This window comes from Anolis sagrei, chromosome 5 (assembly GCF_037176765.1).
Source record: "Anolis sagrei isolate rAnoSag1 chromosome 5, rAnoSag1.mat, whole genome shotgun sequence".
Lineage (NCBI taxonomy): Eukaryota > Metazoa > Chordata > Lepidosauria > Squamata > Dactyloidae > Anolis > Anolis sagrei.
This window is the reverse complement of record NC_090025.1, coordinates 51,199,376-51,440,149: the sequence shown is the minus strand read 5'-3', so window position 1 is coordinate 51,440,149 and position 240,774 is coordinate 51,199,376. Positions and strand designations below refer to the sequence as shown.

The 240,774-nt window shown below is 39.8% G+C and overlaps 2 protein-coding genes and 1 pseudogene across 9 annotated transcripts; 1 reads left to right on the top strand and 2 right to left on the bottom strand.

The window, feature by feature from the left end:
- The first annotated feature begins 18,296 nt into the window (after window positions 1-18,296).
- On the top strand, window positions 18,297-24,106 carry LOC132775462 (uncharacterized; annotated as a pseudogene).
- A 3,031-nt stretch (window positions 24,107-27,137) lies between these two features.
- Window positions 27,138-66,858, bottom strand: MND1 (meiotic nuclear divisions 1). The gene is made up of 8 exons (XM_060776197.2): window positions 66,746-66,858; window positions 58,654-58,719; window positions 56,110-56,167; window positions 54,927-55,075; window positions 37,117-37,191; window positions 35,667-35,781; window positions 29,322-29,366; window positions 27,138-27,348 (listed from the first exon to the last, which is right to left on the bottom strand). The coding sequence occupies exons 1-8, from the start codon at window positions 66,746-66,748 to the stop codon at window positions 27,242-27,244; spliced, it is 618 nt and encodes a 205-aa protein (XP_060632180.1). The 5' UTR covers window positions 66,749-66,858; the 3' UTR covers window positions 27,138-27,241.
- Window positions 66,859-71,635: 4,777 nt separating this feature from the next.
- TRIM2 (tripartite motif containing 2) lies at window positions 71,636-169,547 on the bottom strand. 8 transcript variants are annotated; one of them, XM_060778826.2, is made up of 12 exons: window positions 169,279-169,547; window positions 109,918-110,099; window positions 105,457-105,694; window positions 100,187-100,338; window positions 99,328-99,508; window positions 94,981-95,704; window positions 88,483-88,586; window positions 87,885-88,052; window positions 85,723-85,891; window positions 83,291-83,361; window positions 78,129-78,269; window positions 71,636-76,247 (listed from the first exon to the last, which is right to left on the bottom strand). In XM_060778826.2, the coding sequence occupies exons 2-12, from the start codon at window positions 110,049-110,051 to the stop codon at window positions 76,095-76,097; spliced, it is 2,235 nt and encodes a 744-aa protein (XP_060634809.1). In that variant the 5' UTR covers window positions 110,052-110,099; window positions 169,279-169,547; the 3' UTR covers window positions 71,636-76,094. The 8 variants fall into 8 exon arrangements, with proteins under 8 accessions (XP_060634809.1, XP_060634806.1, XP_060634812.1 ...); XM_060778823.2 differs by lacking the exon at window positions 169,279-169,547 and adding an exon at window positions 152,740-153,084; XM_060778829.2 differs by lacking the exon at window positions 169,279-169,547 and adding an exon at window positions 152,740-153,084 and having other exon boundaries at window positions 109,918-110,096.
- Between the last annotated feature and the right edge of the window lie 71,227 nt (window positions 169,548-240,774).

The window sequence follows — 240,774 nt, the reverse complement described above, 5'->3', positions numbered from 1 at the left end:
TTTCGGGTTTTAAGGTAACACACAATATTTTATCTATGTCTCACCAATGCTGATCAAAGATTTCCTGTTTGTTTCCTGACATAATTCAGTACAATGTATGTTATTTAGCATCAGGCTGCCAAATTCAGAGCCAGATGTTTTTCATAGCAAGTCCTACAATAATTTGGACGTTATTAAATCAAAAACGACTGTGACAAGATCTCATGGAAGAAGAATATGCAGCTGATTGCTAGTCAAAAAGAAAGCATAGCCAAAAAACAACCAACACACACACAAACATAAACCCCAGAAAAGCACCAGCATCCACACTGAGCAATTAAGACCATCAGCAATAAAGTGCTAACAAAGCCTTTAGGGAGAAATAACTTGTCTCACCTAGCACCTGAAAGATGTTAAAGAAGGTAATAAGCAATTGTAAGAATTCTGAGGACAATATGATTGAAGGTTTCCATGTCAAAAGTGAATCTGCTCCAGATTTCAGTCTTATAAAATATTTCCAGAATCTGGATCTTTATGTTCAAGTTAAAACCTGGAATAGAGTGCTTTCCTGGCAAACATGAAATCTCTGGGCCACCGGTGTTTAAAGGGGGGTGGGGGGGAATCAATATTCCAAACCATTACTACATTCTCACTCTCCTGGAAAAACAACAAATCACACCCAGAAAAGCAACATCAATACAACACTTGGATTATTGTTCTTAATAGATGCATGCACACACAAACACCATTTCAGAAGCTATAAGCTTTTTTATATTGATGTTTTTTCAAAGGAATTTCACAATAGTTTTTAAAGTTACATCTGGAGAGTATGGCTTGTTTAGTAAAAATTACCATGAGTGGTAAGAAAATTAATCAGGAAAGAGAGTAGCAGCTAACATCCTTTAATTTCACAATTATGTCTGGTATGTACTTTTGTTGCCCACCAATAGTGCCCACATATTTGATATCTTGGTGGCCTTGGTATTGATGAAGTAGACAATTTCTTCAATATCCCCTGTATCTGACGCCAATATATAATTTTTGTTGCCACAGTCCAAATAGCAGTTGGCTGTAGTAGTACCTTTTATTCCCCTTCTCCGTTATTCCACTGGCAGATGGGATCAGAGAACCCTTCCTTTTAAGCAGTGGTTCCTAAACCTTTTGACCAGGGAACCACTTTAATCACAGTCCACTCCAACATTAGTACCAAAAGGGTTATGAATCGATTTTTGGTCAACTTTGGATTTGGTTTGGTTATTTGGGGTGCTGATTCAGAAAATTGCATTGGATAGACCATATCAGCACTAGTTTCTGATACAGAACATATGCCATCCAGTAGTCGCTATCTGTTCACCCACAGAAAACTATATTTTAATAAGCCTCAGCACAATAAGAGGGTTTCGTGAGACCAGTTGTTCTTGTTGCAATGGTGTAGTAACAGTGCAGCTGTGGACCACTGGTGGTCCACGGACCACAGGTTGGGAACCATTGCCCTACAGCCAAGCATGGAAAGAAGCGGGTCCTTCTAACTCCATAGCTCAGCTATGTAGCTCCTAAAGCTGTGTCACTGTGGCTTATTCCTGGATAGATATATATAGAATTTAGTTTAGTTTGTATCCTTCATACACTTACCAATAAGATTTACTCCTGGTCCCACCTATTTTGCTTTTGCTCCACCCTGTGTTCCCAACTTTATTCTGGATTATATTCGGTGTTTAGTTTCCCACTTATACTTCTGTTCTTGCTCTGTTTTTTCTTTTGCATTGCTCTTTTTTGTCCTCCCTGGTCTGGAGATTGGAGGAAGACCCACAAAGATGGAACAAAAGGAGTCCTGTATGGTTTTCAGTCTACTATTTTTAGTTGTTTTATTTCTAACCGTACAATCATACAATGCAATCTCTTTACCCATAGATTCAATGCCTACGATTTCACTTCTGTTTCAAGAAATATTCCCACAGAAGTGTTTGATTGCCTTGCTAAATCCTGCAGTATGATTACATAATACTCTTCTGTCCGCACAAATTATACAATATCATTGTAGGGTCTAGATATGCCCACAAATTGTTCCATTTGTAGATCTCTCTAGGTTCTTTACTGCTATGCTATGGTAGGCATCTAATCCAAATATACTAAAAATATTTCATTATTATCTGCATCTTCATGTACCCACTGGGAGTCTTTGGATTATTCCCCATGGATATGGAGGTCATATGCATGTCTTAAATTGTTGTTTGATCTTATCAGAAAGCCACCTGGCTCCCGCAAGAAAAAAGGGAGCAGCAAGGTGAATCTGTTCCCCCACGTGCAGCTCCCTCTCCACAATGCTTTCCACATCACATTGAGAAAGCATTGCCCTCATGTGGAGGCCTTGTCCTTGCTCCATTGGAGCTAACACCACACAGGAAGCCTCTGTGTTGGAGTGAAAGCATCCGGCAACGCTTTTGCCCTGGTTGGGGGTGGGCCCTACACCAGAAGTCACATGACATCATGTGATATCTGGCCCTCCAGACAGGGTGAAAGTGTCCTAGGACATTGATTTTACCCTGTCTAATGAGGTCATTAATGTAGTATTGGTTTGATTCTCTATTAATATTTGTATTCTGTATGTTTTTCCTTATTTTGCACCCATTTTACTTTGTTAGTTGCCTTGTATCCCAGGAAATCAAATTTAATAATGAACTTTTTGAAGCCTTTGTTGAACTACAGATACCCAGGAAAAAAACCTGCTGAACAACAAAACAAGAACTGCCCCATAACCCACTGAGACCATTTTTTTTCTTGCCTTCTTACTTTATGACTAAGAATTGGCCACAGGCAGTATAAGCTCACAGCTAAATGGAGTATTTCATCAGAGGCAATTCTTTAAAGAATGTCATTCATAATATGGAAAGCTTTCAAAAAGGAAACTACAAATTGCAGCAAACCCTGAATTATTCAGAGGGAACTGCAGATATCTAAGAGGTTTTATTAAGACATTCTCCTCCCAATCCTCGGTCACAAACAATGATCAACCAGATAATTAGGTTCCCAAATTATCTGGAAATAAACAATTCATTCAGAGGTGAACCAAGCCTTTCACAGCACATTTGACATATTTTGATACAAAAGCAAGGAGGAGCTGAGGAGCCTTCTAATCAAGGTGAAAGAAGAAAGCACAAAAGCTGGGTTGCAGCTAAACATCAAAAAACCAAGATTATGGCAACAAGAATGATTGACAACTGGAATATAGAGGGAGAAAATGTGGAGGCCGTGACAGAGTTTGTATTTCTAGGTGCAAAGATTACTGCAGATGCAGACTGTGGCCAGGAAATCAGAAGACGCTTACTTCTTGGGAGAAGAGCAATGTCCAATCTCGATAAAATAGTAAAGAGTAGAGACATCACACTGGCAACAAAGATCCGCATAGTCAAAGCCATGGTATTCCCTGTAGTAACCTACAGATGTGAGAGCTGGACCTTAGGGAAGGCTGAGCGAAGGAAGATAGATGCTTTTGAACTGTGGTGCTGGAGGAAAGTTCTGAGAGTGCCTTGGACTGCGAGAAGATCCAACCAGTCCATCCTCCAGGAAATAAAGCCCAACTGCTCATTGGAGGGAAGGATACTAGAGACAAAGTTGAAGTACTTTGACCACATCATGAGGAGACTGCAAAACCTAGAGAAGACAATTATGCTGGGGAAAGTGGAAGGTAAAAGGAAGAGGGGCCGACCAAGGGCAAGATGGATGGATGGCATCCTTGAAGTGACTGGACTGACCTTGTAGGAGCTGGGGGTGGTGACGGCCGACAGCTCTGGCGTGGGCTGGTCCATGAGGTCACGAAGAGTCGGAGACAACTGAACGAATGAACAACAACAAAAGTGGCCCAAGGATTGAATACACATTGTAGTGATCCAAGGACTGAAAACAAGGACTTGATAATTGTAGAGCATCCAGGAACCTTGAATAGTATGGCAACATAGCTACAAATGAATGTAGCGACAAAGTGTTCATCAGTGATGAGCGATTTTATAATTTTATGTTTGGGAAAAAGTCCTCCACTGTTGGTTACACAAATGTTTAACTTGATATTGAAAAATGTAAACACCCTGGGTTCTTCAGCTCCTGTAGACCAGCTTCCGATTTTTCAAAAGTGTTATTGAAGATGCAACCAAGACAACCTATAACATTGGCACTCTTGGAAGCTGCTGATCAAAGCCATAATTAACAATGATTGGTTACCATGTCGTAGTGTTAGTATTTGTATTAATACAAATATTCACACATATAATATAGATTTAACTCATACCAAACATGATCTCTTTAGATACAAACAAAAATACTGTCTTGAGAAGGTGTGTGGATTTACGTGCATATGCACATGGGAGTGTTCTACTCACTGAAAGGCACTAGAAAAAGTACACCATCTCCTTGTCCATGGCCTCCCTTAAAGAATACAGAAATGGGTGAACCTTTAGGTGTGGTTGAATAGCCAGATGAACCTGTCACCTCTTAAATAATCCCCTCTTGACTAAATACTGAGTCATACTCAATACATAATGGTTACACTGCATAGCGTTGCCTGGAGAGTTGACCAGTCCAATAAGAAATGTTTCAATTGGTCATGCTCTCAAAAAAATCCTGATGAGATTTCTTAAAATCTTTCCTTACTGCTCCCACAATAGCCATACCAAGTATTTTGGTAGAAGAACACAATGGAGTATTTTGTTGGCAACACTGGTAGATGAAATCAACATCACTGATACTGAAGTCTGTGGTACTGCTGCCAATTCTGCCCACAACAGATTGTAAAGCCATACTCCAGTGATCCTGAGTCAAATTCCATTTGATAATTCATATTGTCAGTGATCTGTCTCTCTGTGTGTCTTTAAATTGTCTATCAACGTAAGGCAACACCATTAATTTCATAGGATTTTCTTGGGCAAAAAAATACTCAAAGGTGGTTTTGCGAGTTCCTTATTCTGGAATATAGCCTACAGCACCTGATATTATTTAGTGGTCTCCCATCCATGTATTAACTAGGGCTGACCTTGCTTAGCTTCCAAGATCAGATGGGGTCTGTAGCCTTTTTCCAAGTAAAACTCTGACAAGTTTACATTTTGTGTACTAGCATTTTTATAATCCAATTATTTCCAGTAATAAACAGCCACTGCTGGTGAAGTAAACCTTTCCACCCCAACCCAAATCTAATGTTTTAATAGTATTTTATATAATGGCGAAATTGATAGAGGGAACCTATGGAAGCAGCAGCAGCAGCAGCAGCAAGGTAGCACCAAGGATAGCTCAACATGATTGTTGTCTTCTGATGTGATCTAGAACTCAATTGAAGCCTTTTATACTTCTGGTTCCTTTCACCATGGTGGAAAAATACAAAAGGATAATTCTCTGGCCTGAGAACCTTTTTTTTGTCCAGGAACTTCTGACATTCTTGCTCTTAGCATTGGCGCATTAGTCCTTGGGATCTCAGAAGTACTGGAATAGGGCAAGCTTTCAAAGGTCTCTGTATTAAAGGCTGAGCCTTGTTGGCTCATGGACAGGTCCAAGTGCCTCCTTCTCCAGTATTGTTGGCTTCTCACCTTCTCGAGTCATATTTACATTGACTATTTAATACAGTTTCAAATCAGTATTGAAGAAAGTGGTTTTACTATGCAGATCATTACATAGGAAATCCTAGAACCAGGTTGAGGCCAAATGATGATGATTTCACAAATCACAGATCACTGGTTCATATAAAGGGCTTCATTGTTTGGCTGTCACCACAGTTGAAACGAGCTTTAAACTGCATTAAATGGTCAGTGTAGATGGGGGTTTAGACTGCTAGACTTCTGGGTCATGACATCTTTGTGACTGCACCGAAAATAGATCCTGGAAGAAAAAGGAGAAAATGCCAACGCATGTGTGTTACAGCACAATCAACAGTAGCAGTCCTGTATGTAACTGTGCTAGATACTTATCTAAAGCTTTTTTTAAAAGTTTCCTGGCAAGTCTATTCTGCTATAATACCATTTCAGGCTTCATAAGCTTCATTTAGTTTTGAAAATATTGTTTGTTCATGCTTAAGAAGTCATTGAACACCAAGCTTTTCAGTCTTCCAAAACAATGATGCTGGGTTCAACAAAGTTATGATCTCACGGCATCTTTAAGGGCAGCGATATTAATTTTAAAACCCTCCTACCACATAGTTCTGAACATGAAACTTGTAATTGATAGGTAACGCTGGATAACATCCTACAGAGTTTTGGCATTTGTAGGTGAGGGGATGTATTCAGAATTCTCAAACAGAGAATTGTGAAGAATGTACAGGAAATTCATCCAAATTTAACCAAACATGTTCTGTTCATATTGATCAGTTTATTATAAGGGTCTCGAGATTCACCTTTGTAAAAATATTTAAGGAATATTGGGTTGCTATGAATTTTCCGGGCTTTATGGCCATGTTCCAGAAGCATTCTCTCCTGACATTTCACCCACATCTATGGCAGGCATCCCCAGAGGTTGTGAGGTCTGTTGGAAACTAGGCAAGTGAGGTTGATATATATGTGGAATGTCCAGAGTGGGAGAAAGAACTTGCTTGCTTGAGACAAGTGTGAATGTAGCAATTGGCCAGCTTGATTAGCATGGAATAGCCTTGCAGCTTCACAGCCTGGCTGCTTTCTGCCTGGGATAATCCTTTGTTAGGAGGTGTTAGATGTCCCTTATTGTCTCCTGTCTGGAATTCCCATTTTCTGGGTGTTCTTTATTTACTGTCCCAGTTTTAAGGAATATTTTTAATGTTTTGTTTACAAATACATGTAGCATATGTATACTGTATATATAGTACGACTGAGTTGTACCCCGCCTCAGGTTGTTAGGAGAGTCAGGTAACAAATAAAATGTATTATTATTGATTATATAATATACGTTGTTCAGACAAATATAACATCCTTCTCCGGCTTATTAAAATGCACATTAGGTTATATTTATAGTAATAATCATACCTCTTTTTGCATACAATTCACATTTTCCATATTCAGGTATTTACATTTTGAACAGTTCAGCATTGTCACTGCCACAGTTCACCTTTTTGCTGTAGTGCACCATTCTTACACTGAAATATTTGCTCCCTTTTTTCTTATTTTCTGGTGGGCTTGTTAGCACAAACAATTCAGTCCTTCCCTCATCTCATTTACATGTTCTGGTGTATCCTCTTGTGTATTGCTCATTAAAATGCATATTTGAAATCCGACTTGTGCTTCAGCAAATTATAATAAATACTAGTTTTCTTTCTCTGCTTTATTAGATGCAATTGACAAGAAATGCATTCCCCAACATAAACACGTATTCCATGTTATGTTTATAGGTTTTCCCAGACTAAAATTGTAGCCATGTCTGTTATTGATTCCATACATAGCAATTTATTTTTAATTAGATACATTTATACCTTCACCCTGAGGCTAGAATTTCTTATGAACTGATTGTTAGAGGAGGGAGGCATTGAGAGAAAACGTAATGCAGCTGCAAGCATTCCCTTGCTGCTGATCCAAGACATGTGTTCTCATCTCACACAGCAAACAAATTAAAAATTCCTACTAATGGGGCACAGCAACTGTTCCAGTCAGTGCATGAAAATAATCAAATCTATATAAATAAAAATGTAATGTTCGTTTGTGGGATTAACATAACTCAAAAACCACTGGACGAATTGACACCAAATTTGGACACAATACACCTATCAGGCCAACAAGCGATCATCACTCATAAAAACACTGAAAAACAAAGCAAGAACAAGAAGACATAGTTTTTATAATTTTTATTATTCATTGCTTTTATGGTTTTTAAATGTACTGCGATGTTTTTGCTTTTATTGATGTATGTATTTTTATATATGGTATCTAATTTTTGATGACTTGTACACCACCCTGAGTCGCCTTCAGGCTGATATGCACAGGATAGAAATGTTGTAAATAAATAAATATTCTCGCTGTATTATTTCAAATGTGAGCATTTCTTCTTTTCAAATAATTTTCAAAATACTCTCTTTTATAAGCCACTCATGATACGATGCATATCCTCCTTGGTACTGACACAGAAAATCTTTGAAACTTTACTGTGCAGCTCTGGAATGTCAAGATCTGGAAACTTCACCTAAAATGATGCTTGATAATATATCTAAAGGAATCACACATGGCTTTCATCAAGTTTTAAGACACTCTGAGTCATAAATATCAGCCTCTATTAAGTATGTTTTCAGTAATGCAAATCTGAGGAAGAACTCCCTTTCCTTTTTTAATTCAAAACTATGCCTCCAGAAACCAAAACATGCATGAATACCTACAGGTTTTGGCCTAAATCCAAAATGATAGCAACAGTATCAGGGTTCTAGGACCTCCTGCAACCCGCTTCAGGACAGAAAGCATGCCACACATCAAAGGGACATAAGTTTGAACAATATAATAACATTGTTTAAAATTTACTCATCTGAAAGTATTTCTGTCTGTGTTTTCAGCCTGATCAGACATAGACTTAGTGAAAAATTCATCATTCCCCTCATCCTCTGAGATAGAATCCCCAGCATCTTGCTGCTGAGCTCCAACATATGACAGAGCTAGCTAGGGAAACCACAGCCCTCCTATATTCTGTCAAACTCAATAAAACTGCATCACCTCCAATACAATATTTTTAGAGCATACAATTTTTCCTAGATTGGTCAGTTGGAAGTGGTGAATAAAAAGAATGGTGGGGACTTCAGAAACACCTTCCCCCTATTCTCCCATTAAGAAATGCACCTGAAAATGGTCAGTGGTTGAAAGCAGAGGTTTTGCGCTTTCTACTGATTTTTCCAGGAAAGCCTAGAGAAGACAATTATGCTGGGGAAAGTGGAAGGCAAAAGGAAGAGGGGCCGACCAAGGACAAGATGGATGGATGGCATCCTTGAAGTGACTGGACTGACCTTGAGGGAGCTGGGGGTGGTAACGGCCGACAGGGAGCTCTGGCGTGGGCTGGTCCATGAGGTCACGAAGAGTCGGAGACGACTGAACGAATGAACAACTGATTTTTCAGACAAGTGTTTCAGCACTGGGGCGGGGAGCAGGGATATTATATTGATCTTTTTCGGTTGCCTAACACACTTCTAGGTGTCAGTCAGTTTTTGGATGCCAATAGAAATTTCACCTAATAGACATTTGTATTTGTCCAATAAGAGGCATGTAAGACATGACAACTGTGAAATTGTCTGTCTGTCTGTCTGTCTGTCTATCATCTATCTATCTATCTATCTATCTATCTATCTATCTATCTATCTATCATCCTTTCCTTCTTTCCATTCATCCATTCAATTATCTCTGGAATATATACTCAATCATTCACCCTGCATGGGATCCAAACAATCTAACTATGAAAGGGAAAGAAAAAGCTGGTGTGAGGAACAATCTATCACAGCGTTTCTCAACCTGGGGGTGAGGACCCCTCGAGGGGGGTCACGAAGGAGTTTCAGAGGGATCACCATAGATCATTTCTGATGGTCTTAGGAACCCCTTGCCAGAGGAAGCTGAAGATCTCTCTGCCTGTCCTTATCTTCCTTTTTGGAAACAGGCAGTGAATCCTCCAACCAAAAGCTCTCCTCTGCTGTGATTAGCCTGTGTGAGAAGTTTGGCTCAATTCAATCATTGGGGAGGTTCAGAATGCTCTTTGATTGTAGGTGAACTATAAATCCCAGCAACTACAACTCCCAAATGTCAAGGTCTATTTTTCCCAAACTTGACCAGTGTTCACATTTGGGCATATTGAGTATTCGTGCCTACTTTGTTCCAGATCTATCATTGTTTGAGTCTACAGTGCTCTCTGGATGTAGGTGAACTACAACTCCAAAGCTCAAGGTCAATGCACACCAAACCTCTCCAGTAATTTCCGTTGGTTGTGGGAGTTCTGTGTGCCAAGTTTGCTTCAATTCCATCGTTAATGGAGTTCAGAATGCTCTTCGATTGTAGGTGAACTATAAATCCAAGCATCTACAACTCCCAAATGATAAAATCAACCCCCCCCCACAACCCCACCAGTATTCAAATTTGTGCGTATCAGGTATTGTAAATGAAAATACATCCTGCATATCAGATATTTACATTACAATTCATAACAGTAGCAAAATTACAGTTATGAAGTAGCAACAAAAATAATTTTATGGTTGGGGGTCATCACAACATGAGGAAGTGTATTAAGGGGTCACGGCATTAGGAAGGTTGAGAACCACTGATCTATCACATCTGATCATAGTGACTGGGGAAAATTTGGGGAACCAAAGACCAACACCTCCCCCTCCCCTCCCCCTCCCCCTCCCCTCCTCAGCTAATGATAGGGATGACCCTTTAAATTAGAATGTATGTTACAGAAGTTGCACATCGTCCCTTTTTTGAACTATATAAAAATAGATGCACATTTCTTTTGTGTTTAGACTGGATAAGCAAAAAAAAAAAATCAAACTCACAAACATTTTGTCAGAGGTTAAATCCTGTAAAGACCTTGTAGTCTTATAATAGATCAAAATTCCAATATTGGTTAATAATTGTATATCATTATCTCTTAATTCTAGTTCTCTCTTTGTGTTTGTTTATTATGGATTGATGGGCAGACAAACAGAAAGGGAGAGACATGCAAATGTATGGCAAGGGAAGTGTTCGACTTGCTGAACAGCTGTCCTAATGTTATGACTGAGTTATTGGGGTTGCCAAGATATTGCTAACCTTCTTTGGACAAGGTCAGGCAGTAGTCACATTTAGAGGTTTGATATAGCAAGACTAAGCACATTGCATCTGGTTGTTAAAGCCAATAGATCCAGTGTTAAGTCTGATGTGCTAGATAAATAAATCAAACCTAGATTGTCACCGAAATATTAACTATTGCAAGACTAGACTTTCTGGAGACATTTTGTGGTGTGACATTTCAATCAGAGAAAGAAGACTGACAATGTTCTTGAGGACTGTCTTGTTATTGTCACTCTCAACTGTTCTTGAAAGCAATTTTAAGCCCATCTATGCATTATCGCAATTTAGTAATACTGAGTAGCAATTATGTGATTTCAACATTCCATAGTTTCTAATATATTCCAGAGTCTCTTAGTAACCAAGAAAACAAGCCTTTGAAAGATATTTATAATGTATCATCCCTTCGAGCTATGAAGAACACTAAACTCCCAGCATAGCAAAAACAGAGGGAACTGAGTAATGGGTCTGATTTTAAAAAAAGATGCAAAGGCCAGAATCTGGAGATCTAGTTTAAGCATGTCTTGTGACCAATTTCACTTTTCTTCTATGAATAGCAGGGATCTAACATTTGATCCCAACTCTTTTGGAAGTCTGAAGTTTCAGAAGTATTATACAACCCCAGTTCTAACCATGACTCTGTACAATCAGTGCCGTAAACATAGAGGTATCTATCGATGTGTCAAGAAGTTTAGGCTTTTAAACTCTATTAAATGGTGGATACCCAATTATTTTCTGGTATTATTTATTTATTTTATTTTTTCCCACATTTCTAACCTGCCCTTCTCAGCCCTCGAAGGGGGGGGGGGGGGGGGACTCAGAGCGGCTTACACTGGCAACAATTCAATGCCACAAGATAATACAAATATAAACCAATATGACAACAGTTTAAAACAGTAAATAGAACATTAAGTTCAAAACACATTAAAAACATTGTCATCAATCCATATAGCTAATTCCATTCCCATTTAACATCTAAAGTGCTGTCATGCTTGCTGTCCAAAGGCCTGGTCCTAGAACCAGGATTTAACCTTCTTCTTGAAAGAAAGGAGGGAAGACGCCAACCTGATCTCACTGGGGAGCGAGTTCCACAGGCGTGGGGCCACCGCAAAGAAGGCCTTGTCCCTCGTCCCCGCCAAGCGCACTTGTGAGGCTGGCAGAACTGAGAGCAGGGCCTCCTTGGATGATCTTAAACTGCGAGGCAGGACATAGAGGGAGATACGTTCAGACAGGTAAGCTGAGCTGGAACTGTATAGGGCTTTATAGGTCAAGACCAGCACTTTGAATTGTGCTCGGAAGTGGACCAGCAGCCAGTGGAGCTGACACAGCCGGGGGGGGGGGGGGGGAGTGGTATGCTCCCTGTATGCCACTCTAGTAAGTAACCTAGCTGCTGCCCTTTGGGCTAATTGACATTTTCGGACAGTCTTCAAAGGCAACCCCATGTAGAAAATGTTGCAGTAGTCTATTTGGGATGTAACCAGAGTGTGGACCACCGTGGCCAGATCAGACTTCTAGGTAGAGAACTACTTCTCCTTCTTGCCCATCTTTTTGATACCAGTTAAAAACACAACTGTTTGCACAAGCCTTCAGAAATTCGGCAGGTTTCTAATCTTTTACTGCTACTTGTTTGCTTTGAATCTCAGGAGACATGCCAAAGATTCCGTCCTGCCTCTAAACCAGTGCCTGTCATCAGTGATGGATGGGATGAGAGTTGGTGCTCATCTCCATTTCTAAGCTGAAGAGCCAGCGTTGTCCATAGACACCTCCAAGGTCATGTGGCCGGCATGACTGCATGGAGCGCTGTTATCTTCCCACTGGAGTGGTACCTATTCATCTACTCACATTTGTATGTTTTTGAACTGCTAGGTTGACAGAAGCTGGGGCTAACAGCAGAAGCTCACGTCTTTCCCCAGATTTGAACCTGTGACCTTTTGGCCAACAAGCTCAACAGCTCAGCGGTTTAACCCACTGTGCCACCGGGGGCTCCAATGATGGAGTATTCTATTATTTTCTTTGCCAATCTCACATCCTCTGATATTCAACATATCCCTATTCCTTTTACCTAATCTAGGAGAAGGTTTTTTGCATAACAGATACTGTTGCAAGGTGATCCCTCAGCATTTTATTTCAGTTCCAACAAGGGGTGTATCTGTAGTATAGAATTAATACAACTTTACACTACTTCAACTGCCATGGCTCAGTGCTATGTGTTCTGTTGACCCTCCAAGTACTTGGAGGGTCAACATGCTGCGCAGGAAACAGATTTGAGACTATATAGTTGAACCAAAACAAGAATTTATGATCTGTCAAGAATTTTAGATTTTCTCTTCTCCTGAGTCTCACATAGCATTGGATCACATAGGTGTCAAATTGCATTAATTTCCATAGTGTAGATGCACCCAAGTTCACAGAAAATTTTGGCTAATTTAACTTATCCCAGCTATTAGATCAACCTTTACCTAATGCATTATAAAATTTGTAGTAAAAACTATTTGTCAATGTGAGAATGAGAATGTAGTTATACACACTTAAGCAGACATGCACATTTTCTTTGTATGATTCCAAACAGGATGTTGGACTACAATTTCCACCAACTCGTAGCCAACATGAGTAATGGCAGAAGGGATAGAAGTGATAGTCTAATGTCATTTGGCAACTCAAACCTGGGAATCATTGAATTAGAGTGAATAAAATCTTTGTACATGAAACAAGAGTTAAAGTGCCCCTCAATTGCACATACAAAGTTAAGCAATTGCAACAAATCAGAAAATAATGAGATGGTTTCACTAAATAAAATGCCCTTCGATTGAAAAATACAATGATCCAGGAGAGAGAAAGTATGCAGCCACATATTTTAACAGGAGAACATTTCCTACTTGTCATTATTTATAACGAGACAGCAGACCATATTTTTGGTTTAAAACTAAGAGTTATGATTCTTTTCCAGAGTGCATGACTCATATGTAGATTTTAATGCAGCACTCAACTTGTAAATCACAAGTGGGAAAGTGTTCAGAGTATTCAACTATAATGTTCAAGCTAATTAGCTGTGCTTGAAAGTGTCTATATATTCTATATCATTACATACAGATATTTAAAATATCTTCACCTTTTACTTAAAAATATTTAATTTATATACGTATAATGAACTCAAATTATCTTTATCTGAAATTAAAGGGAGGAGAGTTCCTAGTTATATATATAATGTGTTGACATTTGGATCCAGTTAAAAGATTATAACCTCAATGGTTTTTTTTTAATCGTGTCAGAAGCAACCTGAGAAACTGCAAGGCGCTTCTGGGGTAAAAAAATTGGCTGTCTGCAGAGACGTTGTCCAGGATGTGTTACAATCCTGTGGGAGGCTTCTCTTACGTCCCCACATGGGAAGACGGTAGTTCCCTCTGTCTCATGGATTTTAACTGCCGATCTTCAGGTCAGCAGTTCAGCCGGCACAAAGGTTTAACCTATTGTGCCACCATGGCTCCTATTATAACCTTAATGCTGAGAACACATATGGATCTAAGTCATAAGACCTTTTTCAAAAGGCTCTGATAAACACTTCAGTGTCACTCACAGCTTACAAGGGGGATTTCTCTTTTGGCAAGAAAGCCGCAGTATAGGAGAATGGAAGGTCCTTTTATCTTCATCTATAATCCTTCATTTACCACTAGTTTTTTATTTATTTATTTACTTACTTGCTTACAGTATTTATATTCCACCCTTCTCACCCCGCAGGGGACTCAGAGTGGATTACAATGCACACATACATGGCATTCAATGCCATAGACATACAACATATATAGACAGACACAAAGGCAATTTAACATTCCAGCTTTCTAGCTTCATGAGGGTATGCTCAATTCCAGCCACAGGGGGAGCTGCTGCTTCACCGTCCACTTATGACACCAAGTCCTTGATGGAGTACTTTCCTCATTCTTATGCACGTTGCTGGAAGGTTTTATGGTGTTGTAAATTTGTTAAATTAGCCTCTCTGAATAAAGAAGTATCTAAATTTTCTACTTGACAGATGCAACTGTTTTTCGGGCTGCATAGGTCAACAGCAAACTAGACTATTAATGGTGGGGAGCTTACTCTGACCTGGACTGGCTTCAAACTCATGACCTCTCGGTCAGGAGTGATTTAATGCAGCTGGCTACTAACTAGCTGCACCACAGCTGGTTTCCAACTGGAAACTGCTTGATATTAGTGTTCCATACTACTAGAAATTAAGCAGCAGAGGGATTTTAGTAAAAGCTGAAATAAGGAAACGGAGCAAAATTTCTGCTTGCACTGATATGGGAAACCTGTCAACATGGGAAACCTATGGGCCCTGCAGGAAGGAAGAAGAATGGAATAAACTCAGCAGTCTAAAATTAAACAGGTATCATTAAGATTCACTCCTACACACTAGGGTTAGAATGTAAAGCTATAACCACATTAGTCTGAAATATCAGTGTGCAAAGTGATCCTATAGCATCTTAGGGCAGAGCTATATTGCAGAATTCATGCAGCTTGATACTTCTTTAACTGTCATGATTCAATGCTATGGAATTCTGGGAGTTGTGGTTTGGTGAGGCATCAGCACTCTTCGGCAGAGAAGAAACATCTTGTAAAATTACAACTTCTATGATTTCACAGCACTAAGCCATGACGATGTGGTGTCAAACTGTATTAATTCTGCAGTGTATATGCAGGCTAATATTCTGAGAGAAATTAGCTGGTATAGCATAAGCTTTCATTGACAAAGCTTATTTCACAGATGCATGGAATAAAGAGTCTCAGAACAGACCTTTAGAGGCAGATGGTGTTTGTGTGAATAGTCACTCCAGACTAACAGGGCCCATGTCTTCAAATTCTTCCCCCAGTGTGTTTTTGAGTGAATATGAATGTTATAGTTACACCGTAGAAGAATATATGTGAATACATGGAACAACAGACTGGTTCAAGATTGGGAAAGACATACGGTAGGGTTGTATACTTTCAACCAACCTATTCAACTTGTATGCAGAACATATCATGCAATGTGTGAGGGGCTTGACGAATCCAAGGCTGGGGTTAAAATTGCTGGAAGAAACATTAACAACCTTAGATATGCAGATGATACCACTTTGATGGCCGAAAACGAGGAGAAGCTGAAGAGCCTTCTAACCAAGGTGAAAGAAGAAAGTGCAAAAGCTAAGTTGCAGTTAAACATAAAAAAACCTCAAGATTGTGGCAACAAGAATGATTGATAATTGACAAATATAGGGAGAAAATGTGGAGGCAGTGACAGACTTCGTATTTCTAGGCGCAAAGATTACTGCAGATGCAGATTGCAGCCAGGAAATCGGATAACGTTTACTTCTTGGGAGGAGAGCAATGACCAATCTCGATAAAATAGTGAAGAGTAGAGACATCACAATGAAGATTTGCATAATCAAAGCAATGGTATTCCCTGTAGTAACCTCTGGATGTGAGAGCTGGACCATAAGGAAAGCTGAGCGAAGGAAGATAGACGCTTTTGAACTCTGGTGTTGGAGGAAAATTCTGAGAGTGCCTTGGACCGCAAGAAGATCAAACCAGTCCATACTTCAGGAAATAAAGCCCGACTGCTCATTGGAGGGAAGGATATGAGAGGCAAAGATGAAGTACTTTGGCCATATCATGAGAAGACAGGAAAGCTTGGAGATGACAATGATGCTGGGGAAAATGGAAGGAAAAAGGAAGAGGGGCCGACCAAGGGCAAGATGGATGGATGGTAACCTTGAAATGACTGGCTTGACTCTGAAGGAGCTGGAGGTGGCGATGGCCAACAGGGAGCTCTGGCATGGGCTGGTCCATGAGGTCACGAAGAGTCAGAAACAAAAGAACCAATAAACAACAAAATAAGAATATAATCTCTTTTTAAGTCATAGCTGTGATAGAATTTTAGTGAATCTAAAAAAGGAATTAGCAAGAGGTAATATGTAAGTTCAAGTTCTAGTTGTATACAAGCCAGTAATGATCAGTTATTATATTACTGGAGAAAGTGAAACCCCAAAATCTTCAGTTAATAATTCCTTATCAATTCCTATTACAAAATATTTAGAAGTCCCCCTAGAAAAATTGGCACTTCAGACAAGGAGGATCTCTGGCATCTACACTCCACATACTGAACTTTTGAATGCCTCAGGGGTTTTGTTTTGCATCTGTAACCCATTTCGTGACTGATGTGTGCATGATTGATTTTGCTTGTAGTTACTACTCACCTGCACACTGTTTGATGAATGGGCATTGACATTGGACATTTGCCCAAAAATAATAACCGTAAAGCAACACTGATGACACTGGTCAGCGTTGCTGCCTTGCAAATGAAGATTAATAGTTTATAGCATTGTTTTTAGTTGCTAAGCACGCAGCTGAATAAACAACCCCAAAACAAAAACAGGTATTGTTGCTTTTTGCTCTGCAACTCTCCCAGAACTCCTCAACTAGCATGGCCACTTATACTCCCCAAAAATAACTCTACCTGGCTCTACAAGAGAGGGGTGTCCCATGGCAAACCCATCACTAGTGGCATTCAACCTTAAATCCCCAAATGTTGCTGTAGATCCCAGCATCCCCAGCTAGCATGAGCAAGGGACAGAGCTGCTCTGAGCTGTAATCATACATGTGGTTGAATGTGACCTTCACACAGACTGTCAAAAATCAAATCATAAATGTCCAGCAGAATAACTTATTAGCAGCAGTGTGACCCAGTACCAGTAGCCCAAAATGATAAAAAGAACAAAAACACACAGACCAATGTTATCTCTCCCATAGGAGGCTTTTCTTTGTAGTAAAATAATATGGTTACACTATTTGCAATAACGTTTCTACAAACAAAGTTCTTTATACTTCCTTCATTGCTTCCACGCTGGGCTTCTTTCTTATGCAGATAAACAGCTTCTAGCTTCACTCTCACAGAGCATCCTCTCACACTGGACTTACACAGGAGCTTCACACAGTAGCTTTACACACAGCTTTACACAATGAGGCCTTCAACTTGGGGCTTCTCTCGCCAAAACTTCTCACACCAGGTCTTCTCACACTCGACCTTCTCATAGACTAAGGCCTACTTCACACTGTGAGGCCTTCTCATAGACTGAGGCCTTTCTCCCACTGAGGTCTACCTCAAACTGACAGCTACTAAGCTACAGGCACACCTGCTTATATAGAACTGCAGCTTTTGCTGAGTCATTGCATTCATTTAACTCAGTGCTTAACTCACATTTTTGTAACTAAAAATTCCTAGTTAATATTTAATATCTCTGACAGGTTTTCTCTTCCAAACAATAATTAAAAATAGGCCTGTGCTTCTGCAATCCTAAAATATCCCCAAAACTTTAAAAGAAAAAGCAAAGATGGCCAAAAGTAAAATTGGAAGTGATGTGGTTTTACTTCTGATCACTTTGGGTGCCTTTGCTCCAGACAGTCAACTACTTTTAAATCTAACTTTGGCAGATTCTTCAGTTCATCATTAAACCTAATAAGTATCCAGTAAAGAAAAAATATTTTAAAGTGAGCAAATGCAGACAATCATTCACCAAGACACAACTTAGCAATCATAGGATAAATTGGTCTTTTAGAACCATGGCAGATGGTGAGCCAGTATTATGTCAGTTACCCTTTGCTTCTGTCCACAAATACCTGGAAATATAGAAGGTTTTCTATTGTCTGGCATGACACTACAAGCAAACAGATTTACCACATGTTAAATTGTAATTTGGTATGTGGTTATCTGTCTTCAACCAACACCACTAAATGTTAAGCAGCAGTGAAACAAAATATCTGAGAACCCAAAGTACAGGCTAGCTAAAAGCTTTTGTCCACATCTGGTAGTCATTTTCATTTCCTACTGGTTTTTGTCACAGAGAAGCTAAAAAAGTAGATTTTACAAGCTAATTTTAATGCCCAAGATTCCTTTCCTAGCATTACTGACAGGGCCATACCTAACTTCAAGGTTAAAAGATTTAGGGTTTTGTAGCTTGTAAAAAACCAAATGAGAGGGTCATAATAGAGGTGTATGAAATCTTTGCAATGTGGAAAAAAACAGGAAGAGGATTTTCTACCTCATAGCACATGAAATTGGGACCATCCAATGAAGTTAAGTAACGGGAAGCATTATTAGTATGTAGTTCAAATCTATAGCTTCAAATTCGTGCTAAGTGATGCTGCTAAGATAGCATGGAGTATAAGACTATCGTATATTATCCTCAGCATCATCAGCGTTTCTAGGTAACACTAGTGAAAGGGAGTAGCAATGCACTCAGAAGTGCCTATATTAGCAATCATTGCAAAATTCACACGTGCCTCAAACAAAGAGCTGTTTCTTCCACCCTGGGCATTCCACAAATATATAATCCTCACTTGCCTAGTTTCCAAAAGACCTCACAACCTGAGGATGCTTGCCATAGATATGGGTGAAATGTCAGAAGAGAATGCTTCTGGATCATGGCCATACAGACCAGAAAACTCACAGCAAGCCATGGACTAATGGCTTGAGTGCTGAACTCAACTCTTGAGAGACCAGAAGTTGTATCTTTATTCATCTATGGAAATCCATTAGGGGACTTTGGACAAGTCACACTCTTTCAGCCCCAAAGAAAAGCAATAGCAAATAAATCTTTGACAAGAAAACTATCATTTGGATGCCATAAGTCGGATAAATCAATCACAGTTCCCGGTCATATCAAAACATCACCCCCAAAGCCACCCAATGAACCAGACCTGAATTTAACTTGTGAATTTTTTTTACCACAATGACATGGTGTGGTTCTTTGCATCAGGAGGGAAGGACCTGGCACTTTGACTTCCACATGTCTACTTATGTCAGAAAAAAATATACATGTATCAATCAGAATTTTTTTACTATAGTTATTTCCTGTGTATGTATGTGCCTTCAAGTCTTCTTTTGACTTATGACAACTATACATTTCATAGGGTTTTCTTAACCAAATAATACTGAGGTGGTTTCCCAGTTCCTTCCTCTGAAATATACCCACTATTCATTTGTAATCTCTCAGCAGGGTTGATACTATGTAGTGTCCAAGATTAGATGGGATCTAGTGACTTTAAGGTATTACCTTTTGGTACATTTTGGCGCATGTAAGCTGTCCTGAGTCCCCCTTCAGGCGTTGAGAAGGACAGGGTAGAAATGCTGGAAATAAATAAATAAATGTGTACATAGATGGAAATATTGCACATAGAAATACATGAAATTTATGTGAATGCTACCTAAATTAGAGTAGGATACATATCCAAGTAAGATATATTTGAATGGATAAAATGACTCACAATATGATCTTAGTTGTGAATAAAAGAGACAGTGCCAATGGAATTCAAAATGAAGTCTTATGAGTCAAACCTATGCGGACACATACATTCCAGTGATGATATCAGGCGCGTCCCCAATGAACAGAAAGTATGAGACTGCCTTCCAACTCAGTAGGACAGGCTTGCCAGTTGAATCCAATGAAGCTTATACCAATACCATCTAAAGAGAGAAGAACTATGTAAGGCCAGTAAGCCTAGTTTCTCAAATTACCTAGTTGTACCCACTGCAATCCACTACACAACAAAGGACACCGTTGGTACTGCTGTTGTCCTTTGACTTTTTAAAAAAGCCTGGAAGTGAACTCCAGTCCATTTCTTATTAATCCTTGATATTTTAGTGGTTACACACCCTGAATTACACTCCAAGGTGTGCTTCTTATGAATGTTTACTAAACTGATTACAAGCCGATGGCTATGCAATGTTTGAAAAGGCTTAGCTTGACAATGTAACTGTAGCTGTTTGAAATGTTTTTAGACTCTGAATACAGAATATATGGCTCTGCAGCCAAGTGTTGCCTTCCTGATCTTCCTACTTCTTCCAGGCCTTCCTTTGGTGGTTTTCCCACTTTTGTCTGGGGTTCTCTTTAACTTTCTAAAATTTAGTTACTGGCAGAAAGACTTTTCAAATAAACTCTGTTGGTATTTTTGGAGGACAGACAAGGCTTATGCAATATGATTTTATATGCTTTTATGGTTTTAACCTGGATTGTTTTAATACTAATATTGCTTAATACTGTTTTGATATTTGTATGTTTTGTGTATTTTAAGTTGTATTGAAATGTTTTTAGTTGTGAGCCACTTTGAGTCTCCATATGGAGATATAAAGTGGGTTATAAATAAACATAATAATAAACATAACAATAATAGGAACATCTATATATACTTATACAAAGAGTTAAAGAAGCAACATATTAAAAAAGCAAAAATTGTAGAAACATAATAGGTTAGGGCTTTTTAAAAATGCAATATAGGTATTAAAGAATTAAAAACGATCATTTCAAAAATTATCCAAGGGTCCTTCAGTGATAGGTTTTCTTAGTTCTTACTACCAATCAACATTTTTGTTTTCCCAACTTAACCATTTTGTGTATGAGGTAAGAAATAAAGAATTGAAAAGGTGGCGGAAAACATGGGAATGTTACAAATGGAAAATCTACAATACCGTGTAGATTCCACAATAAATTTCTAAGTCTGAAGCAAAGCAATTGCATAAGTCTTGCTTGGATGCAACTCAAGAAATATATGAGAGGGGTACTTTAAAAATTATATGTTTAACTTTGTTTTCCACTAATGAAGCAAAATCACTCAACAAATAATGAAGATAATTTTAGTTCAGAAGACATAATACACAATCATTTTCCTGGATAAGAGATGACTATGTTCATTGTAGGATTCAGGCCTGTGTCCACTTTAGACTTAATTATCCTACTGACAAGTTCTCCATTGGACCAAACACTTGTTTGAGTGTAGTATTTGCAGGGCTTGGGAAAGTTAGTCTACTAGGCTGTGAAGTGAAGAATCCTCCAAATAACATAGTCCTTGGCCAAGTTGGCTAGTGGATGGTGGGAACTGTTGCCCAGAAAAGTCTCAAATACTTGCAGCCAAAATAGTACTAGATTGTAATGCTGTTCAGTGTTGGCACATAATGTTCAAATCACATACTAGAAAGCCATATTCCTTGGCCACTCTTCAGCCATCTTAAGATGTTCCAGGAATCCCACCCATTTTCTCCAAGGTAGAGCCAAAAAGCTTTTGTGACACGATTACCACCAGGACAGTAACTTTGATCAGGATGCTGTAGGAAGGGAAGATCCATTATCTATTTTCTAGCTATCTCTGAAGCACAGCAGCAATCAGGATTTCCGGGAATAGAGAAGGAGACAGTGTATACATCTCCTCCTTCTGAGATGTGATCACACAGGAGGTACAGATAGACATTTTAAACCAATGTGCATGTGTTTATCTGTGTTTGGTTTTTGACTCACTTCTTGGCTTCTCGCAAGCATAAATGTGTCTCGCCACTGTTATTTAAGATATATTAATCTTGATGTACCAATCCATAGACATGAACTGCCTTGGTCAAACCACTAGATTGGCTTGGTCTTTGAGCAAACATGCACACAGTATTGCATCATGTTCCTCATACCTTTTAAGTAAGACATATATTACAAAAAGTATATATTTGAAATGCTGATCAAACACAATACCAACAGTTTTAATATTTTGAAGTGCTTTTTAATTATCTTAAAAAACACCGGAGTTTTGAAAATGTGAAAAAAATGAGTTCAGGTGGTGTGCAGCCTTGAACTTGTAAACAATAGAAGTTGTGCAGTTCATATATTAAAAAGGGGGTAGAAATGTATGAAGATGCGTGTGTGGTAAAGTCAAGGTGATAAAAGTGCATTTAAAAAGGAATTGTACAATAAAACGAGGAACTAGGCAAACATGCTCTATTTCAGACAAAACAGTTGATCATAGAACCCATTTTCTGAAATGCATGTGATAATGTCCTAAGTTATCCATTGCAACTCACAAAAGCAAAACAAATTGACAGACTGCTGGATTACAGTCACAGAATCCAGTCCATTAGCAGAGGTATGAATAAAGACAGTCGTTTCATTGCTCACTACATATATTGCTGTTGCTCAGAATATAACAAAACAAATCTTCTCAAAGACAGTTTTGAATGCTGGTAAGTATTTTGTAAGTAGTGTTATTGCTTTTACACATCCAACACTAACCCACAATTGAAACGATTTGAAAGACGTGTATCATTTTATGCACACCTTTAAAAGTTTGGGGGCAAAGGTCATGATTCCCATCTTTCAGTGCCCTATTATATTCTATCCCATTCCCACAAATGCATACTTTGTACACAAGGCCTTGCTACTCAGTGCTAAATCCAAAAAGTTTACATCAAAAATCATGCAAAAATCAAAACCAGTTGATTCTTTCAGGATTGGTGTATGCAAGGAAGAGCCAAGAAATCCTGCAGTGAAGCATGAAGAGAGTAAATGAGCTGGTCTAAAACATGCTGCCACATTCCTTTATATATATATATATAAATTGTTAGTTAATAGCTATTAAGCCTGCTGTCTATGAATGTGCTCATCTTGTTTGGGGGACTTCTGGACCATTTTAGGCCAAGAGAGGCCTATAAGTATTTTATGTTAACTTTTTATTTCTATATGACACATCCCTCAATTTGGATAAAGCATTTGATTGTGTCCCTAATGAAGTTATTTAGTACGCATTTCAACAACATGCTGTTCCCGAAGAACTGATCAACTGGGTTCAGATTCTGTACAGCGATCAAAAAGCAGGATGCAGGCCACTACTGGCACTTCGCCAGAGTTCCCCATCATCATCAGTGTGCATCAGGGCTCACCAATTCCCTCTTTTTCATTGTTGCGATGGATGCAGTTACTAGAGATCTGCTGAAGCTGGCACCTTGGACTTTGCTGTATGCCAATGCCATAATGCTTGCTTCTGAAGACAAGGAAGAACTTGAACGCCAAGTGCAAGCATGGTGTGACTGGTTGGTGCAATACGGTCTTCGCCTCAATGTCTAAAAGACGGAGTACCTGATAACCAACGAGGAGGACACTGGTACCATGCAGACAGACAGAGTGGATCTCCCAAAAGTCAACACCTTCAAGTATCTCAGATCAACGGTAACTTCAGATGGCAACCTTTCTGACAAAGTCACCACATGGATCAACGCGGCTTGAATGACATGGGACTCAGTAGCAGGTGTACTCTGCGACAAGAAGATCCCCGATCACCTAAAATCTGTCATAAGGACTGTCGTAAGGACTGCTGCAATATATGGAGGCAAATGTTGGCCGGCAACAAAGGAAACAGAATGCCGACTCAGAATTATGGAGATGAGGATGCTATGATTTACAGCTGGTGTCACATGTTTTGACCACATCTGCAACGCTGACAACTGGCAATGCTTTGGCAGTTGTCTCAGATGGTATGGTCATGCTCTCCGAGGTGAAGATGAGTCCATTCACAAAATAGCTCTTGATTTAGAAGTGCCTGGCAAGAGACCAAAGGGATGATCGAAGTAACACTGGCTGGACACGTTGCACAACGATCTGAAGACTGCTGACATACAACCAGGCACATGACCAGGTGAATGGCGCCAACAAACTAGTAATGCAGACCTTGCCATCAAGTGGGACAATTGCTGAAGAAAAAGAAGTTAACATTCTATTCCTAAAAAAACCAAAACCCTGTTCTGTGCCTAAAATTGCCCAAGATAGAAAAAGATGGGTGAAGTGCACAAAACTCCGAGAGGATATATTGAATCATTTAAGGTCCATCTTGTTTTTACAAAACCTTTTTTTTACCCCTGAAAGGACTGGGGTGGCACACAATGGGCCTGTAACGTTATATAAGTCAGACAAACTGTACTTTGCCCAGTCCTGAGACTTGGTGAGTACTTCTCAGGACCAGTTATCAATTCCTTAAAAACACCTGAAATGTTACATGCCAAGAATTACAAGTCAAGGCTTGCAAAGATCTGTATATGAAAAGAATGTACTGTAATATTCTCACAGGAGAGATTGCTATAAAATGTGTTATGCAGTGAAGATCACCGACATTTGTGTAGCTCATAAAGAATTTCTTTCAGGATTGGTGTATGCAAGGAAGAACCAAGAAATCCTGCAGTGAAGCATGAAGAGAGTAAATGAGCTGGTCTAAGCTTCTTTGCTTCTCAGATGCGCATAGATGCAGGAGAAGAGCATCTTGGCATCAATCTTCACTTGGCTTTGCTCTCCATCTTCCCCTTTTTCCACCACCACCACCACAAAAGCACTTAAGGCTGAAAATATGAAACTAGCTGTGAAGACCAAGCCGGCATAGAATAGCAGTCAAGTATAGGGCAGCCACTAGAAAAAATCTGGACCATGAAATTCACTGGGTGATCTTTTGCCAGTCACTATTTTGTAACCTAACTTAATAGGGATAGGGAAAATCTCTAAGTTCCTTGAGGAAAAGATAGTTGGGTTGTTGTAAGTTTTTTGGGCTGTATGGCCATGTTCTAGAAGCATTCTCTCCTGACGTCGTGAGCAACCTCTGAGGATGCTTGCCACAGATGCAGGCGAAACGTCAGGAGAGAATGCTTCTAGAACATGGCCATACAGCCCAAAAAACCTACAACAACTCAGTGATTCCGGCCATGAAAGCCTTCAACAATACATTGAAAAGATTGTTGCTACACACATATACAAATATTACATTATTCCCAGAATCCCTGAGCTGATTCTGGTAGCTGTAGTCAGAGAATGTAACTTTCCTAAGCTCTGCTGTACACTGATGATCTGCTCCATTGGCAAATGCTTTCTCTAGAAGCTTAGAGGGCTTTTTATATAGAGGGGTTCTATCACACATGCTTCCAAACAAAGCACATTACATTTTGATGGCACAGGACCATCAGTGGGTTAAAAATAGACAGCTGCCCGGGATGATGTACAAGTGGCATCCGTCCAGGCTGTTGCTCCTGCTCCATCTCATACGCTCACAGCACCACATCAAGGGCTTCTAACTACTTTGCATTTACTGTGCAAAACAAGTCTTGCAGAAAGACCTTTAATTGGGGACAATACCTTATAGCTTCTGAAATTGAGAGGTAATGGCAGGAAACAGTTATTTCCCGTGTACAACATTTATGCCACATGTCCCATGGAGCTGCTGGTGGATTGTGATTTCTACTAATTTACTGCATCTTCTGCTTGTTCCACCAAAATACTTCTACAAAATGTTCACAAGAGCATGCCTTCTTTCTGTATTCAGTTAATTTCAATTGTCTCATTATCTGGGCCTACCTGGCTTTTTAAAAATAGCTCTGTCATCCCACATCATACATCAAAACACAGGAGACTGTTCAAGGAGATGAATATGGAGATTTTTTGAATATGTACTGTATGGAGCAAGTAAACCATCCACTCATCCATTTTTTCAGTCTCCTTTTCCGTCCTATTTTTTCTTGTGTCGTGTCTTTTGACTATGATTTTTAAAGGACTTTGCTTGAACGGTGCGGTGAAAATCATTCCAAATATTACAGTCGTATAGTTATAAAACTTCTAATAAACCTTGTGGTTTATTTGTTCAGTCGCTTCGGACTCTTCGTGACCTCATGGACCAGCCCACGCCAGAGCTCCCCGTTGGCCGTCTTCACCCCCAGCTCCTTCAAGGTCAAGCCAGTCACTTCATGCGTAACAGCCATCTATCTTGTCCTTGGTTGGCTCCTATTCCTTTTTCCTTCTTTTTTCCCTAGCATCATTATCTTCTCCGAGCTTTCCTGTCTTCTCATTATGTGGCCAAAGTACTTCATATTTGCCTCTAACATCCTTCCGTCCAGTGAGCAGTCCGGCATTATTTGGACCAGTATGGACTGGTTTGATCTTCTAGCGATCCAAGACACTCTAAGAATTTTCCTCCAGCACCACAGTTCAAAAGCATCTATCTTCCTTCACTCAGCCTTCTTTATGGTCCAGCTTTCACATCCATAGGCCACTACGGGGAATACCATTGCATTAACTATGCAGACCTTTTTTGCCAGTGTGATAGCTTTACTCTTCACTATTGATTGATCATTGCTCTTCTCCCAAGAAGTAAATGTCTTCAATTTCCTGGCTACAGTATGCGTCTGCAATAATCTTCACGCCTAGAAATACAAATTCTGTCAATGCCTCCACGTTTTCTCCCTCTGTTTGCCAGTTATCAATCAGTCTGGTTGCTATAATCTTGGGGGGAGGGGGGGCTGGGTGTTTAATTGCAACCCAGCTTTTGCACTTTCTTTTTTCACCTTGGTTAAAAGGCTCCTCAGCTCCTCCTCGCTTTAAGTCATCTCAAACTACTCTAATAAAACTGCTCTATTTAAATTTCATTTTAAAAATATGTTCCTGAAGTATTATGAAAGTATTCCAGAATCTCTTCCATTTTCTCCACTGTGCCATTTATTTCTTGTATCACACAACCAATTCAATTTATATAAAGGCAATTAGTATTTCTGGGGATCTACTGGTCAGTAGTCCTAAGTTCAAGTCAGAATTTCTAGGAAGTGAAAGTAAAAAGAGGTTTGAGTGTATTTTCAGCTTTTATTAACCCAAAAATCAATACCAATTGGAAAGAAACTTCAGAATGAAAACTTCTTGAACAATATTATTTGCCATCTTTTCTAAATGCAACTAATCAATGTAGTCAAAGTCTTCTGGAATACCAAAGGTTTTGTCAATTTTACTATCTTCAAATCCAAATTTCCGTTTGGCCCAAGATTTTACTGCAAAGATATTATCTGCAGACAAAACGAGAGGGAGGAAAAACATGAGCGTGAAATAAAAAGAGTTTCTTCTCACAAGAAATAATAATTTGGGAACTAATTTGTCAGAAATTGGGAAATTTTAGGTGCTGATGCTCAACCTGACATTCTGCAGTTTCCCAAATGGCTGCTACTACTTCTATCATATAGGTAAAATTATACAAAAATTACTGGCAAAATGTTGACCTACCTATGGTATTTAAACAATTTAAAACAAACATCCGAAATAATAAAATCAGTAAAACAACACACTGTTAAATACCCTTACAACGAGTTCCCCAAAACCTGCTGGACCAGAAACATTTTCAATATGTTGTTGAAAGTTTTCATGGCCAGAATCACTGGATTGCTGTGAGTTTTCCGGGCTGTATGGCCACGTTCCAGAAGCATTATCTCCTGACATTTCACCCACATCTATGGCAGGCATACTCAGAGGTTGTGAGGTCTGTTGGAAACTAGGCAAGTGAGGTCTACATATCTGTAGAATGTCCAGGATGGCAGAAAGAACTCTTGTCTGCTCGAGGCAGGTGTGAATGTTGCAACTGGCCATCTTGATTAGCATTTAATAGGCTTTCAGCGTCAATTCCTGACTAGTTGCTGCCTGGGGGAATCCTTTATTGGGAGGTATTAGTTGGCTCTGATTGATTCCATGTCTGGAATTCCCCTGCTTTTTAAGTGTTGCTCTTTGTTTATTGTCCTGATTTTAGAGTTTTAAAACTTTGAAGCTGCAAAGCCATTAAATGCTAATCAAGGTAGCCAATTGCATCATTCACACTTGCCTCAAGCAGACAAAAGTTCTTTCTTCCACCCTGGACATTCCACAGATATATAAACCTCACTTGCCTAGTTTCCAACAGAGCCCTCAACCTCTGAGGATGCCTGCCATAGATGTGGGCTAAACGTCAGGAGAGAATGCTTCTGGAACATGGCCATACAGACCAGAATATTCCCAGCAACCCAGAAACATTTTCACCTCTCAATGGAAAGACAGCAAAGAAGGAACCTCCACAGGAAGACATTTCTAGAGGTTGGGAGTATCCATTGAGAAGGCCCTCTCCTATATTCTGCATAATACATGCCTCTTAGAGTAGTAGGATCAAAAGATGGGAATACCTCTGAATATCTCAGAGGTAGGATAGGCTCTTCGGACATCCTTGATCAGAGCTGGGATATCATGAATCTGTGATTTGCCAGCAAACTATACACAAGTCTGCATGCTTCTTTTTCCCATACTAAAAATAAACCATGGAATGCCTCTTCTGAGGGCTATGTACTGGCAGGAGAAGCTTTAAGTTAAAATATGCTGCTATTTTTGGTCCCAGACTGTTGCCCTTGATTTCACCCACCAATGGAATAGAGCCTCTGAGACTTTCTTTAACTCTAGTTGCCTATTCTGGTAAGTGGTGAATGTACATTTGGTTTCCCATATTCCCAGTCCTTATGCAGCCAAATCCTGGATCTTCAGGTACACTTAACAAAGGGAGCAGGTTGAGCTCCCTCTGTCAGCTCCAGCTTGCCATTCGGAAATATGAGAGAAGCCTCCCACAGGATGGTAAAACATCCAGGCGTCCCCTGGGCAACGTCCTTGCAGACGGCCAGTTCTCTCACACTAGAAGTGACTTGCAGTTTCTTAAGTCGCTCCTGACATGAAAAAAAAGGTACACTTAAGGCTGCACTGCTGAGATTAGGTTTCTCATATAAAGCAATTGTGATGGACAATTTGTAGCATGCATCTCACTCATATCTCTCTTTTCTTCAGAATGGCAGACTTCACTAAAGAAAAGATTTTATGTACTGCTAGCAACCAATTTATTTGCCAAAACACTCACTCGTTAATCAAGGGATAACAGTTTTTAAAGTTTTATGAATGATTGGGCTTCTTCCTTCAAGTTTATTTTTGGTCAAGGAAAGGGGAGGAATTCTACTAAGGAATGTAAACAGACACGCACCAGTCCATCTGTTGGCTGCTTCCTTCGCTATTTTATTTGCTTGGCCTGCAAAAACAAGAAACAAAGAAAAGAAATTTAGCACAGCAATACCTAGATCCATAATGCAACAAACCCAAAAGGATTTAAAATCATATTTGTGAAGCTGTTCTATGAACAATGAGCAAAATTCCAGTTTTTTGAGGTTTTTAAAATGTTTGCATACTGAATACTCATCCAACCCACAAATATAAAGTGGGGAAAAACTTTGTGAAGAGGTAGACTCTGCCAGTGTGCTAAAGACAGGAAAATCCTAGACTTGTGATTATGTTTTTGTTGAAATACAAATTTTGCAGCAGCTAACCAAAAAAGATGGGCATAGAAATTAAAATTAGTAACTAACAAGGGAACCAGAAATATCAAAGAAGTAAAATTTACTAAATAGTATGAAAATAAATAGTTGCAAATGTACCGAACACAGAGTCAAAACTGATGATCAGTTAGGATAAGGCCTGACTATTCAGATTCTGGCCCCATCTACACTACCATACGATGCAGTTTGACACTGTATTATATTGTAAATGTAGACTCATGTAATGAGGTTTAACTGCACTGAATGGAATTACATGAGTCTACACCAGTTGTTTCCAGCCTGTGGTCTGTGGACCACCAGTGATCCGCAAGAAATAAAATACGGTCCGCAACCTCACCATTACTACACCATTGCAACAAGAGCCACTGTTCTTGCAAAACCCTCTTATAGTGCCAAGCACTAACAAAATCCATGGATAATAACACAGCCCAACAAAAAAAAAACCTCCAACTTTTTTCTTGGTGTCTTCATTTTTAGGGTTATTTGGGGTGCTGATTCAGAAAATGCATTGGATAGACCGTAGCAGCTCTAGATTATTAAATATGGTTTTCTGTAGTCAAGCAGATGGCAACTACTGGATGACATATGTTCTGCATCAGAAACTGGAGCTGATGTGGTCTAGCCAATGCAATTTTCTGAATTAGCACCCCAAATAACCAAACTGAAATCTAAAGTTGACCAAAAACTGATTTGTAACCCTTTTGGTGGCACAGTGGGTTAAACCTCTGAGTTGCTGAACTTGCTAGCTGAAAGATTGGCAGTTCGAATCTGGGAGGAGGGTGAGCTCCTGCTGTTAGGCCCAGCTTCTGCCAACCTAGCAGTCAAAAACATGCAGACAATTGTGAGTAGATCAATAGGTACAGCTTTGGTGGAAAGGTAACAATGCTCCATGCAGTCATGCCAGGAGGCGTCTACGGACAACGCTGTCTCTTTGGCTTAGAAATGGAGATGAGCACCAACTCCCAGAGTTGGATATGACTAGACTGAATGTCAGGGGAAAACTTTACCTTTACCTAACACTTTTGGTGCTGATGTTGTGACAGTGGTCCCTGTTCAGAGTTGTTCCTCATCAAAAAAGGAAGGGAACCACTGATCTACACTGACCACAAAATGCCATTTCAGACTGCATTGGTGTAGATGGGGCCTCTAGTGTAGCTTAGACAGATCTTACTGCCACACTCTTCAGATCCTTAATATAGTATATCCAGATCTGAAGTCATAGACACTGTTTCCTAAGGTGAACTACTGAGAACATTTGCACTGTTGATATGACAGAGCCAAAGAAAACATTACCCAAAATTAAAAGGAAAATCAACGGAGAGGGTTCTCATTCCCTCTTCTGCTATAGATAGATTAGAGACAGATTCTAAGAAAGTACAGATTAATTTCAAAATCTTTCTCTAGTTTATGCACAAATTTAAATAATGTAAACATTTTTATATTATTAGAGACAGCTTGCTTTTTTTCTGGAGCTGTCTGTCTGTTCCTTTTAGGCACCGTTCATCATGATGCCAATTTATTCAACAAACCACTGTTACATAAGAACCAGCACCTCCTGCAATAAAACACTAACTTTCGTGAAATTCTTTTCACATTGAGATTCATGAGTCCATGCTCCCAATACAAAGAGACAACTTATGGAGCAAAGGCAAAGGAAAAAGTCAGCCCTAGGAAACCACTTAAGAATACAGCACCATAAAAGATTCCCTTGGAAGGATCACATATGAATTGTAGATGAAACAAACAGATCTACTTATAGACTTGCTCATGAAGCAAACTAATGCCAGCCATCCCTCCTCTCCCCCTGCCCTTAATGTCTATGAGCTCAAGACAAATTCCCATAGTGAAACCTTGAAAGAGCTGTCATCTTTCCCACACCCCCACACACCCTTTCGTCTTTCCAGAGCTTGCCAAACTTTATTCATTGGCAGTGGTCAAGGCATTGCCTAAAGCTTGTCTCTAGGGAGGCTGAGAAATTAAGTCAACATAACATTTTACAATGATATCAGTGACTGTATTGCAAGAAGGGCTTACTTAACTTGCAAAACAAACCACTACCAGACAATCCCAAAAAGGGGTTAGTGTACAAAACTCAACTCTTCAGCTCTTACTTCAGTCAGTAAGCAACTGAATTTCACAGTATTTAACAGGTATATGCCCACATATGTGAACTCTTACTGTAATTGGTAAGCAGTAATCTTTTAAAAGAAGGAGAGAGAAAAACATATTCTTAGATACCAAATGTTTTCCACAAGAATAAGCAGAACATGTAGTCTGAAGCAACATGTAGATTTACTGAGCTGTTCTGCTTTCAGAAGGAACTTCATCCTTCGTGACTGCATCATCCTCCATAAAGCTACTCGAGCTCTCCGATCCTCTGGGGAGGCCCTCCTCTCACCTCCACCTTTATCACAAACATGGCTTGTGAGGACAAGGGAGAGGGTCTTCTCAGCTGTGGCCCCCTAGCTCTGGAATGAGGCGTGCTTGATCTACCTGTTTGTTTGTTTTTGTCGTGTCAGGAGCGACTTGAGAAACTGCGTCGCTTCTGGTGTGAGAGAATTGGCCGTCTGCAAGGACGTTGCCCAGGGGATGCCTAGATGATTTGATGTTTTTATCATCCTTGTGGGAGGCTTCTCTCATGTCCCCGCAAGAGCTGGAGCTGATAGAGGGAGCTCATCCACCTCTCCTCAGATTCGAACCTGCGACCTGTCGGTTTTTAACCCACTGCAGCACCGGGGGCTCCATCTACCTGGTGAGATCAGGCAAGACCCCATCCTGGCAGCTTTTAAGAAAGATCTAAAAACCTGGCTCTTCCGATGTGCCTTTGGCAAATGAATATATATCTCACATTTAGTCTGTCCCTATTACAGCTCTGTCCTCATGATGCACTTTCCTCTGACTCTAATGAAGGCTTACTTTTTGGTGTTTTTTGAGTTCCCTCCTCAGAAACACATTCTTCCTTAGAAAAATATCCCACCTATCTCATCCAGGGTTTTATCAATTTCTATCAATTTTATTTCTTATTCATTTGGCTCGCCCAGTGTATTCCCATTTTTCTTTCATGTCATTCTGGAACAGTTTATTTTATTTTGTTCTGTTATGTTTATATTTATTTTGATGGTATTTTGCTTCTTTGTATTTTATTTTGCTGTATTTGTATGCTATCTTTTGAAATTTTGGGCTTGGCCTCATTTTAGCCGTCCCGGGTCCCCTTTGGGGAGATGGTGGCAGGGTATAAATAAAGATTATTTTTTTATTATTATTATTATTATTATTATTATTATTATTATTTCTTCCACTTTGGTGATACACTCAAGGAAAATACACTTGCATTTTCTTGTTCTGTCAACTATACAACAAAAACCAAAGGATGGAGATACATGGAAGCAAGTGGCAGCTGTGACACGTTCAGGGAAAAATTCAAAAAACAAAAGCAGCAGTTCAATTCACCTTCCATTAATGACTGTGGAACCAGGTTCTAAGCAAAAGCTTTTTTAAAATTTGGAACAGAGAGAAAAAAGGACCCAAATAGGTCAACAATGTGTGGGCAGCCCTGCTAAACCCAGTCTATGGTGGTAGACAAGTGTATTTGTGTAGAGTTGACAGACATCTTTTGTTACTTAGCCCTCACAAACCCTATCAGACCCTTTATGGAAAGACAGTGCTTATGGACTGATGAGATCTGACAGTCTGACCTTTTCGCAAGGGACACAGAAAGCCTGCACTGATGGGACTTGACAAGAGGATATTTTTAAGGTTCACACAGATGCAATGTTTTAACAATGCAGCCTCACAAACCCACAGCTATACAGTAGTGTTTAATATGCTCTTGGATGGAGAGACAGATGCAACAGTGTTATGTGCATTTCCTTCATTTCACAGAAGGCCTCTACAGATGTTGGGTCAAAGACAATGCATAATTAACAGACACAATGGAACTCTTTCAAGGAGTTCGTTGAGGATAATAACAGCCAGCATGTCTAAAATCTGTCCTTTTCTGCATTACCATACTACAGCCAAACACAAGTTATGGAGCAGCTTAACACTGAAAGAAAAGAAAAGTTAATTCATTCAAATTCTGGATCATGTCAGAAAATAAATTTTATGGTAATTGGTGAACTCATGGACTTTTGTGTCTTCAGTAATACTTAATCTTTTCATGCCATGATCCTGTGTTCAATATGTGAGGCACTCCATCTAACTCTGCTGCTAAAGTAAAAGTGACAATAGCTAACAGAACATAAGACAAAAGTGTTGAATGAAACGCAAAAGCTTGTGGAAGAACTCAAACCAATGTTTTTGACAATTAGATGGAAGCATATGGACTTGCGAGAAAACCAAAAAATGGAACTGTGCATGCGTGTAATAATGCAAAGTGAAACAAACACAAAATGGAATGGATAGAAGCAAAGCAAATTATGGATATGCAGACTTGTACCAAAAATACACTGGGAAACAATTTTTGCTCTGGCAATATAGTCTGATGTACAAACCAATATTGCCATGTCCCTAGCTTTCCTATTTATCTAATCAATTATTAATTATCCCACATGAATATAATTCTTGCTCCCAAGATTCACAATCAACTTCTAAGATATGCCAAGTCAAAATATTGTTGACAGCCAACCAATGAGTTTCAAAGGTGGAAAAAAAACTTCTTTTTTCCATCTAGTAGTTTGTTGTCATTTGTTTCAACATCTCTTGAAACAAATATGTATTCAAATCTGGTGGAAATAGCAACCTTCCAAGCCTTCACTATTTGTTAATGTAGTTATTTGCTAACCTGTATTGTATTGATTAGCCAGTTTGACTGTACTTCTTTGGTGTGGGAGGAGCTACAGAAATGTGATTGTACTGAGCATGTTCAGACTCAAGGCACCATTTTGTTATCAGTATGTTTTTGGACTTCAATGCTAGCAGTTTGCTTTAGACCTCAGTGGAGGTGGATGCAATATGCTTTTGGGCTTCAATGGAAACAGTTTTCATTTCGACTTATGCAGGAATAGTTTACTATATGTTTGCTTTCATAAGCAATGAGTTAAACAGTTTGAACTTTCATAAGATGCATACTTAAAGACTTAGGACTATGGACTGTTGATTAAGAATGATGTCCTATGTTCTCAACACAGAGAAACTAGACCCCAGCTATAATTGAACTTTAATAAGAAATGTGCCTGTATGGTGAATTAATACAAGACGTTTGTGTGTAAACAAGATATGTTACTTTTTAAAGAAGACTTTATTTTTTGTCTTGTAAGTGCATATTTTAAACTAAGAGGTTTCAAGGGAGAGTATATGTTTTTTGCAGTGGCATGTCTTTGTCCCTGGCAGTTCAAAGACATGGTTCTTCAGTTTAACAGCTGAGTTACCCGTGTGCCATTGCATGAATGCTTGTGAACATCACTTTTTCAAAGGGTTGACTTCTATCGAAGTCATGGCTTTCCTTGACTAGTGATTTTCAAAAGGTGGTCTCCAGATGTTCATGGAGATTCACATTTGCCGAAAGGATATGCCATAATTTTTTTACTTTTCAAAAAGGTTATGAATGCCACCACCCCCCCCCCAATCAGACTTCAAATCTTTTCTTGTTTAAGTGCTACTTTGTATATTTATTAAGTAGATACTTAATAAATATACAAACTCCCCTCAATACATACTCCCCTCAATACCAGATCCCCCCCTTGACACTACCAAATTATTAAAATATTTTGCCAGTAGCAACCAAGGATTGTTAAGTTATAACAATTTCAATGTCTACAAAACATACATATTAGGACAAATGACAAATCACATGGCACTTCCTGCACCTTACACGCTAAGTGTTGGCTTAAAACATGGTAGTGGTCATTGTCATGTCATCAATACTGAAGTACAGTACACAGTTTTTAGTTTAGTTTATTTTTGTTTGGTGGACTCTGGGAGAAGGTTATCTTCCTCCAACCGCACAGTATCATCGGTTGACAATACATTAAATACAGCTCTGGATGTGTACTTACGGGTTTCTTCAACAACTTCTGGATCACATTCTTTGTATTTATCTAGTTCTGCTTTTAGTTGCTCTTTCTTTTGTCGAAGGTCAGCAAGTTTCTTTATTAGCGCAGCGCGTTCTGCCTGGATCCATTTTATTTTGGGAAAATCAAAAAGAAATCTTAAATAGTAGCAATTATGATATGTGATTATGGCTTTCTACTCTATTTTTCTTCTAAATATACAAGCTCTGATTTGTAGTTATGGCATACATACAAGGGGACAACTGTTACACCAGGCAGAAACAACTTATGGGTGGGTCAGGAGCCAATTCCCACTCAATATCTCTCCACAAGCCCAAATACCTTTCTTTTCATCTATAGATCTCCTCAAAATGGTGACAGGAAGCATAGATGTTTCTCTTCCTGTTGACATTTTGAGAGTTATTGCAAAAGGAAACATAGTTATTTGGAAGTAATAAGGGATGCTTGTGCAGTTGAGGTGTTTCTCTTCCTATTGCCATTTTGGAGCAAATGCAGAAAACCATATTTTTTGATTCTACAATGCACTCCCCATATAAACATCTTTTAATCATGGATGTGTGTGTGTGTATTTATATGTATGTATGTATGTGTATTTGTGTGTGTGTGTGTGTATAATGTTAGTGGTATTGAAATAATTATGCATTTTAGAACTGATAGTAACTTAGAATCAAAGAAATACAGTAATTGTTATTTGGAAATAGTATGGGTTCTGTTGTCCTTGTGGCATAGGGGTGGGAGAATTTTTTGTGTGCTTCAAGTATTTGGATGGCTGAGTGATTTTAAGGTGAAAATTGCTCCAAAACTGCTCTATTTTAAAAAGAAATTCTTTTGAAGGATTATGAACTTTTCCACCTTTCCCCTCCCAAAAGTACAGTTCGCTGCCCACACTTGATCCATGCCTACTTTATACTAATGTGTGTTTGAAGTCTGAAATTAGGGCATAACCACCACCTAGAATACTTCTAAGTAAGCTGTTTCAATGTTACACTGGTACAGCTGGAAAATTGGGGACAATATGGATACCAGCTGCAGTTCTAGGTCTGAAGAGGATGTGCACCCTTATGTTACATCAAGGGTTGGATCTAGGGGGCTGCTGGAATTCAAGGCATTGATGGAATGCCATCCAGATGTTATTTGTGCTCTCAATTGTAACCAGCACAGTCGATGATGAGGAACGCTGGGAGATGCAGTATGACAACATATGGAAGACTGTGTGATTCCCATCCTTCAGACCAGTAAATATTTCTGTGACTTCCCTTCCCACATAATATACACATATCAGTGATATTTAGAGCTATTATGCAGAAAAAGTGGCTGGCAAACCTGACAAGTTCCCTTGATTCAATGGGTCTATTGTAAGGAAATGTATATCCTAAAATCTTCAGATTATAATTACTAAATTTATACATTTGATTTCTAAAACAATAAAACTTACAGTATCTTGGCGTCCAATTTTTGATTTTGCAATATCATCTTCTAAAGTTTTTTTCTTCTGGCAATACTCCGAGAACTGAAATAAAAGGCAAACAATAAAAATCTAAACTTAAGGTCTGATCGTGAATTCATATTTTTTCCATCTTAATTAGGGTTTGGCAAAAAATTAAATATTTAATCAATTGTTTAAGAAACTCTCTGAAGTTTAAATGTTAGAAGTTTGGAGTATTCAGTTAATATCTTTCCTGATTTATTTTCCTTCTAAAGGTGGGGGGTAATAACAATAAGTGACAAAGACAACAAACATGGCATTAAAGACCAAAACATTTATAATGGTATTATCTCTAAGGGCCCTTCCAGAAAGACACTATATCCTAGGATCTGATTCCAGGTTTTCCGTTTATCTCAGATTATCTGGCAGTGGGGACTCATATAAACCAGTTTAAAGCAGAAACATGGGACTCGATCCTAAGATATAGGGCCTGTCTGGAAAGGCCCTACAATTCTATGGATCTCTACACAGTTTCTAATAGATTGACATTCTCAATTGAGATCTTCCAGAACTTTATGAAACTGTAAACAATCATGATAAAAAAAACCCCACACTTTGTTGAGCTACAATTAAGATATTTTTTATGCAGAGGTTCCCTGAGATGTGAAAATTATTTGAAGTATTCATCTTCGGTTAGAAAAAACAGGTTAGGAAAGCTGTGTTTGACTAATAGCTATTTCTCTGGAAATTAATTTCAAGTGGCTAAATAGGATGTTTATCTAATATTAGGAAATAAACAACTTTTTCAGAGGCACAAACAAAAAAAAACAACAGCAAGCTAATACACACAATGTAGTTTAGGTTGATTTGTGTATTATAGGATGATTGCTTTCTGTGCTTTCCTGTGCTGCAAATAGCATTCCTGACTATAAGTGTTTTATTTCATTTTCCCACTTCCATTACCACTTTCCCCATTTAAGGCACTGTGTACAAGCAAAAGCCTTGGGGATTTCCCTACAGATTTGCATTCCAGCACCTCTGCACAAGAGGTGAGAGACACACATATTGCCACTGAATACAGCAACCTGAGCTTAGTTGTAAAACATAAAGCAATCTGCATGTGGGTTGCACAATTTCAGTTTGCAACTTCTCTTCTGGGCATCTTGTAATGATGGTAGTGGGAAGCTCTATGCCGCTCAAGACCTTTCCCATGTTGAGAGAAAAAGTGTTCAGGTAGTGGGTTAGACAAAAAGTTTTGCTTTGCTGCAAACAGTCCCAGTACCAAATGCAGTTTAGATATACCTCCCCTTCCCTTCAGCTAAGCAATCGGAACTGATTCCAAGCTAGTCTGCTATTTCAGCCTTTGCCATGGTGACAAAATTCTATTTTTGCAATACTTTCTTTATGGAGACTGTTGGAAGGAAATACAAGTACAATCACTTACTGATGTAAGTCACTGTTGGTTACGCCTACTCCACATTATTGATATCGAAGACCCCGAATCCCACCCATAATAAAAAGAATACATAAGCTACTACCAATTTCCTTTAGCATTTTATTCTTTGTTTTATTATGTTATTGTCATTATTTTATTCCATTACTATGTTACTGTTAAACATTTTTATTTGATGTTGTCTTTTCTGTATGTATTTTATCTTGCTTTATTGTCATTATTTGGGCTTGACCTCATGTTAGCTGCCCCGAGTCCCTTCGGGGAGATGATGGCAGGGTATAAATAAAGATTATTATTATTATTATTATTATTATTATTATTATAAACTGAATTCCACAATGTATTTTTCCCAAGGACAGAGGGCCTGATGAAATGGAAATATCCTCCATCCTCATGGTCTCCCCGGGGCTTCCCCAGAACCAGCAGCAACCAACCTTGAATACCCAAAATGCGCCCCAACCCAGCCGCTTGGCTTGGGCTGATGCGCTTCAGCTGATCTCTGCAGCATCAGCATCCAGCTGATCTCCCTCTCTCAGCCTGGAAGCTGTCCAGATGGCCACAAAGTAACCCAAGCATTTCCACTTCCCCAAGCCCTGCTACTTTGTATTCCTCCTTCCCTTGCTACTATGTACCTCTTCTTATTTCTCTACTTGTATTATTTTTATTATTCTTTCTGTCTTCTGCAAATATGTGCATAAACAAATAAGGAAAAATATAACAACCGATGATCCCCTCAGCTGCTGCTCAGCCCTGGAAACTAGGACTCAGAGCATGGGTTCAAATTATAGGAAAGGAGATTCCACCTGAACATTAAGAATAACTTCCTGACTGTAAGAGCTGTTCAGCAGTGGGCCTCTCTGCCTCTGAGTGTAGTGGAAGCTCCTTGCTTGGAGGCTTTTAAACCTTGGAGAAATTTTTAATCTAGATGGTTGGATGGTCATCTGCTGGGGGTACTCTAACTGTGCTTTTCCTGCATGGCAGGAGGTTGGACTAGATGGCCCATGCGGTTTCTTCCAACTCCATGATTCTATGAAACCATTGGCGCATATGGCAGAGCTTTTTTTTCCTGATTGGCAGCTATTCTCCAGATTTTCAGATTTAAGTTTTTCCAGATACTTTCTGCGTGAAAAGTCAATGCCCTACTACTAAACTTTGGTGGTAGACACAATAATAGGCCTGGGTGTTTATTATACACCTCATCCTGGAACCTTATGTTGCTTCCATCATCAATTTGTTTTGGCAAGTCCCTTGTTATGCAATCTACTCCCATAAAACGATACGGTCATCCTCTTCCATGTGTCCTATATTTCCTTAGAAAGTGTTGACACCATAGTGAGCAACACAGCTATTAATAACTTGGAACCAGTTGTAGATGTTAAGATTCTGCTTCATCACAGTTTACCACTTGCTCTCTGTGAAACAATTAGAATGCCTATGTCAGGACCATTGTATGGGGGCTAGGGTCAATTAACTGATCCTCTGTGAACTACAAACCCTGGATAGCAGCCAAACAGATTCCTATCAGCAGCTTCCCAACCAAATGGCAACCATAAGTAATGTCTCATCACTTCCAGTTTCCGTTTTGGGTGGCATACAGTCAGAAAAGGAGGTATTGGGGGATTTGGGGAAAGGTGGTTTTGGTACATCTGGGGATCATTTACAAATGGGGCTCAGGATTCACATGCAGCTCATAGGCTTCACTTCCCATGTCCCTGCTATATACCATGAGGAAAAAAATATAATGCAATCCAAATGCTAAATTCCAAATAGAGGAAAAACAACAACTATAACGCAACCTAGAAAATCGTCAAAGCAAAGTGAAGGGGATACAAACATTTGGGAAACCTTGGGAGTGAATCTGGGTCCACAGTGGACAACATTTAGTCTCAAAGTTTGAGGTTTTCCATGTGTTGTATTTCATGGGGTACAAAATCTGTATGCCCAAATACCCTAAAGCCGTGGTTCTTAACCTGTGGGTCCCCAGATGTTTTGGTCTTCATCTCCCAGAAATCCTAACAGCTGGTAAACTGGCTGGGATTTCTGAGAGTTGTAGGCCAAAACACCTGGTTGAGAAACACTGCCCTAAAAGCACCAGATCCTATCTAATCATAGAAGCTTAGCAAGGTCAGCTCTGATTAGCACTTGGCTGGAAGACCACCAAGGAATACCAGATGCTGTAAGCTATATTTCATAGGAAAAAACTGGCAAAATTATTTCTGAGTATTCCTTGCCTAAGAAAACGCTAAGAAATTTATGGGACCACTATAAATTGTCAGGAGACTCCAAAACACATATACATACACACAGGATCATACCAAGAGGAATGTGAACAACAACCCATGTATAGTGACTGGAAGATGATTTAAACTCCCTGTTACTGCTGCCTCTTGGAACTGAAACACTATGAATGTTCACAAAACCCCTGGACAGCTGCCATCCATGGGTGGCGACCTATGTTCTGTCTAATGGGTCCTAAATTGTACAACAACAAAGAAGGAAATTACAACTATACATGGTATGGATTCAAGCAGTTTGTGCATACTAATTGTTGGGTGCTGTCATGTACCGAGTCACTAAAGTAAGCTTGAAAAAGTTACCTTTTTGCATTTACAGCTTCCAAAATCCCCCAGCAAGCATAAACACTAGATGTGAGAAAAAGATCCACTGCCTGGACAATTCTCCTTCCAACGCTTAAGCTGTCAAACATTTCAAGCATAAGTGCCATGGAATACATATGAGATCTATAATGTACATAGATGTGGGTGGGTAGCTACACTATATTTCTAAGGCTTCTGCTTACATAGCACTTTCTGAAAACTGAGAATGGTTCACAACTTATCATGCAAGCTACATTGCGAAGGTTCTGTTCTACTGACTCACTGACAAGTACTTGCAGCTCCCACTCTGTCCTCAGCACCTTTTATGGTGAAGCGTTTCAAAAATATGTCCTAGTACAAGGATATCTTTTACAGAGCTACTCTCCTGTTTTGTTTTGTTTTTTAACTCCCTGTCAGAATATCAGTTTTGGATCTCAATCTTCCAGGTCACAACCATTTAAGCACTCAAACCAGAAAAAAATTCTTAACCTTGTTATACCCACTGTTTCAGTCCTATTCACCAGAAGCTACTTGCAGTTTCTCAAGTCGCTCCTGACATGAAAATAAGTCCTATACAGAGTGAAAAGGCTTCTGCAAATTTCACTGCTAAACACAGACTCAAAAACATGCTTAAATAAAATAAATGAAATCTGACTTTTAAAGAAGCATATTTACAATCATGATATGGGCCATACATATGTACATAATGTCTGTAAGTGAAGTCAACATCCCTTACATCCAAGCATTGCTATACCTTGCTTATTTGAGGCAGGTAAACTATTATTCAAGTAATCACGGTTGCATCCAAGCCACCATTCAAATCTGACATTCTTAGCTGTTTATAAATTTGAAAAACTAATTACTTGCAGGCAGTGTTTACATTTAAATGATCAGTTTTAATATATACATTGGTTGTGTTTAATAGGTATCTGTTTTATATGCTCTTTGGTGTTGTGTTTATCATTTGTTGTTGTTCCCCACCTCAAAGAAAATATGGGTAAAACATATATCATGATGATGATGATGTGATGGGAAAAAGTTCTTTCCAGATACATCTTCATTAAAAGCTATATAAAAATAAACACACAAGTGAAACACTGTAATGCAATTTGACTTATAAGAAGTAAAGCACTTAAAGAAACCATCAAATCCAGTGTTTTTTCAAAAATCAATACAGATTCCATATATTGTAAGCTCGCAGAAATCCTCCCTTCATAAAATATGGTTTATGAAGCCACAATGTAACTCCTGTATATCTATCCATCCTTTCCTTTTCTGTGTACCAGGTTCCAGGCTTTGATACAGAAACTGTAATTCCAATTACGTCTGAATCAAGAAAGCAAGGCTTAACTGTAGACCACGGTATCCTTCTGCGAAGCCTCATGGGAACAGGACTTGGAGGTACTGTTTGACAGTGGCACCGGGCCTTCCTGGAGGACCGCTCCCAGAAGGTGTTGTTGGAGGACACCTGTTGGAAGACACGTGCTTGTGGGGTCCCGCAGGGTTCAGTATTGTTCCCCATGTTATTTAACATCTACATGAAGCTGCTGGGAGAGATCATCTGGAATTTTGGAGTTTGATGCCATCTATATGCAGATGATGTCCAGCTCTATCACTCTTTTCCACCTACTACTAATGAGGCTGTTCAAGTCCTGAACTGGTGCTTGGCAGCTGTGACGGTCTGGATGAGGGTGACCGAATTGGAATTAAATCTAGAAAAAGACAGAGGTACTCCTGGTCAGTTGTAAGGCTGACCTGGCCATAGGGTTAGAGTCTCTGTTGGATGGGGTTACACTCCCCCTGAAGATGCAGGTTCACAGCTTGGGAGTTCTCCTGGACTCATATCTGAGTCTGGAACCTCAGGTTTTGGCAGTAGCCAGGAGAGCTTTCACACAATTAAAACTTGTGCACCAGCTGCACCCATACCTTGAGAAGCCAGAGTTGGCCATGGTGGTCCATGCTCTGGTTGCATCTCTAATAGACTACTGTAACACACTCTACATAGGGTTGCCTTTGAAGACTGTTTGGAAGCTTCAAGTAGTCTAACAGGCAGCAGCCAGGTTCCCTACTGGAGTGGCTACTGGGAGTATACAACACCTCTGCTGTGCCATCTTCATAGGCTGCCAGTTTACTACCAAGCACGATTCAAAGTGCTGGCTTTAGCCTGCAAAACCCTAAATGATTCTGGTCCAGCTTACCTGTCTGAACATATATCCCCTTACGAACCAGTTTGAGTGTTAAGATCAGCTGGGGAGGTCCTTCTCTCAGTCCCACCACCTTCGCAGGTATGACTGGTGAGAGCAAGAGACAGGGCCTTCTCGGTGGTGGCCCCTTGGCTGTGGTACTCCCTCTCCAGTGAGATTAAATTGGCCTCCTCCCTCCTGGTGTTCACGAAAAGCTTAAAACTTGGCTTTGCAAGCAGGTGTTTGATGAGTGACAGTATTGCAGTATAATACCTATCATGATATAGACATAAATGAAGCAGCTAAATTATGACTATGGGACTGGTGCAATGGTAATTCACTTTATGTTTTATGTTATGATGTTTTATGTATAGTGTTTTTAGTGGTTTAATTCATATTTATATGTTATTGATTTTAGTTAATGTTATGCATTGTTTATGTATGTATATTGGCAACACTGAATTTTGCCCTAAGTCCCCCTTGGGGTGAAGGAGAGCGGTATAGAAATGCAGTAAATAAACAAACATCTATTTACTAATCAGAATAAAAATGATTCTGAAAACATCACTCACTTTTTCCTAAAATACATAAAGAAAGATATAAGTACACATTATAGTCAGCTTCAGCTGCACCCATTCTTTACCACTATAATGCAATAGTTGACCAACATTATTTGGTTTGCAAAGAACAGCCTAGAGCTATTGTTCTGCAAATATACCTTTTAGAGCACTTGCCTCCCACAATTCAGTGACACACTAACTTTAATACGCAGATTACCGTAATATGCTTCATCTGGTGAAAGGCTCATTCATTTTATGTCTTAACAGAAAGCTGGAATAGATGCCTCTCTAGGACGATGTTCTTGCTTTTCACAAAGTCAAGACACAATTTTACCTGCCCTACATATCTTCTGCTGTGGAAATATCTTTGTGACCAACCACGTACTGAAACACCTTTAAACAACAGTACGTTTTCACGCTCTTCATTTATGCAATTGATTCTGCTGATGCTAAATATATGTAAGAGCAGAAAAGGAAAGGGATTTTCCCTCCAGTTGAAAAGTCCCACATTTAGCATATAGAAAATAATTGGGGAAAGTATTTGTGTTACAATCAAACAAAAAAATGAAGGAAACGTTTGCATACAGGAAAAGGAACAATTAAAGAACAGTGGCTCCACAAATAAGTTTGCAGTCAGGGCCTGGGGGCCACATGGCTTGTTGAAAATGCCACATACACTGTTTCAATTTTAATTTCTTTCCCTTAAAATAAAATAGCAGCAGACTACCGAAACCAAAAAGAACAATACTATGCAAAAGGAGTGGCTGAAAGGCCATTTGGGAACTGCAAAGCTCCTGAACCACATTCAGCCGTCTTCTTCTTTATTATTATTATTTGGGGGGGGGGGGGGGGGAGGTTGCTCTATGTGCACTTTGGGTCTCCAGAATCACTTTTCAAAACCACCTTTTTTTAAAATGTTAACCCCCAAAAACCTTTGTGAATTAGTTTCAAGGGCCTTCCACCCTGAAATATCAAACATCTGACTGAAAAGGACAAAAATCTCACTCCTGGGGCAGAAAATAGAGGTTATGCTGTTGCATAAAGATCAAAAATATTTAAACTGGCCTTCCAACCTCCAGTATGAGCTCACCCCTATTAAATGGAGTTGAACTCATTTTTCAAGGAAAGACTAGTGACAGAAACTTAATGCTTACTGTTGCAAAAGTGGACAAGACTCGAATGACCCCACTGGCTCATTTACTAGCAATTACCATAAATACTCATGTATAAGTCAATCTCATGTATAAGTCAAGGACAGATTTAAAGATTTTGATATGACCAGTTGATAAGTTAAGGTTCGTTTCACAGAGAGGGGAAAACAACAAAGCTGTACCAGGGGTCCATAATTTCTCTGTCATTCAAAAAGGCCAGAATTGGAACCACAGCAGAGAAAGTCAAGGAACTTCTTTAGGTTCTCCTGGGATGAACTAAGGCTGGATTTACACTGCCCTGTATTCCAGGATCTGATCCCAGATTATTTGTTTTGAACTGGATTATATGACTCTACTCTGTCAGATAATCTGGGATAAAGAAGATAATCTGGGATCAGATCCTGGGATATAGGGCAATGGAGATCGAGCCCAAGTTCTTGCCATTTGCTATGCTACTGAGAGGAGAATAATAATAATAATAATAATAATAATAACAATAATAAATCTTTATTTATATCCCACTTTTTTCCCTAACGGGACCCAAAGCAGCTCACAATATAATACAATGCAAATCAAAGCAAATTTAACATAAAATACAAGACAAAAATCACATATTGTCCAGAAATAAGATATAAATAAATGTTAAGCATTAAATTTTTTTAAAGCTAATTGCAATTATTGTGATCAGTTAAATAGTATATTCCGCTAAGCTCAGTGCAAATCGACCTTGCTGTCATTCTAGTTAAGGCCGTCAGTGATGTCATCAGTGATAAACATGAGCCAGCAAGAAAATTAAGAAAAGTCTCAATTTCAAAATATTTATTATTTATGGCATTTCTACCCCGCCTTTCTCTACCCTGGAGGGGACTCAAGGTGGCTTACAAGTAGGCAACCTTACAAAGCCATAAGATATGTACAATTACAAATATCTAAATAGAGTTATAAAATACATTAAAACAGTTTAAAAACGTATAAAACAATACATTAAGAATTAATAACATGATCCATAAAACTCCGAAAAACAAAACAAAAACAAAACAAAAGTCCCCACTAACCCCCAGGAGGAACAGAGTCAAAAGTAGAGCGCCAGCAAAGAAGCCAGCAGCCCCAAGCCAAGCCAAGCCCAGTTGCAGTACTAAGCTGAGGGTCAAAGAAAGGCTGGTTGGTAAAATTCCTGAGTACTGTCGTCCTATAAGGTATCTGTGACTTGAAGTAACTTTGGGCTATGGCAAGTTAGCAGTAAGGTAATGGCATGGTAGTAGGAAATTTTTATTTTTATTTTATTTATTTGGCTTGTATACCGCTACTCCCAGTTTGGCTCGGAGCGGTTTACAGAAACAAATTAAAACAATACAATTAGCTTTAAAAATAACCATGGTGGTGATAGTAGAGTGGCTCTGCTGCACCAACCTCTCCAGGTCAAAGTTGGGCAGTGAGAGGGAAGACTGAGTGCAGTACAGCTCAGGGAAGACGCCAAGTGAGTTGCAGCGCTCATTGCTCTCGCGGGTGTTCAGATCTGAGACCATAGGTGCCTCTGAGCAGTTAAAGATTGTGGGAGGGTCTCTCAGCGGCTGCTGGAGAGTGCCTGGTTGGTCAACTGGCTCCCTCTTGCTCAGCGACCAGTGGAATGGCAGTCAAAGATGGTGGAAAGGCTTTTCCGTGGCTGCTGGAGAGTGCCTGGTTAGTAGGTTGGCTCCCTCCCACTCAGCGGCCAGTGGAATGGCAGTTAAAGATTGTGGGAGGGTCTGTCAGTGGCTGCTCGAGAGCGCACTGGTACACTGGCTCCTTCCCGCTCAGAGAAGGCCCCTCTTTTTATGAAAAATTAAGGTACATTGCCACGTGGATATGCCACCCTAGATTTTTTTCTAGTTGATTTTTTGACCAAAATCTCTCGATTTATATATGAGCCTATAGAGTAATTTTTCAGGGATCTACACAACCTAATAGCAAAAGTGATAGTGAACATATGTAGAATCTGCACAAGACACGCAGATGGAATATGAGTATCATGTTACTCTTTCAGGTGATAGTTCTGGTCTTCTCATCTTATTTAAGTGGAAGTTTATAATCACCACTGTAGTGCAAGGATACTTCAGTGACAAATAAGCTCCTTTTTGAGAAAACCTTTTACTCCTGCCCTCTACCTGTTTAATCTCCAGGTCTGCTGTCTAGCTGGAAGTTTGTCTGTTTGTTTTTTGCAGCAAGGGCATGGAGCAGATTGTGCAAGAGAGAGGGAGAAACACTGATTTTTTGGTGTGGGTTGCAGCAGATGTCTGCAGTAAATATTTCAATGAACATTGAGCTGGCAAAAGATTAGGAACTCATCTACTTTATACCTGTACTTTTATTCAACGAGTTACATCATATTAGAATTATAGTTGGGAATGTTCACTTTATTTAATGAACGTTTCCAATTTCTCAATCTCAATAATCGACTTTGGTGCAATGGGCCATTTGGAAGTACGGGATGTGAATGAATGCACCATTTCTTCCAGCAGTTATTCTATGGAAAAAATACCAATATTCACAAATCTGATGACAAAATGAAAATCCTAGTAAAAATCCTTAGCAAAAGGTTACTCCTTTTGTACTTCTTGTATATGTACCAGCTTTGCTCTTGCTGATGGTTCTTTTTTTTTCTCATGTGTATCAGTTTTCACCGAAATGCTTCCTGTTCCCCACCCCAAACTGAATGCTGATCAACTCAAACAAATTCTTCAAGTCCTGACTAGCCTTGACACAGTTTGCTGTTAACTCTGAATGCCTTAGGCTCTCCTTCCCTAGAGAAGCTTGTAGACTTGCCAGCTTTCTTCCCCTCTTGGCTATGTTCCTATGCCTCTGAGAACTGCAGCACAGATCCCACATCACAGATGAACTGCTGCCAGCATAGGGATGCAACAATGGGATAAACCTCACCTGAAAAATACATGACTGTTACAGAAGTTGTGCCAGAAAAAAAAATAAGGCCCACTTAGCCTGATGGTAGGAAGAATATTTCCAGCTATTACATGATTATAAATACTGGTAATAAAGAAAAGAAAGAAAAGAAGTCACCAGTAGAACAAGAAATGTCAGTTACTAGTAGAACAGGAAAGAAATGGCAAACTAAAAGGACATCTGTTGGAAGTATATTATTACTACTACTACTACTACTATTATGTTTATTTAGACCCGCTGTCTCACTCTAAAAAAGTGTCTCAAAGTGGCATATAGAGTTGGGGGAAGTGATACAACAAGATGACAATACAAACATGCAACACAACATGAGGGGGCTTGAATGTTCCAATGAACCCGCGGGCATAACCACCGAAGTCATGCACTCCCGGGGAGGGGGGGAGGCGCACAGGGGAGGATCCAGACCGAGCACAATCCGAAGACCTCGCTGGTGGATAAGGTAGAAGATAACATGGTACATGTTACAACGGATGTGAAGGTAGAAGAAGACTGCAACAGACTGAGAAGCCACCATTGTCATGTTAACCACGTCACTCGTTGAGACCCTCACGCTGTGAAGACTGTGTGTTGATTGGCTGTGCACCGACCTCCACACATTAAAAAAACTCACACACAGGCATCTTCCAAGAACTTGGAAGACCATGATACTAAGACAACGAGTGATCCTAAGTAAGTAAGTACAGTAGTCTCACTTATCCAACATAAACGGGCCAGTAGAATGTTGGATAAGCGAAAATGTTGAATAATAAGAAGGGATTAAGGAAAAGCCTATTAAATGTCAAATTACTTTATGATTTTATGAATTAAGCACCAAAATATTATGTTTTACAACAAACTGACAGAAAAAAACAGTTCACTACATGTTAAAGTTATGTAGTAATTACTGTATTTACGAATTTAGCACCAAAACATTGCAATGTATTGAAACAGCTGTGGATTTGGACAGGAGGCAGACTACGTTGGATAATACAGAATGTTGGATGAGTGAAGATTGGATAAGCGAGACTCTACTGTAAGTACAACAAAGCAGCAAGAATAAACCTGCCAATATCGGCTCCCCACGTTGCATCTAAGATGAAGTAATACACATATTTTGATGCACCTTTCTTCAAAATGACAACCCCAGCATACATGTAAACATAATCTCTAAAGTCTTTTTCATGAAGTTATGAACATATCCCAAATTCTTTGCATAGCAAGTTTAAAATAGAGATGGTTTCTACAAACTATAACAACATGAGCCTGCAAACTTACACTTGGAAATATATTGAATGTAGACATTATATTTATTATATTTTGACAGAAAAATCACTTGCTAGGAGTTCCAAGTAGTGCACATAATAATATTTTATTCTCACAAGTCTAGGAGACTAGGCAGAGATATTGTAACTTGCTCAAGGGCCGCTGTAATGAATTTGCACATAATGCAGATAAAATCACTCAGATCCCCTCTGACATGATTGCTAGGGTTGATCCAGGCCCAGGAGATGTAATCTTGGCTCCTACTTGTCCCATGTTATTGGATATGTTTCAGTTTGTGCTGCCAGAATATGAGGACAGCTTTCTTAAAAAGATGAGAGCCTGCTCTTTGTGGCTTGTAAAAGCAGTCAGAATGGGTAAGTCAAGTGGTGAATGCCTCGCTGCATCAAAGCAGAATTCCTATCTGCCTAAAAGGGGTTGAGGTGAGACCTTTACCGAAAAACCCCTCCCTGATGCCAACCACATCAGATAAACTGTCTGCTAGTCTCCTATATCCATTTATGAACAAAGTTTAGTGATGGCTTCCCAGCTTCAGGGATTTCTGGATGAAATGTATCATCTTGATCCATTTCAATCCAGATTCAGGAATTGTACAGAGATAGAACTGGTTTCTTTGCCACATGATCTCTGCCAGGAACTGGGCACAGAGAAGGCACTGTGTAAGTTCTTCTGGATGCTTCCAATACCACTGACCACAGCATCCTTTTGAGCTATCTCTCTGGGATGATACTCAGAAGCACTGTTCTACAGTTGTTCTGGTTCTTCTTACAAAGGCGAACTCACAAAGATATTCTGGCAGATCCCCAGTCAATACAGTGGTCACTGACTTGTGGGGTGCCTCAGGATTCAGCCTCCCGCCCATGCTATTCCACATCTACATGAAACTACTGAGAAACTATCCATACTTTAGTGGTAGGATATCACCAGTATACTGGTGACATCAAACTCTCTTTCTATTTATTTCCAAGGAAGGTGTCTTGGCTAAATAAGTAACCCGTGTCTGTAATGGACGGGAAGAGGTAAAACTTAATCCAAACAAGGCAATTGCTAACTGAATGGCCCATTAAGCAAGAAGGACAACAACCAGTTTTGGATACTTCATGGTCTCCCTGAAACCCCAGGCTTGTATTTTTGTCATACTCTTGGATACAGCCTTGAGCTCCAATAGTAGGAGTGGTCCAATAGTAGGAGAAGGTCCAATAATAGGAGTGTTTTTGAACAGATAAATCTAGAGCACCAGGTGTGTTCATTCCTGTCAGATCTGGCTAATTTCTCTGATTATACTAGTTTGTGTTTGGAAACTTCATAAACTGCCATAGGATGAAAGTCCTGCCACCAAACTGCTTACCAAGAATGGTGAAAAGGCGCATATAACTCCCTCGTTGAAACAGCTTCACTGGCTACACAAACCAAAGTCTTGGTTATCACCTATAAAGCACTCTACAGCATTGGTCCAGACTATCTGAAAGATTGTGTTTACCAATATGAGTCCGTTTGAATTTTGAGCTCCTGGGGGAGGGGGGGGGGAGAGATCCTCAGCTCCACCACCACTACCATCACAGATATTTTTAGTGAAGGCATGGGAGACAACTTTCTCAGGGTGCATCTACACTGTAGAATTAATGCAGTTTGGCACCACTTTAACTGCTACGGCTCAAGGCTATGGAATCATAGGAGTTGTAGTTTGGTGAGACACCAACACTCTTTGGAAGAGAAGACTAAAAGCCTTGCAAAAACTACAACTCTCATGATTCTGTAGCAATGAGCCATGACAGTTAAAGCGGTGTCAAACTGCATTAATGCACCCTCAATGGCTATAAAATTCTCTTCCAAGGAAATTAAAGAGGTTGGCCTCATCTCTGCTCTCTTTTCAACAGCAGACAAAGACCTTTGCTGTTTGTCCATGCCTTTTAGTGTTAACCACCTATTGTAGGAGGTCTGTTAATTGGGATGCATTTCTAACATTATTACTATATTTCAATGGCCCCTAAAGACTGTTTCAAATGACTATTTTTGTATCATTGTGGGTTTTTTACATTTTTAAACTCATGTATTATCCATTATTTTAACTTTATTTTGTGTTAACCTGTATTGTTGTCCCCCTGGGATCCCATACTGGGAGAAAGGCGACATATACATAAGATTAGGACAATAATAATAATAATAATAATAATAATAATAATAATCAAGATTATGCGTCTTTGGGGTTACAAGAGGCCATTTCAGTTGCAAACTCAGCATGCATACAGCTTTAGTCACTCTAGCCACACGGTTAAAGCTTCCACGCACAAAGAGGCTTGTTTTCTTGGTGAGATGTAGATGAGTCAGACGCCACTGCTGGTCCAAATTGTTCTGGGTGTGGCTCAGCAATTCCTCAAAGGCTGAGCAAAGTATTAAGGTTTTAGGGCAGTTGCTGAACTAAGCTGGTATTTTTGAATATTGACGCAGAGGAGGCATGTGTGTTATGTGTTTTCCTGGACAATGCTAATTTGGTTGCAAGTTGGGGACCCTTTTAACATTAGCATCTTCAAAAATAAGAAAACACAACCTTTTTGAGCTCCAAGGATAGCATCACTGCCACCTGGGGGCTGCATGAAAATGTAGATATGTGTGTGTGTGTGTGTGTGCGCGCGCTATGGAAAAATAGAGAAGGATGTGCACACATTCCTACTCCAAAAAGGAAAATTTAACCCTTACTACCTTGCATATGAGTGCTTATAAACATACATTCTTGACAATTTCAAAGAAATGTCATATTCCCCATGATACATTTAACAATTTTAGGTGATTAAATCTAAGGACAGTTGCAGAGCTAAAATACTTTTCCCCCCAGAAGGTAGATTATTTTGCCATCCATGGTACGTTATAAGAGCTCTGTTTCACAATGGTTCTCAACCTGTTTCACAGTGGTTCTCAACCAGATGTTTTGGCCGTCAACTACCAGAAATCTTAACAGCTGGTAAACTGCCTGGGATTTCAGGGAGTTGTAGGCCAAAATACCTGGGGACCCACGGGTTTAGAACCACTGGTTTATAGTTTATAGTTAGTTTGTTATGCCAATAGTTAAGAATGGGCACTTCCATGAAAACTTAAATATCCAGGCTACAAACTGAATTGATTGTTGCTTCAATATCCATGTTCTTAAATGCTTTCTCCAAACTTACAGTGTGCTTTCTCATCCCCAAAATCACAACTTGGCTATTTGTATAGAGACAATTAAACATCATCACACAATGCCCCTTGACAATAAGTACCTCAACTCCTTTTCTGTTCAAATATGTTTCACTATCTAGTATGACCTGTACATAATGAACCTAGTAGATTAGAATTAGAAATGCAAACTCTCCACTTGCTGAAATCATAAATGATATCATTTTAAATACTGTATTTTCTGGCATATAAGACTACTTTTTAACCCAGGAAAATCTTCTCAAAAGTCGGGGGTCTTCTTATACGCCAGGGCTTTTTGCATTCTCTGCCACTGGGGGCCTCGTCTTTCTAAACTACATTTAATATGGCTGAGTCTCCTGCCCATTAAATGTAGTCCTGCCTTCCTTACAGCGACGAGGAGGTAAAACTCCAAAGTAAAAGAATTGGTTTTTAAGTACTTTACGTTCTCTTGGCTTTACCAAAATTGCTTAATGGTTATACTGCAAATTAAGCTGACATTGGGAGACCTCCAAATGTTACAGAATATTTACGAAAAAGGGGTGAGTGTTTCAATTTCTAAATCCCCCCGCCACATACCTTTCCTTGATGTCTCTGAAATCACACTGCATGCACAAATTTAACAAATTTAATCTGATATACGATTGTTGTTTATTCGCTTTGTGACCTCATGGACCAGCCCACGCCAGAGCTCCCTGTCGGCCGTCACCACCCCCGGCTCCTTCAAGGTCAAGCCAGTCACTTCAAGGATAACATCCATCCATCTTGTCCTTGGCCGGCCTCTCTTCCTTTTTCCTTCCATTTTCCCCAGCATCATTGTCTTCTCCAAGCTTTCCTGTTTTCTCATGATGTGGCCAAAGTACTTCATCTTTGCCTCTAATATCCTTCCCTCCAATGAGCAGTTGGGCTTTATTTCCTGAAGTATGGACTGGTCGGATCTTCTTGCGGTCCAAAGCATTCTCAGAATTTTCCTCCAGCACCACAGTTCAAAAGTGTCTATCTTCCTTCGCTCAGCCTTCCTTTTGGTCCAGCTCTCACATCCATAGGTTACTACGGGGAATACCATTGCTTTGACTATGTGGATCTTCGTTGCCAGTGTGATGTCTCTACTCTTCACATATACGATTGTGATCCGAAATTATGCACAAGCCTATTTAAAGCATTCTTTCCAGACTGTCAATCCCTTGTTTGCCTTAGGAACCTAAGATGCATTATGTATCATTTTGCTTTGGCATAAAATTATTGTGTTTTGGATAATATAAAAACAGATTTGAAATTTTCTTTTTCTTTTGTTTTGTTAAAAATATACTAAAATAATCTGGAACAATAAGAAATCTTTGGCTTTGATAGTTTATTAGGAGCAGGGAAGGACTAAAAGCAGGGAGAATCAACATTAATAAAATTTACTTGTCTCTAGTCCTCATCCCTATAAAATGATCTGGCACATTTTACACAAAAGTCTTCCTGTTATATAGTTTCTAAAAATAACTGTTAGAATAAACAAACACCTTGTCTTAGAAAATATCCTACAATTGATTTGCTTTTATTCTCCCCCTAAATAACTTTAAAATCCAGAATAACAACAGACATCTATCAGCACCAATCTGTTTACTCCCCATCTGAAACTAAGATTTTGCTTCCTATTGTATGAAACCTTGCTTATTTTTTCACTTAATATGAACAGCACTGTATATATGTATGTATTTGTGCGTGCGTGTGTGTATATATATATATATATATATATATATATATATATATATATATATCCAAAACAATTGGGATTAATCTAGCAGTGCTGGGTTTCAGTTTAAGAACAGACAGGATTGTCTTAATTCTTTCAATGAAGAGTAACTGAATTGTGTTAAGAGCAGTTAGTTATTGTGTTGCCTTTTGTTTCTTTGCCATAATGAGAATTTCAAGACCAGTCCACTGATTGTGCAGCCCAGCTCTTGCCACTCAATTATTTGCTGTTTATTGAAAAGAGACAACATTGTGCTTTATTTCTCCACTGCTTCCACTATTCATGCATATTTTTGATTGTTATAATGCATCTGACTTAATATAGTGAATGAAACAAACAATGGCTACAAAATGTAGAATGGATAGGATAATCATGATTAAGGCTATATGTGAACCAGTGATCTAGGATCCATAATAAGATATATACTGTTCAAAATATAGTAGCTGTAAAATGAGTACTCTGTCCAGTCAGAAGAGCTATCAAAGAAAAATAGATGTCAAGGATCGAAGTAAACACACAACTGTGAGAAATATAAATTGTTTACATTAGAGAGAAAAACTGAAATAAATAGAACAGAAATTGAGAGGAAATCAGATCCAAATTAGGGGTTAAAAAACCAACCAAACAGACCAACAAACCTAGGTTTTACTGATGCCAGAAGAGAAATGAGGAAAGTGTTGTTTGAGAGCAGGCTGCCCTTCAGCAATTTCTAGGTCCATCTGAAACATGTAGAATGTTACACCTGAATTACCTGATTCTGTAGTTCCTCCAGTTTCCGTCTTCTTGCATGAAGCGCTTTACTTGGGAAAGCCCAAAAATAATTGGAAGTCCCAATCCTATCAGTGTCCACCATCCCATCATCAACTAAGCTCTGTAAGACCTCCTTCACCGACATAGAAGCTGTCAAAGAAATAAATACTGTTAAAATAATATATATTCATTGGAAAGTAGACAGCTATTGTTTTAAACATATGACAACATAAAAATAACTATAGGATTCCTTCATTTCTATCTAAGGTATTGTCAATTAATTCTTGTAAATTCATCACACAAGCAAATATGCTAAATCTTATAGGGCATATGACATTTTCCTATGTGTTCTTGGTATAGTAAATTCATTTTTAGGCAGAGTACTAAATGTAATAACAATAGGGTAAAATAATGACTGTAATAAAAATAATAATAGACTAAAATAATAAATGTAATAATAACAATAACATAACAAATGTAATAATAATAATAATAACAACAAAATAGAGTAAAATAATACATGTAATAATAATAATAATAATAACAGAATAAAATAATAAATAACTTTGACTCGGGCATAAGCCGAGGGGGGCTTTTTCAGCATAAAAAAGGGCTGAAAAACTTGTCTTATTCTCGAGTAGATACGGTAAGTAACAAAAAGCTGCTTTTGCAGAGCTTCAGACTTACCGTTACTGACACTCTGACCAGCCTCTACAACTTTTAGTCTAAACTATTTGGGTGTACTCAAAAATGGATTTATTTTGCTGTCTATCAGTTATAGAGTTTAGATGCAAGCTAAAATATGGCAATGAAAATGAATATACATAACTCACTGGAAAATGCAGCCTTCCATATCTAGATTATTTTTCAAATGCTACAGAGAAACTGCAGAGTAAAGAAATTGCAGAACAATTGTTCTGGAATATTGCAAAGGGATATGGGGGCAGAGACAATCTTTAAAATAAATATATTCCAGTGATATGTGCAACATAATCTGTATTCCTAAAACAGATCACAGAATTTATCCTGTAGGCTATTATCTAAGGCAGTTATATGTGTTTTCTTACATGCACCGCAAATTACTTAGTTCGATTAAGAGGAAAACAATTTGCATGCTGGAAAATTTGGTCATGTGATAAAGCTGTCAGGGATAAAGACAGTGGACAATAAATCTGTGTACTCACTGATTCCTTTCTCTTTAGGAGCAATTTTTTCCATGTCTTTCAACTGGAATACATCCTTCTGTTGATGGTGGAGAGAGTACATTGTTACTTTAATAATCCAACACAAGAAAAGCAGGGAGTTTAACACACTGTGGATTTTCTTCTTCTTTGAAGAGGACCTATAGTTTAGGCCTAACAATAACACAGTTCAACCAAACACTTTTTTTTTTTTGGTGTCTTGGTTTTTAGGCCTGTTCCTGGGGTTATTTGGGGTATTGCTTTAGTAATTTTTTTTGGATAGACACATCAGCTCTAGTTTTTTTAGATACTGTTATCCTGGTTTTCGATGGGTGAGCAGATGGTTACTGGAGGATGGCATATGTTCTGTATCTCAAAAACTAGAGCTGATGGGGAATACTATTGCCGTTTTTGGAATCAGCAGGTCAAACATACCCCAAAACAGGTCTAACAGGGCATAAAAATTTACCTAAAACACTTCACTAAACTATAAATCACTGAAAGAGATATTTCCACCTGCTCTTTCCTAGCAGCATGCAGAATTTTCCAGGAATCCTGAAATTAGTATATGAGAAAGTCATCAACTCTGCTTGTGTCACCTTGCAAATAAATGTGTTAGTACTACTGAAATGGGAAATCTTGAACAGTCTCCATCTATCAGTGATGTTTAAAAGCAGATAATCCCTGCAGTTGGGTTTTCTTTTCTCCTGTCTGAGGACTGTGCGTTTTATCGTTTTATTGCCTACCCCGTAAACTTCCTACTATTGCCCGTCAGTTCTAGGTAGCACAAGTGATGGTGAGATATGATGCATAATGGGCAACTTGAAGGGCCAAGGGGCCATATCAGATCCCTATAGAGCAGGCATGGGCAAACTTTGGCTCTCCAAGTGTTTTGGACTTCGACTCCCACAATTCCTAACAACGTACTAGCTGTTAGGAATTGTGGGTGATGAAGTCAAAAACACCTGGAAGGCCAAAGTTTGCCCATGCCTGTTGAGCTTGTCAATATTCCTCCTGAATTGCTGTCTACCTTACCAGCAAATGTCAACTTTACCATAGTAGCTATATTCAGCATATCCATCATTTTTGCTATACTATTATTATTATTATTATTATTATCAGTAGTAATATTATTATTTCTATTTGCCTACATTAATGGGTGAAGGGGAAAAATAAAGAAAATAATAAAATAAAGAGGACTTGGAGCTTGTTCACCATGTTTACTGAAACTATAGACATTTCATAGTAGTTGCTCCTTCTCTCTCTCTCTCTCTCTCTCTCTCTCTCTTTCTCTCCTTCTCCCTCCCTCCCTCCCTCCCTCCCTTTTTTGGTAGTATATGTACTGGGAAGCTTCCCACCAGAGTAGAAATCATCGATCGGATAGATGGCAAGCTACTTAACCTCAGCAGACTGAAAGCCAAAACCAAGGTTACAACAACATGTTATAGAACTCCAATATGCTGATGACAACGTCATCTGTGCACATTCAGAAGAAGACCTACAAGCCACTCTAAACACCTGCGCATAAGCATACGAGAAGCTTGGCCTGTTATTGAACATTGAGAAAACCAAAGGGCTCTTCCAGCACTCACCAGCCAATCTCTATACAGTGCCAGAAATACAGCTTAATGGTGTAACTTTAGAAAATGTTTTTTCGAATGAAGCACATACAGTTTGAGGACTGGGGCATCTGTAGGGATACCAAGGTGCTTGTTTATAAAGCTATTGTCCTCCCAACCCTGCTATATGCCTGCAAAACGTGGACTATCAGTGTTGCCTCCAAAAAATCCTGCAAATCTCTTGGGAAGACAGGCGGACAGATGTCAGTGTGCTGGAAGAAGCAGAGACCACCAGCACTGAAGTGATGGTCCTCCGCCATCAGCTCTGCTGGACCAGCCACGTTGTCTAAATGCCCAGTCACCATCTCCCAAATCAGTTCCTCTACTCCGAACTCAAGAACGGAAAACAGAATGTTGGAGGACAGGAAAAGAGATTTAAAGATGGGCTTAAAGCCAATCTTAACAACTGTGGCATAGACACCAAGAACTGGGAAGCCCTGGCCCTTGAGCGCTCCAGCTGGAGGTCAGCTGTGACCAGCAGTGCTGTAGAATTTGAAGAGGGATGAATGGAGGGTGATAGAGAGATACGTGCCAAGAGGAAGGCGCATCAAGACAACCCCAACCAGGACTGCCTTCTACCTGGAAACCAATGCCCTCACTGCGGGAGGGCATTCACCTACATACCTACCACCAGTACACCAAATTTGGAGGATAATCTTACTCGGACAATGAGGAATCGTCTAAGTAAGTATATGTACTGTGAGCAATGGTAATGTTGAACTACATCATACACAACCATTTGAAGCCAGACCGTTAAAGAAGACTCCTTAACAGGGATCAGAAAGCTATCCAGTGACATTTATTTTCTTCAAGGTTGTTTGTTGTCTCCATTCCCCACCCATTTATGCATGTTCTCATATACTATTCTGTATGTGAACAGTGAAACTATTCACAATATAGGCTGAAATGGCAAACAAGTATGACTTACAGTTTCAAAGAAGATTTCCATCATTCGAGTTCTCTTCTCTTCAGCACTCAGACCCCTTTTCTTTGACTAAATAGGAGAAAAACAAGGAGAAAACTAAATACTACATTTGAAGCTAACTTTCTAAGGCAAATCTAGGTCAGAACTTGGAAAGTTTTTTTTTTTTTTGGATTACACCTTCCACTCAGTCTCCAAATATACTGGCTTCAAATACTAACAAATTCTAGAAAAGAAGTATGTTTGCAGATCTTTGTAGAAGTGTATGATGCAATCAGTTTTTAATATTTTGTCCTTCAAAACTAAAACATAGAAAAAAACCTATCGCTGCTACCATCTGAAACATCTGTAAAGTTTTACACAACTTTGTTGACATGCTCTGTATTGCCTATATGGGATGGGAACAGTTGTTGTTGAACTTATCAGCATGCTCTATCATTTTTTTTACATATTCATTTCTTTTAATTTTTATTAAAAACCTTTATTTTTTAATTATGAATTTTACATTCATATCTTCTATATTTTAATCTTTGTTCTGTGTATTTTAATATATTCATTTGTAGAAATTTGTTCTGTTATGTGTATTTTATATAATGTTGATGATGATTATGATGTGTTTTTAGTTATGTGGTAACCTGCCTTGAGCCACAGGATGAGGTAGTTAAGAAATACAATTATTATTATAACACTACGTAATAAAATTTGAAAAAAAACCTGTTTCTGGTTTGAAAGTGTTATTTCCTGTTTAATTGTGCAATAAGGTAAAGGTAAAAGTTTCCCCTTGACATTAAGTGCAGCCGTGTCCGACTCTGGGGGTTGGTGCTCATCTCCATTTCTAAGCTGAAGAGCCGGCATTGTCCGTAGACACCTCCAAAGTCATGTGGCCGGCATGACTGCATGGAGCGCTGTTGTCTTCCTGCTGGAGCGGTACTTATTGATCTACTCACATTTGCATGTTTTTGAACTGCTAGTTTGGCAGAAGCTGAGCCTAACAGTGGGAGCTCACCCTGCTCTCCGGATTCGAACTGGCGACTTTTTGGTCAGCAAGTTCAGCAGCTCAGCGGTTTAACATGGTGCGCCATGGGAGGGCTCCCTTATTGTGCTTTAAAAGTAGTTGTTATTTTTGTGGCTGCCACAAACAAGGCTGAATTGGTAGAGACTTGGTGTAATATTCATTGAAAAACTATACCAAAATGTGCTGTATGATTTCCCGGAAGAACAAACGTTTTGCAATGTAATAAACCTTTATTATGTTTTTATGATAGAACTAATTAGGAAATGACATTTATAACCCAGGAACAAAAATTGTGTTACATAATGTTATTATTGAAACATTTGAAATACAATACAAATGTCTCACCAATTTTTCCCAGCCCCAAACTCCAACATTCTCATTACTTGCAAAGCATTATAAAAACACAGCACTGTCAATTCAATTACTTCTACAACGTTCAGCAAAGGACAAGAGGGATCCTCTCACCTCTGCAGGAGTCTACCGTATACCATGCAGCTGTGGACAAGTCTACATAGGGACCACCAAACGCAGCGCCCAGACACGCATCAAGGAACATGAAAGGCACTGCAGACTACTTCAACCAGAGAAGTCAGCCATAGCAGAGCACCTGATGAACCAGCCTGGACACAGCATATTATTTGAGAACACAGAAATGCTGGACTACACCAACAACCACCATGTCAGACTACACAGAGAAGCCATTGAAATCCACAAGCATGTGGACAATTTCAACAGAAAGGAAGAGACCATGAAAATGAACAAAATCTGGCTACCAGTTTTAAAAAAACTATTTTAACAGCTATACTTCTACATTACTCTAATTTTATCAATTATATAAATTGTTAAATAAATGTACTCATAAATTACTCAACCACAATCTTTCTTGGACTTTTGGTGGTTAAAATTCGCCATTGCCTTTACACATTATCAAACAGATTGTCCTTCAATTCCCTGTTTGCTAATCTTAATTTGTAGGTTAACTTTTCCAATAGAGTTATCGCCCATATCCTGTTTAACCAATTATTTATTGTCAGATTCTCTAACTTTGTCTAGTTTGTGTCTTTGACTATTCTTTTAAAGGCATGCCGAAAATCATAAATTGGCTTCTAGAGACAAACAGCAAGAAAGCTGACTTTATAAAACAAGGCAGGTACAATATTCTGAGAAATCTGAGGTAGTATAAAAAGACTAAGGATGCACCCACACTGTAAAATTAATGCAGTTTGGTATTTATTATTATTTATTATTTATTATTTGCACTTGTTAACCGCCACTCTCAAGCCCGAAGGCGACTCGTGGCGGTGTACAGAACATAGAACACAAAGGACAACAGGTTACAATAAATCAGGACCACAACACACATCTTACTAATACACAGCTACTTAACTAAAAATCCGCTTCGTCTTGTTTAGGGTCATAATCAATCTCGTAGTCATGGTCCATTCCGGTGGTCATTCCAAAAACATAGCACTTAGTTGAAGGCCTTCTCAAAGAGCCAGGTTTTCAGGCCCTTGCGGAAGGCCATGAGGGAAGGCGCCTGTCTGATTTCAGCAGGGAGGGAGTTCCACAGCCGGGGGGCCACCACCGAGAAGGCCCGCTCTCTTGTCCCCGCCAGGCGTGCCTGTGAGGCAGGCGGGACCGAGAGAAGGGCCTCCCCGGATGATCTTAAGGTCCTCGTGGGCTCGTAGGCCGAGATGCGGTTCTCAAGGTATTTTGGGCCGGAACCGTTTAGGGCTTTGTAGGATAACACCAGCACCTTAAATTGGGCCCGTTAAATTGGGTAGTACTTTAATTACCATGTTATGGAATCATGGGAATTGTAGTTTTAACATCTCTGTCAAATAGTGCTGCTGCCTCACCGAACTACAAATCCCTATGATGTCACAGCATTGAGCCATGGCAATCAAAGTGATGCCAAGTTGCATTAATTGTACAGCATAGATGCATTTTGAGAATTCATGTTCAGAACTTGGAAAGTTCTTGGACTACACCCCCCATCATTTGTCTGTGGGGGGGGGGGGAAGCATCCTGAATTAGCTGAGGAGTCATGATGACAAAACAATTCATATCACCCTTTTACACAAACATGCCAGAACATGAGAAAATCATGACAGGACGCAATACATTCTGCATCTACCAGAAACCCAGAGCTCTCTCATACTCACTTGGCAAAGCTGACATTTGTATATCTTTTAACCTATCATGGTTTTGTTTGTGGTTACGAAAATGCGAGGGAAGCCACAGGTGTTAAAGTCTCAAGAACATCAGAGCATTAACAACTATTTTAACTGTGCTGGGAGAGTTGCTATTGAACTTCTCACCGTTGGTTTTCAGCTACTCGCTTATTCAGAAGTGGAAATTTGCAGCAAAATAACTGTATGTGCATCTACACTGCAGAATGAATGAATGCATCTTGACACCACTGTAACTGTCATGGCTCAATGCTATGGAACCATGGGAGTTGTAGTTCTACAAGGTCACTAGCTTTCTCTGCCCAGTAGTGCTGATGCCAAAAAATAAATTCCCATCATTCCACAGCACCTTTTTTTTGTCATGTCAGGAGCGACCTGAGAAACTGCAAGTCGCTTCTGGTGTGAGAGAATTGGCTGTCGGCAAGGACATTGCCCAGGGGATGCCCGGATAATTTGATGTTTTATCATCCTTGTGGGAGTCTTCTCTCATGTGGAGCTGGAGCTGATAGAGGGAGCTCATCTGCCTCTCACCGGATTCAAACCTGCGACCTGTCAGTTTTCAGTCCTGCCGGCACAGGGGTTTAACCCACTGTGTCACCGGGGGCTTCCACAGCACTGAGCCAACGGCACTTAAAGGAGCCCCCGGTGGTGCAATGGGTTAAACCCTTGTGCTGGCAGGACTGAAGACCAACAGGTTACAGGTTTGAATCCGGGGAGCGTACGGATGAGCTCCCTCTGTCAGCTCCGGCTCCCCATGTGGGGACATGAGAGAAGCCCCCCACAAGGATGGTAAAACATCAAAACATCTGGGCGTCCCCTGGGCAACATCCTTGCAGACGCCCAATTCTCTCACACCAGAAGCGACCTGCAGTTTCTCAAGTCGCTGCTGACATGAAAAAAAAAATTAAAGTAGTGTCAAACTGCACTAATTGGATTTAATCAAGGCCTGTCTAGTCCAACTGAGGCAGGTGGGAAGCCCAAAAGTATAACACACCCAACATCTCATATTCTCCAGTGATTGAAAAACCAGCAGCGGGTATCATGCAACCTTCTGGATACTGTAATTCCCATCATCTCTAACCCTATACCATTAATAGTCATTAGTGAGGGATGCTGGGAGTTGGAGTCCAACACCATGTTTTTACCTTGGTATCTATATTTTAACATATGGATTGTGCATTTACATGATGAAAGGTTGATTAAACTGCAAAATGTTTGTATGGGACATCCTGCAGTGCATTTTGCTAGTTTTTCAATGAATATCTTGTAAAGCCCCTCAACCAATTCAATATAGGGTTGCTGTGAGTTTTCCAGGCTGTATGGCCATATTCAGAAGCATTCCCTCCTGATGTTTCGTCCACATCTATGGCAGGCAATCTCAGAGATTGAGGGGTCTGTTGGAAACTAGGCAAGTGGGGTTTATATATCTGTGGAATGTCCAGGGTGAGATAAATAACTCTTGACTGTTTGAGACAAGTGTGAATGTTGCAATTGACCAGCTTGATTAGCATTGGATAGCCTTGCACCTTTAAAGCCTTGCTAGTTCCTACCTGGGGGAATCCTTTGTTGAGAGGTGTTAGCCGGCCCTGATTGATTCTTATCTGGAATTCCCTTGTTTTCAGAGCCAGATTTTGTTCATTTTCATGGTTTCCTCCTTTCTGCTTGTGGATTTCAATGGCTTCTCTGTGTAGTCTGACATGGTGGTTGTGAGTGGTCCAGCATGGATGGCTTTGAAGCTGCAAGACCATTCAATGCTAATCAAGCTCGTCAATTGCAACATTCACACTTGCCTCAAACATCCATGGCAGGCATCCTCAGAGGTTGTGAGTTCTGTTGGAAACTTGGCAACTGAGATTTATATATCTGTGGAATGTCCACATATCATGCTAATCAAGGTGGGCAATTGCAACATTCACACCTGCCTCAAGCAGACAAGAGTTCTTTCTCCCACCCTGGACATTCCACAGATATATAAACTTCACTTGCCTAGTAGTTTCCAACAGACCCCTCAATCTCTTAGGATGCCTGCCACAGATGTGGGCGAAATGGAGAGAATGCTTCTGGAACATGGTCATGCAGCCTGGAAAACTCACAGCAACCCAGTGATTCCGGCCATGAAAGCCTTCGAGATTTCAACCTAGTTTGTGGCATCCACAAAAACTAGTATAATATAATACTGTAGTATAATGACTACTTTTAAAGTAAATGAGACACAGTTACACAGGAAATAACACTTTCTAACCAGGAACGTAATGTTGTTTCAAATTTTGTTACATAGTGAGTGTAATCCACCTGGTGGCTAAAATAGTGCTATATTAACAAGTTATACAAACTTTGTTTTGTGTACAAAATTATGAAAAATATGTACAAAATCACTTTCCGTCTATGTCCATCAGGTGTGAATGAAACCTGGGTCTCATTTTTAAAACATCTCATTATGTATTAATTGGAGCCCCTGATGGTGCAGTGGGTGCTGAGCTGCTAAACCTGTTGACTGAAATGCTGCAGGTTCGAATCTGGCTGTCAGCCCCTGCTTCTGCCAACCTAGCAATTTGAAAATATGCAAATGTGAGTAGATCAATAGGTACTGCTTCAGCAGGAAGGCAACGGCACGTCATGCAGTCATGCTGGCCACATGACCTTGGAGGAGTCTATGGACAACACCAGCTCTTCATCTTAGAAATTGAGATGAGCACCAACCCCCAGAGTCGGACACGACTGGATTTAATGTCAAGGGAAATCTTTACCTTTACCTTATGTATTAGTTAATATGTAAATAAGTACAGTTCTCCCCAAATTCAGAAGAAATCCAAAATCCAAGCTGCCCCTGGTCCCAAGCATTTTTGGATACATTAGACCGGCATTTCTCAATCTGGAGGTTGGGGCCCCTGGGAGGGTTGCAAGGATGTGTCAGAGGGGTCTCCAAAGACTATCAGAAAACACAGTATTTTCTATTGGTCATGGGGATCATGGGGGTTCTGTGTTGGTCATGGGGGTTCTGTGTGGGAAGTTTGGCCCAATTCTATCATTGGTGAGGTTCAGAATGTTCTTTGATTGTAGGTGAACTATAAATTCCAACAACTCCCAAATGTCAAGGCCTGTTTTCCCCAAACTTCAGCAATGTTGACATTTGGGCATATTGAATTTTTGTGCCAAGTTTGGTCCAGATCCATCATTGTTTGTGTCCATAGTGCTCTCTGGATGTCAGTGAACTACAACTCCAAAACTCAAGGTCAATGCCAAACAAACCCTTTCAGTATTTTCTGTTGATCATGGGAGTTCTGTCTAGCAAGTTTGTTTCAATTCCATCGTTGGTGGTATTGAAACATACAACCAAGACTGCTCTTTGTTTGTATGTGAACTATAAATCCCAGCAACTACAACTCCCAAATGACAAAACCCACCCCCACCCCCTGCAACCCCACCAGTATTCAAATGTGGGTGCATCGGGTATTTGTGTCAAACTTGAATGAAAACACATCCTGTAAATCAGATATTTACATTACGATTCATAATATAATTATCGTTATGAAGTAGCAATGAAAATAATTTTATGGTTGGGGGTCACCACCACATGAGGAACTGTATTAAGGGGTCACGGCATTAGGAAGGTTGAGAACCGCTGACCTAGTGGCTAAAATAGCACCATCTTAGCTTTCTGTTGATCCAGTGTACACACACTTTATTTGGTGTGTAAAATTATGGAAAATATGTCCCAAACGACTTTCAGTCTATGCCCATCAGCTGTGAATGAAACATGAATGAATTCCATGTTGAGACTTGGGCCTCATCTCTAAAACATCTCACTATGTACTGATATGTAAATAAATAGTTATCTCCAAATTCAGTAGAAATCCAAAATCCGAGCGGTTTCTGGTCCCAAGCATTTTTTGATACATTTGATTCTACCTGCTTTTGTAATTGGAAATAATCTGGTAGAATCATAGAGTTGGAGGAGACCTCAAGGGCCATCCAGTCCAACCCCCTGCCAAGAAGCAGGAATATTGCATTCAAAGCACCCCTGACAGACGGCCATCCAGACTCTGTTTAAAAACGTCCAAAGAAGGAGCCTCGCCACATTACGGGGCAGAGAGTTCCACTGCTGAACAGCTCTCCCAATCAGGAAGTTCTTCCTCATGTTCAGACAGAATCTCCTTTCTTGTAGTTTGAAGCCATTGTTCCACGTCCTAGTCTCCAGGGCAGTAGAAAACAAGCTTGCTCCCTCCTCCCTGACTTCCTTTCCCATATTTATACATGGCTTTCATGTCTCCTCTCAGCCTTCTCTTCTTCAGGCTAAACATGCCCAGCTCTTTAAGCCGCTCCTCATAGGGCTTGTTCTCCAGGCCCTTGATCATTTTAGTTGCCCTCCTCTGGACACATTCCAGCTTATCAATATCTGTCTTCAATTGTGGTAGTCAGTAAATAATGTCATAATCTTCACAGAAGTTTGTGGCAAGGCAATGGGCACTCACAATACCACTAATGGAATGTGTAAAGCCAAGAATTCCTGGGTGCATCTACACTGTAGAATTAATGCAGTTTGACACCACTTCAACTGCCATGGCTCAATGAAATGGCACTTTGTGAGTTCTGGTATACAAGGTTTTAACCCTCCTCTGCCAAAGAGTGTGGCTGCCTCGCCAAATCCCATAGGCGGTCAAAAGTGTTGTCAATTCTAATGTAGAGGCACTCAGAGGGGGTTTGGACTTCAACTCCCAGAAGCCTCAGCTGCTTTGGCAAACGACAAGGCATTGTGGGAGTTGAAGTCCAAAACACCAAAGTCAGGGAAACAGGGTTTAAAGGCGCTATTTGTTAAAAGGGAGAGCTCTCAGCCTTCAGGTCCCACAGTGAGGAATGGGGACAGTGTAATGGCATATAAAGCGTTCCTTACCATGTCGCCCGCCTCCCGCCGGCAGCGGCCCCCTCCCTAAAAGGCGGGAAAGCAGCTGGAGCGGCAAAAGTGGCGGGAAGCTAAAAAGCCGTCCCGCCTCCTGGCTGACTGGCGCCACCTGCCGCCAATGAGCGGGGTCGCATGCAAGAGGATCATAATAGGCTCTCTCGGCCCCGCCCACTCTTCTTTTGACCATAGAGATAGGAAAGAAGTAGAGATATAGCTCAGAAAACTCTCTTAAATCACTTTGAATTTTTGGCTTTGTTTTGCAGCCGTTTTGCAGAATGTTGGGTGCTCACAAGACTGTGAATACATCTACTCATATAATAGTAGTCTGATACTGCTCTAACTGTTAATGGCTTCATCCTGTGGGAGCTGTCCACCAGTGGAACTCTCTGCCCTGGAGTGTGGTGGAGGCTCCTTCTTTGGAGGCTTTTAAACAGTGGCTGGATGGCCATCTGTCAGGGGTGCTTTGAATGCAATTTTCCTGCTTCTTGGCAGGTGGTTGGACTGGATGGCCCATGAGGTCTCTTCTAACTCTATAATTCTATGATCTTGGGATCTGTAGTTTAGTAGGAAGTTTTCTGCTAAAGAGCCCAGGTAAACATGTCAAGGTCACAAGCACAGAGTTACACCCAATATATAATAGTCTATGTATGTATGTATACATGTATGTATGTATATACCACAAAGGCTGTTGCTAGGTGAAGTGGCCCTCCATGATGCCACTGGATTGGCTGTTACTATATGAAGTGGCCATGTGTGCTGTCGCCAGGTCTGTTATTGCTAGGTGAAGTGGCCCTTGATGACACCGGATTGATTGTTGCTAGATGAGATGCCCCTCTGTGCTGTTGGTTGGCTGTTGCTAGGTTAAAATGAGCCTCAATGATGATACTGTATTGGCTGCTGCTAGGTGAAGTGTCTCTCTGTGCTGTCATAGGGTTGACTGTTGTTAGGTGAAGTGGCCCTCTGTGCTGTCACTGGGTTGGCAGCTGCTAGGCGAAGTAGGCCTCCATGATGTCAGTGGGTTGGCTGTTTCTTTGTGAAGTGTCCCTCTGTGCTGTCACTGGGTTGGCTGTTTCTAGGTGAAGTGGCTCTCTGTGCTGTCACTGGGCTGACTCTTGCTAGGTGAGGTGGGCCTCCATGATGTCACTGGGCTGACTGTTGCTAGGTGAAGTGGCCTCAGTGATGTCATTGGGAAAGAACGGTGACACATGTATATAAAGAAGCCTGCCCACTTGCCAGAACATTGCCATAGAGACATTGTGAGATAAGCCTTCCTGGAGCTGGAGAAGGGAGAAAGTAGGAGGGCAGTGGTCCCAATGACAACCAAACAACAGCCGGCTATATACTTTAGTATTCAATAAAACAGCCTTAAATTGGAAGTTTTAATTGTCAACCAAGGCTGGAGCTGCACTGCCACATAACCCAATAACTGGTTCCAGATTATCTGCTTTGAACTGGATTATGAGTCTATACTGCCATATAATCCAAGAGAGCAGATAACCTGGGATCAGAGAGTGGATCATATGGCAATGTAGATCCAGTCCTAGTGTCCTCCAGAAATGTTAGTCAGCAATTCCCATTATTCTCAGCTGGAATGACGTTTGCAAAATGTGTTGCAAGATGTCCCGCAAAAACAAAGTTTTTGCAGTTTAATAAACATTTTCCATGTTTTTATGATAGAATCAATTAGGAAATGACATTTATAGCCCAGAAACAAAAATTGTGTTACACAGGGCCCTTCCAGATGCTATCCCAGAATCTGATCCCAAGTTTTCTGCTTTAAACCGTATTATATGAGTCCACACTGCCAGATAATCTGAGATAAACAGAAAACCTGAGATCCGATCCTGGGATATAGCGCCTGTCTGGAAGGGCCCATAGTGTAATCAGTCCAGTTAACCTCATCAAGAGTGATATATGACATTAGTAATAGTATTTCATAAGTATCTGGAAAGCTACATATTCCTCTGTCCATGCTTTAGTACAAATGTAGACAATTGTTTCCTTCAGTTTTGTTTTTGATCAGTCCCTCCAAGCAATGTATGCTACAGAAAGGGATATTTGCAGTTTGATAACTTCTGCCAGTAATTCTCCATCTCTGGTTTAGGGCAGTGATACTCAAAAGTTGTGCTCCATGCTTTCCAGAAAAAGATACAACCTGTTGTAGCCAATGGGGACAAACATAGTCCTGATTCCTGGCACATTATGAAAAGGAGGAGGTGGAGGAGGAGGAGGAGGAGGAGGAGGAGGAGGGAGAGGAGAAGGAGAAGGAGAAAGACCCCACATCATATAGCTGTTTTGGTATGTATTTTAGCTTAGAATACAGCCAGCCTACCATATTTATGTGTTTGAATATAAAAGCAAAGTTTAATTTTGCCATTTCATATAAGGGGCCCCATTTTACCACACCACTGCATATAATGGGACTTAAGCATCCATTGATCTTTTGGGGTCCTGGAACCAAACCCCAGTTGTTACCAAGGGCACACTGCAATTGCAAAAAATCCTGTTAAGTCAGAGGTCCACAATTTTTAAAGGAAGGGCTAGGAGTGACTCACTAGGGACACCTAGTGAGTTCATTAGAGAAGCAAGGTTCAAAGAAGACTTTTTCCTCATTTTAAGAGCCACTGTCCTTCCCAGTGTTCCTCAAAGTAGTGATCACTGCCATATATATACCCTTTTCCATAAAAATATAAAAACTTGGCTCTTTGAGCAAGCTTTTGCGATTGCAGCAGAATAGATAACATGAGATTATGAATAATGAACATGGAATGGTCAGAAAATGTGATTGGAAGATGTTTTAACAGGTTGACACCAATGATTATATGTTTTAATGGTTTTTATATGTTTTATATTGTTATGTTGATTGTTTTAACTGCACTTTATGAATGCATGGCATCGAATTGTGCCAATCTGTAACCTGCCTTGAGCCGCCGTATGATTAAGAAAGGCGGGCTATAAATATCGTAAGCAAGGAAATAAATAAATTACCAGTCAGTCCCTGGCCAGTTTCCAGAAAGGGAAGACCTCATTGTACCCAACTGGCATGTGTTCCTGGCACACTGTGGGGAAAATGCCAGTCCTCCATATGAGATAGTTAAAGAGTCATTGCATCTTCTCTACATCAGCCCACAAAGAAGTAAAGGGGTTTGTATCCGCATAATGTATTAGGAATTCATCAGATGGAGTTGGGAAAAGTGGGGAAAATCGTCTTCTTTGCATCACCTTCCTCTTTAAAGAAGACAGAAAATTTACTTACCCCATCACACAGTAATGCCTCCTGTCAGCTCAACTATCCACTTTCAGGAGGCAGGAGGCATCGTTCTTAAGACAGACACCATTTCTTACTATGGGCTCCTTTCCTTTCCCTCCCAATCTCATTACTCTCAAGGAGACAGAAGGCATTGTTCTTAAGACAGACATCTTTTCTTTCTATGGGTTCCTTTCCCTTCCCTTCCCAATCACCTTACTCTTAACCACAGATCTCCACAATAGAATTTACTGTAGTTGGTAAAAAAAGGAGGAAACAAAGTTAAAAAGCCGCAATACTGCAATTTAGAAATCCAAGATGTCTATGACAGTAAAAACAAATTGGTGATATCTTGAAATTGCAGTATTCCTAATGATTAAATTAATTTTAAAAAATTACCGTGGCAGGCTCATGTAGCAGGATTTTGGGAGAGAAATGGAGCATCAATGCTTGGTAGGAGATTGACCATAGGAACGGCCATTACTACACGTCACTGAAGCGAATCAACACAGGCAAATTTGACAGACCCGATCCCATGTGTTTCCTCCTACTTCTTCCCGTTTCCACATACATTCAGATTTCAGAATATTATTTCAAACTGGCCCCGGTTGCCCATTTCCCAACACTTCAGTTCACAGATGAAGTAGCACAGGCAAGAGGCACAAGTCCTCTTGTATCATATGACAGGATCCATGTTGCTCCATCTATGAACTGTTTTAGAAGTGTGTGGAAACGTAAGGGGCTGCAATGGAGATCTTGCATGTGATGAAGTCCTAAAACATATTTCCCAATTTTCCAATCATGCATAGAATGTTCTTTTTTCAAACACAGGGACCTACTGCCTCATTCTTAAGGCTTTAAAATGAGAGATTAAATGGGAAACACGAGTAGTTAAAAAGAGAAACTCTATGGTGTGGAAACAATGGAATCTGGGGGGGGGGATTATTATTTGAAAAAAACATGAATGAATTCCTATGCAGACTGCACATATCTTATTTGTAGTGCAAAAACACTTAAAAATACAATAATTAAAATGAAGAACAAATTTAACAAATATAAACTTATTAGTATTTCAGTGGGAAGTGTGGGCCTGCTTTTGGCTGATGAGATAAGATTGTTGTTGTTGTTGTCGTTGTTGTCGTTGTTGTTGTGTGCTTTCAAGTAGTTTCAGACTTAGGTTGACCCTGAGTGAGGGCTGGGTAAATGACCTTGGAGGGCCTTATCTGGCCCCTGGGCCTTGTTTGAGGACCCCTGTTCTAGATGTTTGGGACTGCAACTCCAAGAATTCCTAATCGTTGGCCATACTAGTAGAAATTCCTCAGACCTAAAGTCCAAAATCAGGAGGACCAAATACTGGGAAGCATTGACAAAGATCAATAAATACCATTTACCTTCCAACACATCTGCTTTGTATGAAAGAGCCCAGAGGAAGCTAAGATACATGGCCTGTTTTGAGCAGAAACTCATTTTTTATTCTATCTCTATATTAGAAATTTATGATTGCTCTTCAATATATATCCTTACTATGTCTTCCCTATTAACAAAATAGGGAAGTCACAACTACAAATTTGTTAGGATAGTATGCCAAGCCAGATGTCTTTAACTCTGGGGGGAAAAAACAAGAGGAAACAACCTTCATTCATTTATTTTTATTTTGCAGGGTTGTGAATGATAAAAGATACATATTTGAGTCTGGACTTTCCTATTGTTCCAACACAAGGTAAGGTTTTTTTTTTAAGCTTTCTTTGTAGGACAAAGCGTAAAGAACACTGTGGCACACATGAAGCTAAACCTACACACCAACACTCTTCAATGAACAGCTTTCATCCTCAGCCTTAACTAGACAGGATTCAATTTCTTCTCAATAGAGAGGAGAAGGGAATGTAGCTGTTGGTGAGAAAGAAAAAAATGACTACGATACGTCAGTATCATTTTTAGAGAGTGCAAGACTTTATAGCATTGTTTACACAAAACATATGAAACTGACTTATAAAGCTGGAATGTACAAAAAAAATCCAAGGACCAGAAGAGTACAACATATGAAACAATTCAGTTTCTAGCACAGAGATATTACAATACACGATGCACATTATGGAACATTCTCATGTCATAAAGCAGGGACCAGGGGAAGCAAACCATTGGGGTTAAGGCTGTGTTGCGCACGGACATCCATGTAAAGTGTTGTACATTCATCAGAAACTATCACCACTCTGGCATCATCCTACACTACACCACAAACATCTTCCATACATTCTTCAGAACACAGACCCTTGGATTCACTGCTCACAGTTGATCATCAACAGCGTTTTCAGCAGACATTAACACTTTTGTTCCATGCTGTCAGCCATATTGTTATTATTATTATTTTAAAAAAGAATTATTTCCTCACACAACAAGCATAACTTAATGGGCACTTGTTTTTCATTATGGCAACACTAGATCCTTAGTCATCAAAGAAAAACTAGCTGTAAAGTTGAAAGCCCTGTAATGTTTACAAAGGTCAACAACAATAGACAATATTTTCTCATTACATTGCTGAAACTTTAAATTAGTGTAAAAACTCCATTAGTATTTAACATTTTTTTCTTTTTTTACAGTTAAAAAAACCCTTCAATATACAGTTTGAGTTTATCCAAAAATGAATTGACAGTATTTTTTTACTTTGCTTCAAATAAACACAGGTGTACTCGCACTGCTCAGAACATGTTACGACTCATTACTGTTCATTTCAGCACCACTTGACATTGAAGGAGAGCTATACCACAAACCTAGACCAGAATTGCCAAGGAAATTTGGGCCAAAGCTAGGACTGTTGATCCAGTTTACAACTGCAGTGTAGATAAATCCCAAGCTGCAACTGTTGAGCTTAGTACAACAACAAGCTTGGGTTTGACCTACATGTGCCTTTAGATCAGAGGCGAGCAAAATGTGGCTTTCCAGATGTTGCTGATTACAACTCCCAGTTGTTGCTGGGCTCAGCTTTAGCCAACATAACCAATCGTGATGCATGAGAGCTATAGCCCAACATTTAAAGGTCCACATTTTGATGACCCCTATCTCAGCCATTAATTCTGGTAAATATTTACCTGATTAAAAAAAATTATATTTTCTTTTGAACATCACACTTCTGCAATTGTGGTTGTTTCTGAGAGCTTCAAACATTAACTGTGTGTGCGGCAAAACCAGCTGTCTTTAGGAGTGAATATCTGAAAACCTGGAAGCAAGATTATTGCTAGCTGATTTTCAAATGCTTACTACTGCAGCAAACTATTTTTGCTCTGTGTCTAGCTGATGAATAATAGTGTGCATTGCCAATGTATTTTACAAAATCCTAACAATTCATCAAGGGAGAACCAGGATCTAAGAAGATACGGAGGGGAAGGCCACATCACCCTTAATATGTGTTCGCTTTGTTGTAAAGGAAAGAAGCAGAAATTCAAATCTTAGGGAAAGGTAGCATTACATACAACATTATTTAGGTATTATTTACTAGAAGAATTAAGAAATGATTACATTGTAAGAGATGCATGGGCATGTCTGCATGCATGAAATGATCTCCATGTTTAACTTTTGGTGCTACCCTTATAAAATTCCATAGTTCCTTCTTCTGCAAAAGATCCATTAAAAGGAGCAGGGGCACAACAGGGCCTGAGAAACATCTGTTGGTGCCACTGTTTAAGATAATTTGGCTCAGTACCCCCCAACCCCTCTTTTAAATTCAAGTTAACATTGCTTTTTGTTCCCAGAACATCTTTACAAAAGTGTAAAACTATTAAGCCAAATTGGTGTGACAGTGAGCCTTGAATCAAGTCTATAGTAATAACACACTTAACAAATCTGTGAGTTCCTTTACATTAGAAGCTCAAGAAAAATGACAAGATAGCTTAAGGTTTCTTTTTTTCTTTTTGTTTTGTTTACATGGTTAATAAATACACATTAAATCATAAATAGAATATCCCTTTTCCCCAGAGAATTTAAATACCAGTAGCTTTCAAGAAGGCTCAGTATCCAAGACTAACAGTATCTGGTGTCTTTTGCCAAAAGACACTTCTTTGTTTACCCAAGAACCATAAAACTTGATTCTTGGCATTACTGATTGTAAAGGGATTATTTTATAGCAACAAGTGAAATTATTCTATTATCCTTAAAAGATGAGGAAATAAAGCCTTAAACACTGATTATTTATACGTCTTGGCATTCCAGTTTTCTAGCTAGTGTTGTTAAGAGCTAGCTACATAATTGTGTGTATGTGTTTTGTACATATTTTCACTGGACTCTATTTAACATTTTAAGCAATATAATGGTCTCTACCAACCCTAACAGTATAGGGTGGCAGCTATTAAAACATCAGTCAGAAAAAAATAAGATTATTGTGCGTTTTCCGGGCTGTATGGCCATGTTCCAGAAGCATTCTCTCCTGACGTTTTGCCTGCATCTATGGCAAACATCCTCAGAAGCTGTGAGGTCTTGACCTCTGAGGATGTTTGCCATAGATGCAAGCAAAACACCTGGAAAGAATGCTTCTGGAACATGGCCATACAGCCCGGAAAAAATGCAACAACCCAGTGATTCAGACCATGAAAGCCTTCGACAATACAATGTAAGATTAGTTTGGATACAGAAACCACACTATTCACTGACAACTTGCATAAGGCTGGAGATAGTACATGGCCTCCAACTGCTTGCTATCAGAAGTCACTTAATCTAAAAAGAATTTTAAAAATATGATGATGAATGTTGTTGCAAATAAGTTAAAACACAATAGTAAACATGTTGGGTGAGCACAGATGTGACTCTAATAATTTACAAGGCTTGTATATGGGAAGGTGGTGGGGAAAAGAGACGTTTTCAGAATACCCTTCAATACAAATGGGGTTTGATTGTTCTTGGTTGTTCAAATCCCCTACATTTTCATTCCTTATTCACTGTACTCAAACATATACATGTGTTAAGACAAATTATTATTATTATTATTATTATTTGCAAATCATGATTTTCAAGACTTGTTCTCCAATGTATTTCTTTTGTTATGCTCAATAGATGTTTCTTGTTTAGTTGTTGTTTTTATACAAAAAGACCTGCTTTTGTAATCCTCAGAATACTATTTTCCATCCCAGATTAGATATGTCAACTGCCAAATTTCCTTTGGTTATGTAAAGTAGATCCTCTACTTATACTGTATCAAAATGTATAACTGAACTAAATGGGACTATTTTCAGAATCACAGCAAGAGCAGATTTGAAGCATGAATGTTAGCTGTGAAGTTTGCTAAGCTGATGTAAGTCACTTAATTCTCTAGTCAGTGGTATCAATAGGAATTTGGTTCTATAAAATATCAACAGTAACCCATCTATATAGAGAGTGTACTTCCAGATTTTTATAAGTTTGGGGATCTGGAAAATCCTAACAACACAATGTGAGCAACAGGGAAGTTGATAATCATGTACATCAAATCTCACGTAGGACAGGGAGTTTGCATTGATTCTTGTAGTGTTAGAAATCGAGCTGTGTTAGATCTAACAGCTAGTACAAGAAGAGTTAACCATATATCCTTATTACTAAAAGAAACTATTTATTACATGAACTAGGAAGGAAGAATCTTACAAGTGTAATACTTAGCTATAACAATGTGATCTAGAAGGTTCCCAGACTTCCTGCTGGGGTCAAATAGTCCTTAACACACACAACTTCCAAACATGGATGCTTTAAACCAGCACTCCCATTCACATATTGTATACACCCTTTAATAACAAGTAACTTTTTATGTTCTTCCCCTCCTTCACAAAAATTGGTCAATTACAGAAATGCCTGATCTACAAGCCATAGTTCATATGTCTAGTGTTCCACTGTCTTTGTGAATTTGGGGAAGGGGAGGGAGAAAAAACAGGGTTGTATGTATTAATCCCCTAGGACACGTTCAGTGCAGAACTTATGAGGTGCAAATCCTATGTAAACAATGTAGGTTTAGGGGATAAACTGGAGCCTCCTTCAGCATTAAAATTGAAGTATTTAAGAGGTGGACATCCTACACAAAAGGATCTATCTTGGATTTCTGAAGCTAGAAACATCTTGAGCGAGATCCTGTTCCAGTTGTTACTGTAAATATCGATAGACTTTGAAGCAGTGATTGCCGGAGTCTGCAACTACCACATGACCATCGGATGTCAAGGCCAAACCTTGAGGACCATACAGTGGATCAGCAGATGTGTTTATATAGGATAAAAAGGATCCACTTCCATCAAAAACCTGAGGGAAAAAGTAAAGAGAACTTTAATCAGTCAAAGAAGGCAAACCATAACACTGGCCAACATACATTTTGGTACCTCAAATGTTAAACCTGTTCCTGGATATATTTGACAAGCTGGCTCCAAAAATGGCCCCAGTTTTCCCCTACCAGCTCTAGGGTTTGAGATACAGAACATATGCCACATACTAGTCACTATCTGCTTGTCCATAGAAAACCATGATAACCCCATTTAAGAAACTAGAGATGATGTAGTCCATCCAGTGCAAACTTCTGGATCAGAACCTCAAATAACCCCCCAAACAGGCCTAAAACCCAACACAACAAAAACATTTTTTTTGTTGGACTGTGTACTACATGCATGCTGTAATTATCGTGCAGACACTAAAATATATGCACATTCTTGTCTGAATTGAAATGCAGCATAAAAAAAACTATGCTGCTACACCAAACCAAATCTCGATTAATCCTCTGCACTTTTAACAACTGTACACATGTAAGGTATGTTGTATTATCTAAGGCTTTCGTGGCTGGAATCACTTGGTTGCTGTGAGTATTTCAGGCTGTATGACAATGTTTCGGTAGCAATCTCTCCTAACATTCTGCCAGCATCTGTGGCTGGCATCTTCAGAGGTTCTGTTGGCAGTGAGGCAAGTGGTGTGTGTGTGTGTGTGTGTGTGTGTGTGTGTATGTATGTATGTGTATGTATACACACACACACACACACACACAACCCATGCACTCCACTTGCCTCACTGTCAACAGAACCTCTGAAGATGCCAGTCACAGATGCCGGTGAAACATTAGGAGAGAATGCTACTGGAACATGGCCATATGTCTTTTAAGATTTAATAGTTGGCTCCTGAATTTTTCTTGTTTCTTATTGTTGAGCTAAGAAGCATCTATCTTTTTTTAAAAAAAATGAGATGGGAGTCACAAATGGACAGTTCTGGAGTGGCATCTTCCACCTTGTTTTGGGTCGCATAAATTTAGTATCAATGTACATTAAAGCAATTGCAGATGGCAGTATGTAACACATTTTTGTTCCTGTGTTATAATTGTCATTTCCTAATTGGTTCTATCATAAAAACAAGGAAAAAGTTTATTAAACTGCAAAAGACTTTCTTTTGCGGGACATCCTGCAGCACATTTTGCTATAGTTCTACAACGAACACATCTCAACCAATTCAACATAGTTTGTGGCAGCCACGAAAACTAAGTTTCTGGAGTATAACAACTACTTTCAAAATAAGGATGGCACAATTAAACAGGAAACAACACTTTCAAACCAGGAACAGATTTTTTTTTTCTAATTTTGTTACATTTATTTATTTATTTATTTATTTACAACATTTCTACCCTGCCCGTCTCAATTCCCGAGGGGGGACTCAGAGAGGCTACATAGTGTTCATTTCAGAATTTTGACCCTTGGAAGTTTTCCTTCTCCAAAGATCCTGGAATATTTTGTTCCTGCCAAATTCTTCCTCTCCATTACCCTTAATATTTTAAGCATTTCCAAACCTGGATTGAGAACAACTATGACCAATGCAATTTTAAGTTTTGCTGTGCTTCATTAGCCGTTGTGATTGTTTCACAAATATAATAATGTTGTTGTGTAATTGTTGACAGTTCAAAAAGAGTACAGAATGATAAGAAGCAATTAAGAAAGCTTCACAAAGCAACCCATTATTTATTTTTAAAAATAATGGTTGGCACCATATATTGTAATTATGAATATTTAACCCAGAGTTGCAAATTTGGGGATGAGGGGCTGCTTTCCTGTTCTGCCTCAAGTCACAAAATGTACTTCTTTAGCCCTAGGAGGAATTCCTATCTAAACAATGTATTTATGCCATTGACCTGAAAAAGAAGGCTTTGCCTACCTGTATTCTGCTGTTTCCCCAGTCTGCTACAATAATATTTCCATTAGAATCCACAGCTACTCCTGTTGGAGCATTGAACTGCCCGTTCCCTTCTCCATTAGACCCAAACTTCAACATGAATTCACCTTCCTGGTTAAATACCTGCACGAAATATTTCAAATATATATAGGCTGTAAATTATATAACACCAAGTGACGGGAGCCAAAAGATGAGACAATTATTATCCTCAGACATATAAATCAAATCTTGAGAAAAGACAAATATTTGGATTCTCAAAGTAAAAGATGTCAGGCTATGTAGGCGAGACTCAAATGGAGGAATAATACTGTCTGCAGATGAAAATGATAACAAACTGTACAAGAACAAATTTACAAAAATATATATTTTAAGAAATGATAAAACATCATAGCCATGTGTCATAGTTCCTAGCACACACATGCGGTAGATTTTTACATTCCCTTCTTCAATTTTTGGCAAGAGTAAACTATAGATCCTGGGCTTCCATGGGAACTTATCATGCTTTTTTTTGTTTTGTAGTGAGATCAGTGTTGATGGACAAGTTCATATCATTTGCATGCCACAACACAAGAAGTGGCTGGATGCGTTGTCTGTTCAAGCAGGAAAACAGGAAGGCTCTCAAGCTCTAGGATTTCTTTTTTCAAAACTCTCTATACCAAATAGGAATTTGTCAACAACAAGAAGTTAGCAGAATTACACATTAACCTTCACATCATTCTCAAAAAGTGAAATATGTATTTTTGAGGTTTTATAGTGGAAGCTGTCATAAGGCTGGAACTACGGGCTAAATCCAGCATTAGTCCTAGGCCCCTTCTACACTGCCATATAATCCAGTTCAAAGTAGATAATCTGGATTTTATATGGCAGTGTAAAAGGGGCTATAGAAAAGTAGCAGATCCATTACTTGTGACAAAACCAAGTGTCATTCATTGGGACATGGGGCAAAGGGAAAATGGGCTTTTCTATTTTTATGTGCTTTCTAATCATTTCTGATTTATGGCAATCATGGGGTTTGCTTGTTAAGGGGTCAGACTTAGCACAGTAGGTTAAACTGCTAAGCTGCAGAAAATCTTGCTGACTGAAAGGTTGGCAATTTAAGCCTGGGTCGGTGTGAGCTCCTGCTGTCATCCCCAGCTTCTGCTCACCTAGGAGATTGAAAAGAGCAATGTGAGTAGATAAATAGGTACTGCTTTAATCAGGGAGGTAATAAAAAAGGTGCCCATAAAGACATGCTGGTGACTCAATCAGGAGTATTTCTATGGACAACAAAGCTCCTCGGCATGGAAGATGGAGCGACAGCACCTCTCCGTGGCCGGAGTAGAGCACAGGAGTGACTTGAGAAACTGCAACTTGCTTCTGTGTGAGAGAATTGGCTGTCTGCAAGGATGTTGCCCAGGGGATGCCTGGATGTTTTATCATCCTGTGGGAAGCTTCTCTCATGTTCCCACATGAGAAGCTGGAGCTGACAAACAGGAGCTCACCTACTCCATTTTGGTCAGCAGTCCTGCCGGCACAAGGGTTTAACCCATTGCGTCACCAGAGGCTCCAGCTTCCAGATGCCAGAAAAAGATGGGAAAGCCTTATTTCTTTTTATGTACTGTTTGTCCTTGTCAATTGTATAACAGCATTGAATGTTTGCCATATATGTGTTCTGTAATCCGCCCTGAGTGCCCTTGGGGAGATAGAGAGGAATATAAATAAAGTATGTTGTTGTTGTTGTTGTTGTTGTTGTTGTTGTTGTTAAGATTGAGAAGGGATTTGCCACAGGCTTCCTCTTAGGTTAAGAGAGTGTGATATGCCCAAGGTCACCCACTGGGTTTCCATGGCTGAATGGGGATTCGAACCATATCCCAGCCTTCAAATCACGAAGTCATGCTTGTCCCAGGCTTTTCTACTTACACATTTTTTTCTGATTCTTTCCCTCAACTGCTCCTATTTCTGATACTAAAATTGGACTCTTATACACAGCTATTACTCAACTCAGTGGGTATTATTTCTGTGTAAATATGTACTCCATGTGTGGCTTTAATCAGGGTTTTGGTATGCTCATTCTTGATTAGTTTTATTTATAACTTTTATTCTTGCAAGCTGCTCCAAGAATGTTAGGGGACTATTGTTAAATATAAGTATTTAAATTTAAAATAAACCTAAAACATTCATTTAATATATAGCCACTGGGTAAGGCCCCAAGCCTAGTTCACTGGTACATCCTCCCACATGGGAGCGTCTTGCTCCATTACTATGAGGCTCTGATTGGGAGGCAAGGGAATTGCCCTAGAAAATCTAAAATTAAATTGGGTTTCTTCAAACATTAAAGTTTGGCTTCATGACAACTTTATAATTTATACTTTTCATTAAAATTGTAATTAAAATGTAGCAGTTTTTTTGTTGATGTATGCCTGTACTATCCAACATACTGGATATGATATATAGCAGAATTGTCTTCTGTTAGTGAAATGTGCTGACATATGTGTCAGCTTTAGTTCATGCTCAAGGCTATCTTAATTTATACTACTAGTCAATGCAGAAAATATTCCCTTGATCTAATAAGTCTGGGTCATAGAAGAAAATGCATACCATAAACATAACAAGAAAGATAAAGGTTTAGTTGCCCTCTTTCGTTCTAATTCTGGATAGGAAATAGGGACAAAGGGACAATATTAGCAACTTCAGCTTGGAAAAGTTACTATTTTGAATTTATGGGGCTTAAAATCCATGTTAAAGCTAAAATAGCAATGCATTTTGTTCAAATGTTTAATCAGGTTCTGAACATCTTTATTTCTTGTTTGTTGGAGCTGAGCCATAGCCCTAACAATTGATGTCATTATTAGGAAATCCTGCATTGCTGTACAATTGTTACACTGATCAAAACAGCAGCCCCCCTGCCAGTAAACTATGCCAACAATCTGTTTTATAGAGACTCCAGTGGTCTTTTTTCATTGTACATAAAACCATAGGAGCGATTATTTCCTGTCTATTTCCAGAAACCGAGCACAAATGCTCTCAGTTTGAAAGTTATGCTACTCAATTGTAATGTAGCTTTATGGTGGTATGAAGATCATGTGGGATTGCCTTTGCCTGATGCTCAACTTTGGTTGCCATGTTATTTGAGTCACTTGGACACCACCTGAAAAGGCTTCCATTTGGCTTCTGTAGTGAAGTCCTGCTTATCTGGTAGCATCTCCAAATGCATATTTGGCATTCAATGGACTCACACTTACATACAAACACAAGCAAATATTAATTCCATACTACTCAGATATCTACTAGCACACTGCTTCTTAAAATGAGGGCCCGGATCCCAAATGGGATCCCCATAATGGATGTTTTAAACAGTTACATGAACCCGTGGTGCAATGTTTGGAGTGGTCTTTGCAGAAGATTATTTAATGATGATGATTGTTTGATACACAATAAGATTAGTACAAAGTAAACAAGATCCCTATGCTGGCTTTTGTATTCAATTACATATTGCCATTACCTTCCTGCCAGAGCGGTACCTATTGATCTACTCACATTTGCAAGTTTTCAAACTGCTAGGTTGGCAGAAGCTCAGGCTAACAGCAGGAACTCATGCTGCTCCCTGGATTCGAACCTGTGACCTTTTGGTCAGCAAGTTCAGCAGCTCAGTGCTTTAACCCACTTCGCCACCGGGGTCTATTATTATTATTATTATTATTATTATTATTATTATTATTATGTTTATTATGTTTATTTATATTCTGCTTTTTCTCTCTATGCGGAGATTAAAGCATCTCACAATTAAAAGCATTGCAATACAGCTTCAAATATACAAATATTAAAACAGCATTAAACATCATTAATATTAAAAAGAATTCAAGTTAAAATCATAAAAGCATACAAAACCCCAGCATCCCCCTGACTAGATCTTAAACACTTTCATATGCTTCAGCTATACTTCATAAGAAGAAAAATCAGCCTGTATAGCAAGCCTTGAAAATGTTGATATGTTATCAGTAAATGCTTGGTTTTATATACCGTTTAATACACTTATATATATCATGTAAAAATTTCTCTGGCCAAAAGAGGTCCTGAGTGAAAAAATTTAAGATGCTCCACACTAGCACATCAAGCATGTCAATTCTTTTTGTTATGGTTACAATATTTTAGATTTCCACACATGTGAACATGGTAAATATATAAGGACATTTTCTTTCCTATAGTAGTGGTTTGGCATTTAAAGAAGATGGGAAGAATTTATATTTCACTACCACTATTTACTATACAATTACAATTAGTGGGACAAAGAGACTTAGTACTCCCCCCCCCCCCCGATACAATGGCTCCTTTGACATGCCAACCCCCCCCCCCCCCCCATAGTTAACAGTAATTAGAAGCCTCTCCCATTGGTACCAACAAATGTCAAATAAAACACTTTGGATAACATACAAGGGAGCATTTCGTAGTACAGGTGAAGAGGGAAGATTTCAATCTCATCACACAGCATCTCCTAGTCCTGATCCACTTTGGAGAATCTACTCTTTTGAGTAATTAGAGCTGCATCTGATGTATTTAATGTAAAACCCTTTGTTTAAGACCTACTTGGCCAAACAGATATATTTGCTCAGTAGATTAACCCAGTAACAGTTTACGGCGATCATGTCAGTGGGATAATGAATCCACACTATGTTTTAATCCAAGATTTAAAGGAGCTATCCAAGGTGCTTGGTCTATTTGGGGAGTCAAGTCGAGCACTCTGAATAGAGCCCTTAAAGCCTGGAATAAAACTTTTATCAGTACAGTAGTGGACTCATTGTATTAACAACATTTGACACATTAAGCCGCCCTGAGTCACTTCAGCAGCAACAACAAAACTTTATTTATATACTGCTCTAACTCCCCAAGGGGACTCAGAGCGATTTACAAGTAACATCATCAATACATACAGAGTAAACAACACAACCATAAGATTAACAAGACTATATGAGCATTAAAAAATCACAATAGTACATATATGTTTTGAGGAAAAGGGGTGGGAAACAAAGTTTAATAAAAATAATTAATAAAAATAATCATTAAGGACATTGTAGAATAAACTCTTTGTTTAAGGCTTAGAGAATCACACATTATAAATATAAGTTCAAAATTATGGATTTTATGTTTCTTGAAAAACAGCACCATACCTTGACAGAGTGATTGTGGAAATCAGTAATAATAATTTCATTATTGTGGTTGACAGCTGCAAAATGGGGACCTGTAATAAATAGGAAAAAATATATATAAAGGACAATCCAGAAGAGCAAAAATGAGTTGAAGTATTACAACTGTCCACATTTAACATTAATTATAAGAGTTTCTTCAGAAAAAAAGGGTACTGTTCCATTATCCAAGTGGGGACCACTAGGGGGCATTAGAGAGAGAAGAATAGTTGGAGGAAAACCTTTTCCCCTGTTTTCATTGGACATTCTCATTCCCCATTTCCCATTTTATAAACAAGGGTTGTTTTCTCCATCACGACATGGGTGGGGGAAATAACAGGAAAACAAGGGAAAATGGTTTTCCTCCTTTGACCCACCCACCACCTCAGTAAAATGGATTATCCTTCTCTCTCTAGCACCTTCTAGTGGCATTCACCCAGATAATAGAACAGGACTAAAACAAACATTTCTTACAGACAGTAACAATGTATTCTTATTCAGCTAAACCAAGTACTTGATTTTTGCCAAATATCACCTAATTTGATTGAGAGGGAGAGTAACAAAGTTATCTATTTTTTCACATGCTTAGTATGGTATTTTATTACAAGATATAGCCCTTGATCCAAAGAAATGCATTTTTAGAATTTATGGAATCGAACGTCTTTTCTAATAGCCCCACAAGTGCATGGGCAACCATTTCTGAAACCAAGAGAAGTTTACAAAAATAGAAACTATAATTTGGCATAGAAGGTTTTGTTTAAAAGGACAAGGATATAAAAAACATCACACACATTGTCTTAACATTATTATTTTATTTTTTTCTATGCCCTCCTCCCATTAAAACATCTCAAAATGGCATACAACAAAGAAAAACACATAACTGCCTAAAATATGTAAAACTGAAAGAAACAGCTTAAAATAAAAAGAATGCAACCATGATCTATGGCAAGTTAAAGATCAGCTACCATAATTGAAAAGTAAAGGTTTTCCCTAAAATTAAGTCTAGTCGAGTCCGACTCATTTCTAAGCCGAAGAGCCGGCGTTGTCCATAGATGCCTCCAAGGTAATGTGGTTGGCAGGCCTGCATGGAGTACCATTACCTTCCTGCTGGACTGGTACCTATTGATCTACTCACATTTGCATGTTTTCAAACTGATAGGTTGGCAGAAGCTGGGGCCAACAGCAGGAGCTCACCCCTCTCCATGGATTTGAACCGCTGACCTTTACGTCAGGAAGTTCTGCAAGCCAGCAGTTTAACCCGCTGCGCCACCACCATAATTAGACTACTTCTATAAATTCACTTTCAAGAGCAAGGAAAACATAGATGATGTCAGGGCCTGTCCTGAGTTCAGGGGTGATACTTTTCAATGGGAAGGTATCTCCACAAAGAAGTCCCATTTTCTATATACCATTGGTTGCACCTCTCCATTGGCCTGCCTTGCCAATTGGAGTGATTCTACAGGACTGTACTCCAGACAGAAATCTGGACTTAATTACAATTGGTAGTCCAACAGATTAAACCCACTGGATCAATGTAATTTATCTAAATATTAAATTATCAAGTTTCCAGTAATTTGGTGAGTCTAATTCTAGTTGGGGCTAGCAGCTGGATTTAAGCAATAGGCAAGCAATAGGCCCTTGTACTTTTCTGTAGTGTGTCTTTTCATTTTCAAACGAATAGGCATCATGGGTATAGATAACTCTAAAATAAAAAGTGGCAGATGCATTAAGACAAATGGTGCCTGACTTTTTTTATTGCTAACTATCCGTTTTTGCTTGTGGAACTATATATCAAATTTTGCAAAGCAATTACATTATATTGTCTGTAGACTATCTCTCTTATGGGCACAAAGAAACCTTCTCACCCTCAGAAGTCTATTAAGTGCTGATTAGCATCTCACCTGTCTCCAAGGATAAAATTAAGTCTGGGTCCTTAATGGGCAGTTACCTAAAGCATCTTAAAGCACACTTTGGTATCTAAACAAAGTCCTGTGCAAGTTCTGGCACAGAACCTAAGCTGTAATTTTTCCTGTTGATTAAATACTAACTGCAATATGAGCAAGAAGGCTGTGTTTATTACACAGTAAAAGACTGTTTAGGAACATTACATCATATTAATTTCCATCTTGCAAAATACTTTATGAAAGTAATATCCACTAAGTATATACAATCTAACATTATCAAACATGTTCCTTATTTCCTGAACTGACTTTGACAATTGTATGTATCCAATTTCAACATATAACCAGCAATTCAACACATCAAAGAGATTGTGGCTGTTAGGAACAGTGCTTGTTCTTCCCAGTTTTGAACCTACAAAGATGAGAAGTTTAAGATTCTTTTTCAAATGGCTACAAATGTGACTGAAATGTGTGTTGAAAACAAAAATAGTTGGCATGTTAATCAATTATAGATACCTGCAAATTGTTTGTCCCCATTGCCTCGGCTTCCAAACCGGGTTACTATTTTTCCATTAGGCTGGAAGATGAACACACAACATGCTTTGTTGTCCACAACAATGATGTGCCCATTTCGATCCACAGAAACGCCTTTCGGTCCCATAAGTTTTCCAGACCCAATTTTTGTCTACAGGAAGAAGACAGAGCTTAAATTTTCTTTTTAGTGCACTAATATATGAACATGGTAAGATATGCTTCAGTTACATTGCATTTGGAATACTGTAAGACACACTGAAAAGTGTCCATAAACTTAAAGAATGTGGAAGCTAAATCATTCATTCTAGTTGACTATTGAAACCACAAATCCTCCCAACTAAAATATATGGACTGGGCTTTTTATTCATTTCCATAACCAAAATATGAATGGCAATCATTAAAGCCATTGTGGCTTAGAGTTGTGAAGCTGTTCTCCTGATTAAGCAGTTCTCTTATACCTTCTATCCCAACAAGCTGGGGACAGAGACAGGACATTACTGGTAGTCTAGAACACCTTTCAAGAAAGGATTTTCTTTTTAATCTCATAACTTTTCTGGACCCAGTTCTATATGGCTAAGATTTAGGCTGTTTGAAAGTCTGTATCAAAACGGTCCTGGCTCAGAAAACAGTCCTAAACAGCTTTGGCCCAGTTTATCTGTCCGAACGTATCTCCTCCTATGAACTACCATGCAGTTTAAGACCATCTGGGGAGGTCCTGCTCTCGCTCTCACCTCCCTCGCAGGCACTATTGGTGGAGACGAGAAGCAGGGCTTTCTCAGTGGAGTCTCCCCGGCTGTGGAACTCCCTCCTCAGGGGTATTAGAACAACCCCCTCCCTCTTGACCATCCGCAAGAGAGTGAAAATGTGGCTTTGTGACCAAGCCTTTAGAGAACTTGTGCAAAAGATAAGACTTGGAACAATGTGCAATGACCATTGGAATGGCCCGGATTACGCTTGTGGATTACGTGCTTAACTCTGAATGTATTGTCGAAGGCTTTCATGGCCGGAATCACTGGGTTGTTGTAAGTTTTCTGGGCTGTATGGCCATGTTCTAGAAGTATTCTCTCCTGATGTTTCACCTGCATCTATGGCAGGCATCCTCAGAGGTTGTGACATCTGTGATTTCCTATTCCTTAGTTTTTCCAATTTTTGTGTGTCTTGGAACATTCCGTAAAGATGTTCAATGTATTGTCGAAGGCTTTCATGGCCAGAATCACAGAGGTAGTGAGGTCTGTTGGAAATAGGACAATGGGTTTATATATCTGTGGAATGGCTGGGGTGAGACAAAGAGCTCTTCCATGAAAGCCTTCGACAATGTTTTAATTGTTTTTAATGTACTTTTAAATTCTGTTTTAATATTTATTTAAGTGTACATTGTGTTTTAAGGCATCAAATCATCGCCTCTATGAAAGCCGCCTTGAGTCCCTTCTGGGATGAGAAAGGCGGGGTAGAATTGCCGTAAATAAATAATTAAATAAATATCTCACTGTAAGAACCTGTTTGAGCTCTAAGATCTTTGAGAGAGGCCCTTCTCTCTGTCCAACATCCTTCTCGGCTCATCTGGTGGTGAAAAAAGGAGATGGCCTACTTTGTGGGTGATCCCAGACTTTGGAACTCCATTTCCAGGGAAGCTAGGATGGCTCCCTCCTTGTTTTGCTTTTACTAACAAGTGATCCCCCCCCCCCCACTATTCCATCAGGCTTTGTTGACTGTTAAGATATTATATTATAATGGATTTTAAGTGGTTTAATTTATATAATCATTGTTTTTCAAATAATGTAATTATAATCTATTGCATACATGATGTTTTGCATGGTTTTTAATCTGTACTGGTTTTAATAATTTGAAGTCACCTTGAGACTCATTATTGGGGAAAGGAAAGGAAATAAAGCAAAAACAACAGCCAGAGTTCACTGATGAAGAGATTCTGGGTGACAGAGTCAGAGAAGTACCATAATCTTTTCAAGCATTGCTTTTGCAAGCAATATCTTAAGCATTTTTGCTCATTTTGATGGTGCTCCTATGATATATTTCTTCTGGCCCTGTTTTTGTTTCACTGTTCTTATATTTTTATTCAATTTAATGGTTATCCATATTATAAAGTAATGATTTATTTGTATTTAATATTTGTATTTTAAACTTACCTTAAATTTTCCATCAGAGGAGAATATGCTAACCCATTTATTATCATAGTCGGCAATAATGATGTCCCCACAAGGGTGCACAGCCACTCCTGTCGGCCGTTGCAACTGACCGGGAGACCTTCCCCGAATACCAAAACGGCTCTTGAACTGGCCATCAGTGGAAAACACCTATGAAGGTATTTTAAAAAGTATAACTTTCACAAAATGGGGTGATGATAATAATTTAGACAGGAAAAAATCAACATGATGTCAATAGCTCAATATGCCAAAATAATTATGGAAGACATGATTTAACCCCATAAGTTTCAGATGCTGAAGGTATTTTTCAAGCCAAGCCACATTTGATAGCATATCAATTAACTGTGCTTTCAGTTCTTAACTTGATTTAGAAGAAAACTAGAATCCAGATGTCAAATAAATTCATTACTAAACAGAAAAGCATGAAATAGTATTTGAGACATTATTTCAAAATAATGAAGAAGATTTGCTATGATTTCTCTAGTCTCTTCTATGCATGCTCTTCCATACATTTGGTCAATCCCACATCCTTTCATAAAGATCAGTACATTCAGAAGTAACAATAAAAAGGTAATTGTACCTGTACACACTGATTATTGCTATCGGCTATTAATATTTTTCCATTTGTAGATGCAGCTACTCCCTGAAGATTTGTAAATTCTCCTTTGTTTCTCCCCTTGGTACCTAAAAAAAGTGGAAACAACCACATTAGGGAATAGCTTAGTAAAAAAAATGATGAAACATACTTCATTTGTATACCACTTTCCTTACCCTCCCGGGGGGGGGGGGGGGACACAACTCAAAGCGGTTTCCAACATATATATGACAAAATTCAATGCCTCACATAAAACCTAACATAAAACAATAACATACAGCTATCAATTCGATATTAAAATGCAATGACATTCAAACATTAAAATGTGGAGTTAAAAACATATTAATATAAGCATTAAAATCACACAATCCAACAATGATAGTCCAAGGCCATTCTAAATATCAATATCTATTGCGCATGAACCTGATTATTCCTTGTATTGTTTACTGCCCAAAGGCTTGGTTCCATAGCCAGGTTTTTACTTTTTTTCTGAAAGTCAGGAGGAAGGGCGCTGATCTAATTTCACTGGGGAGGGAGTTACACAGCCGAAGAGCCACCACTGAGAAGGCCCCGTCTCTCATCCACACCAGTCAAACCTGCGAGGGAGGTGGGACCAAAAACAGGGTCTCCTGGAACAATCTTAATCTCTGAGATGGTTCATAGAGGGAGATACGTTCGGACAGGTAAGATGGGCCAAAACCATTTAGAGCTTTATAGACTAAAGCCAGCAGTTTGAATTGTGCTCGGTAGCAGACTGGCAGCCAGTGGAGCTTGTGTGCTCTCTATACCCTGCTCTGGTGAGCAGTCTGGCTGTCACCCATTGGACCAATTGGAGCTTCCGAACAGTCTTCAAAGGCAACCCCATGTAGAGTGCATTGCAGTAATCTATACGGGATGTAACCAGACCATGGACTATCGTGGCCAAGTCTGACTTCCCAAGGTACAGGCGCAACTAAAGCACAAGTTTTAATTGTGCAAAAGCTCCACTGGCCACCACTGAAACCTGGGTTCCAGGCTCAGCTATGAATCCAGGATCATTCTCAAGCTGCGAATCTGTGTCTTCAGGGGGAGTGTAACCTTTTCCAACACCAGCTGTAACCCTATATCCTGTTTGGCCTAACGACTGACCAGGAGTGCCTCTGTCTTGTCTGGATTCAATTTCAATTTGTTCACCCTCAACCAGACTGTCACAGGAGGAGCTGAACAGCCTCCTTAGCAGTAGGTGGAAAGGAGCAATAGAATTAGACATCCTATGCGTACAGATGACATCCAATTTCAAAATTACAGATGATCTCCCCAGCAGCTTCATGTATATGTTAAACAACAAGGGGGACAATATTAAACCCTGCAGGGCCCCACAAGATAAAGGCTGCGGGGCTGAGCAGGTGTCCCCCAACAACTCCTTCTAGGAACGGTCCTCCAGGAAGGACCAGAGCCACCGTAAGACAGTACCTCCAAGCCCCATTCTCATGAGGCGTCCCAGTGTCAAAGGCCGCTGAGAGGTCCAGGAGAACCAACAGGGACACACTCCCCCTGTCAAGTTTCCTATGCAGATCATCTACTAAGGTGACCAAGGATGTTTCAGTTCCATGACCCGGCCTATAGCCAAACTGCACTAGATTCTTAACAATCTAATTTTATATGTACATAAATATTTGTTCTGTTAAACCAGCTGAAAAGGGAGGGATGAACTCCTTGGTGTGTCCTTTGCTTAGTCACTTAAGTAACCAAACTAGTCATCCACCTCTCATTCTCCAGTCTGCTCACTCTGATGAATTTCATATATTTATCTGCATGGGATTCTTTGTCACCTATAGCGACAATAGTTAAGTATGTGCTTCAAGACAACTTTCGACTTTAATCAATCACATTCATTTCATAGGATTTTCTTAGGCAAGGAATACTCAGAGAGTTGGCTTTGCCAGTTCCTTCCTCTGAAGTATGTACAAGGCTATAAATCTAAAGGGAAGGAGCTCTCTAACTTGATGAGAAAGAGAAACAGCATCAGCAATGGAAATAAGAACCAGGAATCTGTCTTAGAAAGCTTTGACTTCAAAGGGTGAGTATAAAACCAGAAAGAATCCCTAGAAGACATGAAAAAGTGTTTGAGATAATCCATTTCAGTTCAGTGTCTTTGTAGCAGTGCCTATGACATTTACTGGCAGCTACTACCTCATTATTCACTAAGCTTGTAGTTCAGGAGGGATTTTTGTCTTTCTCTCTTTGTTTGCACTATAGGCCCCAATGTTATGCAAGTGAACTCACCAAGCTCAGTGGAGCATACTCTCAAGTAAGCAGTGGGTTACATAAGCACAAACTTGCAGTCTCGGTTCAGTGCAAAAAAACAGATTAATCCCATGGCTATTAACCGCAATCTATAAACCATGCTTTACTCCATCTCTCTCACCAAAGGAGCAATGACCTGCTCCCCCATATATGTTCATACATATCTACACCGTAAAAAAGTAAAACGAACAAAGCTATTTTGGAAATATTTTGTTTTAAGATGTTAACATTACAGTTCATTTTGTATTTCCCTTCCTGTTGGAAATGAAAAAAGGATTCAGCTTGACTGCAGGTTGGAATAATTTTGTGAAAACGATCACTGAACTTCAGTGATGATATTTTAATGTTCAGAGCAGATATCATTGTGCTTTTATTGTATACTAGCTTGGGTACCTGGCGTTGACAGGTTATTTGAAAAACTCAATTTTTTAATTGTACAAAATGCATAAGGTTATGGATTAACTACAACTGACATAATGCCAAGTTAACCCCAAGAAACTCCATCAGTATTTAAAGTTTGTTATGTTGGCCAAGTATGCTCTAGATGTATCATTGGTGCGGTTCAGTGTGCTCTCTGGCTGTAGGGTAAACCACAACTCTCACTGTGGTGAGCCAGTCCCCTCAAACTTCTCCAGTAGGTTGAGTTATTTATGGGGTTCTGTGTGCCAAGTTTGGTCCAGGTCCATCACTGGTAAAGGTCACAGTTTTTCTAGTTGTAGGTGAATTACAACTCCCAGAAAGAAAGGTAAGTTCCCCCCAAGCCCCCCCCCCCCCCAGTAATCAAATTTTGGCACATCAGGTATGTGTGCCAAATTTAGTTCAGATCCATCGGTGTTTGGGTTCACAGTGAATGTAGGTGTACTGCATCTCCTCAAATCAAGATGAATTTCCCCAAAGACCTTCAGTATTTTTTGCTGGTCATGGGGGTTCTTTGTGCCAAGTTTGGTCCAGATCCATCACTGTTTGGGTTCATAGTACACTCTGGATGTAGGTGAACTACAAAAACTCCTCTAAATCCCTCCAAAGTCCTCCACTATTTCTGTTGCTCCTGGGTTTTTTTTTTGTGCCAAGTTAGTTCCAGGTCCATCTTTGGTGGAGTTCAGAGTGCTCTTAGATTACAGGCAAACTATAGATTCCAGTACCTACAACTCCTATAAATCATGGTAAATTTGCCCAAATCCCTCTAGTATGTTCTGTTGCTGATCAAGTCATCTGTGCCATAGAAAAGAATAGAAATGGGTTATGGGAGAGGCAGTGGGCAGGGTCATGCAAATTCCACACCAACTAAGAGACTAAGAAACACTGGGATGTCTGTGGTGGAGGAAACACATAAAATCTAGGATGAAAGTGTCCCCACATGAAAGCCTTCACTTGGGTGATGGGCAGTATAGTGTTTGTAGAGGACACTGGCAGGGCTTTTGTACATGTTTGCAGCATTTTCTCTAAGTTGCAATGTCATTGGAGGGAGGGCCATTGGTGTCTCCTGAATAGTAGGAACTATAGCTCTTTGTGGAGGCAGGAGCTTGTCTGTGTAAGTGGACACCCTAGCCACACACACATACCTATTTTCACTTTTCTTATGTATATAAATATTCTGAAAAATAAAAAAAAAGTTTTGAAAATTGGAAGCTGGATGATCAAACTAGAATTTGTCCTTAAGAAACACAAAAATGTGTCCTTGGCATGTATACTTCCATTTTATTGCATTGTTCTAGGGGGGGAAAGTAGTAGCTTGCATTTTCCTCCCCCTCTTTGAAAATAGGATTATTTACTGAATTATTTATTGAACCCTGGGCAAAGGTAAATTTTTGTCTTTTTACAGTCAGCCACTGAGTCTTAACAGGACTCCATTTACTTCTAGGCAATCCTATTATACGCCTCATGAGTTAATTAGTATTTTTATCTATATATCTAGACAAGCCTGTTCAATCAAGATATTTTATAAACACATGAAAATGACCCATTCTCAAAACAAACATTTTCTTCCAAATGTACTAATATATTATTAACTCTTAGGTTGTTGTTATTATTATAAACTCTTGTTTGGTGTAATTGTTGCCAAGAGCATTAATGCATTATATCACAATGTTATGTCTTCCCTTCATGTACACAAAAGTCTGTGCTTTGTTTGGAAAGTTGAGCTTCTGATGCTATTATGCCTTTTCCCACTAAATGGCCCTACACTATCTCTACATTAGTCTGAGGAACAGACAAAAGTTTGATAGATGACTGAATAAATGAAACTTCATTCTTCCTCCAAGTCCTAAATCAAACCCATTATTGTGTCTCCTACTGCTTAGTTTAGTACACCAGGAGCCCTCTGGTGGTGCAGTGGGTTAAACAGCTGAGCTGCTGAACTTGCTGACCAAAGAATCGGCAGTTTGAATCCAGGGAGTGGAGTGAGCTCCCGCTGTCAGCTCCAGCTTCTGTCAATCTAGCAGTTCGAAAACATGAACATGTGAATAGATAAATGTGAATGTTTTCAGCAGTTTAAACCAATACACCACCAGGGAACCAGACCTAGTATAGCTTTCTATATTTAACTGGCTACATTGCCTATAAATCTTCATTTCTTTAAAAAATCAGGTCTGATGTCGTTATCTAACTGATCTCAAAGCCTTCAACACTACATTGATCTCAAATTGTGCACACTGTGCTCCTTTGCATCTGGGAAACATGGATGTCAGGGCAATGTCTATAGGACAGGTAGCAATACATGTTCCAGAATCATAGTGGAAAATTGTTCCCTTGGTATAGCTGAACTCTATTCTGTAGTCGGTTTGTTCTGGAAGTGTTTAGTCACTGAACATGGAGAAATTATTAGTAGATATCAACAGAAATCCTCTCATACATTATGACATTTTATTTGCTGTTTACTGATTTACAGCATATTTAAACAATGTTCTTTTTTCTTTGTCAGCCAGAAATCCTTGATTCTTACAACCATGGATGACATTAAAAAGTGCTTGGAAATAGAACTTCCATTTAGAGCTGTAATAATTCCTGATCACTGCTTTGAAACTATTGCATCTGTTAAATGTATTGCTGAAGGCCTTGTTTGCTTTATAGTAGATAGAAACATTTGCACTGAATACATACAGAGCAATTTAATTTTCAGAGCTTTGCCCACCAGTGCAGTTCTCAGAAATGTTGCCTTACTGTATATACTCCATAAATGTAGAAGCTGGCATGAATTTTTCATTCTGGTGGGGTTCAGAATGCTCTTTCATTGTAGGTGAATCTACACAATCTACACACAATTAAAAGTTCATAGTCACCTATCCCAATGACTTAGCATAAGAGAACATACAGTTAAAGTATGCCTGAGACCCAGTAATATGTCTCATGTCCAATGCATTCATGTATAAAAAACATCTCTACACTAGCACAGCCTTTCTCAAACTGGGGTTCAGGACCCCTGGGGGGATCATGAGAAGATATCAGAGCAGTCGTCAAAGACCATTGGAAAGCACAGTATTTTCTGTTGGTCAGTGGGGTTCTGTGTGGGAAGTTTGGCCCAATTCTGTCATTAGTGGGGTTCAGAATGCTCTTTCATTGTAGGTGAATTATAAATCCCAGCAACTACAACTCCCAATTGTCAAGGTCTATTTTTCCCCAAACTCCACCAGTGTTCACATTTGGGCATATTGAGTATTTATGCCAAGTTTGGTCCAGATCCACCATTGTTTGATGGATCCACAGTGCTCTCTGTATGTAGGTGAACTACAACTCCAAAAATCAAGGTCAATATCCCCCAAACTCTTCCAGTATTTTCTGTTGGTCACGGGAGTTCTGTGTGCCAAGATTAGTTCAATTCAATTGAATTCTTTGATTGTAGGCTAACTATAAATCCCAGCAACTACAACTTCCAAATGACAAAATCAATCCCGCCCCAACCCCACCAGTATTCAAATTTGTGCCAAATTTGGTCCACTGAATGAAAATACATTCTGCATATCAAATATTTACATGACAATTCATAACAGTAGCAAAATTACAGTTATGAAGTAGCAACAAAAATAATTTTATTTTTGGGGGTCACCACCACATGAGAAACTGTATGAAGGGGTTGTGGCATGAGGAAGGTTGAGAAACATTGCATTAACAGATGTCTCCGGTATTGTAACTTGAACAACTTCTATTCTAAAATAAGACAGTTGGACACTGCAGTCCTGAACAAGAGAACACATTTCTTACCTACTCTGAAGATCAAATCATCTTCAATGGGGTTCTCTTTCCTTTTGCCGGTGCTGTACATACTAGCCGGTCTTTTTACCGCCTTCTGCTTGACATGGCCACTGCCAGGAGACTTAACACGCCTTTTGACTCCTTCAGTGGTTGGCGACACATCCGCAGATCTGATTAGCTTGAGTTTGAATGGGCTGCCTCTAATATGCTGATCATAGAGTCTCAGTGAAAGAGTAAAATCCCCTTCTTTCTGGACAGTATACAAAAATTCGTAAGTGCCATTTTTATTGTCAAGTATTTCTCCATCGGCCACACTCCCATCAGGGGTACTCAGCTCAGCAGTTAGGTAAGCATTCCCAGATTTACAGAGCTCACCGTCCTTGTCCTTTGTAGTGATGGTGACTGACATAGGCTGTCCTATCACCGTCTGCTTCAGCCCTTCGCCGGTGGCCACTGTTTCAGAAGCAACAGCATTTGTGGTTAAAATAGTGCCAAGGTTATGGATGGACTTCTTCAGCCCATCTGTTTCCACTATGAAGTCCAGCTGATCATTTTCACGGGGCTGGAGTGGGAAATCTCTGTCGGCCAGATCGTTCAGCTTGTCGCTCATTTGCTTCTTGACAAGCAATACTTCTGTTTCTGTTCCGTGGTTGAGTGCTTGGGCTGTAAAGTTACTACAACTCTTAATGTTTTCCTGTCCTTCCAAGAGGGTATCAAGTTGATTCTGCAAAACCTGACAGAAGAGAACACTACAATCAAACTATTCTATATTCGACCAACCTCAGACATTCCTCATCATAATAATGCATGATTCCACCTAAGCATTTGGAAGAACTTCCTGGTGGTAGAAGCTGTTCGACAGTGCAATACTTTGCCTCAGAATTTGATGGAGTCTCCTTCTCTGTTTTTAAACAGAGGCTATTTGGCTATCTATCAGAAGTCAAAGCCTAACAAAAATATTATTTGTGTCTTAGTTTTTAAGCCTGTTACTGGAGTTATTTGGGGCATTGATTCAGAAAATTGCATCAGCTCTTGTTTCTCAAAAACTAAAGCCAATAGGAGAAAACTATTGCCATTTTTGGAATCAGTATGTCAGATATACCCAGAAACAGGTTTAAAATTTGAGGCACCAAATTTGTGTTGGCCAGTGCTGTCTATTCCTGCATGGCAGAGATTTGGACTAGAGGGTTGGACTCTGTGATTCAATGTCCACATAGGGCTTATAAACAATTTAATGAATTGTACATAGGGCAGAAATGAAATGAAACTAAATAATAACTGGTAAATGAAGCATAATAATAATAATAATAATAATAATAATAATAATAACAACAACAACAACAGCAACAGCAACAATAACAACAATAATATACCATGGGACTTTCAAACCCTGACTGGCAAAGTTTTGGAACACAATACACCAGACATCACAATTGTAGAAAAGAAAAAAGTTTGGATTATTGATGTCACCGTACTAGGTGACAGTCACACTGAGGAAAAACTTGGCCTTTATTAGGACCTCAAAATCGAACAGCAAAGGCTCTGGCATAAATCAGTACAAGTGGTCATTGGCACACTGGTGCCATGCCAAAAGATCTAAGCTGGCATTTGGAAACAATAAACACTGGCAAAATCACGATCTGTCAACTACAAAAGGCTACCTTATTTGGATCTGTACGCATCATTCGAAAATACATCACACAGTCCTAGATGCTTGGGAAGTGTTCTACTTTTGATTTTGTGATACGAAATCCAGCATATAGTTTGCTGTGACATACTGTGTTTTTGTGTCAGTAAAATAGTAATAATAATAATAATAATAATAATAATGAACTAGGAACGGCTAAGGCGATGGAACAGTTGAGAATTTGAACAGCAAGACATAGTTTTTATCATTTTTATTATTCATTGCTTTTATGGTTTTTAAATGTATTGTAATTTTTTGCTTTTTATTAATGTATGTATTTTTATACATGGCATCTAATTGTTGCTGATTTGTACACCGCCCTGAGTCACCTTTGGGCTGATATGGGTGGGATAAAAATTTATAAATAAATAAATCATAAAGATTGAACTGCAAAGACACTGGCACAAGCCAGTAAAGGTGGTCCCAGTGGTGATCGGCACACTAGGTACAGTGCCTAAAGACCTTGGCCTGCACTTAAACACAATCGGCACTGACAAAATTACCATCTGTCAGCTGCAAAATGGCACCCTACTGGTTTCTGCATGCATTATATGCCAATACATCACACAGTCCTACACATTTGGGAAGTGTCTGACGTGTGATTCAATACAACAGCCAATATAGTGACCTTGTTTACTGTGTACTAATCTTATTATGTTTCAAATAATAATAATAATAATAATAATAATAATAATAATAATAACTTTATTTATATTCCACCCTATCTCCCCAAGGGGACTCAGGGTAGATTCCAACAAGCAACAAAGGCAAATATTAAATGTCTCAATACAACAACAAATACAAACATATAGCTCAAAATAACCCCACATATGAATAAAACTTATAACTTGACATCTATAAATTAAATAAAACATAACCTGTCAAATTATATCTAACATAAAACTTGAACATAAAACATCAGTATTAATTTACAGGAGCCAACCAAGGTTCACAAACATATGTGAGTTGATTGTGTGGCCAGTGATGTTAACTGGGCTAACAACAGTTAACAACAAGACTTACATCAAGCAACATTTAAAATGTACACCTGATAATAATGTTTTGTGACTTTTGCATTTTTGCCAATCTGTTGGATACAATACATAAAGAAAATCATTTTTTCTACTGGGTATCAGTTCTGGGACAAGCTGAATTAAACAGATGCATATCTAACTAAAATCTAAATCTGAACATAAGCTCTGTATGTGGGTTAAAATGACCTACATTCCAAAGGGCAGTTGGAATATATCACTAAGAATGAATTATTTTTCAGTGGTAAAGCTACATTCACATACTTTCTTTTCTTTATGGAAAAGGAAATTACTCTCCAATTGCTTTACTATGCTTATAATATGTCTGTTTACACGAGTGCTTGCATTTTAATTCATAGAACCATACAATAATAGAGTTGGGAAAGACCACATGGGCCATCTTGTCCAACCTGCTGCCATGCAAGAAAAGCACAATCAAAGTATCCCTGACAGATGGCCATCCAGCCTCTCCTTAAAAGTTTCCAAGGAATGAGCTTCCACCACACTCCAAGGCAGAGAGTTCCACTGTTGAATAGCTCATTTTAATACTACACATCACTTGCTTAATAAATTGACAGATACCCTATATACATATATTTGCAATTGGTTTATTGTCATATCGGCCTGCCTAAATAGGAGTATAGTGTCTAGATCCAGGGAAGTCATGCTACCCCTCTATTCTGCCTTGGACGGACCACACCTTGAATCACATTGTGTCCAATTCTGGGCACCACAATTTAAGGGACATGTTGACAAGCAGGAATGTTTCCAGAGGAGGGCTACTAAAATAATCAAGGGTCTGGAGAACAAGCCTTGTGATGAGCGGCTTAAAGAGATGGGCATGTTTAACCTGAAGAAGAGAAAGTTGAGAGGAGACATGACGGCCATGTATAAACATTTGAGGGGAAGTCATAGGGAGGGGGGAGGGAGCAAGCTTGTTTTCAGGAAAGGAGATTCTACCTGAACATTAGGAAGAACTTTCTGAGTGTGAGAGCAGTTCAGCAGTGGAACTCTCTGCCCCAGAGTAGAGGCTCCTTCTTTGGAGGCTTTTAAACAGAGGGTAGATGGCCATCTGTTGGGAGTGCTTTGAATGCGATTTTCCTGCTTCTTGGCAGGGAATTGAACTGGATGGCCCATGAGGTTTCTTCCAACTCAATAATTCTATGATTCTATCAACTTCATCTAGCAGCATGAGAGCATAATGAACAGTGATGTTTACGTTAGATTTCCTGGTGTCCACTCCAATACAATATGCCTAATACAAGCAGACCATAAAAAATTACCATGAACGGTGGCAATAATTTAATTTCCAGATTTCAAAATTGTCAGTTACATGAATATTACAAGGAATCCAAAAAGGAGTTCTTTTAATGCCACTACCAATCAATGTTCCTTTCAAACAAATTTTATGGTAATGCTTCTAAAGCCAAAACTGTTAAAGTTGCCAGTTTTTGAATGATTAAAGTTAATTAGAAAATGCACAACTATATTAAGATTCGAAATTAACCTCATAGGGAACACAGACCACTTCCCAGTCAAACTCCCACCAATCTTTTAGACATTATTACCCCCTGTGGCACCAGGCACCAATTAGTTAACAACCCGTACAATTTTACTGAGAAGAGCAAAAACTCTTACTTTATGTTTAAGGCCGTAATTGACTTCCAGTTCCATAAGTAGCACACTCTTGCGAACATTTAAAGTTTTCTGGAGTTCATCAAAAGTGGAATGAATTTCATCAACGATGTTGGTCTTTTGGTTGGTCAGCTGATGTATAATTTCAGATATGAAATGAAGTGCAGTATCTATCTCTGGAAGTCTGTTGGAAAACACAGGACAGTGGGTGATGTTCTAAATATGATTCCCTATAAATCATGTGACATAGAAACATTACTTTAGAATTCACTTCCAGCTTATTTTTGGCCAAATGTAATGTGGCACAACTTACCACAAGGCCAACACTTAGACTCTGCATCCACCATAGTTTCCTATACGTTATTTACAGAATCAGTGACTATTCAATCAAAGGAACAAAAACAGAGGTGCTAAGATTGGTAATTTTTCTACATCCATACCATGTGGAAACACACAGAGCCAGAAAGCTAGGAGCACTGATATTTTCCATGCCTTCACCTCATACTGCCACCAGACATTGATAATTTCAGTATTATCTCTTTCAAAAGATCGTAAATGACTGGCATTTGATAAGCATTTTTATATTTATTTTATTGTGTCAGAAGTGACTTGAGGAACTGTAAGTCACTTCGGATGCGAGAAAATTGGCTGTCTGCAAGAATGTTGCCCAGGGAATGCAGTGGTGTTTTACTATCCTGTGGGAGGTTCCTCTTATGTTTTCAGAAGGGAAGCTGGAGCTGACAGACAGGAGCTCACTCTGTCTCGCAGATTCAAACTAGAGACCTTCAGGTCAGCAGTCCAGCTGGCACAATGAGCCACCATAGCTCCTTATTTATTTTGCAATACAGATACATTTCCATACCTTTTGTTGACAGCATCTAATTGTGCTTGAAGTGAACCCTTGTGTTGTTCAACAACATCCTTGAGAGGCACTGTGGGATGCTCCGCATGCTCTCCTTCTGTACATTCCCGGCACATGGCTGTCTCACAAGACTGACAGTAAAATTCCATCAACTGGTTACACAGAAAGAGAGAGAGAGAGATCATAAATGTTGTTAAAATTCAGTCTTTGGCCACCTCTTGTCTAGCTTCTCAATAACGTACGCAAAAAGCGTGCTTCTAACTTTGAAGTGTGATCCATAAAATCCCTATACTCTCCCAAGCCTCTTTGTTTTGCTGATGCTGCACATCCCAGAGGTTTTTTAAAAACTGAGAATATGGTTTGTTGCCAAAAATTCCACAGCAAACTGCTGAAGTGCAAAAAATTCATTGGGTGGCCAATATCATAGCCAATTTTGTTCCTTTCAGATTAGTGTTCACAGCCAATATCATATTAAATTCAAATGAAGTAATTTAAGGTTCATTTATACATAAAATATACATTTTATTTGCTTATAACGAATGCAGAGACTTCAATGAATTTCATAATGTCAAATATTACTTGATGATTTTTTTAAAAAAAATCATTTTATATCTCTAAAATCTATTTTATAGATCTATAGTTAATTTTTATGCATATCATATAAAATGTTGCCAGCACTCGCTGGATTTAAGAAGAGAAAAATTCCTAGTACTTACTTGCATATGCTGTGCATGCATAGACATTTAAATTGGCCATCATTCCTAACTATCTTTTGTTAAATAAAGCCAAAATAATATACTTTGTTTCTCCTGCGAAATATGTAGTGAACACATTAATTGTGTAGCAGTTTGTCTTACAGTCATTATAGCATGTGCAATCCATTACAAGTAATTACAAAATTGGGAGGTGCTGGCGCTTCATTTCTAAAGTGTTTCTAAAGTATACTTAGTGAAAAATTCATTACTATAACAAGAGTAACAAAATTTTGTTACTATTTCATTATAATAATTGCGCATAATTACTAAAATTGTGAGAACTTCAGGGGGTCCTTTTCCCCTCATTTTTCAAGCTATTGGAGTGAAACTTGCAACAATGATACAACACATTTACCACTGTTAGCCCACCACATTTCAGAATTTTTCACATATGCATAATACATTTTGGGGGATTTTCAAAGTCTTTATTAACAGCATTCTTTAAAAAATTACAAGAGCGATCTACTTGAATTTTATATACAATGCACAGGATAAACAGGGCATCATTCCCCAGAAGTTTCAAAAAGATTCCTCCATCTATGAATTTTTGGGGATTTTTAAAAACACTTAACCCCCCTTTAAAAAGCCACAACCACAATCACCTTAAATGTCTGTCTAACAATATGACACACAATTAACCATAGAACTTCAACTTAGGACAGAATTATAGTATTACTTACTTACTTTAGTCCTCTTTGCAGATTCAATCATTTTATTTATTATTATTGGACTGAGTCTAAACAGCTGGCTGCTGCAGCCCTCATTGGGTGCTGACCACTGCATTCTGGGAAATGTAGTTTAGGGCAGGGCCTTTTGCATTCCCTGCCACAAGGGACCTCAACTTCCCAAACTACATTTAAGATGGCTGTGTTCTAACATTAACTATGCTAGTCCCATCCACAGTGTCTCCTTATGATGATCGGGCCAAAGAAAAAGAGGGGTTGGTTTTTATGTTCTCTTGGATTTACCAAAGTTGATTAATGCTTATACTGAAAAATAAACTGACCTTAGGAGGCATCCAAATGTTACAGAATCTTAACGAAAATTATTGGTGAGTGTTTCAATTTCTAAATCTCCCCCACCTTTCCTGTATGTTTCTAATATTGATTTGTATGCATAAATTTAACGAATTTGATTTGAAATACGAATTAAAAACAAAATTATGCATATGCCTATATAGTCTTTGAAAATGATTCAATGATTTTCTATACTGTACAGAATTTACATCTAAGATTAAAAAAATAGTTATATAGGGTATAGATGTTCAAGGATTACTTATAGTATTATCCTATGTGTATCTACTCAGAAATAAGGTCCCTTTGAGTTCAATTGGGCTTACATTCAATTGGGTAAATGTTGAAATACAGATTTTGGCTAAAATCTTGTAAAACCTATCTTGCGTAAATCTTCATGGAGCTTACTTCTGAGTAGATATGCACAGAATTGCTCTATTTATTTACAACATTTGCTTTTATTTAATGAAAAGCACATTCAGTTCTGGTACTCATAATTAATACCAGGGCTCTGATTTTTTTGTTAATGTCAAGTTGATAGATTTGGGGATTTTAATTTTTTTTAAAAACACACACATACAGAACAAAACACTGAGGTATATCCTAGCAGCTTGAAGTCTACCCACCACTCTCCTACACAACTTAGGCTACTGGAAATGCCACAGGTATACTTCCCACTATTCAGCTTTATATAAAACTCTCATTTCTTGTGTTTGAGGATTTTGTGCCACTTTGCAAACGCCTAAACTAAAGCATTAGTGACTCATTCAGGAATAACAGCAGAACGGCACTGGGTTTTACATATAATGAGGCCCATGTTTTTAGCACTTACAGGATTTAAGAAGAGGAAATGTGTGCTGCTTAAACTGACATTTACAAGTTTACTAGAGGGAGAACACTGGTTATTTATGAAATCTGGACAGTGTACATTAAAAGGGATTGCATAGAAAGAGTCAGCAAGCTACAAAAACTGATTAATAAGAAGCTTTTCATCTGACAGAGGATGCAATATTTTTTTCTGGAATAACACTGTGCATATGTCAAGGCTACAACCTTAACTAAAGAGGCTTTAAAGACCTCACTAAAGACAAGTTTAACATGATGTTTCCCATTGAGAATTTTCTTTAACACACACACACATAGCTGTCAGATAATGTGCCACAGATTCTTTGTTCAAGGCCTCTCTCTGATTCTTGCTCAAGATAGAATATCTATTTCAGTGGTTCCCAACTTGTGGTCCATGGACTACCAGTGGTCCCCAAGAACTAAAATGTGGCCCACGGCCTCATTGTTACTACACCGCTGAAATCAGAAAGACTGGGCTCGTGAAACCCTCTTATAGTGCCGAGGCAACAGGTATGTTGGGAGGGGAGAGGCTGATTACCCATGAAAGGCGCAACAACAAGCCTCCCAACTACTGTTTCTCCTCCTCCTCCCTCTCTCTCTCTGAGTGGAGCCATTCCATGTGGCACATGGAAACAGGGGGCACCTTAGTGTCGTTGTTTTTGGGACTGTTCCTGGTTATTTGGGGTGCTGATTGAGAAATTTTCATTGGATAGACCACATCAGCTCTAGATTATTAAATATGGTTTTCTGTGGGGAGCAGATGGTGACTACTGGATGGCATATGTTCTGTATCAGAAATGAGAGTTGATGTGGTCAATCCAATGCAATTTTATGAATCAGCACCCCAAATAACCAAACTGAATCTAAAGTTGACCAAAAATTGATTCGTAACTTTTTTGGTAGTAATATTGGAAAGTGGTCCCTGGTCAATGTGGTCCCTGATCAAAGTGGTCCCTGGTCAAAAAAAGGTTGGGAACCACTGATCTATTTGGATTAGGTTTAGTGGATTTATAATATTTCAGAGAGAAAGATGTTCATTTTGAAGGTCCTGAAACACAATTTGGACAACCCTTCAAAATAAAAGACCGCTCTGTAAAAAGGGGGAAAAACCCCAATTCAATTGAAAGGAGATTGTCAGCAAACTGTCTAGATCATGTTCTCAAAATGAAGAAGCCGTTGACAAAATCAACAAAAGCAGATTTTAAGAATAAACATTAATGAAGGTAAAATCTGATTTATTATTTATTCAGATCATATGCAGAAGATAAACCTCTGCTCAATGTGTTTACAATAAATGCTGTGGCGAGAGTGTTGGCTTACAATACTCAATGATTTTAAAGACGTGTTAAGTGTTGCATAAACGGAAGCAATCCGTTCCAATGAGTGAAAGAGCATAAGGAACTTGTTACAGGGGGCAGTGCAGAGCACTGTGCACTACATCTAGAGGCAAAATAATCATATGAAATAGGACTTTTGGGAAGATACCCAGGCAATTCCAACAGTAAGAAGAAATCAGAAAATGTGCTTTCAATATGGGTCTAGTCATTCCCTGACACTATAGAACTTTTCCGTTTCATGTTGGCCACAAGATGTATTACTTTATTGTGACTTAGAATTTTTGCATGCCAAATATACGATTTTATATTTTAAAAAGCTTCTTAATTATGTCAGGCAATCATTCTAATCTTCATATTACTCTGATTCTTCCTGAATCCAAGATAGTTCTCACTGATGTATTGAACAACAAAGCCAACCTGCCAGCTCAAGTGGATAACGCAATAACTCAGACCATATGCTCCATTTATTCCCAAGGCCCTTTGTTAGCATATGTGTTTTATCCAGATTTTTTGCCCCTAGTTGTCATAATTGGAGAACAATGTAATTGAGACCTGTTTCATCCAAACAGGGTTTATACCATAGTCTCTAATCTGTTGTCTGAAAGGAACATTATCACAGATCAAACAAACTTCACACAATCTGCTGTGAAAAGAGCTGTTTCCATTTGCAGATATATATATTTTTGGAAATCTGATTCCTCTATCTGGAGATGTTTTGCTTTGCAGACACCTTCTGCACTACACCTGCTCCCTCCCTCAAACACATTACATAACAATCTGCATTGCTAAGACTAATGATAGGAATGGACTCCCAACTGTGGCAGGAAGAGAAAGTAATGGTTTGCCTTCTTTCACTGAACTTAATCATGCATAGATAGGGCAGAAAAGAGCAAAAGAGACATTACTCTTTCAGATCATGATCATTTGTTTTCTCTGAAACAAAATGATTTCATTTACCTTACTAAACTCTAGAACATTAGTATTTTAGCTTAGTAACAGTGAAGACACATTACTCATCATCTCAATTAATTCCATATTCTTCGGTGCAAAATGAAAATACAACCAAAGGATGCAAAACTATGCTCACAAAGAGTTAATCTAATAATGCACACAAATTTGTCTAAATATACTCTGTTCCACATAGTTTACACAGTCAAAGATTGAAACAAAAGCATAAAATATATCAGGCAAATGATAATATGCTTACAGGAGTACACATCTTTAATCCAGTGGTCCCCAATTTTAATCCTAGAATCTACCTGAACCCATATAACCTACTATTTTCAATAATCCATTTTATAAGAAGCTACTCCACTTACATTTCCTTCATGATTCGGGCAGGAAAGTGGTTTCCCTGCAGCAACAGCTGTGACCGTCTCCAAGATGGAAGACTCCTCAATGCTATTTTCTGGAGTTCGCTGCAGGACATCCATCAGGTTGGTAATGAAGAAATTGTTCTGAAGTGCAGAAACCCCTTTCTCTGGCAGAATAGATGTCTGGCGGCACACTGGGCAAGAAAGGGTTAAGCTGTGGGCTGGAATGTAATTCTGTAGGCACCTAATGAGAAGGGTAAAAAGATAAGCAGATATCAGAACAGAAGAGAAATCTCCTACAACATTATTTATTCATAGGAGAAAAAGGGAAGAATCCATTAGCACTCTTGGCCATATTCACATTTTGCAAACTCACAGTAGAGCGGAGAACACCGTATTGCCAATCCATTCAAACATTTACATTCTGCAAGAAGCATCCTCCAGCAATCATGCAAAATATAATAGTAACAAAACAATGAGATAGATAAGGTTCCCCTCACCCCGTTTTTTCCTCTAATTCCTTTTGGTGCATGAAATGCCTTTCGAAAAACTTACAATCATGAGAAACAAATACCGTAGTGTACATTATAGACCACAATGACATAGGTGAACATTTGAAACCTACTGCCTCATACTAAGCCAGACGATTGGTTCATCTAGTCTAGCTTTGTCTATTTTACAGTCAAGGGTTTCAGGTAGTGGTAGCTCATGGTTTCCATCTCAATGGGGTGACAAAGGCTTTAAGGTAGTATCGTAAAGAAACTCTCCAAGGTGCTGAACCCAATATAGGCCCAGCAATCAAGATACAGTAGGTGCAGTTTGATCAATAGTTCCTTTAACGCTAGAAAAAGCGTGGAATGGATTCCCTGTACAGTTGTCATGGGAAGCACCAACTGGTTTCATCAATTTTCTTTTAATTGTCAAGAACACAAATTAAACCCATATGTCAAATCATGTGCTCTACTACACCATTAATCAAGTCAGAATGGAGCATGAGAAAAGTTCTGGTGCTTATTCAAATACAACCCTTTGGTTCCGGCTTATATCTGTAGCAGTTCTGTCATCATCAGATAAATTAGCAGCTCATCATTTCTTGATAGGTCAGTTCATACTCCCTTCATGTGCATTAAAATTACAACCAACATACTGTTTCTAACAATATTCATACACCTACAAAGCTTGAAAAATTAGTGTAATCTCTAACAGAGTGCAAAGCATTATTATTCATGCATTTGACATTACTTCCTAGTGCTTTTTAGCCAGTCATGGCTCATGAGCAGCTGATACAGCTGACTTGTTGGAAGACTATTACAAGGTCCACGATGAAGATCCATTTAATGAGCAAACTCTTCAGGCAGCACAGAGTTTTTTATCCTCCGTATTTGAAGCCAAGAATGACAGTGGATAAAGTTGATAACAGAAGTCAATATGGGCAAGAGCAGTCAGAAGGCATGGAGGCTGTTAAGACAGCTGAGCAATGATCCATCACAAACTAATACCCATGTCAACATAAAGGCAGACCAGATAGCACATCAACTTCTGAGGAATAGGAAACCCAACCTTGCCACCAAACTAGGAAAGAAACCAATAGTCAGACAGTCAGAAAATGAGAACAACAACCTTCATGAACCTTTTACATCTACCAAATTGTAGACAACTCTCAATAAATGTAAAAATGGCAAAGCAGCTGGCCTGGATGATCTACGGATGGAACAAATTAAGAACTTTGGCCCAAAAGCAAGGTGCTGGCTGCTGAAGCATTACATCCTGTCAGATCCCTAAAACTGAGAGGAAAGCAAGAGTCATAGCCATTTTGAAACCAGGCAAAGACTGCTATACATTGCACCATGTTATAATAGTGGATGTGGCTCTTAATGAGATATGCTGCATTATCACAGGATGTCTACACCCACATCACTGGAGAAATTATACTGTTTAGCTGGTACTGCACCACCTGATATTCATTGGGAAGTAGCAGCTAATAATGAAAGGACCAAGGCAGTTGTATCCCTGGCCCATCCTCTCTTTTGATATCAGCCAGCGTGCCAATGGCTTAAATCAAGAAACAGCTTCCTAAGATCGAGAGATGTACTAGCAGGAACATCTCAGCAAGCGTGAATCCAAAAGTGGCAGGTTAAAACCCAGCACCTTAATCAGTGGCCGAGACTGGATGAGAAACTCCCTCCTGGGCACATAGAATATTGAATGACCTGGAAAACGCTGAACAGGTTGCTCTCTGGCACCACAAGATACTGAGCTAACCTTAAGAAATGGGGCTGCAAAGTGGAGTCCACAACATGTGAGTGTCGAGAAGAGCAAACCAGAGTTCACCTACTAAAATGCAACCTGAGCCCTGCCACATGCACAATGGAGAACCTTCCCACAACAACACCAGAGGCACTCCAAGTAGCCAACTTCTGATCAAAAGACATTTAGCATAATGTCAAGTTTTTAAACTTTGTTTGCTTTTTGAAATGCATTTTATAATTTCACTTCTGACACAATAAATAAATAATCTGACAACACATATGGGCCCAACTTTTGTTTCCAGTTTCCAAGTAATTCTGCCTGTGGTGAATCAACTGGGTGTATTTGTTTAGACCTGACCTGGATGTTAGTCACCGCTACACATGTTGAGCATTTCCATTGGCATGTCAAAAGTTGAAGTCAGACTAAACTCAGCTAATAGCTTCAAATACATATGGCTCCTTCAGGCGGAGATGGCTTCTAAAATTCTAAAGGGATGATGAGGGGAAGACACTGAATTTAAAAGCAAAAATACAGTGTGTTGCACTTTGGCATTCAATTTAAAATTCAGAGAAAAGGGTGGCAAGAGAAAAAGAGAAAGTGCCTTAAAAGGGAAAAAAACACAGCACTTTTACAAGCAATGTAAAAAAAGAGCCCATAGCAACAATGAGACACAGCAGATGAAGCATTCCTCAAAAAATAATTTAAAAAAGAACACCAGAAGAAGGCAACAGGATATAAACAGTGGAAAGATCATTTGCAATTTTGTGTAGCAATGCAGTTCTTATTTTTTGGGATGACTTTTATGTAATGTTCCTGGCCTGCACAGAAATGCAGTACAAAAAAAAGGGACTTGCTCATTGTTTGCATACTTTATACCTGTTCCGGGTAAAAACTGGCAAAAGAACATAATATTTGCAGATAATTATGACAATGTTGAACAGACCAACCATTTCTCTGACACCAAATCTTGTATTTACTATTGTGCAGAATTACAGAGATTCATTTTGCTGGCATTGGGTGCAGCACAGCGTATACAAAGCACTGGACTCATCTTCTGTATCCCTGGATGCTCTCACTCTGACATATGTTCTTTCACTTTTTCAAGTTCAGCAGGAAAGAGTTTAAATAGGCTTTAATGAAAGTGGCAACTTTGCATGATCTGGAAGTCACCCTGATAATGCAGGTTTCTTTGTCATGTGCTATATAAATACTATGTTTGGACTAAAATTCCAGCCTAAGTCCCCATGGGGAGGTAGAGCGGGACATAAATAAATTATTATTATTATTATTATTATTATTATTATTATTATTAAAACACAGCAAGATTAGTACATAGCAAACAAGATCACTATGCTGGCTGTTGTATTGGATCACACGTCGGACACTTCCCAAGTGTCTAGGACTATGTGATGTATCGGCGAATAATGTGTGCAGATCCCAGTAGGGTGGCCTTTTGCAGCTGACAGATGGTAATTTTGTCAGTGCCGATTGTGTTTAAGTGCAGGCCAAGGTCTTTAGGCACTTAACCCAGTGTGCTGATCACCACTGAGACCACCTTGACTGGCTTGTGCCAGATATTACTGTTGTTGTTGTTCTCAGACTCTCCCCACCCATCATCATGATCCATGTAGATCCAAGTTGTAGCTTTTGTAGTCCAAGGAAGATCACTTCACTATTCTCAGGTTGTATGTATACTTCTAGATGAAGCATTGAAAAGTTGAAGCTTAAGTGTGCAAGGGATAATGGTTGTCCCATGTCCAAGTTAGTTGAGAACCAAATACTACTCATTCTCATAGAAGTTGTTTCCCAGCTAAAACATGCTTCAATTTGCAGCTTAAATTCAGTTCAATGGGGTTGCCAAAAATTATTGTGCCTTATCCTATGTGAATGTACTGATAAGCAAAGGTCATTTTTTTAGGGAGTCGGTCACAACGAAAAGAAAGTTTACTGAAACAGAACTGTCAAATCCCAGATTTCTTTTGCAGTTTTCTCAATGAATCTCATTTTTTCTTTTAAGTTAAAGTAATGCAAAGGTATTTTATCCATTGATCCAGTAAACAGTCCCATTTATTATTCATTAATTCATATTTTCATGTTTCAATTGGATGAAGGCTCATTATTAATCAAACATAACAGCAGCTATCTGAAAACAGATAATTATGAATTTCAAACAAACCTATCATAGGTAAGGGTCAGAGGAATGGAAACAATTCTTACCTCTCACAGAAAGTGTGCAGACAGGGGAGTACCTTGGGGTTCTTGTAGCGGTCCAGGCATATGCTGCAGATCAGAAACTGTTTGTCAATCTGACGCACCACAGGACTTGGGATGTTGGAGCCTTCACTGGCCATCCTAGACCACTGACATGTGGGTCCTGTTCCTTTTTACCCTGCACGCTGCTGAAAGATTTTAAAGAAACAACCACAATCTTTAGAAATGAATAAAATACATTTCTGTTAACAATAAACCTCAAAGCTGGATGCCTCAAGGCCATCTGGGCTGAGGCTGGGGAAGCTGGAGCTCAACATCACCAGGAATACCAAAGACATCTTACCATTTCTATAAATTTTGGTTTATCAAAGTCTAGTAGGATGGTGAACATTGCCTTATTTTATATTCAATAATTCATTATACATATTCATATTGCATAAAAAAACACTGTCACGAAGCTTCTAGACATATTTCCATCTGGGAAGTCATTGAGTTGAAAGCTGCTTAGCTAGGAGTAAAAAAAAGCCTATCAAAATACTCTGCTTACATAACAAGCAGACAGATGTTCATTTATGGTGCTCAAAAATGCTATCCGGCTCTTGATATGCAAACTCTTGCTCCCTGGATAGGTTTTTTGATTGGGAGAAGACAGGAAATGACAACCTATACATCAAAGTCTGTCAACTCTCTACCAAGAGACTTGTAGCCCCTTGTGACATCCTGAAGAATATGCCTAGTAGTGTCATTGATTTCCATGTAGACCAAAAGGAAGGGGTAAGGTCAGTGGGCTTGACAAGTATTATCAATCTCTATTACATCACACTTTTTTGCCCCAGAGAGACAGTACACCTCTTGAGAGGATACTCCACCACAGACATCAGAAGAACTGCAAGGCCAAGAACAAGCCATGAGAGTAAAGATAAAGATCCACCCAGAGGAACAGTGTTCTTACCATATATCAAGGGAACCACTGACCACATAGGGAAGCTGATGAGGAAACACAATCTACAGACTCACTAAGAAAATCCAACAATGCTATGTTCAGCAAGGGGCAAGAGGGATCTTCTCATTTCTGCAGGAGTCTACCGTATACCATGCAGCTGTGGACAAGTCTACATAGGGACTACCAAATGCAGCACCCAAACACAAATCAAGTAACATGAAAGGCATTGCAGACTACATCAACCAGAGAAGTCAGCCATAGCAGAGCACCTGATGAACCAACCTGGGCACAGCATATTATTTGAGAACACAGAAATGCTGGACCACTCTAACAACCACTATGTCAGGCTACACAGAGAAGCCATTGAAATCCACAATCATGCGGACAATTTCAACAGAAAGAAGAAAATGATGAAAATGCACAAAATCTGGCTAGCAGTATTAAAAAATCTCTAAAGTCAGGACAGTAAATAAAGAGCAATACTCAAAAAGCAGGGGAATTCCAGGCAAGAATCAATCAGGGCCTCCCAACAAAGGATTCCTCAAGGCAGCAACCAGTCAGGCCTTGAAGCTGCAAGGCCATTAATTGCTAATCAAGGTGGCCAATTGCAACATTCACACTTGCCTCAAGCAGACAAGGGTTCTTTCTCCCACCCTGGACATTCCACAGATATATAAACCTCACTTGCCTAGTTTCCAACAGACCCCACAACTTCTGAGGATGCCTGCCACAGATGTGGGCAAAACGTCAGGAGAGAATGCTTCTGGAACATGGCCATACAGCCTAGAAAACTCACATCAACCCAATGATCTAATAGTACTAATTTTGGTTTTCAGGGTTACAGACTATATAATATTCAGCATCCTAAATCAAACCCAGATTGTATTCAAAGGGGAAATAGGCAGCTGACCAGCTCTTTCTAGTTTGCTAGGCTTCATGAACCATGGAACTCATAGGTTTCCATGTTGCTTAGTTTTCAGTATGCAGCTCTTCGTTATACAGTATATGCTTTCTTAAAACCAAACTAAGCTCAGTTTATGAGACTTGTATTCAAATAGCTTTGAGGCATATATATTTATACTAGAAAATGTACTACTGCACATATAATAAAGAGAAACATGTCAAAGAGATTCTGAACTCTGGGAAATTGACTTTTGATAAGCAGATGTATTGTTTTCACATATCAGTACTAACTGACCATTTAAAGACCTGAAAGGCCTATATTACATTATTTCCTTGAAAATTTAGGGCAGAGTTCACAATTTGCATCCTTCTGGATTCCATTCCATTCCATATCACTCCCACAACTGTGTAAATATACTTCATATCTTAGCATTTATCATATCTCTACATCATACAACGAAGTGGGTTTATATTCATGAAAGCTCATGCAAAAATAAAACCCAGTTAGTCTTAAAGGTGCTATCACATTTCTTTTTATTTTCTCTTTCTACTTCATCACACTAGAGAAAAAACCCACAGAACATCCAGTTTCCTGCAGAATTCTGGGGTTTGTAGTTTAGTGAGGCTGTTAACGGCTCCTCCCTAAACTACCCCCAAGAATTCTGGAGGAGGCAGAAACTGGATTTTAAGTGGATTTTTTCCTCTATCATGATGAAGTGATTTGTTTCATCTTCCTTTTTATGCTGCAAGAAACTAACACACCTACTTCTTTGAAAACAATCCAAATAAATTTGGTGAAGATTGCAAGAAAACTAAGTTCTCGAGTCTACTCAAAAGGCAGCATTCATAAAATTTTCTCAATCACATTTGAAGGAACATGCAATGGTCTATGTATGATGCGCTTCCCTTTTATGTTTAGCTTTATAGCAGTGGTTCTCAACCTGTGGCTCGCAGCCTAGCATAGCAGTGGGCTGCGAGAACTAAAATCCAGTTCATGAATCTCGTTCCTCTTTATTTATTTTATTTTATTTCCACTCCTTTCCACAGAGTTAACCAGCCCCGCCCCTTGTAGTACTAATGTTTGAAAGTGGTCCCTGGTCAAAGTGGGCCTTGGTCCAAGTGGACCTTGCTCAAAAAAAGGTTGGGAACCACTGCTTTTTAGGTTGCTTTCTGGACTAATCAAAACATTGTTTGCTTTTTAATACAGCTGTACAATTTATGTAAGCCCTTGCGTGGAGGTTTGACCAAATCCATTATTATTATTTATTATTATTTACAGCATTTATATTCTGCCCTTCTCAATCCACAGGGGACTCAGGGCGGATCACATATATGTGCAAACATTCAATGACATAGACACACAACATATATAGACAGACACACAGAGGCTATTTAACTTTCTAGCTTCATGAGGGTGTTTTTGAATTCCAGCCACTGGGGGGGGGGGAGGGGCTGTCGCTTCACTGTCCACTTGTGACACTGATGGAGTACTTCCTCATTCTTTTGCATGCTGCTGGAAATTTTTATGATGTCATAAATTAGTTAATTTAGCCTCCCTGCATAAGCGGTACCTAAATTTCCTACTTGACAGATGTAACTGTCTTTCGGGCTGCAAAGGTCGACAGCAAGCTAGACAAATGATTGGGTGCTTACTCCAACCTAGGATGGCTTCGAACTCATGACTTTTTGGTCAGTAGTGTGCCACAACCCAGTCCAATCCTCACAACTTCTGAGGATGCTTGCCATAGATGCAGGCGAAAAATCAGGAGAGAATGCTCTAGAACATGGCCATATAGCCCGGAAAACCTACAACAACCCAGTGATTCCAACCATGAAAGCCTTCAACAATAACAATCCATGTAGTTCGCTACCATGTGAATTCATTCCTCTCAAGAAATTCTATTGTACTACTATATTGGATCCTCAATGAAAGTTTTATTTCATTGAATCACTTGGAAAGTACATATATAATTTAATGAGTCATCAAGACATAGTAAATCCAAAAAAGGACAATGGACTAAGGAAAGGTTAAACCAAGCAGGCAAAAATTTCAATTCAAACCTGTATGGAAGCTACTATCTCACAGCAGGGAAGCCAATTCCTTAAACTCATTTTTAAGAATGGTCAGGAAGGGTGACACAGATACAATTTGGATGAATAAATATACTCCGAACTGTATATACAGTTGCCTCCAGGCAAATCCACTTAGTAAAACTAAGGGCTTTTTAATATCTAGGAGCCTTTGATGGGAGATCAATACTTGGATTAGAAAGCCCTCCAGAAAATGACATCATCTTGATTCTTTCTAGGGTGCTTTATGTATAAAGCTACAGAAAAACATTAATAGATTTAAAAATAATAATCAATATGGATGTTATGATGAGAAAAATAAATGCACTGTGGGTCTATTCATGTAACACACACAGAAATCCCCTTAAACCATGAGGAGATGTATATCCATAAATAAAGAAATCTCTAGTGTGTGCAGCCACACCCATCTGAACTGAACTCATAAAGGAGGGCATGAAGAAGTCTTCTACACAATGGTAGCAGTCAATTTTATCAATGCTTCTACAGAATGGACCCAAAAGTATAAATATGATTGATGGTGGCTTGTTCAAATGTATAAGGTTTTGAAATAAAGGGTGTGCTCCACCCAAGCAGAGCTATGATTTGACTCCAAAAAGACCAGACTGAACATCCTTCCACTTATCAATGATTCACAGAAGCTTGAGGGTCTAACGCATGCATTATGAATGAATTGGTTTCCAGGAGCAACGTTTGCAGTGCCTCAAATCTATAGACAAGGATGGGGACTCCTGCTATAGAAATGTGGCTCCAAAATGGAAATTTTGAAGCCGTAAAAATCGGTAGAATTCCACAAGCACAGCAGTCTGGAGAAACAGCCCTTGCCGTTGAAAAGAGGCTAGGACCAAAATCCTTTTTTTGCCAGAATCAGCACTAATCCATTTCCAAAAATACACAAGCAAATAATTTATTTAGAAATCAATTAGGGAAAGCTCTCCATCTCCCTCCTTGTTCATACACACAGAGAGCACAAAAGGGTTTTTTGCAAAAACATCTGCACTTTCCCATATTATTTTAGCCAGCTTGGTTCCCTTATTGTTCAAAGCACTTACCTAACCCCAATGCATACAGCATTATTAATCAAATAAGAAAACACAGCGGGGAGCTGCGACAGGAGCAAAAAGACATTCCCCCCTACCAGCTACCAGACAGACGCAACACTGAACAAACACAAACGTTCAAGACGTACCCATCTTCCTGGAAAAGAGCTTTAATCAACGCAGCGGCAAGTAAAAAAAATCCTTTCCAGGACAGAGTCACGTCCCGCAGGAGCCAACCATAATGACAGTATATGACAGCAAGACTGAAAAAGCCTCGTATGTGAAACTGCAAGAGGAGAGCCACTGCTGCACAGTTGCTAGGACAGATCTAGCATGTCCCTGGCTCTAGGTAACAATGCTCTTACTCCATGCAGAGAATCATGGAAGCAATGGAAGGAGGCCCAGGCAAGCTGTCATTCATTCCTACACACGCACACCCTCCAGGTCACTGACAAGTGGGAGACCACTGAAAGGATTCCAGCCAATCAATGGGTATTGAGTACATCTTTTTGACTCAACCCTGTGCTGAAAAGACTGCAGCAAAGCGTGCAAGGGATTGTGGGATAGGGATGCAGCAGAGAGCTGCAATGAGATTTGCTGGGTGGATTTCTTTCCCTTCCCCTTTCCTAGCCAGCAATCAGCTGTTTCAAGGCAGAGTGATGCCTCGCTGAATTTCACCACTGGAATGTTTTTATAGGATTAGCAAGCAGCCTGCTCTGATGCCAGAAGACACATGTAAGTATGGATTCAATACTAGCGGTCTGATTACACATGCATTTACCTGAAAGGAGGTAGTTTGGAAAAGTCACATTTCTTTTTGGACTATCAACATTTCCAAAGCACCATGGGCTCTGGCTATAATGGATAAGGATGCTCAGAACTGCAGTCCAAAATAGAAACTTTTCCAACTCAGGAATCGACTCTAACAGAACTTGTTAAAGGAAAATGGGAGCAGAAAAAACTCTACGTGTCATCTCCAAGGGAACATTTATACTGTGAAATTAATGCATTTTGACACCACTTTAATTCACATGGCTCAATGCTGTGGATTTATACAAATTGTAGTTTTACCAGGACCTTAGCCTTCTCTGTCAAAGAGTGCCGGTGCCTCACCAAACTAGCATTGAAACATGGCAATTAAAGTGGTGTCGAGCTGCACTAATTCTACAGTGTAGATCAGGGGTCCTCAAACTTTTTAAACAGAGGGCCAGGTCACAATCCCTCAAACTGTTGGAGGGCCGGATTATAATTTGAAAAAAGCATGAATGAATTCCTATGCACACTGCACATATCTTATTTGTAGTGCAAAAAAATCACTTTAAAACAATACAAAATGAAGAACAATTTTAACAAATATAAATTTATTAGTATTTAATGGGAAGTGTGGGCCTGCTTTTGGCTGATGAGATAGGATTGTTGTTGTGGTTGTGTGCTTTCCAGTAGTTTCAGACAGGTTGATCCTGAGCGAGGGCCGGGTAAATGACCTTGGAGGGCCTCATCCGGCCCTTGGGCCTTAGTTTGAGGACCCCGGTGTAGATCATGCATGGGCAAACTTTTTTGCCTTGGGGCCACATTGTGGTCCTGGCTGAGAGGGCCAGGCCAGGCCAGGCGGGAAGGCAGCCAGGCAAGTGGGGTGGGCCTGGGAGGGGGTGGGGCCAGGAGGGGCGGAGCAGGGTCTGGCTCATCCTCAGGTTGTCCTACTGGCAACTCGCCCCATTCTTATGCTGGGAGAAAAACAAGACATGCGGCAACTGCCCAGATCCTCCTCCCACGATCTTTGGGCTTTCCTCTCAACATTATGTGGGAGGAGGGCAAGACAGGCAATAACTGAGAGAACTTAGCTACTACATGCTTCCTCTCAGCAAAAGGACGAAGCCATTCACACTATCCTCATTCCAGACATGCTGTGGCTGAGAGAACTCCAGAGGGCTCTCATCTGTTGCATGCCTTCCTTCCCCTTCCTTTCTGCATAAGGATACGCAGGTTACTGTATCTTTATGCCAAGAGGACAGGGAAATAGAGGAGGGCCTGAGATAAGCACCTAGGGGGCTGCTTCCGGTCCCTGGGCCTTAGTCTGCCCATGCTTGGTGTAGATGCACCTGAAGTTATTCATATTTTAATAATGAATACTCTGTCATGTCCTCCCATATTGATGTGCTATACAGGAAAATAAAAAAGCTCACCAGTCCTTGCAAATCTACCCAGACATGCAATAAATGGAGGGGTTTTGCGGGGGGGGGGGGGGGGCAGAGACAATCTCCTTCATTCCCCAAATTTCTAGCATTGAGACAGTGAAAAATAATTTACACCTTGAATTCTTTACATTTGCTGTGTTTGCATTCTCCTAAGAATTCTGCCTGCCTCCTTTTCTTTGGGAGCCTAAACTGTATTTCTAAACACTTAACTTACATTTTAAGTTACTACAATGCTAGAAGTTTGGGGGCTGAAGGAAAATTTCATAGAGGAGGACACAAAATTTCAATTTGGGGATTAACATTCTCACCCCTGCCCTCCACCATCATCTGGCCCTGAAATCAACTAATGTTCAATCGTTTTTGGAGTCTATGTGGAAACATGGAAGACTTAAAGCTGTTCCGTTTTATGAGAGATGTTAAGACATGGCTTTTGATACATCCCAGAACCTCAAATTTAAGTAGACTAATTTGAATATTATACAGCATATGGATTTTGTTATTAATTAAACAATGCATATGCCTTGACCCTACATTTACCTTTCCTCTTCTTATCTCCTCAGTCATCCTATAAGAGACATGCTTATTCTGATTCTGAGAAAAATTTTATATGGACACGTTGGGCTTGGTCAAGTGGGAAGAACTGAAGGAGTACAAGAACTCTAATAGTGGCCACAGAATAAGACGATGCAGTAAAAAGTTTCTGGCCTTTGTTGTATTGAAGACTTGTTAAAATCTATGGTCATCAATTTTATTCTGATTACATATTTCAAGTGGACCTTCACATTATTGCTAGCCAATTGACTGAACTTTTTTTATATAAAGGTTATTGATTGTATTATCATAGTTTCCATAGATTTATTTATTATACAAAAAAAGTAAAGGTTTCCCATGACATTAAGTCTAGTTGTGTCCAACTCTGGGGTGGTGGTACTTATCTCTGTTTCGAAGCCAACACCTCCAAGGTCATGTAGCTGGCATGACTGCATTGAATGCCGTTACCTTCCTTCCAAAGCAGTACCTATTGATCTACTCACATTTGCATTATTTGGAACTGCTAGGTTGGCTGAAGTTGGGGCTAACAGCGGGAGCTCATCCCACTCCCCGGATTTGAACCTTTTGGTCAGCAGGTTCAGCAGCTCATTGGTTTAACCCACTGTGCCATACATACATACATTTCCAGGCACTGCTTGTTTCCTTTTGATTGGTTCAGTGACTCCCATGGTCCATTTCTTGCAAACACTTCCACTGGAATGCACAAATAGGGCTTTTACTGAATGTGGTTTACATTCAAAACAACTCTGATGGAGACACTAGAAACATATGCTTCTAGTGAAGGCTAATCCCCACTAAGGTTACACATCATTACTTTTACTGATGAGCTGAATACAGAGATAAGAAAAGAAAGTTGTTGTGTCTGGGTTGAACTGACCTTTCACAAGCAATATTTCTGCTTCCAAGGAAGGAAAGAATATTAGCGGAAAAATAAGACAAGTATGCCTTATGGGCAAATGTGTTTCCTGTCTTATCTCTCTCATGCACACATGCACGCACACACCAAATTTCATGGCCTTCAGACTTTTACAGGCAGTTTAAAATGGAAACAAATTTGTGCAGCCAAAAAATCGTAATAATAATGTTCATTTTGCTTAGAGACTAATGTTTGCACAATTTCCAAAACTTTGTATTTCAGCTTTGTGGCAGGAGCCATGTGGCTTTTGGAAACTTGCTATTTAATATTATCTAATAATATATGCCGTCTCCCAAAATACCCAAGATGTTACATCATACAGACATTTGATAATCTCAAAAATATAAAGCACAAGTTGCTTACATAGCATATTAGGAAGCAGAAATGATGATTATAAAGGAATATTATTCAAATATTGACCTATGCATAGGACTCATGAATGCTGAGTACATGATACACCTGCAACAAACTGTTTAATTTAGTGGGTTGTTGTGGGTTTTTTGGACTATATGACCATGTTCTAGAAGCATTCTCTCCTGACGTTTTGCCTGCATCTATGGCAAGCATCCTGTTTAGTTTAGATTGCCAGAGCAAAAACTGAAGACACCTCCTGTACTTTAAATGGTTGTATAGAAGAGGAAATTTCATGAGGTTTTGCTTACCAATCAACCATGTACCAAGAACTCCCTTCTGAAATTTTCAATTGTTATTGTGGTGTTCCTTCAAGTTTTTCCCTGAATATGGCAACCCTAAAGTAAACCTATCATAGGGGTTTTCTTGTCAAAATTTCTACACTGAGGCCAAGAAAGTGTGACGTGCCAAAATTCACCCAATGAGTTTCCATGGCCTTGAACCCTGGTCTCCAGAGTTAGAATCCAATATTTTATTTATTTATTTATTTCAATTACTTATACCCCGCCCTTCTCACCCCCGAGGGGGGACTCAGGGCGGCTTACAGCGAAGGCACAATTCGATGCCTTTGTCACATTATACAAAACACACAAAACAATTTAAGCAAATTAACAGGTTAAAACATCAATACAATATCGAAGGCATAAACAATCTCATGCTCAGTATTTAGAGTTCCGAGTGTCCATTCCGTTTCATCAATTCCTGCTCATCGTCGGGTTTTTCCTTTAGCTGCCAGGATGCCCGAAGGCTTGGTCCCACATCCAGGTCTTCAGTTTTTTCCTGAATGATAAGAGGGAGGATGTCGATCTAATCTCCCCGGGGAGTGAGTTCCACAGGTGAGGGGCCACCACTGAGAAGGCCCTGCTCCTCGTCCCCGCCAACCTCACTTGTGAGAGTGGCGGGGTCGAGAGCAGGACCTCCCCAGAAGATCTTAAACTTCGAGGTGGGACATAGAGGGAGATCCGTTCGGACAGATACACTGGGCCGGAACCGTATAGGGTTTTGTAGGTCAAAACCAGCACTTTGAATTGTGCTCGGAATTGGATCGGCAGCCAGTGGAGCTGACGCAACAGGGGGGTGGTATGCTCCCTGTACGCCGCTCCGGTGAGCAATCTGGCTGCTTCTCGCTGGACTAGTTGAAGTTTCCGAGCAGTCTTCAAAGGCAACCCCACGTAGAGTGCGTTGCAGTAATCCAACCGGGATGTGACAAGAGCGTGGACCACCGTGGCCAGATCAGACTTCCCAATACTAAAAGCAGTGTAACATACTGGCTCTCTAAACAAGCATTAAAGATAAATGTATTCATTTACTATATTTATACCCTGCCCTCTCTCATCCCGAAGGGGACTCAGAGTGGCTTACAAATTGGCAACAATTCAATTCCGTTTAAGCAAACATGTAAAAACAATAAGCATATACGTTAAAAACCATAAAAGTTAAGAAAAATCTATGCATTAAAAACCAATTACTAAAACAAATCCAAAGTCATAGTCCAAGAGCCATTCCAATCGTGTTGCACTTATTTCATATCCACTCACTGCACTGAATTTCTCTCCGAAGTCTTGGTGCCACAGCCAAGTTTTTAATTTCTTTCTAAAGGTCAGGAGGGAGGGAGCTGATCTGATAAAGGAGCTCTCCAGTTTTTACTCTGGCAACCTTAATTTAATTCCATGTTGACAACACAGATACAATATCGAGGTTATAACAGTAGAGCTTAATAACATCACCATCACTTCTGCGTACAAGCCCCCAAATGAAGAGTTCTGCTTCTCCTCCCCCGAGAACTTTGACAGGCACCAAAGGGCGGTAGTAATTGGTGACTTCAACAGCCATAGCCATGTATGGGGCTATGCCCAAGAGGACAGAAATGGAGAGGCTGTCCTGTCGTGGTCTGAACTGCACAAACTATCACTCATCCATGATAGCAAGCTCCCACCATCCTACAACAGCGGGAGATGGCACCGAGGTTATAACCCAGACCTCTTATTTGTGAGCGACAGCATCGTACAGCAATGCACCAAATCAGTGGGACCACCAATCCCAAACACACAGCACCGACCAATAATATGCCAACTGTTCCCAACCATAAGGCCTCAGGAAGTTCGATTTAAACGAAGATACAACTTCAGAAAGGCAGATTGGACTAAATTCTCAGACATGTTAGACGACATGATCACATCGGTCGCGCCAGCCCCTGAGGAATACGAACATTTTATTGAAATAGTGAAAACCTGCTCACGGGCCTCCATACCGAGAGGCTGCAGAACCCACTACCTCCAGGGCATTACTCCTGAAACAGCTGCCTTGTTGGAAAACTATTACAGGCTCCACAACGAAGACCCATTCAGTGAGCAGACCCTTCAGGCAGCGCAGAGCATTGTGTCCTCCATCTCTGAAGCCAAGAAAGAACAGTGGATTAAGTTGATCACAGAGGTCGACATGGGCAGGAGCAGCCAGAAGGCGTGGAGGCTGCTGAGATGGCTGAGCAACGATCCCTCACAAACTAATACCCATGCCAACATAAAGGCAGATCAGATAGCACACCAACTCTTGAAGAATGGGAAACACAACCTTGCCACCAAAGTAGGAAAGAAACCAATAGCCAGACAACCAGAGATTGAGAACAACAACCTCCATGAACCCTTTACATCTACTGAATTGGACATGGCTCTCAACAAATGTAAGAATGGCAAAGCAGCTGGCTTGGATGATCTACGGATGGAACAAATCAAGAACTTTGGTCCAAAAGCAAGGCGCTGGCTGCTGGAGCTGATGAACAACTGCACTGCATCCTGTCAGATCCCCAAAATCTGGAGGAAAGCAAGAGTCATCACCATCTTGAAGCCAGGCAAAGACCGTAATGACCCAAAAAGCTACAGACCAATCTCCCTGTTGTGCCACCTCTACAAAGTTCTGGAGAGACTTATTTTGCATAGAATTATGGAAAATATAGACCCCTGTCTGATCCCACAGCAAGCTGGCTTCAGAAAAGGCAAAAGCTGCACATCGCAAGTGCTGAACCTGACCCAGCACATAGAAGATGGCTTTGAAAGGCAGCAGATCACAGGAGCTGTCTTCATAGACTTGTCAGCAGCCTATGATACTGTGAATCACCGCCTCCTCCTGAGAAAAATGTATAATATCACAAAGGACTACCACCTCACCCGCCTCATAGGAAACCTGCTACAAAACAGGAGCTTTTTTGTTGAGTTCCAGGGCCAGAGAAGCAGATGGCGGAAACAGAAGAACGGCCTGCCTCAGGGGAGCGTGCTCGCTCCATCCATGTTCAACATCTACACAAATGACCAGCCACTGCCAGAAGGGACAGAGAGTTTCATCTATGCTGACGATCGTGCCATTACTGCTCAAGCAGGGAGCTTTGAGATGGTAGAACAGAAGCTCTCCGAAGCTCTAGGTGCTCTCACTGCCTATTACAGGGAAAACCATCTGATCCCTAATCCATCTAAAACACAGACATGCGCCTTTCACCTTAAGAACAGACAAGCATCCCGAGCTCTGAGGATTACCTGGGAAGGAATCCCACTGGAGCATTGCAGCGCACCCAAATACCTGGGAGTCACTTTGGACCGTGCTCTGACCTACAAGAAGCACTGCCTGAACATCAAACAAAAAGTGGGCGCTAGAAACAACATCATATGAAAGCTGACTGGCACAACCTCGGGATCACAACCAGACACAGTGAAGACATCTGCCCTTGCGCTATGCTACTCTGCTGCTGAGTATGCATGCCCAGTGTGGAACACATCTCATCACACTAAAACAGTGGATGTGGCTCTTAATGAGACATGCCGCATTATCACGGGGTGTCTGCGACCCACACCACTGGAGAAATTACACTGCTTAGCCGGTATTGCACCACCTGACATCCGCCGGGAAGTAGCAGCCAATAGTGAAAGGACCAAGGCAGAGACATCTCCAGCTCATCCCCTGTTTGGGTATCAGCCAGCACGTCAACGACTTAAATCAAGACATAGTTTTCTTAGAACTACAGAGACACTCGCTGGAACACCCCAGCAAGCGAGAGTCCAAAAGTGGCAGGCCCAAACCCAGCACCTCAATTCATGGGTGATACCAGATGAGAGACTCCCCCCTGGGCACTCAGAAGACTGGGCGACTTGGAAGGCGCTGAACAGATTGCGCTCTGGCACCACGAGATGCAGAGCCAATCTTAAGAAATGGGGCTACAGGGTGGAATCCTCGGCATGCGAGTGCGGAGAAGAACAAACCACAGACCACCTGCTGCAATGCACCCTGAGCCCTGCCACATGCACGATGGAGGACCTTCTTGCGGCAACCCCAGAGGCACTCCAAGTGGCCAGATACTGGTCAAAGGACATTTAACCAAATACCAAATTTACAAAATCTGTGTGGTTTTTTTTTCTTTTTCTTTTTAATCTCTGTGTTTGTTTTGCTCTGCTAGAATTGTAAAACAATGGTTGCTGATGACACGATAAATAAATAAATAACACAGATACAAGACTAAATACATTGCATATGGCAGAAGGTTTTGTGGACTAGTGGCCTGCAGTCCACGAAAACCTATGAGAGATAGAAATTGATATTCCTTCCCCCCATGAGGATTTGAACCCAAGACTCCCCAGCACTCAACTCACCAGTGATATCTAACATGAGCTAATCTTGGTAATTCTAAGGGGAAAGAAGATTCTGTTATAACAACAGAAAGACTAAACAAAACTATTTGACTGCCAAAGATGTGATTCAATGCAGCAACAGTGCCTTTTTATCGGTTTGTTTAGATTTTTCAAAGCATGGGAACAGAAAGAGAGAGAAAACATAGATATGCTGTAGTTAGTTCAAAATAATCTCTATGTTCTAACCTGGAGAAAAAGGAGTAACAGATGCTTCCAAATATTTATGGTTACTGAGCATTAGAGTGACCTTTATATCAGAATGACCTCTGATACCGTATTTCTTCATCTGTTTCCCTAGTTTGACCGGGTCATACTATAAAACTTTGCTGTCATCTGCTCTTTCTGTGACAATGAATTATCCAAGCAAGATATCAAGCTTGTTTATGTGTAAACTGATCCTGACACTGAGCCAGATGGGACAGGAAGTTCCAGAATACACTCTGTATGTTTCATATGTCCGAGATTAGCCCTTGTCTTAATTTATCTGTGCTGGATTTAATAGCTTGTGTATTGCAAAACAGAGACGTGGAAAACTACTATGTGGTGTGAGGAGTCATAGAATCATAGAATTATAGAGTTGCAAGAGACCTCTTGGGCCATCCAGACTCAGACCGATCTTCTCTACCTCCGTAGGGGGACTCAGACCAATGATATCTATATAGCTACAGGCCACAACATCCTGTCTTAATTACTTGGATTATGATATTTGTGTTTCTGTCTTTACTTGCCTTCATTGATTACTCACAGCAACTACCCTAGAATTCCCATCATTATAAATTTAGTTAACCTTCTCTTTATGCATGAGACAGAATTGAGAACCAATTGTTCCCAAGGTGTTGCCAACAGAGATCTAGAGAACACTGTATGCAAAAGAAGGACAATTTCACTGACACTGGCAGATGTCTACTATATTTTGCTCAACTTGCTGACAATCAAGAACTCTAGCAACAAATCCCTCCCACAAATGTGAAGACACCCCCCCCCCCAAAACTTTCCAAACAAAATGGATAGAGAAACATAGCAACTTCTATGCCACTGCCTGAAGTATTCAAATGTCTTTAGGTTGTCTCTGTACTCCTTTTTTGAGTAAAGGAACATGTTGAGAGTTTTTTGCTTGAAGATGGTCTTAAATATGTCCAGCCCGTGGTGTTCCCACCACCAAATCTCCTACTAAGGAGGAGATGCCTGATAGCTGAGTGGTCAGTTTGGTCATGTATGGTTAAGATGCCACCACACCTTGGCCGTAAAATTGACAAATAAACCCAGATGTTCCCTCAATATTACATAATGGGGATTGTCCTACCACTGTTAGCACACTTCTACATCTTCTCTTGTTCAGGTCATGTATCTCACTCAACCCTGAACAATGCCAGATCCAGCATGCTGACCAGAAGTATTTGGACTTTAGACTCAAACAAGACAGCAACCTTGGATTAATTGCTGCCTCCTGCAGAATTCTGAGGTTTGTAGTTTAGAGAGGAGCCTTTAACAGCCTCACTAAATTACAAACCTCAGAGTTCTGCAGGAAGCAGAACAGTGGATTCATTCTCTAGTGTGATAAGGTCCTAGTGACTGCTAGCCTTTAAGTATTACTAGCAAGAATAGAGGAGTGACTTATGTCAGCTATAAACAACACACAGGTGGAGCTTCAAAGGTTAGTAAGTGTGCATAATCTAGCAAACTTCCTACAACCTTTTACCTAAAACATGAAATGCTCTTCTATAAGAAGTACAAGTAGATCGGGCTTGTTATATCTTTACTGTATTTAATACGACTCTCAGTAATAGACAGTTTTTTGACATAATAAGAGACAACAAACCTGCAATAAGTAGCTGTAAATTAGCAATATACTATTAATGACTTTTCCACAGTCTCTACATCAAGTAGGGGTTAGAATTTGTCAAAGTTACAACTAAACCTTTAAGTCTGCTCAAGATACAGAGTTCCCACATATATTGCAGTGTTGAAGAATTTTTATTTTCAGAAGTGTCCTTTAAGCTGCTTTATTAACATATAATACAAGTTCGTGTGCTTCTGTTTCTATATCAGCATTTCTCAACCTGGGGGTCAGGACTCTGTGTGCCAAGTCTGGTTCAATTTCATCATTGATGGAGTTCAGAATGCTCTTTGATTGTAGGTGAACTATAAATCCCAGTAACTAAATTCCCAAATGACATTATTAACCCTCACTCAACCCCACCAGTATTCAAATTTGGGCATATTGGATATTTGTGCCAAATTTGTTCCAGTGAATGAAAATACATCCTGCATATCATATATTTACATTACAATTCATAACAATAGCAAAATTACAGTTATGGAGTAGCAACGAAAATATTTTTTAATTGGGGGGTCACCACAGCATGAGGAACTTTATTAAGGGGTCCTGGGATTAGGAAGGTTGAGAACCACTGTTCTATATGGATGGGTCTCATACTTTAGTATACAAAGGATTGCATACTTGTAAACAGACACACCCACTATATGGGAAACCAAACTCCCAACTCTTAAGTCCATTGCTATTACTATAAATGCCGGAGACACGTCATATTTTTCAGGGTGAAATGCTGACATCACCAGTAGGTTAGTTACAGATATTTAATCAACATCAACAATTTTATTTTCTTCTATCAGCCACCAATACAATAAACTGTAGTATACAATTACATAGTACAATGTTTTCGAAATTAATGTTTACACTGTTTCACAGAATTCTGACTCAAGCTGACAATACCAAAGCCTTTCTTATCTATTAATGTGCTTATAATTCATATAAAATGTATCTTATATTATTTTAAATCAAAACACTTACCTGGTGAAGCTGCTGAAGATGTATGCGAAGACTAAACAGCCTAAACACCTATAGAAAGTCACCAACTGTCTCAGACCTTTCAAAAGTAAAAAAAAAAAATCCTTTTCTGACATCTAAATATGAGCAATACTAGAGTTTAGTCCTCCATGTGTCTGCACTCCACAAAAACAACTTTACCTTAAAGCTGAATGTCTATCCTCCACAAAAGCAGAAGACAGCCTGACTTAAAAACAACAGGAAATGGAAAAGAGAAAAAATCATGGAGTTTTTTCAACCAAAAGAGTTTTGTGATATTACTATTATAAAGAGGCTTTCTCCCATTTCATGTAAAAGACATCTGGAATGGGCCCAGATATTTCAAAATCGTTTTACAAGAGCAGGAAATAGCTCTTTTCTCCCTTTGTTTTGGTTTGTAATGTTTCTGCAGAATCCCAGTTTCAGGCAGAAATTCTTTCTTTCTTTCTGTTTCCAGTTGATGTTCAGCACTCTCTAACAGCAGTGAGCAAAATTCTAAAATAGATGTTACTCATTTGCGGCAGAAGAGATTCACAGTGCCAGCTCCTGACCTCACACACAGGGCCTCCACCCCTCTCCTGAAAACAAACTTGGAGGAAGGGCATTTCCCTCTCTCACACACTCCCTCTCTGTGTTTTCATTGTCTCTCTGTTTCATTCTCTCTCTCTCTGCTTTCATTTGCTCTCGCTTTCTGCTTTCTCTCTTCCTCTGCTTTCATTTCCTATCTCTTTCTCTCCCTGCTTTTGTACATCAACACTGCAGAGCTGTTAGAGATCTGTGTTTTCCTAATACTGAAAGACTGCTTCTCATTCAAAATTAATGCAAGGAATGAGCAGAGTGCCACAGGGTTCCTTCCGTCCTGGGCCCAGTCCTGTTATTAAAGACTTAGATGAAGGGTTAGAAGGCATGATCATCAAGTTTGCAGATGGCACCAAATTGGGAGGGATAGCCAATACTCCAGAGGACAGGAGCAGGATTCAAAACAATCTTGACAGATTAGAGAGATGGGCCAAAACTAACAAAATGAAGTTCAACAGTGACAAATGCAAGATACTCCACTTAGGCAGAAAAAAATGAAATGCAAAGATACAGAATGGGGGATGCATGGCTCGAGAGCAGTACATGTGAAACATATCTTGGAGTCCTTGTGGACAACAAGGTAAACACGAGCCAACAATGTCATGTGGCAGCTAAAAAAGCCAATGGTATTTTGGCCTTCATAGTTAGGAGTACATCGTCCAGATCCAGGGAAGTCATGCTCCCCCTCTATTCTGCCTTGGCTAGACCACACCTGGAATATTGTGTCCAATTCTGGGCACCACAATTGAAGTGAGATGTTGACAAGCTGGAATGTGTCCAGAGGAGGGCGACTAAAATGATCAAGGGTCTGGAGAACAAGCCCTATGAGGAGTGTCTTAAAGAGCTGGGCATGTTTACACTGAAGAAGAGAAGGCTGAGAGGAGATATGATGGTCATGTATAAATATGTGAGAGGAAGTCATAGGGAGGAGGGAGCAAGCTTGTTTTCTGCTGCCCTGGAGACTAGGATGTGGAACAATGGCTTCCAGCTACAGGAAAGGAGAATCCACCTGAACATGAGGAAGAACTTCCTGATTGTGAGAGCTTTTCAGCAGTGGAACTCTCTGCCCTGGAGTGTGGTAGAGGCTCCTTCTTTGGAGGCTTTTAAACAGAGGCTGGATGGCCATCTGTCAGGGGTGCTTTGAATGCGATTTCCCTGCTTCTTGGCAGGGGTTGGACTGGATGACCCACACGTTCTCTTCCAACTCTATGATTCTATGATTCTATTAGAAAGGCAATTATTGATAGAAGAAAATTGGATGCCGCTTTTACCATGCAAACAGCAGAATTTAAACAGTTTTAGAACAATCCGCGAATAAATGGTAACCCATTTTTGTTACTTTAAAGTGGAAATTTGATATAAGAAAGAGCAAGTTCATAGACTGAAAGGATCCAGCAGAGTTTAAATAATGTTAACATGATCCTCGAGTTACAATAAACAATAGCCTGTTTCTGTTGGTGTAAGGTGGAGCAAATAAATAAACTTGAAGGGATTCAGTTAAAGAAACAAAATCAAGAGGAAGAGCTAGTAAGGGTAGGTTGCTGTGAGTTTTCCGGATTGTATGGCCATGTTACAGAAGCATTCTCTCCTGATGTTTTGCCCACATTTATGGTAGGCATCCTAAGAGGTTGTGGGGTCTGTTGGAAACTAGGCAGGTGAGGTTTAAATATCTGTGGAATGTCCAGGGTGGGAGAAAGAACTCTTGTCTGTCTGAGGCATGTGTGAATGTTGCGATTTATTTATTTATTTACTCTATTTATACCCCACCTTTCTCTACCCCGAAGGGGACTCAAGGCGGTTTTACAGACGGCAACTATTTGATGCCTTTAAGCAACAGACAACTTAATACCTTAACCCCAGAGTCAGGTTTTTACTTTCCTTCACTTTCTTTCTGAAGGCCAGGAGGGAGGGTGCTGCTCTAATATCACTGGCCACCTTGATTACCATTCAATGGCCTTGCAGCTTCAAAGCCTGGCTGGTTGCTGCCAAGTCTGTTTCCAGCAGACCTCAAAACCTCTGAGAATGCCTGCAATAGATGTGGGTGAAAAGTCAGGAGAGAATGCTTCTGGAACGTGGCCATACAGGGAAACTCACAGCAACCCAGTGATTCCGGCCATGAAAGCCTTCGACAACACTAGTAAGGGTAGCTAGTAAGGGATTGTTTGCCGTGATTTGTTACAACAGACTTATAAATTGCTGTGTTGAAGTGACTTTTTTGTTTCCATTTTGGAGAGTTTTTTGTTTGCTTATAAAACTCAGCCAGCAAAACAATCACAGCATCCTTTAAATTCCTTTTTTTCAGCAGCACTACTTGATAACATAAGGAGTTCTGGAACATTAAGACATTTATAGATAGCTATTCTGTCTCTACTTGGTCATGCAGAAATGATGTAGTTAGTGAAAAGAGACCAGAAAGAGCAAGCAAACAATACAGCCAAATCTTTCTAATCTTCTTTTTCTGGCAGCAAAATTTACTGTGGGTTAACTTCCAGAGCAGTCGCACATCTGCTCTTTACAAGAGGAACTCAAAGACGGGGTTCTGTCCAGTTGTCAGGAGAATTTCTAAAATGCCAGTAATCTAAATCCCAAAGACACTAAAAATATCCAACAGCTGGCAATTCTGAGTTGCATTAATTAAAGCCACCCCCTCCCCCCCCCCAAAAAAAACCCCCAGTCAGCTGTATGTACATAATTACATATCATTGGTAGTAAGAACTATTCCGATTTTTGGACACTCCAGCCAAGTACCTTTATAGCAACTTTGGATCAGTGTAAATTAATAGTTTTACAGCTAATACAAAAAATAGAACTACATCTTGGCCTATTTCCCGTGCTGTATCAGTTTACAACTTTTTATTCTTACTATGTTACACTAAGCATTCATTCATAGTAAAGATAAAGGTTTTCCCCTGATATTAAGTCCAGTCGTGTCCAAATCTGGGGATTGGTGTTCATCTGCATTTCTAAGCTGAAGAGCTGGTGTTGTCCGTAGACACCTCCAAGGTCATGTGGCTGGCATGACTGCATGGAGTGCTGCTACCTTCCTGCTGGAGTGGTACCTATTGATCTATTCACATTTGCATGTTTTCAAATTGGCAAAAGCTGGGGCTGACAGCGGAAGCTCACACCGCTCCCTGGATTCGAACCTGCAACCTTTCAGTCAACAAGTTTAGCAGCTCAGCACACATTCATACTGTACAATTAATACAGTTTGACACCAGATACCACTTTAATTACCATGGCTCAAAAGCTATTGGAATTTTGTGATTTGTAGTTCAGCGAGGCATGAGCGCTATTTGGCAGAGAAGGCTGAATACCTTCTAAAACTACAACTCCCATGATTCCATAGCACAGAGGCCCGTTCCACACAGCTAAATAAAATCCCACATTACCTGCTTTGAACTGAAATATATGGCAATATGGAGTCAGATAACACTGTCCAAAAACAGATATTGTGGGATTTTCTGCCTTGATATTCTGGATTATATGGCTGTGTGGAAGGCCCTGAGCCATGACCAGTGTCAAACTGCATTCATTCTGCATCGTAGCTGCACTCTTAGAGAGATATGAAGTATTAAATACCCAATGAAATCAACACTGAGCATTACTGCATGTGTAGCACATGCCACTTTCTTTTGCTCAGACTGCTAGGACAACTGGAGCTTAGCGAGAAAGCTAAATCCTACACACCCACCATCCCCATCTGACCTGATTCATAGTCTGATGCAATCACAGAGGAGAGAGTGAAGCATGCAAACACTACATTCCCGGAGCAGATCACACAATTCACTGAAATGACACCAGCTGGCCCAGGTGGTGTGTTAGGACTGCCAGAGGCAACACTGTCATAATATTATTTCTTCCAGCTGGGCGAGGAGAAGAACAGACCCCACACCATTGTATAGATTTCTAACGCCATGAAACCAGATTCTAGTTTCTAATGTGATTTGCACACAGATGTGTAAGAGTAATGAGAATAAAGCCCACAACACAACAGCACTTCCCTTTAAAAACACATCAAGGGCCTCATCACACTATTTGGATACAACACTATGTTTCCACTTTAGCTGACTTGATTGTGTCCTATTGAATCCTCAAATTTGGAATTTAGGGAAGAGTTCTTAGAGAGCTATTATACCTCACCAAACTACAAATCCTAGCATTCCATAAGAGGAAATCAATTCTGCAATCATTGCAAAGCAGCTCCAGGACTGTATTTAACCCCAATTTAATACGCACTAATCTAAATGTTAGATCAGGGACTTGCAGAGGAAACAGTCCTGGTACAGAGAGAGATGGAGACACGATCAAGACAGAAAATGCATCCACAGAGGAAGTATAGATATATTCCTCTCAGGAGTATTAATTCACAGATCAGATGACAAAGTGATAAATTAGAAGCTGAACTGTAAATTTTCCTACATGTTGTTAAGATTGTCTGTTTTGGCATCTCCCAGGATTAAATCTTGGATATTTGGAAGCTGTCCAACAGCTTGAAGCAAGATGATGGAATAGATCAAGTTGGTGTATGGTGCAGGACAAAATGAGGTTGCTGCCCCTCAAATAAGAATTTGCCCCTAATTGAAATTTAACTTCAGTTCCCAAAAATATAGTACTGAAGAATGAAAAGCTGAAAATCATAAATCATTAGCTATATTTGCATCCCCTTGGTAAATTTGCCCGCACCCTTTTCTTTCAATTTGTAAATGCTCAACTGAAATTTTTAATTACAGTGCCTTTTGCAGGCAGAGCTTCTCTCAGGAACTTAGAACTCACCATCATAAAGCATGAAGGGCTATCAAAATTAGGTCTCTGACCCACATCTCAAGGGTTTGTCTCTGGGACTCAGATTTGGGACCAGAAATCTCAGGGCCTGGAATAATACCAACCTGGCAACCTGAGACCCAGATAGTAGTGGCTACAAAAATGTTCCAGAAACGACTATCTGAGAGCCTGTCCAGACAGTACCTTAATCCCAGGAGCTCCTGCAAAAAACAGGAGGGTGGCCAGATGACATTCCCTGTAAACGCGGAAGCAATGGCTATAAAAGGCAAAAAACACAAAACTTCCAAGTATCGGAATATCGCAGTTTTGAGCCGAATATGTGGATCTTCGCATGTCTGTATGTCCCTGCAATCGGAAATCACAGGATTTTTTTTATCTGGGTTTGTTCCTAGTTTTTAGATTTTTGTTCCTGATTGGTCGGTTCCTAAAAAGAAGGTGACACTTGCGTAGAAGGCAAAAAATGTATGTGCCAAAAACGTGTGAAGGGCACATTTTAAATTCTCCACAATGTTTGACAGTAATATCACAACTGACTTCAATTTTCAAAAATTGAAGTGGACACTGATTGAACTTCCTGTCAGTGCTTAGAATGCTGCTACTACTGTTTGTGCATGCCATTCCTTTTAGCCATATTTGTTGGAACTGTTGTAAGCCACCCTGAGTCTGGAAAAAGGTAAGATGATGATGATAATGATGATACCAAAAAGGCAAGATCATTGTCGTTGTCACCACCACTACCACCATGTTTTTTCTGCCATGAGTGGTCCTATCATTAGCAGCAGTGGGGCATATGTTTCAGGTAGTAGATTCTGGTGTCACATAAAAGGCAACAAACTATTAATGATATAATTCATTGTGATTGTACTTTTACTACCAGGTAGGGAAGATATTTTCTCCTTGCATGACAAAGCCTAGCTTACTATGAGTCCTTACCGGGAGTGTGGGAGGTATTTGGTGCTCTACCTATTGGCAAAGGTAGATCCCACCAATTATGGGTTAAAAGTATCATACTTTAACCCAGTGGTTCTCAATCTGTGGGTCCCCAGGTGTTTTGGTCTACAATTCCCAGAAATCCCAGCCAGTTTGCCAGCTAGTAGGATTTCTGAGAGTTGATAGCCAAAACATTTGGGACCCACAAGTTGAGAACCACTGCTTTAGCCCATTCTTTGGAAGTGATCCTGTATATAGCCATCATAACTACGAGCCACTGCCACACCCACATCCTTGATTTTTCTCATGTTCTATGACATTATAGTCATTCTCTTATCAAAATAATGCAATAAGAACAGGCTGCATTGTTTTCTCTTTGATAGACCCAGTGTCGTGTGTAACAACCATTGATTAGCAACCGGTAAGCAAAAAGGCTGCTTGCAGAGAATGTGGAAGTAACTCCCTCTGCCAAAAAAATCATAATTAAAACAAGAACATGAAGGTTCAGGGCAGCGTTAAAAGGAAATCCATTTGGCTGATGCCTTCACTCCAGGCAGAACACAGGCAAAAAGCTCAAGGAATGCCCTTAGAAAAAAAATTAAAGAAATGACCAGGAGGAAAAAAAACCACCCCCACCCCCAGAGGCACAGTGCCTTTGCAAAGGTGAGGCTCCATACAACTGCAGAAGAAAGAAACGTTGTCCTGTTCTCCCAACACTTCTTGCAGCCAGGGCTTTGTTTTAGCTGCAGAGTTTGGCAGGGAGATGATTATGTCATAAGCAACTTTTTCCAGATGATACTTAAGCCAATTATTACATTTCTCATACTGCCTTGTCTTAGAACAGAAAGCTCATTTTTGCTTTGAACATGAATGACTTCAGTTTATAATGTGACAAACATTTTATACAGTTCATTCACATAGGATCTTTTATTTAAGAATATAATTTAGTTCAAGTTTATTTTCTTTAAATAAAAAAAAACTGGCAAGCTTGGAAGCAGGATTGCTGCCAGAGAATTTTGAAACTATCCTTATCAGATTCCTTTCCCCTAGCTCATATTCCATTCTGCTCAGCATAAATCTTTAAAGTATGTGTAGCAACAACAGCAAACATTAAAGATGACAAAGAAAATGGCCTAGTTCCAATGGTGAAGATAGCAGAGCAAGTCTTTTAGAACACATGGGGAAACTTCAATTTCTCGAGATATTAGACTGTAAAGCCCATAATCCCTCACTATTGGCTATGATGCCTAAGACAGATGGGAGTGAACAGTTTAAGAACATCGAGAACAGTGGTTCCCAACCTGTGGGTCCCCAGATGTTTTGGCCTTCAACTCCCAGAAATCATAACAGATGGTAATCTGGCTGGGATTTCGGGGACTTGTTGGCCAAAACATCTGGGGACACACAGGTTGAGAACCACTGATCCAGAAGGCTACAAGTTGGCCAACCCCTGTCTTGGATTTATGTATTCAACATGCTAATAAATAGCAAAACTTGATACTAGACTCTCTCTCTGTATAATATATTAATGAAATAGGACTTGTTTGTATATAGCTGGGAGACCCTCTGAGAAACATACAAGAGCATATTTCTTTATTTTGAGAGAAGTAGCCAGTGTTGTATATTTGTGTGCATATTGGACTACAACTTTGAGATATAAGAGTCCATATCACGGCTGAGATATGGAAAACTTTGGCCTAAGAGGAAAGCAATGACAAATATTTGCCAAAAATCTGATGAGAGAAGGTCACCATAGATCAAAGTCAACGTAAAGGCACAGAACAACAACCACAACAACAACAAAGTGGCCAGTGTCAAAAATGCCCAAAATTATCAATATATTTTCACATTTCAGAAAAATATTAGCTTGATCCTTTTCTATAATTTTCCATACCACCCTTACTTGTCCTAGAGAGTTTGTGCTACAAGTCCCAGCTAACTCTACAGACAGTCTCCTAGTTGCAAGCATATGACTCATAGTTAAGAATAGAGGTGAGACAACAGGAAGTGAGAAAAATCCACCCGTAGGAAAGGTAATTCACTCCTGGAAGAGTTTTCATGGGGGAAAGGTGTCTCCATTAAAGCTTTATTACCAATTCTTGTTTCCACAACAAGCCAAATCTTTCAAACTCCAATTATCAAAGGGGCAGAAAGTGAGGTGAAATCTTCTGAACACAGAGAGCAAATCAAATACCACGGGAGCATTAACCATACCTTATGCTATCCAAATATATATATTTGGCTGGAGTTAGGCCTTTAAAATGTACCTGTTCCGATTTACATGCAAATTCAACTTAAGAACAGATCTACTGAACCTATCTGGTACATAACTTGGGCACTGCCTAGTCCAGTTTATTTGGAAGATATTAAATTGGGGAAGACTGAATTTTTCAATTTCTAGATACAGTAGGGTTTTGCTTATCCAACATAAACGGACTGTCAGAACGTTGGATAAGTGAAAATGTTGGATAATAAGGAGGGATTGAGGAAAAGCCTATGTCAAATTATGTTGTGATTTTACAAATTAAGCACCAAAACATCATGTTTTACAACAAATCAACAGAAAAAGCAGTTCAATACATGGTAACATTATATAGCAATTACTGTATTCACGAATTTAGCACCAAAACATCGCAATGTATTGAAACAGCTGTGGATCCAGGTGGGAGGCAAACTATGTTGGATAATACAGAATGATGGATGAGTGAAGGTTGGATAAGCGAAACTCTACTGTAATTCCTAAACAAACTGTTAGGATAGAAGATTTATCTGTGGAACTATTAATCCACCTTGCCCATCTTGTTCTGTTAAGAACTTGCATGGCTAGTGGAAATTCAACAAGTAAATCTTCTCACATCAGCTGGATTGGATTTCAGCCATAAAAGCCTGGGAATCTTGCCAGGAGTGGGAAAGTCTACTTTCTTGGTAGATTCTGATCACTGTATAAAATCTATGCAATTTCTTGGACCAAAACAATTTTTCCTAGGTATTCCTTATTGCAAATAAGGATTGCTTTTGCAATTAAATGAAAGAGAAGGCAATGTACTAGTTGCTAAAGTTCTAAAAGTCATTAATTACATACTGTGCAATCTAAGAGAAGCAATTTAAACACTGTATCCTGATTTTCCCAATTTAGAAAATGGGACTTTTATGGCCTATAAAAATCTAGGTAGATTCAAGTATTAAAGGAGAGTGTGCTAAAAAGCAGCTCCAAACTGTTATAGCATTCTGACAAAGGATTTGCCCGTCCCCTTCATTTAAAGCCTTGCTTAACCTGGTCAACCAACTTCACTATTTTATCTAGAGGCTAATATTTGCTTAGTAAACTTACAGAAATTAGAGTGGAGGTGGTAACAATGGCAAGTCCTTTGAAGTCAGAGAACAGAGGTTGTTTTGAACTGATCCAAATGTTCCTACTTGATAAAGGTGAAAATACTACCTAAGCTTTAGCATGCCTGGAGAGCACAATCATTTATTAGTTCTAAAACAGCATTTCTCAACCTGGGGGCTGAGATCCCTGGTGGGGGAGAACCAAGGGGGTATCAGAGGAGTCACCAAAGGCCATCAGAAAACACAGTATTTTCTGTTGGTCATAAAGGTTCTGTGTGGGAAGTTTGGCTCAATTCTATTGTTGATGGGGTTCAAGGGTCTCTTTGATTGTAGGTGAACTATAAATCCCAGTAACTACAACTTCCAAATGTCAAGGTCTAATTTCCCCAAACTCCACTAGTATTCATATTTGGGCACATTGAGTATTCGTGTCAAGCTTGGTCCAGATCTATCATTGTTTGAGTCCACAGTTCTCTCTGGTTCTAGGTGAACTACAATGCTCAAACTCAAGGTCAATGCTCACCAGACCCTTCCAGTATTTTCTGTTGGTCATGGGAGTTCTGTGTGCAAAGTTTGGTTCAGTTCCTTCATTGGTGGAGCTCAGAATGCTCTTTGATTGTAGGTTAACTATAAATCCCAGTAACTACAACTCTCAAATGACAAAACCAATCCCCCCCCCAACCCCACCAGTATTCAAATTTGTGCGTATTGGGTATTTGTGCCAAATTTGGTCCAGTGAGTGAAAATGCATCCTGCATATCAGATATTTATATCACAATTAATAATACTGTAATAGCAAAATTACAGTTATGAAGTAGCAACAAAAATAATTTTATGGTTGGGGTCCCCACAACATGAGGAACTGAGTTGCAGCATTAGGAAGGTTGAGAAACACTGTTCTAAAACTTCTTAGAATACCGCTGAAGTATTTTCCTGGTACATTAACTTTCACAGGCTGTATCAAATAAACCTACAGTTTTCCAGAAGAATGTCTTTATTCCTTTTCCAAGTGACTCTCAGCCCACATGTAACATTCTCATCTAACCTGTTTGTTAATATATTTGAAATCCTTTAAAACACAATTAGTGACAATTAACTTGCAACTTAACTTTTGTAAAAGTTCAGAAAAAGCCTCTTCCAACAATTTTGTCCTATTGACTTTGTTCAGCTAGTTTTCCCCCCTTCCCATCTGCTTCTATAACCCCACAAGATGATCTCATTCTCATCTGAGGTATGAATAGAGAAATCTTCAGAAGCATGTCACTGCATACTAAGTAGCTTTTCTTTCAAAGGGTAAGAGTTCCTTCCAAGCAGAGAAACTCACACAGTCACATACCCAAAAGCCAATTGTTTCATCCATACCTAAACTTTATGGTGAACCAAAAACATCCCCAGCTCTGCTAAAGGAGGATGTCCCTGTGATCCTAGGAAATGGAAGAAGAGGACCTGATGGCACCATTAGAAGCTTACTTACAAGCATTCCATTCTGTCCTTCCAGTGACTCTGAAACACAGCCTCTCTGAGCAAAGGAGTCCGCTGCTCCCTCCGGCATTCAGACAATTGGTCCCATTATAACCATGAGGAGGCTGTGTTAAAGGGTGGCCTTGCAAAAACATAAACAGCTTGTCAGCACAACCAAAGAGGCGGGACTGTCGTATCAGGGGACAGCGCTGGCCAAGGCCGGCCAATGATCAGCCTCTCTTCCAGCCTGTTTGGAGAAGATATTGTGTTTCATTCTTAAGAGGAAAGTGGGGGAGTGAGAAGAGCCGGCCCACACAGCTGAATTGTGTGCATGCATGCTTAAAGCAAGACACAAATGGCAATCACGAAGCCACTCCGGCACACATTTGCTCTGTCTGGTAAGTGAAAAATCACAGACCACAGTGAAACATTTCACTCATGTGGATTCTGATTTTTGTTAATTTTTTAAATGACCATGGAGCATCAAATCCCAGCTGATCTTGGAAGTCAAGCAGGGTGAGCCCTGATTAACTGCACACCTACACCAGTGGTTCTTAGCCTGTGGGCTGCGGACCACCAGTGGGCTGCGAGGATGAAAACCTGGTCTGCAAGCCTCCTTCCTCTTTATTTTATTTTATTTTCTTACATTTCTGTTCCTTTTGTGCTGCCTGCCACTCCTTCCCTGTTGCTGATCATAGCATATGTTCTGTATAAGAAACTAGAGCTGATGTAGTTTATCCAATCCAATTTTCTGAAACAGCACCCCAAACCAAATCGTGTCAGGAGCGAACCAAACAGTTGTACTGCATTAAAACAAACAAACAAAAAGCAAAACACAAAGTTTGCAAACTTGGTAGTTGATTAAATGTCCTTTGACCAGTTGCTGGCCACTTGGGGTGCCTCTGGTGTTGCTATAAGAAGGTCCGCCATTGTGCGTGTAACAGGGCTCAGGTTGCATTGCAGTGGGTGCTCTGTGGTTTGCTCTTCTCCACACTCATATGTCATGGATTCCACTTTGTAGCCCCCTTTCTTAAGATTGGCTCTATATCTCATGGGGCCAGAGAGCAGTCTCTGTGGCCAGGAGGGAGTCTCTCATTTGGTATCAGCCATTGATTGAGGTTCTGGGTTTTAACCTGCTACTTTTGGACTCTTGCTTGCTGAGGTGTTCCAGCAAGTATCTCTGTAGATCTTAGAAAACTATTTCTTGATTTAAGTCATTGGCATGCTGGCTGATACCCAAACAGGGGTTAGGACTTGCAGCGTAATACAAAGGTACAGGAATACTATTGAAAATTTATACCTCAGTATGTTTGAACATTTAATCAATTTCCCCTGGTTAGCATCTTATACATAACCATCTAAGGTTCTCAAAAGTATTCATTTTGGGTTGTTTTTTTTCATCATCCTGTATCTCATTTTATGTCATTTCCCACAACCACAATAGAGTTGGTCGATTTAAGGGCTACAGCAGGCAAGAAGTGAGAAGTGTGTACACCAGAGATGAACAAATATATTAAGTGTAAGGGTCAAACTCCCCCCCCCCCCCCAGACTTTTCCAGGGCTCACACAGACAGCCAAGAATGCCAAGAAACTAAAACCTAGCATAGCTGGATTTTACTTTGCAAAACAGTGTTGGTATGCTAATAAGACAGCAGAGTGTTATCACCTATTTAAAGGGCAAATTACTACTCTTTCCAAAAAGCTTCCAAGAAAGTCAGTTCACTTCTTTTTTTCTCTTCTCTTCTTTCTTTTTCACCAGAAAAGAAGAGCCCAGGAATCTGTCAGAGTCAAGGGCTACAAAATCAGCACCAAGAAGCTACCCTTTGCCTCTGATGTACAGTGTAATGAGATCACTGGAAAACAAGCTGAATACAAGAGATACATAGATGTGACTTTTCAGCAAAGTGAAGGAAATATTTTCTTAAAGTATTTGTAAGAATATTTTCTCACAACCCTGTGTAGTTTGGTTTCTCCTTTCAGCAGGACAGAGATGGAAAGTAAAAACTAAGAGAATGAACTGCAAGCAAAGAAATGGCATAGTGTCTCCACCACAATTTCTGTAGGGTCTTTTTCATAATGATAACACCGATGCTATTTAAACTCCATGGCTCCATCCTATAGAGTTGTGGAACTTGTAGTTTCATAAACTGCTTAGCAGTTTCAACCAGAGAGCCCTAGTACCCTACCAAACTACACATTTCAGGTTTGCATTGGAGGCAGCCATGCTAGTTAAAATGATGATTAAATATTATAATTTGGTTGTGTGAAAAAGACCTAGGTTATCTTAGTCATAATAATGGGATAACCATCTATATAAATAAAAATATAACGTTCATTTGTGGACTTAACATAACTCAAAAACCACTGGACGAATTGACACCAAATTTGGACACGATACACCTAACAGGCCAACGAGTGACTATCACTCATAAAAACACTGAAAAACACAGAAGAGAGACTTAAAAAGCAAAAACAAAAAACAAACACATGCGCAAAACCACATATATATATATACTCAAACACACATATATACACCAATATATACACTCACAAAGAACATATACACAGACTGGGCCACAGCAACACATGGCAGGGGATGGCTAGTGATTGCATAATAGGACTGTTCTGAAAATTACTTGATATAATACGCAGATCATCTCTGTCAAACAAGCCATGAGGAATGACGTCTCCCTCTTGATCTGTACCCTATATGCAATCCCAAAGCTAGGAAACTTAAAGTTATGTTTTGGGTGGCACAAAGACAGAGAGAAGCAAGAGAAGTTTTCTGTCATCTTAGGGGCCAACCAACAACACAGTGTCAGATTTCGTCCAAAGTATGTGGAGATCTGTTTTTTTTTTAATTGGACAGTTTTTAGATCAGGTATCCCTAAAACTGTTTTTGTTGAACTGGTACTAACATTCTTCACAATCGGCTTGCAATTCTAGCAAATCTTGGATTTGGAAATTTTATTTATTTATTTATATTCTCTCTCTCTCTCTCTCTCTCTCTCTCTCTCTATATATATATATATATACACACGCACACACACACCCCGCCCTTCTCACCCCGAAGGGGACTCAGGGCAGATGATCTTTACTCAAAGTGTAGACTGACTTTTTGTTTTACATCCTAACTAGCTACAGAGCAGCAGGGGGAGGATAAAGTGTCGTAAATACCCGGACAATTGCCCAGTTGCTATTACCAAAGGCCCTTTCACTCTACACACAAAGCTTTGATTCCAGTTAAGATGGCTTCATCCTAAGGAAATCCAGGATTTGTAGTTTCAGGGTGCGCTAGAGGTCTCTAATAGAGATTTCTAAATCCCTGCTCCTAAATTGAAAATCCCAGTATTCCTCAGGATGGAATCATGGCAGTCAAAGGTAATGTCAAATGGCCCCAGGTCTGCCAATACATTTATGGTACTTCCATGAATTAACTTGCAATGTAAATGGGCAGTCTAGTACCTTTCTCTTATAGGGTGGTAAGAAGATTATTGTATTTTTTGTAAGTAAAAGTTCATTGTCATCCATGTATATGGAAGTTGCACTCTACATTGTGCTACATGTTAGTGGTCACATTAGATACTTCAGGCTGTTGTCTTACTTGCGAACGCTTCTAAGAGAGCATGCAGTTTCTCTATGCATGAATGGCAATCATCATTCCACATACAATTATATTATAAGCCAGGACTGAAAATACAGTAGAGTCTCGCTTATCCAATGTTTTCTATTAACCAATGCAGTCTGCCTCCAACCTGGATCCACAGCCATTTCAATACATTGCAATGTTTTGGTGCTAAGTTTGTAAATACAGGAATTACTACATAACGTTACCGTGTATTGAACTGCTTTTTATATTGATTTGTTGTAAAACATGATGTTTTGGTGCTTAATTTCTAAAATTATAACGTAATTTGACATTTAATAGGTTTTTCCTTAATTCCTCCTTGTTATCCAACATTTTCGCTTATCCAATGTTCTGCCGGCCCATTTATGTTGGATAAGTGAGACTCTACTGTATATATAGAAAGGCAGTAGTATCATGCTATTAGCACTATTGATTGGGAAAAGGTAACCTTTCAGATCTTTCGATCAATAAATGTGTCAACCCTCCATGGCTGAATTTGTTCTGAATATCAGCTTGTTCCGACAATGGGGTATTGCTTTCACCCTGGTTCTGTACTGTGATTGATACAAACTCAGTAGGGAAATAACCTTTAGGGAATCAACAGAACACAGTTCTTCATGCACACAGTCTAATCAATATCAATGCCAGAATTCTGCTTATGTTAACTATCTCTTCCTATATCACATCTCATAAAGCTAAATATGCTTTTTTATGACTTATAATAAAATATATATCAAAGAGCCTCATGGCCAACTGGAATTCCCCAATGATTTACGATGTGATCTTACATATGCTTAATTCAGTGGTATGTTTCTTTGAAGCCTGCAGGATAAAAGCAATCTCTGCCAGTGTGTATATTCCATTCAGAGGTGATGTATGGAAGCCTGCAGCTCACTGCTGCATTATTATGTACTTTGTACAACTCATGCTTAAAATATAGCATTCTGGTTTATACACAATTCTTCCAGAAATTGGATGTTTGGGTTCTTTAAAAAATTAATTACTTAAATATAATTAATTAATTAAATTTAAATTAATTCTGTAACTATTTAAGGTGCAATGAGAATATTTAATACACTGACCTTTAGGCATGCACCTTCATATATTTACTAGATGTCTGAGAAGGTTGCAGGAATGTGACTGCAAGCTGCTTTTCTATGATAACGTATTGATTGCCCATGGTCCTCAATGGCCAACCATTTGGTGCTAGTCCTACTGGAGTGGAAATAATCTATCAAATAGATGGCAAGCTATTTAACCACAGCAGACTGAAAGCCAAAACCAAGATCACAACAACATATGTTATAGAACTCCAGTATGCTGATGATAACATAGTCTGTGCACATTCAAAAGAAGACCTACAAGCCACCTGGAACACCTTTGCAGAAGCATACGAGAAACTCAACTTCCCATTGAACATTAAGATAACCAAAGTTCTCTTCCAGCAGGCACCAGCCAAACCCTCTGCAATGAGAGAAATAAAGCTTAAAGGTGTAACATTAGCAAATGTTGGCAATTTCCATTTGGCAGCCACAAAAGTCAACATTGACACTGAAATACAACACAGCCTGAGCTCTGCAAGTGCAGCATTTTTACGAATGAAGCAGAGAGTGTTTGAGGACCAGGACACCCATAGGGATACCAAGGTACTTGTTTATAAAGCTATTGTCCTCCCAACCCTGCTATATGCCTACAAAACGTTGACTGTCTACAGACGTCACACTCAACCCCTGGAACAATTCCATCAGCGTTGCTTCCAAAAAAATCCTGCAAATCTCTTGGGAAGACAGGCAGACAAATGTCAGTGTGCTGGAAGAAGCAAAAAATCACCAGCATTGAAGCGATGCTCCTACGCCATCAACTCAGCTGGACTGGCCATGTTGTCCAAATGCCCGATCACCGTCTTCCAAAGCAGTTACTGTACTCCCAACTCAAGAATGGAAAATGTAATGTTGGTGGACAGGAAAAGAGATTTAAAGATGGGCTTAAAGCCAGATATTTAAAGATGGGCTTAAAAAGTGTGACATAGACACAGAACTGGGAAGCCCTGGCCCTTGAGCGCTCTAAATGGAGGTCAGCTGTGACCAGCAGTGCTGCAGAATTCAAAGAGGCACAAATAGAGGGCAAAAGTGAGAAACGTGCCAAGAGGAAGGTGTGTCAAGCCAACCCTGACCAGGACCACCTTCCACCTGGAAACCAATGTCTTCACTGTGGAAGAACATGCTGATCAAGAATGGGTCTCCACAGCCACATACGTATCCAGTACCAAGACACTACACTTGGAGGGCCACCATTCTCGGGCTATGAGGAAAGTCTTAGGTAAGTAAAAACTTAGTCCTACACTCCTGTTACTGCATACCAGTGGGCAACTCAAATCAATTGAGGGATGCTTTTACACTACACAAATATAACACTCTGAAGCTATACGTGCCATGCTGAGACCTACAGAACCTTGGAATTTGTAGTTTGGTGGTGCACTATAGCTCTCTTTGCCCCCTTCTCCCCAAAAAAGAGAAAATTCATGCTTCTCTTGACCTATCTATAAGAGCTCTTATGAAATAATGTGATAGCACATAAGTAATCCACATATGCTGTGTGTTCAAACCAGTTATGCTGATAAAATATGTTTGATTCCCACAAATACCCTCTGGTAATACTAGTTTGATACTCTAGGCAAGTCTACATTATGAGCAATTAAACAAACTAGAATTAATCAGCAGTACATATAATCACTTACGAGTTTCTTTGTATTCTTCAATAGAATGTTCTATGTGCCATCTTTCCATCACCCCAGTTTTTGTGAGAATTGTTATCTCATTTATCAAAGGCCATTGTTTCAAATGCAGTGACAGAGCTGAAATTCTGGATTTCATGTGTCTGCTGATGATTGTTTCATTTGATCACAGTCACACTTTGACGGAAAGCTAGCAATGTCCACAGAGAAAACTGGGCACATTGAAGTGCGGGTGGGAAATGACCACACTGTGTCTGTATCTTAGTGAAAGAACCCGTTTCTTGTCTAGTCTAGTCTGAGGAACGGCAATTGTTAACCACAACAATTAGATCTTTGAGCAATTATTTTGCAAAATGTCATCTGGAGTTTCTGGTACCATCCACGTGCCATTTGGCCCTTTATCAATTCCTCTTCAGTTTACATTTTATTATTGCTGTATTCATCGGATTCATGATGGTAAACATTAGCAAAATATGTGTTTGCATATATATCTTGCATACATGGCAACAAAAGTGTTTCACCTCTTTCACAAAATGGTTTAAAGAAAAACAAATGAGAGCATTGTTGATATTATGTGGAATATCCATTAACAGATATTCTTTTTCTCCTCTAAAAGCAGCTTAGAGAAAATTATTTCCACTAAATATGTGGGAGTAGGGGCTGTGCTAATACTTTTTCTTTTACTGTTGCCCAATCCAGATTCCTTCCTTGCTTCAAATTTCTATTGGATATTGAAAGAAAAACATATAACCAATCAGCATAGTATCCTGATCTTAGTACCCGTGGGTACTAAGGGAGGGTTTTGAGAAGTTACATCCAAAGACATGGTAAACTCTCCTTCTGCCCAAGAAGAGGAATAGAGGTAATTTGAGGAACCCCAAAAATAGCCAAATTGTTGAGATATTTGGAGGCCTGCTGGGAACCACAGGTGGCTCATGGGTTGCACTTTCTCCACTACTGGAAATGGCAAAAATGTAAAGAAGAATTACATATCTAAACACTCGTGTAACAATCTAAAAAAAAAAAGTGTGACCCCAATCTCGTTTTTGTGGGTCCCAAGACTGTCAGGAAACTGTGAAGAAGAAGAAGGAAGAAAGAAAGAAAGAAAGAAAGAAAGAAAGAAAGAAAGAAAGAAAGAAAGAGCCAGCTTCAAAAGCACTTACACTGCCACAGGACACTGCCATCAATCCACTGATTGCCCCCCCCCCCCCCCCCCAAATCCAATGTGTAGAAAAACTAAAAATCTAGATTTGGAATCAGAAGTGGCATTAGATGACTTCTGGTTCTTCAAAAACACAACTGGGGGAGAGGGATGTGTGACGGAAATAAATGGTGTTGGTCCCAGCATAGTTGTTATGCTTAATATCATCAAATTCATACCATATCGGAAGGGGTAGTTTATAGGTCTCCCAGCATGGCTGTATAGTCAATATCTTCTGAAGCTGACTACAGAATCACACTGGAGTACTTAGGACCTCATCGGATGCACCCCCCCCCCTCAATTTCTACACTCTCATCTTCGTAACTCCTGATGTGCGTGGAAACAGCTAAAGGCACTTATTTACACATGGGATGGGAACTGTCGCCCCCTTTTTTTGTCTTAATGATGTTTAGAGTAGGGGTTTCTGTGAGCAGTCCTGAAATGAGTCTTAATGCTTCTTTTCTCACCAGTACTTCTCTTTCATGAAACTTTTATGGTAATTTTAAAAATTAATTTATTTATCAGGAAATGCACAATTTCAATATATCACAACTTATCTATGGCTCAACCCTTTTAAGACTTGGATTTTTGACTTCTGCAATTTTGACATTTTCCTTTTTAAAAAGAAGAAGAAGGAGGAGGAGAAGGAGAAGAAGAAGGAGAAGGAGAAGAAGAGGAACTAGGAGAAGAAATGTGGAATGGGCGGGGACTACACTTGCCCATGTGATAGCTCAGAATGCAGGGAATTACAGCACATTGCATGGATGGGGTTGAAAATATTATCCATTTTCCTTAATACCAAAAAGGAACCAAATGCTACAGTAAGATGATGATGCTCTCTGCTTTCCCCCCACCCTCATGGGATGAGGTCACTAGAGTCTCTTAGAGATGTGTTCTCTCTAGAAATGTCCAGGAAAAATAACTGGAAGAAGTTGACCATGACTCACACTGGAGAACCTAGGGATTTCTTTTGTTGTTTATTTGTTCAGTTGCTTCCGACACTTTGTGACCTCATGGACCAGAGCTCCCTGTCAGCCGTCGCCACCCCCCAGCACCTTCAAGGTCAAGCCAGACACTTCAAGGATAACATCCATCCATCTTGCCCTTGGTCGATCCCTCCTCCTTTTTCTTTCCATTTTCCCCAGCATCATTATCTTCTCCAAGCTTTCCTGTCTTCTCATTATGTGGCCAAAGTACTTCATCTTTGCCTCTAATATCCTTTCCTTCAGTGAACAGTCAGGTATTATTTCCTGGAGTGTTGATTGGTTTGATCTTCTTGCGGTCCAAGGCTCTCTTAGAATTTTCTTCCAACACCACAGTTCAAAAGTGTCTATCTTCCTTCGCTCAGCCTTCCTTATGGTCCAGTTCTCACATCTATAGGTTACTACAGGGAGTACCATTACTTTAACTATGAGGATCTTGGTTGCCAGTGTGATGTCTCTACTCTTCACCATTTTATCGAGATTGGTCATTCTCCTCCTCCCAAGAAGTAAACGCCTTCTGATTTCTTGGGTGCTATCCACATCTGCAGTAATCTTTACACCTAGAAATACGAAGTCTTTCACTGCCTCCACATTTTCTCCCTCTATTTGCCAGTTATCAATCAGTCTGGTTGCCATAATCTTGGGGTTTTTTTTATATTTAACTGCAACCCAGAATTTGCACTTTCTTCTTTCACCTTAGTTATAAGGCTCCTCAGCTGCTCCTCACTTTCCTAGCGATTCCTAGAGAAAGCTTTTTAAAATAAATTATATGAATTAGTCAAAAGCCAAAGCCACAAATGTTGAGGGATGACTGTACTCTATTCAAGACAGATGTAGAAATTAAAGTGCAATTTTGTTTACAACATATAAGTCAAATATTGCTTGTTGCAATCTTTTTTCTTTTCTTTTCACATTTTCTGGGAACAAAGCTGCCATGTCGAACTGGAAGCAATTATTAAGATTCCGCCCCCAAAGTGTCAAGGTCAGCACTAAATTGGACTACCACCAGCATCTCAGTAATTACACTGTAAATAATTGCTTCTTTTTTCATCAATAATTATTGATTCCTAAGTACTGTGTTTCATGGCTGATAAGACCAATGCAGTAGTGGTAATAATTAGTTCCACACAAAGGAGCCACATTATATGCATCATTCTATTGCTTTATAGCTCCTTTTTTCATCTTGGCCTTTTGGGTTTTTCAAAATGTATTTTTGCACATTTTCAGATTGCAACAACACCTTACTGTGAATTAATGTCACTAGCCATTTAGGTAAAGAAGCAAAAAATATTGAAAACTATAAAGTGGCAAAATATGCTTTAAAACCAATGGGTGTGATCAAAAACAGAAACTTGCTTACAGTTCAAGAATGCATTACACTACACCAAGGGTGTGTTCACATTAATCTATATTGGGCAGTGTTTAATTTAAGTCCTTAACCAGTTTTAAGCCTGACTGGTTAGCTTTTGCTTTCTAATTACCTACTGCCTGAACAATAACTGATTTCTAATTTAAATTTTATCTGTAGGCTAGAGAACTGGCACAAATCCATGGCCACCTAGGGTTTAGCAGTTTCCACAGTTCATATTTACGTAGCATCTTCCATGTCTAAACCTCAATATGTTCTTCCATGAAGTATAATTTCTATGTTTGAACTAGCTAAGACATTTCTGTGACATATGTAGAATATATAAGCCATATTTAAACCAAACAGTGATTTATGGATTGTTTGTGTCAGAACCACAGTTCAATTTCCCTGTGTGGTCTGTCTGTGGTTCAAGCTATCACTTAAATTCCCAGTATTTATTAGTTTACATTTATATCTCCAATTTTTCTAATGACTTCAAAACAACAGGCAGGCATTTTCCCTCTCTCACTTTATCCTCAAAACCCTTTGAAATAGGTTAAGCTTGTGGATAACCTATGGTGCAAATGATGTAGAGTAGTGGTTCCCAACCTGTGGTTCATGGACCACCAGTGATCCACAAGAATGAAAATATGGTCTGCGGCCTCATCATTACTACACTAGTGCCTCGAAACTACGTGGCAATGAGAGCGACTGGACTTGCGAAACCCTCTTAATAGTACTGAGGCAACGGGGATGTTGAGAGGAGAGAGGCTGACTACCCATGAAAATTTACTACTACCACATCAGCTCTAGATTATTAAACATGGTTTCTGTGGGTGAGCAGATGGCAACTACTGGATGGCATATGTTCTGTATCAGAAACAAGAGCTAATGTGGTCTGTGCAGTTTTCTGAATCAGCATCCCAAATAACCAAGCCAAATCTAAAGTTGACCAAAACCTTTTTCACAGCGTTGCTGTGGCCCAGTCTGGTGATGTGGAAAATAAAGTAATGAGAAAGTGTTGGTTTCTAATATATGTCATGTCTTGATGCTTGTGAGTAAACAGTATTTCTTTCTGTTTATTTGTCAGTGTTGATGTGGAGAGTGTCTGGTTTGCCTACTCTGGAACATGCAACATATCATTGTCCTTTTTTAGGGGCCCCTTTCCAATCTATGATACTATATCTGTGTGTGTGTGTGTGAATCATATCTATCTATATCTATGGCTGAATGGCTCTTTGTCAGAAGAACTCATTACGTTATCTTGCCATGGTGAAGAGAGTTGGACTGGATGGCCTTAAGTATTTTCTGTTGGTCATGGGGGTTCTGTGTGGGAAGTTTGCCCCAATTCTGTCATTTGTAGGATTCAGAATGCTCTTTGACTGTAGGTGAACTATAAATCCCAGTAACTACAAATCCCAAATGTCAAGGTCTATTTTCCCCAAACTCCATCTGTGTTCATATTTGGGCACATGAAGTATTCGTGCCAAGTTTGGTCCAGATCCATCATTGTTTGAGTCCACAGTGCTCTCTGGGTGTAGGTGAACTACAACTCCAAAACTCAAGGTCAATGCCCACCAAACCCTTCTAGTGTTTTCTGTTGGTCATGAGAGTCCTGTGTGCCAAGATTGGTTCAACTCCATCATTGGTGGGGTTAGAATGCTCTTTGATTGTTGGTGAACTATAAATCCCAGCAACTACAACTCCCAAGTGACAAAATCAAAATTTTTGAGTTAAGGACATACATTGGGTTGTTAGGTATATGCTGTTCAAATTTGGTGTCAATTGGCCCACTGGTTTTTGAGTTCTGTTAATCCCACAAAAGAACATTACATTTTTATTTATATAGATGATAGAGTGAAAAAGAAAGCTTGTCTATTTGTCCATGTATCACACTCACTGTTGTACATCATAGCTGTTTTCATTTGGACAACTGTAACAAGCTCTATGTCAGTGGTTCTCAACTCGTGGGTCCCCAGATGTTTTGACCTTTAATGCCCAGAAATCCTAATAGCTGTAAACTGGCTGGGATTTCTGGAAGTTGTAGGCCAAAACACTGGGGACCCACAGGCTGAGAACCACTGCTCTATGTGGATCTGCCTTTGAAAAAATATTGAGAAACTTCAGACAGCCATATAAATGATGATGACCATAGGGAACAATAGAGAGTCAGCATGGTGTAGTGGATTGAGTGTTGAACTATAGCTCTGGAAACCAGAGTTAAATCTCTGCTGGTCATGGAATTCCTCTGGGTGATCTTGGGCATGTCACATTCTATGAACCCTATGAAAGGTTCTCCTTAGGGCTGCTGTAATCAAATAAGACTTGAAGACATACAACAGCAATAAGAACCAAGCTATTTCCAATATTATAATAGGTCCATTGGCTACTGTTTTATGGCTGGGCTTAATTCCCTGTGCTTCTTATGACTCATAGAACAATATGGAGCTAGGCATAAATCCATTTGAAAGCTTTGTCTCCCATATCAGTATACTAAGATTTTTAAGCTGTTTGAGAAGGAAACCAGGTTTATTCTGACAACACACTTTCTTCCTAAGAAATCAGATGTTTAAAACATTTTCTTGGGTTTGTCCTTGTCTGTAGTTTCAGGTTTGCTTGGAGAGAACAAACCAGAAAAAGGAAGTTGCCTGCAACCAGGGTTTGTTTAGCTGCTTCTGGTGCAAGCAGGATCAGTGATCTTTCTTTTCTGAAGAAAGAGGCTTTTGGAATGGTTTCTCCAGGTTCTGGGATCCTCTGCCAAGGATAGAGAGAGTTATATTACCTCCATTTGAAAACGTCCAAAAGCACACCATGAAATATTGCTTCTTGAACTGGTTTGCCATTTACTGAAATGGATTGTACTTGTGGGTGTGGTTTGCTTCTTCACTGTAATTCAACAGATTTCTAAGCTTCAATTATAATCTTATCTTTACCATTGAGTATTATTTGTGCTGAAAAGGCAGAATAGATATGTAATAGATAAATAAATGTATATTCCCAAACTGCAGTTATTTTGCCAAATTGCAGAAAAAAAATATTTGCATATGTAATTTTTCAAACCTCAGGGAAATTTAGTATCTATCTTTTCAGATTCTTTATATATATATATATATATATATATATATGCACAGAAAATCAAATGCACAGAATTCCAATCTACTGCATAAAAACCAAAAAATGCTTTGATTAAGATAGCAGCATGCCATTTACAGCCTTGATAGCCAAAGGATCAGAATGCCACACCCATCCATGTGAATTTACTCCTCTATTTCTGGATTACAGCAACCGGTTTTTGGCATCTCTTTCTGAAGAAAACAATTGTTACTGCTAACCTCCAGACTATCATTTATAACCACATTTAAATATCCACTAAAAGAAACTGGACTTATATTACTCATGACTATGTTCAATTCCACTTATTTCAGTCTCCATGATTTGAAATGTGTTTGAAAACCATGACTTGGAGGTTCTAACTATAGTGTCCTATTCAAATATTATAGCAAACTATGGTTATTACAATCAGGAAAACATACAGGAGAATTTGCACCACACATGGAAGGGAAGAAGGGAGCATACAAAACCATTGCAAATTCTCAAACTGTAGAACCATAGCTAAATGGACCATCAAAAGTGAGATGTGATATGTACAGCTTTCTATTTATTTCATGTGTCCCTTCTTTAACAAGCATGCAACAGAATCATCGTAATAAAATTGGTACAGAGAACAATGCCATGACTGAATATCCAGTAAATAACCCATCCTGAAAACAAGCAAAACAGGACATGACAAGTCATACAAATTGGAAATGGCAGGTATTTCTCATACAATTATCTGGTATGAGCACATGGTACTAGTTGCACCATTTCTTGCATGCAAATGTTGTTTGCAATGTAGTAAGATATTGTGAGATGTATTCTACAATCCCATTTTCTTGTACCTTTACACTGTAACAGCAGGTGACTTTAAGCAAAAAGTAGAGCCATTGAGTATAAAATGTTGACCGAAAAAGGATTCCTTGACATTATGCCTGAATCACTAAGAAATTACTATGCCTGCTGCATCACTGCGACTCCACTGTTTCCCATGCACCATGATTAAACATGTGTACCTCAAATAAAGATATCCTTTTTATGAATTGAAAAAACTTCCTTTTAAAAATGTTCACATTTTTCTTTTCAATTCTGATGTGGTCTAACACTCCCTTTTAATGGCTGTTTGTGGCAGCTTTTGCTGTCAGATCCTATACAGTATCTCAGCGACAGTTCTGGAATTCCCTCCACCACACCCCTTAATATCTAGCCAAGATGTCCAGGTTGCTTTTCTTAAAAAAAGACCTGTTGTTCAAAGAATAAGTTGTTTCTGACAAGTTTTTAGACTCTTAACACTGCTTGAGGTTCCTGATTTTACCTTACAGCAAACTAATAATCTCTCATCACTGCGACAGACATAGAACTACTTATTCTATAGAGCTACTCAGCTCTTTTCTTTCTTTTCCCCCATCTCTTATTCCTATACTTTCATTGAAAAAAATTAATCCTACCTGATTTAGTCTTTTGGCTTTTCTCTTGTTGCTCTTTCAACATGATGCAAAATTATGAAGAACAGAACAGAACACCACCCTTCAAGTGCCAACCCGGAAACAGCAAAAAGCAAGCCAGGAATACTTACGTTTGCAACGATTTGTAAGACCTGTGCACTGATCCAAAGATTAGCAATTTACAATAGAGAGAAAGAGCCCTTTGAACCTCCTTTCAAGCCAAGGACCTGCAGAAAGGAGGCTGTTATCTGAAAGCCTCTCGTTTTTTTCTACATGCCCTGCTCTACATGCACCACACAGCTGCCAGATTTAATAACCATGTCAGGCTGTTTTCCCCCAGAAAGAGGAAAAGAGGTGACAAGAGAAGATGAAATAGCCAGCTTGTTAATCTTTAGTTATGCCAGCCTTAAGCCTTCAGTGAATGTCACAGAATTCCTCCCCACCGCACCCTTGAACTAGAGAAATCACAGTGGTATGCTCCTTCTTTTTAAAATGAAAACATTATGCTAATATATCTTGCAAAAGTTATTAAGCACCACGATGACATAAATCAAACGCCGGATTAATCAGTGCTGCGGGGCGGAATCACACAATTTGTGCCGCAATTTACTGAACGCATTCATATCTCGACTGCATTCCTGCATAAACAATCGAAAGAAATCATGGCTGCTTATTTCAAAGCATCTTTTCTCCCCTCCCTGTACTGCATCCAGATGCCTTTTTGCTGACTCTGATATCAAGGAAAGAAAGAGTATGCATTTACCAGTAAAATGTTCCCATGCAAATTGGTGCTGGATCTGAAAAGCCGAAGTGCCCTGTTCCGGTTCTTCCTTCATGAGTGACATTTCCAAACCACAAGCAACACTGCCACCGCCATATAGGTCAGAGGTGGTATGATGGAGGGATTTGTATTATATGAGACAGGACTCCAATTTTCCCTCCCTCTAGGCTATGAAGAAGAAGAGGAGGAGGAAGAAGAAGAAGATTGCATTTGCTCTGATGCTGCAGAGATCACGGGACCATCCTCATTTCTATTCCCTGCCCTTCCCTCTCCAAGGCACCTGTCTCAGCGGGGAGCAGTTTCTGTGGAAACTGCAGACAGCTCCTTTCCCCCTCAGAGAAACGATTGCCATGGAAACCTTACATAATGTATATGGCCCAGATTAGGAGGCTGCTCTCAAACTGATGTGACATTTACATCCTAATATTGGTTTAAATAAACAAACAAAAAATGACCATGCTGGCAAGCTGATGAAATCTAATTTAGCTTTAAAAATGCTGCCTGAAAGCCATATTTTTGGTGCATCAATATAATACAAGTCAAACAATACAGAATATAATGAAGGGGGTGAAGAAAGTTAAAATGGAGAAGTATAAATAATTGGAAAGAAAATTTATACAAAAATGGTACAGAACCCCGGCTCAATTATCATACATTAGAAAAGGATGTTTTATAGTTTACTCGTTTTAATCTGTTTTAGTGATGTGATGTATTCATATTTTGTGAGGCATTGAATTTTGCCATTTAATTTTGTTGCGAACTACTTTGAGTGCCCCTGGGTGAGAAAGGCAAAAGTAAATATTTTCCCTGACAATGTCTAGTCGTGTCCGACTCTGGGAGTGGTACTCATCTCCATTTCTAAGCCAAAGAGCCGATGTTGTCTGTAGACACCTCCAAGGTCATGTGGCCAGCATGACTGCCTGGAGCGCTGTTACCTTTCCACAGAAGTGGTACCTATTTGGTATCTACTCACATTTGCATGTTTTCAAACTGCTAGGTTGGCAAAAGTTGGGCCTAACAACAGGAGCTCACCTCACTCCCCGGATTCGAACTGCCAACTTTCGGTCAGCAAGTTCAGCAGATCAGCGGTTTAACCTGCTGCACCACCAGGGGGCAGTATATAAATGAAATAAATGAAATAAATAAATAAATAAAGCCCAATGTGCTGGCAAATAAGAGATGATATTCCCACATGAGGTGGGAATATCCACAGGTAATTCCCTTCTGGTAAAAGATAACAAAACCAATGAAAAAAAATAGATGCTAATAACTGGAATTTTGTACCATCAATGGATTCTGTCAAATAATCTGGGAATCAGTGAGAGCTTGTCAAATAATGTGGCATGTTCCATGTAATTTGTAATTGTACTATCATGACAATTACATTCAGATGCTTTCTCGGTGTATTTGGAATTGCTCCCAGAACATCTATCACCAAAGCATCTACAGTTGCTTTCTTTTCCCAGAATCTCACATATTCTAACTAGATAAATCATGCCAACCATTCCGCCTGTACCATGTCCTTTTTCACTTATTCTGGGATTTAGATAATGTGACTGTATCATTTTTCCAGAGCAATTTCATGGAGGCATGGACAAGAGAACATGGTGAAGGGGCAATCAGTTCCTTAACCCAGTCAGACTATGCTAGCCTAGGACAGAAAATGAAAGTGTAGCTACTTCTCTCTCCCTTTCCATCAAATAAACTGGTACAACACCTTATGTCTTAGGACACAATCTTAAAACAAGAATAAAACTGAATGACAGCTCAGAGAAACACGGAAATATCTGAGTAAAAAGGAGATTCCTATGTAATGGCTTCTAAGCCTTCATTGATCTCCCTCTGACAGATCATTGGAATGTGCAATTGTTCAAATGTTATGCCATTCTCTGATCAATTACAAGGTATTTTCTTTCAACAAATGTAAGGGGAAATATTGTTAATACTGTTATATAAATAAATAAATAAACTTTATTTTTCTTCTGCTTTATCTCACCGGAGAGACTGAGAGCGGATTACAATATATAAATATGAGGCCTTTTACACACAGTGAACAAGGACATACAACACAGACAAAGGTAAAGGCCTTCCCCTTTCTTCCATCTCTGGTATTTGGAGGTAATGCTCAACTCCAGCCATGGGGAGGTGATCTTGTTCCATTTTTCCATGCTGAGGAGCCTGTTGTCCGTAGACATCTCCGATTGTGTTGCTGACATATCTGCATGGGGTGCCCCTTTACCTTCCCACTGAGGGGGTACCTATTGATCTACTTGCATTGCATGCTTTCGAACTGTTAGGTTCGCAGAAGCCAGGGCTGACAGTCAGAAGCTCACTTTAACTCATGGCTTCGAACTGCCAACCTTCCGGTCAGCAGATTCCCTGCAGCTAGTGGTTTAACCTGCTATGCTAGCGTGGCCCTATCATAATTTCAATCAACTCACAATCCACAGGTTCTGTATCCTACCACCAACCTTGGCTCAAAAACATTCAGAAAAAAATAAAAAATAAAACCATCATTTTGCCATTTTTAAAGAAATGCCATTTTCTAAGCTATTATAGATAATGAGACTTGAACATACAAGGATTTGGGTATCCACAATGGGTCCTGGAACCAAATCCCAGCAGATACCAAGGGTGCCTGTAATTAAACTCTATAACAAAGGACAGGGATGAATTAAAAAGGAAAGGTGTGGGGTTTTTTTTTTTTTTAAAAAAAACCACTTTCCAACGTTGGCTTCCCCATAGTATTGGTTTGGATACTTCATATTTTATGTTGTAATTAATAATTTATGTATGCTGTATAACACTTTGCCATTCAAAAAAGAGCATTACATTTTAAAGTAAATTGTACTATTCACACTGTTGTGTCCATGCCTGAAACTCTACTAGTGTATATGTCAACAACATAATTTTCCCGATTCCCACAAAACAAGCTTTAAAAGAAGACAACCTTGAAAATGTGCTGAAAAGCCTGAAATTCCTTCTGCGAGCAAGTGAGCCATGCAATGCAGTGGAGCATAAACAATCAAGACATATTACTGTTTTCTCCGATTCAAGTCTGTGAACAAATCAAGAACATTTGATCTTGCCTTAATTCAGAAAAGGAGGAAGGTGTCAAATGAGAATCTGAAAAATTGTTTAAGCTAGGTAACATCTTCAATATATATACACTCACAAACACACACAGACATAAATATATATGTTGGACTGATAATCCATTTGGATCATGGAGCAAGATAATTCACTTTTCAAGTAACACAAGTAGGTCAAATTGTAGCCCAAGGTGATTGAAGCATAAAGTAGCAACCATATGACAGATGTTCAATGACCTGTGTATATATGATGCTTTGATGGGTTCTGCCTTTTTCCTTGTGCACAGAAATGCTCCACATAAAAATAAACACAATTTGTGTCTTTTTAAAAGGTTATGCCAAGGACAGTAGAACTGCTGACAGCATGACTTGACATACAAGGGATAGCTAGGACAAAAAGAACTCCATCTTCAATGGGAATAATTTTGGGACAAATATTTTGTGCTGAAAACATGATCCAATATTTGTGGGATATTATATTAAGCTCAGCAGTGTTGTTATCATTAAGTGCATCAGTAACAGTTCATACACAATAATTAATAGGTGTACACCCATCTGTACACCATCAAAAAGTGGACAACAATTTGCATTAAAACTACATTTACTACGTATAGAAATAATTTTGTTTTAATGTCATTTCCAACTCATTACTATAATTTCAAATCATTTCGAACTCATTACTACACTTTAAACTAGAATATATCACTATATGATTTCTCAGTTAGTTGTCTATGTGCTTATTGTTGATGAGATGTCCAAGGCTAATGTTCTCCCTTCCAATGAATTTTTTATCTTTCAAAGAGACTTGGACTGGATAACTGGATGCTGGATGGGGTTATATTCCCTCTGAAGGTGCAGGTTCACAGCTTGGGAGTGATCTTGGACTCATCACTGAGCCTGGAATCCAGGTTTCAGCAGTGGCTCACGCTTAAAGCTTGTGAGCCAGTTGTGCCCATACCTTGGGAAGTCGGACTTGGCCACGGGGTCCACACTCTTGTTACATCGAGAATAGTTTATTGCAAAACGTGCTACATGGGGTTGCCTTTAAAGACTATTCAGAAGCTTCATATGGTCCAACGGATGGCAGCCAGGTATCTCACTGGAGTGGCATATAGAAAGCACACAACTCCCCTGTTACTTAAGCTCCACTGGCTGCCATTCTGCTACTGAGCAAAATTCAAATGCTGGCTTTAGCCTATAAAGAACAGTTCTGACCCAGCTTACCTGTCTGATGCTATCTCCCTCTATGAACCATAAAGGAGGTTAAGACCTTCTGGGAAGGCCCTGTTCTTGGTCCCACCTGCTTCACAAGTATGGTTGGTGTGGACAAGAGACAGGGCCTTTTCAGTGGTGGCTCCTCAGCTCTGGAACTCTCTCCCCAGTGAGATTAGATCTGTGCCCTCCCTTCTGGTCTTTAGAAAGAGAACAAAGACATGGTGATGGAACCAAGCTTTTGACTAGGAAGGTTACACAGTACAAGAAGAAAATATGGAATATGTGCAATCGACATTTAGAATGGCCTGGTCTACATACTTGGATTAGGTGATTTTATTGTTTTTATTAGGTGTTTTAAGTCTTATATTTCATGTTTTAATATCCTTTTATCTTATCTTATGATGAATTGTTCTGTTGATTTTATGTTTAGATATATAGTGTTGATTGTGATTTGGTTTATGTTTGTAAGGCATTGAATTTTGCCACTATTTTGCTGTAAACCACTTTGAGTCCCCCCAGGGATGAAAAAAGCGTTATATAAATACTGTAAATAAATAAATAAATAACCTTCCAGACAATGTCTTCAAACAAAGGGCTATCCTTTGACAGTCCTTAAAATAGGAATGTTCTCTGTCATGTAGTGCACAAGAAATGAATATATAAAGCATTGATCCAAATATAACTGAACTAAAAGATCACAGGACAGGGATTCAAAATGTCTGGACTGTTTTTCTCCAGTATTTCACCCATCTTGATTATGAATTAATTATGTTAGGAGATAAATAATCCATGTTAATAATAAAATCCTATGCAGGATGTGCCCTAGGATGTAGCATGGTGCATTCTCTTTTTGCTCATGTACTTTCTTCCCTACCTTTCCTAGATATGAGAAACTTGCATCTAATTAACCCATAAAACTATCATTTGGTTTTGGTTCTAAAAGCATAGACATTTTTCAAAAGCAGATAGAGAGAGAGAGAAATCCTTTGAGAGGGTTAGAAAGAGTTGAACTGCCATTTCAGTGTTGAAGCTTTGACAGATTTTAGTGTAATATCTTGAACTTCAAAGGCACAATGCTCAAAGGCAGCAATGAGAACAAATTGAAAAATGAATATTGTATAATACAAGGCACTATTTTAAAAAGCAGTGACATTATTGTCGACTGTGCGATATTTTAAGCACCTAAGCAGCTACCAGAGGTACTCTTTAAAAAACAACAACAACAACATATTTCAATGAAACTTGGCCTCCACCACCCTGTTAAGATAAAGTTGACCTAGTGAGCTATTTTTGAAGATCAAGTCCTTATAATTCCATGCAGATTAAGCTAACAGGCTTAAGAAGTGAGAAATTAACTGAGCTAGGTGCACGGTAACTGGCTTCACGGCTCTATTGTGTTGGCCATTTAATAATTTACAAACAATTTCTTTCAAAGACTGCCTGTGCTGAGTTAGTGGGATGAGAGAAAGAAGGAAGATAAGTGAATCAAGATAACAGAAGGGGAAAGTAAGCTAGCCAGCTGCATCTCCTTCGCTTTTAATACCACTTCCAAACAAGGCCATCTAGCTTTCCCAATTATCACAATTTGGAGTTATTTGTAGTCAAAGCCTAGCAACTGCTCACATTTTGCGTATCATATGAAGGCAACTGCTAATGTATATGCAAGCCAAAGGCTGTGCCATAATATCTTCATCTGTGTGCTTCATTTGCCAGAGTGCAAAAGTATGAAAATTACATTTTGAGCATGTCTGAATGTTCTCTAAAGTTCAGAAAGGAAAAATGTTATCTTTATGCCTCCTGAAGGATTCTTTTGTTTAAATAAAAGGCAGTCAGGGGAGATGGAAGTCAAGTAGGCAGGGCCTGCACAAGATATTTTAGTTCTGATGCCAAGGTCATGATGAAACATCCCCCTTCTGCCTATAGAAGCTGAGCAGAGTGGCTTTTGAGTTTTTCTTTAGTACTCTTCATAAGACAATATTCTCTAGGATTGTTGGCAGGGGAATTCTTGAGGCATAAATAACTTTCTACTTAGTGATTTCAGCTAGAACCGTGGTTAAGAGGATCTGTGTCTGGCAGGTGTAAGCTAAACCAGATGGGCCAGGACAGAGAAACAAACTAACCAGGTTGAAGACAAATGACAGGAGTTTATTACAATTCGGCCAAAAGGGATGCTAGCTCAAGCAATTGCCTTCTAAATGTAGGAGTATAACCATACAGAGAAATGTGAGACGTCTTAGACCAGTAGTTCTCAATGTGTGGGTCCCCAGGTGTTTTGGCCTACAACTCCCAGAAATCCCAGCAAGTTTACCAGCAGTTAGGATTTCTGGAGTTGAATGCAAAAACATCTGTGGACCCACAGGTTGAGAACCACAGTCTTAGACAATTCTGACAGCCAGTTAAACCTCCCTCTCTTTCCCTGATTGGCTGAAAAGGAGGCTGGTCAGGGGCCATGACAGGATTGGCTGAGAGCTTTGCTGATGTTACTGCCTCCAGACAGGGATTCACTTGATAGGGAGAATAGCAATTGATCAGAGTGAAAGGTCAATCAACTGCAGAGATATCCCCCAGGAAGGCACAGTCCAGGAGGAAATGTTGGCACAAATATGCTGATGAGCTTTTGATTAGGTCAAATGTCCAATTCCATGCCAGACAAAGATATGCAGCCCAGGAAACAAAGATGCTGATCCTTGGTGATCAAGAACCTGACTGTCAATAAAAGAATTAACGAATGCACATATTCTAAGCCCTTGTTTCCATGAGAGAGTGGCAAACTCTCAGCTTCAGGTCAATTGCACAAACGTCTGGCTGGCAAAGGAGATCACCCAATGAATCTGCTGATTTCCTGGCTTGGGAAATAGCCAGAGGGATTTGCTCTCTTTACCATTCCCATGGGATTATCTGTACAGGGCTGATTGTCTTTGAGTTACATTCTGATACATTTTAAGAAGCAGCTTATATATACTTCATATAAAAAATAGATGCAGTACAGTTTAAAAGATACAAATTACACAAAAATAAGGACATTGTTACAATTTATTAAAGGGTCAGGTATGATATAGTTCATGGGGTACAACTACTGGTGGCTTTATTCCCAATCTTCTAAATCTTGCACAACTCTGGACCCCTAGGAAAGGTCTTAAATGATAAAATTATATATTTATTTGTGGTCTAATTGGGGGGGGGGGTGTTGGGTGTTACTGTGTCTTGACAACATTTACCTTCATTTCTCACTTTGGCTATGGACTGGGAGAATCCTTGCACCTATGAAAGGATCAAGGCCGCTTTCAGACAGTCAATTTTCTGATCTCTGATTATTATTATTATTTACTTTGCTTTACAGTATATCATCATGATATTATTGCATGTTATACTATCATACCTTGTGCTATTGTAGTACTATTAAGGATACATTTTTTAAAAAGTAGATGAACCAATCAGGAAACAGTAGGAGGGTATAGGAGTCAGCAATGATGCCACAAATGCAGACAAAATCATGTACACGAAGTGTAAGAGTAGGAAGGATGTCATAGACATGCCAACAATTGCCTGCTCTTACAAGACTGGTAGGGGCAGATGTCAAACAGAGTAATGTGGCATAACATGAGTGATGCGATAAGGTGTTAACTGTGTAAATGTACTCCTGGACACTGATGAAACCTGGGCATCCAGGCTTTTGAGTTGAGTCCAGGAGAACACCTTGTATAAAACTGAGATTTCAGGGGGAGGGTAACCCCTTCAAGAACAGTCAGAGTCTCTATTCCCTGATGTGCCTTTCAGCTACCCAGAAACTGGTTAGTCTTGTCTGGATTGTTTGCCCTCATCCAGTCTATTCCTTACAGCAGACAATGGTTCAGTTCTAAAACAGCTTAACAGAGCTGTATTACTTCTTTGTTTTGACTTAATACTAAATAGGGCATGCAGATAGGGTAGTAAATTAGCTCAACTGTCTTCAGAAAAAAGAAAAGAGAGGTCTTGCTGCTGCTACACTTTCATTTCCTCAAGTCAATCTCCTGATGCAGTTTTTCATTCACAAAGAAAACAATATCTTGGGTGCATCAAAATATAACATCTAGTTTGACCCTTCAGTCTCAATAATTCCAGACTAGGCTTGTATCATGTTATTCCTTGCATCAAATAAGGACGTTGTTGGAATGGATTCACTTAATGTTGTCCTTCACTTGGGTAGCAGCATGTGGCACAGATGGAGATAACTTCCATCACCAAATGGGAGCAAGGACAGAATACATAACTCACTCAGCCCATGACTAACCATATTTCACTCCTAACTTTCCCTTAGAGGACTGCCTTTTATACCTTACAATAGAAAATCCAGTAAGGAAATAGGGAGGAAAATACACAGTGCATTTTGATTAGCAGTGCAAGAAACTTCCTTTCGACATCCATTCACTTCAGCCATGTCATAGACATGCCAACATGTTTGTTTCCTGTACCTTCAGGTTCTGTTTGAGTGCTGAAAGAGATCTTGTTACTGGAACTACAGACTGATTTTAAATGAAACCACACTGTTAGTGCCTTGGGTTTCAAAACAGCATACAATGTGTGTAGGTCGCTGTTGGAGCACTTTTCATAGAAGCAGTTATATTGTTTATTGTTTTTGTATGCGATAGCAGAAATGCTACAGAGCTATTTTTTTAACTTCATTGTAATTTTTTTAGCAGATGGACCCTAAATGAAATGAATAAAATGAACTAGTGAATGATCAGCACATTCAGCTTTTGCTTAGTCTTCATTATGATTTAACCTTCTCTTTAGAATGAATAAACCACTGTGTTTGAAAGGCCAAGTATGATGGAAAAGATGAAGACACACGTTTAAAATGCCCACCATTACTGCTGTTTTCCATTTCAAACTAGCAATTTTTGCTAGCATAAACTCATGCTGTTTCAAAAGAAATATCTTAAAGTGGCACAAAGATATATGCAATAGGCTTGTGCATGGATCCATTTTAGCTATTTTCCTTTGGCCAAACCAGCTTCTTCGGCTTGGCCTGGTGGCTGTAACAGCAAGGGCTTAGCCATCACAGATTCCTATCCATAATGGAGATAGGTACAGTCGCAGCTGACTCACAAGTTTTAACTGTGCAAAAACCCTCCCAGCCACTGCCCAGCCACAATTAATAGAGTGTTACCAAATGTAGAAGTATGGTTATATAATATAATTCACAAGGAGTAGACTAGTGGTATCCAACCTGTGCTCCACAGAGTCCTAAGGGCTCCATGTGCAATTCCCAGGGGCTTTGCAGTTGCTCCAAAAAAATATAAAAAAATAAAAATTAAAGAATAAGAAACAAAAAAGTAGAATCAAAATAAGAGAACTAGAAATTCCATTTTGAATGGAAATTTGCCAAGTTGAATTTCATGTTACAATCTTGTAGTAGAAAATGAAATGTAGTTGCATAGTTTTTATTGTTATATATCCCCCAAAACTACTTGTTTTATCTTGGGGTTTTTTCTTGCATAAAAAATACTTTAAAAATTATTCCTTATCTAGGACTTCAATCCTTTTAATATGCTACCAGAGACATCTTTTGATAGGCAACTGTTTAGAAGTATTATATTCTCTACCAAAATTCAAGCCAGCTGATGGAAAAGAATAATACCATTTGCCTTATAGAATCATCTTCAGACTAACAGACAACTCACTAATTTCAATTTATCTTATACTGTTATTGAAATAACACAGAATGCATTTTCTGCACACAATTTTAAAATAGACATATTAAATCCAAAGAAAAATAATCTCCCTTGTGCACCTATGATAATTAACAAGGATCAAATGTCTTATTAGAAGAAATGAGGAAAAGTTATATTGCAATCTTCTTGTAGAACAAAGGAGCAAAAATGTAAGAAATTATATATATCTCTCTGCCAAGGAACAAAAATTGTCTGTCTGCAGCTGAAAGTCTGTCAGTCTTGATAAGCTTCATCTCTAACCAAAACCAATTGACTATGCTGTAGTTTTCCAAGGAGTGTGCTGCCAAGCAATCTTTAAAGAAATACTACAATAGATTTGAGAGGCATTCAGCAATATGAAGCTGGATAAGCCAGTGTGGTCAGAAGACAGAAATTGGACCAGGACTCTTTTCCACTTGGCAACACATGTGTATAATTTCTGCCAACTCTCTTTAGAAAGAGCTAGAGATCACTGACCCTTGCAATGTATGACACAATATCCCCAAATAATGTGGCATTTCTGCTCTTGGAGAAGATTTTCAGAGGATGCAAAAGGAAAGAGGACATCAAAAGGCCTAACGTTATTAACATAAATTGAGTGACTGTTTACGAAAAAGAAAAGACAAAGTTTCTTTCTCCATCTCCCATGCTTTCCTTCTTGTTGTTGGGTTGTTGTAAGTTTTTCGAGCTGTATGGCCATGTTCCAGAAGCATTCTCTCCTGACGTTCACCTGCATCTTATGGCAGGCATCCTCAGAGGTTATCAGACCTCACAACCTCTGAGGATGCTTGTCACAGATGCAGGCAAAACTTCAGGAGGGAATGCTTTTGGAACATGGCCATACATCCCGAAAAACTTACAACGAACCCAGTAATTCCAGCCATGAAAGCCTTCAACAACTTCTTGGTTTTGTTTGCCATCAAGTTAACTTTGACTTATACGAATGTGTTCCTATGAATGAGAGATCTTCCAGAGACCCAGTGATCAATTGTCTTGCTCAGATCTTTCAAAGTCAGTACTGTGGCTTCCCTGATTAAATCAACCCACTCATATAGCATGGACTTTCACTTTTCCTATTGCTTTCCACTTCACTAAGCATTAACTTCTTTTCTAATGAGCCGCATCAGTTCAAAATGCAACTACCTCACTTTTAGTGATATTAGCTTCTAGGAAGAATTTAGGTCTGATTTGCTGTATTTGTTGCAGCAGCCCATGGTATCTGTAGAACCGTTCTCCAGCTCTACATTTTAAATGAAATCAGCTTTCCGCATTGTCCAGATTGTAACCATATGCGAAAACTGGAAACACCCCACCATCGATTACTCTGACTCTGGTATTATATCCCTCTACTTGAGAATAGTTCCATTATAGCTAATTTCTCAACTACGGCTTTCATTTTTATTAGTAACTGAGCCACAAAATAGAAAGTCTTTAGTATTTACACTCACCTCTGGACAAAAAAGCCAACCACATGGCCGGAGGGGAGCCTTTGAATCCCCCTGTCAATGAGACCAGGTTCTCCTAGACTGGCGTTGCCACCAGTCTGCAGCGAGAAGGGGTTTAGGGGAAACTTCCTGTGGTTAGCCACTCCCCAAAGCATTCGGCCTTTGGCAGGGCAACCCAACCTCTAGCCCTCAGTTCAGTATGAGTTAATACTGGTCACACTAGGATTGGGTAAGAATTGTTTCCCTCCTTGAAGAGACTTTTTTTCCACTTCCTACCCCATATATTAAAGCTGTTGGGAATAAGAAATTTAAAGAGGTGGGGCTGTCATTACTAGGTGTCACTGGCAAGAAGTGGGGGAAGAACATGGATTAGTGTACATCTTGGCACCTCCCATTTTGAGGTGAAGGGGGATTTTTGGGTCGACTTCTATATGTTCTGTGGCTTAAGGGGTCCCCCAAAATATCCCCTTTGGGGCTTACCTGGGGGGTTTACCTCTCTCCTATTGGTTATGTGGCTTGGAAGGAAGGTCCCCAGGGTTGGCCTTCCAATAATGACCGGCAGGGATAACAAACCATCAATGTGGAGTGCCCCCGGGGTCAGGTGCTTTGTCCAGTGGTTGTCTAGGCAGGTAGTCAGAATGATACCTGGTCTCATGCCCTTGCCCATGTCACAGTGCTGCCCCATAACTAGTTGCTTAGCTCAATTACCAATTTTTAAATAAGTCAATAAATGGCCCGTTATTTCTCCATATTTTGTGTCTAGTTTCTTTATTTTGCGGTAGGGATTCAATACATTTTTCTTCATTACCCATTTTAAAAATTATGGAAATCATCAACAGCCTGAATTTTCCTTTTAATATTCAGCTGTAACCTTTTGTTCCTTGTACCTTAACTTTCATCAATATTTGTTCCAAGTCTTTGATACTTTGTCTTAGGGCCCTTCCACACAGCCATATAACACAGAATATCAAGGCAGAAAATCCCACAATATCTGCTTTAAACTGTGTTGTCTGAGTCCACACTGCCATATATTCCAGTTCAAAGCAGATAATGTGGGATTTTCTTCAGCTGTGCGGAAGGGGCCTTATATGATGTCACTTGAATGCCTTAAATTGCTGATTTTCCTCTTCACCACCACCCCCTTTTCATGCCTCCTTTCTCTTAGTTGGTTCTGCAGCTTCCTTGATCCTGCTTTCTGTATGTTATATTCTGTATATAAGCTAAAGAGACAGGGGGATGAACTGCAGCCTTGTTTGTTCCTCTTAACTTGGAAATCATTATTGTTCTCCATTCAAAGGATATTTCCAATTCAACACAAATATTGCAAAGCTCAAATTAACGTCTCCTAACTTTCTTCCAAAGCCCAGACAGTTCTGCCCTCGAACAGTTCAGAAGACTGGGGTACAAATATGCCTTTGAGGGTCTTTTGAGTGACTTAAAAGCTCCTTTCAAGCTGCAAATCCTCACCTGAGGACATTCAGCTCTGTCCTTGAAACAACAAAAATATAGGTCAGCTTTCAGACCATCTGGGGCAGTGGTTCTCAACCTCCCTAAAGCCATGACTCATTAATACAGTTTATGGTTGGTGACCCCCAACCATAAATTATTTTCGTTGCTACTTCATAACTGCAATTTTGCTACTGTTATGAATTGTAATGTAAATCTCTGATATGCAGGATGCATTTTCATTCACTGGACTAAATTTGGCACAAATACCCGATATGTCCAAATATGAATACTGGTTGAGTTGAGGGGATTTTGTCATTTGGAAGTTGTAGTTGCTCAAATGTATAGTTAACCTACAATCAAAGAGCATTCTGAGCTCTACCAATGAAGGAATTGAACCAAACTTATCACACAGAACTCCCATGACCAACAGAAAATACCGGAAGAGTTTGATGGGCACTGACCTTGAGTTTTCGAGTTGTAGTTCACCTACATCCAGAAAGCACTGTGGACTCAAATAATGATGGATCTAGACCAAACTTGGCATGAACACTCAATATGCCCAAATGTGAACACTGATGGAGTTTGGGGGAAATAGGCTTTGACATTTGGGAGTTGTAGTTGCTGGGATTTATAGTTCACCTACAATCAAAGAGAATTCTGAAACACACTAAGGATAGAATTGGGCCAAACTTCACACACAGAACCTCCATGACCAACAGAAAATACTTTGTTTTCTTATGGTCTTTGGCAACCCCTCTGGCACCCACTTGCGACCCCCTCCCCCAGGGATCCCGATCCCCAGGTTGAGAAACGAGTACATAACAGAAAAGTTACTAAAGAAGAGATTGGGAAGTGTGGCTCTTCAGATGTTGGAATGCAGCTGCCATCGTCCCTCATCATGGGGGTTATGCTGTCTGTGGCTGATAGGAGTTCCAAATGAACAAGTTCAATTCCTACAAGGCCAAAGTCACATCCCTATATATTAAAACAATATGGTAAGTTGCATTGCCAATTTTCTCGGCTTTAGAAATAAGAGAGAAAAGCCTGATCAAATGTATTGGGATTCTTTCTGTTTCACACTATACCCAAGAAATCCAAAAGCTATCATGACCTTAAATTTCCTCACATCCCTGGGCTCAACAAAAATAATATTGTATTGTGTTTCATATTTGTTGTGATCAGACTGACAATATTAGTTTCTCTTAAGATCTGTGCTTTACCAAACTCAAAACTATAAATTTTGAGTTACGTTTAACCTAAAGAGCTTTATGTTTTCAAGGTCTTTTAGGATAGATCCTGTTATCTCTGTCAGTGTCCTAAGAGGATTTGAAATCCCCAAACCATCCTTTAAGACTCTAACAATAGATTTAAAAAGCATGTTGAACCAACAAAATGTTTACCAAACAACACACAGAAAAAGCAAAAGTGTAATTTTTATTTGATTTGTATCCAGCCTTTCTCTCAAAATGAGATCTAAGGCAGTTCACCATAATTAAAACATTAATTGCAAAAGTTAAGAAGAAATTAAATAATTAATATTGTTCATAATCATTAAAGGTAAAAACAATTTAAATATAATTTAAAAACATAATAAAAGCAGAAAATGGGATTAACACATTGAAACAGCACATCAGTTGCACACAGAGAGAGAGACAGAGAGAGTAATGTCCATTACAATATTTTGTTGAGATCTGTGGTGACATTCATTTCTTGTATCCCTATATCTTTACCTTATTTCCCTTTAAGTATGAGCCAAGGTGGCACAATGGGTTAAACCCTTGTGCTGGCTAAACTGCTGACCTGAAGGTTGGTGGTTTGAGTCCACGTGATAGGGTGAGCTTCCTTCTGTCAGCTCCAGTTTCCCATGCGGGGACATGAGAGAAGCCTCCCACAGGACTGTAACATCTGGGCGTCCCCTGCGCAACGTCTCTGCAGATGGTCAATTATCTCACACCAGAAGCAACTTGGTTAATTTGGGAGAGTTTCTCAAGTCGCTTCTGACACAATAAAAAATTCCCTTTACATTGAACATGCTGATTAAATAGCATGAACAAAACTTTGTGCTTACATGCAATGTCCAGGCATCAAAGTAAATCAATTACATTTAGGCATTTCAAATAATTCTGAATCTGAGATATAGGCCTCGGTCATGTATGCAGTGCCAAATGAAAGGATATTTGGCTTAGGACCTTATCACACTCACATGCGCACACAAGAAAATGCCTTTTAAGTACACAAGCCGACCTTCAAGAAGGCTTGATGAGGACTTTATACACACTGGATACATACCCACCCCATCACATTTGGTTCTCTCTGTTCTGTATCTAATTAAATAATGTGCCTTTGACTTATCACATGGCAGAAAGATGGCTCCTCCCAATCCGTGGGATGTTTCCAGATGTCACTGCCTTTCCCTTTATTTCTTTTCGGTAGATCTTGTGCAACCATGTATGTTTGTGACCTCCATCCAAATGTAAAAAACATCTCTTTGGACCTGCAGAGATGTGCAGTTCCATTTTTTAAAATAAAAAAAAAACAGCAAAAGTTAAACACAGCAAATGTAGCGAAACAGAACGTGGGTGGTTTTTATACCAGTTCTTTCAATGTGAAACCAAAGATCTGTGAAACCACTTATTTCAATGGAAAACCCAAAACTTTGGTAAACCACTGATTTTCAGTGGGAAACCCATGATCTGGTAATCCACTTCTTTCAATGGATCTGTTAAGGCAGTGTTTCTCAACCTATGGGTCCCCAGGTGTTTTGGCCTACAACTTCCAGAAATCCCAGCCAGTTTACCAGCTGTTAGGATTTCTGGGAGTTGAAGGCCTAAACATCTGGGGACTCACTGGTTGAGAACCACTGTGTTAAGACAACCTGCAGATAGGTATACCCCTCATAAAACTTCACTCCCCTCATAACATGTAAAAAACCTCACCTCTGACATGGATGGAGAAATATAAAAATGAGAGGAGTGAATTGTTTTCTATCTGACAAAATATGCTGTTGCCTGCAGGTGCCTACGTGTTTCCTATGAAAGGGACCGTGTGTCATGTGACAGGAGCCGTAAGCACTAGTATGCAAAAGGCATCAGAAACAGTGCATATGACTGTGTGATGAGGTCCTTAAATGCCCTGGATTAAATAAGAACTAGATATAGAAAACATGTGTTTACTGTGTTTCCAAGAGGAAGATGTTTCAGATGTCCTCCTATGACATCATGCAGAAAAAAGTGGACGATACTGATTGTTTGAACTTAACAACAAGTTTACACATAGCATGAGCTGACTTGATGTTTTTACACACAGAATGACTCAGCACTGAAATATCACTGCACTTGTTTCTGCCATATTACTACTGCCACCAAAGCCAACAACAAACCCTAGATAGGTGAATAATTTAGATATAATATTATTTATTTATTTATTTATTTACTTTATTTATACCCCACCTTCCTCCCCGAGGAGACAATTGATTGGATTATTTCTCCTCTACTGAAATGTAATTCTGTTAACATCTTACCATAATATTCCATCAAGTACATATTTATAGAAAAATATCCACTTACATCTCCAGTTTTTACCAATGACATCCCATTTTGGCTATATTTCAGATTGAATATATCCTACCTTGTTCTCATTTTCTTTAGGGCTGTGTTCTTCTACATTTCAGCTCAGCAGTATCTCCATACTGCTGGAAGCCATGCAGCACAAACTTGATGGATTATACATAGTGACAAAGTCTCGTCTCACCACCGTCTGTTCAGCTTTGATTTACATCTGAAGATTTCTTAAACAAATTTGTTCCCTATAAACAAAAGCAAAGAATTCAAAGCCATCAGGAAAAGCCAGGCTGTGGGTGAAGGCACTCTGTACTCTTCCTCAAGCACCGCCTTTCAGCAAGCAGCAGGACACAAAGGTGTTGAGGTCATGTAAGGCCAAGGGATCTTGCTCATTGATAGGATTTAGGTGTAATCCTTAGAAGAAGAAATGAGAAGCAGTGCTAATTTGGGAGGTTGAAGAGATAGTAACAATTTCTTCTACAAGAATGTACGAGGGGCGAATAGCTGCCAACTTTTTTTCTGATCAGGAGATATAACTCACACTTTATTATTATTAATTTATTTACTTTATTTATATCCCGTCCATCTCACCCCGGAGGGGGCTCAGGGCATCTCACAAAAAGGCACAATTTGATGCCACATATACGTTCATAGGATAAAAGAAAACATATACATTAAAACCAAATAATTAAAACATCACAATCTTAAAACCAATTAATTAAAACTACACAATCCAAAGGTATGTTCCAGGAGCCATTCCAGTCATAAATTGCACTATCCCATAATCACTTATTGCATTGAAGATTACTGTCCAAAGGCTTGGTCCTGCATCTATGTCTTCACTTTCTTTCTGAAATCAGGAGGGAGGGAGCTGATCTAATTTCACTTGGGAGAGAGCTGCATAACTAAGGGACCAACACTGAGCCAGGCCCTGTCTTGTCCCCACCGGTCACACCTGCGAGGAAGGTGGGTTTGAGAGCAGGGCCTCCCCGGAAGATCTTAACCTCCGAGATGGTTCATAGAGGGAGATATGTTCGGACAGGTATGCTGCTATATGAGGAATAGGTTAGTCCTCAGTATTGTTGTTTATTCATTCAGTTGCTTCCAACTCTTCATGACCTCATTGACCAGCTCACACCAGAGCTCCCTGCTGGCCATCACTACCCCAGCTCTTTCAAGGTCCAACAGTTACTTCAAGTCCTCTGTATTTCACATTTATTGTACAAAAGTTTCTAGATTCCCATTCCACCCTCTGCGTCAGTCTGCTATTTATTTTTAAGATAAACATGGTTAAAACATAGGTATTTGTATCTTTTTTGTATGCAACATGCACAACTGGACACAATTTTGAGGATTGTGAATTGCACAAAATGTCTGTAGAAGTGGACATACTAATGAATATGTGTATTCTGATCTGTGCATTGGGGAACTGCAAAACAGCATATTTACTTTTAAAATATGGTCTATCTCCCCCATTTTGATATGCATTTTTAATGTTCATTAATCTCTGTTTCTTAGGGCCCATCCAATCATTACCTTTATCCTGGGAGCTCTTACAACAAACTGGAGGGTGGCCAAACGCCATTCCCTGTAAAGATGGAAGCAATAGCCACAAACGGCAAAACCACAAGATTTTCAGGTGTGAGAACATCCTGAATCTGAGCCCAAAATCCACATCTTTGAATGTCTGCATGTGTGTTTTTTTTAAAAAAAGCTAAAATTTCAGGCGGACGTCCTGCAGTGGCTATTTTGGGGGCTGCAAAATCCCGGGACAAAGCAGCAAGTGTGGATGGCAGAAGCAGAAATCCCAGGACCAACACGTCTGTATCTGGACATCTTTTCAGGTCCCAGTGTTTTTTTGCCCCTGACTGAAGTGTGTGATTTGGTGATGTCTGGAACTGCCCTTAGACTTGTTTCTTACACCTCTAAAGCAAAGCACAGGAATAGAAACTTGCTCAATTGAATTCATTGAGCTTGGGAAATGGGCCCAATGGTTCCTTTTAGATCTCCTTTCCCATGTTACCTCTTTAGATTTTTGAAGAAAGAGGGCCCTCTGCAATAGCCATTGTCTCCCTATAATTTGAACAAACGTGTTCACTTCCTCATATCTTCCTGGACAAATTCAGATACTGAAAATCAAAATGAAATTGCATGTGTACTTGTCTTCATTGCACATTGTAAAAATATGGTTACGGGTGTTGTTAAACCTTTAAAGAATGATAGGAATGTGCCTGGAGATGAGTATTGACTGAGTAAACTAACACTTTTGTTCCCAAAACTTTAACAGTCTTTATTTCTAAAAGTGACTTTATATGTTGCTGATTTGATCATTATTTTCAAACTAGTTAGTGAAAGCATATAAATATTAGTTTGGAGACTGGCACAAGTTCAGCAGATAAGATACACAACTGCCTTCCTAGCAAAGGTTTTTCAAATGAACGTGCATGCACCATCACTATAAAAATGGAGTGCTTTGATGTTTTACCTCTGTTGACAGCAAGCCAACAATCTGCTATTGCTGATGTCATGGATGTTCTAAATAAGGCAGTAGGCTTTCTGTGGGCTTAATCTTTGAAAAGCTTTGTTGTATTGTAAACTGGGTCTCTGGGTTCCAGGATGAATGCTTTAAATGACAATAGTAAAACACATTCTTTACTAGAACTCATACAGGTTCCAATTAACCAAAACATGATTATTGATCAGAATGGTTAGAAGTGTGAGTTGTTTCTAATAATCATAATGTCTTAGGATCAGTAGTAGCTGGCAGAGCCAATGGCGGTGCAATGGGTTAAACCCTTGTGCCGGCAGGACTGAAGACCAGCAGGTTGGAGGTTCGAATCCAGAGAGAGAGAGAGTGGATGAGCTCCCTCTGTCATCTCCACTTCTCATGCGGGAACATGAGAGAAGCCTCCTGCAAGGATGGTAAAACATCAAAACATCCAGGTGTCCCCTGGGCAACGTCCTTGCAGACGGCCAATTCTCTCACACCAGAAGCAACTTGGAGTTTCTCAATTTGCTCCTGACACACACACACAAAAGTAGTAGCTGGCATGGTGCAGTAAAACTGAAAGCAGGGACACAATATAGGGCAGAAATGAGTGAATTTAGCAAGATTTGAGGCCAACCTTCTGATCCTAGGAATCTCTAGAAGTCACAAGGCTTCCAAAAATATAATAATGCATGCAAGCAAGCAGGCAAAGGAAAACTGGAAAGGATGGAGGTCCAGTTCTTGTTTTAAAAATGGTAAAGAGTGAAATAAATGTTTAAAAGGGGCAAACTCACATTCCTAGAGGCTGCCACAAGAGACAAATTTATACTCTCCAATATTTCATAGATGAAATCTGGGGTGCATGCAGCCTAGCAATAGCAGAGTGATCAAAATAAAAAAAATTAATTAGGAAGAAAAGACAGGCTAGGCAAAACTACGGTGAGGTGGATCTGTAAGGCAAAACTACGGTGAGGTGGATCTGTAATTGGTTAAGTGGACGAACACAGAGAGTGCTCACTAATGCTTCCTCCTCATCTTGGAAAGAAGTGACAAGTGGAGTGCCGCAGGGTTCCGTCCTGGGCCCGGTCCTGTTCAACATCTTTATTAACGACTTAGATGAAGGGCTAGAAGGCATGATCATCAAGTTTGCAGACGACACCAAATTGGGAGGGATAGCTAATAGTCCAGAGGACAGGAGCAGAATTCAAAACGATCTTGACAGATTAGAGAGATGGGCCCAAACTAACAAAATGAAGTTCAACAGTGACAAATGCAAGATACTCCACTTTGGCAGAAAAAATGAAATGCAAAGATACAGAATGGGTGACGCCTGGCTCGAGAGCAGTACGTGTGAAAAAGATCTTGGAGTCCTCGTGGATAACAAGTTAAACATGAGCCAACAATGTGATGTGGCGGCAAAAAAAGCCAATGGGATTTTGGCCTGCATCAATAGGAGCATAGTGTCTAGATCTAAGGAAGTAATGCTACCCCTCTATTCTGCTTTGGTTAGACCACATCTGGAATATTGTGTCCAATTCTGGGCACCACAATTCAAGAGAGATATTGACAAGCTGGAATGTGTCCAGAGGAGGGCGACTAAAATGATCAAGGGTCTGGAGAACAAACCCTATGAGGAGCGGCTTAGGGAACTGAGCATGTTTAGCCTGAAGAAGAGAAGGCTGAGAGGAGATATGATAGCCATGTATAAATATGTGAGAGGAAGCCACAGGGAGGAGGGAGCAAGCTTGTTTTCTGCTTCCTTGGAGACTAAGACACGGAACAATGGCTTCAAACTACAAGAGAGGAGATTCCATCTGAACATTAGGAAGAACTTCCTGACTGTGAGAGCCGTTCAGCAGTGGAACTCTCTGCCCCGGAGTGTGGTGGAGGCTCCTTCTTTGGAAGCTTTTAAGCAGAGGCTGGATGGCCATCTGTCAGGGGTGATTTGAATGCAATATTCCTGCTTCTTGGCAGGGGGTTGGACTGGATGGCCCATGAGGTCTCTTCCAACTCTTTGATTCTATGATTCTATGATTCTAGGATGAGTTGCAGCCATTTGCTTTTGCCCAGGGCTCATCAATACAGGCAATATAATCTGTATTCACCATAATTCCAATCTTGGCTTGTACCCATAACAATCCTGTACTTCTAGTAGACTGTGCAGAGGAACTGGGTTAATCCAGCATCCTGTGTTTAAAAGTTTTGGGGATATCCATGAGTTTGCCTGAAGCAACTCCATGACTTTGAGACAATGTGGACAACAGACTCAGGTCCTGTTTTGGACAAGTCACAGTGCACATGGGCATGCCCTTTTCCCTGTGCTCATTGGCCCATGGGAAAGGAAATGGATCATCCCCATGTTGGCACCATCGTGGGTACCTTGGACTAGTATCAGCAGAGGTGCCAACATAAAGTGAAAGAAGATGAGAAGATTAGCTCTGTCCTTCTTTCTGGTTGTACAAGCAAAACTGCAAATAACTGCACAGGGTGCCCAGGATAACAAGAACTCTAATGGAGCTCTGCAGCTGTCTGGGAGCAGTGATATCGACATAGCCATTAAGATGGCAGTCCAGAGAGACCAATGCAATCTTGGACCAACTAGAACAGTGGTTCTCAACCTGTGGGTCCCCAGACGTTTTGGCCTTCAACTCCCAGAAATCCTAACAGCTGGTAAACTGGCTGGGATTTCTGGGAGTTGTTGGCCAAAACACCTGGGGACCCACAGGTTGAGAACCACTTAACTAGACCATCTACATTCCAACCCACCATAAACACAGGTTTGGGATGTTGCACATTGCTACCTCTGGGGCCAGTCCATTTCTGACCCAGACTTTCCCCAGATTAACTGGCTGGTGCAGACATAGTCTGAGTATCCTTAAAAGGGCAAGATTACACTCATCCTCAGCCCCACCTACAGAACTCTTTTGTACTTTAAACTCAGTGTGCAGCAATAGAAGACAGCTTATGACAAAAGAGGAAAGTTGAAGGAGAAGAAATAAACCAAGTGTGTGTGCTTTTGGGCTTGCCTGCACACCACACCAGACACGCACTCTCTTTCCATGGTGTAAAGGCAGGCCTGGAAAGCATGCGCACCTGCCAGTGCTTGCAGACGAGTTCCTCTTACTTTAGAGTAGAAACAGCAGGTGCTAGGTAAAAAGAATGGAAGCCTCCTTAAAGTTTGCACCAGGAAGGGGAGCCAATGGGTGGGAAGCCGCCACCCCCCCCCCCCAATAATGGTTCAATTTTCAGAGGCCCAAACCACAAACAAATATGTATCCTCCTTATTTTGGGAGGCTTCCAAAAAATAGATCAGGACCTCCAATGAAAGCCAGGATGTGAAACAAGGCAAGGTTTACCCCAAAAGGACAACCCTAGTAACAGCCAGCATTTCAGATCTTGCATTAAGCAGGAAGTGGACTAGATGTGCTTCAAGGCATATTTCAAGTGTATAATGATATATATAGAGGCACTGCCAATCAACTAGCTGGTTCTGAAAATTCAAGGCTTTAAAAACATGTTTAGTAAAACAAAATCCTTCATTTATACAGTCCCCATGTGTTCACTTTTATAATTCCCAAAGCTATACTTTTCCTATAACAGTTTGAGGGAATAAATAGGATTTGTAACATAGGATATTATTGAAACTGTTTATTTACAAAGAGTTTATTTCTCAATATGAGCAGGTTGCATCCCATGCAAGTTAAAGCAATTATGACTGGTATGGCATCTTCCGATACTATAAAAAGAAAGTGTAGTTATTAATATTTTTCTTATATTACACAAGTTGTTAATACTAAGTCTAGCTACCATGAGAATACTGGACTTTCGGACGTACCCAGGAAAAATGTTAAAGTCAGTGAATGAAAAACTGTGTTTTCATGAGTTGTTTGTAACAGATGAGGTAGAACTAGTATTGTCTTTATGTAGAAGCATTAAAGTGCCATCTACTGGAAACAGCAAGCATATCTGCCAAAGGGTTTTTGCATTCCAGAACACACCCTGGTCCACATTTCCTGGCTTGCATCCCTGAAGGGTGCTTGCAGGTTTTCCAAGAAAGAAACTGGTACTTTTGCCTCTTTTCTCATTGCCTTTGCAAAAATGGACATAAATGGAAAAATCTGATCAGACACAAAGAGTCTTCTACAGCAGCAAAGTATGCTTGAGTTTGTTGTTGGTGCCATCTACAGAAGAAGCAGATAAATAGCAAGTGAGAACTGCTGATTTTAGGAAGTTCTAATCAATCTCAAGTTCATGCATATTATCACACACACCTATGTATAACCATGTATGTGGTATAAGAATGTACTGACTCTATCTGAAACTAATAGGTGGTTTACTGAGTGTCATGGTTGCTGGGGTAATATCTTCTCTGCAAGCATAGAGAACAGTGAATAATTTTTAGGTTGGTGGGTAAAAAACAAATCCAAACTGCTGGAACCAGAAGGCAATCTGGCTCATAAAGGTGGCCAAAGGCCAACTAGACCAACACTGGGATAGATGAAGCTGTGTTGAATCCAAATCCTTCTCAACCAAGGAATAGGATCATAGAATTGGAAGAGACCACAAAGGACATCCGGTCCAACCCTCAGCCATCCAGGAACACAGAATCAAAGCACCAATGGAAGATGCCATTCGGCCTCTGCTTAAAAACCTCCAGAGAAGGAGACTCCACTGCACGCCAAGATAGCTGCATATTCCACTGACAAACAGCTCTTACCATCAGGAGGTTCTTCCTAATGTTTAGACGGAATCTCTTTTCCTGAAGTTTGAATCCATTGCTCTATGTCCTAGTCTCCAGAGCAGCAGAAAATGATGGAAATTCCTTAGGGCTAACCCAATTTAATGGCCATCTCCCTGGGCTGGAAAATATATTAGTCTATTGCAACATGGAACCTCCTTGGCTCCATGACCACTCTATTTTGGCTACATAGACTAGAGGCTCCTACTGCCAGTAGTAGTGAATGGCTTCCAGGTAGGTGAGCCGATGAGTCTCTCCAGGCTTTAATCTGAACATTAAAGAAGTTATCCAATGTGTCGAATCCTTACCTCAAAATAAGTTTGACACAGTACATATATATTTTAATGTGAGATGACAGAGGATTGGTCAGGACTGTCCCTGTAAAATTAGGACAGCTGGAGACTGCAATGTTGCAGAGAAAAGGAAGTAATTTTGTTGAAAGAGAAGTTGCATACGTAGCCCACATTGCCTGTTCAGGCAATCTGAAACTTCAAACTGCACCTTTGTCACTTAGCAAATATTGTTCCTTGATGGAGGGGTGGATTTGAAATCCACTAGAACAAAATGGGTTGGTGACTTGCTGAGGGCAAAATCACTTTCTCAGTGAATTCACATTTTAACTACTTATAAAGCATGTAATGTAAGAGGTAATATCCCACAATTATAAAAATACAAGGAAGGCATGTCAACCTGTATTTATGGGAACAAGATTCAGGGACAGACCAGTGAAGATTCCACTAATTACCTGGAAAGATGTGCCCAACAGCCTTTGTCTTTGTTCAGCTCAATTGTCCAATAATTCCCTGAAGATCTATAGCAGATCCCCAAGGCATATAGAGGAGAGCCAACCTGGTTGGCAGGAGAATTCTGTTGAACCCTTTTTATGCCTGCTACATTTAAGATGGGTTTGCTGTGGTTAGTGTGACCAGCCCTCCATCAAAGTTAATATGAAGTGACAGAGACTGTGATAAAACAAAGAACAAAGGGGAGATTTGTTAAAATATATTCGGTATACATATAAATCATTGAATCCACTGTCAATCATAGCTCCTTAAACTATAGTCAGCTCTTTACTCTTACTGGCTGGCTACCCTTGTCTTTATCCCAGTTCTCCTTCTCCTTCCCTTTTACTTCACATATATAGCTTTTTCATGGTTACTTTGCACTGACTTCAGTGAAGATGACATTGGGACCCTTTGCAACAAATTCAAAATACATCTACACATGGGTCACGTGGAAAGGCATACCTAAGGTTGTCAGTTAATGCTATTTGACACCACTTTAACAGCCATGGCTCAATGCTATGGAATCTTGGGATTTGCAATTTGTTGAGGCACCAGCGCTCTCTGACACAGAAGGCTAAAGACCCTGTAAAAATACAACACCCATTATTCCATCCCATTGAGCAATGACAGTTAAAGTGGAGTCAAAAGCATCAATTCTGCAGTTAGATGGTTAGATGCACCCTAAGAATCTCTTTATGTTTCCCTCTTCCAATGGAAAAATTAAATATGACATACATATACATAAGCAAGATACAACCCCTTTTGATCATGAGGTCTAGTTGCCAAAGATATCACTGTTGTGTAAATATTGCGAAAATTACCCGCTCCATAGCTAAAATAGGAAGTGGCAGATATTACTAGGCCACAGGCAGTTCCTGTGTCTCATAAAACCATGCAAATTGAGAGTCAGGCAGTGATAGGTGGGGTGAAAAAAGTAATATTTGTTTCCTTTGAAATGCCTGTTTCGTTTTCCATTATGAAGATTGATTGCATCTTATGTGTTGCATTCCCCAACATCTGCTGCTTCAGGCAAGGTGTAGCCAAACTGAAATTCCACCAGTATTTTTGAATGAAGAGACAGTGAAAATTAATTTACTCTCTCTATTTATGCTAACTGAGTACAGCCCTTCCCTTCAGTAAACTGACAGCAGATATCCCTCCCTTGCCTCAGGCAGCAGGGTCTAGACCTGACATTGTGCCATATCCTTTCTTAAAATAAAAAAAGTTTATTCTGAGAGCAGTTAGCAAAGCTGAACTGAAAGACCACACCAGACATAGGTGCGAACTGAAGTCATAGGAGGGATTCATATTTCATCCAAAACAAATTCAAGAATCTACTGTGTGCAGGTTATCGGAATAGTCATCTGAACACATGTCATTGCTATGAGAACTCAATGAGGAAATAAATTTTTATTTTTAATATCTTGGTATTTTATGACCTCCTTGAAAGCATGCCCTGGGCAATAAATGCTCAGTAACTTTGGCTTTCAACCTGGCACCAATATATTCCAAACCTTTGTCCGGAGTGTGACAAAGTTTGATTAAAAAGGGAAAATCAGAGTTTGGAGAAGTTATTTGGGAGGGCAGACTATGCCGTCATATCAACTGAAGGTTGGGATTTGAAGTCACACATACACATTTTCTTTCATCACCTTGCTTAAAAGCCACCAATAAACATTCCTGGAATGAAGAAACACAAACGAGATACAATAAACTTCTTTACACTGCTTCTCATCATGTCCCTGGGTGCTACTCAAGAAAGCTTTCTGATGTGCTCTGCCCTTTTCTTCCTAGAAAAGGGGAAAATTCCTCAGCAGAGAAGGCTAAGCAGTAATCCGCAACTATAATTTTAGAAAAAGTTATTGCTCTCATTATTCTGCTATTTTGAAACATGTCTGACCTGATCTCATGAGCTCCTGTATGAACAGGACTTGTTAAGCAAACAGGCTGAATGGAGCTGCAAGGCTAGCCCAACCCTGCCACCCAAACACCTCCTGAATAAAACCCATCAGTGCATGTGAGGAAAGGCCCTGAGTTAGAGCTTGGAAATATGTTTTTCTATACTACAATTCCAAGGATTCCCAGATATAGCATTTGGTGAATCTTAGTTTTTATAAAAAGTTCCCCAAGCTTGCTTTCTAAGATGTAGAAGTTGGAAAGCTCTTACAAATGTGAACACAACGTTGGAATATTTGACCATACGTAAGGTCTTGTATAATGGCCCAGAAATTTTGGGCATTTGATGCTGGAAGATAATGCTAAGGTTAAATTTAAGATGAGGCCAGAGATCCATTTGTTGGGAATGCCAGATGACTATTTAGAAAGAAAATGCTACAATATATGATAACAGCTACAAGAACTGCATATGCTCAGAAATGGAAGAACCCATTTATTACAATACAAGAAGAATGGCCGATGAAGATCTGTGAATTAGCCAAAATGGACAATCAGCATAGTCAAGATTTCTCCTTGACTGTGCTGATCAAGGAGAAATTTCTGACTAACTTCAGTGAAGTAACTGGCAACACAACCACCCCACATAACTTTGTGAACTTTAGTTGGCTTCTGTAAATCAATGTGGATGTTTTATGTTCAGATGTTATATCATTATATAATTTTTGTTTGATTATATTTTGTTTATTTTTTTTGTTAGATTCTAATGTTGTTTTCATATGTGGGGTTTTTTTTTCTGGGAGTATTATGTCGGTACTTGTTTGTTCTATGGAGGCACTGAATATTTACCTTTGTATGTTGGAATTTGCCTTGAGTCCCCCTGGGTAGATAGGATGGAATATAAATAAATAAGTTATTATTATTATTATTATCTTTAAAAATATTTGCCTTTGTATGTTGGGATTCTCCTTGAGTCTCCCTGGGTAGATAGGGTAGAATATAAATAAAGTATTATTATTATTATTATTATTATTATTATTATTATTATTATTATTACCTTCAAGAAAGGTAGGACCTTCACAAAACCAAAAAAAGCATTTATCAATTTTGAGATTCATCAATTAGTAAAATATTGCCTAAAATAGAAGTGTGGTTACATTATCATTTAAAGGGAGTAGACTAACAAGGGATAATAACCATCAGACAATGAGAGGGAAGTTTGTAGTTTTGGAGGAAGATATGTTTTTGTTTTTCTGTTTTCTTCATGTTTGTAGTGTTATATATCTTTTAAAAAGTCATTTGTGTCCTTTATTTTGCCTTTTTCTGGAATAAAAATAACTTTAAAACTTTTATCAGCATATCAACATGTTACTATGGAGATGGCACTCACCTGGCCCAAAAGTTGTTTTGGACTACAGCTATCGACTTTGGACCTTATCACATATCAGTATACATCCCATATTTCTTTTAGGACTGGATGCATATTGAGACAGGATAAAATCTCTCCTCATCTCCTCATCACACCTGATTATTATGATTCTTGTGATTTGAAAATACTGTGCTTTGATTCATCACACCACAGAAGGCTGGCTCCTCCCAATCCATTGAAACCACCCCCTGCATCACTCTATGATCTTTTAAATAGTATCATTGCTGATGGGTTGCATACAGATTTTCCTATCACACACAAAAACCACACTTCAGTAATGGAATTTGCCATAGTATCCTATGGATACTATGGCAAATCCATAGTATTTCAAAAAAAAAAACATGATTAGAAATCCATAGTATTTCAAAAAAACATGATTAGAATTCTGTCTGCAAATAATCAGTTTCTGCAATGCTTTGCATACAGATTCAAATGGAATACTGATGGGATGGGGCAAACATCATGTGAAATCATTCGAAATCATTCTCAAACAGTCTTAGAAACATATTTCCTAATGTCATAAGATCCTTTGCCACCATTTTCTAAATCGGTTAGAGCTGCTAGAACTTGCAATCCAACAACATCTGGAGAGCTAAGCCTCACAAGCCCCTTTCTCCATGTGTGACACATTTGCCCCTCCAGATGTTTTGGATTTCAATCTCTAGGTTCAAGGGCAAAGGTCTTCTATGACACTGGAAGAGTGTGCCACTGCACCAGAGTACTTATAGGATGGTGATGACACAGAGAGGGTTTTCTTGGTGTTCGACGTGGCCAATCATTGGTCGCTTTTGCTGGTAACAGAGCTGTGCTCAGGAACTATCCAGTTGCTACTGCATAGCTAAAAAAATCATTGTGCAAGAAGTTACTGGATACCTTTTTGCACATTGTTGTATTTCCTGTTTACAGAACCATATTTCTCCAAAAGGGTTTTAAACATGATGTTCTTATAGTAGTAATTTATAACAAAACAAAAGAGTGGTAGAATCCCTTTCAATTTTATCAAACTGATTTTTTGTCAGCTATTTACAGAGCTGTGTGTGCATGGATATGTGGTTATATGTATATGTGTTTAATTTGATTTAAGCATGTTCACAACCATGGGTTCAGATATTTTACTTCCTGGCACCTGTTTAAATATTTTGCTTATTCAGGGTCACAGAATTTCCTTCAAATTCCATATGCTCTACATAAGCATAGCATTTATCATACTTGAGCATTACTTATTATTCCAGCCTGATGTGCTTCAGTAAGGAAGCATGAAGATGCACGAGTGTCCTGGGAAATACATGCTTTCCTAAATGCCTTTCAAAATCCCATGACAGGAACTGGTGAGCACATTATCATCAATTATTATTATTATTATTATTATTATTATTATTATTATTATTATTATTATTATTATTATTATAAGAGGCCAAATAGTAGAATTGGCTGTGTAAACAATATACAGACATTAAAGTTTCATAAAATTAATACCAAACATGCAAATAAGTGGATGTAGCATTTTCAAAGTCATAATGTTATTGGACTTTTTTCCTGAATGCGTTTTTGCCTTGAATGCATTTGATGTTCTTGTATACTGAGAATGCAGTGAATCACTACACACATGGGAGATATTGGGATTAACAATTTAATTACTTATTTAATATTTAAATTGAATCTATAAAAACAGTACTTAGAGCAAGCATCCCCAACAATGTTCAAAATAAATGTGTTTTCAATGGCATCTGAATTATTCAGCCAATCATACCTGTTCATTGTGTATCTTGAAGCAATTTCTGACTCATAGTGATGCTATCATAGGGTTTCCTTTGCAATGTTTGTTCAGAGGGGGTTGTGTTGCCTTTGTGTAAGGCTGAAAGAGTGGCTTGCTCAGGATCACCCAGGTGGTTTCCCTGGCTGAGCAGGGATTCAAACCCTGGTTTCCCAATGTTCAACACTCGGACCACTATATTATCATGGCTCTTAATCATGTTACACGGAACCCCCAGTGGCACAGTGGGTTAAACCCTTATGCCAGCAGGCCTGAAGACTGACAGCTCGGAGGTTCGAATCCATGGATAGCACAGATGAACTCCCTCTATCAGCTCCAGCTCCCCATGTGGGGACATGAGAGAAGCCTCCCACAAGGATGGTAAAACATCAAAACATCTGGGCATCCCCTAGGCCACGTCCTTGCAGATGGCCGATTCTCTCACACGAGAAGTTTCTCAAGTTGTTCATGCAGTTTCTCAAGTTGTTCATGACACACACAAAAATCATGTTATAATCAGTAATATTGGAAAACAGGAAGCTATAACCTATCAGATCATACCTTGGGCCAGGTACTTCAGTGTTGAAGATCATTTCCACACTCCTAGACAATACAATTGGATTGGCAAGTCTTCTGAAGGCCCAGAATGGATGAAAGGGTAATTGGCCCTCCAAGAGCCTGATGGGGAAAGATGAAGACCTAGAACTCTGAAGGTTTTTTATTTTGTACAACAGACAGTCCTCTACATTAATTGAGATTAGGAACACAGGATTCCTGCAAAAGTGAAAAATCACAGAGAAAAAAGTCTAGGTTCTCCAGTATTAACTTATGGTGAACATTTGCTGGAATGTGACCATTGATTTGCACTGGATGACCTCAAGAATATTAGAGAGAATGTTTTAATCAAATCCACAAATAATCAAATCTGCAAATGTTGCAGAAAGATAGTACATTCCTTCAAAATTTATTCAAGCTCTTTCCTGAGTTACCCTAATGAACCAGGGATCATCTCTCTGTAAAACATGTTCTTGGCCACTTAGTCTGGATCTACATTGTCATATAATCCAGTTTCCAAACCCAGATTATCTACTTTGAACTTTAAACCAGTTTGAAGCAGATAATCCGGATTCAGAAACTGGATTATATGACAGTGTAGATGGGGCCTTAGTTATCATTGTTTCTTTCTGGAGCAGACCAGAAGTCCATAAATTGTAGTATTTTTACCTGCAGTGTCAGCTCCTGTCCAGTATTTCAGACAGAATATTTCCTAGTCTTAACTGGTGTCATAGTAAATCTGGATCTTCTACATGCATGCTTGGACTTTAACCCAATATCTTATGTCAAGCAGCTTCTCTGAAATGAATAATTTCAGGTGTGTTGGACTACAATTCCAATCTCTTCCTGCCAGCATAACCATGAAGTTGAGGAAGGTTGAAGTCAAGCATATTTTTAAATAAACAAATAGAAAGAATGGCAGTAAACACTTTTGTTCTTATGGAAAATATACGCACACATAATAACAACAAAAAGATAAGTGTTGGAGTATGAACCAAATAATATAGTCAACCATTTTCATAACCCTATGGTAACACCATGTCAACACTTCATTGAACACAGCAAATGTTACTGTATTGTTGGGCCTGGATGGTGTGGGGAATTTCTCTGTGTTCTTGAACCATGGCAAGATTTCTTCAAGAAGGTTTCTAGTTTTTGGCAGCCAGACAACTTTCTGATCTGCTGAGTGAGCTTTGCCATAAGGACACAGTATCACAAGCCTTGTTATGCCACTGTACAATTGTTAGAGGTTCCTTTAGCTTCCAGCAATGAGCAATTATGACTTCTGAGGTCAAGCACTCTAACAATAACATAGTAGGTCATGTATTGTCTATTATTGTGCCAGATTATCAATATTTATGACTCTGAGTACTTCCAGACAAAAGGACTCCAAGAACTACCAATTAAAAGGCAATCTCTTGGATAGCTTTCTGTGGTAGAGGAAGTGGTGGGAAAGAATAGAGGAAGTGGTGGGAAAACTCAGTGGAAGACAAGTGTTATCTAAACTCTCCTTCAGATTCTGTTCATGTGGTAATGCCTACCTCAGTTTACAAGGCACAATAAAAGCCTTGCCTGGAAATAACCTCTTTCAAAGAGGAGGAGAATTTGTGCCATCTTTGGGCTTCATCCAGCCCATGAAAGGTTGGCACCCAGCCTTCTAATGCTGCCTGCCAATCACACCTCTAGCAATCTCCACTCACTTTGATCAAGATGGGCAATAATAGCAGGGATTCTTTTGCACGCACAAGGGGAACCCCAGTTTTATCCCCAGTCTCTGACATGTCTCTGAGTGGGGATATTGAGGACTTTGGTCCTACTTTCAGATGGTTCTTCCTGAAGCTGATTGAATCGCAGTTCAAAACTGAGCCATTTCCTAGGCACATCAGCTGAGAGAGGAGTAAACATGCGGCCAACTGAGACCAGACCAACTGGCTGTCACTGATACATCACTGAATTTATAGAGGGTTTAGAGTGACGGAAACAGGCTGCTCACCATTTTACTTCTCTATCCTGCTCTTTCAACTAAGGTGGACATTCTACATAATAGGAATGGCATTAGGGCAGTGGTTCCCAACCTGCGGTCCATGGACCACCAGTGGTCTGCAAAAACTAAAATGTGGTCTGCAGCCTCACTGTTACTGCACTGTTGCAACAAGAGCGGCTGATCTCGCAAAACTCTCTTATAGTGCCAAGGCTTATTAAATATGTTTTTTTTTAATGTGTGTGATCAGATGGCGATTACTGGATGGCATATGTTCTGTATCAGAAATTAGAGCTGATGTGGTCTATGCAATGCAATTTTCTGAATCAGCACCCCAAATAACCAAACTGAATCTAAAGTTGAACAAAAGCTGATTTGTAACCCTTTTGGTACTAATGTTGGAGAGTGGCCCCTGGTCAAAGTGGTCCCTTGTCAAGTGGTCCTTGGTCAAAAAAAGGTTGGGAACACTGTGTTAGGGGGAAAAACATTTAGTCCTTGGACTGAAAGAATTTTGATATCTAATACACATATTTCCCAACTTGGTACCACCTGGCTGCTTTGACCATAAATTTCCAAACGAAATGATGAGAGTTTATGTCCCAATATAAGTGGAAGGACCCAGATGGAGATGGTGTTAGGTTGTCTAACACTATCCTCAGATAGAGTTCTTGTGTTTAAGCAAAAGATGCTGTCGAATATTTTTTTTATTTTATTAGGAGAGACAATAAAAGAGAACCATGTTAATTTATGCCCTCCTTTTTTCAAACAGATACAATTCTGTGATGTGAGAAACGTAAGAAGATTTTTTTTCCATTAAGCACTTGGAAACTCTAAAAGTAAGTGTTAAGGAGTGAAGATGTTGCCTATAAACTTTACTTTTGGGTAGTTCATTTTTTTACATTACTTTATACTATAAAATAACTGGTTGCATCGTTATGTTTTAATGTGATCACAGTGTTGCATTTTGAAATTTGTTTTGTTTGGGTTGTTTTTGTATTGTAAATTGCAGCTAAAGGATAATGCTAACAATAATGCAACAGTAACATTCTTTAGATAACAAGTAATGCCAGTAAAGTACTATTTTAAAAATAAGGGCTAATTTGTACCTAATCACCCTTTAAATGTAACATTCCAAGTTTAGATAAGCAAGATGCATTTTGTTTCAGCAACAGATTAGCATGCACTCCTGCACACAAAACACACAAATTAAGAAACAGGAAACTTAATTTAGACTAGTAATTTTATCCAATTTACCCTGCTATTAAATGACTGTGGAAAGACAGGTCTCCAGCAGGAAATTATCAGTCAAAGCAAGGTAAAGATAGCAGGGCCAGCCCTATCATTAGGGAGAAGGAGATAGGTACCTTAGGCCATATATTGTGAGGAATGACGAGAATATGTTGTCGGGCAGAAATGCATATGTCCCTCTTTCCTGCCTGTGCCCCTCCAAGCTAGCTTACTACCGTCTCAAAATTTTGATGATATTTGTTGTGAAGGCCAGCGGCAAGGTAAGACCCAACTGCCAGTTTCAGTTTCTAGAATTCAGATCATGATGCTATCTTGTCCTTTACCGCAGGCAGCAAATGTCTGGGCCAGTTCTGAAGTTGGCTCCTGTGTGCTTGCTTCAAAGTGACCTCTTTTTTGCAGGCATAATGCTCTAAGGATGAAATGAAATACCAGTGTTATCTGCTTTTTTATCCCTTCGTTTCTGTCAATATTTGGAAACTGTGGCTCCGCCTACACCAGTGGTTCCCAACCGGAGGTCTGCAGATCATCAGTGGTCCACAAGAACTAAAATATGGTCTGCGAAACATGTAAAATTTTAAACCCTTATTCATTTGAATGAATCCATTGCTCTGTGAGTGGCACCAGCAAGTAGGTCGTCGAGTGAGTGTGGGAGGCCGGGAGAAGAACATGCGATCTATGTCATGTGTCATGGACTCATGCTACCCAGCATCAGTCAGTCACATGCATTATTTTGTCTTGCTCGGCTGTGTCAGTGATTGTGTTTTGCTGTTTGATGGCTTCAGTAGTTTTACTGACCAGAAGTCCTCAATATTCATATCAATTTTGACTTATTTAATGACGATTGAAATTGGAGAGGATGCAGAAGAAATCCAGGAAGACCTCATTAAATTTCAAAATGACAGAAACTGCAAGGACACATTTGAATATGATTCTCTTGAGGAGTTTCGGTGTAAAAAAAGGAATTTTTAGTAATAAAATTCGAGGAATCACCTTGCGCTATTTTATGCTCTTCTCCAAAACTTAGTTATTTGAATAAGGGTTTTCTACTTTGCTGGCAATTAAAAACAAGTCCAGGAATTGACTGAAAGTAAATGATGATATGTGTGTAGTTTTAAGCAATAGTATAAGCCTCAGGATTACCCAACTTGTAAAGAAGATGCAAACTCAAAAATCACATTGATGCAAACTGAATTTAATTTTCTATTAAAATGTTATTTTTTATATTATAATAGTACCCTTAATTCATGTTACTATTAAGTTTAATGAAGATGTTAAAAGTTTTGATTAAAGTTTATTTTTTATATTAACACAGTTTATTATTCTTGAACTTTGTGGTCCCTGCTAACAACAAAAAAATCAAAGTGGTCCCTTGTAAAAATAAAAGTTGGGAACCACTGACCTTCACAAACCTTTTGATGCAGTTCATAGCTAGCTTCAAACTGTGATGACCAGACAGTAAACTCCCCCAAAAGCAAGGAGGGGAAAGTCTTTAATGTGCATCAATGCTCTGTGGTTTGTGTTATCATGATCTGGGCCCCAGACTGGTTCCAGGACTTCGTGTAATCATCTGCACCTTTCTTTAATACTGTTTCGAAACTGCATTATTTGGCTAGTGTAGGTAAAGGTTGTCCCCTGACATTAAGTCCAGTCATGTCTGACTCTGGGGTGTGGTGTTCATCTCCATTTCTAAGCCGAAGAGCCAGCGTTGTCCATAGACACCTCCAAGGTCATGTGGCCAGCATGACCGCATGGAGTGCCGTTGCCTTCCCGACCTTTTCGAACTGCTAGGTTGGCAGAAGCTAGGGCTGACAGCGGAAGCTCACGCCGCTCCCTGGAATCGAACCTGCGACCTTTTGGTCAACAAGCTCATCAGCTCAGTGCTTTAACCCACTGCGCCACCGGGGGCCCCTTGGCTAGTGTAGATGGGGCTATATTTCTAATGGAAATTTAGAAAGAAAATGGCTGTTAAGGATGACTGAAGCTTTTTCCTCCCCTTCCAAGAAAATTTGTATTTGGAGTCAAATGTGTATCTGGAATCAAAGGGAGTGTGAGCTAAGAGTGTACTCAGTTCCATTTTTGCAATGGGTGGTTTTCATTCTTTAGTGGGGGGGGGGGGGCATAAAAGGTAAAATTTACAATTATTGTGCATGACAATAACACCCCTCCCTATGAGTAGTTTCACATATATTGTCTAAATAATACAAAACTGTAATTTAAATTACCTCTGCCCCATCTCCAAGTCACGCATTCCCGCCACGCCGATACTAAAGGGCAAATCAACGCCATGACTTTTCAATTTGTACACCATTTTAAAGATAAGCCACATCCTGCCACAAACATGTCACTCAATGGCATATTTAGGAGCTGGGAGGACTCCAACATGGACACGTGGACCGGCTGTGTGTGTTGACTCCCCAGCCAAGTACAGAGTAGCTATCATTAATCTGAAACCTTGACAAGGAGCCAAAGGGAACAGTTATATAACTACCTCAGAAAGTTAAAAGTGAATAATACAAAAACAAATAAGTAAGAGCCACATGAAACAACACTTTCCCTGACTTGCTTACATTCTACACGTTTTATTGCTACAACGTTGGGCAATCATGGACTTCATATAACTGACTTTTTAAAAAATCCACAAATGATTGAGGGATTGCAGCGCTAATTAAAAAGTACAAGCAAGATGTTGAAAGGCAATAAATCATTTAAGTAGTCACTGTAACATAAATGTTTGCAAAGATGTTTATTTGCTACACCTGGGCTTTCAAAATCCACAGATCATAATCAAAGCAGATCTTGCTTCTTTTTGCCAAAACAACAGGATGGAGTTATCTTTACTAGTTAGAACTACTGTACAACCATGATGGTTGATCAGTAGCAAAGACCAAACCTAGACCTTGTTCCTCCTCTGCTTTGAGAGCTATCTTTCGTCTATCTAAAACAACCACCTCCATCCTGCATTGGATTCGTGCCACTCAGTTGGACTGTTGACTTTTCAGGCAAGATGTTTTAGGGGTTCTTCACAATGAGGAACAGGTAGGTACTAATGCTACCAGATATTATTGAATAGTTTGAACTACAATGGGATTAAATGCCCTAAAGCAGCTGTTCCCAACTTTTGGGCTTCCAGGTGTTTTGGACTTCAGTTCCCACAGTTTCTAACAGCTGGTAAGCTGGCTGGGATTCCTGGGAATTGAAGTCCAAAACACCTGGAGGCCTAATGGTTGGGAACCACTGCCCTAAAGGCACCAGATTTTTGCTGATCTTAGAGGTTAAACAGGGTCATTCCCAGTTAATACTCAGATGGGAGGCCACCAACAAATACCAGGGGATGTAGGCTATATTTCCAAGGAATTAATTGGCAAAACCACCTCTCAGTATTCATTGTCTTAGAAAACTTTATGAAATGGATACAGTTGTAATTCATGGGCTCACCATAAGTCAACAGGACTCATGAAGGCACATGTATACACATGAGTTACAGTATTTCATAGCTTTCTAAGAGATTATTATGTGGTTGTGTAAATTCATGCTCATCAACATGGGCTTGTTCACTCAACGGTGTTCTCGTCCATAAGTAACTTCTCTTGGAGAGGCTCTTGTTCAAGTATATTGTTACTGGAGTAAATGTGTAAGAGAAGCATTTTAATTTTCTTCTCCATTGCAAAATAAGCAACATTGACCCTCCATATCACGTTGGAATGGAGCTTCCACCAGCTCTCACCAATGGTTTTCTGATCATATATTGATAGCTGCCCCCATGTATGTGTATGTGCAATAAAATTATGAAATGCACCGATCTTTATTTATTTATTTATTTATTTATTTATTTAAGCATTTATATCCCATCCTTCTCGACCTCTGAGGAGGGACTCAGAATGGCTTCCAAACAGGCAACAATTCAATGCCAAACATAATATAAAACACATAATAAATACATCCTTATACATTAACATAGTTTTAAAAACATAGATTAGAACTAGTTCGCCAGATTGAAATTGCCATATTAAAATCGTCATCCAAAACAGTCCAAGTACAGTCCAATAAAATCTTGTCTTCCCAGTAAAACAACTATTCTATGAACACTTGATCCCATAACCAGGATTTAAATTTCTTCCGGAAGGTCAGAAGGGAGGGGGTGGATCTAACCTCATTATGGAGGAAGTTCCACATCCGAGGAGCCACCACGAAGAAGGCCCTGTTTCTCATCCCCTCCAAACGCAACTGTGATGGTGATGGGACCAAGACTAATGTCAACATTAAGAATGACTAATGGTAGCTTCTGCAAAGGTTGTGCTTTGGTTGCACATGGTTCCCACTTTTCAGTATTCTAGGCAATGAGTACAAAAATGTTGGTGATAATCAATATTAATGCCATATCATACTTTATTACATTAAGAGACATTTACATAACATTTATATGTCATGCACAATACAAAAATTTAGCAAACTTCACTAATTTATAGTAGTAACCTTCAGACAAGAAACTGACTAATTCAACCATTCAGTGGTTCTCAACCTGTAGATGACCAGATGTTGTAGGCCAAAACACCTGGGGATCCACAGGTTGAAAACCACTGATCCAGAGGATACAATTGGCAGCCATTCCTTGGATGGGTGCTGATGCAATTATATAAATTGATTTTTGATGTTTCCATGATCACCAGGTATAGTCCATGGACTATGCTATTGATTGGGTCTCCGCCCATATGATTCTTCAGAAGTAGTAGCCATTTCGCTTTAAAACTAACTTGAGTTTCAAAGATAGTTTTTAAATAACCCAGCAAGAAGGCCAAAAGAGAGCTCCACGTGGCACATGGCATCATTGGGTGTACTGAGATGAGTGGACTAGATCCTAGCCATTAAACTGATCCTTCTGAATGTGAATCTGGGGATAGCTGGTACTGCTCACATGGACTAAAAATATACTGCATGAAGTGTCTGTCAGCAGTGTTGGCAGATACTTCTGCTAAACGTGATGGGGCAAACAATTCTAGTAATTACTGTTATAGCATAACATAATTCATCCACGTGGCCTCTGGATGAGTCAAAATGCTAGGAGAATTATACTCCTCAATAGGCAGAGGTGCTTTGCACACAGATTTGTATTGCATAAAACTAGATGGGACTAAAAATGAAATTTGCTACTCATTAGAGCTGATCTTTCCAAACTGTGTGTCAGGACACAGTAGTGTGTCTCCTGTAGACCATAGGTGTGTTGCATGAAGTATGCCCCCACCCAGGGGCGGCTCAACCCATTATGCAAAGTAAAGATCTGCAGTATAGTTGATTTTGCCCAGGGTGCTCTTGAGGCACTCTTGGGGGAAAATAGAACTTGACATATGTGAGTTGTAGTTACTGGGATGTATAGTTTACCTACAATCAAAGAGCATTCTGAACTCCACCAATGATGGAATTGAACCAAATATGGCACACAGAACTCCCACGATGAACAGAAAATATATATCAGTGATTGGTTGGGGGAGGGGGGCAAAATACTGTTTGCTTACCGTTGAAAATTACCTAGGGCCACCTCTGCCCCCACCCCCACTGCCAAACCAAGGCAGTGCTGAGGAGAGTGAGGAGGAGGAAGAAGAAACCCTCAGAGGGCATCTAGCTCAGCTCACTTCAGCCAGACAGGAAGATACAGTCAAACCCCTCCCAATAGATGGCCACCCAGCCTCAGTTTTTTTTATAAAAAACCTCCAGAGAAGGGGACTCCAGTGGGCTCTCAGTCGATACTTCACTAGAGTTGGAAGGGACTCTCAAAGGGCGCGTAGTCCAACCGCCTTCAGCCAGGCAAGAAGACACAGTCAACTCCCTCCCAACAGTTGGCCATCCAGCCTCTGGTTAAAAACCTCTAGAGAGTAGGAGTGGTGTGCTGATATAGGTACTGCTATAGCTTTTATAATTTTCACAATTTGTCTATCGAGTTGCAGTAATTAAATGGATAAACAACACTAAAATGGATACAGTTGTAATTAAAAAAATCTATTGACAATGGTATTTGTGATGAACCCCATGGAGTGGCTATAAAGGAAACTACACACAAATCAACTGTAAAACATAAGACAGGAAAAGGGGGAAAAATCCAAACTTCGTTTATACAGTAAAGATTATTTGAAGCTTATATTTTATATATTGGCAGGCATATATATGTATATTGTATGAAACTCTTATAATGGTTTGGTTTAAACTCCAGTTTGCTAGCAAAACTGAATGACCATGTTGCAAAACGATGCAAGTCTAAAAAATGTGGTACCAATATGAAATATTTGGAAAGCTCTGCATTAGGGTAAGAATAATTCAAGATTTCTTATTTGACAGGTTCTTTTGGATCCTGCAGTCTATCTGTTCTGGTTTTTGCTTTATTGAATGGGATTTTGGCTAATAATATAAAATAAATAGATGAGGACAATTATAATAGCGATGGCTGGAGCTCAGTCACTACCTGACATGAGCTAAAAGCACTCTGTTGCATTGATGCCACCACAATACATTGCCGCCCACCATTGCCGCCATTGCCTACTTTTTCTTCCACTTCTTAGGTCCTATCTTCACTGCCTATAATGCAGCTTTGAAACTGCATTGAACTGGATTATACTACCATATAACACAGTTCAATCTGCATTATAATGACAGTTTAGATGGGGGCCTCAGTTTATAACAACTGCAGATAGTTGAGAACAAAAAAGGGAAGGTGGGAGGAGAAGCCAGAAACTAGGACATATTGAAAGTAGCTAAAAACATAGAACGACAGAGGATTAAGAACCATAACTGTCAAATTGGGCCCTTGGAATGTATGAAATACTTAGCTTTGGGCAACTGCAAATCCTGTGGAGAAGACTTTGGGAATGTGGTCCAAAATTGACCACATTCTTCCATACATTTTACAAAACTGTTAAGAAAGGTATTAATTGCAGGACTCTGGAAACTTTGAGGGACTTCACGGGTTCTGCAAGCCTCACTTAGACCTTAGAGTTCTGGAAATGTCATCGTTGTCTTTCGTAAATTACTGATGTTTTGGCAAACGACCCTATCCAATACAGTGGGCCCTTTATATCCCCCGGGGTTTAATTCCAGGATCCCTCCCTGCCACCCATGGATTTGCCCAAGGACAAATTGCCCAGATGACTACTCCAGATAGCAGTCCTTTTTTCATATTATTTACAACCAAAAATAGGAAATATATATATATATATTGGTGTTGAACTCCCAGAAATTCCCAGACAGCATGACTTGAGTGCAGAGATTTTAGCTAGGACCGTGGATGAGGAGGTCAGTGCCTGCTGTGCTTCTACTAAAACAGATCAGCCAAGACAGAGAACAAGCACTCTGGGTTGAAGGCAAACTTACAAAGGTTTATCATGATTCGGCCCAAAAAGGATGCAAGTACAAGCAGCACTCTTTCAAAGGTAGAAGCACAAATTCATAGAAAAACACAAGATATTTTATGAGATTCTGACAACTAATCAGACTTCCCATGCTTCTCTCTGATTGACTGAGAAACCATGTTGGTTAGGATCTATGCAAGATTGGCTGGAGGTTTCTCTTGCTTCACTGACAGGAGGAGATCCTCCTGTCAGAAAAAGAACAGGTGATGATTGGACAGTTGAAAGGTACAGCCAGTTGCAGAAATGGCCACTGGGAGGGTGCAAAACTGTGGGAAGTGGTGGCGTAGGTATGCAGATGATTCCTTGATTAACTTACGTATCCAGTTCCATGGAGACAAAGATACAAGACTCAAAAAACAAAGAGTGACAATACCAAATGACCAGGGGCTCAGCTGTCTATTCAGAAGACTAATGTATCATATTTGTTAATAATAATAATAATAATAATAATAATAATAATCTTTATTTGCACCCCGCTCCATCTCCCCGATGGCATTAGCTTCCATGTGAATGATGAATCTCTAACACAGTGGTTCTCAACCTGGGGTCCCCAGATGGTTTTGGCCTACAACTCCCAGAAATCTCAGCCAGTTTACCAGCTGTTAGGATTTCTGGGAGTTGAAGGCCAAAAACATCTGGGGACCCCAGGTTGAGAACCACTGCTCTAACAGGAAAGCATCTTAAACTCATCATGATGACAAAAAGGATAATCTCTTTCACATATATACACAAAGGGGTTGACTTCATCTGGCTTGGGAGACTGCTAGAAAGATCTTTGTTAGTAATATAGCATTCTTCGTTCCCAGGAGCTTATGCAAATAGGGCCACAGGGAAAGCGGACTGCCTTCAGGATACATTTGATAGAAGTTTATACATTTAGAAATTGATGCAGTATAGAAGCAATACAATTACACAAAAATATCATTTTACACATTTATTAAAGGGTTTAGATTTGATAGAGTACAGTAGCTGTTAGGTCCTTCCTCTAACAGTTTCGATATTGCAAAACTTTGAAACATTGGAAAATGATTTTAAAATAAAGGAAAAAAATCGTATCTTGCTTGAAGTCCTCACTGTTCTTAAACTTTTGGGAAGGGGGGTGCTATAGCTTGACAACATGAGGAAATTATTTCTCACATTTGTAGTCCAAAAGGGTCACTTTTCCAAGGTCTAATTACACCAATGGTTTTTAAGATCATTATGTAATTCAGGTTCCAATGTAATTAAAGACTGAATATGAAGGAGTAGCAGACATCAACCACATCATATATCATGTTTGTCAAGCTTTTTAGTCAGTAACTAGGCATTCTTTGAGTTGAAAGAAAGAGGCCTAAAAATTCTTAGAACATGCCATTCCTAAGCAAATCATCACCCATAAAGTGCTTTCTACAAGACTAATACATTACTTGCACGAGAAAAAGAATATGTGCTTCTTGGACAATTTAATAAATGTAGCCAGTTTGACCCGCTGCAGATTAAGAAAAAAATCATCCCTTGCTTGGGAAACAAGGAAACACTCAGAGTCTTGAAATGTCTAAGAATCTTTAATTTGTATTTGAGACATTTGAGAAGTATTTGTGGAAAAAAATTCAGGAAAATCATACATGACTATGACAAGAAGATAATTTTATGAAACTCATTCCAGTAACAATAAGTGAGCCTGACAAATCTGGTTTTAAAATGCGGTCACACATAAAGTCAATCTCCAGATGAAAGTCTCCTCTAGGACCACCACTTGTACCTTTCATTTTAAATGAACAGTCAAATTATTTTAAATACAAATCCAGACTTTCTACTACAAAATTGTTCTCCTGTCATAACACGAATCCAATCCACTGTATTGTCTGGTTTGTTGGCACAGAAATGTGGTGTGCTTCCAAAATAAAATAAAATGAACATAAATGAAATGACAATGTTATAATACTAACATGCTTCCAATGTGTGCAATTTGAGCATTTAGATACATAAATGCAACACTGCACAGTAAGACAGTACAATACATGCAAAGGCTTTGCTGCTTAATATTTATTCATTTTTGTCTTCCAAAGGGAATGATAGGATTAGGCAGCAACGGATCTCCCTCTATTTTAACTTTAATCTTACTTAGGACATGTCACGAGATAAATTGCATATTGGAAAAATACAATAATGCTCTTTAAAATGAAAACTGTAGGAACTTAGAAGGCCATACTTCAAGAGCATTGATGCAAAGGCCTTAAGTTTGCAAGACTTGAGCAGGCCTATTCATAACAGAATCTCCTGGTGGGTCTCTCATTTCTTGGGTCCCACTGAACTGAGGCCAACTTGACATCACATAAAGAAAAACAACCAAGTCCTGTTGCAACATGAACAACAATCATTAGCTTCATCTGAGTAGTTTAAAAAATAATATTCTGTATGTTACGCCATAACTGGAAAAATAAATAAAGCATATCGTTAACTCCCTGTGCAGTCCTACGCATGTTTATTCAGAACATAATGGATTCACTCCCAGGTAAGCATGTATAGGACTGCATCTCTGGCTTTACCTAATGAACAACATGTAGCTTCCCTGCCCTAGTGTTTATTCTCCCTTTCATAAAAACAAATTGAGTATCTAAAGACGGACTGTTTTCTTCTCTGGACTGCATTGTTCCTTGCTTGCTAGGTTTTAACCGGAGATTAAATACTACATCTACACTGTTGAATTAATGCAGTTTGATACCGCTATAACTGCCCTAGCTCAATTCTGTGGAATCATGGGAATTGTAGTTTTAAAAGATCTTTAGCCTTCTTTGCCAAAGGGCACTCATGCCCACCAAATTAAAAATACTAGATTTCCATAGTATTGATGGTTAAAGTGGTATCGACCTGTATTTGTCTTAGTAGATGCATCCCGAGACAACGACAAGAGTTGTGATTGCCACATCATTCCTACATTGATTTTTTGTCCCTCACCATGAGGTGGGGCAGACTATGGGTCCCAGTTGTTATGCCAACTGGGCAAAGAAATGAGTAGATGGGCCAGGTATGAAGAAATGCAAGCCAACTCCATATTCTCTTGCTATCTTGCAGCATCTAAGATAGACTGTGAAACCAATGGCTCTCCAAAGGTTGTTGACCATCAGTTTCTATCAGTCCCAGCCAGCATAGCTACTGATGAGGGATACTGGGAGTTGTACTTCATCAATGTTTCTAGAACAAAGATATCCCTTGCTGTGATTTATAGTTTTAAGGGGAATAATTATTGGGTTCAAATGGGAGTGGGAATCATTCAGGGCCACATGCTTCCTACCTATAGGTTCAAATCATGATATTTGACCTTGAAGTCAAATGCAACTGACCTATAAACAGACTATGGTTAAGATCCAAACTGAAGTTATCCATTGGAATTAGAGGCGTCATCTTGACTCAGAAGTACGGAGGAAAGAGAGGTTTATCATATTGTGCAGATAAACTGTCTCTCAGTCAAATGCTCAGGAATACTGTGTTCTTGTCATAGAAGGATCATGCCACTTGGTGGAGCTAAGGACCGGTTTTATTTAAACGTGTTTGAACTTGCAGTTTAGAGTGAAAAAAAAAATACCAACACCACCACATGTTGAAGCATGCATACACACAATGCACATCTATTTCTAGATCAAATGTGTTTGCTTTAGGTTAATGTTCATTTGGACATCCCTGGCAGGAAATGGAAGCACATTAAGGGTCAGAGTAGATCCAAACTACATATTATCTTTAGTACATGAAGCTAATTGGTGAATTTGCTCAGTTTGGTACCATGGGGGTGAACAGATGCTATGGACAGACATTTTTAACAATTTATATAAGGAAAGTATTTCTAGCAACTTCCTAATTCAAATCAAGCAAATAGGGGAAGTCCTCCCCAATTCAGATCAAGATCACAGTGGATGACAAAGGGTTAAAGTTCTCCTTCTCCCTGCCCCCCATATAGGATCTAATCTGGATGAGTTGTTCTGTCTGCACTTATCCTTTAAAGTGAAAACATTACAGCTGTAGCTGCATGCTACATATTAATGTCAACATGTAATTTTGAATAGAAACCAAGTCGCTCCTGATACTAAATAAATATAAAATTGCACATCTGAAACACTATTTGATCACTTTGAATTCTTAGCATTAGAAAATGGATTTCCAGAGCCAGGACATTATACAGATTTAGCTAACTTGATTCTTTGGCATTTTATAGGAAGAACTATAGCATTTAGAAAACTGAGAGGTTAAAATAAAAACATTTAGGGGTATCCTCCATCAAACAGCTCTATGCCAAATCATATAAAATACACTTTGAAGTAGAAATAGCATGCATCTTCCCACCTCATAAAAAGCTTGTCAGAATCTGGTTATGTTTGTGTGCACATTTAGTCAGGTGCGGCCCAGTATCTTCAGACAGCACCTAAATTGTGTCTCCAAACAATTAAAAGAGCCAGAAGGCATCCACTTTTGTTTTAAAGACAGAAGGCCATAAAAACAATACAATCTTGGTTTCCCATCAGAAACAGAGGAGAGATAGAGCTAGTTTGGGAAGGAGTTTGGATGCAGCAACAGATCAAGTCTGATCTTGTGTGCACACTAACCTAGCTTCCCAGCATGGTGGAACATGCTACTTGCTACAGGACCTCCGGCAAGGACCACAGATTCCCAAATGATTCCTACAGAAGGAGGTGGTCTTTTGGATATCTAAGCCCAAAGCTATACTATTTATACCTGCTGAGACAAAACCGGCATCCTAAATTATGGTCAGAAACAAACTGGAATACAATGCAGTTGATGGCATATCATGGTGATTCACTGAGGTCTATCATTGTAACCATAACTTTAAGTGGAAACAGACCTCCACTTTCTGAAAGCAGGCCCTGAAAATGTTTCAAAGAAAGTTGGGAGAAGCCTGTTAAAGGTGTTGAATGGCAGCATAGGAAACCGAAGGACCTCTCACCTTTTCATTCACGTTATTCAAGTGTCCTTTTTTATCCTAATATTATGATTTCTAAGTCTTTTCAGAGTAGGCCGGCACACAAGATTCATTTAGAAAGCAGCAGTAATAAATTGTGCAGCAGTAAGTCAAACACAGTGGACATGGTATATGCCTGTTTGCACCTGACTTTTGTATAATTGGCCATCATGAAGTTGCAAGAGAATAGCATATGCATGCCATTTTTAGCATACATCTCATTTTACCTCCCCAAACTTACACCAAAATTCTCAGAATTACACCAGTACAATGGATGCATTGAGCTTGGAACTATGGTCCAAAAAGCTCTACCTCATTTACATTAGATGTTTTAAATATGTAGTTGATGATTTTGTCATTTATTTTGCTCTTCTCTCTGCTCCCTGCTTGGCATCATTTTGAGCAATCCTACATAAATATGAGTGAAGGAAGATAGATGCTTTTAAACTGTGGTGTTGAAGGAAAATTCTGAGGATGCCTTGGACTGCAAGAAGATCAATCCAGTCCATACTCCAGGAAATAATGCCTGACTTCTCACTGGAGGGAAGGATATTAGAGACACAGATAAAGTACCTTGGCCACATAATGAGAAGACAGGAAAGCTTGGAGAAGATAATGATACTGGGGAAAATGGAAGGAAAAAGGAAGAGGGGCCAACCAAAGGCAAGATGAATTTATTTATTTCGCGCATTTCTACCCCGCCCTTCTCAACCCCCAAGGGGGGACTGAGGGCGGCTTACAAAAGGCACGATTCGATGCCAACACAAACAATAAGATAAAACATATATAAACAGCAATTAAAAACAATTAAAACAATCCATCAATTATACATCATAATCAATAAAACCAATCTAATACTCAACGTTTGCCTGAATGGATATTATCCTTGAAGTGACTGGCTTGATCTTGAAGGAGCTGGGGGTGGCTACGGCTGACAGGGAGCTCTGGCATGGGCTGGTCTCTGAGGTCACGAAGAGTTGACTGAACAAATACACAACCAAAGATATATCAACTCGGAACTATGTCCCTTTAGTTTAGTGCAATGGGACTGACTACCCAGCAGTGTATAAAGCTGCAGGCTCAATTTTCTTTCAAACCACCATTAAAAATCTAGAGTGAGAAAGATGCTATAAATATTTTAAATGACTATAGATTTTCTTTCCAGTAGGAATGCTTTTGTTTAATTAATTGTAATATTATACTTAAGAAACTGTATTGAAGCTTTGGAGGGAAATATTTTAAAAAGCCAATTGATTTGTTTGCCATAATTCAGATAGTTAAATTCAATAAAATCTTAATGGACTTGGAACTAAATAATATTGGTAACAAAAGTGCAGGGAATAGAGGAAGAGTCTCCTGTGAAATTATGTCTTAAGAAGTGGGAAATAGTACAAGATTTTTAGCCACTTCTGCTTTGTTTTCTCTTTTCTTTTTTTGCACTTGTAGAGATAGTCCAGATTGCTTACAAAGGCAGTTTGTTGCCTCCTAGCAGGAGGAGGAGGTTGCCTTTGGGTTCAGACTAGGCTGTTTATTGTCTCTGTGAATGGCTCAGCTCTGGCACAAGATCAATGAAGTTGCTTTACTGCCAGAGAAAGTTGTCAGTGATCACAAATCTTTGTGCCTCTTGTTCATATAACTTTGCTCCAAGCGGCACCTTCAAGCTGCAAGCTGCTGTGAAAGTTAGAGATAGATTCCAATTACAAAGGCACGGGAGGCACACACCCATTTTGGCTGGCTGAAAGGCTGACTTCAGCAGCATGCAAAAGGCCCTCTGGCCATTGAAATAATACCCTTCAAGAAAAAGTTTTATTTTTGCAGTGGTAAAGAAATGGGGGCTAGAATATAACTGTATCTATTGGGAAAAAATGTAGCAGGAAATTGAACATACGGCATTAGTATTAGTTGCTCTGTCCAGAAGTGCTATGAATCACTAACTCCCAGGCTGGTCCTACTATTAAGCATAATGAGGCAACCACCTCAGGGGCCAGAAACTGAGGGACAACAAAAGGCAGTCTCCCAGCCCTCCTCCACTATTGGATGCCATAGCTTCTTCTTAAGTAGCTTATTCCCTTCAGAAGTGCTGGAGGACCCTATGTCATTCCCAGTAAGATTGAACTATTTGTTTATTTATCGTATCAGAAGCAAATCAAGGGTACAGTTGCAATGTATTTAAAAAACACAAAGTTTAAAAACTTGGCATTATATTAAATGTCCTTTGACCATGACATGGGAGAAGCCTCCCTGCAAGATTGCAATACATCCGGGCGTCCCCTGGGCAATGTGTTTGGAGACGGCTGATTCTCTCACACCAGAAGCAACGAGAAGTAATTTACAACCCGAAGATTCAACTGAGAGTCTACAATGTACAATGAAAAGTATTACAATCTTGTCTTTTGCCTCATAAAGCTAAATGTCTTGGGCTGAACCTGATATGTCATATAACAGTAGAAAATATGGCCTTGATTCCCCTTTTATCAAACTAACCAATGGCAAGTGACAAAGTAGAATTTTGGAAAAGGGTGTTAAGCTGTGAAATTGCTACTTAAGGCAATGTCAAGCAATCACGCATCGGTCCTACACATTAAAGACAGTGATGTGAGATGGAAGACTTGTCATGGTGGATGTGGACCTCATTTATTGACGTTCTTTCCTCTTACCATCACAAGTGGCCATGAAGGCACTGCGGCTGCATGCTTAGCTAATCAGGAAATGTTGCAAGAAAACAACCTGCAGACACACAAGTTTGGATAATAATTTCATTCCAGTTCAAAACCCGCTTCTAGACCAGCTTCACAACTTCATCTTTTGTCTGCATGACATCACCTATTGTCAAATTTTAGAGAAGAACAGAGCAGGTTATTCCTGCCACTCCCACAGACATGGAGTAATTTAAAAAGTAGCTGTTGTGTAAAAGACGGGTGGATAGGGTTCGGGCAGCCTTGCTGCTAACAGCTTTCTCCACCTTTCTGCTAGAACAGTAGTTCTCAACCTTCCTAATTTTGCAATCCCTTAATACAGTTCCTCAGGTTGTGGTGACCCCCAACGATAAAGTTATTTTTGTTGCTACTTAATAACTGTGATTTTGCTACTGTTATGAATTGTAATGTAAATATCTGATATGCAGGATGTATTTTCATTCACTGGACCAAATTTGGCACAATTACCCAATGCGCCCAAATTTAAATACTGGTGGGGTTGGGGGGGATTGATTTTGTCATTTGGGAGTTGTAGTTGCTGGGATTTATAGTTCACATACAATCAAAGAGCATTCTGAACTCCACCAATGATGGAATTGAACCTATCTTGGCCCACAGAACCCCCCTTGACTAAGAGAAAATACTGAAAGGGTCTGCTGGGCATTGTCCTTGGGTTTTGGAGTTGTAATTCACCTACATCCAGAGAGCACTGTGGACTCAAACAATGATGGATTTGGACCAAACTTGGCACGAATACTCAACATGCCCAAATGTGAATACTGGGGGATTTTGGGGGAAATTGATCTTGACATTTTGGATTTGTAGTTGCTAGAATTTATAGTGCACCTACAATCAAAGAGTACTCTGAACCCAGCCCACAATGGATCTGCACCAAACTTGGCACACTACCTACATGACAAATACTGAATACGGGTGGGGTTGGGGAGGGGCTGTTTTTGAATTCTGGGAGTTGTAGCTCACCAACACCAAAAGGGGAGAGAAGGGCGGGCGGAGAGATATTCAGCCTTCTCTTCAAAAGGGGTTCCTAAGATCATCAGAAGTATGCATTTTCTGATGGTCTTTGGCAACCCCTCTGAAACCTCCCTTACAACCCCTCACCAGGGGCCCCGACCCCCAGGTTGAAAAACACTGTCACTCTTTGTGAAAGTCACTCTTTGTGAATTCTTCAGTTGGTTGAACAGCATGTGAATTACACAATACTTAGGGTCTGAGATCTCCTTCAGCTGTATTTGAACTGGACCAATGAAGTGGCAGAGTTTGTTAAAAGCAAACACCATTATCTATGAGCTCTCCTAGTTGAATGCACAGAGAAGGACGATGATGGTGGTAACAGGATCCCATTTGGCAGGAAGGAGAGCTTTGTGTACATTCTGCAGGTTCAAATGACAGGCATTCTGCCTCTACCTTGCCCTATTTCTGACCTTTTTCCTTTATAGATAAAAATCAGCTTGCCTTAAGGATCGGCCCACCCAACTGTCTCCCCCTTTCCTTGCTTCCTACAATTGCTTCTGTAGAGGATGGAGAGCTGTTCAGATGAGGCTTTGATAGAAGAACAAACTTAGCACACATTTTCCTCAAAAGGGCCAGAGATAGTTGTGCAAGAGAAGAACAGCATACATTCAATCCCATGGCATTGAGATGCTACCGGGAGAAGCAGCATTGCCACGTGTTGAAGGCATCAAAAGCCTTCAGGTAATCTTTTAGCTGTTGTTGGCCTGTGATTAAGTCAGACCCTGTTCCTGACATAGCGGCATGCCTGTGGTGCATTATTATTCAGTCATTTTCTTCCTTGATCCTTGCCTCCAGTTCAAAATGCTTTTCTTGTGTCCTTGCTAATCATTTGAGGAAACCTCTCACCTGGATTCCTCTATAATAACAGAGGACCGCCAAGCACAATGTTAGAGATCTCATCGAATCAAACCCTATCCTCCCTCCGTACAGGATTTAGAAAACAATTTTAAGGTTCCCCAGAATCAGATGCCTTCAAATGAAACTTTGTCTGTAAATCAAGGCCACTAATGAGCTTTGTTAAATGAATTGGGCTTTAAGCCCAGTTTTTAAGTTGAGCGTTTGGCAACCTCGTCGGTTCTCTTTCAGTTCAAGAGCTCTGTGCTTGGTGAGGCCAATTATTCCCCTCTCCTATCAGAAAACATTTCATGTTTCTCAAGTTGCTGTTTTAAGTTAAGAGCCATTAAAACTGTGAGACACACCCAGGAGGTTCTCTTGCTCTTGACAGCCAGAAAAAGAAGATTGGTTAAGACCACCCTTGGCATCCCAGACAAGGAGCATCTTTCCCATTCCTTGTCTATTAATTCAACTTCCTGATGCAGCACTTGCATCTATGAATACTGAGCACACACAACATGCATACCCGATAATTCAGGGAAGAGATAGCCAGCCACCCCTCGGTTCAATTGCCCTACTTTTCTCCTAGATACAGACTGTGGAAGGGTCCCATCCAGCCCTCACACTACTTTTGCAACTATCTCTGATCACTGATCAGGAATATAAGACTATGGGCCCTTCCATACAGCCATATAACCCAGAATATCAAGGCAGAAAATCCCAAATATCTGCTTTGAATTTGGTTATCTGAGTCCACACTGCCATATAATCCAGTTCAAAGCAGATAATGTGGGATTTTATTCAGCTGTGTGGAAGGGGCCTATGTCAAGCCAAGTAGGTGAACTCTGCTGCTTGGCTGCTGCATGAAACTGAACTCAACTTTGCAGCCAAGAACTCTCTTAAGTGGACCTCGTACTCCAGCTTGAGAGGCTCTTGCATTGAAATGTATTCTTTCATACACATGTACAGGATTTAGCTGTGCTTTCTGTACTGGGGAAAGGAGGTGTAATTTCCCAACTGATAAGAATCTGACCCCACCCATTTTTCTTTGGCTCCTCCCTCAGCCTTGACAGCGATTGGATACCCTGCATCCCTGAGACACTTCCAAAACTGAAATATATGTGTGGGCAAAAGGCCGCTGGCCATGGTGGCTGTGGGAGATTGGAGAATTGTAATCCCAAAAGTTAATTTTTCCAAATCTGAAGTGTTCCTATTGGCAGTTTCTGTAGATAGGTTCTGTAGGTTTGTCCTTGTTGAATTTGTATGTAAGTTGGAGCAGGTACTTTTTTAAAGTGTTAACTCCAGCAATTTTTTTTTTTTACATTTTGGATAGCATAGGGAAGGGTGAACACTCCTGTAATGTTTATTTTGCTGTATGTGCTCCTGTTCAGAAGATTTCACCTCACTTTCTGTTCCTGTAACAATTGGATTTTGAACAATGTGACTTGTTGTGGAAACAAGAATTGGTGATAAAGCTTCAGTCAGACACCTTTTCCCATGATGACTCTTACAAGAGTAAATTTCCCTTCCGAGGGGTAGATTTCCTCTCACTTCCTGTTGTCTTACACCTGTTCGTAACTAAGGACTTCATCTCAAGATGCCTCTCCAAGCGTTTCTATATACTTTCTATACACTTAAAACACCGGGCCCCATGAAGCCCGTCAGATGATGCACGGTTGTCCCATAGATTCCCTGTTTGAGCCTGTTTCTTGAGTGTGTAGAAACACAAGGATTTTAAGGCCACTTTGAAATCAACTCCAGATGGTTCCCTGTGCATAGAGATGGTTTAAAATGACAAACTTTTGGTGCGATGGGAATTGTTTTCTTTTCCCGTGTTCCTTCTGTGTTATGACGTTGTCCTGTAGGTAGTCTTTAAAAGAATCCCATCGCCATTACTCATCTGGCAGCAGACAGAGCAACAAATACTATTATTTATTTATTAATTTATTATATATTGTTCGTAGTGCCATTTCCAGGTTGTTGCAAGATAGGGTGCTTCCGCTATTGAGATGTTTCACTTTTTAAAAAGCAAGGAGAGTGAAAATGAGAGGAACTTCCACTCTCCTGTGTGATGGCAAAGCAAAAGGATGCATCCTATAGAAATCGGAGAAGGGAGTAAGAAAGTTCTCCAGATCCTTTGAAGACAAAGCAATGAAATGCTAAGAAGACAATTTTCCCCGATTCCCCCCACCCTCCAGTGGGATGAAGTCCTAGGAGTCGTATGTAAGAGTGATGTTTGTAACACAATGACTAACTGTATAGCAATGCAGGCTGCAGCTTTTGCAAAAAGTCAAGCAGGACAACCAAACACAACGATGCATAGGAAACAAAGAGAAGGTAACAAGAAGCAAAAGAAGAGGACAAAAATAAAGCAAGCTAGCAGGTAAGAAGCAGAGCTGTGGTAAAAATTCCAGAAAATTAGCTAAAAGAAAGAAAAGCTCAGAGTGAGAGAGGAGGAAAAATGAGTAGGAAAATCACTGACAAAAAGAGAAAGAAGGGTGGATAGAAAAGACTATTGTGCAAGGAGATGAGAAGCATGAATTATAGTGAACTGAACATTTGTATTTCCCACAGAAAACTTGTCAAGCAACCTTGCTGCTGTTTGTTTTCACATAAAAGAGGGGATGATGGGAAAGACTCGCTGAGTCTTGTTTAAGACGTCTCCAATGGTGCCGTCATTAAGGACAAATTCCCACTTACATCTGTAGAACTAACCCAATTCACTCCACCTACATGTCTATGTGTGCATTTTAACATGAATTGTTCTACATTAAACAAAGCACTGAAAGTATACAAAATATCACATTGCCATACAACATTCTGGAACATTCACAAATAAAAACAGTGCTTTGAATTTTCCTTAACTGCTTGGTTTCACATCCTGGAGAACTAGGTCACTAATGGATATGAATTACCATCAACATTTCAGATCTGGGGCCAAGAGAAAATACAGCATGACACCTGTATATCTGGATTTGTATTAATAGTTTCATTTATCCATGTCTAACAAAATATGTAATTTAAAGGCATTTTCTAGGTTCGGCAGCATGACTCTGTGGGCTATTGGGCTAGAGGCCCTTCATTTCAATCGGGTTTGTGGTTATCTATAGTTTGAAGTGCCCACATGAAGTCTGGGAACATGGATGCAAGTGTCGTACTGCATATTAATAGATAAATGGGTACAGAAACTAGAAAATACACTTTGGATGCTATAGCTCTCTGAATCCTTTAGGCAGCATGAATAAGTCTAATGGGTTCTGTGGACTGTAGTCCTATTTTTTTTCCCAAGCATAGGTTGGATATAATATCAGTTAATGATAAGTAGACAACATTTTTTTGTCAGTACCCATAGTCCATCAGAAATAACTTAATGGAGGCTTCTTGCTGGCAAGAGGCAGAGCTGCAGTCCCAGTGGGTGGAGAGCAAGAGCCAAATGTTGGTGGGCCACCTCTTTTGTCCGCCTGTATACACTGATTGTGTGCAGAGATAATTTTCTTTTAAAGGCAAGAATTCCAAGAGATCAGATCTAGAGCCACAGCATCTGAACTCTGCTCAGAATATAAGAAGTGCCAAACAAAAAAAAATACAGCTTCATTTGGGTTGTTGTAGGTTTTTCCGGGCTATATGGCCATGTTCTAGAGGCATTTTCTCCTGACGTTTCGCCTGCATCTATGGCAAGCATCCTCAGAGGTAGTGAGCTTCATTTACTTTAGTTAGTCCCATACAATTTCCAGCATATACAATACATCAGACTCTGCTTTACATATTGCTGTGAAATATATAGAAAAAAAATTGGTTTGATAAAATGGTCTGCATCATAATAGGCTTTAAAAGAAGAAGATTTTGAGTGTGTTCCTATTTGGAAACATGGTCTTCCTCATACTCTTTCTCAACAGCTAATGACTAACAGCTAACGACTAACAGAGCTATCTACTAGTAGTGTGAATAATTTTGTTTTTAATTCATATTTCTGATCAAATTCATTAAATTTGTGCATAGGAATTGCTATTAAAAACATGCAGGAAAGATTGGGGGATTTAGAAACTGAAACACTCACCAGTCATTTCCATTAAGATTCTGTAACATTTGGATGTCTCCCAAGGTCAGTTTAATATTCAGTATAAGCATTAAGCAACTTTGATAAAACTAAGAGAACATAAACTTTTAAAAAACAATCGTTTTTCTTTGGCCCGATCTCCATAAGGAAGGCACTGTGGGCGGGACTAAAGTTAATGGGTGGGAGATTGAGAACACAGCCATCTTAAATGTAGTTTGGGAAGGCGAGGACAAAGTACATAGCCCTTGTAGGTTTTTTGTTTTTTTGAAAAAATGTTGTTTATAAAGAATTTGAAAATCCACCAAAAACCTGTGGATAACTGAATTTTTCTGAAATCTGGTGAGCTAACAGTCTTAAATGTGTTCTACCATTGTAGCAAGTTTCACTCCAATAGCTGTAAAAATGAGAGAGAAGGGAGCCCCTGAATTTTCCCCAATTATAGCAATTTAATTATATGAATACAAAATTACTGTAATGGAATAGTAATGAAATTTTGTTACTCTCGTTATAGTAGCAATTATTTCATAAACTATACTTCAGAAGCACTTTAGGAATGAAGTGCCAGCAACCCCCAGTTTTGTGGTGACTTTTGAACCATTTTTTAACAGATGCCTACTGTCTACATCACCAAAATAATCCATCATATTTTGATTATTCTGCCCTGGTTACACTCCATTAGTTCCACCCTGCCCATGATATACCACACTCAAATTTGAATTGGCACCATTTTTATTTCTCCTCTTCCTCCACAGTGATTTGCCATTGCCTCCTTTCTACTCAGGTATGCCATCGCTGCTTAACTGACCAAACAGTTTCCTGGCAAAGCCCCATTAGGGAAGTCACTTGTTATGACATCAACACATGCCATGCAATCAACAGTGAGAAGGTAGCCCCATTGACTCCTTCATCATTAATCACATGCCATGAAACCATTTTGTCAGGAAGGAAGCAGCAATGGTGGCCCCAAGAGAAAAGGAAAATTCAGTGACCTCCCCCAATCTCTTCCCAGCACAAAAAATAAATAAAGCATACATCCCTTCAAATAGCATTGGACATGTAAAAAGAAATAGTGATGCTGGCCATCCAGCAATATAACCACACTTCTCCCACAAATTTGTACACACATAGCAAAACAAAGCAAAAGACCTGATTTTCCTGGAAAGGATGGTACAAGGACAGAATTTTGAAATATTGCCTTAAAACCTAAAAGAAGTTATTTCACTACTAAAGGGGTTACATATTGTGTGTTAGGATCAAGGCACCTAGGATGTGAGTATGATTTTTTTTTATCAGCGTAGACAAGCTTTTATTCAGAGGAATGACTACCTTTTGCCTTCAAATACAGTACAGTCTCACTTATCTGACATAAACGGGCCGGCAGAACATCAGATAAAAGAAAACGTCAGATAATTCAGAGTCTCCTACTGTTACCCGTCCGACGTGGCACTAGACACCTAGATACTAACAACAGGGACTCAAAGGGTTGAGGCAAAGCAACGCCTCGGGGATAGAGCAGTCCAGCAGAAAGTGCCCGGATGCAGAGGAGAAGCGTGGAAATAATAGAAGGAAGGAGGGAGGGTGCTTCAGCTTCTGGTCCTGCCTCTTTTCCCCCTTTCTTCCCTCCTCCTCCTCCTCCTCCTCCTCCTCCTTGTCTTGAACTTTTCACTTATTAGGAATGGAGAGAGAGTTGGGGAGCGTTCCCTTAATTGAAGGGGAAATTCTGGAGGAAAAGGGGGATTTGGATAAGAGTGTCAGATAAGACGGAATGTTGGATAACTGTAGGTGGGATAACCGAGACTCTACTGTACTATGAAAGTGCTACACACACACAGGAAATGGAAAAGCAAATGGGAATGGGTCATCAGGTTTAGTTAATCATAAACTAAATATCTGCTTTAACTGAATTTGCAACAAAATTGGGAAATTTTAAGTAACTGTGCTATTTTTAAATTGGTATTTATATTTACTTACATTTTTATCCTAAAAGCATTACCAGAGTAACGGTGGAAAATCCCATCCATTTTTAATTCCCTTTTATAATTTCAGCTCTTTGCCATCCTTTTTTTTACTTTATGCAAAAGTTCCAATATTAAGAGTTTGAAGACTATGGGCCCTTCCACACAGCCATATAACCCTGAATATCAAGGCAGAAAATCCCACAACATTTGAGTCCACACTGCCATATATTCCAGCTCAAAGCAGATAATATGGGATTTTATTCAGCTGTGAGGAAGGGGCCTCAATTGCTAGATATACAAGGAGACTCTATATGTCCTATCTGATACAGAGCACCTTAAAATCCACCTTCTATGTTGTCCTTGTCTCTTATGATTGAATTTGCAATTCCCTGAGTGATTTCTTTAAAAATGCAAAAAGGAGTTTTTGGAAAAAATCCAAGAGAATTGTGCTTTGAATAAATGTAGCTGGATAATGTAAAATTCATTGCCTCAATCAGAATTAATTAACTTAATTCTTGATAAATGTTAATGCTGAATTTCCAACCACTTTTCTTAAATATAAATTAAATTGAATTGCTCCATTTGACTGGCAAATTTCCATCTTAGTTTGTCACTTAAGATTCGACAATGCATAAGGTTTCTGTTGCTGCCTCTTTCCCATACACAACGGCTCAAGGTTTGCAATGCAACAGCACCCCATTTAAGCATCCCTCTCCAGACAATTATGTAAGCGCGGTTTTGTAATTGCCGCCATGTTTCTGGCCTCTTGCCATTCTGTCATTCTTTATATGTGGCTTAAGACAGTCCATCAAGCTGCAGATTCAGCATTACTCATCACCTTCTGAATTGAATCTACACAAGCTTTGCTGAAGCACATGTTTGTAGATTGGATAATGGGAGATGCATTCAGTCCCTGCACAAACTCATGATGAGACTGGCAGGATAATGCCTGATAATCTCTATATATGATTCTTTTAAAAAAGAAAATGTCAAGTACTTAAAATTACAGAAAGAGGATAAATTCCTATTGTGTTTTCAAGGTTCAAGGCTCAAGAATTAGAAGGGAAAAATAAAGTTTTGCCAGATACTGTGTTCCTCAATTCCTTGGAACTATTGAAAGATTCTGGTCATACCAAATGAGAAGTCACAAACCTCTTGGTGAGGGATGGAAAAGATACTTTTGTCAATGAATTTATTCAGTTTAGTCTACAACCCTATGTATTTGTAAGGAATGCATGTAATTTTTCAGTTATCATGAGGAATCCATAAGTATCAGTGTAATAACATTCCTTTAAAAATATAAATAAGGAAATGTATGAATAAAAATGTGTTCCCAACATTATGCATTGTCAAATATAAGTAAAGTGACAGAGTTCTATTATAGTTGGATTATGTCTGTGTATCTTCAATTCACTTCGAGACCAGTAGTTTCAACCTTTTTTTTTGACCAGGGACCACTATGACCAGGGACCACTCTCCAACATTAGTACCAAAAGGGTAATGAATCAGTTTTGGTCAACTTTAGATTCGGTTTGGTTATTTGGGGTGCTGATTCAGAAAATTGCATTGGATAGACCACATCAGTTCTAGTTTCTGATACAGAACACATGCCATCCAGTAGTCACCATCTGCGCACCCACAGAAAATCATATTTAATCAACCTTGGCACTATGAGAGGGTTTTGTGAGACCAGTTGTTCTCGTAGCAATGGTGTAGTAATGGTGAGGCCACGGACCATATTTTAGTTCTTGTAGACCACTTGTAGTCCACGGACCACAGGTTGGGAACCACTGCTCTAGACTAATGCTGACCCCATGAATTTCATAGGGTTTTCTTAAGCAATGAACACTTGGAGGTGGGTTTTGATAGTTCCTTCCTCTGAAATATAGTCTGCTAATCATTGCTGGTCTCTTATCCATGGCTGATCCCACAGTTAAAGATCAGGTGACATCTGGTGTCTTTAAGGGCATTGAAGTCTACTGATGACATCACTCAGGTCCCTTCTACACTGCCATATAATCTGGATTATTAAAATAGACAGCCCACATTATCTGGATTATATGAGTTTACACTGCCATATAATCATTCAAATCAGATAATTTGGATTTTATATGGCAGTGTAGAAGGAGCCTTAGCATGAACTGAGTCAGGCAGCAATCCAACCAAAGGATTTCCAAGGCACTGTATATCAGGGAGCTGGGAGATGCTAACTGCAGTGCTCTCCCATTTGAATTGTGCATTGAAAAGCAGGTGGAGAGACCTGCCGGTGTCCTGCTACAACTGCTTCTCTCAATGCACCCTGTAATCAGAAAAATGCTACAGATGTCACTACCTGGTACCCGGATCTGCAGTAGTATAGGAGCCCCTCAGCTGTTAATACTGCCTGGTTGAAACTCTGAGTCACGTGTGGCCATTAATGGCCATAAACATGAACCCCAAAAGTTGCAAAATTTTAAATCTCATTTATGGTCCCCCAATAATTATATCAGATGCTAGTGCTGTATATTTGGAAAAGGTCTGTATATTTATAAGTACATGAAGGAGGACTCATGCAAGAAGAAGAAAAATCTCACAACCCAATGTTTACATTCCTATTCTTGACACTTCAGAGTTTCCTTTATGTATATGTGTTTAATAGTAACCCTTACTGATCACCCCGGATATTACTCGCAAGTAAACATAAAAAAGTACACTTGAAGGAGCTGCGGTGGCGATGGCTGACAGGGAGCTCCATGAAGTCCCAAAGAGTCAGGAACGACTGAACGAATAATAATAATAACCATCATCACCATCTTTATTTGTACCCCGCTACCCCGCTTTATTTGTAACCCTTACCTATCACCCCGGATATTACTCGCAAGTAAACATATAAGAAAGTACACTTGAAGGAGCTGTGGTGGCGATGGCTGACAGGGAGCTCCATGAGGTCACAAAGAGTCAGGAACGACTGAACGAATAATAATAATAATAATCATCATCATCATCATCATCATCATCTTTATTTGTACCCCGCTACCATCTCCCCAAGGGACTCGGTGCGGCTTACATGAGGCCAAGCTCGAAATACATCAATAAACAAAACATCAATAACACACTAAACAACACACTAAAATGCCCCTTTCTATGAAGCGAGTTGAGAAGGTGAAGGGTAAAGAAGAATGGAGTTGAGCGGGGACAGTTAAAGCTAGTTGGAACACAACCAAAGTGTTTAGAAGATTGAGATGAAGCTGTATAAAGTCAAAGATAGAAAAATTACAAAAAACACACAACTCAGATCATTTTAGTAGGTGAAAAACATTCCCTGGTGATGTGGTCATGTCAGAAGGGAAGAAAGAACAGTACCAGAAGTATATTTTCTGTTGAAAGGCAGAACTTGGTATGCCACACCACCAATCTTGGGGCCCTAAACAAGCTTGCCACCAACATATACATGGAAGGAAATGCTATTTAATCACCAGTATGGTATAAATGGCCTTAAAACCTAAAGGTACTAAATCCCATCTGATCTTGGATGTGAAGCAAGATTAGAATAGAAGACCACCAACACATCCGTGGTGCTATTGGCTGTATTCCAGGGAAAGGCTTCCATAAGAAAACCTAATAAAAATAATGGGGTCACCATAAGTCGACAGGTGACTCGAAGGCACATACAGACATAGCTTGAAGTAAGATTCAGTTGCTACTCTAACTGACTTCTCTATGTCCCATCTTGTTCTTTGCCTCAGGCAGCAACAGGTCTTAGGTTGGCCCTGCATAACTCTGATGCTCTACAAATCCTGAGCAAAGCTCAAGAATCAACATGCCATCTCCAACCTGTCTTCAGTTTATCCCTCCTTAGCTTTAATTGTAGTAAAATGATGCTAACGCCATAGTTTAGCATTACATGTGCATCAGTGCCAATCCCATTCAACGCCAACTAGAATCACCCTTGTAATTAGAATACTTTTTAAAAGCTCTTTTGTTGAAAATTAGAACTCCAAATAACAAGGTAAATGTAATATCTGCACCACCAGACAGAGTACAAACTAAAATGAAAAAACATTTGGCTTTCACCAGTTTGGCAATGCATATATAATGCTTAAGGCAAACAAAGGAATTTATGCTGAAAGGAAAGGAAAGAACTACAAGGTATGCATGATCCCATGTTTGACTTCCAGGTCCTTAGAAACCACTGAAAAACAATCACTATTATGTCTCTTTTTTAACCTTGAAGAAAAAGGCGACCCAGAAGAACGTTTGAGGGATGATCAGAATGAATTAAATAGAACTGATCCAAGATACCTGATTACAGAAGTAAATCATGCTAGCATAATTCCAAAGGCAAGCCATGGCACAAGATATTGAAAATTCTCCAAGCATCCTTGATCATCCATTGATTTTGGTATTCACAGTGGGTCCTGGGACCCAACTCTAGGCAGGTTTGCACAACACGAGACCCTCCAGGTGTTTTGGACTTCAGCTCCCAGAAGTCTTAGATTTTGTTCATTTATATAAAATGTTCTTATTTATACATTGCCTTTCAACAAGGTTCTCAAGGTAGCTGAAGCATAATAGTCTTAAATCTATTGACATTACTAGGACTTCTATGCAAAAGATTTGTTGGATGAGGGAATTCTGTCTTTAATTTGTTTCTGTGATAACATGCACAGTTATGAAGAAATATATATTTTACTGCTATTTAATTAATATGCTATAAGTCATCGCAAAATGCCCACAAAGAAGGATAGCATTAATATCCTATATTCACAATCCATAATTTATTCCATGACAGATTTTGTACAAATTGATGGAATTAAGCAACTAGCATAAAATTAGAATCTGCAAATTGATTGCAACTATTGGACAAAAAAGTTCTATGAACATTCCTTTCATGAAGGACCAATTTCGGATGACTACATATCTTTGTGTAATTTTAGACTCCTTCCCCCAGGCTCCTTGCTTCATTTCCCTTTCAAGTAGAAAGGAGATGATGATGTTGGCTTTTGAGAGTTCCTTGGAAAAGTGGGGGAGTGGACGTGACAGATTCTTGACATTTGCACTTGAAGGCATTGTATGTGTGTTTAAATGACTAATACTTTGGTCACAAACAGATACTTTCTTAACCATGCAGACAATTTGTTGTTTTAGGGCAGTTAAGTTGTAGCCATACACAAGAGCTATTTCATTTACTGTGTGAGATTTACAAGAGGGCCTTTCCTGCAAGTTTAAGTAAAGGTAAAGGTTCCTCCAGACATTAATCCCCCTGACTGACTCTGGGGGTTGATGCTCATCTCCATTTCTAAGCCGAAGAGCCAGCATTGTCCGTAGACACCTCCAAGTTCATGTGACCAGCATGACTGCATGGAGTGCCATTACCTTCCCACAGAAGTGGTACCTATTGATCTATTCACATATGCAATAGCTGGGGCTAACAAAAGTTCACCCCGCTCCCTGGATTTGAACTGCCAACCTTTCAGTCAGCAATTTCAGCAGCTCAGCAGTTTAACCCACTGCATCACCAAGAGGTTTACACTTCCCAAATCGCCAAAACCCAGGACCCCATCAGTTTTACTTCCTGTCACTTGAATAACCAGTGAAACTTCAAAACCTTGAATGATGTATTTTCTACATTTTGGTTGGCATTTTGGTCGACTCTTTTGTGGCTTTTGGATTTTGTTAATATTACATGTACACAATATACTTGTAACAGATTGAGTTTAATTATCTCCTGCCATAATTGTTTTGTTACTGAACAAGTTATTGTGGACTTTGGAAGGGAAATGGGAACAATAATGATGTATTAGTTAATATAAGCTGTTGGGGGGGGGTTAATTACTGACTTTATATGCATAACAATGGAAAATATTTCAACGCCAGACCCCCGCAACACTTTCCGTTGAGATTTGATTGATAAGAAGGTGAAATGTAAAGGAAACAATTCCATGCATCTGGTTAAGATAAGTTCTCAGGAAGGCTATGATCTCAGGCTAAACAAACAGGCAAAACTAACTATGGATCCTGACAGCTCCCTCTGTACAAACAAGGGCAGCGGGTGCAGCGCGAGGTGTGCCAAATGGGGAACCCATCTGAGTCATGCAGAGGCTATTATTCCATCAAGAACTCAGCAGATACTGGGCTGATAGAATCGGCATGGGAGAGTACCATGTTCTCTTACATAACTTGGTTGGGGTTAACACATTAAATCATGCTGCCATTTGTCTGTATTACTCATTATTTACTGGCCACATAAGAAAGGGAATAAGGATCACTACAAGCGGGCTCCAAACCAGCAGGCACACTTCACTGGCATGTCCTTAACGAAGGCAAACCACCTTATTCCATCCCAGAAACTCAAAGGGAAACTGGAAAGATAAATTCATAAGCAGTCTCTGGATGTTACTGTTGTTGCATGCCTAAGGCAGTGTTTCTCAACCTTCCTAATGACACAACCCCTTAATACAGTTCTTCATGTTGTGGTGACCTCCAACCATAAAATTATTTTTGTTGCTACTTCATAACTGTAATTTTGCTACTGTTCTGAATTGTAATGTAAATATCTGATATGCAGAATGTATTTTCATTCACTGGACTAAATTTGGCACAACTACCCAATATAGCCAAATTTGAATGCTGGTGGGGTTTGGGGAGGGGGATTGATTTTGTCATTTGGGAGTTGAAGTTGCTGGGATTTATAGTTCACTTACAATCAAAGAGCATTCTGAACTCCACTAATGATGGAATTGAACCAAACTTAGCACACAGAACTCCCATGACCCACAGAAAATACTGGAAAAGTTTGGTGGCCATTGACCTTGAGTTTTGGAGTTGTAGTTCACCTACATCCAGAGAGCACTGTGGACTCAAACAATGATAGAGCTGGACCAAACTTGGCATGAATATGTATTGTTGAAGGCTTTCATGGCCGGAATCACTAGATTCTTGTAAGTTTTTTGGGCTGTATGGCCATGTTCCAGAAGCAGAAGGAGATAATGCTTCTGGAACATGGCCATAAAGCCCAAAAAAACTTACAGCAACCTTGGGACAAATACTCAATATGGTCAAATGTGAACACTGATGGAGTTTGGAGAAAATAGAATTTGACACTTGGGACTTGTAGTTGCTGATATTTATAGTTCACCTACAATCAAAGAGCATTGTGAACACCACCAACGATAAAGTTGGGCCAAACTTCAGACAAAGAGCCCCCATGCCATGAAGGGACTCACTGGCACAAGTATTCTCCAGTGTTGCATGCTCTCCCTCGCATGCACATGGGCTCCATGCTGCCACCACCAACGTGAACACCCCCAATGATGAACACTACCAACGATAAAGTTGGGCCAAACTTCAGACAAAGAGCCCCCATGCCTTGAAGAGACTCACGGGCGCAAGTCTTCCTCCAGTGTTGCATGCTCTCCCTCGCATGCACATGGGCTCCATGCTGCCATGCACCGAGCACACCTGCTCTCCCCTCCCTGCTTGGAGGCTCAGAAATAGTCCTCCCCTTGGCTGAGAGGCCGGCCAGTCACAGCAGAGGAGAGCTTTAGGTAGGAGGATTCACTGTCTGTTTCCGAAAAGGAAAAGAAGGACAGGCGGACAGATCTTCAGCCCTCTCTGCCTAAGGGGTTCTTAAGACCATCTGAAATATGTTTTCTGATGGTCTTTGGTGACCCCTCTGAATCCCCTTCATGACCCCGTACCCCCAGGTTGAGAAACTCTGGGTTAAACCCTTGTGCCAGCAGGACTGCTGACCGACAGCTTGGTGGTTTGAATCCGGGGAGCGGAGTGAGCTTACATCTCAGCTCTAGCTGCTATTGTTGTTGTATGCCTAAGGCATCATGCTTTACGGGGGAAATTGGTTGTGGGGTGCCTTTGTCTTCCTCTGAGGTTGAGAGAGTGTGACCAGCCCAAGTGGGTTTCCATAGCTGAGCGGGGATTCAAACCATAATCATAGTTCGATCATAGCTCAAATCACTACGCCTCACTGACTTTGGAAGGTAGTACAGTCAAACTGTTCATCTATACCAGATATATGAATCATTCAGCCTTTCATTTGCTGTTGGATTGCAACTTTAGCATTCCTCACTATTGGCTGTTTTGGTTTGAGCCAGTTTATGACAGAAAATCCAAGTGACTAAATATGCATTAATGTAAGGATTCCAAAATCATCAGGGATTTTTGTCAGGTATAACAATGGTTTGCTTGGATACATGTATAAAAGAATTCACACTACTGCCCTGTTATAATGGTGTATTTTTAGCACTTGCCTCTTATAACACTCTGAACCCGTGACCTATTTTGTTTTATGATGACAATGGGAGAACAAATAAAGGAACAATTTCATGCCTGGGAAGCAACATTCTCAGAACAAAACTTAAATCTATGTTAAAGACAAGTGCACTCTCGGATCAAGTTCATAAAGCCAGATAAAGGACTAGATGCCAGGCACAGAGGAGCGGAAATGACAAGACGGCAATTCCATGGCGTAGGAGGGGGTGGGAAGAAATGGGAAGTTGTCCCCGTCTTTCTTTGCAAGCGAAGCAGACACTACATGAGCTGTCTCCCCACTTGAGGAAACAATGTATTCTTTCATAAGATGCAGGTGTTTGATGGCTTAAAGAAAAGGCACATTGTGAACGAAGAAAGACAGTGGTGGCTACATCGCTAAGAAGCCCTCCAGTCCCACATAGAAGAGCATGTTGCAGAGAATATTGCTGCTTGCTTGAATTATCACTGAAAGCTCCTCTCTTTCTTCCCGCTCCTCCGCTGGAATGAATGCAAGCATAAAAGAAGAATGAAATAGGATGTGACCAGCATATATGCCACCGGCTACTTACGTAATTGGGACAAGGGTTACTCTTAGAGCAATTCTCAAAGCAGGAGTCCTTGAACAAGCAGGGGTCTCCAAGCAGTAATGCAAGCAAAAAGGACTGCCTGCCAGATTTACACTTGATCTAGGGGACCTTTAAATATCCAGAAAATAGATGGCAAGAACTCTTTCGTCTCCATTCCAAAGTTACAAACCGAAGGAAATAAGGCTGCTGAAATATCAAGCCCCTGAAAACTTAAGAATTTTTTGTCCATCAGCCCTGTAAATTGCCAGTCCTTGACTGTTGCACTAAACATTCACATTCTAAACCCAGAATCAAAAAGAGTAGAGATGGAAATGGTGTGCTTTGCCATCGTTTTTATTCCTGCCTTAGATTTTTTTTCCATGTCAGGAGTGACTTGACAAACTGCAAGTTGCTTCTGGTGTGAGAGAATTGGCCGTCTGCAAGGACATTGCCCAGGGGTCGCCATGATGTTTCAATGTTTTGCCATCCTTGTGGGAGGCTTCTCTCATGTCCCCACATGGGGAGCTGGAGCTGACACAAGTAGCTCATCCACACTCTCCCTGGATTCGAACCTCCAACTTGTCCATCTTCAGTCCTGCTGGCACAAGGGTTTAAACCATTGTGCCACCGGGGGCTCTTGCCTTAGATAATAAATGCATACATTGTCAAGGCAGTGTCCCATTTTTCTTTCCCAACAATGGGTCATCTTCTAGTTTGCCACATAGAGTCTGGTTCACCTTTCAGATTTTGCATTTTTTACCACTTCTCTTTACTAACTAGAGACAGTCCTTGAGTTACAAAACATCTGACTTGCAAATGAGTCTTATGACCTTGGCATATGGCTGCTGGAATCACCACATATTGTTGAGGGGTGTCGGGAACCCAGTACCCTACATCCTGAATCGCCCAGCTTCTGATTCAGATAATCCCATTGAGAAAAGTGTCAACCACATGGCTTCCTCCCATTGCTTTCTATTGCAACATGGAAAGCCTCCCGTGTGGCCACATTGGTGGCTTGCACCAGCTCTGCCATACATTACCCACTGAGCCCTGTGGGTGTCGTTTAATGGGAGCTGGTGGGCTCCTTGGATGACCAGGGCTTAACCAGCATATGCCACTGATTTTTGACCTTTGATAGTTAAGAACGAGGCTGAGACAACAGGAATTGAGAGAAATCCACTTCTCAGAAGGCAAATTCACTCCTGGAAGAGTTATCATGGGGGAAAAGTGTATCCCTTGTTAGAGCAGATGCATTGAATCAGTGAATTTTTCTGAAGTGCTATCTTATCAAGTCCTCATTGATTCTAGGAGTCTACTCTAGTTGAGACTCTTAATAATTCAATTTAGATCAATGAGTCTAAGCTTATGCTGGGAAAGACTGAGGTCAGTTTATGAAGAAGTTGCCTATCAGTCCTGAGCAAGTCATGTAATTCTGGAACAGTTGAATTCAGGCACCTGGCTACTTAGAGCCCATTCAGACATTACCATTATCCCAGGAGCTCCCACAGTTCCCTGTGAATGCAGAAACAATAGCTGCAAACAGCAAAACATGCAAGATTTTCAGGTGTGGGAATATCCTGGTTCTGAGCCAAAAATCTGCATCTTCTAATATCTGTCTGTATGTCCCTGCACTTGGAAGTCACAGGATTTTTAATCTGGGTTCCTTCCTGAGTTTTAGATGTTTGTTACTGATTGGTTGGTTCCTGAAAAGAAAGTGACAGTTGGGTAGAATGCGAAAACTTTGTTTGTGTGCCAGAAACTTCATGAAATGTGTGGAGGACACATTTTCTCTGGCCAGGACAAAGTTGTGCCCCCCTAGTCAATGCTGTACATCTTTTCATAATAAGAGCAATCAGGAACAATACCTTGTCTGTACAGATGGCCCTGCAGCTTATATAACCCAGGAACAATGATTTACATCTTCAGATGTTAATCTCTGATTTTTTTTTTAAAAAAAAAACCAACCAAAATGTCCAGTGGAAGTTCTGTGGTGGTCATCTTGGGGGCTGCGAAATCCCGCAACAAAGTGTGGATGACGGAGGCAGAAATTCTAGGACCAATAGATCTGTATCTGGACATCTTCTCAGGTCCCAGGTTTTTTCGCCCCTGACTAAAGCCTGTGATTTGGTGATGTATGGAACCAAAACTTAGATGGTCTCACCAATAAGGTTCTTGAACTTATTTCACATATGTAGTAAGTTGGAGAACACATACTTTCCAACTATGCCAATATTGCAGAGACAGTTCCAGTTGCTTCCCTATTATCCCACTTTTTCAAATGCTTTTGAAACTCATCTCATCCAACTTACCCACTTTGTGCTCTGCTTACTGGATCAAACTGAGTTCAAAGTGCAAAAGTAGTTTGTATTCCATTCAGTGAATGAAGAAAATAGACAGAATTGTACCCTTCCCAACAGGCTCTTGCTCATTAATACTTTTACCACCGTGACAGCAATCTGATATTTTTTAGCTATATATCCCAATTATTCATCTGTGAAATAGTTGAGAGCATGGAAAAAAGAAAGAGAGCTGGGCATAAGGAAGATAAAGCAAGAAGAGAGCTGCATAGGAAGTTGCCTTACACCAATTCTCATCTAGCCAGTATGCCCAAATCGGCTGGCAAAAATTCACCTTTCAGAGGCCTTTCCTATCCCTATCTGGAGATCCTTGCAGTGACTGGACCTAAATTTTTCCCTATGCAAAATCTTCTGCTCTAGGTTTGTTAGAGTGCTCAAAGTTGCCGTTTACCTGGTTTGGAGGAAAAGGTTGGTGATATGTGTGGCCTTTATATTGTTATGACATTCCTATCATGGCAATGCTGGCTAGACATACTACTTCTTCACACTAGATTAAAATCAACTTAAAATCCGGTTTCTGCCACCTGCAGAATTCTGGGGTTTGTAGTTTAGTGAGGCTGTTAAAGGTTCTGCAGGAGGCAGAAACCAGATTTTAAGTGGATTTTTTCTCTAGTGTGATGTTGGTATTGCAAACTGGTCACCCAAAACATAATCCAAATTGATTACACAGAGACATAGAACCTGGCAAAAATATGCCATAATTGGCACTATTAATAATGTCAAGCTGGCCCAGTTTGTTAACACCATTCAATCCTTTAAAAAGCCCGATTCTAGTCTCTCTGTCAAGTTGCTTTCTTTCCTCAGGACACTGACCTGTTTATCTTATATCATCTTCCTTGCCCCACCCTATTTCAGCCTCAAGCCTAATTGTTGAGAGTTAAACCATTAGCAGCAGTAAATTAATAGGACCCTTAATTTCTCTGCTGTTTTAGATGTGCCTTTGCCAGAGGAAAAGCTTAAAACAGAATTTCCAGAAGTGTGAAGCTTTTGGCAGAGATGTAGAACTCAGATATATTTTATTAAAATCCCAGCAGCTGTGAAGCTCTTCAACCTAAGCAAATTAGAATGCTTATTAGATTATGTTGTCAGTGGAGATTTTTTCTTGCATGTCCTCGAAAAGCCATCTCTGCCTTGTTCATTACCAAAGGAGCTGAGACAGCAAAAAAGAACAAACGCAAGAAAATGTTGTAACCTGTATCTGAAGGAACAAGTGTATAAGCAATTAATTCCATTCCCCTGCATGGCTTCAAACTCGTCCAACTTTTCCCTCCATGGCCAATTATTCATGAAAGAATTACTCTACATGGATGAGTGAAAAATCAACCCAAAGAAATTAAGACAGTGATTTAAAAGTGATTAGCACAGATGTGCATTATCTGAACCACAAGTGTTCCAGAGCTTTTTGGCCAGAGAAGGGATCTACTCCTAATGCTGGCAGTTATTACTGGCACCAGTTCAGCAGACTCTGGTTCAGTGGTTTACTCACTCAGCTATAAAGCAGGAGCACTGTTTTTTTAATTCCTGACAGTCCGACTAAAATCCATGGTGGGAATCATGTGACCCTCTGGATGTCGTTGGACTGCAGTCATCTACTCACTGGACTGATTCACATTTTACAAATATAGCACTATTTTCCATTTCAACTGCCATGGCGACATCCTGTGGGATCTTGGAATTCATGGTTTATAATTCCCTGAAAAATCAAAATGCTCCTTCATGAACTATCAGTTCCAAGAATCCATAGGATGTTTCTATGATCATTAAGGTGAACTATAGCAATATAGCAGTGTAGTTTGGATGGGCCCATTGGTTACACGATACAAGCCCATTGGTTAAACTAGAGCAGTGGTTCCCAACCTTTGGTCCTCCAGTTGTCTTGGATGTCAACTCCCAGAAATCCCAGTCAGCTTACCAGCTGTTAGGAATTGTGGGAGCTGAAGTCCAAAACACCTGGAGGTCCAAAGTTTGGGAACCACTGAACTAGAGGTTCATAAAGTTGCTCTGCATAAACATCTGGGGCACCTTATTTCTGCTGTAAATTTACAAGTTAATATCTTCTCATGGAACTGCATCAGCATTCTGGGAGGTTTCAGAGGGAGCCAACATAGTGTAGTGGTTTGAGTTGAATTATATACGAGACTGGAAAACAGGATTGGAATCCCTACATGTCCATGGACACTGTCTTTGGAGAAGTCACGCTGTTTCAGACTCAAAAGAAGACAATGGCAAGCCTCTTCTGAACAAATATTGTCAAGAAAAACTGTAATAGGTTCACTTTAGTATCTCATAGGTCAGAAATTACTTGAAGTCACACAGCAATAACAACAACAATAATATAACAATAAAACTATTTTTAGACCACCCTCTCTCCCCGAAGGGACTCAGAGTGGTTTACACACACAAAAAGGCAATTATTTTATGTCTCAGATGAGTACAAAAGTATCAAAATAATACACAATAAAGCAAAAGTAATAACAGTGAGCTTACGATGAAGAATTAAGCATTGTGATGAAAAATAAAGCAAAACAAGACAATAAGACATAGTTAACTAAAACATAAGTAAACATTACAACAAATACTCTAAAAGCAATTTAAAATACAGTTACGTTAAAAATGGTGGGCACCGGTGTTCATTTGAAATGTAACATGGCAGCCATATAATACAAAAAGGACTAGCCAGCATTTCAATTAGTTCAAGTGTCTTAGACCACCTCCTCTCCATATGCTAAAGTGCATCTGTGCATTTTTAGAAGTTTCTTAAAGGAGAGGAGGATGGGGGTCATTTTAGAAAGGGAATTCCAGAGACAGGGAGTTATCACGGAGAAGACCCCCTCTCTCGTTCCCACCAAATAAGTGAAGCAGGCTATTCCTTCCCTGAGCAATTGCCCAAAGGCTCAGCCAAAATGCTCCGTTTCAGTTCAAATTGCGGACGCAGATGAGTCAGGAAAGACGGCCAACAGGGTTCAACAAGAATATCAGAGTTTATTTATAGCAGCTGCTAGTGGCTTTTCGACACAACAAATGGCGTCTCTGGAAAAGCCCCCGAGCATCAAAGGTAGTGTTCTTTTATACATCAAAAAGGGGTTCGGCTTTAAGAGCCGCCCCGAAGATTAAATCATTGGTTAAAAAAGCTGTCAATATTATAATTAATATTAAGCAATTAGCTCATATATTTTTAAGTTTCGCTTCGCAATAAGCAAGCCCCTTCTTGGAAACATGCAAAATACAGCTGAAAACATCTGCTGACCTTGGCAAGTCCTAATTTTAGCCTTGGCCATTTCCTTTTGCAAAGTTGGCAAGTCTCATGACCGATTTTTCACCCTTTGACAAAAAAAAACTCATCTTTAGTCTGTCTTTGTCTCCCATATATGGTCAAGTCCATCCGTTCTCTTTCTACATGCAAACCCCGACAGCTTTAGTAAAAACTAAGCTGTGCTTTTTACCTTTTCTATAGCTGTACCTTTCTGCCTTATTCCCTCATGTTTTTGTTTTGCGAAGCGGTTTACAAAAGCGAGAGCAAATCAGCAAGGGTTAGATATTACGGATCTCTCCAATTATGCCCTTTAATGAGAGCTATCTTTTCTACCGAAGCTGCCTGATGCATATGTCTCTGGCAAACTTGAAGCAAAATCGGAAAACAGCACATTAGCAACAAAAAGACAAAACCGCATAGCATAATCACAAGTATTATTTCTCTAAGCCATGATGCTGAAGGAAGCAGAGACGTTAACCATGAGAAAGGTTGCCATCCATCTTCCTTTACGTTATGATTTATTAACTCTTGCAATTTTTCCAAATCATCTTCAGTTGTTTGGTTCAGATTATGAAATTGGACCACGCACCGGCCCTTTATTATAGAACAGAATCCTCCTTTTGTTGCCAACAAATAATCTAGGGCTAGCTTGTGTTGCATTGCCATTTGGCTTAGTTCTTCAATTTCTGATTGTAATTGTCTAACTATTTTTCCTGTGGCATTTATGCTTTTCTCTAATCTACATGTGAGTCCCATGATACTCTTTCTGTTTTCTTGGGCCATTATTCCAGGATAGGACCCGAGGGTTAGGAGCCCTGTTATTAATCCTCCTCCTATCCTTGAGCCTCCAGTTTCGGACAGTTGTGAGTCTATAATCACTTCGTCTGAGCACTCAGGTCCTAGGGGTGCTATGGCTTTCAAAGATCTCTGAAGCCTCCTAGGGTGTTTAAGGACTCGTACAGGGAATGTCAGGTATCCTACCCCAACACATTGGTTTCCTCCTGGATGAAAATTGGTTGCCCATTTATCAAAGAAAAACCACATATTGGGATCTCTAATATGCCATCCTGAACAAATACTGCCTCCATTTTTCAGGGATGTGTAATTTGACTCAAACAGCGGGTACTCAGGGTACAGTTCCTTCCAGTCCGTGTCGGCCAGATTTTGTTTGTTAACATATGTTGAGTTATAGGTTCCATACAAATAAAACTTGTCCTGACAGTGAGTGTAATTTGTCAACCTTGTTAGGAAGGCTTTTCTGTGCTCCCAGCCTTTCCATTGTTGATTCCATGTACCCTTGTTTGCACAACAAAAACACATTCCTCTCGTGGTGGCAGTATATCTTATTCGTCTAAATTTAATGTGTTTTAATCCATCGGGGACCTGAGAAAATATGGTGGGATTTTGAATAGTTCCTTGTAACCCCCCGAGCACCACCTGGGGGTCAGCTATTAGGGTAGGGAGGAAAGAGAAGTCACCTACTTTCTCTGGATGTTTATATAGGAGTGCCACATCTTTTCCATGCTGATCAAACATGAATCTAGCATGCTCTTTTAGCCAATTTCCCTGTATCATAGTGATCATGTTTATAAGCATCGTATATCCAAAAACCGTTCGAACTCCTATTGGTTTTCTAGGGCATCTTTCCCTCCTCCCCATTATAATCTCTATCCACCACTTCCAAGATAGGGCTTTCGTTGGGCCACACTGCGTCATACTTGACCTGCGACGATCTGTTGTTCCCGAAGAGGTCAGCTTCATGGCCTTGTTGACCCCTCAGGGAGTTGCCGGACGATCCTGAGTCTCAGGTCACTCTGATCTGCCTTTTTTATCTCCCACATGGGGGGTGCCAGCTTGGCACGGGTGTAATGTATCCAAGGTTTAACTTCCTTCACTTTAATGGCAGTAGGGGTTGATATCAGCACAGTATAGGGCCCTCTCCACTTAGGTCCTAGTGGGTCAATCTTCCACTCTTTCACAAGCACCTCGTCACCTGGCGAGAAACAATGCAAAGGTGTGGTAGGATAGGGTGGATTTAACTCTGAAGTATATTGTGCAATTCATTTTATCTGTCCAGCCAGGGCTTGCACTTGTTGAATGGTTTGTTTATCTCCAATCACATGTTGGTCTCCCCCTTTGTCCAGTATCGACCTCAAATTTAATGGTGGTCTGCCATATAGTCTCTCATAGGGGGTCAGACCTGTTCTTTTGTGAGGGGTACACCTTACTCTCAATAGTACCATGGGCAGTATTACAGTCCAACCCAGCCCTGTCTCTTGGCAGATTTTTGACATAGCAGTCTTTAGAGTCCGATTCATTCTCTCAACTTTTGCTGAGGACTGGGGCCTATAAGCGCAATGCAATTTCCATTTTGTGCCCAATATTTGACACAGTCCTTGAATCACCTTGTGTACATAAGCTGGACCGTTGTCAGACCCTATTTCTAATGGTATTCCAAATCTGGGGATTATGTCCTTTAAAAGTGCTCTTGAAACTTCTACTGTCTTTTCAGTTCGGGTTGGGTATGCCTCTACCCACCCGGTGTAGGTGTCCACAAAAACAAGCAAATATTTGTAGCCCTTTTGCGGGGGCATTTCAGTAAAATCAGTCAAAATTGCCTCGAATGGGACGTTGCCTATGTGTTGAATTCCTGGTGGCTTTAAGGGTCCTTCTCGAGGATTATTTTTGGCGCATGTCCAGCATCTGTGTGCTGCTGCTGCTGTCAGGCTATGGAGTCCATCAATGTACATTTGCCGTTCTAGCAGCTTAGCTAAGGCTGTCTTACCCAGGTGTGTGTTGGAGTGCATATGTCGGACTATGTGCCACGCCATATCCTTAGGGACATAAACGCGGTTATCTGGCATCACAATGACCTCTCCCTTCCATTCTCCTTTTTCCCCCAAAGCCCAATTCTCCTCTTCTTTTGTGTATGTAAACTTTTCTAACGGGGGATCTCTTATTACCGTCACAGCCAACAGGTGCTGCCTATTGTGGGGGTGCTTAGCTGCCTCTCTTGCGGCCAAATCAGCTAGTCTATTACCCTGTGTCACTGGGTCTTCTCCCCTTTGGTGTCCTTTGCAATGCATTACAGCCACTTTGTCCGGGTCCCAGACCGCCTCCAGGAGGGCCACAATCTCAGCTGCATTTTTAACGCCCTTTCCAGCCGACGTAAGGAGTCCCCGCTCCTTGTACAGAGCTCCATGGGCATGGAGCGTAGTAAAGGCGTACTTTGAGTCCGTGTAGACATTGACCCGTTTTCCCTTTGCCAACTGCAGTGCTCTGGTGAGGGCTATCAATTCAGCCCGTTGAGCGGAGGTTCCCGGGGGGAGCGACTCTGCTTCCAGAATCTCTCCCCCCCCCTGTACCACCGCATATCCTGCACGCCTCTCACCGTTCTCCATGAAGCTACTGCCATCCGTGAACAGGGTCATGTCTGCCTTGGACATTGGTACGTCCTTTAAGTCAGGTCGGCTGGAATATACCTGTTCCATCACCTGAATGCACTGGTGGACTGTTTCCTCTCCTGGGGCAGGCAACAAGGTGGCCGGATTTAAGGTGGCACAAGTTTCTAGGGTCACCATCGGGTTATCGCACAACACCCCCTCATATTTTGTCAGTCTCTCATTTGTGAGCCAGCGCGGTCCCTTGGTGTCTAACAGCGCCTTTACATGGTGTGGTACTTTGACGGCCAGTGGCTGTCCTATGGTCAATTTACTTGCTTCTTTTATCAAATCTACTGTTGCTGCCACTGCACGAAGACAGGGCGGCATTCCCTGTGCTACCGTGTCTAACTGTTTTGACAGATAAGCCACTGGTCTCTGCCATGATCCTAATGTCTGGGTAAGCACCCCTATAGCCACTCCTTCTTTTTCAGACACGAACAAGTCGAACGGTTTTTCCAAGTCTGGGAGCCCGAGCCTCCATTCCTCTTCCATGGGTATTGTCAATTCCATTTGGCCATTGTCTAAAAATTTGGATTTGTGCTCTTAATTTTGACAAAATGTCTCTTCCTAATAATGACACTGGGCAATCAGGGTGATATAGTAATTTATGACTCACATTATGGCCTGCCAGATTACATGTCCGTTCCTGTAGAAAAGGGCATTTCTGAATTTTTCCTGACAGCCCCACCACTTTGGTGACTTCTGCGCTGGTAGGACTAATAAGTTTGTTCACCACTGATCGTTCTGCCCCAGTGTCCACTAAAAAGTCAACTTGCTGGTCCCCTACTTCTATAGTGACCATCGGCTCCCCGGGGTCCAGCAAAACGAGAGCCTGGTCAGTTCATTTCTCTTCCTCCGCATCCTCCCATTCTTCTTCTGCTATTGCAGCCACTACTGCTTCCCTCTTCTGGTGTGGAGTATAGCCTCCACTGCCTCTTCCACATCCTCTATCTCTTTCTCTGCCTCTGTCTTGACCTCGTCCTTCGCCTCCTTCTTCTCCTGACACCTTCTCTGTACCTTCTCTCTTTTAGTGCCCATAGCCACTGTTAGCGGGGGTGCATTGGGAATTGCATCTCGCTGCCCCCGGTAACTATGTTCTTCCGCCGGCTCTTCTTCCTGGGCAAGGACCTTAACCTTGACTTTCCTTTCCTTCTTTCTTATCATCATACACTGTACTTCTTTATACTTTCGGACCCAATCAGGATTTTGGGTCACCACGTTGTCCCAGGCATCAATATAAATATATTGATCCGGATGATGGTTAGCACAAAATTTTTCTACCTGCCTAATCTTCTTTAGGTCTCACGACCCCTCTGCAGGCCACCCAAAAGGAAAGGTGGGCCATTCTCCTGTGCACAGATTCCTTAATCTGTAGTCCTTAAAATCCCCTGGATCTCCCTGACTCGATGTAGCTACAAACTTGTCAAAGTTGTCTAGCATACACTGAAGCGGAGACACTGTCTTTGAGTTCCTCCCACCCATGGCCTCTAGTGGGGAGCAAACCTTGACCTAGACGCCCGGACACTCGACGGCACGTTTTAGGAACTGCAAGGTTCGCCCCGTCCTCCCACTACCCCACGGGATACTTAGTGGTCCCCCTTCCCCCAGCGCTGGTGTGTGTTACCTAGTGTCTTACTTGACCACTTATACTTGCCGGGCCTCTGTAGACGTTGGAACAACCTTCGTCCCCCGGACTTTCCTCCTTTTGGATCCTTCTTATCACTCCTCCACTCCCAGTTGATTTCTTGAGAACCCGAAGAGTTGCGATTTACCTTGATCAGCAGCACCGACAGAAGAGGGGAGTGTCGCAGCCGGTTATTAGTAGTCGGGGGCCCCCTTTGTCTCGGCTAACGGCAATCGCCTCTCGCGCCCCTGATGCTGATCAAAAATCGTCTTGCCAACAAGATCCGTCTTCCCCGACTCCGGCCCGTCTGAATCAAATCTCGGTGGAACCTCCAAAAATGAAGCAGGCTATTCCTTCCCTGAGCAATTGCCCAAAGGCTCAGCCAAAATGCTCCGTTTCAGTTCAAATTGCGGACGCAGATGAGTCAGGAAAGACGGCCAACAGGGTTCAACAAGAATATCAGAGTTTATTTATAGCAGCTGCTAGTGGCTTTTCGACACAACAAATGGCGTCTCTGGAAAAGCCCCCGAGCATCAAAGGTAGTGTTCTTTTATACATCAAAAAGGGGTTCGGCTTTAAGAGCCGCCCCGAAGATTAAATCATTGGTTAAAAAAGCTGTCAATATTATAATTAATATTAAGCAATTAGCTCATATATTTTTAAGTTTCGCTTCGCAATAAGCAAGCCCCTTCTTGGAAACATGCAAAATACAGCTGAAAACATCTGCTGACCTTGGCAAGTCCTAATTTTAGCCTTGGCCATTTCCTTTTGCAAAGTTGGCAAGTCTCATGACCGATTTTTCACCCTTTGACAAAAAAAAACTCATCTTTAGTCTGTCTTTGTCTCCCATATATGGTCAAGTCCATCCGTTCTCTTTCTACATGCAAACCCCGACAGCTTTAGTAAAAACTAAGCTGTGCTTTTTACCTTTTCTATAGCTGTACCTTTCTGCCTTATAAGCTTGTGATGGAGGTGGGACTGAGAGGAGGGCCTCCTCCGTTGACCGCAGTACACGGGATGGTGTGTATAGGGAGATGTGATTAGACAAATAGCCTGGACCCAAACCATTTAGGAATTTATAGATAATGACCAGCACTTAGTATTTAGCCACTGATCTCTGCACTAATTGCAGCTTCCGAACTATCCTCAAGTTATGTGTGATCCAGAGACACATGCTGTGAACAGAGATTTCCACTGAAAAAGAGATCGGTCACATAAAAGAGAATGGCAACTCCTGAAATTTTGTAGTAGTGAAAATCATTTAAAACAAGGTACAACTTATCTTAACCTTGTTTTACTGGCTGCCTTGTCTTCAAGTGGTTTTTACATAGCTGAAACTGGACATCAAACCATATTTGAAAGGTTATCATTGAGATGATGGAGTAAACTAGTTTTCTGTCGCCAAATAGGGTAGGACCCAAAATGATAGGTTCAAAGGACAAAAAAGTACAAAGTGCAGACACCACAACCACATAAACAAATGAACAAATTGTCTCAAAAGATGATGGATTTCCTCCTTAAAGAATTTTAAGTAGATGGTGGATGACAGAATTGGTGCAACAGGTTTTTCAGCAACAATCCCTCCGTGTTTGGACTTCTTTCAAGTCTCTAAATTTTGTGAAAGCTTTGGCAATAACAACAATAATAATCATTCCACGCTAACAAGTTGTCTACACGAGAACTACAGTTTATAGAAGTTACTTTTTAAAGTTTGTAATTCCTGAAGTCCCTGGCTACTGACTGTACTAATTTGGAGGATTCTGGGAGTTAGATTCCAGAAAGTAACTTCTCCATATTTTTGTGAGAATGCTAGATTAATTGCTGATAGAAGTAGAGTATAATTGTGGGGAAAAGCAATAGGAAAGGAGGAGGATTTTCAAAGAGTGGGACACTAAATGCTTTTTAACGATTCAGGCACACTTAGCCCAGTTGCTTCAATTCATTATGTTGTAATTTATTTTTAATTCTACTTATAAATGTGAGTAATTTATAAATAATTTAATAAAAGTAGTTTAGTCTACTTATATATTACTTGTAAATGTGATTCACATTGTAAATGTGATAAACAAGTAATATGGGAATGGACTTATGACGATTGGAGATCTCTGGCTGTTAACTCATGTTTAAAGAACTCTGCCTGAAAGTCTGGATTAGATATAGTTTTGCACAAATCATGTCCAACATATGCATTTAAGTCTGCTGTGGTAATTTCCACCATCCTTCTGCAGCTGCATGTATTATCTATCACTCCATGGGTGTGCATACTACTTAGACAAATCTGATAAGATCCATGGCCTAAGGATCTTCCAGTCTAGTAATGACATGTAGCACAAGTGCAAACACTAAACCACAAACAGGGAGTGGGGACGGGTTAGGGGAGAACATGGAGGAATTATCTTTGGCTCTTCAAAGAGCTGGAAGAAATCCATCAACGGAACCTTTAAGCGATTATCCATTTTAAGCAGCAAGATAAAATCATGAATAATTAGTTCCTGCACATGCACTGCTGAGATGGTAGTAGTGGGTACTTTAAGAGCAACCGTCATTCTGATGTTGTGTGTTAAGAAACCAAGAATTCAAAATGCATGCTCACATTACTCTCCTATTTATGTTGCACCAGAAATCAATAATTATTTGGAAGAGCAAATATACCAAAAGTAACTATGTTCCTTTACACTCTTATATGCTCACTAATTTATTGGACTCAATGGAATTTTTGAGTGAACATGCTTATGATTGCATTGGATGGCTTTCAGCTTTTCTGACATGCGGAATGATGTTTGGATACATATGCACTCAGGAAGCTCACTTAAAAGAGGAAAGCGGTTGAGGACTTTATCAAATCTGCCCATTATTCTGCTACAGTTATGTTATCTCTGATAATGGATACATACTGGGTTGAGCACAAGAGATGTTGTACCTCTCTTCAATAGTGCAATTGCACTAATGTGATGCCTTGATCATACTTACACAGACCCTCATAACCAGACCTTCATGCACTACTGCACTTCCTTAATTTTTTTGCATGGTTTTAATACTGAAATTAGGGCTGGGTGGTTTCGTTTCATTAATTCGTAATTCGTTAATAATTCGTTAATTTTTCCAATTACAAAACGATAACGAACCATTCTGGAGCAATTTTTTTAAAAAACGAATTTTTAAACACGTTTTGTAAATGCTTCGTATTTCATTATTGTATTCGTTTCGTTATTGTTCTGAGGTCGTTTCGTTATTATTTCCGCATGTCTGGGGCAAGTTTTTTGTTTAATTAGTGAAAAAAAATTATAATATCACACCAACAGTCAACAACAGAGGGAGAGGGAAGCTTCAGAAGTTTTTGGAGGTTTTTTAGCGTATTTCGCGGTCGCGTCCGCCATTAACAAATCGATTCGTTATTGTTTTGGAAATCGATTCGTTAATGTTTTGTAATTTTTTTCATTTACGATTATCGAACTTTTTAAAAGGAAAATTTTGTAATTATTTTAAATATCGAAACAAAAAAACCCCCCAAATACAAATCGATTTTAGAAACAAATTTTTCCGTTGTTACCCAGGCCTAACTGAAATGTATATGTATATTTATATGTATGTATGTGTATGCATGAATGTATGTGTGTGTGTGTGTGTGTGTGTGTGTGTGTAGTAAAACTGCCAGTTGGGAATGGAAATGAGATGCGGGTGGTGCAATGGGTTAAACCCTTGTGCTGTTGAACTGCTGACCTGAAGATTGGCAATTCAAATCTGCAGGATGGGGTGAGCTCCCACTGTTAGCCTTAGCAGGAGCCAACCTAGCAGCTCAAAAACATGCAAATGTGAGTAGACCAATAGGTACTGCTTCAGCAGGAAAAGGCAAAAAGATGCTCCATGCCGGCCACTAGGCAACGTAGAACCTCAGCTTGGAAATGGAGAAGAGCACCTCCCTCAGAGTCAAAGATAAGCACCGCCTCCAGAGTCGGAAATGAAAGGAGAAGCCTTTGCCTTTCTCTATGTATTTGTGTCTCATTGTATTTCATTGTAAGAAGGCTTTGAATACTGTCTATTTATATGCTGTAATCCGTTCTATGGCCCCCTGGGGAGAAGGGCAGAACATAAAGATGATGATGATGATTATTATTATTATTATGGAAGTTCTTATTATTATTAAAGTTATTATTATTATTAAAAGAGGAGACTCCTATATTGCTGGTATTACTTTACTGCTGGCACAGAAGTGGAAGGGAGCCATTGCACCAGAATAAGTGAAGGAAATATTGTCAGATTGGAAGCTGTTGATGTGTTTTAACTGTTAATAGAAAGGGACAAGAATGTTTCATGAAATGATGGTCCAACTGCAATGCCACTTTGTTATAAAGTCCTCAGTATTTATCACTGAAATGGACTACACCAGCTTTTGCTTACATCTGGTCTAGGTGTTTTCACAAATTTTAGAAACTGTGTAGAATTATTGAAAGTAGCTGCAATGAAGGATCATGTGTTTTCTTGCATAAATCCAAACTCCCTCTCCACCATACATTACATATGTACTCTTACCAAGAATGGGCCAAATCAAAGCCACAGTTACAGTCAGTCTCCAACTGTTATAGAGAAATCAGACTGTGCACAACAACCTGAAAGTAAATCTTTTCTCCCCCACTCCCCGTGGTTTCCAAACTGCTCTTTCTCCATTTCTTTTATCCTTCACTCAAAATACAGGTCACTTAAGAGTAACGTCAACAATGTGAAGGGGCATATTGTGTGCAATACAAAATGAAAGGAGTGGAAGCCTGTCAAGAACCTACATGAAGTTTGAGTTCTTGATTAAACACTGGCAATGCTTTTGCGTCATGGTTTCTTTGTCAATCTTTCTATGCAAACATGGCCTTACTGACTTTTATCTTTTCACTTATAAGGCGCAGGTGGGACTAGCATCACCAAGCATGTCAGCAAACTAGTGGTACAAATTAGAATTTCAATAGGAGGATGCGGAGTAATCATATGTTACACCCTATATAATAAGGCAGAACTTTAAAAGGGACAACTACCTGCAGGATACAAAATTTAAAGTTTTAGAATTTCATAATTTTTTTATTTCAAGTCAAAAGTGGTGGAACAACAAATAATATGGAACAATAAGAAGCTCATTTTAATGTATGATATATATGGTATAGGGTGGCAGCATGTGCTTGATGGAGTTACACTTCTCCTGAGGGCACAGGTCCACAGTCTGGGGGTCCTTCTGGACTCCACTTTGACACTTGTTGCCTAGGTATCAGCGATGGCTGGGAGGGCCCTTGCACAATTAAAGCTTGTGCGCCAGCTGTGCATGTACTTTGTGAAGTCCTGCGCCTCTACTTTGTGCCCTAGTTACCTCCACCTTTACTGTAACACACTCTACTTGGGGCTGACTTTGAAGATGGCCCAGAAACTGCAGTTGGTCCAAAGATCTGCAGCCAGGTTGCTAACGGGAGCTAGTTACAGGGAGCGGTTAAGCCCCCTTTTTAAACAGTTCTACTGGTTTCCAATAAGTTTCTGGTCCCAATTCAAGGTGCAGGTTATAATCTACAAAGCCCTAAACGGTTCAGGGCCTGCCTATCTTTGCGATCGCATCTCTTCCTACAAACCGGCACATACTCTAAGATCATCCAGAGAGGCTTTTCTCTCTCTTCAACTGCTGTCTCAAGTGCGGTTGGTGGGGACGAGAGAGAGGGCCTTCTCGTTGGTGGCCCCCTGGCTCTGGAACTCCCTCCCTAAGGAGATCAGACAAGCATTCACCTTGTCCATTTTCCACAAGCACTTGAAAAATTGGTTGTTCTGTTGTGCCTTTGATTAGCAGCTGACTAGAGAACTGGCTTGATCCTATATAAGGTCACTTTAGTTGGCCCACCTCCCATTAATCTCGACACTTTATGGCCAAAGGTATTTCTTCTAGCTTGGCACATTTGAATTTTTGTATTTTCCCTCAGTTCTGCTTAGGAATTCACTGCACTTACTTGAGCCCAGACCCAGCTCCAGTTTTGTTTTCAGCCATGATATTGTTTTTATGATGCAGTTGTTGTAGTTGTGTTGTGTTTTTATTTGATTGATTTTAATGTGGTTGTTTTTATCTGTAATTGTTGGGCTCGTCCCCTTGTAAACCGCCCTAAGTCCCCTTGGGGAGATAGTGGTAGGGTATAAAAATAAAATGTGTGTGTGTGTGTGTATTCTGTTGGTGGTGTGTTGTAGGCAGGAGGTTGCATTGGATGGTCCTTGTGGTCTCCTTTAACTGTATGATTCTGGTAATCGATGGTGTCTTAGAACTGAAGAAATACAGTATATTTCTACAGAGACAATCATCTGCATAAACAGTCCATGTGCTCCTGCAGCTACAAAAGTGGCAAATGAGTATCCCTTCAGATAGAATGGATTTATGCAGACATGCTATAGAGTGCTATTTTTCTGATAATCCAGGTGATGACGGGCGATCTTTCCACTATTAGGTGAATAGGTAGCAGTTCAGAGACTAATAAGTCAACCTAAAAATGGGCTAACCACTTTCATTACTATGTGAACTGAATTAGCATCTATTCAGTTTGTCTCTGTATGTATCAGACAATTATATTCTTTCCATAATCACTTGATACCAGTCCAATGAACAAGCAAATAGATCCTTTCCCATTATGTTAAGTCTAAGGTAAATGTTCCTATTATAGCCCTGAGCAATCCTTTGGGCAAGACTAATGATTGAGCCAGGTTTTGAAAATAATTCTACATGATGAGATTTCAAAGTTGAACATGCATTTGAATGCATGGAACATACATTATACTCCTCAGTTCCTAAGGGCAAATTTAGATAATATGCATTTCTTATTTTGTAAAGTGTATGATCAAAAAGGACAGAAGGAAGGAAGGAAGGGAAATACTCTATCAGAATCAGGATAAAGTGTGTCTAACGTGTCCCTATTCCATATTGTGGTTCGAACGCAACTGGCTACTTTAAAAAACCATTCAAATGTTACTTGAGTGGACACACTGTATACCTGCTGAGTATTCTTCCTTAACGGAGCATTTCCTTTTATGCAGGGGATGGGGTTCCCTCTGTCTTGCTGATGTCTCTCTTAATAACAAAAGTTATAGTAGTAGATTCTTGCACCTCTATTCAAGAATGTGCCATGATTCCCTGATTGAATTTCTCAGGCCATGGAAGTATATGTTACAAGGGACAACACTAAGCCCTTTCTTCTGTGATGGATCCGTTAGTGGGTACAGTGTGGGTATGGTTGGGTTCTCTCTGTCTCACACTCCCTCTCTCTATCTTGAGGACTTCTAAGGAAATCTCTTACAGAGAAAGCTCAGGCAATGTCCAGTGTTCAGGTGTATAAGATTACTTTTCTAATATCTCCTCCTATGAACCACCTAGGAGACTAAGATAGTTGTGGGAGACCCTGCTCTCGGTCCTGCCATCTACACTGTCACGTCTGGTGGGAACGAGGGACAGGGCCTTCTCAGTGGTGGCCCCTCAGCTATGGAACACCCCCCCCAAGTGATATTAGAGTAGCTCCATCCCTCCTGACCTTTAGAAGGAAAGTGAAAACCTGGCTATGTGGTCAAGCCTTTGGAGATTAACTACAGTGGAAAAATCACTATGAAATATGTGCGATGATTTTTGGAACAGCCCTGGATTACGCCTGTGGATGGCATGGTTTTAATTGTGATCATAATGTTTATATGGTTTAATGTGCATTTTAACTCTAATATTTACATTTTAAATTTTAACTTAAATGTATTTAATAGTTGTTCCCTAAAGGCATGAAATGGTTGCCATTTGTAAAGCTGCCTTGAGTCCCCTGCGGGATATAAATAGAGTAAATACATAATAATAATTAAATAATACATGCAAATCTTTCTTAATGTCCTATTCTGATTTCTTGTGTGTGTGTGTGTGTGTTTGCTGTTCTGTTGTTGCAGAATGTCTTATCATCATTCCATTTAGCCATCCTAGCATCATTGTGGCTACAATTCTTTTTAAACAATTAGATGAACCAAACGTGAAGTGAGGGGTGTGGTACAGGAATTAATAATGGTAACATTAATTCAGACAAAAAATGTGCAAATAATACTCTTAAAGCACAAATATGGAAAGGGCGAGACAGAGATCTTCAACTATCAGCCACCATCATGACACCAGCAGGAGTGGATTTGAAATGGAATAATATAAAGAAGTGGTCTGCTAAGGCTTATTTTAGCATAGACACATAGAATAAACCTATACTTTTCCTAACAGCCAAAGTTACCAAAAGGATTACTTTTTGAACTACAACTCCTAGAATCCCTACCATGTCTCTTGGGGGATTTTGAAATGCGTAATTGAAAAAGTAACCTTTCAAAGCTCTGTAAACATAACCCCAGCAACCTTGACAACTACTTTGCAAGACAAGCCAGATTGCCCTTTCTCCCATCTCAGCAAGGCAAGGTTACAAGACGATCTCTGAGCTGAGGCCACCCAGTTTGCCTATGTTCTTAACTCCCCCTTGTACCCACCCCCCAAGCTCCAGCTCTTTGAAAAATTGAACCAAATATCTTAAGACCAAACAACAGATGCACCAGATAATCCGACTGATCCGTCTGCCAGTGGAAGCAGTACAGTAACTTAATTGCCATCTGATGGGGTTTGTGTGCTCCATATGTATCTGATAGGTTGATGTGTTGCAAGCATTACAGGAGAGGTTAATGTTTATGTCTGTTACATTAACTACCTTGAATTTATACAGTAATTGCCTGGATGCAAAAGTAGGTGGTGGTGCCCACACCCAAGTGTGCAACCCTGCCCCAAGCCTTCAGGTTTGAGCATGAATTACCTTAACTCACCCCTTTTTATCATCCCAGCTAAGTGCTAATTAGAGCAGACTTCCAACGTCTTCATGCTAAAGAGTGGTACCGTGAATCACAATGTGCGGTTTAAGCAAATATAGCTCCAAGAAAAGCAGGACTCTTGTTCTAGCTCAGCACTGGTTTTTCTTATTGCTAAGAAGGAAGGAGGAATGTGGCAAAAATGTCGTGGTGGTAGATTAAACTTTATTTATCCAAACTGCTATAATTAGATGGGCACAAAGCATTTGAATTGCCAAGGTCTCTTCCTCAGGCATTTGAGGCTCACAATGGACACAAAAAGTTATGTTATGTTCAAGGCCGGTCCAAGACATATTTCTGCTTAAAGCAGAGGACAAGAAGTCCTCTCTTCTCCTCCTATCCCCATCCTCAGTTTCATGTACAAAAACTGACTTGTCTGGGTCTTTGAAACTTAGCTAATGTTGTATTCAAAGTGTGGAGTAATACTGGAGAAGCCTGGGTCACTCCAAACTGCAGAATTATAGCAAGAGGATTCTATTTAACTACAATCGGCAGCATCCTATAGAATCCTGGGATTTTGAGTTTGGTGAGGCAATAGAGTTCCCTGGCTGAGAATTCTAAATGCACGTGTGCCCCTTCAAGTTGCCTGTTGACTTATGGTGATCTCATGAATTTCATAGGGATTTGTTTAGCCAGAGGTTATTTAGCTAGTTCCTTCCTCTGAAATATTAACCACAGTACCAGGTATTCATTGGTGGTATGCCATTGAAATACTAACTAGAGCTGACTCTGCATAGCTTCCAAGAAAAGGATTTGGTGGCTTTAGAGTATTTAAGTTCTCAAAGATTCTAAATACTTCTACTTTAACTTTCAAATCCCAAGAATCCACAAGATGTTGCCATGACAGTTAAAAGTAGAATTGTATGTTTTGGGTAGCCTGAAAGGGGACCAGAGGTGAATCTCAAGGTGAGATATTGTTCTGAAATGTATGTGTATATGTGGAGCTTGTTTCCCAAAGGTACCAAAGCCGTCTGAACATTCAGAGGTAATTACTACACAAGATACAATTCCAGAAGGCCATCAGCAAGAGATAAGTGCATCGGTCTCTTTCTATTCCATCCCACCCCAAGACTCCAGAATAGCTAGCGGTAAGAAACAGAATTATTTAAGTTGAAACATGGAATGACTTAGACAATGCTACTGGAAAATGAGATTAACAGGGAGACATTAGTTATTATATGTTTTTAATGGCTTTTGTATTGATTTTATAAAGTTGTTTTAAAATGTTTTATTGTATATTTTGGATTGTTAAGGCAGTGAATGCCAATTTGTAAGCCACCTTGAGTTGCCTTCGGGCTTGAGAAAGGTGGGATAGAAATATCGTAAATAAATAAATAAATAAGAAATATACCAAAAGAGCCAGCCTGACTGCCAAAAGAACTAAAAATTGTATTGGGATCACACAAAGAACCTCCTTCATTGGGAACAGTTCATACTGTCTGGAAGAGTGTTGCACCAAAGAAAGAGGAGATTGAAGTAGAGGCATCACAAACTTCTTGTCCAGAGAAAATACCCCAAATATCACATCATTTAGGAAATTCTGGAGTAACACAACCACCTCTGTTGCTTTGCACCTGAATGTGACTACCACACAAGTTAGGACTTCAGAAGGTCACCAGTGAGAGATAACTGTGTTGATTCCTTTCTACTCTACCCCTCTGATGCTTTAAGTCTACCTCACATGCCACCTCATCATAGGGGCAAAATTGCCTGATCTGCCTACAATGCTTGCACCTCTCTTCAGGCATGACTCCCACTGAATCCCATCGCATGACATTGCTCTACATCCAGTGAGGCTCCACTCCTGAAGAGACGTGCAGTCATTTCAGAAGGCAGTGCCAGTAATGGGGGGGGGGGGGGGGAGCTGGACAGCAACACTTCTCCCCATAGAATAAGGTAAGGGGCAATCTGGGTTATGCAGGGCAACAGGTTCCCCATGTTCCCCTCTGAATTTGCCACGATCCATGGTGAATCCCTCTGCTATTGCCCGGATTTGGGACCTCATGTAATGAGGTCCTAAAACTTAAGAAACAAATATACTCTTCCAGATTTGGCTTCTACCTGGAGGAACACATGAAGTCCCTGAAATTGCAGCCCGTGCCCTTAATCCTGGCAACCATACACAATATAATGATATATAAAAGTCATGTCTGGAACAGCTTCCTTTTCCACTATTACTAAAAACAGATCTGTGCAATATAGGCAACTGTCCTGTAGATTGTGGGACTTGTATTATCAAAGGAGTCATTGTTCAAAACTTGGTGATATGGGTTTACCTATCTGTGGGTCCCAGATGTTTTGGCCTTCAACTCCCAGAAATCCTATCAGCTGGTAAACTGGCTGGGATTTCTGGGAGTTGTAGCCCAAAACACCTGGGGACCCACAGGTTGAGAACCACTGCCCTAACCCGAAGCCTTTCAGATGTATTTGATGAATATTCCCATAATTTCACAGCCAGTGAATATCACCCAGCTTCAGATGCACTGGGCTGGAATTGTGTAGTCCAGTGCATCTGAAGTTTAGATTAGGATAGGCTGATCTAGGTTAAAGATTTGTTAACAATGCATGCCTATCCTATGGACAAACAAGGAAGATGTCTCTTCCAGTTTTAAAGGACTAATACTAATTTGCAAATAGGAAAACACCTATCTGGCAAGTTGTCTCAAGAAAGATATCAAGTTACATTACATCACTCACACCCTGATTGGCTGGATAAAACACAAAGAGATTAGGAGTGAGTAAGCCAGTATGGTATAGTGGTTTGAACATTGAAGACTCAGAGTTCAGATCTCCGGTCAGGAGTGAAAAACCACTGGGTGGCAATGGGCAAATCACACACTCTCAGCCTTCGAAAACCTCATTAGGTTTGCTATATGTTGGACCTTAGGATACAAAACAACAACAAAAGCTGTAGAATTTGCTGTAATGATCAGATGTAAACAAGTCGATGCTGAGATAGCAAGTAAATAACTCTTGAATTAAAATCCAAATTTTTAAACTCAACCCTTACCAATGACAAAATAATAAGATTATTTCAATTGACTTAATTTTCAGATTTAGCCATCTTGAATCCTTCCAACTTGGAGGATAGGTAGGGCATAAATAAAGATGATAGTGGTGGTGATGAACATTTGTTTTCTTAGGATCAGATTTAATTTGGGTTTAGGACTTCTGTCATCACCATAAAGACTGCATTCACTGGACCTTTGGTATCCGCTGGAGTTTGATTCATAGGACCCCCTGTGGATACCAAAATGTATGGGATATTTTCAAGCTCAGAATAGTTGAATCCATTGATGTAAAATCTATAGATTCAGAAAGCTGAATGTATATTCTTTTCCAAAATGAAATAAAAGTTAGAATTGTCAGGTAATAGAATTTGTTAGCTTTCTCATCTTCAGATCACTGTACAGTTC

What these genes read in the sequence shown, in the direction of transcription:
- MND1 (XM_060776197.2), bottom strand. An exon ending in TCCTAAAGAGAAAGGAATCA is followed by an intron (nt 55,076 to 56,109) that starts GTGAGTACACAG and finishes TTTCTTTGACAG; the next exon opens with CTTCTATGTCGGTGAAGGAG. An exon ending in TGGAGGAACTACAGAATCAG is followed by an intron (nt 37,192 to 54,926) that starts GTAATTCAGGTG and finishes CTTTTATTTCAG; the next exon opens with TTCTCGGAGTATTGCCAGAA.
- TRIM2 (XM_060778826.2), bottom strand. Translation starts at nt 110,051, where the DNA reads ATGGCCAGTGAAGGCTCCAACATCCCAAGTCCTGTGGTGCGTCAGATT. An exon ending in CTGCACACTTTCTGTGAGAG is followed by an intron (nt 105,695 to 109,917) that starts GTAAGAATTGTT and finishes CCTTCTCATTAG; the next exon opens with GTGCCTACAGAATTACATTC. An exon ending in ATTACGGCCTTAAACATAAA is followed by an intron (nt 95,705 to 99,327) that starts GTAAGAGTTTTT and finishes CTCTTCTGTCAG; the next exon opens with GTTTTGCAGAATCAACTTGA.